Consider the following 288358-nt stretch of genomic DNA (forward strand, 5'->3'; position numbering starts at 1 on the left):
TGGAATATGACCTTATCTGAGCTGTGACAGGAATATATCTATATCTGATCTGTGACAGAAATATGACCATAACTGATCTGTGACACGAATATGACCTTATCTGCTCTGTGACAGTACAATCACCTTCTCTGATCTGTAACAGGAAAATGACTATATCTGAGCTGTTACGGGACTATGATCTTATCTGATCTGTGACAGGAATATGACCTAATCTGATCTGTGACAGGATATTTACTTAATCTGAGCTGTGACAGCTCTATGACCTTATCTGATCTGTGACATCACCATGATCTTATCCGATCTGTGACAGGAATATGATCTTATCTGATCTGTGACACGAATATGACTATATCTGATCGGTGATAGGGGTATGACTATGACTCATCCATGATAAGAAGATGACGATATCTGAGCTGTGACACGACGATGATCTTAACTGATCTGTGACAGGAATATGACCTCTTCTGATCTGTGCCAGGAATAAAACTATATCTGATCTGTGATAGGGATATGATCTTAACTGATCTCTGACAGGACAATGACCTTATCTGATCTGTGACAAGACTATGTCCGTATCTGATCTGTGACAGCAATATGATCTTATCTGATCTGTGACAGGAATATGACTTAATCTGATCTGTGAGAAGACTATTATCTTTTCTGAACTGTGACAGGAATATGACCTTATTGGATCTGTGACAGGAGTATGACCTGATCTGAACTGTTGACAGAAATATGACTATATCTGATCTGTGACACGACTATGACCTTATCTGATCTGTAACAGGAATATGACCTTATCTGATCTGTGACAGGAATATGACAATATCTGATCTGTGACAGGATTTTGACTATATCTGATCTGTGACAGGAATATGACAATATCTGATCTGTGACAGGAATATGACCTTATCTGATCTGTGACAGGAATATGACCTTATCTGATCTGTTTCAGGAATATGACCTTATCTGATCTGTGACAGGACATTGACCTTATCTGATCTGTGACAGGAATATGACCTTATCTGATCTGTTTCAGGAATATGACCTTATCTGATCTGTGACAGGACATTGACCTTATCTGATCTGTGACAGGAATATGACCTTATCTGATTTGTGACATGACTATGACCTTATCTGATCTGTGACAAGCATATGACTATATCTGTTCTGTGACAGGAATATGATCTTATCTGACCTGCGACAGTAATATGATCTTATCTGATCTGTGGCAGGAATATGACTATATCTAATGTGACAGGAATATGACCTTATCTAATCTATGAGAGGAATATGACCTTATCTGATCTGTGACAGGAATATGATCTTATCTAATCTGTGACAAGACTATGAGCTGATCTGATCCGTGACCGGAATATGATCTTGTCTGATCTTTGACAGGAATATGATATTATCTGATCTGTGACAGGATTATGACCTTGTTTGATCTGCGACAGGAATATGACCTTATCTAATCTGTGAGAAGACTATTATCTTTTCTGAACTGTGACAGGAATATGACCTTATCGGATCTGTGACAGGAATATGACCTGATCTGAACTGTTGACAGAAATATGACTATATCTGATCTGTGACAAGACTATGACCTTATCTGATCTGTGACAGGAATATGACCTTATCTGATCTGTGACAGGAATATGACAATATCTGTTCCGTGACAGGATTTTTACTATATCTGATCTGTGACAGGAATATGACCTTATCTGATCTGTGACAAGCATATGACTATACCTGATCTGTGACAGGAATATGATCTTATCTGATCTGCGACAGTAATATGATCTTATCTGATCTGTGCCAGGAATATGACTATATCTAATGTGACAGGAATATGACCTTATCTAATCTATGAGAGGAATATGACCTTATCTGATCTGTGACAGGAATATGATCTTATCTAATCTGTGACAAGACTATGATCTTATCTGATCGGTGACCGGAATATGATATTGTCTGATCTTTGACAGGAATATGATCTTATCTAATCTGTGAGAAGACTATGACATTATCTGATCTGTGACAGGATTATGACCTTATCTGATCTGTGACAAGACTATGACCTTATCTGATCTGTGACAGGATTTTGACTATATCTGAACTGTGACAGGAATATGATGATATCTGATCTGTGACAGGAATATGACCTTATCTGATCTGTGACAGGAATATGACAAGATCTGATCTGTGACAGGATTTTGATTATATCTGATCTGTGACAGGAATATTACCTTATCGGATCTGTGACAGCTCTATGAGCTTATCTGATCTGTGACATCTCTATGATCGTATCTGATCTGCGGCAGGAATATGACTATCTGACCTGTGACAGGAATATGATCTTATCTGATCCCTGACAGGAATTTAACAATATCTGATCTTTGACAGGAATATGACAATATCTTATCTGTGACAGGATTGTGATTATATCTGATCTGTGACTGGAATATGACCTTACCTGAGCTGCGACAGTAATATGATCTTATCTGATCTGTGCCAGGAATATGACTATATCTAATGTGACAGGAATATGACCTTATCTAATCTATGAGAGAAATATGACCTTATCTGATCTGTGACAGGAATATGATCTTATCTAATCTGTGACAAGACTATGATCTTATCTGATCGGTGACCGGAATATGATCTTGTCTGATCTTTGACAGGAATATGATCTTATCGAATCTGAGACAAGACTATGATTTTATCTGACCTGTGACAGGACTATGACCTTGTCTGATCTGCGACAGGAATATGACCTTATCTAATCTGTGAGATGACTATTATCTTTTCTGAACTGTGACAGGAATATGACCTTATCGGATCTGTGACAGGAATATGACTTGATCTGAACTGTTGACAGAAATATGACTATATCTGATTTGTGACAAGACCTTACCTGATCTGTGACAGGAATATGATCTTATCTGATCTGTGACAATACCATGATCTTATCTGTGACAGGAATATGACCTTATCTGATCTGTGACAGGAATAGGACCTTATTTGATCTGTGACAGGAATATGACCTTATCTGATCTGTGACAGGACATTGACCTTATCTGACCTGTGACAGGAATATGACCTTATCTGATTTGTGACAGGACTATGACCTTATCTGATCTGTGACAAGCATATGACTATATCTGATCTGTGACAGGAATATGATCTTATCTGATCTGCGACAGTAATATGATCTTATCTGATCTGTGGCAGGAATATGACTATATCTAATGTGACAGGAATATGACCTTATCTAATCTATGAGAGGAATATGACCTTATCTGAACTGTGACTGGAAGATGATCTTATCTAATCTGTGACAAGACTATGATCTGATCTGATCGGTGACCGGAATATGATCTTGTCTGATCTTTGACAGGAATATGATATTATCTGATCTGTGACAGGATTTTGACTATATCTGATCTGTGACAGGTATATGACGATATCTGATCTGTGACAGGAATATGACCTTATCTGATCTGTGATAGGAATATGACAATGTCTGATCTGTGACAGGATTTTGACTATATCTGATCTGTGACAGGAATATTACCTTATCGGATCTGTGACATCTCTATGATCGTATCTGATCTGTGGCAGGAATATGACTATCTGACCTGTGACAGGAATATGATCTTATCTGATCTCTGACAGGAATATAACAATATCTGATCTGTGACAGGAATATGACAATATCTTATCTGTGACAGGATTGTGATTATATCTGATCTGTGACTGGAATATGACCTTATCTGAGCTGTTACGGGACTATGACCTTGTCTGATCTGTGACAGGAATATGACCTTATCTGATCTGTGACAGGATATTGACTTAATCTGAGCTGTGACAGCTCTATGACCTTATCTGATCTGTGACATCACCATGATCTTATCTGATCTGTGGCAGGAATATGACTATATCTGATCGGTGATAGGGATATGACTATATCTGATCTGTGACAAGACTATGTTCGTATCTGATCTGTGACAGCAATACGATCTTATCTGATCTGTGACAGTAATATGACTATATCCGATCGGTGATAGGGGTATGACTATGACTCATCCATGATAAGAAGATGACGATATCTGATCTGTGACAAGATGATGATCTTATCTGATCTGTGACAGGAATATGACCTCTTCTGATCTGTGCCAGGAATAAAACTATATCTGATTTGTGATAGGGATATGATCTTAACTGACCTCTGACAGGACAATGACCTTATCTGATCTGTGACAAGACTATGTCCGTATCTGATCTGTGACAGCAATATGATCTTATCTGATCTGTGACAGGAATATGACCTTATCTGATCTGTGACATGTCTATGACCTTATCTGATCTGTGACAAGAGTATGACCTTATCTGATCTGTGACAGGACATTGACCTTATCTGATCTGTGACAGGAATATGACCTTATCTGATTTGTGACAGGCCTATGACCTTATCTGATCTGTGACAAGCATATGACTATATCTGATCTGTGACAGGAATATGATGTTATCTGATCTGTGACAGTAATATGATCTTATCTGATCTGTGGCAGGAATATGACTATATCTAATGTGACAGGAATATGACCTTATCTAATCTATGAGAGGAATATGACCTTATCTGATCGGTGACCGGAATATGATCTTGTCTGATCTTTGACAGGAATATGATATTATCTGATCTGTCACAAGACTATGTCCATATCTGATCTGTGACAGGAATATAACCATATCTGAACTGTGACAGGAATATGATCTTATCTGATCTGAGGCCATAATATGATCTTATCTGATCTGTGACAGGAATATGACCTTATCGGATCTGTGACAGCTCTATGAGTTTATCTGAGCTGTGACATCACTACGATCTTACCTGCTCTGTGGCAGGAATATGACCTTATCTGATCTGTGACAGGAATATAACTATATCTGATCTGTGACAGAAATATGACCAGATCTGATCTGTGACAGGAATATGACCTTATCTGATCTGTGACAAGAATATGAGTATATCTGATCTGTCACATGACTATGTCCATATCTGATCTGTGACAGGAATATGACCTTATCTGATCTGTGACAGGAATATGATCTTATCTGACCTGAGACTATTATAGGATTGTGGTGATTATTCCTTGTTTAGTAAAAGTATTGTGATTGGTTGTTTGTTAACTGCCTTGGGATATATGTTGTAATCTCATTGGTAGTTGATGATCACATGATGTGTTGTGGCCACCTTAAATTCAGTTCTTTTCCAGCTTTGGTTGGGACTGGATGTGGGAAGATGTGCTGCAGATTTTAAAGCTAATAAAGCCTAGCTTTGGAAGGCAAATCTATTCTTTATTTCAATTTATTAACTTTATGTTAGAATGGAGCGATATCTTCAACCAGAACGATTCAAGGCTGACCCCAATTCTGCTGGAGTGGATGATAAATGGAAACATTGGTATTGTACATTTAAAAACTTTTTGGGCGTGTTGGATCAAGATTCTCTAAATAAGCTGAATATGCTGATCAACTACATTGCTCTGGAAGTATATAAATATATTTTGGACTAAAACTTATGAAGTGGCTATTTCTACATTGGAAAATATTTTTGTTAAACCAAAGAATGAGGTATTTGCACGTCACCTTCTATCTGCCCATAGGCAGCAGGTGGGAGAATCTTTGGATACTTATTTACAAGCACTTCAGTGCCTTAGTGTTAACTGTAATTATAAGGCCGTGACGGCTGAAGAATATAAGGAAGAATCGGTACGGGCTGCTTTTATTAATGGATTACTGTCCAGATCAATTTGTCAGCGGTTGTTAGAAAATAAGACTTTGGATCTTAAAAGTGCTTTTGAGCAAGCTTCTACATTGGATGTGGCTCAGAGAAGTTCGGATTCTTATGCTGTTTTTAATCGGCCTGCGACTATGGTTTCGGCAGTTTCGGATGAAAAGGAATTATGTGGACTTAATGGGAGTGGTTTACTAGATTCTGAAACAGTTTCTACTTCGGCGGCTGTTGCCTCTAGGATTCAGAAGTGTTATTTTTGTGGGAATATCCGGCACCCTCGTCTGAAGTGTCCTGCTCGGGAGGCTGTGTGTAGTAAATGCGGCAAGAGAGGTCATTATGCACGTGTGTGCAAATCATCAGGTTCAATTACCTCCTCCTCTCCTGGTGTGGGAGGGCCCTCCTCCACTACCTCCTCTGTGACTATTCAGCCTTTAGATAGGGCGTTTATTGCATCAATTTCTGCTGCATTTGCTCATGGCCTAAACAAAGCTATAGTTACGGCTCAAGTTAATGGGTTGGAAGTGAAGGCCCTTATAGATACGGGCAGTACTGAGAGTTTTATAAGTCTTCAGTTTGCGAAGGAGAAGCATTTGAAAATTTCGCCTGTTACGTATCAGGTGTGTATGGCTCAGGTGACCCTTACTTCACAAATAGCTGGTTGTTGCTTTGTGAAAATGATTCTTCTAGGTAATACGTATACTGATATACACCTATCTGTTTTGCCTAATCTCTGTGCGGATATTTTGATTGGACATGATGTGCTTCAGTTACACGAGTCTCTTAGTCTTTCATTTGGTGGGACTAAGCCACCTTTATCTATTTGTGGATTAACCTCTTTATCTATTTCTCCATTATCACTTTTTTCCAATTTGATGTCGGATTGTAAGCCAATTGCTACCAAGTCAAGAAGATATAGTAGTCAGGATAGAGAATTTATTAATTCTGAAGTTCAACGTCTCTTATTGGAAGGAATCATTGAACCTAGTTGTTCGCCTTGGCGAGCACAGGTAGTTGTCACAACTAACGAGAGACACAAGAAACGAATGGTGATAGACTATTCCCAAACTATTAATAGGTATACTCAATTAGATGCGTACCCTTTGCCTAAGATTGATGAGCTTATCAACAAAATATCTCAGGATAAGGTTTTTAGCACTATTGATTTAAAGAGTGCTTATCATCAGATTCCTATTGTTAAGAAGGATCAACCATATACGGCCTTTGAGGCTGGTGGAAAGCTGTATCAGTTTTGCCGAATACCATTTGGTGTTACTAATGGTGTTGCTTGTTTTCAACGGGCAATGGATGCTTTTATAAGTGATAACTCCCTCTCTGACACCTTTTCATACTTAGATGACATCACAGTGTGTGGCAAATCAAGGGTAGAGCATGATTCTAATTTAAAAAGATTCCTTCAAGCTGTGGAAAACGTTGGTTTAACTTTTAACAAAGAGAAATGTATCTTTTCGACTACTGAGGTAAATCTATTGGGGTATATTATCTCGGGAAACAAGATTAAACCAGATCCAGAATGTCTGCGACCATTGATTGATTTACCTTGTCCTACTAATTCTAAGGCTTTGCAACGAGTTGTTGGACTGTTTTCTTATTATTCTAATTGGATTGCAAATTTTTCACGGAAGATCCGGCCTCTTATTCGGGTTACGACATATCCTCTATCATGGGAGGCCAGGACATGTTTTGAGAATTTTAAAAAGGATATTTTAGGAGCAGTTGTGCATTCTATTGATGAGCAGGTTCCCTTTGTGATCGAGACGGATGCTTCGGATTTTGCAATTGGGGCTACTCTGAACCAAAATGGAAGACCTGTGGCCTTTTTCTCACGTACTTTGAACAATAGTGAAAAAAGACATTCTTCAATAGAGAAAGAGGCATACGCAATAGTAGAAGTGTAGTGTCCGTGTGTAGATAAAGACACTGAAGACAGGAGTTGGTTCATAGGTATTTACTAAGCAAGTCTGGGGGGGGGTTTCTAAAGGATATACACAATACACAGGCTTATATAGCCCAAGTGGCAATTACCGGCATTACGCACACCTGGGGCTCTTAAAGGTACATACACCATAATTGCTCTTAAAGGCACATACACCACAAGAAGCATTGCGTAAATGGAGACATTATTTATCGGGGCGACATTTCACGTTGGTAACTGATCAAAAATCTGTGTCCTTTATGTTTGATGTTAAACATTTTGGAAAGATCAAAAATGATAAAATAATGAGATGGAGGATTGAGTTGGCATGTTACCATTTTGACATTGTTTATCGTCCGGGGAAGGATAATGTTGCTGCTGATGCACTGTCGAGGGCTTATTGTTCTGTGATTCACGGAGATACGCTTATTAATCTTCACAATGCCTTATGTCATCCTGGGGTTACGAGGATGATACACTTTGTACGCAGTAAGAACTTGCCTTTTTCAGTTGAAGACGTCAAGCGGATGACTTCATCATGTTCTATCTGTGCTCGGTGTAAACCGAATTTTTTTAAGCCTCAACGAGCTCATCTTATAAAGGCTACTTCTCCTTTTGAACGTTTGAGCGTCGATTTTAAGGGGCCTCTTCCTTCAACTACTCAAAACCGATATATATTTACTGTTGTGGACGAGTTTTCAAGGTTCCCTTTTGCTTTTCCTTGTGCAGATGTATCAGCTGCTACAGTTATTAAATGTCTGACTCAACTTTTTGTTGTCTTTGGGATGCCTGCGTATATCCATTCAGATCAGGGAAGTTCTTTTATGTCTTCCCAGTTGAAGGAATACCTTCAGAGTTGGGGAATTTCTACTAGTAGAACTACCCCGTATAATCCCCAGGGTAATGGACAGTGCGAATGATACAATGGGGTGATCTGGAAGGCAGTTATGTTGGCTTTGACATCCCGGAACCTTAAGAATACACAGTGGGAAATGGTACTGCCTGATGCCCTGCATTCCATTAGATCATTGCTTTCAACGGCTACTAATGTGACCCCCCATGAAAGGCTCTTTAACTATCCACGGAGATCTACTACGGGATATTCGGTACCTTCATGGCTTACTATGCAGGGACCTGTGCTGCTTCGACGCCATGTTAAATTGTCAAAATATGATCCTTTGGTGGAGGAGGTGGAGCTGTTGGAGGCAAATTCCCAATATGCTCATATTCGATTCCAAGATGGGAAAGAAAGTACTGTTTCAATTAAAGACTTGGCTCCTTGTGGGGGCCAGCCCTCTTCTGAGGATATTAACAATAGTCATGATTCAGATAATGTGGATGCTGTTACAGATACTACGAATATTTCCAATTCGATTGCAGATAATTATACTTCTATTAGTCAGCCCTTGATAGATGTTTATGACCGTCCCAGTTTACCTTTTGATGGGATTTCTAATCCGGAAACCGTTGAAAATCGGGATATGGATAGCCTTCCTGCTGAAGATACTTCTGTGCCTTCTGGTGTGGGAGGGCAAGGAATTTCACCAAGGTTAAGAAGGTCGACACGAACAAGATATCCGGTCGACCGATTGAAAATGGATTTTTAAATTGATAGTAATGTTTTAAAATTGTTGAAATATTATAGTATATTGTTTTAGTTGAGAGATACTTAATACTTATGTGCAATGTTATTATTTGTTGCTGTTCACTTAGTATTGTGTCATGTGAACAGTTTTATTCTTGTTGTGCATAGTTTTAGTTGTAAATAATTAATTATAAATTGTAAAGGTTATTTAGGTTGGAATATATTTTAAAAGGAGGGGTGAATGTGGTGATTATTCCTTGTTTAGTAAAAGTATTGTGATTGGTTGTTTGTTAACTGCCTTGGGATATATGTTGTAATCTCATTGGTAGTTGATGATCACATGATGTGTTGTGGCCACCTTAAATTCAGTTCTTTTCCAGCTTTGGTTGGGACTGGATGTGGGAAGATGTGCTGCAGATTTTAAAGTTAATAAAGCCTAGCTTTGGAAGGCAAATCTATTCTTTATTTCAATGATCTTATCTGATTTGTGACAGGAATATGACCTTATCGGATCTGTGACAGCTCTATGAGTTTATCTGATCTGTGACATCACTACGTTCTTATCTGCTCTGTGGCAGGAATATGACTATCAGACCTGTGACAGGAATATGACCTTATCTGATCTGTGACAGGAATATAACTATATCTGATCTGTGACAGAAATATGACCAGATCTGATCTGTGACAGGAATATGACCTTATCTGAGCTGTGACAGGATTTTGACTATATCTGATCTGTGACAGGTCAATGACCTTATCTGATCTGTGACAGGAATATGAAAATAACTGATCTGTGACAGGATTTTGACTATATCTGATCTGTGACAGGTCAATGACCTTATCTGATCTGTGACAGGAATATGACAATATCTGAGCTGTGACAGGATATTGACTATATTTGACCTATGACAGGACAATGACCTTGTCTGATCTGTGACAGGAATATGATCTTAACTGATCTCTGACAGGATATTGACCTTATCTGATCTGTGACAGGATTATGACTATCTGATCTGTGACAGGAATATAATCTATCAGATCTGTGACAGGAATATAACTATACCTGATTTGTTACAGAAATATGACCATATCTGTTCTGTGACAGGAATATGACCTTATCTGATCTGTGACAGGACATTGACCTTATCTGATCTATGACAGGAATATGATCTTATCTGATCTGCGACAGTAATATGATCTTATCTGATCTGTGCCAGGAATATGACTATATCTAATGTGACAGGAATATGACCTTATCTAAACTATGAGAGGAATATGACCTGATCTGAACTGTTGACAGAAATATGAATATATCTGATCTGTGACAAGACTATGACCTTATCTGATCTGTGACAAGGTTTTGACTATATCTTATCTGTGACAGGACATTGACCTGATCTGAACTGTTGACAGAAATATGAATATATCTGATCTGTGACAAGACTATGACCTTATCTGATCTGTGACAAGGTTTTGACTATATCTTATCTGTGACAGGACATTGACCTGATCTGAACTGTTGACAGAAATATGACTATATCTGATCTGTGACAAGACTATGACCTTATCTGATCTGTGACAAGATTTTGACTATATCTGAACTGTGACAGGAATATGACGATATCTGATCTGTGACAGGAATATTACCTTATCGGATCTGTGACAGCTCTATGAGCTTATCTGATCTGTGACATCACTACGATCTTATCTGCTTTGTGGCAGGAATATGATCTTAACTGATCTCTGACAGGACAATGACCTTATCTGATCTGTGGCAAGACTATGTCCGTATCTGATCTGTGACAGCAATATGATCTTATCTGATCTGTGACATGTCTATGACCTTATCTGATCTGTGACAAGAATATGACCTTATCTGATCTGTCACAAGACTGTCCATATCTGATCTGTGACAGGAATATGATCTTATCTGATCTGAGACCATAATATGACCTTATCTGATCTGTGACAGCTCTATGAGTTTATCTGATCTGTGACATCACTACGATCTTATCTGCTTTGTGGCAGGAATATGACCAGATCTGATCTGTGACAGGAATATGACCTTATCTGATCTGTGACAGGACAATGACAATATCTGATCTGTGACAGGACAATGACCTTGTCTGATCTGTGACAGGTATATGATCTTAACTGATCTCTGACAGGACAATGACCTTATCTGATCTGTGACAGGAATATAATCTATCAGATCTGTGACCGGAATATAACTATACCTGACCTGTGACAGAAATATGACCATATCTGTTCTGAGAAAGGAATATGACCTTATCTGATCTGTGACAGGACATTGACCTTATCTGATCTGTGACAGGAATATGACCTTATCTGATCTGTGACAGGAATATGATCTTATCTAAATTGTGACAAGACTATGATCTTATCTGATCGGTGACCGGAATATGATCTTGTCTGATCTTTGCCAGGAATATGATCTTATCTAATCTGTGACAAGACTATGATATTATCTGATCTGTGACAGGATTATGACCTTGTCTGATCTGCGACAGGAATATGACCTTTTCTAATCTGTGAGAAGACTATTATCTTTTCTGAACTGTGACAGGAATATGACCTTATCGAATCTGTGACAGGAATATGACCTGATCTGAACTGTTGACTGTAGTGTATGTAACCGTTCTACCTTTAAGAGAACTATTTTAGGTGTTGCACTACTTTATCTTGGCTGCTGTATACTGTAATACCGGGAGTGACCACACCGGTATATAAGTGCTGTGTAAGGATTTATTGGGCAGTTTCGCCCTGACCTTTTAATAGTAAAGTCCTGTTAAAGTTACTCTTGTAGTCTGTGTATTAATTCACCATATAACCCACAGACTTTACAGTGGCGACGGGTTCGATCTTACCCTGCGGCAGTGACACACCCGAAGCAGTTAACGAGCGTCAAGAAGAGGCACCCGCCCTCGTCGTTCTGCTGAGAGAAGACTCGAGTCTGCAGAGCAAGGAAGAAGGAAGGATTCAGACACGAAGCCTTCCATCAGCAACAGGCTGTTATTGTCCCTTCTGCCACGGTGGTGAGTGAGCCGATCAGCCAAGAGAAGCAAGTCGGCCACGTTGACTGTGAGTAGGGGGAAAATAAAAAGAAACGGAGGAAAGGAGCCGGACAGAAGTCGGGCCCAGAGGCGCTGAGACTGGGGCAGCGTAGGGCACGGAAGCCGCGGTACAAGTGGGAACGCAGCCGGTGTGAGAGACCGGGATACAAGCGGGAACGCAGCCGGTGTGAGAGACCGGGCTACAAGCGGGCTGGGAGACGCAACAGCGTCGTGAGACAGCTCGACCGCGACCGGCGAAAGGCCGGGCAGCTACCGAGGCCGCGAGGCACTGCGACCGGGATCGTAAGGCGCGGGAAGAAATAAAAATAAGAAACCGCGGAGAACTCAGCCGCAGCTGGGGGAGGAAAGGACCGGACTGCGAGAGGGCTGGGAGGCGCGATTGGAAGCCGCTGAGGGAGAGACAGAGCCCGAGCGAGCGGGAGAGACAGAGCCGAGCGAGGGAGACCGAGGAGATTCAGCCAGCGGCTGGAACTGTTCGCCGTCAACGGGTTGTCCCCAGCGCCGGTTGCCCTGCCGAGTAAAGGGAACAAGGAACGCACTGAAGCCGGCGCGCAGGCTGCGAACTCCGAAAGCCAGCGGTCGTCGCCCGAAGGAAAGCTTACCCCTCCTGCCAGGGGAAGAAATGCGGGAAGCCGCCAGTAGGCGGGGAAGAAGACAGAAGCGGGAAACCGCCATTTTGAAAGTGGGCGGGGAAGAAGACAAGCGCGGGAAACCGCCATTTTTGGAAAAAAAAAGTAACGAACAAATTCGTTGTGGTTTCTCAAAAAGATAGTGAAGGTGCCTAAGCATGGTAACATCAACAACTTCAATTCCGAGGTGGAAGATTGGGCCACGTACGTAGAACGCATCAAGATATATTGTGAGGCCAATAAAATAGCAGATGATGATAAAGCTCTCACCTTATTAAACGCAATGGGGGCAAAGACATACGGGCTATTGAAGCATCTTCTATCACCAGCTAAACCGGTGGATCAGGCTTTCGCTGATATTGTTGCTGTCCTGAAGGATCATTTGAACCCCACACCGCTGATGTTGGCGGAACGATTCAAATTTTATGCGAGAACGCAACGGAAAGAGGAAAGCAACGCGGAATACTTGGTCGAACTGCGTAGACTAGTGAAATACTGCCAGTTTGGGGAAAATCTGACAGAGGCATTGAGAGACAAGTTCGTGTGCGGGTTGTCGAAGGAAGGAACACAAAAGCGACTGCTCGAAGAGAACGATCTTACACTTGACAAGGCTGTCCTTATTGCAGCATCACACGAAGCAGCCGCGAGAGGCACTGCAGAAATGCAGCTGAAGGCAGCGGTACTCAGCGTGGATCAAATGACTTCGGGTACAACAAAATGTTATCGTTGTGGGAAGACAACACACGACCAGAACCAATGCTGGTTTAAAAACCAGGAATGTAGAAAATGTGGCAAGCTTGGTCACATAGCTAAAGTATGCCGGTCAGGAAAGAAGACCAACAACAGAAAAAAGTCACCGCAGGAAAAGTACAGCAAGGTACACAAGGTGGCTGAGAAGAGTTCAGATGAACAGAATTCGGATTCAGACCCGAACGGCCAGGAACTGGGTAGTCTGAGAATTTACAATGTGAGTAAGGAAGCTGACCCACAAACTATCTGGGTCACACTAAAAGTAGCCGGAGTCCAAGTGAAAATGGAATTGGACACAGGATCAGCCCTATCAGTCATAAATCGAAGGGATTACAACCGGCTATTCTCACATATACCCTTGAGAGATACCAAGATCGTATTGCAGACATACACGGGGCATAAAGTATACCCCATGGGAAAGATACAAGTCAAGGTGAGAGACAGGGGCAAAGAACACCAAGGAATGGACTTATATGTACTACCTGAGGGAGGTCCACCACTTCTGGGACGGGAGTGGATCAGGGAAATAAACATGGAATGGCACTACCTAAAAGCAATAACGAGTGAGAACTCGGTGAAGACAATCAGCTCAGACTCTGAAACGGATGACGACAAGACCAGCCCAGGTGCGAAAGACAAGTCTAAAATGGACTTGCTGACTAAGGTTGGAAAAACGAAGGAGTGCATAAATACTGATGCTTCAAAGGAGAACAAAGTTTCAGAACAGAATTCCACTGAACAACAACAACATAGTTTGGCAGAGAATTCTGAGTCTGTCCAGTTTACAGACATGCACAAGTCTGAGGAACACCGGGCTCGAACTCAACTCCATTTCAAATTACAACAGCAATTAGAACAATTGAGTTGCTGTCTCGAGCAAAAGATAAAAGCAATGAAAACGTTCTTTGACACAGAGTGGGAGAATCTGGAAAGACAACAGAAACAGCTGAGGGAGAAAAGGGAGCAGGAGCACACAAACCGTCTGCGCAAGGAGGCCAAACGAATCAAAGCTGATTCAGTTTCTGAAGGTGCGTGCTCTAATCTGGTGGAGCAAGATGTTCAGCAACTGAAGGCGCTTGTTAGCAGATTGCAGGCAGAAAAGGCTGAGTTGGTCGCCATGAATTCCGAGCTCCTACTGAAGTTGGGTGCAGCATCACCGGACGATTCATTTGTGGAAATTCGAATGGTGGAGGCTGCGGATGATGGCGAAGTAGAAACAGCAAAGGAGCCCCAGGGCAAGGTTATAAACAGCCCTGCAGCTACTGGGAAATGGATGAGGTCAGAAGAGTCAACGGTCAGCCAACTCCTTCATATGCTGAGGGACAAGACTCTGAAATGGGAACAATTTGGACATGAGTCTAGATCTTCAAAGGAGAGGGATTTGGAGCTCCCAAAAGTTATTGGAATAGCTGAGGTTGCAACACAGACTGAGAAGATGGCAGCAGAGCAAACCTTGGATGCCAAAAGTACGCTGATTCACGTCAATGTTGAACAACAGAATGCTGAAACAGCTGCTCCAGTAGAGGGATTGAATAATACAATCAATCAATCTCCCAATGAAGTTGAAGTATTGAAATCACGAATGAGGTCATTAGTAAAAGACTTGCAGGAAGCCCAGAAAAAGCTGGATGAAACTGAACGCATGAAGAAGTCTCTTCAGGAAAGATGTCTGGATTTGGAACAAAAGCTGGCTAACGTCCAGCTGGGTATGGAGGAAATAGAAGACCCTCTCGCTGGCCTAGCTCAGGACGACACCGAATATTACCATGACCTGTTGGACGACACCGAATATTACGATGACCTGCTCTGCCCAGCTTGTGATGAAAACTCCCAAAGTGCAGAAACCATGAAGAATCACCTAAAGTCTAAGGAACATCGGGAGATGGTGGCGCTACTATGGAAAAAGGAGGACGAGAAGGAGGAATGGTGCATGCAGCTGGCAGCTGACAGTGGAGCCCAGAGAGTCTCCAAGAAGCAGAAAAGGAAAAGACGAAGCAGAAGATGATGACCATCTGAACCATTATCACCTCTACCAGGTCACGCACGTGGTCTCTCCGTACGGAGCCAAATCAGTTTGGAAGTAGAAAAACTTCCCAAGGTACTCAAGCTTTTAAAAGTCAACAATGCTGGTTCAGAAGTGACGGAAGTTCAAGCTGTTAAGTCCAGTGAAGGACTATTGGATGAGTCACTCCAGCAACGTGAACCGACTACACCGAGACTGAATCTGTGAACTGTTTTCCGCAGAGACTGAATCTGTGAACTGTTTCCCGCAGAGACTACATCTGTGAACTGTTTTTACATGAAGTTGGATATATGTTATGTTTAATGGGGAATAAGTATGTTGTAAGCTCAAAAGGGAGGATTGTAGTGTATGTAACCGTTCTACCTTTAAGAGAACTATTGTATGTAACCGTCCACCTTTAAGAGAATTATTTTAGGTGTTGCACTACTTTATCTTGGCTGCTGTATACTGTAATACCGGGAGTGACCACACCGGTATATAAGTGCTGTGTAAGGATTTATTGGGCAGATTCGCCCTGACCTTCGAATAGTAAAGTCCTGTTAAAGTTACTCTTATAGTCTGTGTATTAATTCACCATATAACCCACAGACTTTACATTGACAGAAATATGACTATATCTGATTTGTGACAAGACTATGACCTTATCTGATCTGTGATAGGAATATGATCTTATCTGATCTGTGACAATACCATGATCTTATCTGATCTGTGACAGGAATATGACCTTATCTGATCTGTGACAGGAATATGACGATATCTGATCTGTGACAGGAATATGACCTTATCTGATCTGTGACAGAAATATGACCTTATCTGATCTGTGACAGGAATATGACAATATCTGACCTGTGACAGGATTTTGACTATATCTGAACTGTGACTGGAATATGACCTTGTCTGAGCTGTGACAGGAATATGATCTTATCTGATCTCTGACAGGAATATAACAATATCTGATCTGTGACAGGAATATGACAATATCTGATCTCTGACAGGAAAGTGATTATATCTGATCTGTGACTGGAATATGACCTTGTCTGAGCTGTGACAGGAATATGATCTTATCTGATCTGTGACAGGAATATATCTATATCTGATCTGTGACAGAAATATGACCATAACTGATCTGTGACACGAATATGATCTTATCTGATCTGTGACAGTACAATCACCTTCTCTGATCTGTAACAGGATAATGACTACATCTGAGCTGTTATGGGACTATGATCTTATCCGATTGTGACAAGAATTATGACTTTATCTGATCTATGACAGGACTATGACCTTGCCTGATCTGTGACAGGAATATGACCTTATCTGATCTGTCACAGGAATATGACTTAATCTGAGCTGTGACAGCTCTATGACCTTATCTGATCTGCGACATCACCATGATCTTATCTGATCTGTGGCAGGAATATGAGTATATCTGGTCGGTGATAGGGATATGACTATATCTGATCTGTGACAAGACGATGTCCGTATCTGATCTGTGACAGCAATATGATCTTATCTGATCTGTGACAGGAATAAGACTATATCTGATCGGTGATAGGGGTATGACTATGACTCATCCGTGACAAGAAGATGACTATATCTGATCTGTGACAAGACGATGATCTTATCTGATCTGTGACAGGAATATGACCTCTTCTGATCTCTGCCAGGAATAAAACTATATCTGATCTGTGATAGGGATATGATCTTAACTGATCTCTGACAGGACACTGGCCTTATCTGATCTGTGACAAGACTATGTCCGTATCTGATCTGTGACAGCAATATGATCTTATCTGATCTGTGACAGGAATATGATCTTATCTGAGCTGTGACATGTCTATGACCTTATCTGATCTGTCACAAGAATATGTCCATATCTGATCTGTGACAGGAATATGACCTTATCGGATCTGTGACAGGAATATGACCTTATCTGATCTGTGACAGGACAAGGACCTTAACTGATCTGTGACAGGAATATGACAATATCTGATCTTTGACAGGGTTTTGACTATATCTGATCTGTGACAGGTCAATGACCTTATCTGATCTGTGACAGGAATATGACAATATCTGATCTGTGACAGGACAAGGACCGTGTCTGATCTGTGACAGGATTATGATCTTAACTGATCTCTGACAGGACAATGACCTTATCTGATCTGTGACAGGATTATGACTATCTGATCTGTGACAGGAATATAATCTATCTGATCTGTGACAGGAATATAACTATATCTGATCTGTGACAGAAATATGACCATATCTGTTCTGTGAAAGGAATATGACCTTATCTGATCTGTGACAGGGCATTGACCTTATCTGATCTGTGACAGGAATATGACTTTATCTGAACTGTGACAAGACTATGACCTTATCTGATCTGTGACAAGAATATGACTATATCTGATCTGTCACAAGACTATGTCCATATCTGATCTGTGACAAGAATATGATCTTATCTGATCTGTAATAGGATTATGACTATATCTGATCTGTGACCGGAATATGACTTTATCTGATCTGTGACAGGAATATGATCTTATCTGGTCTGTGACAGGAATATGACAATATCTGATCTGTGACAGGATTTTGACTATATCTGATCTGTAACAGGATTTTGACTATATCTGATCTGTGACAGGCATATTATCTTATCGGATCTGTGACAGCTCTATGAGCTTATCTGATCTGTGACATCTCTATGATCGTATCTGATCTGTGGCAGGAATATGACTATCTGACCTGTGACAGGAATATGATCTTATCTGATCTGTGACAGGATTTTGATTATATCTGATCTGTGACTGGAATATGACCTTATCTGATCTGTGACAGGAATATATCTATATCTGATCTGTGACAGGAATATGACCATAACTGATCTGTGACACGAATATGATCTTATCTGATCTGTGACAGTACAATCACCTTCTCTGATCTGTAACAGGAAAATGACTATATCTGAGCTGTTACGGGACTATGATCTTATCTGATTGTGACAAGTATTATGACTATATCTGATCTCTGACAGGACTATCTTCTTGTCTGATCTGTGACAGGAATATGACCTTATCTGATCTGTGACAGGAATATGACTTAATCTGAGCTGTGACAGCTCTATGACCTTATCTGATCTGTGACATCACCATGATCTTATCAGTTCTGTGGCAGGAATATGACTATATCTGATCGGTGATAGGGATATGACTATATCTGATCTGTGACAAGACGATGTCCGTATCTGATCTCTGACAGCAATATGATCTTATCTGATCTGTGACAGGAATATCACTTAATCTGATCTGTGACAGCTCTATGAACTTATCTGATCTGTGGCACGAATATGACTATATCTGATCGGTGATAGGGGTATGACTATGACTCATCCGTGACAACAAGATGACTATATCTGATCTGTGACAAGACGATGATCTTATCTGATCTGTGACAGGAATATGAACTTATCTGATCTGTGATAGGGATATGATCTTAACTGATCTCTGACAGGACAATGAACTTATCTGATCTGTGACAAGACTATGTCCGTATCTGATCTGTGACAGGACTATGAACTTATCTGATCTGAGACTATAATATGATCTTATCTGATCTGTGACAGGAATATGACCTTATCGGATCTGTGACAGCTCTATTAGTTTATCAGATCTGTGATATCACTACGATCTTATCTGCTCTGTGGCAGGAATATGACTATCAGGACTGTGACAGGGATATGACCTTATCTGATCTGTGACAGGAATGTAACTATATCTGATCTGTGACAGAAATATGACCAGATCTGATCTGTGACAGGAATATGACCTTATCTGATTTGTGACAGGACAATGACCTTATCTGATCTGTGGCAGGAATATGACTATATCTAATCGGTGATAGGGGTATGAATATGACTCATCTGTGACAAGAAGATGACTATATCTGATCTGTGACAAGATGATGATCTTATCTGATCTGTGACAGGAATAAAACTATATCAGATCTGTGATAGGGATACGATCTTAACTGATCTCTGACAGGACAATGACCTTATCTGATCTGTGACAAGACTATGTCCATATCTGATCTGTGACAGCAATATGATCTTATCTGATCTGTGACAGGAATATGACTTAATCTGATCTGTGACAGCTCTATGAACCTACCTGAACTGTGACATCACTATGACCTTATCTGATCAGTGGCAGGAATATGACTATATCTGATTGGTGAGAGGGGTATGACTATGACACATATGTGACAAGAAGATGACTATATCTGATCTGTGACAAGACGATGATCTTATCTGATCTGTGACAGGAATATGACATTATCTGTTCTGTGATGGGAAATTGACCTTATTTGATCTGTGATAGGAATATGACATTATCTGATCTGTGACAAGAAAATAACTATATCTGAGCTGTCACAAGGCAATATCCATATCTGATCTGTGACAGGAATATGATCTTATCTGATCTGTTACAGGAACATTACCTTATCAGATCTGTGACAGCTCTATGAGCTTATCTGATCTGTGACAAGAATATGATCTTATCTGATCTGTGACAGGAATATGACCTTATCTGATCAGTGACAGGAATATGACAATATCTGATCTGTGACAGGATTTTGACTATATCTGAACTTTGACAGGAATATGACCATATCTGATCTGTGACTGGAATATGACATTATCTGACCTGTGGCAGGAAAATGACTATATCTGATCGGTAACAGGAATATGACCTTCTCTGAGCTGTGACAGGACAATGACCTTGTTTGATCTGTGATAGGCATATGACAATATCTGATCTGTTACAGGGCTATGACCTTATCTGACCTGTGACAAGTATATGACTATATCTGATCTGTGACAAGACTATGTTCATATCTGGTCTGTGACAGGAATATGACCTTATCTGATCTGTGACAGGAATATGATCTTATCTGATCTGTGACTATAATATGATCTTATCTGATCTGTGACAGGAATATGACAATATCTGATCTGTGACAGGATTTTGACTATATCTGATCTGTGACAGGAATATTACCTTATCGGATCTGTGACAGCTCTATGAGCTTATCTCATCTGTGACATCACTATGATCTTATCTGATCTGTGGCAGGAATATGACTATATCTGATCGGTGACAGGAATATGATCTTAGCTGATCTATGACAGGAATATGATCTTATCTGATCGGAGACAGGAATATGATCTTATCTGATCTGTGACAAGACTATGATCTTATCTGATCTGTGGCAGGAATATGATATTATCTGATCTGTGACAAGACTATGATGTTATCTGATCTGTGACAGGAATATGACCTTATCTGATCGGTGACAGGAATATGAGCTCATCTGAGCTGTGACAGGATTTTGACTATATCTGAACTGTGACAGGCATATGACAATATCTGATCTGTGACAGGAATATGACCTTACCTGATCTGTGACAGGAGAATGACTTAATCTGATCTGTGACAGCTCTATGACCTTATCTGATCTGTGCCATCACTATGATATTATCTGATATGTGACAGGAATATGACAATATCTGACCTGTGACAGAATTTTGACTATATCTGATCTGTGACAGGAATGTTACCTTATCGGATCTGTGACAACAATGACAATATCTGATCTGTGACAGGGTGTTGACTATATCTGATCTCTGACAGGACAATTACCTTATCTGATCTGTGACAGGAAAATGAGTGTATCTGAGCTGTTACGGGACTATGACCTTATCTGATTCTGACAAGAATTATGACTATATTTGATCTATGTCAGGACTATGACCTTTGCCTGATCTGTGACAGGATTATGACCTTATCGAAACATAGAAACATAGAAGATAGGAGCAGGAGTAGGCTATTCAGCCCCTCGAGCCTGCTCCGCCATTCAATGCGATCATGGCTGATCATCCGAGTTCAGTACCCGGTCCCTGCTTTCTCCCCATACCCCTTGATCCCTTTAGACTTAAGAAATATATCCAACTCTTTCTTGAATATATTTAATGAACTGGCCTCTACTGCCTTCTGTGGTAGAGAATTCCACAGGTTCACCACTCTCTGGGTGAAGAAGTTCCTCCTCATTTCCTCCTCATTCCTTAGACTGTGACCCCTGGTTCTGGATTCCCCAACCATCAGGAAAATCCTCCCTGCATCTAGTCTGTCCAGTCCTGCCAGAATGTTATAAGTTTCAATGAGATCCCCTCTCATTCTTCTAAACTCTAGCGAGTACAAGCCCAATCGACCCAATCTCTCCTCATACGTCATTCCTGCCATCCCAGGTATCAGCCTGGTGAATCTTCTCTGAACTCCTTCCATGGCAAGAATATCCTTCCTCAGATAAGGCGACCAAAACTGCACACAATACTCAAGATGTGGCCTCACCAAGGCCCTGTACAACTGCAGCAAGGCATCCTTGTTCCGGTACTCAAACCCTCTCGCTATGAAGGCCAACATTCCATTTGCCTTCTTGACCCGCCTGCTCATGCTTACCTTCAGTGACTGGTGCACAAGGACACCCAGGTCTCGTTGCACTTCCCCTTCTCCCAATCTATTGCCATTAAGATAATAATCTGCCTTCCTGTTTTTGACACCAAAGTGGATAACCTCACATTTATCCACATTATATTGCATCTGCCATGCTTCTGCCCAATCACCCAACTTGTCCAAATCATCCTGTAGTTTCTCGGCATCCTCCTCACAGCACACACGCCCACCCAGCTTTGTGTCATCTGCAAATTTGGAGATATTACATCTAGTTCCCTTGTCTAGATCATTAATATATATTGTGAATAGCTGGGGTCCAAGGACTGATCCATGCAGCACCCCACTAGTCACTGCCCACCACTCTGAAAAAGACCCGTTTATTCCAACTCTTTGCTTTCTATCTGCCAACCAGTTCTCTATCCAAGTCAATACATTGCCCCCAATCCCATGTGCCTTAACTTTACACGCTAATCTCATATGTGGGACCTTATCGAAAGCCTTCTGAAAGTCCAAATACATCACATCCACTGGTTCTCCCTTATCTATTTTACTAGTTACATCCTCAAAAAATTCCAGTAGATTAGTCAAGCACGATTTACCTTTTGTAAATCCATGTTGACTTTGTCCAATCCTGTCACTGTTTTCCAAGTGCTCTGCTATTACATATTTTATAATGGACACTAGCATTTTCCGCACTACCGATGTCAGGCTTACCGGTCTGTAATTCCCCATTTTCTCTCTACCACCTTTTTTGAATAGTGGGGTAACATTAGCTACCCTCCAATCCATGGGTACTGTTCCAGATTCCATCGAATGTTGGAAGATGATCAGCAATGCATCTACTATTTCTAGGGCCACTTCCTTAAGTACCCTAGGATGTAGATTATCAGGCCCTGGGGATTTATCGGCCTTCAATCCCATCAATTTCTCTAACACCATTTCCCTACAAATACTGATTTCTTTCAGTTCCTCCCTTTCATCAGACCCTATGTTACCCGACATTTCTGGGAGGTTATTTGTGTCTTCCTTTGTGAAGACAGAACGAAAATACGTATTTAATTGGTCTGCCATTTCTTTGTTCCCCATTATAAATTCCCCTGATTCTGACTGCAAGGGAACTATGCTTGACTTCACCAATCTTTTTCTCTTCACATATCTATAAAAGCTATTATCTGATCTGTGACAGGAATATGACTTAATCTGATCTGTGACAGCTCTATGACCTTACCTGATCTGTGACATCATTATGATCTTATCGGAACTGTGGCAGGAATTTGACTATATCTGATCTGTGACAAGACTATGTCCATATCTGATCTGTTACAGGAATATGACCTTATCTGATCTGTGACAGGAATATGATCTTATCTGATCTGTGACAGGAATATTACCATATCAGATCTGTGACAAACTATGAGCTTATCTGATCTGTGACATCATTATGAACTTATCTGATCTGTGGCAGGAATATGACTATATCTGATCGGTGACAGGAATATGATTGTGATATCTGAGTGGTAAGGTCAGAAACTGAGAGAAGCAAGTTCTAAGGAACAAAACCCAACTGTTTATTTACTCGGTGTAGCAGAGAAACATATCTCTTACAGCTGCAGGCAAAGCATCATTTCTTACTGCACGAACACCAAGATGGAGGATTCACCTCTGAGTCATACCCATAATGCAATGCCACATTAGCGTATAAACTGGTGTCCCAGGACATTGACTACATGACCCATTACCTTAAAAACTGGTGAATATGAACACACAGGGCTAGATTTTCAGTATAGACAGTTTTGGGGCGCTAACCTTAGCGCCCGCCCGAAGTTAGCGCCCGCCCCAAAGTAGCGCCCCGTTGCCGGAAATTCAGTGGCTTCGCCCTAAGAGAGTGGTGGAGCGCTAAAAGAGGCGTTCCACTCCTACCTTTAGGCGCTAAGCCGGCGGTCCAGAGGGATAGCGCCCAGGCGGGGCGCAGCGCGGGTGCGGTCATTTTTGCACTGACAGCAGACCCCGTGGTGCCGACCAGCTGTTAAAGGGGGAAGGGACGAATTGGTCTGCTGCCATGCCCTGCACACTGCAGCCTTGCAAAGAGGCCTCAACACTGCTGCTCAGCCCCAGGGAGTCATGGCAACGCCAGAGAAGGCCTGTCAGCGTGCCCTGTGCTTCTCAGAGGGTGATCTGGACATAATGGTCACAGCTCTGGAGGTGAGGCACAAGATCTTGTTTCCAGAGAGTGGGAGGAATCCAACCCACCATGACTACACCAAAGCCTGGAAGCAGATCGCCCAGAGGGTGACGTTCACCGGCGATGCCCCCAGGACCCACAAACAATGTCGTAAAAAATACAACGATCTGACCAGGATTGTGAAGGTGAGTAGCCTTTCCAGTCTCCTCCTCATTCTTGCATGTACACCTGACATGATGGGCAAAGGGAGCTGAAAGTCCTATTGACCAGCCCTCAGCCAGCAGCATTGGGACAGTCATGAGCATCAAATGGCCATTCGGCACTCTACACTTTGGCCAAGCTATTCCACCATAGGAGGCAGTGCACACTACATCAGGGCTTCACTCTGTCCAAGCTATTCCACCATGGGAGGCAATGCACTCTACATCAGGGCTTCACTCTGTCCAAGCTATTCCACCATGGGAGGCAGTGCACTCTACATCAGGGCTTCACTCTGTCCAAGCTATTCCACCATGGGAGGCAGTGCACTCTACATCAGGGCTTCACTCTGTCCAAGCTATTCCACCATGGGAGGCAGTGCACTCTACATCAGGGCTTCACTCTGTCCAAGCTATTCCACCATGGGAGGCAGTGCACACTACATCAGGGCTTCACTGCGCACTTACAGCCCGTCCTTTCTCTTGCAGGCTAAAGTAGCGTTTAATCGCCAGGCCCGTGCCAGGGGTGGCCGCGCCAAGCTGCAGAAGCTCACTCAGCTGGAGGAGCGCGTGTGTGTGCTCATGGGAGCCCGTGTGATTGTCCCCACAGCGTGCGGTGTATCCGACCCTCCACTGCCCGGCAATGGTAAGGACCTCGCCTTTTGGCCCTCTCACGTCACACTGGCCCATCCGAGCTACCTCCTTTGCCACTGTCCCACCAATGCGCTGAATGCCACCAGTCCTAACTCCCTCGCTGATGCCGTCTCCTCACTCTGAAGCTACTCTTGTGCATTCCTGCTTTCAGCTGGTGACGACCAGGACCCTGAAGCTGCCAGTGACAGCACCTCTGACCAGGAGGAGGAGGAGGAGCAAGCCGGACCTTCGGGGGAACAGTCACGTCCCGCAGGAGAGGAGGAAATGCTTGACACCTCCTCACTGGACGAGTGCCTGGAGGAACTGTCGCAGGGCAATACAGCTTCTGGGACCAGTGGCGTCCAGCCACCCAGCAGCCGTGCGCGTGGCTCGCGGCCTTCCCCCCAAAGGGGGGAGTGCTGCTGCTCGGCACACTCGCCGCCACCAACGCGGCAAGGGTCCCCTAGTTCGGCCCCCTCCTCCCCAGCGGGAGAGTCGCGACTCCAGTCCGGACACCTTCACTTCGGAGGAGGTGCGGAAGCTGGATAAGATGGCCGAGGACTCGGACCGGCGCCACACGGAGCTCATGAGCGTGGTGGGGCGCATGCCTGAGGCCATCGAGTCGCTGGCGACCAGTGTGCGCGAGTTCGGGGCAGCAACTGCCGCGAGTGGCCGCATGCTGACTGATGCCGTCAAGACCCTGGCGGCTGTGATGCGCGCGCACACCAGGACCACAGGGGCACTCACTGCTGCCACACGCACTGTCTCAGGCAGGCATCACCAGGGCAGCCGCCGCGCTGGACCATCCCAGCAAGCCGCCCCTCGGCTGATTGCTGCGGATCCTGCAGTGCGGGCCCGGCCGAGTGCCACCGCGCCACAGCACCAGCCAGCGCATCCCAGACGCCAGCTGGCCCACATTGCGCCATCCGTCGCCGCCATTCCCCCACTGGGGCGTCAAGGGCAAGCGGCTGCAGCTGATGGTGGCCAGGCTCAGGTGCGCCACTCAGCAGACGGCCCCTCGAGGCCCAAACGCCGTGTAGGCCGCCCCCCAGCGGCATCTGGCGGAAGGGCGTCTGAGCCTCAGGCGCCTTCCCCCAGCCTCGCAGCAGCCACTGGGCAGAGCTTGCGAAGGAGCAGCAGGCCGGGCAGGGGAGGCAAAAGGCTGGCCAAGGTCTCGCCCTCGCGGGCCACCCAGTAGAGGGTGTGGGCAGCTTTCCTTTAATATGGCGGTGGCCATCTTTATTTTGCCCATGGTTGTGTTGTTGGAGGGCTTATTTTTTGCGTTAGGCCGACGTTGAGGCCCGGTTTGAAGAAAGGTGGAGTGACTCCTCCCCAGTTTGTGGGAGTGAGTCGTTTGTTGGGCTTTTTGTGGGGCCCGTTTATTGTTTTTGGGGATTCATGTGGGAAGGGCTTTTCATTTTTGTGCAATAAAAAATTATCTTTATTCATGCAGTCTCCATGGTTGTTCTTCTTAGTGTTTGTTGGCTTCGCCGGCTGAGGGCTTGCGGAGCGGCTGCATTCATCTTCCCTCATGGCCCCTGGCCATTCCCTGACAGGGGGCTTAGAAGTACCATGTAATAAGGTGGCATCGTGCGGCCCTTGGCCCTGGTCGCTCCCTCCTGGGAACGTACTCCTCCTCCTCCTCCTCATGCTCCTCCTGCTCCTCCTCCTGAGGTGCTGGTCCAACGTCAGGTGGCAGTGCCTGAGTCCTGCGGATAGCCAGGTTGTGTAGCATGCAGCAAACCACCACAAATTGGGAGACCCGGTCCGGCGAATACTGGAGAGCTCCTCCGGAGCGATCAAGGCAGCGGAACCGCTGCTTGAGGACCCCAATAGTTAGCTCGATGATGTTGCGGGTGGTTTGATGGCTCTCATTGTAGGCCTCTTCAGCAGCGGTCCTGGGCGCGCGGAGCGGGGTCATGAGCCAGGTGCACAAAGGATAGCCTTTGTCCCCGATGAGCCATCCTCTTGGGGGAGGCTGTGCCTGGAACATGTCATGCACAGTACTCTGCCGCAAGATAAAGGCATCGTGGCTGCTGCCTGGGAAGCTGGCATTGACTGCCATGATGCGCTGCTTGTGGTCACATACCAGCTGCACATTCAGAGAATGGTAGCCCTTCCTGTTGCGATACTGCTCGCCATGCTCCAGAGGGGCCCGCAAAGCCACATGCGTACAGTCAATGGCGCCCTGCACCAAGGGGAATTCCCCGAGTCTGGCAAATCCCAATGCGCGCTGATGCTGGCTCTCGAGGGCCATGGGGAAGGAGATGAATTGGCTTCTCCTTCTGAACAGTGCTTCGGTCACGTGGCGGATGCAGCGATGCGCGCCATACTGGGAGATGTTTGCTATGTCCCCAGCAGCGTATTGGAAGGAGCCGGTGGCATAGAAGTTCAATGCCACCGTCACCTTCACTTCCACCGACAGAGATGTCCTGCACCTGAGCTTTGGCCGCAGATCTCGGCGAAGCAGGTGGCAGATCTCTGCAATCACCTCCTTTCGGAATCGGAGCCTTTTAACACATCGCGCGGCACTCATGTTTAGGTAGGAGCGCTGCTGGCGGTATAGCCTGACTGGGTAAGGCCTACGTGGCCGACGCCTGTAGCCCCCTCTGCCTCTAGCCAGGGCTGCCCCTCTCACAATGCGTCTGCGAGCCCTACAGACATGGCGCTGCAGCTCCGCGTTGGCACCCCATGCAGCCCCCATCAAATCCTGGCAAACAGTCTAATTTCCAAATGGCCACTTGCAGCGCTATGGCCTGAGTCCAAAAATACCTGGCTCTTGCTGCTTGAAACCAGTTAGCTATCCTCCTTGTTGTGTCTCCAGAAATGCGTTGCACAAGACTGTTTTCTGAAAAAAGGCTGGCCTTTATACTGGAGAGGACGTTCCCTTTAATTAGCGCTGGTTGTGTTGCGTTCCTTTTTCCAAACGCTCCGGCCGCCCGCCGCACAATGGGGCGGTCCGACTGAAGTTTGGAATCGGGGCGGCCAAAGGGCGTTGCACGAGGATGTGACGTTATTTTCTGCGCGCGCATCCGGGCGGGCGCTAAACTTTGCGCCGGCGCTAACGGGAAACTTAATTTGGGGCGGGGCGCAAACTGCACTGCGCCCGGGCGCTACACGCATAGCGCCCGGAAATCACTTCTCTTAAGGCGTTAACTGCTGGCGCAAGCGACTGAAAATCTAGCCCACAATCTTTGGCTCCATCTGGTGGATAATTTAAACATTACATTCCAGATAACTATAATGATCTTATCTGATCTTAGACAGGAATATGATCATATCTGATCTGTGACAGGAATATGACCATATCTGATCTGTGACAGGAATATGACCTTATCTGGTCTGTGACAGGAGTATGGCAATATCTGATCTGTGACAGGGTTTTGACTATATCTGATCTGTTACGGGACTATGACCTTATCTGATCTGTGACTGGAATATGACATTATGTGATCTGTGAAACAAATATGACCTTAGCTGATCAGTGACAGGACTATAACTATATCTGATCTGTGATAAGTCTATGTCCTTATCTGATCTGTGACATCTCTATGATCTTATCTGATCTGTGACAGGATGATGAACTAATCTGATCTGCGACAGGAATATGATCTTATCTTATCTGTGACAGGAATATGACCTTATCTGATCTGTACAGGAATATGATCTTATCGTATCTGTGACAGGAATATGACCTTTTCTGATCTGTGCCAGAAATAAAACTATATCTGATCTGTGATAGGGATATGACTATATCTGATCTGTGATAGGTCTATGAATATATATGATCTGTGACAGGAATATGATCTTAAAAGATCTCTGACAGGACAATGACCCTATCTGATCTGTGACAGGAATATGATCTTATCGGATCTGTGACAGGAATATGACCATATCTGATCTGTGACAGGAATATGACAATATCTGATCTATGACTGGATTTTGACCATATCTGATCTGTGACAGGAATATGACAATATCTGATCTGTTACGGGACTATGACCTTATCTGATCTGTGACAAGTATATGACTATATTTGATCTGTGGCAAGACTATGTCCATATCTGATCTGTGACAGGAATATGACCTTACCTGATCTGTGACAGGAATATGATCTTATCTTATCTGTGACTATAATATGATCTTATCTGATCTGTGACAGGATTTTGACTATATCTGATCTGTGACAAAAATATTACCTTATCGGATCTGTGACAGCTCCATGAGCTTATCTCATCTGTGATATCTCAATGACCTTATCTGATCTGTGGCAGGAATATGATCTTATCTGATCTGTGACAGGAATATGACCTTATCTGATCTGTGACAGGAAAATGACCTTATCTGAGCTGTTACAGGACTTTGACCTTATCTGATTGTGACAAGAATTATGACTATATCTGATCTATGACAGGAATATGACCTTAACTGATCTGTGACAGGAATATGACTTAATCTGATCTGTGACATGTCTATGACCTTATCTGATCTGTGACATCACTGATCTTATTTGACCTGCAGCAGGAATATGACTATATCTGATCAGTGATAGGGATATGACTATATCTGATCTGTGACAAGACTATGTCCGTGTCTGAACTGTGACAGGAATATGACCTTATCTGATCTGTGACAGGAATATGACTTAATCTGAGCTGTGACAGCTCTATGACCTTATCTGATCTGTGACATTACTATGATCTTATCTGATCTGTGGTAGGGATATGATTATATCTGATCGGTGATAGGGATATGACTATATCTCATCTGTGACAGGAATATGACCATAACTGAACTGTGACAAGACGATGATCTTATCTGATCTGTGACAGGTATATGACCTTATCTGATCTGTGACAGGAATAGGACTATATCTGATCTGTTACGGGAATATGACCTTATCTGATCTGTGACAGGAATATGACCTTATCTGATCTGTGACAGGAATAGGACTATATCTGATCTGTTACGGGAATATGACCTTATCTGATCTGTGACAGGAATATGACCTTATCTGATCTGTGACATCACTATGATCTTATTTGATCTGTGGCAGGAATATGACTATATCTGATCGGTGATAGGGATATGACTATATCTCATCTGTGACAGGAATATGATATTTTCTGATCTGTGACAGGAATATGATCTTATCTGATCTTTGAGAGGAATATGACTGTGCTGTCTCTCTGTAGCAATTTATGTTAGTTTTCCAGTTAATTCAGGGGTCTGAGTAAGTTGGGTCGATTCCCATTGTGTGCTGCCACCTAGTGGCTATTTGGTACCTAGCAACTGCAGTAAAAGTGCAGTAAAGTGCAGTAAAGTGCTGTAAAGCACAGTAAGTGCAGTAAAGTAAACTACAGACCTACAGCAGCACATGCTCTGGGAAGTTGTATTGTTCCCATGCCTGAGTCTTGGATATTATTTGCCTGTAAGTACTTGAAAATGTTATAGATGATTAGTGTACACTGTATGTTGCAGAAAATGTTTAGTTTGTAACTTTTCTCTGTAAGCAAACTTACACAGCTAGCCGTGAAGTGCTCGCTCTCTGTCTAGCTGGTTAACTAGTAGCTGTATTTTGATGCACTATGTACAGGGCTAATTTAAAGAGAATGCCTTCCAGTTTGCTAAATGTATATTCACAGTAAGCTGTGTTTCCACGTGTTTAGTAATTTACATGCCAAATGTACTGTGTTGCTCAGGCGTACCCAAATTTGTGTATGCATATCAGTTATGCGCTTGTATACTAATGTGTGCTTCCATTTCTGTGTTGTATTTCAGTTTTACAATAAGAATCTTTCAGTAAATCTTTACAAGAAAAGTCAAGCCTTGTGATTTTTATGGGAAGATATCAAGTTGTTAGCTATCTGTCTAGCTCTGCATAGGAACGCGCTGCAAGGGCAGAAAAGTAAAAAGACAACAGCACAGCGGGCTCAAGCACAAGAAGATACCACTCAGCTACCATGAGTCTACGCTCAGGAAGACAATATACCATAGAGGACGTCGACCAGCCAATCGAGAAGCATGACCCTCTCCGAGCAAATGATGCCAAGTCACAGTCCTCTCAAGCATCCTTTAGATCATCTCGGCGGTCCAGCAGACCGTCGTCATCGACAGCTTCTGCAGCCGCCAAAGCACATGCCAAGGCAAAAGCTGCCCAGGCTCAATTGTCCTTCGCTGAAAACAAAGCTAGTGTGATGAAGCAGAGAGCTGACCTCCACATTCTCCAAAGCCAGAGAGCTGCCGCTGCCGCTAAAGCTGAAGCCGCAGCTTATGAAGGTGAGGAGAACGAAGGCGGCAAGCCCAGCCATGAAGCATATGTTCTAGAACAGCCCCTCAGTCCAGTGCAACGTACAAGTGAGTATGTCCAACAACACTCCAAATTGTTCTCCAAGGAAACATCCAGCTATCTCGACGCAGAACCAGCTACTCACCACAGTAGCAAACAGCCTGTTTTTGGAGACACTGAGCTTAAAGGAGAAGAAACAAGTAAGACTTACCTGCAGAGACCTCCACAGCACTCGGCCAATCCAGCCAAGCAGTCCTCACCCGAGCCACAAGGTGCACAAGACCTCGCTAGGTACCTTATCCGCTGAGAATTGTTAAGTTCAGGCCTTCTAGAATTTGATGACCATCCTGAAAATTATTGGTCATGGAAAGCGTCCTTCCTGAGTACCACCAAGGACCTGAATCTGTCAGCCAGAGAAGAACTAGACTTGATGACAAAGTGGCTCGGAGCTGAGTCGTCAGAACAGGCGAAGAGAATTCGCTCAGCGCACGTCCGCAGTCCCACAGCAGGCCTCAACCTGGTTTGGCAACGTCTCGAAGACTGTTATGGGACACCAGAAGTCATTGAACACGCACTGCTCAAGAAGATTGAGGACTTTCCGAAGCTAACCAACAAAGATAATGTCGAGCTCCGAGAACTGGGCCACATTCTCCTCGAACTGGAGTGTGCCAAGGGAGAAGGTTACCTGACCGGCCTCTCGTATTTGGATACAGCTCGTGGGGTAAACCCAATAGTGGAAAAGCTCCCCTACAACCTTCAAGAGAAATGGATAGCTAAGGGATCCAAGTACAAGGAGGACAATGGAGTGGCATTTCCCCCCTTCTCTCTCTTCTCCAGGTTCGTCCAACAACAGGCAAAGGTGAGGAATGATCCAAGTTTCACTTTCTCCACCTCCAGCAGTTACGCTCCTTCGAGAACAGAGAAACCCACAAAGTACAGCAATAAAGCCTCTGTGAGCATGCACAAAACAGATGTTCCAGCTGAACCCTCAGTCAACCAATCCAGTTCTGCTGGGAATAAAGTGGATGACCCAGATCGTCAGTGTCCAATACACAAGAAGCCCCACCCACTCAAAAAGTGTCGAAGCTTTAGAGACAAGCCTATTGATGAGCGCAAATCATACCTGAAAGAGAATCGCATCTGCTTCAGGTGTTCTGGGTCGACTATGCACATGGCAAAAGACTGCAAGGCGACAATCAAGTGCTTCGAGTGCAACAGTGAAAAACACATCGCAGCCCTGCATCCAGGTCCTCCTCCTTCAACCACCGAGAGTGCTGCGGTTGACAAAGAGGATAGCGGGGAGCAAAGCGAAAGCACATCTTCTTCAGTCACCTCCAAGTGTACAGAGGTTTGTGGAAATGCAAGCAGCCCACGCTCATGCTCCAAAATCTGCTTGGTTAAAGCATATCCTGCAGGGAGAAAGGAGAAGGCAATCAAAATGTACGCAGTGCTTAATGAGCAAAGTAACAAGTCTCTAGCGAAGACAGAATTCTTCAATCTCTTTGAAGTCAAGGCCAGCGCAACTCTGTACACGCTAAAAACCTGTGCAGGGACAACAGAGACTACGGGTAGGAGAGTTGGGAACTTCATGATCGAGTCCATGGATGGGAAACTACAGCTTCCCCTCCCCACCTTAATTGAGTGTGACATGATGCCAGACGATAGGACGGAAATTCCCTCCCCAGAGGTCGCACGCCATCAGCCCCACCTACAGCCAGTTGCCAACAAGATTCCAGCTGTGGACCCGGACGCTCCAATCCTCCTGCTCTTGGGAAGAGACATCTTAAGGGTGCACAAGGTGCGTGAGCAAATCAACGGGCCCCACAATGCTCCTTATGCGCAGCGGCTTGACCTGGGATGGGTCCTCGTGGGTGGAGTTTGCCTGGGAACAGTCCACAAACCAGCGGGTGTCAACGTCTATAAAGCAAACGTGTTGCACAACGGTCGCACATCCTTTCTCAGCCCATGCCCAAACAGGATCCAGGTAAAGGAAGACTACGATGGCATGATGCAGCATCATAGGTCAACCTCCTCTGCCTGTGAGGAAGAGGCAGGCCTCACTGTGAGCACAGACAGCCTAGGATGCTCAGTGTTTGAAAGGTCCAAGGATGATGACAAGCCAGCACTATCCAGGGACGACAAAGCTTTCCTAACCATCATGGATGAGGAGGTTTACCAGGACGATGGACACAGCTGGGTGGCACCCTTACCATTTCACTCTCCCAGACGCCGTCTTCCAAGTAACAGGGAACAAGCTATGAAGCGCCTCTGCTCACTCAGGAGAACACTGGAGAAAAGGCTAGAAATGAAGGGCCATTACATAGAGTTCATGCAGAAGATGCTGGACAATGACCAAGCCGAGCCTGCTCCACCTCTGGAAGAAGGTAAAGAACACTGGTACCTGCCAACATTCGGTGTGTATCACCCACAAAAGCCAGACCAGTTATGAGTTGTGTTTGATTCAAGTGCTGAATGTAAAGGAGTGTCTCTGAACAATGTACTCCTCAGCGGCCCAGACTTGAACAACACCTTGTTGGGAGTTCTTCTGCGGTTCAGGAAAGAACCTGTAGCCCTGACAGCAGATGTGCAGCAAATGTTTTATTGCTTCGTCGTCCGAGAAGACCACAGGGACTATCTCCGCTATCTGTGGCATGAGGACAACGACATCAACAAGAATGTGGTGGAGTACAGGATGAAGGTCCACGTGTTTGGAAACAGCCCTTCACCTGCTGTGGCTATCTACTGCTTGAGGCGAGCCGCTCAGAAAGGTGAGCAAGAATATGGCTCCGATGCGAAGCATTTTGTTGAGACAGTTCTATGTTGACGATGGTCTTACCACGGTTACCACACCTGAAGAAGCAATAGATCTCCTGACAAGAACAAGAGCGATGTTGGCAGAGTCCAACCTGAGACTACACAAGGTAGCATCGAACAGTGGACAGGTGATGGAAGCCTTCCCTGCAGAGGGCCGTGCCAAGGATCTGAAGGATTTGCACCTTGGAGTGGATCCTCTCCCCCTTCAACGGAGCCTGGGGCTCTCCTGGAACCTGGAAACAGACAGCTTCACATTCCTGGTGTCCCGTGAAGAAAGGCCATTCACACACAGAGGCATCCTGTCCACAGTCAACAGTTTGTACGACCCTTTGGGGTTCGTAGCTCCCATAACAATGCAAGGAAAAGCATTAGTATGGGAACTCTCATCGGATCAGAGTGAGTGGGATGCTCCACTCCTCCCAGAAAAAGAAGCAAAATGGAACCTATGGAAGGAGTCCTTGAAGGCTCTCGAAGACCTGCACATAGAGAGGTGCTACATTCCAGGCTCGCTGTCTTCAACACAGAGAAGAGAGCTGTGCATCTTCTCAGGCGCTTCCACAGTAGCAATAGGAGCTGTGGCCTACTTGAGAGCAGCTGACACCGATGGGAAATACCATGTGGGATTTGTTATGGGGAAGTCCAAGTTGGCCCCTCGGCCTGCCCACACCATTCCACGTCTCGAGCTTTGTGCAGCTGTGTTGGCTGTTCAACTGTACGAGTTGATCAGAGACGAGATTGACATCGATGTGGGCGCTGTCAAGTTCTTCACGGACAGCAAGATTGTACTTGGTTACATCCACAACTCCACAAGAAGGTTTTATGTGTATGTTTCCAACCGGGTGACTCGTATCAGATGATCCACTCACCCTGACCAGTGGTGCTATGTCTCCACAGACCTGAACCCTGCAGACCATGCTACCAGGTCTATACCAGCAGCACACCTACAGCAAAGCAGTTGGTTCTCGGGCCCCTCTTTCCTGTCTAATGTCAACACAGAGGAGACTCCTGAGTCCAATCCCTTCACCCTTGTGGAGCCTGAAGCTGATACTGAGATTCGGTCTGAAGTTACGACCCTGGTCACCAAAGCCTCAGAATCTCAGTTGGGCTCACAACGCTTCGAGCGATTCTCAAGCTGGAGAACACTCTGCCGAACCACAGCCCGACTCATTCATGTAGCAGCATCCTTCAAGGGGAATTCGGACAACATAGAACGCAAAGGATGGAAATGTTCTAAAGAAGTATCCAGCACAAGTGAGCTTTCACAAGCCAAAGGTGTGATCATTCACTCTGTCCAGCATGATGTCTTCAAGGAGGAATTCAAATGTCTTGAAGAGGGACAGACATTCCCCAAGCAAAGCCCACTTAAAAAGCTCAACCCAGTTACAGATGAAGATGGTTTGCTCCGGGTCGGAGGGCGCATATCATCCGCAGACTTGTCAAGAGAAGAAAAGCACCCTCTGATCATCCCGCGCACCCATCACATTACCACACTACTCGTGAGATACTATCATGAGCAAGTGGCTCACCAAGGATGACACATAACAGAAGGAGCTATCCGAGCAGCCGGATACTGGATAATCGGGAGCAAGCGTCTGGTTTCTTCCGTTATCCACAAGTGTGTTACCTGCCGCAAGCTACGAGGGAGGTTAGAGGACCAAAAGATGGCAGACTTGCCCGCTGACAGACTCACTCCAGAGCCTCCATTCACCAGCGTGGGCCTTGACGTCTTTGGGCCATGGAACATCATGATGCATCGCACAAGAGGAGGTAGTGCAGGCAGCAAGTGCTGGGCGGTGCTCTTTACGTGCATGTCTACCAGAGCTGTGCACATTGAGCTGATCGAATCCATGTCAACAGACAGCTTTATCAATGCACTGAGGAGGTTTTTCTCAATCCGTGGTCCAGCCAAACTTCTCCGCTCTGACAGAGGGACTAACTTCGTGGGTGCCTGTAAGGAGTTGGACATCCACACGGACGATGCAGCGGTAGGAAGCTACCTCCAAAAGAAAGGATGCACGTGGGTTTTTAACCCCCCGCATTCATCCCACATGGGTGGTTCATGGGAGAGGCTCATCGGCGTTGCCAGGCGTATTCTGAATGCTATGCTGCTTCGGACGGGACCTACTCATCTCACACACGATGTCTTAAGCACTCTCATGGCTGAAGTCATGGCGATCATGAATGCAAGACCCCTGGTGCCGGTGTCCACCGACCCAGACATGCCTGCAGTCCTCACCCCAACGATGCTCCTGACTCAAAAGATGAGTGCTATTTCAGCCCCCTCTGGAAACTTTGACATGGCTGAGCTGCACAGGAAGCAGTGGAAGCAAGTCCAGTGTCTTGCAGACACTTTTTGGAAGAGATGGAGAGGAAAGTATTTGTCCACCCTACAGAGCCGTAGGAAATGGACAGAAGACAAGCCAAATGTCAAAGTGAGAGATGTTGTCTTGCTGAAAGACAGCCAAGCACACAGAAATGAATGGCCAGTGGGACTGGTTGTCAAAACTCTGCCGAGCAGGGACAAGAGGGTCCGCAAGGTGGAGGTGAAGATTGTCAAGGAGGGGACTGTCAAAGTGTTTCTGAGGCCAGTCTCCGAGATCGTAGTCCTCCTTTCTGAAGAAACCTAGAGAACGGATTCTGAGTATGTTTGCAGCCAAAGGACGTTTTCTTTAGGTTTATTTTGTATCTGTAGTGGTACAATGGAATTGTACCAAGCGGGGAGTGTGCTGTCTCTCTGTAGCAATTTATGTTAGTTTTCCAGTTAATTCAGGGGTCTGAGTAAGTTGGGTCGATTCCCATTGTGTGCTGCCACCTAGTGGCTAATTGGTACCTAGCAACTGCAGTAAAAGTGCAGTAAAGTGCTGTAAAGCACAGTAAGTGCAGTAAAGTAAACTACAGACCTACAGCAGCACATGCTCTGGGAAGTTGTATTGTTCCCATGCCTGAGTCTTGGATATTATTTGTCTGTAAGTACTTGAGAATGTTATAGATGATTAGTGTATACTGTATGTTGCAGAAAATGTTTAGTTTGTAACTTTTCTCTGTAAGCAAACTTACACAGCTAGCCGTGAAGTGCTCGCTCTCTGTCTAGCTGGTTAACTAGTAGCTGTATTTTGATGCACTATGTACAGGGCTAATTTAAAGAGAATGCCTTCCAGTTTGCTAAATGTATATTCACAGTAAGCTGTGTTTCCACGTGTTTGGTAATTTACATGCCAAATGTACTGTGTTGCTCAGGCGTACCTAAATTTGTGTATGCATATCAGTTATGCGCTTGTATAGTAATGTGCGCTTCCATTTCTGTGCTGTATTTCAGTTTTACATTAAGAATCTTTCAGTAAAGCTTTACAAGAAAAGTCAAGCCTTGTGATTTTTATGCGAAGATATCAAGTTGTTAGCTATCTGTCTAGCTCTGCATAGGAACGCGCTGCGAGGGCAGAAAAATGACTATATCTGCTCTGTGACAGGAAGATGACTATAGCCGATCTGTGACAGCAATATGAGCTTATCTGATTTGTGACTAGATTATGACCTTACCTGATCTGTGACAGGACTATGACTTTATCAGATCTGTGACAGGAATATGACCTTATCGGATATGTGCCAAGACTATGATCTTATCTGATTTGTGATAGGAATATGACCTTATCTGATCTCTGATAGAAATATGACTTTATCTGATCTGTGACATGAATAAGACCTTATCTGATCTGTGCCAGGAATATAACTATATCTGTCCTGTGTCAGGAATAAGAACTTAGCTGATCTGTGAAAGGAATATGACCTTATCTGATCTGTGACAGGAATATGAACTTATCTGATCTGTGACAGGAATATGACCTTATCGGATCTGTGACAGGAATATAACTATATCTGACCTGTGACTGGATTTTGACTATATCTTGATCTGTGACAGGAATATGACCTTATCTGAGCTGTGACAGGACAATGACCTTATCTGATCTGTGACAGAAATATGATAATATCTGATCTGTTACGGGACTATGACGTTATCTGATCTGTGATGAGTATATGACTATATCTGATCTGTGACAAGACTATGTCCATATCTGATCTGTGACAGGAATATGACAATATCTGATCTGTGACAGGATTTTGACTATATCTGATCTGTGACAGGAATATGACCTTATCTGAGCTGTGACAGGAATATGATATTATCTGATCTGTGACAGGAATATGACTTAATCTGAGCTGTGACAGCTCTATGACCTTATCTGATCTGTGACATCACTATGATCTTATCTGATCTGTGGCAGGAATATGACTATATCTGATCGGTGATAGGGATATGACTATATCTCATCTGTGACAGGAATATGACCATATCTGATCTGTGACAAGATGATGATCATATCTGATCTGTGACAGGTATATGACCATATCTGATCTGTGACAGGAATAGGACTGTATCTGATCTGTTACGCGAATATGACCTTATCTGGTCTGTGACAGGACAATGACCTTATCTGATCTGTGACATGAATTACACGTAATCTGATCTGTGCCAGGAATATAACTATATCTATTCTGTGACAGGAATATGAACTTTTCTGATCTGTGAAAGGAATATGACCTTATCTGATCTGTGACATGAATATGACCTTAACTGATCTCTGCCAGCAATATAACAATATCTGTTCTGTGTCAGGAATATGAACTTAGCTCATCTGTGAAAGGGATATGACCTTATCTGATCTTTGACAGGAATATGACTATATCTGCTCTGTGACTGGAAGATGACTATAGCTGATCTGTGACAGCAATATGAGCTTATCTGATTTGTGACTAGACTATGACTTTACCTGATCTGTGACAGGACTATGACTATATCAGATCTGTGACAGGAATATGACCTTTTCCGATGTGTGACAAGAATATGACTATATCTGAGCTGTGGCAATACCTTGACCGTATCTGATCTGTGACAGGAATTTGTCCTCATCCAATCTATAGCAGGATTATGACTATATCTGATCTATGACAGGACTATGACCTAGTCTGATCTGTGACAGGAATACAACCTATCTCATCTGTGACATGACTATGAATATATGTGATCTGTGACAGGACAATGACCTTATCTGATCTGTGATACGACTATGACCTTATCTGAACTGTGACAGGAATATTAACTTATCTGATCTGTGAAACGAATATGACTATAGCTGATCTGTGACATGAATATGACTATATCTGATCTGTGGCAGGAATATTATCTTATCTGATCTGTGACAGGAATGTGACATTATCTGATCTGTGGCAGGAATATGACTATATCTGATCTGTGACAGGAATATGACTATATCAGATCTGTGAGAGGAATATGATTTTATCTGATCTGTGACAGGAATATGACCTTATCTGATCTGTAAAAGGAATATGATCTTCTCTGATCTGTGACTATAATATGATCCTATTTGATCTGTGACAGGTATATGACAATATCTGATCTATGACAGGAATATGACCTTATCTGATCTGTGACAGGAATATGACTTAATCTGATCTGTGACAGCTGTATGTCCTTATCTGATCTGTGACATCACTATAATCTTATTTGATCTGTGGCAGGAATATGACTATATCTGATCGGTGATAGGTATGACTACATCTCATCTGTGACAGGAATATGAACTTGTCTGATCTGTGACATGAACAAGACATTAACTGATCCATTTACATGTATATGACAATATCTGAACTGTGACAGGAATAGGACTATATCTGATCTGTTATGGGAATATGACCATATCTGATCTGTGACAGGAATATGACTTAATCTGATCTGTGACATCACTATGATCTTATTTGATCTGTGGCAGGAATATGACTATATCTGATCTGTGATAGGGATATGACTATAGCTGATCTGTGACAAGACTATGTCCGTATCTGAACTGTGACAGGAATATGACCTTATCTGATCTGTGACAGGAATATGACTTAATCTGAGCTGTGACAGCTCTATGACCTTATCTGATCTGTGACATCACTATGATCTTATCTGATATGTTGCAGGAATATGACTATATCTGATCAGTGCTAGGGATATGACTATATCTCATCTGTGAAAGAAACATGTCTATATCTGATCTGTGACAAGATAATGATCTTATCTGATCTGTGACATGAACATGACATTAACTTATCCATTTACATGAATCTGACAATATCTGATCTGTGACAGGAATAGGACTATATCTGATCTGTTACAGGAATATGACCTTATCTGATCTGTGACAGGAAAATGACCATATCTGATCTGTGATAGGAATATGAACTTATCTGATCTGTGAAAGGAATATGACATTACCTGAACTGTGACATGAATATGACTATAACTGATCTGCGACAGGTATTTGACCTTACCTGATCTGTGACAGGAATATGATAATATCTGATCTGTTACAGGACTTTGACCTTATCTGATCTGTGACAAGTATATGACTATATCTGATTTGTGACAAGACTATGCCCGTATCTGATCTGTAACAGGAATATGACCTTATCTGATCTATGAAAGGAATATGACCTTATCTGCTCTGTGACAGGAAGATGACTATAGCTGATCTGTGCCAGCAATATGAGATTATCTGATTTGTGACTAGATTATGACATTACCTGATCTGTGGCAGGTCTATGACTATATCAGTTCTGTGACAGGAATATGACCTTATCTGATCTGTGCCAAGACTATGATCTTATCTGATTTGTGATAGGACTGTGACCTTATTTGATCTCTGATAGGAATATGACCTTATCTGATCTGTGCCAGGAATAAAACTATATCTTTTCTGTGACAGGAATATGAACTTTCCTGAACTGTGAAAGGAATATAATCTTATCTGATCTGTGACATGAATATGACCTTAACTGATCTGTGCCAGGAATAAAAGTATATCTGTTCTGTGACAGGAATATGAACTTATCTGATCTGTGAAAGGAATATGACCTTATCTGATCTGTGACAGGAATATGACTATATCTGATCTGTGACAGGAATATGACTATATCGGATCTGTGAGAGGAATATGACTATATCAGATCTGTGACAGGAATATGACTATATCTGAGCTGTGAGAGGAATATGACTATCAGATCTGTGACAGGAATATGACCTTATCTGATCAGTGACAGGAATATGACCTTATCTGATCTGTGAAAGGACTATGGATATATCTGACCTGTGATGAGACTATGCTCTTATCTGATCTCTGTCAGGAATATGACCTTTTCTGATCTGTGACATGAATATGACTATATCTGATCTGTGGTCGGAAAATGATCTTATCTATTCTGTGACAGGAATATGACCTTATCTGATCTGTGACATCAAATTGACCTTAACTGATCATTGCCAGGAATATAGCTATATCTGTTCTGTGACAGGAATATGAACTTATCTGATCTGCGAAATGAATATGACGTTATCTGATCTATAAAAGGAATTTGACTGTATCTGCTCTGTGACAGGTAGATGACTATAGCTGATCTGTGACAGCAATATGAGCTTATCTGATTTGTGACTAGATTATGACCTTACCTGGTCTGTGGCAGGACTATGACTATATCAGATCTGTGACAGGAATATCACCTTATCTGATCTGTGCCAAGACTATGATCTTATCTCATTTGTGATATGAATATGACCTTAGCTGATCTCTGATAGGAATATGCCCTTTTCTGATCTGTGACATGAATAAGATCTTATCTGATCTGTGCCAGGAATATAACTATATCTTTTCTGTGACAGGAACATGAACTTATCTCCTCTTTGAAAGGAATATGACCTTATCTGATCTGTGACAGGAATGTGAACTTATCTGATCTGTGGCAGAAATATGACTATATCTGATCTGTGACAGGAATATGACTATATCAGATCTGTGAGAGGAATATGACTATATCTGATCTGTGACAGGAATATGACTATATCAAATCTGTGAGAGGAATATGACTATATCTGATCTGTGACAGGTATTTGACCTTATCTGATCTGTGACAGGAATATGACCTTATCTGATCTGTGAAAGGACTATGGATATATCTGACCTGTGATGAGACTATGCTCTTATCTGATCTGTGTCAGGAATATGACCTATTCTGATCTGTGGCATGAATATGACTATATCTGATCTGTGGCAGGAATATGATCTTATAGTCTATGACAGGAATATGACCTTATCTGACCTGTGACATGAAATTGACCTTAACTGTTCAGTGCCAGGAATAAAACTATATCTGTTCTGTGACTAGAATATGAAATTATCTGATCTGTGAAAGGAATATGACCTTATTTGATCTATGAAAGGAATATGACTATATCTGCTCTGTGACAGGAAGATGACTATAGCTGATCTGTGACATCAATATGAGCTTATCTGATTTGTGACTAGATTATGACCTTACCTGATATGTGGCAGGTCTATGACTATATCAGGTCTGTGACAGGAATATGACCTTATCTGATCTGTGCCAAGACTATGATCTTATCTGATTTGTGATAGAAATATGACCTTATTTGATCTCTGATAGGAATATGAACTTATCTGATCTGTGACACAAATAAGACCTTATCTGATCTGTGCCAGGAATATAACTATATCTTTTCTGTGACAGGAATATGAACTTTTCTGATCTGTGAAAGGAATATGACCTTATCTGATCTGTGACATGAATATGACCTTAACTGATCTGTGCCAGGAATATAACAATATCTGTTCTGTGACAGGAAAATGAACTTATCTGATCAGTGAAAGGAATATGACCTTATCTGATCTTTGACAGGAATATGACTATATCTGCTCTGTGACAGCAAGATGACTATAGCTGATCTGTGACAGCAATATGAGCTTATCTGATTAGTGATTAGACTATGACCTTACCTGATCTGTGACACGACTATGACTATATCAGATCTGAGCCAAGACAATGATCTTATCTGATTTGTGATAGGAATATGACCTTATTTGATCTCTGATAGGAATATCTCCTTATCTGATCTATGAAAGGAATATGACCTTATCTGATCTGAGACATGAATATGACCTTAACTGATCTGTGCCAGGAATATAACTACATCTGTTCTGTGACAGGAATATGAACATATCTACTCTGTGAAACGTATATAACCTTATCTGATCTGTGACATGAATATGACCTTATCTGATCTGTACCAAGACTATGATCTTATCTGATTTGTGATAGGAATATGACCTTAGCTGATCTCTGATAGGAATATGACCTTATCTGACCTGTGACATCAATAAGACCTTATCTGATCAGTGCCAGGAATATAACTATATCTGTTCTGTGACAGGAACATGAACATATCTCTTCTGTGAAAGGAATATGACTTTATCTGATCCATGACAGGAATATGACCTTATCTGATCTGTGAGAGGAATATGACCTTATCTGATCTGTAAAAGGAATATGACCTTTTCTGATCTGTGACAGGAATATGACCTTATCTGATCTGTAACAGGACTATGACTATATCTGATCTGTGACAGGGATATGACTATATCTGATCTGTGACAGGTCTATGATCTTATCTGATCTGTGACAGGAATGTGACCTTATCTGGTCTGTGACAAGATTATGACCTTATCTGATCCATGACAGGAATATGACCTTATCTGATCTGTGACAGGAATATGACCTTATCTGATCTGTGACAGGAATATGACCTTATCTGATCTGTAAAAGGAATATGACCTTATCTGATCTGTGACAAGAATGTGACTATACCTGATCTGTGAAATGAATATGACATTATCTGATCAGTGACAGGACTATGATCATATCTGATCTGTGACAGGAATATGACCTTATCTGATGTGTGACAGGACTATGACATAATCTGCACTGTGACAGGAAAATGATCTTATCTGAACTGTGGCTAGACTATGATCTTATCTGATCTGTAACAAGACTATGACCTTATCTGATCTGTGACAGTAATATGACCTTATCTGAGCTGTGACAGGAATATGACATTATCTGACCTGTGCCAGGAATATGACCTTATCTGAGCTGTGACAGGACTGTGACATAATCTGCTCTGTGACAGACATATGATCTTATGTGAGCTGTGACTGGACTATGACATAATCTGCTCTGTGACAGAAATATGATCTTATCTGAGCTGTGACAGGATATGACCCTATCTGATCTGGAACAGGACTATGACTATATCTGATCTGTGACAGGAATATGACTTTATCTTCTCTGTGACAGCAATATGACCTTATCTGATCTGTGGCTGGACTATGATCTTATCTGATCTGTGACAAGACTATGACATTATCTGATCTGTGACAGCAATATGACCTTATCTGATCTGTGCCTGGACTGTGATCTTATCTGATCTGTGACAGGACTATGATCATATCTGGTCTGTGACAGGAATATGACGTTATTTCATCTGTGCCAAGACAATGACCTTTTCTGAGCTGTGCCAGGAATATGACGTCATCTGATCTGTGACAGGTCTATGACCTTATCTGATGTGTGACAGGAATATGACCTTATCTGAACTGTGACTGGACTATGATCTTATCAGATCTGTGACAAGACTATGACATTATCTGATCTGTGACAGGAATATGACCTTATCTGAGGTGTGACAGGAATGTGACCTTATCTGATCTGTGACAGGAATATGACCTTATCTGATCAGGAACAGGACTATGACTATATCTGATCTGTGACAGGAATATGACATTATCTGCTCTGTGACAGCAATATGACCTTATCTGATCTGTGACTGGATTATGATCTTATCTGACCAGTGACACGACAATGGCCTTACCTCTTCTGTGACAGCAATAGGACCTTATCTGATCTGTGCCTGGACTATGATCATATCTAGTCTGTGACAGGAATGTGACATTATCTGATCTGTGACAAGACTATGACCTTATCTGATCTGTGCCAGGAATATGACATCATCTGATATGTGACAGGAATATGACCTTATTTGATCTGGATCAGGACGATGACTATATCTGATCTGTGGCAGGAATATGACTATATCTGCTCTGTGATAGCAATATGACCTTATCTGGTCTGTGAATGGACTAGACCTTATCTGATCCATGACAGGAATATGACCACCTCTGATCTGTGACAGGAATATGACCTTATCTGATCTGTGACAGGAATATGAGTTTATCTGCTCCTGTGACAGCAATATGACCTTATCTGATCTGTGACTGGATTATGATCTTATCTGATCCATGACAGGAATACGACCTTACCTGAATTGTGACAGGAAAATGACTATATCTGATCTGTGACAGGACTGAGATTATATCTGCTCTGTGACAGGAATATGATCTTATCTGACCAGTGACTGGACTATGATCTTCAGTGATCTGTGACACGATTATGGCCTTATCTCTTCTGTGACAGGAATATGACATTATCTGATCTGTAACAGGACTATGACTATATCTGATCTGTGACAGGACTATGACTATATCTGATCTGTGACAAGAATATGACCTTATCTGATCTGTGACAGGAATATGACCTTATCTGATCTGTGACAGGAATATGACTATATCTGATCTGTATCATCAATGTGACCTTATCTGATCAGTGACAGGACTATGATCATATCTGATCTGTGACAGAAATATGACCTTATCTGGTGTGTGACAGGACTATGACATAATCTGCTCTGTGACAGGAATATGATCTTATCTGAACTGTGACTGGACTGTGATCTTATCTGATCTGTGACAAGACTATGACCTTATCTGAGCTGTGACAGGAATATGACCATATCTGATCTGTGACAGGAATATGACCTTACCTGATCTGTGACAGGACTATGACATAATCTGCTCTGTGACAGGAATATGATCTTACCTGAACTGTGACTGGTCTATGATCTTATCTGATCTGTGATAGGAATATGACCCTATCTGATCTGTAACAGGAATATGATCATAGCTGAGCTGTGACAGGAATATGACTATATCTGATCTGTGACAGGAATATGACTTTATCGTCTCTGTGACAGCAATATGACCTTATCTGATCTGTGCCTGGACTATGATCTTATCTGATCTGTGCCTGGACTATGATCATATCTGATCTGTGACAGGCCTATGAGCTTATCTGATGTGTGACAGGAATAAGACCATATCCGCTCTGTGACAGGAATATGATCTTATCTGAACTGTGACTGGACTATGATCTTATCTGATCTGTGACAAGACTATGACATTATCTGATCTGGGACAGCAATATGACCTTATCTGATCTGTGCCTGGACTATGATCTTATGTGAACTGTGACAGGAATATGACCTTATCTGAGCTGTGATAGGAATGTGACCTTATCTGATCTGGAACAGGACTATGACTATATCTGATTTGTGACAGGAATAAGTGTTTATCTGCTCCTGTGACAGAAATATGACCTTATCTGGTCTGTGACAGGAATATGACGTTATCTGATCTGTGACAAGACTATGACCTAATCTGATCTGTGACAGGAATATGACATTCTCTGACCTGTGACAGGTCTATGACCTTATCTGATCTGTGACAGGATTATGACCTTATCTGATCTGTGACAAGACTATGACCTTATCTGATCTGTGACAGGATTATGACATTATCTGATCTGTGACAGGACTATGGCCTTATCTGAGCTGTGACAGGAATATGACCTTATCTGATCTGTAACAGGAATATGATCTTATCTGAGCTGTGACATGTATATGACCTTATCTGATCTCTGACAGGAATATGGCCTTATCTGATCTGGAACAAGACTATGACTATACCTGATCTGTGAAAGGGATATGACATTATCTGCTCTGTGACAGCAATACGACCTTATCTGGTCTGTAACAGGAATATGACCTTATCTGAGCTGTGATAGGAATATGTCCTCATCTGATCTGTGACAAGAATATGACCTTATCTGATCTGTGACAGGAATATGACCTTATCTGATCTGTGACAGGAATATGAACCTATCTGATCTGTGACAGGAATATAACCTTATCTAGTCCGTAACAGGACTATGACTATATTTGATCTTTGACAGGATTATGACCTTATCTGATCTGTGACAAGACTATGACCTTATCTGATCTGTGACAGGCTTATGACATTATCTGATCTGTGACAGGACTATTGACATATCTGATCTCCAACAGGAATATTGCCTTATCTGATCTGTGACAGGAATATGACTATATCTGATCCATGACAGGAATATTACCTTATCTGATCTGTGACAGGAATATGACCTTATCTGATCTGTGATAGGAATATGGCTATATCTGATCTGTGACATGAATATGATCTTAATTGAGCTGTGACAGGAATATGATCATATCTGATCTGTGACAGGAATATGACCTTATCTGATGTGTGACAGGACTAAGACCATATCTGATCTTTAACAGGACTATGGCTATATCTGATCTGTGACAGGAATATGACCTTTTCTGCTCTGTGACAGCAATATGTCCTTATCTGATCTGTGACAGGACTATGATCTTATCTGATCTGTGACAAGACTATGACCTTCTCTGACCTGTGACAGGAATATGACGTTATCTGAGCGGTGACAGGAATATGACCATATCTGATCTGTGGCACGACTATGATCTAATCTGATCTGTGACAAGACTGTGACCTTCTCTGACCTGTGACAGGAATATGACGTTATCTGAGCGGTGACAGGAATATGACCATATCTGATCTGTGACAGGACTAGGATCTTATCTGACCAGTGACTGGACTATGATCCTATCTGATTTGTGACATGAATATGACCTTATCTGCTCTGTGACAGGAATATGACCTTATCTGAGCTGTGACAGGACTATGATCCTATCTGATTTGTGACATGAATATGACCTTATCTGATCTGTGACAGGAATATGACCTTATCTGAGCTGTGACAGGACTATGATCCTTAACTGCTCTGTGACAGGAATATGATCTTATCCGAACTGTGACTGGACTATGATCTTATCTGATCTGTGACAAGACTATGACCTTATCTCATCTATGACAGGAATATGACCTTATCTGAGCTGTGACAGGAATATGACCAGATCTGATCTGAGACAGGACTATGATCTTATCTGATCTGTGAGAGGAACATGGCCTTATCTGATCTGTGACTGGAATATGACCTTATCTGATCTGTAACAGGACTATGACTATATCTGATCTGTGACAGGAATATGACTATATCTGATCTGTGACAAGAATATGACCTTATCTGATCTGTGACAGGAATATGACCCTATCAGATCTGTGACAGGAATATAACCTTATCTGATCTGTAACAGGACTATGACTATATCTGATCTGTGACGGGAATATGACTATATCGGCTGTTACTGGACTATGATCTTATCTAATCTGTGACAAGAATATGACCTTATCTGATCTGTGACAAGAATATGACCTTATCTGATCTGTGACAGGTCTATCACCTTATCTGATCTGTGACAGGATTATGACTTTATCTGCCCTGTGACAAGACTATGATCATTTCTGATCTGTGACAGGATTATGACATTATCTGATCTGTGACAGGACTATTGACATATTTGATCTCTAACAGGAATATTGCCTTATCTGATCTGTGACAGGAATATGACTATATCTGATCTGTGACAGGAATATGACTATATCTGATCCATGACAGGAAAGTGACCTTATCTGATCTTTAACAGGACTATGGCTTTATCTGATCTGTGACAGGAATATGATCTTATCTGCTATGTGACAGCAATATGTCTTTATCTGATCTGTGACAGGGCTATGATCCTTTCTGATCTGTGACAAGACTATGAACTTTTCTGACCTGTGACAGGAATATGACCCTATCTGAGCAGTGACAGGAATATGATCTTATCTGATCTGTGACAAGACAATGACCATATCTCTTCTGTGACAGAAATATGACCTTATCTGATCTGTGACAGGAATATGCTCTTATCTGACCTGAGACTATAATATGATCTTAGCTGATCTGTGACAGGAATATGACCTTATCGGATCTGTGACAGCTCTATGAGTTTGTCTGATCTGTGACATCATTACGATCTTATCTGCTCTGTGGCAGGAATATGGCTATCAGACCTGTGACAGGAATATGACCTTATCTGATCTGTGACAGGAATATAACTATATCTGATCTGTGACAGAAATATTACCAGATCTGATCTGTGACAGGACAATGACCTTATCTGATCTGTGACAGGGATATTACAATATCTGATCTGTGACAGGAATATGACTATCTGATCTGTGACAGGAATATAATCTATCTGATCTGTGACAGGAATATAACTATATCTGATCTGTGACAGAAATATGACCATATCTGTTCTGTGACAGGAATATGAACTTATCTGATCTGTGACAGGACATTGACCTTATCTGATCTGTGACAAGAATATGGCTATATCTGATCTGTCACAAGACTATGTCCATATCTGATCTGTGACAGGAATATGACCTTATCTGATCTGTGACAGGAATATGATCGTATCTGATCTGTGACAAGACTATGACATTATCTGATCTGTGACAGGAATATGGCCTTATCTGAGCTGTGACAGGAATATGACCTTATCTGATCTGTAACAGGAATATGATCTTATCTGATCTGTGACAGGAATATGACCTTATCTGATCTGGAACAGGGCTATTATTATATCTGATCTGTGAAAGGAATATGACATTATCTGCTCTGTGACAGCAATACGACCTTATCTGGTCTGTAACAGGAATATGACCTTATCTGATCTGTGACAGGAATATGACCTTATTTGATCTGGAGCAGGACTATGACTATATCTGATCTGTGACAGGAATATGATTTTATCTGATCTGTGACAAGAATATGACCTTATCTGATCTGTGACAGGCATATGACTATATCTGATCTGTGACAGTAATATGACCTTATCTGAGCTGTGACAGGAATATGACATAATCTGCTCTGTGACAGGAATATGAGCTTACCTGAAGTGTGACTGGTCTATGATCTTATCTGATCTGTGAAAAGACTATGGCCTAGAAATTCAGCGGCCTGCGCCACCAGTTTGCGCCCAAAGAGGGCACTCAGTGGCTTTTGCGCCACTGGCCACACCTACCGCGATATTTACCGGGGCGCTAATGGCGGCGTTAGCCTGTAGCGCTGCGCCGCCACCGATGATGTCATCGGTGTGCGCAGCGCCCCGCTATCGCCCCGATGGCCATATTTGGTCGCGCCCGCCTCTTCAGTGCCGGCCGCAAATAGCGACCGGTACACAGGGGCCTACCTGTGGTGGTAGTGGCGCTAGTTATGGTGGAGGTGCGGCCGGCCGCTTTTTCGGCGCCCGCCTGCCCGCACCTCCGTCCCCAGCCTCCTACACCCCCCCTCGCGGCATTGACGGCTGTTTCCCGAGAGCCCGGCACTTCTCCTTGGTGCCGGGCTCATTTGCCGGCACTCGCGAGCGGGGATCGCGCTGTTGCAGGCACCTCCCCCTTAACAGTGGGAGGAAGGCCTGCAGTACCCCAGGCTGCCGTGCCACAGCGTGTGGCGCTGTGGCCCTTAGCGCGCCGAAATTCAGTTTCAGCGCCCCAAGCGGGGCGCGGGAAGCCTCGTTTAATGGCCCGCTTCCATTTGGGGCGCAGAAACTGAATATCCGGATGGCGCAAGTGGCTCCGCACGCAGCGGTAATTCCGGCACCCAGGCGAGCTTGGCGCCGCAAACTGAATTTTTAGCCCTTTGACCTTATCTGATCTGTGACAGGAATATGACCTTATCTGAGCTGTGACAGGAATATGACCCTATCTGATCTGTAACAGGAATATGATCATATCTGAGCTGTGACAGGAATATGACCTTATCTGATCTGTGACAGATATATGACATTATCTGATCTGGAACAGGACTATGACTATATCTGATCTGTGACAGGAATATGACTTTATCTGAGCTGTGACAGGAATATGACCCTATCTGATCTGTGACAGGAATATGACCTTATCTGAGCTGTGACAGGAATATGACCCTATCTGATCTGTGACAGGACTATGTTCATATCTGGTCTGTGACAGGAATATGATGTTATCTGATCTGTGACAAGACTATGACCTTATCTGATCTGTGCCAGGAATATGACATCATCTGATCTGTGACAGGTCTATGAGCTTATCTGATGTGTGACAGGAATAAGACCATATCTGCTCTGTGACAGGACTATGATCTTATCTGAACTGTGACTGGACTATGATCTTATCTGATCTGTGACAAGACTATGACATTATCTGATCTGTGACAGCAATATGACCATATCTGATCTGTGCCTGGACTATGATCTTATCTGAACTGTAACAGGACTATGGTCACATCTGGTCTGTGACAGGAATATGATCTTATCTGATCTGTGACAGGAATATAACTATATCTGATCTGTGACAGAAATATGACCTTATCTGATCTGTGACAGACATATGGCATTATCTGATCTGGAACAGGACTATGACTATATCTGATCTGTGACAGGAATATGACTTTATCTTCTCTGTGACAGCAATATGACCTTATCTGATCTGTGCCTGGACTATGATCTTATCTGAACTGTGACAGGACTATGATCTTATCTGAACTGTGACAGGACTATGGTCACATCTGGTCTGTGACAGGAAATGACGTTATCTGATCTGTGACAAGACTATGACATTATCTGATCTGTAACAGGACTATGACTATATCTGATCTGTGACAGGTGTATGACCTTATCTGATCTGTGACAGGAATATGACATTTTGTGATCTGTGACAGGACTATTGACATATCTAATCTGTAACAGGCATATCGCATTCTCCGATCTGTGATGGGAATATGACTATATCTTATCTGTGACAGGAATATGAGTATATCTAATCCATTACAGGAATATGACTATATCTGATCTGTGACAATATATATGACCTTATCTGGTCTGTGACAGGAATATGACCTTATCTGATCTGTGACAAGACTATGACATTCTCTGATCTGTGACAGGAATATGACTTTATCTGCTCCTGTGACAGCAATATGACCTTACCTGATCTGTCACTGGATTATGATCTTATCTGATCCATGACAGGAATATGACCTTACCTGATTTGTGACAGGAAAATGACTATATCTGACCTGTGACAGGACTGAGATTATATCTGCTCTGTGACAGGAATATGATCTTATCTGACCAGTGACTGGACTATGATCTTAGCTGATCTGTGACATGACTATGGCCATATCTCTTCTGACAGGAATATGATATTATCTGATCTCTGACAGGAATATGACCTTAACTGATCTGTGACAGGAATATGACCTTATCTGATCTGTGACAGGAATATGACCTTATATGATCTGTGACAGGAATATGACCTTATCTGATCTATAACAGGACTATGACTATATCTGATCTGTGACAGCGATATCACTATATCTGATCTGTGACAGGAATATGACCTTATCTGATCAGTGACAGGAATATGACCTTATCTGATGTGTGAGACGACTATGACATAATCTGCACTGTGACAGGAATATGATCTTATCTGAACTGTGAATGGACTATGATCTAATCTGATCTGTGACAGTAATATGACCTTATTTGAGCTGTGACAGGAATATGACCTTATCTGATCTTTGACAGGAATATGACCTTATCTGAGCTGTGACAGGACTATGACATAATCTGCTCTGTGACAGGAATATGATCTTACCTGAACTGTGACTGGTCTATGATCTTATCTGATCTGTGAAAAGGCTATGGCCTCATCTGATCTGTGACAGGAATATGACCTTATCTGAGCTGTGACAGGAATATGACTTTATCTTCGCTGTGACAGCAATATGACCTTATCTGCTCTGTGACAGGAATATGATGTTAACGGAACTGTGACTGGACTATGATCTCATCTGACCTGTGACTAGACTATGACCTTATCTCATCTGTGACAGGAATATGACCTTATCTGAGCTGTGACAGGAATTTGATCTTATCTGATCTGTGACAGGAACATGGCATTATCTGATCTGTGATAGGAATATGACCTTATCTGATCTGTAACAGGACTATGGCCTAGAAATTCAGTTGCGTTCGCCAGCCGTTAGCGCCTTAGGAGGGGTAGATCTCGAGCGCTAGGCACTTAGCGCCCGGGCGCAGGACGATCTGCGCCTACGCCCAACTTCAGTAGACATTTAGCGCCGGCGCAATGTGTTTGCGCACGCTCAGCTGCGCGCGCAACTTATGACGTCATTTCGTCGTGCAACGCCCTTTGTGCGCCCCAAACCGGAACTTCAGTCGCGCCCACCCATTGTGGGCGTGGCGGTGTTAAGAACTGTGAAGTGGAACGCAGCAGAGGCCCTGCGGGCCTCGGGGAGCGCTAATTAAAGGGCACTTACACTGAACTATAAAGGCCAGCCATTTTGCTGCAATGACTTTTCTGCAACGGATTTCTGGACAGAGACCAAGGAAGACACCTTATTGATTTGGCCCAACATAGGAGAGGTATTTTTGGCTTCTGGCCAGAGCTTGGAAATTTGCCTCATTGTGATTTCATTGTTTGCAAGTATATTATGGGGGCTGCATGGGGTTCCAACCCTCAGTTCCAGCATTATGTGCGAAGGGCTCGCAGACGCTGTGTGAGAGGGGCAGCCATGCCTAGACGCAGAGGGGGCATCAGGCGTCGGCAACGTAGGCCTCACCCACTCAGGGAATACCGCCAGCAGGTGTCCTATCTCACCATGACTGCCGCGCAGTGTGTTAAGAGGCTGCGCTTCAGAAGGGAGGTGGTTGCAGAGATCTGCCAGCTGCTTCACAGAGATCTGTGTCCACAGCTGATGTGCAGGATGTCCCTGTCGGTGGAAGTGAAGGTCACGGTGGCTCTGAACTTTTATGCAAGCGGCTCCTTCCAAGCCGCTGCTGGGGACATAGCTAACATCTCCCAGTTCGCCGTGCATCGCTGCATCCGGCAGGTCACCGATGCCCTTTTCACAAGGAGACACCAATTCATCTCCTTCCCCATGACCCTAGAGAGGCAGGAGCAGCGTGCAGTCGGATTTGCGAGGATCGCCGACTTCCCCATGGTGCAGGGCGCCATTGACTGCACGCATGTGGCTTTGCGGGCACCTATCGACAATGCCGAGGATTACCGCAACCGGAAGGGCTACCATTCCCTCAATGTACAGCTGGTGTGTGACCACAGGCAGCGTATCCTAGCTGTCAATGCCCGCTTTCCAGGCAGCAGCCACGATGCATTTATCCTGCGCCAGACTACTGTGGCTGACATGTTCCAGGCACAGCCTCCCCCAAGAGGATGGCTTATCGGGGACAAAGGCTATCCTTTGTGTACATGGCTCATGACCCCGCTCCACGCGCCCAGGACCCCTGCTGAGGAGGCATACAACGAAAGCCATCAAGCCACAAGGAACATCATAGAGCAAACGATTGGCGTCCTCAAGCAACAGTTCCGCTGCCTGGATCGCTCCGGCGGATCTCTGCAGTATTCGCCGGATAGAGTCTCCCAGTTCGTCGTCGTTTGCTGCATGCTGCACAACCTGGCTATCCGCAGGACTCAGGCACTGCCACCTCACGTTGGACCACCACCTCAGGAGGACGAGCAGGAGGACCATGAGGAGGAGGAGGAGGAGGAGGAGGAGGAGTACCAGCCCAGGAGGGAGCCACAAGGTCCAAGGGCCGTCCGTCGGCGGCTTATTGAATGACACTTCTAGGCCCCCTGTCAGGGAATAGCTTGTGGCAATGAAGGCACATGAATGCAGCTGCTCCGCAAGCCCTCAGCCGGTTAACGCAACAACCACTTGAAACATCACACATGGACAAGCTGAATAAAGAAAAAGCTTTATTGAACAAACTCAGGGCCCTTCCCACATGAAACCCAAAAACAGACAACACCCCCAAAAAACAGTCAAAAACATATCTCACTCCCACAACCTGGGGAGGAATAACAAAACTTGTCCATCCAAATGGCCTTCATCCTCGGCCTTACCAAAAGAACCCCCCCCATAGACAACACAACCACCCCCATATAAAAAAACATTTGCCAACACACTCTACTTTGTGTGCCGAGAGGGCGAGTCCTTGTCCAGGCTTTTCCGGCCCCTGGCCGACCTGCTGCTCCGCCTCAACCTGGGCCCTGTGGGTGCTGCAAGGCTGGGGGAAGGCTCCTGAGGGGCACATTGCGTGACGGCAGATGCCCTTGGGGGTCGGCCTAGATGAGCTCTGGCCCTCGAGGGGCCGGCTGCTGACTGCTGCAGCTGTGGCTGGGCAGCATCAGTCTCTCCAGCAGCTCGTCGCAGCTTCGCTGGGGGAGTGGCAGTGGCGGCTGCAGCAATGGGGGCGAGCTGGCTGATGCCAGGCGCTCGCTGCTCGCCTGAGACACTGGCACTCGGCCGGGCTGGCACTGCAGCAAGCGCAGCAATCTGGTGAAGGCCAGACCGCTGTGCTGCTGCAGCGCGGCGGGTGCCCTGGCGATGCCTGCCTGACACAGCGAGTGTGGCAGCAGTGAGTGCCCGTACTGCCCTGGTCTGTGCCCGCATCAGACCAGCCAGTGACTGCACGGCACCACTGATCAACTGTCCACTCGCTGCCTGTGCTGCCCTGAATTCGTCCCTACTCGCGTCCTGTGCTGCCCTGAATTCGGCCCGACTCGCGTCCTGTGCTGCCCTCAATTCGGCCCGACTCGCGTCCTGTGATGCCCCGAATTCGGCCCGACTCACGTCCTGTGATGCCCCGAATTGTTCGAGACCCCTGGCCTGTGCTGCCGCGAGTTGTTCGAAACCCCTGGCCTGTGAGGCCCCGAAATCGGACACACTATGAGCCAGGGACTCAATGGCCTCAGGCAACCGTGCCACAACCCCCATGAACTCGGTGTGCCGACGATCCGAGTCCGCGGACATTTGATCAAGGAGGCGCACCTCCCGGGCGAGGACCGTCTCCGGACTGGAGGCCGGGCTTTCCCTCTGGGGAGAAGGCAGCCGAGCTGCTCGACCCTTCCCGCGTGGCTGCACGCCACTGGGCCCAGCAACTACACTCCCCTGCAACACTTCCCCCCTCTGGGGAGAAGGCAGCCGAGCTGCCCGACCCTTCCCGCATGGCTGGACGCCACTGGGCACAGGAGCTACACTCCCCTGCAACACTTCCCCCCTCTGGGGAGAAGGCAGCTGTGCTGCCCGACCCTTCCCGCGTGGCTGGACGCCACTGGGCACAGGAGCTACACCCCCCTGCAACACTTCCCCCTGGCTCTCCTCCAGGGAAGACGTGTCCCCTCCATTGCCATCCCCTGGCGCGGATGAGGGTTCCCCCGATGGGCCGCCTTCCTCTTGCTCCTCCTCGTCCTCCTCTTCCGAGGGACTGACACTCGCAGCTTCAGGGACCTCCTCCTCACCAGCTGAAAGCAGGAAGGCACAAGAGTAGCTTTAGAGTGAGGACAGGGCATCAGTGAGGGAGGCATGAGTGGTGGCATTCTGCGCATTGGTCGGACAGTGGCAAAGGATGTAGATCTGAAGCGCAAGGGGAACGAGAGAGGTCCAAAAAGTCATGTCCTTACCATTGGGGCCCAGCACAGGGTCAGCATCTCCAATTGCAACGGGGCCAATCACCCGGGCACCCATGAGTCGACCCACGCGCTCCTCCAGGTCACTGAGCTGCTGGAACTGGGGACGGCCTCCCCCGGTGACAGTCCGGCTCTTCAGATTCTGGGCCAGCTTGGCCTGCAAGAGAAAGGGCGGCTTCTAAGTACAGTGTGGTGCCCTGTTGTTGTGTGCACTGCCTCCCATGGTGGAATAGCTTGGCCAGTGTGGTGCCCTGTTGTTGTGTGCACTGCCTCCCATGATCGAATAGCTTGGCCAGTGTGTAAAGTGCAGAAAGTGCAATTGATGTTCATGCCAGTGCCATAGCTGCTGGATGAGGGCTGGCCATTAGGCCTTTGAGGTCCCTTTGCCCATAATGTGAGGTGCACATGCAAGGATGAGGAGGACACTGGAAAGGGTACTCACCCTGACAATCCGAGTGAGGTCGTTAAACTTTTTCCGGCATTGGACAACAGTCCGGGGGACATCGCAGGTGGCTGTGACCCTCTGGGCGATATCCCTCCAGGCTCTCCTGTACACCCTGTTGGGAGGCTTCTTGCCACTGTCCGGGAACAAGATATGGCTTCTCTTCTCCAAAGCCCTAACCAGCACCTTTAAATCATGGCCAGAGAAGCACTGCGCTCGCTCACGGGCCCTCTGCATCCTTCCTGGCGCTATTTCTCTCCAGCAGCAGTGTTTAGGCCTAGCTGGAGGGCTGCAGTATCCAGGGCGTGGCAGCAGACCAAGTCGACCCTTCCCCCTTTAAGAGCTGGCCGGCGCCAGGGTGTCTGCTGTCAATCAAAACATGACCGCACCTGTGCTGCGCCCGGCCTCGGCGGTATCAGTCTGCACCACCGGCTTAGCGCCTAAGGATAGCCGTGCAACGCCAGTTTTAGCGCTCGAGCAAACTCCTTGGCCAAAGCTACTGAATTTCGGCGAACTGCCCTCCACTTTCCGGCGGGTGCAAACTTTAGCGGCCGCCCGACTTTACCGCCCCAAAAGTGGCTATGCTGAATTTCTAGGCCCATGACTATATCTGATCTGTGACAGGAATATGACTATATCTGATCTGTGACAAGAATATGACCTTATCTGATCTGTGACAGGAATATGTCCTCATCTGATCTGTGACAGGAATATGACCATATTTGATCTGGAACAGGACTATGACTATATCTGATCTGTGACAGGAATATGATTTTATCTGATCTGTGACAAGAATATGACCTTATCTGATCTGTGACAGGAATATGACCTTATCTGATCTGTGACAGGAATATGACTATATCTGATCTGTGACAGTAATATGACCTTATCTGAGCTGTGACAGGAATATGACCTTATCTGAGCTGTGACAGGACTATGACACAATCTGCTCTCTGACAGGAATATGAGCTTACCTGAAGTGTGACTGGTCTATGATCTTATCTGATCTGTGAAAAGACTATGACCTTATCTGAGCTGTGACAGGAATATGATCATATCTGAGCTGTGACAGGAATATGACCTTATCTGACCTGTGACAGATATATGACATTATCTGATCTGGAACAGGACTATGACTATATCTGATCTGTGACATAAATATGACTTTATCTTCTCTGTGACAGCAATATGACCTTATCTGATCTGTGCCTGGACTATGATCTTATCTGATCTGTGATAGGACTATGATCATATCTGGTCTGTGACAGGAATATGACGTTATCTGATCTGTGACAAGACTATGACATTATCTGATCTGTGACATGAATATGGCCTTATCTGAGCTGTGACAGGAATATGACCTTATCTGATCTGTAACAGGAATATGATCTTATCTGAGCTGTGACATGTATATGACCTTATCTGATCTGTGACAAGACTATGACCTTATCTGATCTGTGACAGGAATATGGCCTTATCTGAGCAGTGACAGGAATATGACCTTATCTGATCTGTGGCAGGACTATGACTATATCTGATCTGTGACAGGAATATGACTTTATCTTCTCTGTGACAGCAATATGACCTTATCTGATCTGTGCCTGGACTATGATCGTATCTGATCTGTGACAGAAATATGACGTCATCTGATCTGTGACAGGTCTATGAGCTTATCTGATGTGTGACAGGAATAAGACCATATCCGCTGTGTGACAGGACTATGATCTTATCTGAACTGTGACTGGACTATGATCTTATCTGATCTGTGACAAGACTATGACATTATCTGATCTGTGACAGCAATATGACCTTATCTGATCTGTGCCTGGACTACGATCTTATCTGAACTGTGACAGGACTATGGTCACATCTGGTCTGTGACAGGAGTATGACGTTATCTGATCTGTGACAAGACTATGACATTATCTGATCTGTGACATGAATATGGCCTTATCTGAGCTGTGACAGGAATATGACCTTATCTGATCTGTAACAGGAATATGACCTTATCTGATCTGTGACAGGAACATGACCTTATCTGATCTGTGACAGGAATATGACATTATCTGGTCTGTTACAAGATTGTGACCTTATCTGGTCTGTGACAGGAATATGACATTTTGTGATCTGTGACAGGACTATTGACATATCTAATCTGTAACAGGAATATCACCTTCTCCGATCTGTGACGGGAATATGACTATGTCTTATCTGTGACAGGAATATTAGTATATCTAATCCATTACAGGAATATGACTATATCTGATCTGTGACAATATATATGACCTTATCTGATCTGTGAAAGGAAGATGAATATATCTGATCTGTGACAAGAATATGACCTTATCTGATCTGTAACAGGAATATGACATTATCTGATCTGGAACAGAACTTTGACTATATCTGATCTGTGACAGGAATATGACTTTATCTGCTCCTGTGACAGCAATATGACCTTGTCTGATCTGTCACTGGATTATGATCTTATCTGATCCGTGACAGGAATATGACCTTACCTGATTTGTGACAGGAAAATGACTATATCTGATCTGTGACAGGACTGAGATTATATCTGCTCTGTGACAGGAATATGATCTTATCTGACCAGTGACTGGACTATGATCTTCGCTGATCTGTGACATGACTATGGCCATATCTCTTCTGACAGGAATATGATATTATCTGATCTCTGACAGGAATATGACCTTAACTGATCTGTGACAGGAATATGACCTTATCTGATCTCTGACAGGAATATGACCTTATCTGATCTGTGACAGGAATATTACCTTATCTGATCTGTAACAGGACTATGACTATATCTGATCTGTGACAGGGATATCACTATATCTGATCTGTGACAAGTGCATGACCTTATCTGATCTGTGACAGGAATATGACCTTATCTGGTCTGTTACAAGATTATGACCTTATCTGGTCTGTGACAGGAGTATGACATTTTGTGATCTGTGACAGGACTATTGACATATCTAATCTGTAACAGGAATATCGCCTTCTCTGATCTGTGACAGGAATATGACCTTATCTGATCTGTGACAGGAATATGACCTTTTCTGATCTGTGACAGGAATATGACTATATCTGATCTGTGACATGAATATGACATAATCTGATCAGTGACAGGACTATGGTCATATCTGATCTGTGACAGGAATATGACCTTATCTGATGTGTGAGAGGACTATGACATAATCTGCACTGTGACAGGAATATGATCTTATCTGAACTGTGAATGGACTATGATCTAATCTGGTCTGTGCCAAGACTATGACCTTATCTGATCTGTGACAAGATTATGATCTTATCTGATCTGTGACAGTAATATGACCTTATCTGATCTTTGACAGGAATATGACCTTATCTGAGCTGTGACAGGACTATGACATAATCTGCTCTGTGACAGGAATATGATCTTACCTGAACTGTGACTGGTCTATGATCTTATCTGATCTGTGAAAAGACTATGGCCTAGAAATTCAGTATAGCCACGTTTGGCCGCTAAAGCTTGCGCCCGGCGCAAAGTCGCGCCACCTTCGCCGATATTCAGTCGCATCGCCCCAAGAGGTTGCTGCTGCGCTAAAACAGGCGATGCATGACTATCTTTAGGCGCTAAGCCGGCGGTGCTGAGCGATACCCCCGAGGCCGGGCGCAGCGCAGGTGCGGCGAGTTGTTGATTGACGGCAGACACTCTGGCGCCGGTCAGCTCTTAAAGGGGGAGGGTGGATTTGTTTGCCTGCCACACCCTGCACACTGCAGCCCTCAACCTAGGCCTGACCACTTCTGCTTCATCTGCACAACGCCCAGGGCTATGGAGACGGCCAGGGAGAGAGCGCAGCGCTTCAGCGACGGTGACCTGAGGGTGCTGGTTGGCGGAGTGGAGCGCAGGCGCCATGTTCTGTTCCCAGAATGTGGTAGGAGGCCGCTGCCCAGCGCCTACCGGAAAGCCTGGAGGGAGGTCTCAAGCAGGGTGTCTTCCAACAGCGTGGTTGCCAGGACTCCTGTGCAATGCCGGAAAAAGTTCAACGACCTCACTCGGGTTGTCAGGGTGAGTACCCTTTCCAGTGTCCTCCTCATCCCTACATGTGCACCTCAGGTTATGGGCAAAGGGACCTGAAAGCCCTAATGGCCAGCCCTCATCCAGCAGCTATGGGACTGTCATGAAAATCACTTGCACATTCAGCACTTTACACACTGTACAAGCTATTCGACCATGGGAGGCATTGCAGACAAGATCAGGGCTTCACACTGTACTTAGAGGCCGTCCTTTCTCTTGCAGGCCAAGGTGGCGCACAACCGGCGGAAACTAAGTGAGACCGGGGGAGGCCGTCCTGACGTCAAAGAGCTCTCCGACCTCGACCAGCGTGTGGAGCGCACTATGGCAGGCCGGCTGATTGGCCCCGTCGCCAGTGGAGATGCCGACCCTGTTCTGGGCACCAATGGTAAGGGCATCACCTTTTTGACCTCTCTCTTTCCACTTGCGCCTCAGATCAGCATCCTTTGCCACTGTCCGACCAATGCAGTGCATGGCAGCACTCATGCCTCCCTCGCTGCCGCCCTGTCCTCGCTCTAAAGCTACTCTTGTGCCTTCCTGCTTTCAGATGGTGAATCGCCAGGTGAGGAGGCGGGCCCTCAAGCTGCCACTGTCAGCGATTCCGAATTCGAGGAGGAGGAAGAGGAAGCCGGCCCATCAGTGCCACCCTCAGCCGCGCCAGCCCATGGCGATGAAGGGGACACGTCTTCCCTGGAGGGGAGCCGGGGGGAAGGGTCGGAGGAGAGTGAAGCTCCGGGGCCCAGCGGGCTGCAGCAACGCGGGAGGGGTGGGGAAGGTCGGCGGACTTCTCCCCAGAGGGTGAGTGCGGCCTCCAGTCCTGCGACGGTGAGCGCAGAGGAGGTGCGGCTCCTGGAGGAAATGGCCGTCCAGGCTGAGCGCAGGCACAATGAGCTCATGGCTGCAGTGGCAAGGATGCCTGATTCCATTGAGTGTTTGTCAAGGAGTGTGCAGCAATTTGGAGCAGCACAGGCCAGGAGTCTACAGGACTTGGCGGCAGCACAGGCGGCTTCGAGCCAAGTGCTCAGTCGTGCCGTCCATTCACTGGCTGTTGTCATGCGGACACAGACCAGGGCCACACGAGCACTAACTGCTGCCACCCTCGCTGGATCAGCCAGGCATCGCCAGGGCACTCGCCGCGCAGCAGCAGCCCAGCAGTCTGTTCTTCAGCTGTTTGCTGCGCATGCTGCAGTGCTGGCCTGTGCGAGTGCCAATGTATCAGGCGACCAGGGAGCACCTGCGATCTGTCAGGTTGGCACCATTCCTGCAGCCGACACTGCCACTCCGCCATTGCAGCTGCCATGAGCCGCTGGACAGACTGCTGCCGCCCAAGCAGAGTTGGAGCAGTCAGCAGCCGGCCCCTCCAGGGCCAGAGCTGGTGCAGGCCGACCCCCAAGGGCATCTGCCGTCTCGCCATCTGACCCTCAGCAGCCTTCCCCCAGCCTTGCTGCAGCCACTGGGCTCCCATTGAGGAGGAGCTGCAGGGCGGGGGCCAGGCAAGGATGCGAAAGGCATCACCCTCGCAGGGCAAAAAGTAGAAGGTCTGCACAAATGCTTTGTGGTTTTTGTAAGGCCGAGACTGGTGTCTTTCTTTGTTTTTGTAAGGCCGAGACTGGTGTCTTTCTTTGTTTTTGTAAGGCCGAGACTGTTAGTTTTGTGTTTTTGGAGGGGGCTTCTCAACATGAGGTTGTAATGTGGGAAGGGCAGAGGTTTGCAATAAATTAATGTTCTTAAATCGCACTGTGCATGGTTTTTTTGGCAAGTCCTGGTTGCCCTGCTCGGCTGAGGGCTTGTGGAGTGGCTTCATTCATCTGCTGACATTGGCACAAGCCATTCCCTGAGAGGGGGCCTAGAACCGACGTTCAATAAGCCGGCGACGGGCGGCCCTTGCACTTTCTGCCTCCCTCCTGTGCTGGTCCTCCTCCTCCTCCTCCTCCTCAGGTGGTCCTCCAATCTCTGGTGGCAGTGGCTGAGTCCTGCGGATAGCCAGGTTGTGCAGCATGCAGCACACGACCACGAAATGGGAGACTCGCTCCGGCGAATATTGTAGGGCTCCACCAGAACGATCCAGACAGCGGAACCGTTGCTTCAGGACGCCGACTGTTTGCTCAATGATGTTCCTGGTCGCTTGATGGCTGTCGTTGTATCCCTCTTCAGCAGCGGTGCTGGGCGCACGGAGCGGGGTCATCAGCCAGGTACACAAAGGATAGCCTTTGTCCCCGAGAAGCCATCCTCGTGGGTGAGGCTGGGCCTGGAACATGTCTGCCACAGAAGTCTGGCGCAGGATGAAGGCATCGTGGCTGCTGCCTGGAAAGGGTGCATTGACAGCTAGGATGAGCTGCCTGTGGTCACACACCGGCTGGACGTTGAGCGAATGGTAGCCCTTCCGGTTGCGGTAATCCTCGGAATTCTCCAGAGGTGCCCGCAAAGCCACATGCATGCAGTCAATGGCGCCCTGCACCATGGGGAAGCCCGCGAATGCTGCAAAGCCCATTGCACGCTGTTGCTGCTTGGCAAGGGCCATGGAGAAGGAGATGAACTGACGTCGCCTTTTGAAAAGGGCATTGGTCACCTGGCGGATGCAGCAATGCACGGCGAACTGGGAGCTGTTGGAAATGTCCCCAGTAGCGGATTGGAAGGAGCCGGTGGCATAGAAGTTGAGAGCCACCGTCACCTTCACTGCCACCGACAGAGACGTCCTGCTCCTCAGATGTAGCTGCAGATCACCACTAAGCAGGTGGCAGATCTCAGTGACCACCGCCCTTCGGAATCGCAGCCTCCGAACACACTGCTCGTCAGACATGTTCAGATAGGAGAACTGCTGGCGGTATACCCTGGGTGGGTAAGGCCTCTGTTCCCGACGCCTGTTGCCCCCTCTCCGTCTAGCCAGGACTGCCACTCTCTCACGGCGTCTGTGAGCCCTTTGGATGCAATGGAGAAGGCCAGCGTTTGCACCCATTGCAGCCCCCATAATATGTTAGCAAACAATGATATGTCAATGAAGGCAAAGACAAGTGGAAAGCTGTGGCCTGAAGCCACAAGTACCTGTCCGAGTGTTGAGTCAAAGCAGAAAGCTCTCTACCTTGGTCTCTCTGCAAAGATCCGTCTCTCAAGAAGGAGTGCTGCGAAATGGCAGCCTTTTCTAGTGCAGGAGGAGGGCCCTTTAATTTGCGCCCCCCGCGCCCCGCATCGACTGAGCATCGTTCCACTCTACCAGTCGCTAGGGGCGCCAGGCGCACAAGAGGGCGTCGTGACTGAATTTCCGGTTTGGGGTGCACAAAGGGCGTTGCACGAAGAAATGACGTCAGGATCTGCGCGCGCAGCTGAGCGCGCGCAAAGACTTTGCGCCACCGCTAAACCGTGAGTGAAGTTGGGGAGAGGCGCAGATCGCGCTGCGCCCGGCCACTAGCCGCCTAGCGCCCGACATCTACTCCTCCTAAGGCGCTACCGGCTGGCGCAACCAACTGAATTTCTAGGCCTATGACCTCATCTGATCTGTGACAGGAATATGACCTTATCTGATCTGTGACAGGAATATGACTTTATTTTCTCTGTGACAGCAATATGACCTTATCTGCTCTGTGACAGGAATATGATCTTAATGGAACTGTGACTGGACTACGATTATATCTGATCTGTGACTAGACCATGACCTTATCTCATCTGTGACAGGAATATGACCTTATCTGAGCTGTGACAGGAATATGATCTTATCTGATCTGTGACAGGAACATGGCCTTATCTGATCTGTGATAGGAATATGACCTTATCTGATCTGTAACAGGACTATGGCTATATCTGATCTGTGACAGGAATATGACTATATCTGATCTGTGACAAGAATATGACCTTATCTGATCTGTGACAGGAATATGACCTTATCTGATCTGTGACAGGAATATGAAGCTATCTGATCTGTGACAGGAATATAACATTATCAGGTCTGTAACAGGACTATGACTATATTTGAACTGTGACAGGAATATGACTATATTTGCTCTGTGACAAGAATATGACCTTATCTGATCTGTGACAGTTCTATGACCTTATCTGATCTGTGACAGTTCTATGACCTTATCTGATCTGTGACAGGATTATGACCTTATCTGATCTGTGACAGGAATATGACTATATCTGATCTGTGACAGGAATATGACTATATCTGATCCATGACAGGAATATTGCCTTATCTGTTCTGTGACAGGAATATGACCTTATCTGATCTGTGATAGGAATATGGCTATATCTAATCTGTGACATGAATATGATCTTAATTGAGCTGTGGCAGGAATATGACTATATCTGATCTGTGACATGAATATGACCTTATCTGATCTGTTACAGGACTATGATCATTTCTGATCTGTGACAGGAATATGACCTTATGTGATGTGTGACAGGACTAAGACCTTATCTGATCTTTAACAGGACTATGGCTATATCTGATCTGTGACAGGAATATGACATTTTCTGTTCTGTGACAGCAATATGTCCTTATCTGATCTGTGACAGGACTATGATCTTATCTGATCTGTGACAAGACTATGACATTTTCTGACCTGTGACAGGAATATGACCTTATCTGAGCGGTGACAGGAATATGACCATATCTGTTCTGTGGCACGACTATGATCTTATCTGATCTGTGACAAGGCTATGACCTTCTCTGACTGTGACAGGAATATGACCTTATCTGAGCGGTGACAGGAATATGACCATATCTGATCTGTGACAGGTCTAGGATCTTATCTGACCAGTGACTGGACTATGATCCTATCTGATTTGTGACATGAATATGATCTTATCTGATCTATGACAGGGCTATGACCTTATCTGGTGTGTGACAGGAATATGACCATATCAGATCTGTGACAGGAATATGACCTTATCTGAGCTGTGACAGGACTATGACCTTATCTGCTCTGTGACAGGAATATGATCTTAGCCAAACTGTGACTGGACTATGATCTTATCTGATCTGTGACAAGACTATGACCTTATCTCATCTGTGACAGGAATATGACCTTATCTGAGCTGTGACAGGAATATGACCAGATCTGATCTGTGACAGGACGATGATCTTATCTGATCTGTGACAGGAACATGGCCTTATCTGATCTGTGACAGGAATATGACCTTATCAGATCTGTGACAGGAATATGACCCTATCAGATCTGTGACAGGAATATAACCTTATCTGATCTGTAACAGGACTATGACTATATCTGATCTGTGACAGGAATATGACTATATCGGCTCTGTTACTGGACTATGATCTTATCTAATCTGTGACAGGAATATGACATTATCTGATCTGTGACAGGAATATGACCTTATCTGATCTGTGACAGGTCTATGACCTTATCTGATCTGTGACAGGATTATGACCTTATCTGATCTGTGACAGGATTATGACCTTATCTGCCCTGTGACAAGACTATGATCATTTCTGATCTGTGACAGGATTATGACATTATCTGATCTGTGACAGGAGTATAGACATATCTGATCTCTAACAGGAATATTGCCTTATCTGATCTGTGACCGGAATATGACTATATCTGATCTGTGACAGGAATATGACTATATCTGATCCATGGCACGAATATGACCTTATCTGATCTTTAACAGGACGATGGCTTTATCTGATCTGTGACAGGAATATGACCTTATCTGCTCTGTGACAGCAATATGTCTTTATCTGATCTGTGACAGGACTATGATCTTATCTGATCTGTGACAACACTATGACCTTTTCTGACCTGTGACAGGAATATGACCTTATCTGAGTGGTGACAGGAATATGACCATATCTGATCTGTGACAGGACTATGATCTTATCTGATCTGTGACAGGAATATGACCTTATCTGAGTGGTGACAGGAATATGACCATATCTGACCTGTGACAGGAATATGACCATATCTGATCTGTGACAGGACTATGATCTTATCTGATCTGTGACAGGAATATGACCTTATCTGATCTGTGATAGGAATATGACCTTATCTGGTCTGTGACAGGAATATGACTAAATTTGATGTGTGACAGGACTAATGACATATCTGATGTGTAACAGGAATATCGCCTTATCTGATCTGTGACAGGAATATGACTATATCTGATCTGTGACAGGAATATGACTCTATCTGTTCTGTAACAGGATTATGATCTTATCTGAGCTGTGACAGGAACATGACCTTAACTGATCTGTGACAGGAATATTACCTTATCTGATCTGGAACAGGACAATAGCTATATCTGACCTGTGACAGGAATATGACCTTATCTTCTCTGTGACAGTAATATGTCCTTATCTGATCTGTGGCTGGCCTATGATCTTATCTGATCTGTGACATGAATATGACCTTATCTTATCTGTGACAGTAATATGTCCTTATCTGATCTGTGGCTGGCCTATGATCTTATCTGATCTGTGATAGGACTATGATCATATCTGATCTGTGACAGGAATATGAGCTTATCTGATGTGTGACAGGACTATGACCTTATCTGCTCTGTGACAGAAATATTCTCTTATCTGATCTGTGACTGAACTATGTTCTTATCTGATCTGTGACAAGACTATGACCTTATCTGATCTGTGACAGGAATATGAACTTATATGATCTGTGACAGGAATATGACTATCTGATCTGTGACAGGAATATGATCTTTTCTGATCTGTGACAGGAATATAACGATATCTGATCTGTGACAGAAATATGACCATATCTGATCTGTGACAGGAATATGACAATATCTGATCTGTGACAAGTATATGACTATATCTCATCTGTGACAAGACTATGTCCATATCTGATCTGTGACAGGAATATGAACTTATCTGATCTGTGACAGGAATATGATCTTATCTGATCTGTGACTATAATATGATCTTATCTGATCTGTGGCAGGAATAAGACTATCTGATCTGTGACAGGAATATAACTATATCTGATCTGTGACAGAAATATGACCTTATCTGATCTGTGACTATAATATGATCTTATCTGATCTGTGGCAGGAATAAGACTATCTGATCTGTGACAGGAATATAACTATATCTGATCTGTGACAGAAATATGACCTTATCTGATCAGTGACAGGACATTGACCTTATCTGACCTGTGACAGGAATATGACCTTATCTGATCTGTTACGGGACTATGACCTTATCTGATCTGTAACAAGTATATGAACATATCTGATCTGTCACAAGACTATGTCCATATCTGATCTGTAACAGGAATATGATCTTATCTGATCTGTGACAGTAATGTGATCTTATCTGATCTGTGACAGGAGTACTACCTTATCTGATCTATGACATCACTATGATATTGTCTGATCTGTGAGCGGTTTATGACCTTGTCTGATCTGCGACAGGAATATGACCATATCTGATCTGTGAGAAGACTATTATCTTTTCTGAACTGTGGCAGGAATAGGACCTTATCGGATCTGTGACAGGAATATGACCTTATCTGAACTGTTGACAGAAATATGACTACATCTGATCTGTGAAATGACTATGATCTTATCTGATCTGTGACAGGAATATGATCTCATCTGATCTGTGACAGGAGTATGACCTTATCTGATCTGTGACAGGAATATGACAATATCTGATCTGTGACAGGATTTTGACTATATCTGAACTGTGACAAGACTATGTCCATATCTGATCTGTGACACATTGACCTTATCTGATCTGTCACAAGATTATGTCCATATCTGATCTGTGACAGGAATATGACCTTATCTGTTCTGTGACAGGAATATGATCTTATCTGACCTGAGACTATTATGTGATCTTATCTGATCTGTGACAGGGATATGACCTTATCGGATCTGTGACAGCTCTATGAGTTTATCTGATCTGTGACATCACTACGATCTTATCTGCTCTGTGGCAGGAATATGACTATCAGACCTGTGACAGGAATATGACCTTATCTGTTCTGTGACAGGAATATGACCTTATCTGATCTGTGATAGGAATATGGCTATATCTGATCTGTGACATGAATATGATCTTAATTGAGCTGTGACAGGAATATGACTATATCTGATCTGTGACATGAATATGACCTTATCTGTTCTGTGACAGGAATATGACCTTATCTGATCTGTGATAGGAATATGGCTATATCTGATCTGTGACATGAATATGATCTTAATTGAGCTGTGACAGGAATATGACTATATCTGATCTGTGACAGGAATATGACCTTATCTAATGTGTGACAGGACTAAGACCTTATCTGATCTTTAACAGGACTATGGCTATATCTGATCTGTGACAGGAATATGACTTTTTCTGCTCTGTGACAACAATATGTCCTTATCTGAGCGGTGACAGGACTATGACCTTATCTGATCTGTGACAAGACTATGACATTTTCTGACCTGTGACAAGGCTATGACCTTCTCTGACCTGTGACAGGAATATGACCTTATCTGAGTGGTGACAGGAATATGACCATATCTGATCTATGACAGGTCTCGGATCTTATCTGACCAGTGACTGGACTATGATCCTATCTGATTTGTGACATGAATATGACCTTATCTGATCTGTGACAGGGCTATGACCTTATCTGGTGTGTGACAGGTATATGACCATATCTGATCTGTGACAGCAATATGACGTTATCTGAGCTGTGACAGGACTATGACCTTATCTGCTCTGTGACAGGAATATGATCTTATCCGAACTGTGACTGGACTATGATCTTATCTGATCTGTGACAAGACTATGACCTTATCTCATCTGTGATCGGAATATGACCTTATCTGAGCTGTGACGGGAATATGACCAGATCTGATCTGTGACAGGACGATGATCTTATCTGATCTGTGACAGGAACATGGCCTTATCTGATCTGTGACAGGAATATGACCTTATCTGATCTGTAACAGGACTATGAATATATCTGAACTGTGACAGGAATATGACTATATCTGATCTGTGACAGGAATATGACCCTATCAGATCTGTGACAGGAATATAACCTTATCTGATCTGTAACAGGACTATGACTATATCTGATCTGTTACAAGAATATGACTATATCGGCTCTGTTACTGGACTATGATCTTAACTGATCTGTGACAGGACGATGGCTTTATCTGATCTGTGACAGGAATATGACCTTATCTGCTCTGTGACAGCAATATGTCTTTTTCTGATCAGTGACAGGACTATGATCTTATCTGATCTGTGACAAGACTATGACCTTTTCTGACCTGTGACAGGAATATGACCTTATCTGAGCAGTGACAGGAATATGACCTTATCTGAGCAGTGACAGGAATATGACCTTATCTAGTCTGTGACAGGAATATGACTAAATTTGATGTGTGACAGGACTAATGACATATCTGATGTGTAACAGGAATATCGCCTTATCTGATCTGTGACAGGAATGTGACTATATCTGATCTATGACAGGAATATGACTCTATCTGATCTGTAACAGTAATATGATCTTATCTGAGCTGTGACAGGAATATGACCTTAACTGATCTGTGACAGGAATATGACCTTATCTGATCTGGAACAGGACAATAACTATATCTGACCTGTGACAGGAATATGACCTTATCTTCTCTGTGACAACAATATGACCTTATCTGATCTGTGGCTGGCCTATAATCTTATCTGATCTGTGACAGGAATATGACTATATCTGATCTGTGACATGAATATGACCTTATATGATCTGTGACAGGACTATGATCATATCTGATCTGTGACAGGAATATGACCTTATCTGATGTGTGACAGGACTCTGACCTTATCTGCTCTGTGACAGAAATATTCTCTTATCTGATCTGTGACTGAACTATGTTCTTATCTGATCTGTGACAAGACTATGACCTTATCTGATCTGTGACAGGAATATGAACTTATATGATCTGTGACAGGAATATGATCTTATCTGATCTGTGACAGTAATATAACTATATCTGATCTGTGACAGAAATATGACCATATCTGATCTGTGACAGGAATATGACAATATCTGATCTGTGACAGGATTTTGACTATATCTGATCAGGGACAGGAATATGAGCTTATCTGAGCTGTGACAGGACAATGACCTTATCTGATCTGTGACCGGAATATGACAATATCTGACCTGTTACAGGACTATGACCTTATCTGATCTGTGACAAGTATATGACTATATCTCATCTGTGACAAGACTATGTCCATATCTGATCTGTGACAGGAATATGAACTTATCTGATCTGTGACAGGAATATGATCTTATCTGATCTGTGACTATAATATGATCTTATCTGATCTGTGACAGGAATATGACCTTATCGGATCTGTGACAGCTCTATGAGCTTATCTGATCTGTGACATCACCATGATCTTATCTGACCTGTGGCAGGAAAAAGACTATCTGAGCATTGACAGGAATATAACTATATCTGATGTGTGACACAAATATAACTATATCTGATCTGTGACAGAAATATGACCATATCTGTTCTGTGACAGAAATATGACCATATCTGTTCTGTGACAGGAATATGACCTTATCTGATCTGTGACAGGACATTGACCTTATCTGATCTGTGACAGGAATATGACAATATCTGATCTGTTATGGGACTATGACCTTATCTGATCTGTGAAAAGGATATGAATATATCTGATCTGTCACAGGACTATGTCCATATCTGATCTGTGACAGCAATATGACCATATCTGATCTGTGACAGGAATATGATCTTATCTGATCTGTGACAGTAATATGATCTTATCTGATCTGTGACAGGAATACTACCTGATCTGATCTATGACATCACTATGATATTATCTGATCTGTGACAGGTTTATGACCTTGTCTGATCTGCGACAGGAATATGACCATATCTGATCTGTGAGAAGACTATTATCTTTTCTGAACTGTGGCAGGAATAGGACCTTATCGGATCTGTGACAGGAATATGACCTTAGCTGAACTGTTGACAGAAATATGACTACATCTGATCTCTGAAATGACTATGATCTTATCTGATCTGTGACAGGAATATGATCTCATCTGATCTGTGACAGGAATATGACCTTATCTGATCTGTGACAGGAATATGACAGTATCTGATCTGTGACAGGATTTTGACTATATCTGAACTGTGACAGGAATATGACCTTATCTGATCTGTGACAGGAATATGATCTTATCTGATCTGTGACATCACTATGACCTTATCTGATCTGTGACAGGAATATGACAGTATCTGATCTGTGACAGGATTTTGACTATATCTGAACTGTGACAGGAATATGACCTTATCTGATCTGTGACATCACTTTGACCTTATCTGATCTGTGACAGGAATATGACTGTATCTGAACTGTGACAAGACTATGTCCATATCTGATCTGTGACACATTGATCGTATCTGATCTGTCACAAGATTATGTCCATATCTGATCTGTGACAGGAATATGACCTTATCTGATCTGTGACAGGAATATGACCTTATCTGATCTGTGACAGGAATATAAGTATATCTGATCTGTGACAGAAATATGACCAGATCTGATCTGTGACAGGAATATGACAATATCTGATCTGTGACAGGATTTTGACTATATCTGATCTGTGATAGGTCAATGACCTTATCACAGAAACAGAAATCACAGAAACCCCACAGTGCAGATAGAGGCCATTTCGGCCCATCGAGCCTGCACCGACACATATCCCACCCGATCCCCGTAACCCCTACACCAACACATATCCCACCCTATCCCCATAACCGCACGTATTTAATCCCCCTAACACTAAGGGTCAATTTATCATAGCCAATCAACCTAACCCGCACATCTTTGGACTGTGGGAGGAAACCGGAGCACCCGGAGGAAACCCACGCAAACACGGGGAGAATGTGCAAACTCCACACAGACAGTCACCCGAGGCCGGATTCGAACCCGGGTCCCTGGCGCTGTGCGGCAACAGTGCTAACCACTATTGCCTGTGACAGGAATAAGCCAATATCTGATCTGTGACAGGACAATGACCTTGTCTGATCTGTGACAGGAATATGAACTTAACTGATCTCTGACAGGACAATGACCTTATCTGATCTGTGACAGGATTATGACTATCTGATCTGTGACAGGAATATAATCTACCTGATCTGTGACATTAATATAACTATATCTGATCTGTGACAGAAATATGACCATATCTGTTCTGTGACAGGAATATGACCTTATCTGATCAGTGACAGGAATATGACCTCATCTGATCTGTGACAGGACTATGACCTCATCTGATCTGTCACAAGAATATGACCTTATCTAATCTGTGACAAGACTATGATCTTATCTGATCGGTGACCAGAATATGATCTTGTCTGATCTTTGACAGGAATATGATATTATCTGATCTCTGACAGGATTATGACCTTATCAGATCTGTGACAGAAAAATGACCTGATCTGAACTGTTGACAGAAATATGACTATATCTGATCTGTGACAAGTCTCTGACCTTATCTGATCTGTGACAGGAATATGATCTTATCTGGTCTGTGACAATACTATGATCTTATCTGTTCTGTGACAGGAATATGACAATATCTGGTCTGTGACAGGATTTTGACTATATCTGAACTGTGACAGGAATATGACGATATCTGATCTGTGACAGGAATATGACCTTATCTGATCTGTGACAGGAATATGACAAGATCTGATCTGTGACAGGATTTTGACTATATCTGATCTGTGACAGGAATATTACCTTATCGGATCTGTGACAGCTCTATGAGCTTATCTGATCTGTGACATCTCTATGATTGTATCTGATCTGTGGCAGGAATATGACTATCTAACCTGTGACAGGAATATGATCTTATCTGATCTCTGACAGGAATATAACAATCTCTAATCTGTGACTGGAATATGACCTTATCTGAGCTGTGACAGGAATATGATCTTATCTGATCTATGACAGGAATATATCTATATCGGATCTGTGACAGAAATATGAACATAACTGATCTGTGACACGAATATGACCTTATCTGCTCTGTGACAGTACAATCACCTTCTCTGATCTGTAACAGGAAAATGACTATATCTGAGCTGTTACGGGACTATGATCTTATCTGATTGTGACAAGAATTATGACTATATCTGATCTATGACAGGACTATGACCTTGTCTGATCTGTGACAGGAATATGACCTTATCTGATCTGTGACAGGAATATGACTTAATCTGAACTGTGACAGCTCTATGACCTTATCTGATCTGCGACATCACCATGATAGTGGTATGACTATGACTCATCTGTGACAAGAAGATGGCTATATCTGATCTGTGACACCAATATGATCTTATCTGATCTGTGACAGGAATATGACTATATCTGATCGGTGATAGTGGTATGACTATGACTCATCTGTAACAAGACGATGACTATATCTAATCTGTGACACGACGATGATCTTATCTGATTTTTACAGGAATTTGACCTCTTCTGATCTGTGCCAGGAATAAAACTATATCTGATCTGTGATAGGGATATGATCTTAACTGATCTCTGACAGGAATATGACCTTCGCTGATCTGTGACAAGACTATGTCCGTATCTGATCTGTGACAGCAATATGATCTTATCTGATCTGTGACAGGAATATGACTTAATCTGATCTGTGATAGTGGTATGACTATGACTCATCTGTGACAAGAAGATGACTATATCTGATCTGTGACAGCAATATGATCTTATCTGATCTGTGACAGGAATATGACTATATCTGATCGGTGATAGTGGTATGACTATGACTCATCTGTGACAAGAAGATGACTATATCTGAGCTGTGACACGACGATGATCTTATCTGATCTGTGACAGGAATATGACCTCTTCTGATCTGTGCCAGGAATAAAACTATATCTGATCTGTGATAGGGATATGATCTTAACTGATCTCTGACAGGACAATGACCTTATCTGATCTGTGACAAGACTATGTCCATATCTGATCTGTGACAGCAATATGATCTTATCTGATCTGTGACAGGACTATGATCTTATCTGATCTGTGATAAGAATATGACTATATCTGATCTGTCACAAGACTATGTCCATATCTGATCTGTGACAGGAATATGACCTTATCTGATCTGTGACAGGAATATGATCTTATCTGATTAGTGACTAGACTATGACCTTACCTGATCTGTGACAGGACTATGACTATATCAGATCTGAGCCAAGACAATGATCTTATCTGATTTGTGATAGGAATATGACCTTATTTGATCTCTGATAGGAATATCTCCTTATCTGATCTATGAAAGGAATATGACCTTACCTGATCTGAGACATGAATATGACCTTAACTGATCTGTGCCAGGAATATATCTACATCTGTTCTGTGACAGGAATATGAACATAGCTACTCTGTGAAACGTATATGACCTTATCTGATCTGTGACATGAATATGACCTTATCTGATCTGTACCAAGACTATGATCTTACCTGATTTGTGATAGGAATATGACCTTAGCTGATCTCTGATGGGAATATGACCTTATCTGATCTGTGACAAGACTATGACCTTATCTGATCTGTGATAGGAATATGACCTTATCTGAGCTGTGACAGGATATGACCCTATCTGATCTGTAACAGGAATATGATCATATCTGAGCTGTGACAGGAATATGACCTTATCTGATCTGGAACAGGACTATGACTATATCTGATCTGTGACAGGAATATGACTATATTTGATCTGTGACAAGAATATGATCTTATCTGATCTGTGACAGGAATATGACGTTATTTGATCTGTGCCAAGACAATGACCTTTTCTGAGCTGTGCCAGGAATATGGCGTCATCTGATCTGTGACAGGTCTATGACCTTATCTGATGTGTGACAGGAATATGACCTTATCTGCCCTGTGACAGGAATATGATCTTATCTGAACTGTGACTGGACTATGATCTTATCTGATCTGTGACAAGACTATGACATTATCTGATCTGTGACAGGAATATGACCTTATCTGAGGTGTGACAGGAATGTGACCTTATCTAATCTGTAACAGGAATATGATCTTATCTGAGCTGTGACAGGAATATGACCTTATCTGATCTGTGACAGGAATATGACCTTATCTGATCAGGAACAGGACTATGACTATATCTGATGTGTGACAGGAATATGACATTATCTGCTCTGTGACAGCAATATGACCTTATCTGGTCTGTAACAGGAATATGACCTTATCTGACCAGTGACACGGCTATGGCCTTATCTCTTCTGTGACAGCAATATGACCTTCTCTGATCTGTGCCTGGACTATGATCATATCTAGTCTGTGACAGGAATGTGACGTTAGCTGATCTGTGACAAGACTATGACCTTATCTGATCTGTGCCAGGAATATGACATCATCTGATATGTGACAGGAATATCACCTTATTAGATCTGGAACAGGACTATGACTATATCTGATCTGTGGCAGGAATATGACTATATCTGCTCTGTGATAGCAATATGACCTTATCTCGTCTGTGAATGGACTTGACCTTATCTGATCCATGACAGGAATATGACCTTCTCTGATCTGTGACAGGAATATGACCTTATCTGAGCTGTGACCTGAATATGACCTTATCTGATCTGTGACAGGAATATGACATTATCTGCTCTGTGACAGCAATATGACCTTATCTGGTCTGTGAATGGACTACACCTTATCTGATCCATGACAGGAATATGACCTTCTCTGATCTGTGACAGGAATATGGCTTTATCTGATCTGTGACAGGAATATGACTTTATCTGAGCTGTGACAGGAATATGACCTTATCTGATCTGTGACAGGAATGTGACATTATCTGATCTGGAACAGGACTATGACTATATCTGAACTGTGACAGGAATATGAGTTTATCTGCTCCTGTGACAGCAATATGACCTTATCTGATCCATGACAGGAATACAACCTTACCTGAATTGTGACAGGAAAATGACTATATCTGATCTGTGACATGACTGAGATTATATCTGCTCTGTGACAGGAATTTGATCTTGTCTGACCAGTGACTGGACTATGATCTTCAGTGATCTGTGACACGACTATGGCTTTATCTCTTCTGTGACAGGAATATGACATTATCTGATCTGTAACAGGACTATGACTATATCTGATCTGTGACAGGAATATGACTATATCTGATCTGTGACAAGAATATGATCTTATCTGATCTGTGAAAGGACTATGATCATATCTGATCTGTGACAGAAATATGACCTTATCTGATGTGTGCCAGGACTATGACATAATCTGCTCTGTGACAGGAATATGATCTTATCTGAACTGTGACTGGACTATGACATAATCTGCTCTGTGACAGGAATATGATCTTACCTGAACTGTGGCTGGTCTATGATCTTATCTGATCTGTGAAAAGACTATGAACTTATCTGATCTGTGACAGGAATATGACCTTATCTGAGCTGTGACAGGAATATGACCCTATCTGATCTGGAACAGGACTATGACTATATCTGATCTGTGACAGGAATATGAGTTTATCTTCTCTGTGACAGCAATATGACCTTATCTGATCTGTGCCTGGACTATGATCTTATCTTATCTGTGACAGGACTATGATCATATCTGGTCTGTGACAAGAATATGACGTTATCTGATTTCTGACAAGACTATGACCTTATCTGATCTGTGCCATGAATATGACGTCATCTTATCTGTGACAGGTCTATGAGCTTATCTGATGTGTGACAGGAATAAGACCATATCCGCTCTGTGACAGGAATATAATCTAATCTGAACTGTGACTGGACTATGATCTTATCTGATCTGTGACAAGACTATGACATTATCTGATCTGTGACAGGAATATGACCTTATCTGAGGTGTGACAGGAATGTGACCTTATCTGAGCTGTGACAGGAATATGACCTTATCTGATCTGTGACAGGAATATGACCTTATCTGATCAGGAACAGGACTATGACTATATCTGAGGTGTGACAGGAATGTGACCTTATCTAATCTGTAACAGGAATATGATCTTATCTGAGCTGTGACAGGAATATGACCTTATCTGATCTGTGACAGGAATATGACCTTATCTGATCAGGAACAGGACTATGACTATATCTGATGTGTGACAGGAATATGACATTATCTGCTCTGTGACAGCAATATGACCTCATCTGGTCTGTAACAGGAATATGACCTTATCTGACCAGTGACACGGCTATGGCCTTATCTCTTCTGTGACAGCAATATGACCTTCTCTGATCTGTGCCTGGACTATGATCTTATCTGAACTGTGACAGGACTATGATCACATCTGGTCTGTGACAGGAATATGACGTTATCTGATCTATGACAAGACTATGACATTATCTGATCTGTGACAGGAATATGGCCTTATCTGAGCTGTGACAGGAATATGACCTTATCTGATCTGTAACAGGAATATGATCTTATCTGATCTGGAACAGGACTATGACTATACCTGATCTGTGAAAGGGATATGACATTATCTGCTCTGTGACAGCAATACAACCTTATCTGACCTTACCTGATCTGTGACAGGAATATGACCTTATCTGATCTGGAACAGGACTATGACTATACCTGATCTGTGAAAGGGAGATGACATTATCTGCTCTGTGACAGCAATACGACCTTATCTGGACTGTAACAGGAATATGACCTTATCTGAGCTGTGATAGGAATATGTCCTCATCTGATCTGTGACAAGAATATGACCTTATCTGATCTGTGACAGGAATATGACCTTATCTGATCTGTGACAGGAATATGAACCTATCTGATCTGTGACAGGAATATAACCTTATCTGGTCCGTAACAGGACCATGACTATATTTGATCTGTGACAGGAATATGACTATATTTGCTCTGTGACAAGAATATGACCTTATCTGATCTGTGACAGGTCTATGACCTTACCTGATCTGTGACAGGATTATGACATTATTTGATCTGTGACAGGACTATTGACATATCTGATCTCCAACAGGAATATTGCCTTATCTGATCTGTGACAGGAATATGACTATATCTGATCTGTGACAGGAATATGACTATATCTGATCCATGACAGGAATATTACCTTATCTGATCTGTGACAGGAATATGACCTTATCTGATCTGTGATAGGAATATTGCTATATCAGATCTGTGACATGAATATGACCTTATCTGATCTGTGACAGGACTATGATCATATCTGATCTGTGACAGGGATATGACCTTATCTGATGTGTGACAGGACTAAGACCATGGCCTAGAAATTCAGTCTGGACACTTTTGGGGCGCTAAAGTCGGGCGCTCGCTAAAGTTAGCGCCCGCCGGAAAGTGCAGGCCACCTCGCCGAAATTCAGTAGAGTTGGCCAAGAGTTTGGCCGAGCGCTGAAACTGGCGTTGCAATGCTCTGTTCAGGCGCTAATCCGGCGATGCGGCCTGATAACGCCAAGGCCGGGCGCAGCTCAGGTGCGGTCATGTTTAGATTGACAGCAGACACCCTGACGCCGGCCTGCTCTTAAAGGGGGAAGGGTCGACTTTGACTGCTGCCACGCCCTGCATACTGGAGCCCTGCAGCTAGGCCTCAACACTGCTGGTGGGCCAAAATAGCGCCAGGAGACATGGAGAGGGCCCGTGAACGAGCGCAGCGCTTCTCCGAGCATGCTCTGAGGGTGCTCATTAATGGTGTGGAGGACAAAAGACAGATCTTGTGCCCGGACAGTGGCAACAAGGCTGCCAGGAGCGAGTACAGGAAAGCCTGGAGGAGAATCGCCCACAGGGTGTCATCCACCTGCGATGTCCCCAGGAGTGCGGACCAATGCCGCAAGAAGTTCAACGACCTCACTCGGTTGGTGAAGGTGAGTACCCTTTCCAGTGTCCTCCTCATCCTTGCATGTGAACCTCACATTATGGGCAAAGGGACCTCAAAGGCCTAATGGGCAGCCCTCCTCCCGCAGCAATGGCACTGACATGATCATCAGTAGCACTTTCTGCACTTACCACACTGGCCAAGCTATTCCACCATGGGAGGCAGTGCACACAGCAACAGGGCACCACACTGTACTTAGAGTCCGTCCTTTCTCTTGCAGGCCAAGCTGGCAAGGAATTTGAGGAGCCAGACTGTCACCGGTGGAGGCCGTCCCCAGTACCAGGCGCTCACTGATCTGGAGGAGAACGTGGCTGGACTCATGCGTTCCCGGGTGACTGGCCCTGTTGCGATCGGAGATGCGGACCCTGTACTGGAACCCACTGGTAAGGACATGACCGGTTGGACCTCTCTCGTTGCCCTAGCGCTTCAGATCTAGATCCTTTCCCACTGACCGACAAATGCGCATAATGCCACCACTCAGGCCTCCCTCGCTGACGCCGTGTCCTCACTCTAAAGCTACTCTTATGCCTTCCTGCTTTCAGCTGCTGAGGAGGAGGTGGTCCCTGAAGCTCCGAGTGCCAGGCCCTTGGAGGAGGAGGACGACGAGGACCAGGAGGAAGGCGGCACATCGGGGGAACCCTCAGCCGCGCCAGGGGATGGCAATGGAGGGGGGGCGTCTGGCCTGCAGGAGAGCCAGGGGGAAGTGTTGCAGTGGAGGGCAGATCCTGTGGCCAGTGGGGTTGAGGCACGCGGGAAGGGTCCGGCAGCACGCCGGCCTGCTCCCCAGAGAGGGGAGGTGTTGCAGGGGAGGGCAGATCCTGGGCCCAGTGGGGTTGAGGCAGGCAGGAGGGTTCGGCCAGCTCGGCCGCCTTCTCCCCAGAGGGAGAGTCCTCCCTCCAGTCCGGAGAGGGTCCTCGCCCAGGAGGTGCGCCTCCTCGAAGAGATCTCGGCGGCCTCTGAGCGGCGCCACCAGGAGTTCATGGGGGTTGTGGACCAGATGCCTCAGGCCATTCAGTCCCTGGCTCAGAGTGTGGTCGCATTCGGGGAATCACAGGCCAGGGGGGTGGAACAACTCACGGCAGCCTATGACAGGGGTGTCCAGCATCTCGCGGCAGTGCAGGACGCGACTCGCGAGATGAGTGGTGCCGTCCAGACACTGGCACAGCTGATGCGGCCACATACCAGGGCAGTTCGGGCACTCACTTCTGCCACACTCGCTGTGGCGCAGAGGCTTCGCCACGGCACCCGCCGCCCTGCTGCAGCACAGCGGTCTGGCCTCCACCAGATAGCTGCGCCTGCTGCACTGCCAGGCCGGCCGAGTGCCAGTGTCTCTGGCGAACATCGCGCGCCTGCCATCAGCCAGCTTGCCCCCCTTGGTGCAGCCGACACTGCCACTCCCCCAGCCAAGGTGCGACGAGCTGCTGCTGGCACTGATGCTGGCCAGCGACAGCTGCAGCAGTCAGCAGCCGGCCCCTCCCGGGACATGCGTCGTCTAGGCCGACCCCCAAGGGCATCTGCCGACACGCCTCGGGGCCCTCATGAGCCTTCCCCAGCCTTGTCCCAGCCACAGGGCCCAGGTTGAGGCGGAGCAGCAGGTCGGGCAGGGGCCGGGGAAGGCTGTCTAAGGACTCGCCCTCTCGGCACACCCACTAGAGTGTGGTGAGAGCGGTTTTTTATATATGGGGGGGCTTGTGTTTTGGGGGGGATTATTTTGGGAAGGCCGAAGATCAAGGCCTTGTTTGTTTTTATGGGGGTGTTTGTGTTGTGGAGGGGGGCCCTTATTTTTGTAAGGCCGATGTTGAAGGCCATTTGGATGGCCAAGTTTTGTAAGTCCTCCCCAGGTTTTGGGAGCAACAGATGTTTTTGACTGTTTTTTGGGGCTCTTGTCTGTTTTTCTGTTTCATGTGGGAAGGGCCCTGAGTTTGTGAAATAAAGCGTTTTATTTATTCAGCATGTCTAGGTGTCATGTTTCAAGTGGTTGTTGCGTTAACCGGCTGAGGGCTTGCGGAGTGGCTGCCTTCAGGTGCGTACATTTCCACAGCCCATTCCCTGACAGGGGGCCTAGAAGTGTCGAGCAATAAGCCCCCGGCGGACGGCCCTTGGACCTTGTGGCTCCCTCCTGGGCTGGTACTCCTCCTCCTCCTCCTCATGGTCCTCCTGCTCGTCCTCCTGAGGTGGTGGTGCAACGTCAGGTGGCAGTGCCTGAGTCCTGCGGATAGCCAGGCTGTGCAGCATGCAGCACACGATGACGAACTGGGAGACCCTATCCGGCGAGTACTGTAGAGAGCCGCCAGAACGATCCAGGCAGCGGAACCATTGCTTGAGGACGCCTATCGTTTGCTCTATGATGTTCCTTGTGGCTTGATGGCTTTCGTTGTATGCCTCCTCCGCTGGGGTCCTGGGCGCGCGGAGCGGGGTCATGAGCCATGTACACAAAGGGTAGCCCTTGTCCCCAATAAGCCATCCCCTTGGTGGAGGCTGTGCCTCGAACATGTCAGCCACAGTAGTCTGGCGCAGGATGAATGCATCGTGGCTGCTTCCTGGGAAGCGGGCATTGACAGCTAGGATGCGCTGCCTGTGGTCACACACCAGCTGTACATTGAGGGAATGGTAGCCCTTCCGGTTGCGGTAATCCTCGGCATTGTGGATAGGTGCCCGCATAGCCACATGCGTGCAGTCAATGGCGCCCTGCACCATGGGGAAGCCCGCGAACCTGCCAAATCCGACTGCACGCTGCTCCTGCCTCTGTCGGGTCATGGGGAAGGAGATGAATTGGTGTCTCCTCGCGAAAAGTGCATCGGTGACCTGCCAGATGCAGCGATGCGCGGCAAACTGGGAGATGTTCGCTATGTCCCCAGCAGCGGCTTGGAAGGAGCCGCTTGCATAAAAGCTCAGAGCCACCGTGACCTTCACTTCCACTGAGAGAGACGTCCTGCACATCAGCTGTGGACGCAGATCTCTGTGAAGCAGCTGGCAGATCTCTGCAACCACCTCCCTTCTGAAGCGCAGCCTCTTAACACAATGTGCCGCAGTCATGGTGAGATAGGACACCTGCTGCCGGTATTGCCTGAGTGTGTAAGGCCTACGTTGCCGACGCCTGATGGCCCCTCTGCGTCTAGGCATGGCTGGCCCTCTCTCACAGCGTCTGCGAGCCCTTCGCACATAATGCTGCAACTCAGGGTTGCACCCCCATACAGCCCCCATAATGAAGTTGAAAACAGTGAAATCACAATGAGTCAAATGTCAAAGCACTGGCCAGAAGCCAAAAATACCTCTCCTATGTTGTCCCAAATCAGTTAGCTCTGTCCCTTGGTGTCTGTCCAGAAATCCAAAGCAGTAAAGTCATTGCAGCAAAATGGCTGGGCTTTATAGGTCAGTGTAAGTGCCCTTTAATTAGCGCTCCCCGAGGCCCACAGGGCCTCTGTTGCGTTCCACTTCACAGTTCTTAGCAGCGCCACGCCCACATTGGGCGGGCGCCACTGAATTTCCGGTTTGGGGCGCACAAACAGCGTTGCGCGATGATATGACGTCATAAGCTGCGCGCGCACCTGAGCGGGCGCAAACACTTTGCGCCGGCGCTAAATGTCAACTGAATTTGGGCGTCGGCGCGGATCGCGCTGCGCCCGGGCGCAAAGTGCCTAGCGCTGGAAGTAGACCCCTCTTATGGCGTTAACGGCTGGCGCTATCCACTGAATTTCTAGGCCCATATCTGATCTTTAACAAGACTTTGGCTATATCTGATCTGTGACATGAATATGACCTTTTCTGCTCTGTGACAGCAACATGTCCTTATCTGATCTGTGACAGGACTATGATCTTATCTGAACTGTGACAAGACTATGACCTTCTCTGACCTGTGACAGGAATATGATGTTATCTGAGCGGTGACAGGAATATGACCATATCTGATCTGTGACAGGACTAGGATCTTATCTGACCAGTGACTGGACTATGATCTTATCTGATCTGTGACAAGACTATGACCTTATCTCATCTGTGACAGGAATATGACCTTATCTGAGCTGTGACAGGAATATGACCAGATCTGATCTGTGACAGGACTATGATCATATCTGATCTGTGAGAGGAACATGGCCTTATCTGATCTGTGACAGGAATATGACCTTATCTGTTCTGTAACAGGACTATGACTATATCAGATCTGTGACAGGAATATGACTATATCTGATCTGTGACAAGAATATGACCTTATCTGATCTGTGACAGGAATATGACCTTATAAGATCTGTGACAGGAATATGACCCTATCAGATCTGTGACAGGAATATAACCTTATCTGGTCTGTAACAGGACTATGACTATATCTGATCTGTGACAGGAATATGACTATATCGGCTCTGTTACTGGACTATGATCTTATCTAATCTGTGACAGGAATATGACCTTATCTGATCTGTAACAGGACTATGACTATATCTGATCTATGACAGGAATATGACATTATCTGCTCTGTGACAGCAATATGACCTTATCTGGTCTGTAACAGGAATATGACCTTATCTGACCAGTGACACGACTATGGCCTTATCTCTTCTGTGACAGCAATATGACCTTATCTGATCTGTGCCTGGACTATGATCATATCTAGTCTGTGACAGGAATGTGACGTTATCGGATCTGTGACAAGACTATGACCTTATCTGATCTGTGCCAGGAATATGACATCATCTGATATGTGACAGGAATATGACCTTATTTGACCTGGATCAGGACTATGACTATATCTGATCTGTGGCAGGAATATGACTATATCTGCTCTGTGATAGCAATATGACCTTATCTGGTCTGTGAATGGACTACACCTTATCTGATCCATGACAGGAATATGACCTTCTCTGATCTGTGACAGGAATATGACCTTATCTGATCTGTGACAGGAATGTGACCTTATCTGATCTGGAACAGGACTATGACTATATCTGATCTGTGACAGGAATATGAGTTTATCTGCTCCTGTGACAGCAATATGACCTTAACTGATCTGTGACTGGATTATGATCTTATCTGATCCATGACAGGAATACGACCTTACCTGAATTGTGACAGGAAAATGACTATATCTGATCTGTGACAGGACTGAGATTATATCTGCTCTGTGACAGGAATATGATCTTATCTGATCAGTGACTAGACTAAGATCTTCAGTGATCTGTGACACGACTAAGGCTTTATCTCTTCTGTGACAGGAATATGACATTATCTGATCTGTAACAGGACTATGACTATATCTGATCTGTGACAGGAATATGACTATATCTGATCTGTGACAAGAATATGACCTTATCTGATCTGTGACAGGAATATGACCTTATCTGATCTGTGACAGGACTATGACATAATCTGCTCTGTGACAGGAACATGATCTTATCTGAACTGTGACTGGACTGTGATCTTATCTGATCTGTGACAAGACTATGACCTTATCTGATCTGTGACAGTAATATGACCTTATCTGAGCTGTGACAGGAATATGACCATATCTGATCTGTGACAGGAATATGACCTTATCTGAACTGTGACAGGACTATGACATAATCTGCTCTGTGACAGGAATATGATCTTACCTGAACTGTGACTGGTCTATGATCTTATCGGAACTGTGAAAAGACTATGACCTTATCTGATCTGTGACAGGAATATGACCTTATCTGAGCTGTGACAGGAATATGACCCTATCTGATCTGTAACAGGAATATGATCATAGCTCAGCTGTGACAGGAATATGACCTTATCTGATCTGTGACAGATATCTGATCTGGAACAGGACTATGACTATATTTGATCTGTGACAGGAATATGACTTTATCTTCTCTGTGACAGCAATATGACCTTATCTGATCTGTGCCTGGACTATGATCTTATCTTATCTGTGACAGGACTATGATCATATCTGGTCTGTGACAAGAATATGACGTTATCTGATTTCTGACAAGACTATGACCTTATCTGATCTGTGCAACGAAAATGACGTCATCTGATCTGTGACAGGTCTATGAGCTTATCTGATGTGTGACAGGAATAAGGCCATATCCGCTCTGTGACAGGAATATGATCTTATCTGAACTGTGACTGGACTATGATCTTATCTGATCTGTGACAAGACTATGACATTATCTGATCTGGGACAGCAATATGACCTTATCTGATCTGTGCCTGGACTATGATCTTATCTGAACTGTGACAGGACTATGATCACATCTGGTCTGTGACAGGAATATGACGTTATCTGATCTGTGACAAGACTATGACATTATCTGATCTGTGACAGGAATATGGCCTTATCTGATCTGTAACAGGAATATGACCTTATCTGATCTGTAACAGGAATATGATCTTATCTGAGCTGTGACATGTATATGACCTTATCTGATCTGTGACAGGAATATGACCTTATCTGATCTGGAACAGGACTATGACTATACCTGATCTGTGAAACGGATATGACATTATATGCTCTGTGACAGCAATACGACCTTATCTGACCTTACCTGATCTGTGACAGGAATATGACCTTATCTGATCTGGAACAGGACTATGACTATACCTGATCTGTCAAAGGGATATGACATTATCTGCTCTGTGACAGCAATACGACCTTATCTAGTCTGTAACAGGAATATGACCTTATCTGAGCTGTGATCGGAATATGTCCACATCTGATCTGTGACAAGAATATGACCTTATCTGATCTGTGACAGGAATATGAACCTATCTGATCTGTGACAGGAATATAACCTTATCTGGTCCGTAACAGGACTATGACTATATTTGATCTGTGACAGGAAAATGACTATATTTGCTCTGTGACAAAAATATGACCTTATCTGATCTGTGACAGGAATATGACCTTATCTGATCTGTGACAGGATTATGACCTTATCTGATCTGTGACAAGACTATGACCTTATCTGATCTGTGACAGGATTATGACATTATCTGATCTGTGACAGGACTATTGACATATCTGAACTCCAACAGGAATATTGCCTTATCTGATCTGTGACAGGAATATGACTATATCTGATCTGTGACAGGAATATGACTATATCTGATCCATGACAGGAATATTACCTTATCTGATCTGTGACAGGAATATGACCTTATCTGATCTGTGATAGGAATATGGCTATATCTGATCTGTGACATGAATATGATCTTAATTGAGCTGTGACAGGAATATGACTATATCTGATCTGTGACAGGAATATGACCTTATCTGATGTGTGACAGGACTAAGACCATATCTGATCTTTAACAGGACTATGGCTATATCTGATCTGTGACAAGACTATGACATTTTCTGACCTGTGACAAGAATATGACCTTATCTGAGCGGTGACAGGAATATGACCATATCTGATCTGTGGCACGGCTATGATCTTATCTGATCTGTGACAAGACTATGACCTTCTCTGACCTGTGACAGGAATATGACGTTATCTGAGTGGCGACAGGAATATGACCATATCTGATCTGTGACAGGACTAGGATCTTATCTGACCAGTGACTGGACTATATTCCTATCTGATTTGTGACATGAATATGACCTTATCTGATCTGTGACAGGGCTATGACCTTATCTGATCTGTGACAGGAATATGACCTTATCTGAGCTGTGACGGGACTATGATCTTATCCGAACTGTGACTGGACTATGATCTTATCTGATCTGTGACAAGACTATGACCTTACCTCTTCTGTGACAGGACTATGACTATATCTGATCTGTGACAGCAATATGACCAGATCTGACCTGTGACAGGACTATGATCTTATCTGATCTGTGAGAGGAACATGGTTTTATCTGATCTGTGACAGGAATATGACCTTATCTGATCTGTAACAGGACTATGACTATATCTGATCTGTGACAGGAATATGACTATATCTGATCTGTGACAAGAATATGACCTTATCTGATCTGTGACAGGAATATGTCTATATCGGCTCTGTTACTTGACTATGATCTTATCTAATTTGTGACAGGAATATGACCTTATCTGATCTGTAACAGGACTATGACTATATCTGATCTATGACGGGAATATGACTGTATCTGCTCTGTGACAAGAATATGACCTTACCTGATCTGTGACAGCAATATGACCTTATCTGATCTGTGACAGGATTATGACCTTATCTGCCCTGTGACAAGACTATGATCATTTCTGATCTGTGACAGGATTATGACCTTATCTGCCCTGTGACAAGACTATGATCATTTCTGATCTGTGACAGGATTATGACATTATCTGATCTGTGACAGGACTATTGACATATCTGATCTCTAACAGGAATATTGCCTTATCTGATCTGTGACAGGAATATGACTATATCTGATCCATGACAGGAATATGACCTTATCTGATCTTTAACAGGACTGTGGCTTTATCTGATCTGTGACAGGAATATGACCTTATCTGCTCTGTGACAGCAATATGTCTTTATCTGATCTGTGACAGGACTATGATCTTATCTGATCTGTGACAAGACTATGACCTTTTCTGACCTGTGACAGGAATATGACCTTATCTGAGTGGTGACAGGAATATGACCATATCTGATCTGTGACAGGACTATGATCTTATCTGATCTGTGACAAGACAATGGCCATATCTCTTCTGTGACAGAAATATGACCTTATCTGATCTGTGACAGGAATATGCTCTTATCTGACCCGAGACTATAATATGATCTTAGCTGATCTGTAACAGGAATATGACCTTATCGGATCTGTGACAGCTCTATGAGTTTATCTGATATGTCACAGAGTCATAGAGTCATAGAGTTTTACAGCACAGAATGAGGCCCTTCGGCCCATCGTGTCTGCGCCGTCCATCAATCCCTGTCCAGTCTAATCCCATTTTCCAGCATTTGGTCCATAGCCTTGTATGCAATGGCATTTCAAGTGCTCATCCAAATGCTTCTTGAATGTTGTGAGGGTTCCTGCCTCTACCATCCTTTCAGGCAGAGAGTTCCAGATTCCAACCACCCTCTGGGTGAAAAAGTTCCTCCTCAAATCCCCTCTAAATATTCTGCCCCTTACCTTGAATCTATGCCCCCTTGTTATTGACCCCCCTACTAAGGGGAAAAGTTCCTCTTTATCTACCCTATCTATGCCCCTCATCATTTTGTACACCTCAATCAGGTCCCCCCTCAGCCTTCTTTGCTCCAATGAAAACAACCCCAGCCTGTTTAGTCTTTCTTCACAGCTGAGGCGCTCCATCCCAGGTAACATCCTGGTGAATCTTCTCTGCACCCTCTCTAAAGCAATCACATCCTTCCTATAGTGAGGCGACCAGAACTGCACACAGTACTCCAGCTGTGGCCTCACCAGCGTTTTGTACAGCTCCATCATAACCTCCCTGCTCTTATATTCTATGCTAATGAAGGCAAGTATCCCATATGCCTTTTTAACCACCTTATCTACCTGTTCCGCTGCCTTCACGGATCTATGTACATGCACACCAAGGTCCCTCTGACCCTCTGTACTTCCTAGGGTCCTACCACTCATTGTGTACTCCCTTGCCTTATTTGTCCGTCCAAAATGCATCACCTCGCACTTTTCAGGGTTAAATTCCATTTGCCACTTTTCCGCCCATCTGACCAACTCGTTTATATCTTCCTGTAGCCTGAGGCTTTCCTCCTCACAATTTACCACCCCACCACTTTTCGTGTCATCTGCGAACTTACTGATCATCCCTTTTACATTCTCATCCAAATCATTTATGTAGATCACAAACAGCAAGGGACCCAGCACTGATCCCTGAGGTACCCCACTAGACACAGGCTTCCAGTCACAAAAGCAACCTTCGACCATCACCCTCTGCCTCCTGCCACTCAGCCAGTTTAGGATCCAACGCGCCAAGGCACCCTGGATCCCATGGGCTCTTACCTTCTTGACCAGTCTCCTATGCGGGACTTTGTCAAAAGCTTTACTGAAGTCCATGTAAACCACATCCACAGCATTTCCCTCATCCACACACCTAGTCACCCCCTCGAAAAATTCAATCAGATTTGTCAGACATGATTTACCCTTGACAAAGCCATGCTGACTATCCCCGATTAATCCTTGCCTCTCCAAGTGGAGACTAACTTTGTCCCTGAGAATTTTTTCCAATAATTTCCCTACCACAGATGTTAGGCTCACTGGCCTGTAATTCCCTGGTTTATCCCTGCTACCCTTCTTGAATAATGGTACTACGTTAGCTGTTCTCCAGTCCTCTGGTACATCCCCTGTGGCCAGAGAGGTTCTGAAAATTTGTGTCAGAGCCCCTGCAATCTCCTCCCTTGCCTCACACAACAGCCTGGGATACATCTCGTCCGGGCCTGGGGATTTATCCACTTTTTGGCCTGCTAAAACCGCTAGTAACTCCTCCCTCCCGATGCTAATATGTTCAAGTATGTCACAGCCCCCTTGCCCGATTTCTATGTCTACATCATCTTTCTCCATAGTGAACACAGATGCAAAAAATTCATTTAAAACCCCGCCTACATCATCTAGCTCTACACACAGATTGCCACTTTGGTCCCTAATGGGCCCTACCCTTTCCCTGGTTATCCTCTTGCCCTTAATATACTTATAAAACATCTTAGGATTTTCCTTTATTTTGCTCGCCAATGTTATTTCATGGCCCCTCCTCGCCCTCCTAATTTCTTTTTTAAGTATGCCCCTGCACTTTCTATACTCCTCTAGGGCTTCCTCCGTCTTTAGTCTTTTGTAACTGCCAAAAGCCCCCCTTTTTTTCCTGATACATTTTTGTATATCCCTTGTCATCCAAGGTTCCCTTTGCTTGTTGGTCCCACCCTTGACCTTTACAGGAACATGTTGGCGTTGTACTCTCTCTATTTCCCTTCTGAAAGCCTCCCACTGCTTTGATGTGGATTTTCCGAAAAGTAGCTGCTCCCAGTCCACTTTGGCCAGATCCTGCCTTATCATATTAAAATCGGCCATCCCCCAATTTAGAACCCTTATTTCCGGGCCGTCATTGTCTTTTTCCATGACCACCTTAAATCTCACCGAATTATGGTCACTGTCGCCAAAATGCTCTCCTACTGACATTTCCACCACTTGCCGTGCTACATTCCCTAGAATTAGGTCCAGTACCGCCCCCTCTCTTGTAGGACTTTCTACATGTTGGCTCAAAAAGCTCTCCTGGATGCACTTTAAGAATTCTGCACCCTCTAAGCCTTTCACACTCTGACTATCCCAATTAATATTGGGGAAGTTGAAACCCCCCACTATTATTACCCTATTATTTTTGCACTTCTCTGAGATTTGCCTACATATCTGTTCCTCTATCTCCCCCTGACTGGGGGCCTTTAGTACACTCCCAGCAAGGTGCTTGCCCCCTTTTTGTTTTTAATTTCTACCCATCATTACGATCTTATCTGCTCTGTGGCAGGAATATGACTATCAGACCTGTGACAGGAATATGACCTTATCTGATCTGTGACAGGAATATAACTATATCTGATCTGTGACAGAAATATGACCAGATCAGATCTGTGACAGGAATATGACCTTATCTGATCTGTGACAGGACAATGACCTTATCTGATCTGTGACAGGAATATGACAATATCTGATCTGTGACAGGATTTTGACTATATCTGATCTATGACATGTCAATGACCTTATCTGATCTGTGACAGGAATAAGCCAATATCTGATCTGTGACAGGATATTGACTATATCTGATCTGTGACAGGACAATGACCTTGTCTGATCTGTGACAGGAATATGATCTTAACTGATCTCTGACAGGACAATGACCTTGTCTGATCTGTGACAGGAATATGATCTTAACTGATCTCTGACAGGACAATGACCTTATCTGATCTGTGACAGGATTATGACTATCTGATCTGTGACAGGAATATAATCTATCTGATCTGTGACAGCATTATAACTATATCTGATCTGTGACAGAAATATGACCATATCTGATCTGTGACAAAAATATGACTATATCTAATCTGTCACAAGACTATGTCCATATCTGATCTGTGACAGGAATATAACCTTATCTGATCTGTGACAGGAATATGATCTTATCTGATCTGTGACAAGACTATGACATTATCTGATCTGTGACAGGAATATGGCCTTATCTGAGCTGTGACAGGAATATGACCTTATCTGATCTGTAACAGGAATATGATCTTATCTGAGCTGTGACATGTATATGACATTATCTGATCTGTGACAGGAATATGACCTTATTTGATCTGGAACAGGACTATGACTATACCTGATCTGTGAAAGGAATATGACATTATCTGCTCTGTGACAGCAATACGACCTTATCTGGTCTGTAACAGGAATATGTCCTCATCTGATCTGTGACAGGAATATGACCTTATTTGATCTGGAACAGGATTATGACTATATCTGATCTGTGACAGGAATATGATTTTATCTGATCTGTGACAGGTATATGACTATATCTGACCTGTGACAGTAATATGACCTTACCTGAGCTGTGACAGGAATATGACCTTATCTGATCTGTGACAGGTATATGACTATATCTGACCTGTGACAGTAATATGACCTTACCTGAGCTGTGACAGGAATATGACCTTATCTGATCTGTGACAGGAATATGACCTTATCTGAGCTGTGACAGGAATATGACCCTATCTGATCTGTAACAGGAATATGATCATATCTGAGCTGTGACAGGAATATGACCTTATCTGATCTGTGACAGATATATGATATTATCTGATCTGGAACAGGACTATGACTATATCTGATCTGTGACAGGAATATGACTTTATCTTCTCTGTGACAGCAATATGACCTTATCTGTCCTGTGCCTGGACTATGATCTTATCTGATCTGTGACAGGACTATGATCAAATCTGGTATGTTACAGGAATATGATGTTATCTGATCTGTGACAAGACTAAGACCTTATCTGATATGTGCCAGGAATATGATGTCATCTGATCTGTGACAGGTCTATGAGCTTATCTGATGTGTGACAGGAATAAGACCATATCCGCTCTGTGACAGGATTATGATCTTATCTGAACTGTGACTGGACTATGATCTTATCTGATCTGTGACAAGACTATGACATTATCTGATCTGTGACAGCAATATGACCTTATCTGATCTGTGCCTGGACTATGATCTTATCTGAACTATGACAGGACTATGGTCACATCTGGTCTGTGACAGGAATATGAAGTTATCTGGTCTGTGACAAGACTATGACATTATCTGATCTGTGACAGGAATATGGCCTTATCTGAGCTGTGACAGGAATATGATCTTATCGGAACTGTGACAGGAATATGACCTTATCTGATCTGTGGCAGGAATATGGCTATATCTGATCTGTGACATGAATATGATCTTAATTGAGCTGTGACAGGACTATGACTATATCTGAACTGTGACATGAATATGACCTTATCTGATCTGTGACAGGACTATGATCATATCTGATCTGTGACAGGAATATGACCTTATCTGATGTGTGACAGGACTAAGACCATATCTGATCTTTAACAGGACTATGGCTATATCTGATCTGTGACAGGAATATGAACTTTTCTGCTCTGTGACAGCAATATGTCCTTATCTGATCTGTGACAGGACTATGATCTTATCTGATCTGTGACAAGACTATGACATTTTCTGACCTGTGACAGGAATATGACCTTATCTGAGCGGTGACAGGAATATGACCATATCTGATCTGTGGCACGACTATGATCTTATCTGATCTGTGACAAGACTATGACCTTCTCTGACCTGTGACAGGAATATGACGATATCTGAGTGGTGACAGGAATATGACCATATCTGATCTGTGACAGGACTAGGATCTTATCTGGCCAGTGACTGGACTATGATTCTATCTGATTTGTGACATGAATATGACCTTATCTGATCTGTGACAGGGCTATGACCTTATCTGATCTGTGATAGGAATATGACCTTATCTGAGCTGTGACTGGACTATGATCTTATCTGATCTGTGACAAGACTATGACCTTATCTCTTCTGTGACAAGAATATGACCTTATCTGATCTGTGACAGGAATATGACCTTATCTGATCTGTGACAGGTCTATGACCTTATCTGATCTGTGACAGGATTATGACCTTATCTGATCTGTGACAAGACTACGACCTTATCTGATCTGTGACAGGATTATGACATTATCTGATCTGTGACAGGACTATTGACATATCTGATCTCCAACAGGAATATTGCCTTATCTGATCTGTGACAGGAATATGACTATATCTGCTCTGTGACAGGAATATGACTATATCTGATCCATGACAGGAATATTACCTTATCTGATGTGTGACAGGAATATGACCTTATCTGATCTGTGATAGGAATATGGCTATATCTGATCTGTGACATGAATATGATCTTAATTGAGCTGTGACAGGACTATGACTATATCTGATCTGTGACATGAATATGACCTTATCTGATCTGTGACAGGACTATGATCATATCTGATCTGTGACAGGAATATGACCTTATCTGATGTGTGACAGGACTAAACCATATCTGATCTTTAACAGGACTATGGCTATATCTGATCTGTGACAGGAATATGATCTTTTCTGCTCTGTGACAGCAATATGTCCTTATCTGATCTGTGACAGGACTATGATCTTATCTGATCTGTGACAAAACTATGACATTTTCTGACCTATGACAGGAATATGACCTTATCTGAGCGGTGACAGGAATATGACCATATCTGATCTGTGGCACGACTATGATCTTATCTGATCTGTGACAAGGCTATGACCTTCTCTGACCTGTGACAGGAATACGACATTATCTGACCAGTGACTGGACTATGATCCTATCTGATTTGTGACATGAATATGACCTTATCTGATCTGTGACAGGGCTATGACCTTATCTGGTGTGTGACAGGAATATGACCATATCTGTTCTGTGACAGGAATATGACCTTATCTGAGCTGTGACAGGACTATGACCTTATCTGCTCTGTGACAGGAATATGATCTTATCCGAACTGTGACAGGACTATGATCTTATCTGATCTGTGACAAGACTATGACCTTATCTCATCTGTGACAGGAATATGACCTTATCTGAGCTGTGACAGGAATATGACCAGATCTGATCTGTAACAGGACTATTACTATATCTGATCTGTGACAGGACTATGACTATATCTGATCTGTGAAAGGAATATGACATTATCTGCTCTGTGACAGCAATACGAACTTATCTGGTCTGTAACAGGAATATGACCTTATTTGAGCTGTGATAGGAATATGTCCTCATCTGATCAGTGACAGGAATATGACCTTATTTGATCTGGAACAAGACTATGACTATATCTGATCTGTGACAGTAATATGACCTTATCTGAGCTGTGACAGGAATATGACCTTATCTGATCTGTGACAGGAATATGACCTTATCTGAGCTGTGACAGGATTATGACATAATCTGCTCTGTGACAGGACTATGAGCTTACCTGAAGTGTGACTGGTCTATGATCTTATCTGATCTGTGAAAAGACTATGACCTTATCTGAGCTGTGACAGGAATATGACCCTATCTGATCTGTAACAGGAATATGATCATACCTGAGCTGTGACAGGAATATGACCTTATCTGATCTGTGACAGATATATGACATTATCTGATCTGGAACAGGACTATGACTATATCTGGTCTGTGACAGGAATATGACTTTATCTTCTCTGTGACAGCAATATGACCTTATCTGATCTGTGCCTGGACTATGATCATATCTGGTCTGTGACAGGAATAAGACCATATCCGCTCTGTGAGAGGACTATGATCTTATCTGAACTGTGGCTGGACTATGATCTTATCTGATCTGTGACAAGACTATGACATTATCTGATCTGTGACAGCAATATGACCTTATCTGATCTGTGCCTGGACTATGATCTTATCTGAACTGTGACAGGACTATGGTCACATCTGGTCTGTGACATGAATATGACTATATCTGATCTGTCACAAGACTATGTCCATATCTGATCTGTGACAGGAATATGACCTTATCTGATCTGTGACAGGACATTGACCTTATCTGATCTGTGACAGGAATATGACCGTATCTGATCTGTGACAGGACTATGACCTTATCTGATCTGTGACAAGAATATGACTATATCTGATCTGTCACAAGACTATGTCCATATCTGATCTGTGACAGGAATATGACCTTATCTGATCTGTGACAGGAGGAATATGATCTTATCTGATCTGTGACAAGACTATGGCATTATCTGATCTGTGACAGGAATATGGCCTTATCTGAGCTGTGACAGAAATATGACCTTATCTGATCTGTAACAGGAATATGATCTTATCTGAGCTGTGACATGTATATGACCTTATCTGATCTGTGACAGGAATATGACCTTATCTGATCTGGAACAGGACTATGACTATATCTGATCTGTGAAAGGAATACGACATTATCTGCTCTGTGACAGCAATACGACCTTATCTGGTCTGTAACAGGAATATGACCTTACCTGAGCTGTGATAGGAATATGTCCTCATCTGATCTGTGACAGGAATATGACCTTATTTGATCTGGAACAGGACTATGACTATATCTGATCTGTGACAGGAATATGATTTTATCTGAACTGTGACAAGAATATGACCTTCTCTGATCTGTGACAGGAATATGACCTTATCTGATCTGTGACAGGAATATGACTATATCTGATCTGTGACAGTAATATGACCTTATCTGAGCTGTGACAGGAATATGACCTTATCTGATCTGTGACAGGAATATGACCTTATCTGAGCTGTGACAGGATTATGACATAATCTGCTCTGTGACAGGAATATGAGCTTACCTGAAGTGTGACTGGTCTATGATCTTATCTGATCTGTGAAAAGACTATGACCTTATCTGAGCTGTGACAGGAATATGACCCTATCCGATCTGTAACAGGAATATGATCATATCTGAGCTGTGACAGGAATATGACCTTATCTGATCTGTGACAGATATATGACATTATCTGATCTGGAACAGGTCTATGACTATATCTGCTCTGTGACAGCAATATGACCTTATCTGATCTGTGCCTGGACTATGATCTTATCTGATCTGTGATAGGACTATGATCATATCTGGTCTGTGACAGGAATATGATGTTATCTGATCTGTGACAAGACTATGACCTTATCTGATCTGTGACAGGAATATGGCCTTATCTGAGCTGTGACAGGAATATGACCTTATCTGATCTGTGACAGGACTTTGACTATATCTGATCTGTGACAGGAATATGACGTTATCTGATCTGTGACAAGACTATGACCTTATCTGATCTGTGCCAGGAATATGATGTCATCTGATCTATGACTGGTCTATGAGCTTATCTGATGTGTGACAGGAATAAGACCATATCTGCTCTGTGACAGGACTATGATCTTATCTGAACTGTGACTGGACTATGATCTTATCTGATCTGTGACAAGACTATGACATTATCTGATCTGTGACAGCAATATGACCTTATCTGATCTGTGCCTGGACTACGATCTTATCTGAACTGTGACAGGACTATGGTCACATCTGGTCTGTGACAGGAATATGACGTTATCTGATCTGTAACAGGAATATGATCTTATCTGAGCTGTGACATGTATATGACCTTATCTGATCTGTGACAGGAATATGACCTTATCCAATCTGTAACAGGACTATGACTATATCTGATCTGTGACAGGGATATGACTATTGTATTGATTTCTTTGTGGGTTCAATGACGAGACATTTATGAAAGAGAATGTCTTTTAATCTAAAGTCTGTTCAACTCTTTATACAGCATTACAGGAGACATCATGCTAGTGATGCATCTAGAATGAAACTGAAACCAAACTCCTGCTTGTCTCTGTCACATGACCTCTGCTGGTCAGGCATAAGTAATCAATACATGCAAACATGCTGGTAAGGCATCATAATCAAACAGGCAAAGAACATCACTATTTGCTGATATCATTACATCTCCTTTTCTTAAAACAAAAGTATTTTACTTTTAACTCACAACATGTTTTCTTTGTATTAATCTGCATTTTAACTGTAACACTTAATGAACTTACATTATCATCATCATGATCAAGGTTTTTTAAACTTGCTTTGTGTGTTCACATGAAATATGTAAATACACTAGAACTTGAAGAAAGAATAAGATAACATTACTTCCTTCTATAACAATAGTCCTTAAATTTGCTCAATGAGTCTCTCAGGAGGCTTCACATGTCTTGAGGATTTTCTGATTGATTGTCCTTGAATCTGAGTTGTTGCCTCAGATGATTGGTTCTCAGCTGTGTGATCAGGTTGTTCAACAGTATCAGTCTCTTGACCTGCTGTGGCTGGTCCCATGAGAAGATCTCGACGATTTCTTCTCAGAACAGCACCCTCATCTGTCTGAATGGTGTATGATCTTGGTTGAACTTCACTCAGGACAGTTCCCTTCAGAGTCCATGTGTTTGTTTTGTCTTTCAACCTTACTTGGTCACCAGTGTGGAGTTCAGGTAGGTTTTGTGTTCCTCTGTCATAGTAGTACTTTTGCTTTTCTTTCTGTTGTTCTTTGAACTTCCTCACTTTCTCCCCCTCTTTTGTTTTCAGGAGGTTCTCCGGGATGGGTAGGTTTGACCTTAGCCGACGTCCCATAAGGAGTTGGGCTGGTGACTTACCACACTCGAGCGGCGTTGTGCGGTATACAAGCATGCTCTGGTAGAAGTCAGTTCCACTGCCTTTTGCCTTGTACATCAGTCTCTTCACTGTGTTTGCGGGCTCTCCTGGGTCAACAGCTCTGGACAACGTGTCTGCTGTATACATCAGCTTACCCGGTGTGTATGCAACATTCAGTTCATCATAGACTGTCTCTCCTTCGCTTTCCACAACGAGGACTCTCTTTACCAGGTTCAGTCTCTCACAGGCTTTTAAACCTAGTATGGCTTGCACATCCTTTGGCACCACAATTAATGCTAGCGTGTGCTCTCTGTCCTTGTGTGTTACTTTGACAATGCATCTTCCTTTCACTGGTATATCAGTACCTGAGTATCCTGTCACTTTCACTTTTATTCCATGTATCTTTGGTCTGGGTCTAATTTTCTTAAAATCAGTCTCTGATATCACATTAACTTGTGCTCCAGGATCCAATTTAAATGGAATATGTATGTCATTCACTTTTAGTGTCAACATCCAGTCTCTTTTTTCTTTTTTGTTTTCAGACACAACATCTACATAGAACTTCTCTATCTCGCTTTCATCTACTGCATGGACCTTGCTTTGTTACGCTTGGTTCTTGCAGCAACGGGCATAATGGTTGTTTTTGTTGCAACTATTGCATGTTTTACCATATGCTGGACACTTTCTTGGTGGATGCTGTGTACCGCATCGACTACATAACTTTCGATTGTCCCTTTCATTTTTGTTCACTGGCCACGCCTCTTTTTTCACATTGGTGCTCTTTTTGTTAACCGGTTTGTGTCCGTTCATTCTCACTGCATCCACGTTGCAGCTATTGTCACTGAACAGCTCCTTTGCCTGCAACTTCACAGTCTCTGTAGCCCTACACAGTGCTATGGCTTTTCCCAGGTCTAGATCTGCTCTCTTAGCAGTCTTTCCCTTAGACCATTATCCGGAATACCACACACCAGTCTGTCTTTTATCAGCGAGTCTGTCAGTCCCCCAAATTCACACGATTTGCTTCTGTTTCTCAGTTCAGTCACATACTGATCAATAGTCTCTCCCGTTTTCTGTACACATGTGAAAAATCTGTGCCTCTCAAACATCACGTTATGTTTAGGTATACAGTAGGCCTCAAACTGTTCCATTATTTTATCTAGCTTCATTTTGTCTCCATCAGCAGCAAATGTGAAGTTATTATACACCTCCAGCGCTTCATCACCTACGACATGTAAGAACAGTGACGCTTTCATTTTATCACTTTTCTCGTCAGCTCCGATTGCTGATAAATACAACTCCAAACGTTGTTTGAACCTCCTCCAATTTTCAGCCACATTACCTGTCAACTGAAGCTTCGCCGGTGGGTGTAATCCTACCATTTTTCACTTCGTTAGCTATTCTCCAATGGTAAGTAACGATGTTCTCTTTTGGCTTGCTAATATGTGGAGAGCTGATTTAACTTCAGATTTTTCCTCTTCATCTCTTTCAATCACTTCTGACACCATGTATTGATTTCTTTGTGGGTTCAATGACGAGACATTTATGAAAGAGAATGTCTTTTAATCTAAAGTCTGTTCAACTCTTTATACAGCATTACAGGATACATCATGCTAGTGATGCATCTAGAACAAAACTGAAACCAAACTCCTGCTTGTCTCTGTCACATGACCTCTGCTGGTCAGGCATAAATAATCAATACATGCAAACATGCTGGTAAGGCATCATAAACAAACAGGCAAATAAGATCACTATTTGCTGATATCATTACAACTATATCTGATCTGTGACAGGTGTATGACCTCATCTGATCTGTGACAGGAATATGACATTATCTGGTCTGTTACAAGATTATGACCTTATCTGATCTGTGACATGAATATGACCTTATCTGATCTGTGACAGGACTATGATCATATCTGATCTGTGACAGGAATATGACCTTATCTGATGTGTGACAGGACTAAACCATATCTGATCTTTAACAGGACTATGGCTATATCTGATCTGTGACAGGAATATGATCTTTTCTGCTCTGTGACAGCAATATGTCCTTATCTGATCTGTGACAGGACTATGATCTTATCTGATCTGTGACAAGACTATGACATTTTCTGACCTATGACAGGAATATGACCTTATCTGAGCGGTGACAGGAATATGACCATATCTGATCTGTGGCACGACTATGATCTTATCTGATCTGTGACAAGGCTATGACCTTCTCTGACCTGTGACAGGAATACGACATTATCTGACCAGTGACTGGACTATGATCCTATCTGATTTGTGACATGAATATGACCTTATCTGATCTGTGACAGGGCTATGACCTTATCTGGTGTGTGACAGGAATATGACCATATCTGTTCTGTGACAGGAATATGACCTTATCTGAGCTGTGACAGGACTATGACCTTATCTGCTCTGTGACAGGAATATGATCTTATCCGAACTGTGACAGGACTATGATCTTATCTGATCTGTGACAAGACTATGACCTTATCTCATCTGTGACAGGAATATGACCTTATCTGAGCTGTGACAGGAATATGACCAGATCTGATCTGTAACAGGACTATTACTATATCTGATCTGTGACAGGACTATGACTATATCTGATCTGTGAAAGGAATATGACATTATCTGCTCTGTGACAGCAATACGAACTTATCTGGTCTGTAACAGGAATATGACCTTATTTGAGCTGTGATAGGAATATGTCCTCATCTGATCAGTGACAGGAATATGACCTTATTTGATCTGGAACAAGACTATGACTATATCTGATCTGTGACAGTAATATGACCTTATCTGAGCTGTGACAGGAATATGACCTTATCTGATCTGTGACAGGAATATGACCTTATCTGAGCTGTGACAGGATTATGACATAATCTGCTCTGTGACAGGACTATGAGCTTACCTGAAGTGTGACTGGTCTATGATCTTATCTGATCTGTGAAAAGACTATGACCTTATCTGAGCTGTGACAGGAATATGACCCTATCTGATCTGTAACAGGAATATGATCATACCTGAGCTGTGACAGGAATATGACCTTATCTGATCTGTGACAGATATATGACATTATCTGATCTGGAACAGGACTATGACTATATCTGGTCTGTGACAGGAATATGACTTTATCTTCTCTGTGACAGCAATATGACCTTATCTGATCTGTGCCTGGACTATGATCATATCTGGTCTGTGACAGGAATAAGACCATATCCGCTCTGTGAGAGGACTATGATCTTATCTGAACTGTGGCTGGACTATGATCTTATCTGATCTGTGACAAGACTATGACATTATCTGATCTGTGACAGCAATATGACCTTATCTGATCTGTGCCTGGACTATGATCTTATCTGAACTGTGACAGGACTATGGTCACATCTGGTCTGTGACATGAATATGACTATATCTGATCTGTCACAAGACTATGTCCATATCTGATCTGTGACAGGAATATGACCTTATCTGATCTGTGACAGGACATTGACCTTATCTGATCTGTGACAGGAATATGACCGTATCTGATCTGTGACAGGACTATGACCTTATCTGATCTGTGACAAGAATATGACTATATCTGATCTGTCACAAGACTATGTCCATATCTGATCTGTGACAGGAATATGACCTTATCTGATCTGTGACAGGAGGAATATGATCTTATCTGATCTGTGACAAGACTATGGCATTATCTGATCTGTGACAGGAATATGGCCTTATCTGAGCTGTGACAGAAATATGACCTTATCTGATCTGTAACAGGAATATGATCTTATCTGAGCTGTGACATGTATATGACCTTATCTGATCTGTGACAGGAATATGACCTTATCTGATCTGGAACAGGACTATGACTATATCTGATCTGTGAAAGGAATACGACATTATCTGCTCTGTGACAGCAATACGACCTTATCTGGTCTGTAACAGGAATATGACCTTATCTGAGCTGTGATAGGAATATGTCCTCATCTGATCTGTGACAGGAATATGACCTTATTTGATCTGGAACAGGACTATGACTATATCTGATCTGTGACAGGAATATGATTTTATCTGAACTGTGACAAGAATATGACCTTCTCTGATCTGTGACAGGAATATGACCTTATCTGATCTGTGACAGGAATATGACTATATCTGATCTGTGACAGTAATATGACCTTATCTGAGCTGTGACAGGAATATGACCTTATCTGATCTGTGACAGGAATATGACCTTATCTGAGCTGTGACAGGATTATGACATAATCTGCTCTGTGACAGGAATATGAGCTTACCTGAAGTGTGACTGGTCTATGATCTTATCTGATCTGTGAAAAGACTATGACCTTATCTGAGCTGTGACAGGAATATGACCCTATCCGATCTGTAACAGGAATATGATCATATCTGAGCTGTGACAGGAATATGACCTTATCTGATCTGTGACAGATATATGACATTATCTGATCTGGAACAGGTCTATGACTATATCTGGTCTGTGACAGGAATATGACTTTATCTTCTCTGTGACAGCAATATGACCTTATCTGATCTGTGCCTGGACTATGATCTTATCTGATCTGTGATAGGACTATGATCATATCTGGTCTGTGACAGGAATATGATGTTATCTGATCTGTGACAAGACTATGACCTTATCTGATCTGTGACAGGAATATGGCCTTATCTGAGCTGTGACAGGAATATGACCTTATCTGATCTGTGACAGGACTATGACTATATCTGATCTGTGACAGGAATATGACTTTATCTTCTCTGTGACAGCAATATGACCTTATCTGATCTGTGCCTGGACTATGATCTTATCTGATCTGTGACAGGACTATGATCATATCTGGTCTGTGACAGGAATATGACGTTATCTGATCTGTGACAAGACTATGACCTTATCTGATCTGTGCCAGGAATATGATGTCATCTGATCTATGACTGGTCTATGAGCTTATCTGATGTGTGACAGGAATAAGACCATATCTGCTCTGTGACAGGACTATGATCTTATCTGAACTGTGACTGGACTATGATCTTATCTGATCTGTGACAAGACTATGACATTATCTGATCTGTGACAGCAATATGACCTTATCTGATCTGTGCCTGGACTACGATCTTATCTGAACTGTGACAGGACTATGGTCACATCTGGTCTGTGACAGGAATATGACGTTATCTGATCTGTAACAGGAATATGATCTTATCTGAGCTGTGACATGTATATGACCTTATCTGATCTGTGACAGGAATATGACCTTATCCAATCTGTAACAGGACTATGACTATATCTGATCTGTGACAGGGATATGACTATTGTATTGATTTCTTTGTGGGTTCAATGACGAGACATTTATGAAAGAGAATGTCTTTTAATCTAAAGTCTGTTCAACTCTTTATACAGCATTACAGGAGACATCATGCTAGTGATGCATCTAGAATGAAACTGAAACCAAACTCCTGCTTGTCTCTGTCACATGACCTCTGCTGGTCAGGCATAAGTAATCAATACATGCAAACATGCTGGTAAGGCATCATAATCAAACAGGCAAAGAACATCACTATTTGCTGATATCATTACATCTCCTTTTCTTAAAACAAAAGTATTTTACTTTTAACTCACAACATGTTTTCTTTGTATTAATCTGCATTTTAACTGTAACACTTAATGAACTTACATTATCATCATCATGATCAAGGTTTTTTAAACTTGCTTTGTGTGTTCACATGAAATATGTAAATACACTAGAACTTGAAGAAAGAATAAGATAACATTACTTCCTTCTATAACAATAGTCCTTAAATTTGCTCAATGAGTCTCTCAGGAGGCTTCACGTGTCTTGAGGATTTTCTGATTGATTGTCCTTGAATCTGAGTTGTTGCCTCAGATGATTGGTTCTCAGCTGTGTGATCAGGTTGTTCAACAGTATCAGTCTCTTGACCTGCTGTGGCTGGTCCCATGAGAAGATCTCGACGATTTCTTCTCAGAACAGCACCCTCATCTGTCTGAATGGTGTATGATCTTGGTTGAACTTCACTCAGGACAGTTCCCTTCAGAGTCCATGTGTTTGTTTTGTCTTTCAACCTTACTTGGTCACCAGTGTGGAGTTCAGGTAGGTTTTGTGTTCCTCTGTCATAGTAGTACTTTTGCTTTTCTTTCTGTTGTTCTTTGAACTTCCTCACTTTCTCCCCCTCTTTTGTTTTCAGGAGGTTCTCCGGGATGGGTAGGTTTGACCTTAGCCGACGTCCCATAAGGAGTTGGGCTGGTGACTTACCACACTCGAGCGGCGTTGTGCGGTATACAAGCATGCTCTGGTAGAAGTCAGTTCCACTGCCTTTTGCCTTGTACATCAGTCTCTTCACTGTGTTTGCGGGCTCTCCTGGGTCAACAGCTCTGGACAACGTGTCTGCTGTATACATCAGCTTACCCGGTGTGTATGCAACATTCAGTTCATCATAGACTGTCTCTCCTTCGCTTTCCACAACGAGGACTCTCTTTACCAGGTTCAGTCTCTCACAGGCTTTTAAACCTAGTATGGCTTGCACATCCTTTGGCACCACAATTAATGCTAGCGTGTGCTCTCTGTCCTTGTGTGTTACTTTGACAATGCATCTTCCTTTCACTGGTATATCAGTACCTGAGTATCCTGTCACTTTCACTTTTATTCCATGTATCTTTGGTCTGGGTCTAATTTTCTTAAAATCAGTCTCTGATATCACATTAACTTGTGCTCCAGGATCCAATTTAAATGGAATATGTATGTCATTCACTTTTAGTGTCAACATCCAGTCTCTTTTTTCTTTTTTGTTTTCAGACACAACATCTACATAGAACTTCTCTATCTCGCTTTCATCTACTGCATGGACCTTGCTTTGTTACGCTTGGTTCTTGCAGCAACGGGCATAATGGTTGTTTTTGTTGCAACTATTGCATGTTTTACCATATGCTGGACACTTTCTTGGTGGATGCTGTGTACCGCATCGACTACATAACTTTCGATTGTCCCTTTCATTTTTGTTCACTGGCCACGCCTCTTTTTTCACATTGGTGCTCTTTTTGTTAACCGGTTTGTGTCCGTTCATTCTCACTGCATCCACGTTGCAGCTATTGTCACTGAACAGCTCCTTTGCCTGCAACTTCACAGTCTCTGTAGCCCTACACAGTGCTATGGCTTTTCCCAGGTCTAGATCTGCTCTCTTAGCAGTCTTTCCCTTAGACCATTATCCGGAATACCACACACCAGTCTGTCTTTTATCAGCGAGTCTGTCAGTCCCCCAAATTCACACGATTTGCTTCTGTTTCTCAGTTCAGTCACATACTGATCAATAGTCTCTCCCGTTTTCTGTACACATGTGAAAAATCTGTGCCTCTCAAACATCACGTTATGTTTAGGTATACAGTAGGCCTCAAACTGTTCCATTATTTTATCTAGCTTCATTTTGTCTCCATCAGCAGCAAATGTGAAGTTATTATACACCTCCAGCGCTTCATCACCTACGACATGTAAGAACAGTGACGCTTTCATTTTATCACTTTTCTCGTCAGCTCCGATTGCTGATAAATACAACTCCAAACGTTGTTTGAACCTCCTCCAATTTTCAGCCACATTACCTGTCAACTGAAGCTTCGCCGGTGGGTGTAATCCTACCATTTTTCACTTCGTTAGCTATTCTCCAATGGTAAGTAACGATGTTCTCTTTTGGCTTGCTAATATGTGGAGAGCTGATTTAACTTCAGATTTTTCCTCTTCATCTCTTTCAATCACTTCTGACACCATGTATTGATTTCTTTGTGGGTTCAATGACGAGACATTTATGAAAGAGAATGTCTTTTAATCTAAAGTCTGTTCAACTCTTTATACAGCATTACAGGATACATCATGCTAGTGATGCATCTAGAACAAAACTGAAACCAAACTCCTGCTTGTCTCTGTCACATGACCTCTGCTGGTCAGGCATAAGTAATCAATACATGCAAACATGCTGGTAAGGCATCATAAACAAACAGGCAAATAAGATCACTATTTGCTGATATCATTACAACTATATCTGATCTGTGACAGGTGTATGACCTCATCTGATCTGTGACAGGAATATGACATTATCTGGTCTGTTACAAGATTATGACCTTATCTGGTCTGTGACAGGAATATGACATTTTGTGATCTGTGACAGGACTATTGACATATCTAATCTGTAACAGGAATATCACCTTCTCCGATCTGTGACAGGAATATGACTATATCTTATCTGTGACAGGAATATGAGTATATATAATCCATTACAGGAATATGACTATATCTGATCTGTGACAATATATATGACCTTATCTGATCTGTGAAAGGAAGATGAATATATCTGATCTGTGAAAAGAATATGACCTTATCTGATCTGTAACAGGAATATGACATTATCTGAGCTGTGACAGGAATATGACCTTATCTGATCTGGAACAGAACTATGACTATATCTGATCTGTGACAGGAATATGACTTTATCTGCTCCTGTGACAGCAGTATGACCTTATCTGATCTGTCACTGGATTATGATCTTATCTGATCCGTGACAGGAATAGGACCTTACCTGGTTTGTGACAGGAAAATGACTATATCTGACCTGTGACAGGACTGAGATTATATCTGCTCTGTGACAGGAATATGATCTTATCTGACCAGTGACTGGACTATGATCTTAGCTGATCTGTGACATGACTATGGCCATATCTCTTCTGACAGGAATATGACATTATCTGATCTCTGACAGGAATATGACCTTAATTGAACTGTGACAGGAATATGACCTTATCGGATCTGTGACAGGAATATGACCTTATCTGATCTGTGACATGAATATGACCTTATCTGATCTGTGACAGGAATATGACCTTATCTGATCTGTGACAGGAATATGACCTTATCTGATCTGTGACAGGAATATGACCTTATCTGATCTGTGACAGGAATATGACATTTTGTGATCTGTGACAGGACTATTGACATAGCTAATCTGTAACAGGAATATTGCCTTCTCTGATCTGTGACAGGAATATGACCTTATCTGATCTGTGACAGGAATATGACCTTATCTCGTCTGTGACAGGAATATGACATTTTGTGATCTGTGACAGGACTATTGACATAGCTAATCTGTAACAGGAATATTGCCTTCTCTGATCTGTGACAGGAATATGACTATATCTTATCTGTGACAGGAATATGAGTATATCTGATCCATGACAGGAATATGACCTTATCTGATCTGTGACAGGAATATGACCTTATCTGAGCTGTGACAGGAATATGGCCTTACCTGATCTGTGAGAGGAATATGACCTTATCTGATCTGTAACAGGACTATGACTATATCTGATCTGTGACAGGAACATGACTATGTCTGATCTGTGACAAGACTATGACCTTATCTGATCTGTGACAGGAATATGACCTTATCTGATCTGTAACAGGACTATGACTATATTTGATCTGTGACAGCAATATGACTATATTTGCTCTGTGACAAGAATAAGACCTTATCTGATCTGTGACAGGAATATGACCTTATCTGATCTATGACAGGAATATGACCTTATCTGATCTGTGACAGTTCTATGACATTATCTGATCTGTGACAGGAATATGACCTTATCTGATCTGTGACAGTTCTATGACCTTATCTGATCTGTGACAGGACTATTGACATATCTGATCTCCAACAGGAATATAGCCTTATCTGATCTGTGACAGGAATATGACCTTATCTGATCTGTGACAGGAATATGACTATATCTGTTCTGTGACAGGAATATGAACTTATCTGATCTGTGATAGGAATATGGCTATATCTGATCTGTGACATGAATATGATCTTAATTGAGCTGTGACAGGAATATGACTATATCTGATCTGTGACATGAATATGACCTTATCTGATCTGTGACAGGACAATGACATTTTCTGATCTGTGACAGCAATATGTCCTTATCTGATCTGTGACAGGACTATGATCTTATCTGATCTGTGACAAGACTATGACATTTTCTGACCTGTGACAGGAATATGACCTTATCTGATCTGTGACAGGACTATGATCTTATCTGATCTGTGACAAGACTATGACATTTTCTGATCTGTGACAGGAATACGACCATATCTGATCTGTGGCACGACTATGATCTTATCTGATCTGTGACAAGGCTATGACCTTCTATGACCTGTGACAGGAATATGACCTTATCTGAGCGGTGACAGGAATATGACCATATCTGATCTGTGACAGGTCTAGGGTCTTATCTGACCAGTGACTTCACTATGATCCTATCTGATTTGTGACATGAATATGAACTTATCTGATCTGTGACAGGGCTATGACCTTATCTGGTGTGTGACAGGAATATGACCATATCTGATCTGTGACAGGAATATGATCATATCTGAGCTGTGACAGGACTATGACCTTATCTGCTCTGTGACAGGAATATGATCTTATCCAAACTGTGACTGGACTATGATCTTATCTGATCTGTGACAAGACTATGACCTTATCTCATCTGCGACAGGAATATGACCTTATCTGAGCTGTGACAGGAATATGACCAGATCTGATCTTGGACAGGACGATGATCTTATCTGATCTGTGACAGGAACACGGCCTTATCTGATCTGTGACAGGAATATGACATTATCTGATCTGTAACAGGACTATGAATATATCTGAACTGTGACAGGAATATGACTATATCTGATCTGTGACAGGAATATGACACTATCAGATCTGTGACAGGAATATAACCTTATCTGATCTGTAACAGGACTATGACTATATCTGATCTGTGACAGGAATATGACTATAACGGCTCTGTTACTGGACTATGATCTTATCTAATCTGTGACAGGAATATGACCTTATCTGATCTGTGACAGGAATATGACCTTATCTGATCTGTGACAGGTCTATGACCTTATCTGATCTGTGACAGGAATATGACTATATCTGATCCATGACAGGAATATGACATTATCTGATCTTTAATAGGACGATGGCTTTATCTGCTCTGTGACAGCAATATGTCTTTATCTGATCTGTGACAAGACTATGACCTTTTCTGACCTGTGACAGGAATATGACCTTATCTGAGCAGTGACAGGAATATGACCATATCTGATCTGTGACAAGACTCTGATCTTATCTGATCTGTGACAAGACTATGACCTTTTCTGACCTGTGACAGGAATATGACCTTATCTGCGTGGTGACAGGTATATGACCATATCTGATCTGTGACAGGAATATGACCATATCTGATCTGTGACAGGACTATGTTCTTATCTGATCTGTGACAGGAATATGACCTTATCTGATCTGTGACAGGAATATGACCTTATCTGATCTGTGACATGAATATGACCTTATCTGATCTGTGATAGTAATATGACCTTATCTGGTCTGTGACAGGAATATGACTAAATTTGATGTGTGACAGGACTAATGACATATCTGATGTGTAACAGGAATATCGCCTTATCTGATCTGTGACAGGAATATGACTATATCTGATCTGTGACAGGAATATGACTCTATCTGATCTGTAACAGGAATATGATATTATCTGAGCTGTGACAGGAATATGACCTTATCTGATCTGTGACAGGAATATGACCTTATCTTCTCTGTGACAGCAATATGACATCTGATCTGTGGCTGGCCTATGGTCTTATCTGATCTGTGACAGGAATATGGCTATATCTGATCTGTGACATGAATATGACCTTATCTGATCTGTGACAGGACTATGATCATATCTGATCTGTGACAGGAAAATGACCTTATCTGATGTGCGACAGGACTATGACCTTATCTGCTCTGTGACAGAAATATTCTCTTATCTGATCTGTGACAAGACTATGACCTTATCTGATCTGTGACAGGAATATGAACTTATATGATCTGTGACAGGAATATGACTATCTGATCTGTGACAGGAATATGATCTTATCTGATCTGTGACAGGAATATAAATATATCTGATCTGTGACAGGAATATGACACTATCAGATCTGTGACAGGAATATAACCTTATCTGATCTGTAACAGGACTATGACTATATCTGATCTGTGACAGGAATATGACTATAACGGCTCTGTTACTGGACTATGATCTTATCTAATCTGTGACAGGAATATGACCTTATCTGATCTGTGACAGGAATATGACCTTATCTGATCTGTGACAGGTCTATGACCTTATCTGATCTGTGACAGGATTATGACTTTATCTGCCCTGTGACAAGACTATGATCATTTCTGATCTGTGACAGGAGTATGACATTATCTGATCTGTGACAGGGCTATTGACATATCTGATCTCTAACAGGAGTATTGCCTTATCTGATCTGTGATCGGAATATGACTATATCTGATCTGTGACAGGAATATGACTATATCTGATCCATGACAGGAATATGACATTATCTGATCTTTAACAGGACGATGGCTTTATCTGCTCTGTGACAGCAATATGTCTTTATCTGATCTGTGACAAGACTATGACCTTTTCTGACCTGTGACAGGAATATGACCTTATCTGAGCAGTGACAGGAATATGACCATATCTGATCTGTGACAAGACTCTGATCTTATCTGATCTGTGACAAGACTATGACCTTTTCTGACCTGTGACAGGAATATGACCTTATCTGAGTGGTGACAGGTATATGACCATATCTGATCTGTGACAGGACTATGTTCTTATCTGATCTGTGACAGGAATATGACCTTATCTGATCTGTGACAGGAATATGACCTTATCTGATCTGTGACATGAATATGACCTTATCTGATCTGTGATAGCAATATGACCTTATCTGGTCTGTGACAGGAATATGACTAAATTTGATGTGTGACAGGACTAATGACATATCTGATGTGTAACAGGAATATCGCCTTATCTGATCTGTGACAGGAATATGACTATATCTGATCTGTGACAGGAATATGACTCTATCTGATCTGTAACAGGAATATGATATTATCTGAGCTGTGACAGGAATATGACCTTATGTGAGCTGTGACAGGAATATGACCTTATCTGATCTGTGACAGGAATATGACCTTATCTTCTCTGTGACAGCAATGTGACATCTGATCTGTGGCTGGCCTATGGTCTTATCTGATCTGTGACAGGAATATGGCTATATCTGATCTGTGACATGAATATGACCTTATCTGATCTGTGACAGGACTATGATCATATCTGATCTGTGACAGGAAAATGACCTTATCTGATGTGCGACAGGACTATGACCTTATCTGCTCTGTGACAGAAATATTCTCTTATCTGATCTGTGACAAGACTATGACCTTATCTGATCTGTGACAGGAATATGAACTTATATGATCTGTGACAGGAATATGACTATCTGATCTGTGACAGGAATATGATCTTATCTGATCTGTGACAGGAATATAAATATATCTGATCTGTGACAGGAATATGACTTTATCTTCTCTGTGACAGGAATATGACCTTATCTGATCTGTGATAGCAATATGACCTTATCTGGTCTGTGACAGGAATATGACTAAATTTGATGTGTGACAGGACTAATGACATATCTGATGTGTAACAGGAATATCGCCTTATCTGATCTGTGACAGGAATATGACTATATCTGATCTGTGACAGGAATATGACTCTATCTGATCTGTAACAGGAATATGATATTATCTGAGCTGTGACAGGAATATGACCTTATGTGAGCTGTGACAGGAATATGACCTTATCTGATCTGTGACAGGAATATGACCTTATCTTCTCTGTGACAGCAATATGACATCTGATCTGTGGCTGGCCTATGGTCTTATCTGATCTGTGACAGGAATATGGCTATATCTGATCTGTGACATGAATATGACCTTATCTGATCTGTGACAGGACTATGATCATATCTGATCTGTGACAGGAAAATGACCTTATCTGATGTGCGACAGGACTATGACCTTATCTGCTCTGTGACAGAAATATTCTCTTATCTGATCTGTGACAAGACTATGACCTTATCTGATCTGTGACAGGAATATGAACTTATATGATCTGTGACAGGAATATGACTATCTGATCTGTGACAGGAATATGATCTTATCTGATCTGTGACAGGAATATAAATATATCTGATCTGTGACAGGAATATGACTTTATCTTCTCTGTGACAGGAATATGACCTTATCTGATCTGTGACAGTACAATCACATTCTCTGATCTGTAAAAGGAAAATGAGTATATCTGAACTGTTACGGGACTATGATCTTACCTGATTGTGACAAGAATTATGACTATATCTGATCTATGACAGGACTATGACCTTGTCTGATCTGTGACAGGAATATGACCTTATCTGATCTGTGACAAGAATATGACTTAATCTGATCTGTGACAGCTCTATGACCTTATCTGATCTCTGACATCACCATGATCTTATCTGATGTGTGGCAGGAATATGACTATATCTGATCGGTAATAGGGATATGACTATATCTGATCTGTGACAAGACTATGTCCGTATCTGATCTGTGACAGCATTATGATCTTATCTGATCTGTGACTGGAATATGACTTAATCTGATCTGTGACAGCTCTATGAACTTATCTGATCTGTGACATCACTATGATCTTATCTGATCTGTGGCAGGAATATGTCTATATCTAATCGGTGATAGGGGTATGACTAGGACTCATCTGTGACAAGAAGATGACTATATCTGATCTGTGACCAGACAATGATCTTATCTGATCTGTGACAGGAAAACGACCTCTTCTGATCTGTGCCAGGAATAAAACTATATCTGATCTGTGATAGGGATATGATCTTAACTGATCTCTGACAGGACAATGACCTTATCTGATCTGTGACAAGACTATGTCCGTATCTGGTCTGTGACAGCAATATGATCTTATCTGATCTGTGACAGGAATATGACTTAATCTGATCTGTGACAGCTCTATGAACTTATCTGAACTGTGACATCACTATGATCTTATCTGATCTGTGGCAGGAATATGACCTTTTCTGATCTGTGCCAGGAATAAAACTATATCTGAGCTGTGATAGGGATATGACTATCTGATCTGTGACAGGAATATGACATTATCTGTTCTGTGACAGGAAATTGACCTTATTTGATCTGTGATAGGAAAATGACATTATCTGATCTGTGACAAGAAAATAACTATATCTGAGCTGTCACAAGACAATGTCCATATCTGATCTGTGACAGGAATCTGATCTTATCTGATCTGTTACAGGAACATTACCTTATCAGATCTGTGACAGGTCTATGAGCTTATCTGATCTGTGACAAGACTATGATCTTATCTGATCTGTGACAAGACTATGATCTTATCTGATCTGTGACAGGAATATGACAATATCTGATCTGTGACAGGATTTTGACTATATCTGAACTGTGACAGGGATATGACCATATCTGATCTGTGACTGGAATATGACATTATCTGACCTGTGGCAGGAAAATGACTATATCTGATCGGTAACAGGAATATGATCTTGTCTCATCTGTGACACGAATATGACCTTATCTGATCGGTGACAGGAATATGACAATATCTGATCTGTGACTGGAATATGAGCTTATCTGAGCTGTGGCAGGAAAATGACTATATCTGATCTGTGACAGGAATATAACCATATCTGATCTGTGACAGGAATATGACCTTATCTGATCTGTAAAAGGAATATGACCTTATCTGATCTGTGACAGGAAAATTATTATATTTGAGCGGTTACGGGACTATGACCTTATTCGTGTATGACAAGAATTATGACTATACCTGATCTATGACAGGAATATGACCTTATCTGATCTGTGACAGGAATATGACCTTATCTGATCTGTGACAGGAATATGACTTAATCTGATCTGTGACAGCTCTATGACCTTATCTGATCTGTGCCATCACTATGATATTATCTGATCTGTGACAGGATTTTGACTATATCTGATCTGTGACAGGAATGTTACCTTATCGGATCTGTGACATCAATGACGTTATCTGATCTGTGACAGGAATATGACAATATCTGATCTGTGACAGGATAGTGACTATATCTGATCTATGACAGGACAATTACCTTATCTGATCTGTGACAGGAAAATGAGTGTATCTGAGCTGTTACGGGACTATGAACTAATCTGACTCTGACAAGAATTATGACTATATCTGACCTATGACAGGACTATAACCTTTGCCTGATCTGTGACAGGATTATAACCTTTGCCTGATCTGTGTCAGGATTATGACCTTATAGAAACATAGAAATATAGAAACATAGAAGATAGGAGCAGGAGTAGGCTATTTGGCCCCTCGAGCCTGCTCTGCCATTCAATGCGATCATGGCTGATGATCCGAGTTCAGTACCCGGTCCTTGCTTCCTCCCCATACCCCTTGATCCCTTTAGACTTAAGAAATATATCCAACTCTTTCTTGAATATATTTAATGAACTGGCCTCTACTGCCTTCTGTGGTAGAGAATTCCACAGGTTCACCACTCTCTGGGTGAAGAAGTTCCTCCTCATTTCTGTCCTAAAAGGCCTACCCCTTATCCTTAGACTGTGACCCCTGGTTCTGGATTCCCCAACCATCGGGAAAATCCTCCCTGCATCTAGTCTGTCCAGTCCTGCCAGAATGTTATAAGTTTCAATGAGATCCCCTCTCATTCTTCTAAACTCTAGCGAGTACAAGCCCAATCGACCCAATCTCTCCTCATACGTCATTCCTGCCATCCCATGTATCAGCCTGGTGAATCTTCTCTGAACTCCTTCCATGGCAAGAATATCCTTCCTCAGATAAGGCGACCAAAACTGCACACAATACTCAAGATGTGGCCTCACCAAGGCCCTGTACAACTGCAGCAAGACATCCTTGTTCCTGTACTCAAACCCTCTCGGTATGAAGGCCAACATTCCATTTGCCTTCTTGACCACCTGCTCATGCTTACCTTCAGCGACTGGTGCACAAGGACACCCAGGTCTCGTTGCACTTCCCCTTCTCCCAATCTATTGCCATTCAGATAATAATCTGCCTTCCTGTTTTTGACACCAAAGTGGATAACCTCACATTTATCCACGTTATATTGCATCTGCCATGCTTCTGCCCAATCACCCAACCTGTCCAAATCATCCTGGAGTTTCTCGGCATCCTCCTCACAGCACACACGCCCACCCAGCTTTGTGTCGTCTGCAAATTTGGAGATATTACATCTAGTTCCCTTGTCTAGATCATTAATATATATTGTGAATAGCTAGGGTCCAAGGACTGATCCCTGCGGCACCCCACTAGTCACTGCCCACCACTCTGAAAAAGACCCGTTTATTCCAACTCTTTGCTTTCTATCTGCCAACCAGTTCTCTATCCAAGTCAATACCTTGCCCCCAATCCCATGTGCCTTAACTTTACACGCTAATCTCATATGTGGGACCTTATCGAAAGCCTTCTGAAAGTCCAAATACACCACATCCACTGGTTCTCACTTATCTATTTTACAAATTACATCCTCAAAAAATTCCAGTAGATTAGTCAAGCACGATTTACCTTTTGTAAATCCATGTTGACTTTGTCCAATCCTGTCACTGTTTTCCAAGTGCTCTGCTATTACATATTTTATAATGGACTCTAGCATTTTCCGCACTATCGATGTCAGGCTTACCGGTCTGTAATTCCCCATTTTCTCTCTACCACCTTTTTTGAATAGTGGGGTAACATTAGCTACCCTCCAATCCATGGGTACTGTTCCAGATTCCATCGAATGTTGGAAGATGATCAGCAATGCATCTACTATTTCTAGGGCCACTTCCTTAAGTACCCTAGGATGTAGATTATCAGGCCCTGGGGATTTATCGGCCTTCAATCCCATCAATTTCTCTAACACCATTTCCCTACAAATACTGATTTCTTTCAGTTCCTCCCTTTCATCAGACCCTATGTTACCCGACATTTCTGGGAGGTTATTTGTGTCTTCCTTTGTGAAGACAGAACCAAAATAAGTATTTAATTGGTCTGCCATTTCTTTGTTCCCCATTATAAATTCCCCTGATTCTGACTGCAGGGGAACTATGCTTGACTTCACCAATCTTTTTCTCTTCACATATCTATAAAAGCTATTATCTGATCTGTGACAGGAATATGACTTAATCTGATCTGTGACAGCTCTATGACCTTATCTGATCTGTGACATCACTATGATCTTATCGGAACTGTGGCAGGAATTTGACTATATCTGATCTGTGACAAGACTATGTCCATATCTGATCTGTGACAGGAATATAACCTTATCTGATCTTTGACAGGACATTGACCTTATCTGATCTGTGACAGGAATATGACAATATCTGATCTGTTACGGGACTATGAGCTTATCTGATCTGTGACAAGAATATGACTATATCTGATCTGTCACAAGACTATGTCCATATCTGATCTGTTACAGGAATATGACCTTATCTGATCTGTGACAGGAATATGATCTTATCTGATCTGTGACAGGAATATTACCATATCAGATCTGTGACAGCTCTATGAGCTTATCTGATCTGTGACATCATTATGAACTTATCTGATCTGTGGCAGGAATATGACTATATCTGATCGGTGACAGGAATATGATTGTGATATCTGAGTGGTAATGTCAGAAACTGAGAGAAGCGAGTTCTAAGGAACAAAACCCAACTGTTTATTTACTCGGTGTAGCAGAGAAACATATCTCTTACAGCTGCAGGCAAAGCACCATTTCTTACTGCACGAACACCAAGATGGAGGATTCACCTCTGAGTCATACCCATAATGCAATGCCACATTAGCATATAAACTGGTGTCCCAGGACATTGACTACATGACCCATTACCTTAAAAATTGATGAATATGAACACTTAATCTTTGGCTCCATCTGGTGGATAACTTAAACATTACATCCCAGATAACTATAATGATCTTAACTGAGCTTAGACAGGAATATGATCATATCTGATCTGTGACAAGACTATCACCTTATCTGATCTGTACAGGAATAAGATCTTATCTTATCTGTGACAGGAATATGACCTTTTCTGATCTGTGCCTGAAATAAAACTATATCTGATCTGTGATAGGGATATGACTATATCTGATCTGTGATAGGTCTATGAATATAAAAGATCTCTGATAGGACAATTACCTTATCTAATCTGTGACAGGAATATGATCTTATCGGATCTGTGACAGGAATATAACTATATCTGATCTGTGACAGAAATATGACCATATCTGCTCTGTGACAGGAATATGACAATATCTGATCTATGACTGGATTTTGACCATATCTGATCTGTGACAGGAATATGACAATATCTGAGCTGTGACAGGACAATTATCTTATCTGATCTGTGACAGGAATATGACAATATCTGATCTGTTACGGGACTATGACCTTATCTGATCTGTGACAAGTATATGACTATATTTGATCTGTGACAAGACTATGTCCATATCTGATCTGTGACAGGAATATGATCTTATCTGATCTGTGACAAGAATATGACAATATCTGATCTGTGACAGGATTTTGACTATATCTGATCTGTGACAAAAATATTACCTTATCGGATCTGTGACAGCTCCATGAGCTTATCTCATCTGTGACATCTCTGTGATCTTACCTGATCTGTGGCAGGAATATGATCTTATCTGATCTGTGACAGGAATATAACTATATCTGATCTGTGACAGATATATGACCATATCTGATCTGTGACAAGAATATGACTATATCTGATCTGTCACAAGACTATGTCATAGAGTCATAGAGTAATACAGCACGGATAGAGGCCCTTCGGCCCATCGTGTCCGCGCCGGCCATCAAGCCCTGTCTAATCTAATCCCATATTCCAGCATTTGGCCCGTAGCCTTGTATGCTATGGCATTTCAAGTGCACATCCAAATGCTTCTTAAATGTTGTGAGGGTTTCTGCCTCCACAACCCTTTCAGGCAGTGAGTTCCAGACTCCAACCACCCTCTGGGTGAAAAAGTTCTTTCTCAAATCCCCTCTAAACCTCCCGCCCTTTACCTTGAATCTATGCCCCCTAGTTATTGACCCCTCTACTAAGGGAAAAAGCTCCTCAGCATCCATCCTATCTATGCCCCTCATAATTTTGTACACCTCAATCATGTCCCCCCTCAGCCTCCTCAGCTCCAAGGAAAACAAACCCAACCTGCCCAGTCTCTCTTCATAGCTGAAGCGCTCCAGCCCTGGTAACATCCTGGTGAACCTCCTCTGCACCCTCTCTAACGCGATCACATCCTTCCTGTAGTGTGGCGACCAGAACTGCACACAATATTCCAGCTGTGGCCTAACCAGTGTTTTATACAGCTCCATCATAACCTCCTTGCTCTTATATTCAATGCCTCGGCTAATGAAGGCAAGTAGCCCATATGCCTTTTTTACCACCTTATCCACCTGTTCCGCCGCCTTCAGGGATCTGTGTACTTGCACACCCAGATCCCTCTGACCCTCCATCTTGCCTAGGGTCTTTCCATTCATTGTGTATTCCTTTGCCTTGTTAGTCCCCCCAAAGTGCATCACCTCGCACTTTTCCGGGTTAAATTCCATTTGCCACTGTTCCGCCCATCTGACCAACCCATCTATATCGTCCTGCAGACTGAGGCTACCCTCCTCGCTATTTACCACCCTACCAATTTTTGTATCATCCGCGAACTTACTGATCATACCCTTTACATTCATATCCAAGTCCATATCTGATCTGTGACAGGAATATGACCTTATCTGATCTTTGACAGGACATTGACCTTATCTGATCTGTGACAGGAATATGACAATATCTGATCTGTTACGGGACTATGAACTTATCTGATCTGTGACAGGAATATGATCTTATCTGATCTGTGACAGGAATATTCCCATATCAGATCTGTGACAGCTCTATGAGCTTATCTGATCTGTGACATCATTATGAACTTATCTGATCTGTGGCAGCAATATGACTATATCTTATCGGTGACAGGAATATGATTGTGATATCCGAGTGGTAAGGTCAGAAACTGAGAGAAGCGAGTTCTAAGGAACAAAACCCAACTGTTTATTTACTCGGTGTAGCAGAGAAACATATCTCTTACAGCTGCAGGCAAAGCATCATTTCTTACTGCACGAGCACCAAGGTGGAGGATTCACCTGAGTCATACCCATAATGCAATGCCACATTAGTATATAAACTGGTGTCCCAGGACATTGACTACATGACCCATTACCTTAAAAACTGGTGAATATGAACACTTAATCTTTGGCTCCTTCTGGTGGATAGCTTAAACATTACATTCCAGATAACTATAATGATCTTATCTGATCTTAGACAGGAATATGATCATACCTGATCTGTGACAGGAATATGACCATATCTGATCTGTGACAGGAATATGACCTTATCTGGTCTGTGACAGGATTTTGACTATATCTGATCTGTTATGGGACTATGACCTTATCTGTGAAACAAATATGACCTTAGCTGATCAGTGACAGGACTATAACTATATCTGATCTGCGATAAGTCTATGTCCTTATCTGATCTGTGACATCTCTATGATCTTATCTGATCTGTGGCAGGAATATGACTATATCTGATCTGTGACAGGATGATGAACTAATCTGATCTGCGACAGGAATATGATCTTATCTTATCTGTGACAGGAATATGACCTTATCTGATCTGTACAGGTATATGATCTTATCTTATCGGTGACAGGAATATGACCTTTTCTGATCTGTGCCAGAAATAAAACTATATCTGATCTGTGATAGGGATATGACTATATCTGATCTGTGATAGGTCTATGAATATATATGATCTGTGACAGGAATATGATCTTAAAAGATCTCTGACAGGACAATGACCTTATCTGATCTGTGACAGGAATATGATCTTATCGGATCTGTGACAGGAATATAACTATATCTGATCTGTGACAGAAATATGACCATATCTCCTCTGTGACAGGAATATGACAATATCTGATCTATGACTGGATTTTGACCATATCTGATCTGTGACAGGAATATGACAATATCTGATCTGTTACGTGACTATGACCTTATCTGATCTGTGACAAGTATATGACTATATTTGATCTGTGACAAGACTATGTCCAAATCTGATCTGTGACAGGAATATGATCTTATCTTATCTGTGACTATAATATGATCTTATCTGATCTGTGACAAGAATATGACAATATCTGATCTGTGACAGGATTTTGACTATATCTGATCTGTGACAAAAATATTACCTTATCGGATCTGTGACATCTCTATGATCTTATCTGATCTGTGGCATGAATATGACTATCTGACCTGTGACAGGAATATGATCTTATCTGATCTGTGACAGGAATATAACTATATCTGATCTGTGACAGATATATGAGCATATCTGATCTGTGACAGGAATATGACAATATTTGATCTGTGACAGTATTTTGATTATATCTGATCTGTGACAGGAATATGGCCATATCTGAGCTGTGACAGGAATATGATCTTATCTGATCTGTGACAGGAATATAACTATATCTGATCTGTGACAGAAATATGACCATAACTGATCTGTGACAGGAATATGACCTTATCTGATCTGTGACAGGAATATAACTATATCTGATCTGTGACAGGAATATGACCATATCTGATCTGTGACAGGAATATGACCTTATCTGATCTGTGACAGGACAATGACCATATCTGATCTGTGACAGGAATATGACCTTATCTGATCTGTGACAGGAAAATGACTATATCTGAGCTGTTACAGGACTATGACCTTATCTGATTGTGACAAGAGTTATGACTATATCTGATCTATGACAGGAATATGACCTTATCTGATCTGTGACAGGAATATGACTTAATCTGATCTGTGACATGTCTATGACCTTATCTGATCTGTGACATCACTATGATCTTATTTGATCTGCAGCAGGAATATGACTATATCTGATCAGTGATAGGGATATGACTATATCTGATCTGTGACAAGACTATGTCCGTGTCTGAACTGTGACAGGAATATGTTCTTATCTGATCTGTGACAGGAATATGACTTAATCTGAGCTGTGACAGCTCTATGACCTTATCTGATCTGTGACATTACTATGATTTTATCTGATCTGTGGCAGGGATATGACTATATCTGATCGGTGATAGAGATATGACTATATCTCATCTGTGACAGGAATATGACCATAACTGATCTGTGACAAGACGATGATCTTATCTGATCTGTGACAGGTATATGATCTTATCTGATCTGTGACATGAACATGACATTAACTGATCCATTTACATGAATATGACAATATCTGATCTGTGACAGGAATAGGACTATATCTGATCTTTTCCGGGAATATGACCTTATCTGGTCTGTGACAGGACAATGACCTTATCTGATCTGTGACACCACTATGACCTTATCTGATCTGTGACAGGAATATGACTATATCTGGTCTGTGGCAGGAATATTATCTTATCTGATCTGTGACAGAAATATAACTATATCTGATCTGTGACAGAAATATGACCATATCTGATCTGTGACAGGAATATGACCTTATCTGATTTGTGACAGGAATATGACCTTATCTGATCTGTGACATCACTATGATCTTATTTGATCTGTGGCAGAAATATGACTATATCTGATCGGTGATAGGGATATGACTATATCTCATCTGTGACAGGAATATGACCTTATCTGATCTGTGACAGGAATATGATATTTTCTGATCTGTGACAGGTATATGATCTTATCTGATCTTTGAGAGGAATATGACTATATCTGCTCTGTGACAGGAAGATGACTATAGCCGATCTGTGACAGCAATATGAGCTTATCTGATTTGTGACTAGATTATGACCTTACCTGATCTGTGACAGGACTATGACTTTATCAGATCTGTGACAGGAATATGACCTTATCGGATATGTGCCAAGACTATGATCTTATCTGATTTGTGATAGGAATATGACCTTATCTGATCTGTGACATGAATAAAACCTTATCTGATCTGTGCCAGGAATATAACTACATCTGTTCTGTGTCAGGAATATGAACTTAGCTGAGCTGTGAAAGGAATATGACCTTATCTGATCTGTGACAGGAATATGAACTTATCTGATCTGTGACAGGAATATGACCTTATCGGATCTGTGACAGGAATATAACTATATCTGACCTGTGACTGGATTTTGACTATATCTTGATCTGTGACAGGAATATGACCTTATCTGAGCTGTGACAGGACAATGACCTTATCTGATCTGTGACAGAAATATGATAATATCTGATCTGTTACGGGACTATGACGTTATCTGATCTGTGATGAGTATATGACTATATCTGATGTGTGACAAGACTATGTCCATATCTGATCTGTGACAGGAATATGACAATATCTGATCTGTGACAGGATTTTGACTATATCTGATCTGTGACAGGAATATGGCCTTAGCTGAGCTGTGGCAAGAATATGATCTTATCTGATCTGTGACAGGAATATGACTATATCTGATCTGTGGCAGGAATATTATCTTATCTGATCTGTGACAGGACAATGACCTTATCTGATCTGTGACAGGACTATGACCTTATCTGATTGTGACAATAATTATGACTGTATCTGATCTATGACAGTAATATGACCTTATCTGATCTGTGACAGGAATATGACCTTATCTGATCTGTGACATCACTATGATCTTATTTGATCTGTGGCAGGATTATGACTATATCTGATCGGTGATAGGGATATGACTATATCTCATCTGTGACAGGAATATGACCTTATCTGATCTGTGACAGGACAATGACCTTATCTGATTTGTGACAGGACAATGACCTTATCTGATCTGTGACAGGAATATGACCTTAACTGATCTGTGCCAAGCCTATGATCTTATCTGATTTGCGATAGGAATATGACCTTAGCTGATCTCTGATAGGAATATGACCTTATCTGATCTGTGACATGAATACGACCTTAAATGATCTGTGCCAGGAATATAACTATATCTGTTCTGTGACAGGTATATGAACTTATCTGATCTCTGAAAGGAATATGACCTTATCTGATCTTTGACAGGAATATGACTGTATCTGCTCTGTGACAGGAAGATGACTATAGCTGATCTGTGACAGGAATGTGACATTATCTGATCTGTGGCAGGAATATGACTATATCTGATCTGTGACAGGAATATGACTATATCAGATCTGTGAGAGGAATATGATTTTATCTGATCTGTGACAGGTATATGACCTTATCTGATCTGTAAAAGGAATATGACTGTATCTGATCTGTGACAGGTATTTGACCTTATCTGATCTGTGACAGGAATATGACCTTATCTGATCTGTTACAGGACTATGACCTTATCTGATCTGTGACAAGTATATGACTATATCTGATCTCTGACAAGACTATGTCCATATCTGATCTGTGACAGGAATATGACCATATCTGTCATGTGACAGGAATATGATCTTCTCTGATCTGTGACTATAATATGATCTTATCTGATCTGTGACAGGAATATGACAATATCTGATCTGTGACAGGATTTTGACTATATCTGATCTGTGACAGGAATATTACCTTATCGGATCTGTGATAGCTTTATGAGCTTATCTCATCTGTGACACCACTATGATCTTATCTGATCTGTGGCAGGAATATGACTATCTGACCTGTGACAGGAATATGACCAGTTCGGACCAGCGGGAGCAGTGAGTCGGAGCCCGGTATAAAAACCGGAGAGCAGCGAGGCCCGAGACCAGTCGGGACCAGCGGGAGCAGTGAGTCGGCGCCCGGTATAAAAACCGGAGAGCAGCGAGGCCCGAGACCAGTCGGGACCAGCGGGAGCAGTGAGTCGGAGCCCGGTTTAAAAACCGGAGAGCAGCGAGGCCCGAGACCAGTCGGGACCAGCGGGAGCAGTGAGTCGGAGCCCGGTATAAAAACCGGAGAGCGGCGAGGCCCGAGACCAGTCGGGACCAGCGGGAGCAGTGAGTCGGAGCCCGGTATAAAAACCGGAGAGCAGCGAGGCCCGAGACCAGTCGGGACCAGCGGGAGCAGTGAGTCGGAGCCCGGTATAAAAACCGGAGGGCAGCGAGGCCCGGGACCAGCGGGAGCAGTGAGTCGGAGCCCGGTATAAAAACCGGAGAGCAGCGAGGCCCGAGACCAGTCGGGACCAGCGGTAGCAGTGAGTCGGAGCCCGGTATAAAAACCGGAGAGCAGCGAGGCCCGAGACCAGTCGGGACCAGCGGGAGCAGTGAGTCCGAGCCCGGTATAAAAACCGGAGAGCAGCGAGGCCCGAGACCAGTCGGGACCAGCGGGAGCAGTGAGTCGGAGCCCGGTATAAAAACCGGAGAGCAGCGAGGCCCGAGACCAGTCGGGACCAGCGGGAGCAGTGAGTCGGAGCCCGGTATAAAAACCGGAGAGCAGCGAGGCCCGAGACCAGTCGGGACCAGCGGGAGCAGTGAGTCAGAGCCCGGTATAAAAACCGGAGAGCAGCGAGGCTTACCAACTCAGCAGCGGGGAGAGAGGTAAAAAGTAATCAGAGTGTGACGTCACCAGGGAGCAGGTAAGTGATTGGTTGGTGAGTATTTCTCTCTTTTCAATACAAGCTTGACTTCTGTGGTGTTAAATTTCGAGGGTCTCTGGTGTAGTGGGGACAGTTGGTAAATAAAGCGCCCTAGAGTATACCTGTAACTGGGGTATTGAATAAATTTTTTAATTAATTAAAGGAGTAAGTCATGGCAGGAGAGTTCAGACCCGTGTTCTGCTCCTCTTGCTCCATGTGGGAAGTCAGGGACGCTGCCAGTGTCCCTGACGACCATGTGTGTGGGAAATGCATCCAGCTGCAGCTACTTGTAGACCGCATTACGGCGCTCGAGCTGCGGGTGGATGAATTTTGGAGCATGCGCGATGCTGAGAGGCTCGTGGATAGCACGTTTAGCAAGTTGTTCACGCCTCAGGGTAGGGCTGCACAGGGGGTGACCATCAGGCGGAGCAACAAAGGCAGGCAGGTAGTGCAGGGAACCCCTGCGGACATCCCCCTTTCAAACAAGTATACCAAGTTGGATACTGTTGAGGGGGATGACTTACCAGGGGAAGGCAGCAGCAGCCAGCTTCCTGGCACCAGGGAAGCTTCTGCTGCTCAGGAAGGGAGGAAAAAGAGTGGGAGAGCAATAGTGGTAGGGGATTCTATCGTAAGGGGAACAGATAGGCGTTTCTGTGGCCGCAAACGTGACTCCAGGATGGTTTGTTGCCTCCCTGGGGCCAGGGTCAGGGATGTCACTGAGCGGCTGCAGGGCATTCTTAAGGGGGAGGGTGAGCAGGCAGAGGTCGTGGTCCACATTGGGACCAACGACATAGGAAGGAAGGGAGATGAGGTCCTGCATCAAGAATTTAGGGAGCTAGGTAACAGATTAAAGAGCAGGACCTCAAAGGTTGTAACCTCTGGATTACTCCCAGTGCCACGTGCTAGTGAGTATAGGAATGGGAGGATAGAGCAGATGAATGCATGGCTAAGGAGCTGGTGTAGGGGGGAGGGTTTTACTTTCCTGGATCACTGGGCCTGCTTCTGGGAAAGGTGGGACTTGTACAAGTCGGACGGGTTGCACCTGAACCAGAGCGGGACAAATATCCTTGCGGGGAGGTTTGCTAGCACTGTTGGGGGGGGTTTAAACTAACTTGGCAGGGGGATGGGATACAGAGGGGAGCTGAAATAGGGGGTGATGTGCTGCCAATTATAGAGAAAAAAACAAGTCAGCTTGGTAGACAGGGCAAACATATAAGGGCAAGGCTGGATGGCATCTATTTTAATGCAAGGAGTCTTGCAAATAAGGTGGATGAACTGAAGGTGTTGATAAACACATGGGAGTATGATATTGTTGCTATCACGGAGACATGGTTGAGGGAAGGGCAAGACTGGCAGCTCAATATTCTGGGGTACAGAATCTTCAGGCGAGACAGAGGGGGAGGTATAAGAGGAGGGGGTGTCGCAATATTAATTAAGGAGTCAATTACTGCAGTAAGGAGGGATGATATATTAGCAGGTTCCTCTAATGAGGCCATATGGGTGGAGCTTAAAAACAAAAAGGGGGCAAGCACTTTGCTGGGAGTGTACTATAGGCCTCCAAACAGTCAGGGGGAGATAGAGGAACAGATATGTAGGCAAATCTCAGAGAAATGTGCAAATAATAGGGTAATAATAATGGGGGATTTCAACTTCCCCAATATTAACTGGGATAGTCAGAGTGTGAAAGTACACAGATCCCTGAAGGCGGCGGAACAGGTGGATAAGGTGGTAAAAAAGGCATATGGGATACTTGCCTTCATTAGCCGAGGCATTGAATATAAGAGCAAGGAGGTTATGATGGAGCTGTATAAAACACTGGTTAGGCCACAGCTGGAATACTGTGTGCAGTTCTGGTCGCCACACTACAGGAAGGATGTGATCGCGTTGGAGAGGGTGCAGAGGAGGTTCACCAGGATGTTACCAGGGCTGGAGCGCTTCAGCTATGAAGAGAGACTGGGCAGATTGGCTTTGTTTTCCTTGGAGCAGAGGAGGCTGAGGGGGGACATGATTGAGGTGTACAAAATTATGAGGGGCATAGATAGGATGGATGCTGAGGAGCTTTTTCCCTTAGTAGAGGGGTCAATAACTAGGGGGCATAGATTCAAGGTAAAGGGCGGGAGGTTTAGAGGGGATTTGAGAAAGAACTTTTTCACCCAGAGGGTGGTTGGAGTCTGGAACTCACTGCCTGAAAGGGTTGTGGAGGCAGGAACCGTCACAACATTTAAGATGCATTTGGATGAGCACTTGAAATGCCACAGCATACAAGGCTACGGACCAAATGCTGGAATATGGGATTAGATTAGACAGGGCTTGATGGCCGGCGCGGACACGATGGGCCGAAGGGCCTCTATCCGTGCTGTATAACTCTATGACTCTATGACTCTATGATCTGATCTGTGGCAGGAATATAACTATATCTGATCTGTGGCAGATATATGACCATATATGATCTGTGACAGGAATATGACAATATCTGATCTGTGACAGGACAATGACCTTATCTGATCTGTGACAGGAATATGACCCTATCTGATCTGTGACAGGAAAATTACTATATCTGAGCTGTTACGGGACTATGACCTTATCTGATTGTGACAAGAATTATGACTATATCTGATCTATGACAGGAATATGACCTTATCTGACCTGTGACAGGAATATGACTTAATCTGATCTGTGACAGCTCTATGTCCTTATCTGATCTGTGACATCACTATGATCTTATTTGATCTGTGGCAGGAATATGACTATATCTGATCGGTGATAGGGATATGACTACATCTCATCTGTGACAGGAATATGAACTTATCTGATCTGTGACATGAACATGACATTAACTGATCTGTGACAGGAATATGACCTTATCTGATCTGTGACATGAACAAGACATTAACTGATCCATTTACATGAATATGACAATATCTAAACTGTGACAGGAATAGGACTATATCTCATCTGTTACGGGAATATGACCTTATCTGATCTGTGACTGGAATATGACTTAATCTGATCTGTGACAGCTCTATGACCTTATCTGATCTGTGACATCACTATGATCTTATTTGATCTGTGGCAGGAATATGACTATATCTTATCGGTGATAGGGATATGACTATAGCTGATCTGTGACAAGACTATGTCCGTATCTGAACTGTGACAGGAATATGACCTTATCTGATCTGTGACTTAATCTGAGCTGTGACAGCTCTATGACCTTATCTGATCTGTGACATCACTATGATCTTAACTGATATGTGGCAGGAATATGACTATATCTGATCGGTGATAGGGATATGACCTTATCTCATCTGTGAAAGGAATATGTCTATATCTGATCTGTGACAAGGCAATGATCTTATCTGATCTGTGACATGAAGATGACATTAACTGATCCACTTACATGAATCTGACAATATCTGATCTGTGACAGGAATAGGACTATATCTGATCTGTGACAGGAAAATGACCTTATCTGATCTGTGATAGGAATATTATTTTATCTGATCTGTGGTAGCAATATTATCTTATCTGAACTGTGGCAGGAATGTGACTGTATCTGTTCAGTGACAGGTATTTGACCTTACCTGATCTGTGACAGGAATATGACAATATCTGATCTGTTACAGGACTATGACCTTATCTGATCTGTGACAAGTATATGACTATATCTGATTTGTGACAAGACTATGCCTGTATCTGATCTCTGACAGAAATATGACCTCATCTGATTTTTGAAAGGAATATGACTATATCTGCTCTGTGACAGGAAGATGACTATAGCTGATCTGTGACAGCAATATGAGCTTATCTGATTTGTGACTAGATTATGAACTTAACTGATCTGTGGCAGGTCTATGACTATATCAGATCTGTGACAGAAATATGACCTTATCTGATCTGTGCCAATACTATGATCTTATCTGATTTGTGATAGGAATATGACCTTATTTGATCTCTGATAGGAATATGACCTTATCTGATCTGTGACACGAATAAGACCTTATCTGATCTGTGCCAGGAATATAACTATATCTTTTCTGTGACAGGAATATGAACTTCTCTGCTCTGTGAAAGGAATATGACCTTATCTGATCTGTGACATGAATATGACCTTAACTGATCTGTGCCAGGAATATAAGTATATCTGTTCTGTGACAGGTATATGAACTTATCTGATCTGTGAAAGGAATATGACCTTACATGATCTGTGACAGGAATGTGACCATATCTGATCTGTGACAGGAATATGACTTAATCTGATCTGTGACAGCTCTATGACCTTATCTGATCTGTGACATCACTATGACCTTATTTGATCTGTGGCAGGAATATGACTATATCTGATCGGTGATAGGGATATGACTATTGCTGATCTTTGACAAGACTATGTCCGTATCTGAACTGTGACAGGAATATGACCTTATCCGATCTGTGACAGGAATATGACTTAATCTGAGCTGTGACAGCTCTATGACCTTATCTGATCTGTGACATCACTATGATCTTATCTGATATGTGGCAGAAACATGACTATATCTGATCGGTGATAGGGATATGACCTTATCTGATCTGGAACAGGACTATGACTATATCTGATCTGTGACAGGAATATGACTTTATCCTCTCTGTGACAGCAATATGACCTTATCTGATCTGTGGCTGGACTATGATCTTATCTGATCTGTGACAAGACTATGACATTATCTGATCTGTGACAGCAATATGACCTTATCTGATCTGTGCCTGGACTATGATCTTATCTGATCTGTGACAGGACTATGATCATATCTGGTCTGTGACAGGAATATGACATTATTTGATCTGTGCCAAGACAATGACCTTTTCTGAGCTGTGCCAGGAATATGACGTCATCTGATCTGTGGCAGGTCTATCACCTTATCTGATGTGTGACAGGAATATGACCTTATCTGCTCTGAGACAGGAATATGATCTTATCTGAACTGTGACTGGACTATGATCTTATCTGATCTGTGCCAAGACTATGACATTATCTGATCTGTGACAGGAATATGACCTTATCTGAGGTGTGACAGGAATGTGACCTTATGTAATCTGTAACAGGAATATGATCTTATCTGAGCTGTGACAGGAATATGACCTTATCTGATCTGTGACAGGAATATGACCTTATCTGATCAGGAACAGGACTATGACTATATCTGATCTGTGACAGGATCACAGAATCACAGAATCACAGAAACCCCACAGTGCAGATAGAGGCCATTTCGGCCCATCGAGCCTGCACCGACACAGATCCCACCCGATCCCCGTAACCCCTACACCAACACATATCCCACCCTATCCCCACGTATTTAATCCCCCTAACACTAAGGGTCAATTTATCATAGACAATCAACCTAACTCGCACATCTTTGGACTGTGACAGAAATATGACCATATCTGTTCTGTGACAGGAATATGACCTTATCTGATCTGTGACAAGAATATGACTATATCTGATCTGTCACAAGACGGCGTCCATATCTGATCTGTGACAGGAATATGACCTTATCTGATCTGTGACAGGAATATGATCTTATCTGATCTGCGACAGTAATATGATCTTATCTGATCTGTGGCAGGAATATGACTATATCTAATGTGACAGGAATATGACCTTATCTAATCTATGAGAGGAATATGACCTTATCTGATCTGTGACAGGAATATGATCTTATCTAATCTGTGACAAGACTATGATCTTATTTGATCGGTGACTGGAATATGATCTTGTCTGATCTTTGACAGGAATATGATATTATCTGATCTGTGACAGGATTATGACCTTATCAGATCTGTGACAGAAATATGACCTGATCTGAACTGTTGACAGAAATATGACTATATCTGCTCTGTGACAGGAATATGACTCTATCTGATCTGAAACAGGAATATGATCTTATCTGAGCTGTGACAGGAATATGACCTTAACTGATTTGTGACAGGAGTATGACCTTATCTGATCTGGAACAGGACAATGACTATATCTGATCTGTGACAGGAATATGACCTTATCTTCTCTGTGACAGCAATATGACCTTATCTGATCTGTGGCTGGCCTATGATCTTATCTGATCTGTGACAGGAATATGACTATATCTGATCTGTGACATGAATATGACCTTATCTGATGTGTGACAGGACTATGACCTTATCTGCTCTGTGACAGAAATATTCTCTTATCTGATCTGTGACTGAACAATGTTCTTATCTGATCTGTGACAAGAATATGACCTTATCTGATCTGTGACAGGAATATGAACTTATATGATCTGTGACAGGAATATGACTATCTGATCTGTGACAGGAATATGATCTTATCTGATCTGTGACAGCAATATAACTATATCTGATCTGTGACAGAAATATCACCATATCTGATCTGTGACAGGAATATGACAATATCTGATCTGTGACAGGATTTTGACTATATCTGATCAGTGACAGGAATATGAGCTTATCTGAGGTGTGACAGGACAATGACCTTATCTGATCTGTGACAAGAATATGAAAATATCTGATCTGTTACAGGACTATGACCTTATCTGATCTGTGACATGTATATGACTATATCTCATCTGTGACATGACTATGTCCATATCTGATCTGTGACAGGAATATGAACTTATCTGATCTGTGACAGGAATATGATCTGTGACAGGAATATGATCTTATCTGATCTGTGACTATAATATGATCTTATCTGATCTGTGACAGGAATATGACCTTATCGGATCTGTGACAGCTCTATGAGCTTATCTGATCTGTGACATCACCGTGATCTTATCTGATCTGTGGCAGGAATATGACTATATCTGATGTGTGACAGAAATATGACCATATCTGATCTGTTACGGGACTATGACCTTATCTGATCTGTGACAGGAATATGACAATATCTGATCTGTTACGGGACTATGACCTTATCTGATCTGTGACAAGTATATGACTATATCTCATCTGTGACAAGACTATGTCCATATCTGATCTGTGGCAGGAATATGACTATCTGATCTGTGACAGGAATATAACTATATCTGATGTGTGACAGAAATATAACTATATCTGATCTGTGACAGAAATATGACCATATCTGATCTGTTACGGGACTTTGACCTTATCTGATCTGTGACAAGAATATGAATATATCTGATCTGTCACAAGACTATGTCCATATCTGATCTGTGACAGCAATATGACCTCATCTGATCTGTGACAGGAATATGATCTTATCTGATCTGTGACAGTAATATGATCTTATCTGATCTGTGACAGGAATACTACATTATCTGATCTGTGACATCACTATGATATTATCTGATCTGTGACAGGTTTATGACCTTGTCTGATCTGTGACAGGACATTGACCTTATCTGATCTGTGACAGGAATATGACAATATCTGATCTGTTACGGGACTATGACCTCATCTGATCTGTGACAAGAATATGAATATATCTGATCTGTCACAAGACTATGTCCATATCTGATCTGTGACAGCAATATGACCTCATCTGATCTGTGACAGGAATATGATCTTATCTGATCTGTGACAGTAATATGATCTTATCTGATCTGTGACAGGAATACTACATTATCTGATCTGTGACATCACTATGATATTATCTGATCTGTGACAGGTTTATGACCTTGTCTGATCTGTGACAGGACATTGACCTTATCTGATCTGTGACAGGAATATGACAATATCTGATCTGTTACGGGACTATAACCTCATCTGATCTGTGACAAGAATATGAATATATCTGATCTGTCACAAGACTATGTCCATATCTGATCTGTGACAGCAATATGACCTTATCTAATCTGTGACAGGAATATGACAAGATCTGATCTGTGACAGGATTTTGACTATATCTGATCTGTGACAGGAATATTACCTTATTGGATCTGTGACATCTCTATGAGCTTATCTGATCTGTGACATCTCTATGATCGTATCAGATCTGTGGCAGGAATATGACTTTCTGACCTGTGACACGAATATGATCTTATCTGATCTCTGACCGGAATATAACAATATCTGATCTGTGACAAGAATATGACAATATCTGATCTGTGACAGAAATATGACCATAACTGATCTGTGACACGAATATGACCTTATCTGATCTGTGACAGTACAATCACCTTCTCTGATCTGTAACAGGAAAATGACTGTATCTGAGCTATTACGGGACTATGATCTTATCTGATTGTGACAAGAATTATGACTATATCTGATCTATGACAGGAATATGACCTTGTCTGATCTGTGACAGGAATATGACCTTATCTGATCTGTGACAGGAATATAACTTAATCTGAACTGTGACAGCTCTATGACTTTATCTGATCTGTGACATCACCATGATCTTATCTGATCTGTGGCAGGAATATGACTATATCTGATCGATGATAGTGGTATGACTATGACTCATCTGTGACAAGAAGATGACTATATCTGATCTGTGACACGACGATGATCTTATCTGATCTGTGACAGGAATATTACCTCTGCTGATCTGTGCAAGGAATAAAACTATATCTGATCTGTGATAGGGATATGACCTTAAATGATCTCTGACAGGAATATGACCTTATCTGATCTGTGACAAGACTATGTCCGTATCTGATCTGTGAAAGCAATATGATCTTATCTGATCTGTGACAGGAATATGACTATATCTGATCGGTGATAGTGGTATGACTATGACTCATCTGTGACAAGAAGATGACTATATCTGAGCTGTGACACGACGATGATCTTACCTGATCTGTGACAGGAATATGACCTCTTCTGACCTGTGCCAGGAATAAAACTATATCTGATCTGTGATAGGGATATGATCTTAACTGATTTCTGACAGGACAATGACCTTATCTGATCTGTGACAAGACTATGTCCGTATCTGATCTGTGACAGCAATATGATCTTATCTGATCTGTGACAGGAATATGACCTTATCTGATCTGTGACAGGACTATGACCTTATCTGATCTGTGACAAGAATATGATCTTATCTGAATAGTGACTAGACTATGACCTTACCTGATCTGTGAAAGGGCTATGACTATATCAGATCTGAACCAAGACAATGATCTTATCTGATTTGTGATAGGAATATGACCTTATTTGATCTCTGATAGGAATATCTCCTTATCTGATCTATGAAAGGAATATGACCTTATCTGATCTGAGACATGAATATGACTTTAACTGATCTGTGCCAGGAATATATCTACATCTGTTCTGTGACAGGAATATGAACATATCTACTCTGTGAAACGTATATGACCTTATCTGATCTGTGACATGATTATGACCTTATCTGATCTGTACCAAGACTATGATCTTATCTGATTTGTGATAGGAATATGACCTAAGCTGATCTCTGATAGGAATATGACCTTATCTGATCTGTGACATCAATAAGACCTTATCTGACCAGTGCCAGGAATATAACTTTATCTGTTCTGTGACAGCAACATGAACTTATCTCCTCTGTGAAAGGAATATGACCTTATCTGATCCATGACAGGAATATGACCTTATCTGATCTGGGAGAGGAATATGACCTTATCTGATCTGTAAAAGGAATATGACCTTACCTGATCTGTGACAGGAATATGACCTTATCTGATCTGTAACAGGACTATGACTATATCTGATCTGTGACAGGGATATGACTATATCTGATCTGTGACAGGTCTATGACCTTATCTGATCTGTGACAGGAATGTGACCTTTTCTGGTCTGTGACAAGATTATGACCTTATCTGGTCTGTGACAGGAATATGACATTATCTGATCTGTGACAGGACTATTGACATATCTGACCTGTAACAGGAATATCACCTTATCTGATCTGTGACAGGAATATGACTATATCTTATCTGTGACAGGAATATGAGTATGTCTGATCCATGACAGGAATATGACCTTATCTGATCTGTAAAAGGAATATGACCTTATCTGATCTGTGACAGGAATGTGACTATACATGATCTGTGACATGAATATGACATTATCTGATCAGTGACAGGACTACGATCATATCTGATCTGTGACAGGAATATGACCTTATCTGATGTGTGACAGGACTATGACATAATCTGCTCTGTGACAGGAAAATGATCTTATCTGAACTGTGACAGGAATATGACCTTTTCTGATCTGTGCCAGGAATATGACCTTATCTGAGCTGTGACAGGACTATGACATAATCTGCTCTGTGACAGAAATATGATCTTATATGAGCTGTGACTGGACTATGACATAATCTGCTCTGTGACAGAAATATGATCTTATCTGAGCTGTGACTGGACTATAATCTTATCTGATCTGTGACAAGACTATGACCTTATCTGATCTGTGACAGTAATATGACCTTATCTGAGCTGTGACAGGAATATGACCTTATCTGATCTGTGACAGGAATATGACCTTATCTGATCTGGAACAGGACTATGACTATATCTGATCTGTGACAGGAATATGACTTTATCTTCTCTGTGACAGCAATATGACCTTATCTGATCTGTGGCTGGACTATGATCTTATCCCAGAGTGGAGAAACTACGCCATGTTCTTCGCAGCCTTCAACATGTCATCGATGACGACGAACGCCTCACTAAGGCCATCCCCACGCCTCCACTACTTGCTTTCAAACTGCCGCCTAACCTCAAACAGACCATCGTTCGCAGCAAATTACCCAGCTTTCAGGAGAACAGCGACCACGACACCACAGAACCCTGCCACAGCAACCTCTGCAAGACATGCCAGATCATCAACACAGATACCATCATCACACGTGAGGACACCACCCACCAGGTACATGGTACATACTCATGTGACTCGGCCAACGTTGTCTACCTCATACGTTGCAGGAAAGGATGCCCCGGAGCATGGTACATCGGCGAGACCATGCAGACACTGCGACAATGGATGAACGGACACCGCGCAACAATCACCAGGCAGGAGTGTTCCCTCCCAGTCGGGGAACACTTCAGCAGTCAAGGACATTCAGCCTCCAATCTTCGGGTAAGCATTCTCCAAGGTGGCCTTCGAGACACACGACAACGCAAAATCGTCGAGCAGAAACTGATAGCCAAGTTCCACACGCATGAGGACGGCCTCAACCGAGATCTTGGGTTCATGTCACACTACATGTAACCCCACCTGATGCAGGGTCATCCAGACTCGAGTCGACATTGGCTTGTTCTCTCTACACAGATGCGGCCGGACCTGCTGTGATTTCCAGCCAAAAAAAATGTTTTTTGTCTGTTTTTTTGTTTTTCATACAGACCCCAGCATCTGCAATATTTGACCCCTTGTGACCCCACCTCATTGTTCTTTGATGTAATGTTTCCCTGACTGACCTGTTTGGACACCATTCACACCTTTGACTGCTGTGATTATCTCTCTGCCGAGGTGTGCTAAATGGCAGTTGGAAAGGTTCCCTGTAAACATCTGACATGATTTTCTGACTATATAAGCTGTGTCTTTATGCATTTCTCCACTTCACCTGAAGAAGGAGCAGCGCTCCGAAAGCTTGTGATTTCAAATAAAGCTGTTGGACTATAACCTGGTGTTATGTGACTTCTTACATTTGTCCACCCAAGTCCAACTCCGGCATCTCCACACTTTGATCTTATCTGATCTGTGACAAGACTATGACATTATCTGATCTGTGACAGCAATATGACCTTATCTGATCTGTGCCTGGACTATGATCTTATCTGATCTGTGACAGGACTATGATTATATCTGGTCTGTGACAGGAATATGACGTTATTTGATCTGTGCCAAGACAATGACCTTTTCTGAGCTGTGCCAGGAATATGACGCATTCTGATCTGTGACAGGTCTATGACCTTATCTGATGTGTGACAGGAATATGACCTTATCTGCTCTGTGACAGGAATATGATCTTATCTGAACTGTGACTGGACTATGATCTTATCTGATCTGTGACAAGACTATGACATTATCTGATCTGTGACAGGAATATGACCTTATATGAGGTGTGACAGGAATGTGACCTTATCTAACCTGTAACAGGAATATGATCTTATCTGAGCTGTGACAGGAATATGACCTTATCTGATCTGTGACAGGAATATGACCTTATCTGATCAGGAACAGGACTATGACTATATCTGATTTGTGACAGGAATATGACAGTATCTGCTCTGTGACAGCAATATGACCTTATCTGGTCTGTAACAGGAATATGACCTTATCTGACCAGTGACACGACTATGGCCTTATCTCTTCTGTGACAGCAATATGACCTTATCTGATCTGTGCCTGGACTATGATCATATCTAGTCTGTGACAGGAATGTGACGTTATCTGATCTGTGCCAGGAATATGACATCATCTGATATGTGACAGGAATATGACCTTATTTGATCTGGAACAGGACTATGACTATGTCTGATCTGTGGCAGGAATATGACTATATCTGCTCTGTGATAGCAATATGACCTTATCTGGTCTGTGAATGGACTAGACCTTATCTGATCCATGACAGGAATATGAACTTCTCTGACCTGTGACAGGAATATGACATTATCTGCTCTGTGACAGCAATATGACATTATCTGGTCTGTGAATGGACTACACCTTATCTGATCCATGACAGGAATATGACCTTCTCTGATCTGTGACAGGAATATGACCTTATCTGATCTGTGACAGGAATATGACCTTATCTGAGCTGTGACAGGAATATGACCTTATCTGATCTGTGACAGGAATGTGACATTATCTGATCTGGAACAGGACTATGACTATATCTGATCTGTGACAGGAATATGAGTTTATCTGCTCCTGTGACAGCAATATGACCTTAGCTGATCTGTGACTGGATTATGATCTTATCTGATCCATGACAGGAATACGACCTTACCTAAATTGTGACAGGAAAATGACTATATCTGATCTGTGACAGGGTTGAGATTATATCTGCTCTGTGACAGGAATATGATCTTATCTGACCAGTGACTGGACTATGATCTTCACTGATCTGTGACACGACTATGGCCTTATCTCTTCTGTGACAGGAATATGACATTATCTGATCTGTGACAAGAATATGACCTTATCTGCTCTGTGACAGGAATATGACCTTATCTGAGCTGTGACAGGAATATGACCTTATCTGATCAGTGACAGGACTATGATCTTATCTGAACTGTGACTGGACTGTGATCTTATCTCTTCTGTGACAAGACTATGACCTTATCTGATCTGTGACAGTAATATGACCTTATCTGAGCTGTGACAGGAGTATGACCATATCTGATCTGTGACAGGAATATGACCTTATCTGAACGGTGACAGGACTATGACATAATCTGCTCTGTGACAGGAATATGATCTTACCTGAACTGTGACTGGTCTATGATCTTATCTGATCTGTGAAAAGACTATGACCTTATCTGATCTGTGACAGGAATATGACCTTATCTGAGCTGTGACAGGAATATGACCCTATCTGATCTGTAACAGGAATATGATCATAGCTAAGCTGTGACAGGAATATGACCTTATCTGATCTGTGACAGATATATGACATTATCTGATCTGGAACAGGACTATGACTATATATGACGTTATCTGATTTCTGACAAGACTATGACCTTATCTGATCTGTGCCACGAATATGACGTCATCTGATCTGTGACAGGTCTATGTGCTTATCTGATGTGTGACAGGAATAAGACCATATCCGCTCTGTGACAGGAATATGATCTTATCTGAACTGTGACTGGACTATGATCTTATCTGATCTGTGACAAGACTATGACATTCTCTGATCTGGGACAGCATTATGACCTTATCTGATCTGTGCCTGGAATATGATCTTATCTGAACTGTGACAGGACTATGATCACATCTGGTCTGTGGCAGGAATATGACGTTATCTGATCTGTGACAAGACTATGACATTATCTGATCTGTGACAGGAATATGGCCTTATCTGAGCTGTGACAGGAAAATGACCTTATCTGATCTGTAACAGGAATATGATCTTTTCTGATCTGGAACAGGACTATGACGATACCTGATCTGTGAAAGGGATATGACATTATCTGCTCTGTGACAGCAATACGACCTTATCTGACCTTATCTGATCTGTGACAGGAATATGACTTATCTGATCTGTGACAGGAATATAATCTATCTGATCTGTGACAGGAATATAACTATGTCTGATCTGTGACAGAAATATGACCATATCTGTTCTGTGACAGGAATATGACCTTATCTGATCTGTGACAGGACATTGACCTTATCTGATCTGTGACAGGAATATGACCTTATCTGATCTGTGACAGGTCTATGACCTTATCTGATCTGTGACAAGAATATGACTATATCTGATCTGTCACAAGACTATGTCCATATCTGATCTGTGACAGGAATATGACCTTATCTGATCTGTGACAAGACTATGACATTATCTGATCTGTGATAGGAATATGTCCTCATCTGAACTGTGACAGGAATATGACCTTATTTGATCTGGAACAGGACTATGTCTATATCTGATCTGTGACAGGAATATGATTTTATCTGACCTGTGACAAGAATATGACCTTATCTGATCTGTGACAGGAATATGACCTTATCTGATCTGTGACAGGAATATGACCTTATCTGAGCTGTGACAGGAATATGACCTTATCTGAGCTGTGACAGGACTATGAAATAATCTGCTCTGTGACAGGAATATGAGCTTACCTGAAGTGTGACTGGTCTATGATCTTATCTGATCTGTGAAAAGATTATGAACTTATCTGATCTGTGACAGGAATATCACCTTATCTGAGCTGTGACAGGAATGTGACCCTATCTGATCTGTAACAGGAATATGATCATATCTGAGCTGTGACAGGAATATGACCTTATCTGATCTGTGACAGGTATATGACATTATCTGATCTGGAACAGGACTATGACTATATCTGATCTGTGACAGGAATATGACTTTATCTTCTCTGTGACAGCAATATGACCTTATCTGATCTGTGCCTGGACTATGATCTTATCTGATCTGTGACAGGACTATGATCATATCTGGTCTGTGACAGGAATATGACGTTATCTGATCTGTGACAAGACTATGACCTTATCTGATCTGTGCCAGGAATATGATGTCATCTGATCTGTGACAGGTCTATGAGCTTATCTGATGTGTCACAGGACTATGATCATATCTGATCTGTGACAAGACTATGATATTATCTGATCTGTGACAGCAATATGACCTTAACTGATCTGTGCCTGGACTATGATCTTATCTGAACTGTGACAGGACTAAGGTCACATCTGGTCTGTGACAGGAATATGACGTTATCTGATCTGTGACAAGACTATGACATTATCTGATCTGTGACAGGAATATGGCCTTATCTGAGCTGTGACAGGAATATGATCTTATCTGAGCTGTGACATGTATATGACCTTATCTGATCTGTGACAGGAATATGACCTTATCTGATCTGTAACAGGAATATGATCTTATCTGAGCTGTGACATGTATATGACCTTATCTGATCTGTGACAGGAATATGACCTTATCTGATCTGTAACAGGACTATGACTATATCTGATCTGTGACAGGGATATGACTATATCTGACCTGTGACAGGTGTATGACCTTATCTGATCTGTGACAGGAGTATGACCTTATCTGGTCTGTAACAAGATTATGACCTTATCTGGTCTGTGACAGGATATGACATTTTGTGATCTGTGACAGGACTATTGACATGTCTAATCTGTAACAGGCATATTGCCTTCTCCGACCTGTGACGGGAATATGACTATATCTTATCTGTGACAGGAATATGAGTATATCTAATCCATTACAGGAATATGACTATATCTGATCTGTGACAATATATATGACCTTATCTAGTCTGTGACAGGAATATGATGTTATCTGATCTGTGACAAGACTATGACATTCTCTGATCTGTGACAGGAATATGACCTTATCTGATCTGGAACAGAACTATGACTATATCTGATCTGTGACAGGAATATGACTTTATCTGCTCCTGTGACAGCAATATGACCTTATCTGATCTGTGACAGGAACATGGCCTTATCTGATCTGTGACAGGAATATGACCTTATCTGATCGGTAACAGGACTATGACTATATCTGATCTGTGACAGGAAAATGACTATATCTGATCTGTTACAGGACTGAGATTATATCTGCTCTGTGACAGGAATATGATCTTATCTGACCAGTGACTGGACTATGATCTTAGCTGATCTGTGACATGACTATGGCCATATCTCTTCTGACAGGAATATGATATTATCTGATGTGTGACAGGACTAGGACCTTATCTGATCTTTAACAGGACAATGGCTATATCTAATCTGTGACAGGAATGTGACCTTTTCTGCTCTGTGACAGCAATATGTCCTTATCTGATCTGTGACAGGACTATGATCCTATCTGATTTGTGACATGAATATGACCTTATCTGATCTGTGACAGGGCTATGACCTTATCTGGTGTGTGACAGGAATATGACCATATCTGATATGTGACAGGATTATGACCTTATCTGAGCTGTGACAGGACTATGACCTTATCTGCTCTGTGACAGGAATATGATCTTATCCGAACTGTGACAGGACTATGATCTTATCTGATCTGTGACAAGACTATGACCTTATCTCATCTGTGACAGGAATATGACCTTATCTGAGCTGTGACAGGAATATGACCAGATCTGATCTGTGACAAGACTATGATCTTATCTGATCTGTGACAGGAAAATGACCTTAACTGATCTGTGACAGGAATATGACCTTATCTGATCTGTGACAGGAATATGACCTTATCTGATCTGTAACAGGAAAATGACCTTATCTGATCTGTGACAGGAATATGATCTTATCTGATCTGTGACAGGAAAATGACCTTAACTGATCTGTGACAGGAATATGACCTTATCTGATCTCTGACAGGAATATGACCTTATCTGATCTGTGACAGGAATATGACCTTATCTGATCTGTAACAGGAATATGACCTTATCTGATCTGTGACAGGAATATGACCTTATCTGATCTGTAACAGGACTATGACTATATCTGATCTGTGACAGCGATATCACTATATCTGATCTGTGACAGGTGCATGACCTTATCTGAGTTGTAACAGGAATATGATCTTATCTGACCTGTGACAGGAATATGACCTTATCTGATCTGTGACAGGAATATGACCTTATCTGATGTGTGAGACGACTATGACATAATTTTCACTGTGACAGGAATATGATCTTATCTGAACTGTGAATGGATCATGATCAAATCTGATCTGTGACAAGACTATCACCTTATCTGATCTCTGACAGGATTATGACCTTATCTGATCTGTGACAGTAATATGACCTTATTTGAGCTGTGACAGGAATATGACCTTATCTGAGCTGTGACAGGACTATGACATAATCTGCACTGTGACAGGAATATGATCTTACCTGAACTGTGACTGGTCTATGATCTTATCTGATCTGTGAAAAGTCTATGACCTCATCTGATCTGTGACAGGAATATGACCTTATCTGAGCTGTGACAGGAATATGACTTTATCTTCACTGTGACAGCAATATGACCTTATCTGCACTGTGACAGGAATATGATCTTAACGGAACTGTGACTGGACTATGATCTTATCTGATCTGTGACAAGAATATGACCTTATCTGACCTGTGACAGGAATATGACTATATCTGATCTGTGACATGAATATGACCTTATCTGATCAATGACAGGACTATGGTCATATCTGATCTGTGACAGGAATATGACCTTATCTGATGTGTGAGACGACTATGACATAATTTTCACTGTGACAGGAATATGATCTTATCTGAACTGTGAATGGATCATGATCAAATCTGATCTGTGACAAGACTATCACCTTATCTGATCTCTGACAGGATTATGACCTTATCTGATCTGTGACAGTAATATGACCTTATTTGAGCTGTGACAGGAATATGACCTTATCTGATCTTTGACAGGAATATGACCTTATCTGAGCTGTGACAGGACTATGACATAATCTGCACTGTGACAGGAATATGATCTTACCTGAACTGTGACTGGTCTATGATCTTATCTGATCTGTGAAAAGACTATGACCTCATCTGATCTGTGACAGGAATATGACCTTATCTGAGCTGTGACAGGAATATGACTTTATCTTCACTGTGACAGCAATATGACCTTATCTGCACTGTGACAGGAATATGATCTTAACGGAACTGTGACTGGACTATGATCTTATCTGATCTGTGACTAGACTATGACCTTATCTCATCTGTGACAGGAATATGACCTTATCTGAGCTGTGACAGGAATATGATCTTATCTGATCTGTGACAGGAACATGGCCTTATCTGATCTGTGATAGGAATATGACCTTATCTGTGCTGTGACAGGACTATGACCTTATCTGCTCTGTGACAGGAATATGATCTTATCCGAACTGTGACTGGACTATGATCTTATCTGATCTGTGACAAGACTATGATCTTACCTGATCTGTGACAGGAACATGGCCTTATCTGATCTGTGACAGGAATATGACCTTATCTGATCGGTAACAGGACTATGACTAGATCTGATCTGTGACAGGAATATGACCTTATCTGATCTGTGGCAGGAATATGACCTTATCTGATCTGTAACAGGACTATGACTATATCTGATCTGTGACAGCGATATCACTATATCTGATCTGTGACAGGTGCATGACCTTATCTGATCTGTGACAGGAATATGACCTTATCTGAGCTGTGACAGGAATATGACCTTATCTGATCTGTGACAGGAATATGACTATATCTGATCTGTGACATGAATATGACCTTATCTGATCAGTGACAGGACTATAGTCATATCTGATCTGTGACAGGAATATGACCTTCTCTGATGTGTGAGACGACTATGACATAATTTTCACTGTGACAGGAATATGATCTTATCTGAACTGTGAATGGACTATGATCAAATCTGGTCTGTGACAAGACTATGATCTTATCTGATCTCTGACAAGATTATGACCTTATCTGATCTGTGACAGTAATATGACCTTATTTGAGCTGTGACAGGAATATGACCTTATCTGATCTTTGACAGGAATATGACCTTATCTGAGCTGTGACAGGAATATGACATTATCTTCGCTGTGACAGCAATATGACCTTATCTGCTCTGTGACAGGAATATGGTCTTAACGGAACTGTGACTGGACTATGATCTTATCTGATCTGTAACAGGACTATGACTATATCTGATCTGTGACAGGTATAGGACTATATCTTATCTGTGACAAGAATATGACCTGATCTGATCTGTGACAGGACTATGGCTATATCTGATCTGTGACAGGAATATGACCTTTTCTGCTCTGTGACAGCAATATGTCCTTATCTGATCTGTGACAGGACTATGATCTTATCTGATCTGTGACAAGGCTATGACATTTTCTGACCTGTGACAGGAATATGACCTTATCTGAGCGGTGACAGGAATATGACCATATCTGATCTGTGACAGGACTAGGATCTTATCTGACCAGTGACTGGACTATGATCCTATCTGATTTGTGACATGAATATGACCTTATCTGATCTTTGACAGGATTATGACCTTATCTGCTCTGTGACAGGAATATGATCTTATCCGAACTGTGACTGGACTATGATCTTATCTGATCTGTGACAAGACTATGACCTTATCTCATCTGTGACAGGAATATGATCTTATCTGAGCTGTGACAGGAATATGACCAGATCTGATCTGTGACAGGACTATGATCTTATCTGACCTGTCACAGGAACATGGCCTTATCTGATCTGTAACAGGACTATGACCATATCTGATCTGTGACAGGAATATGACTATATCGGCTCTGTTACTGGACTATGATCTTATCTAATCTGTGACAGGAATATGACTGTCTCTGATCTGTGACAGGCCTATGACCTTATCTGATCTGTGACAGGATTATGACCTTATCTGCCCTGTGACAAGACTATGATCATTTCTGATCTGTGACAGGATTATGACATTATCTGATCTGTGACAGGAATATGACATTATCTGATCTGTGACAGGAATATGACTATATCTGATCCATGACAGGAATATGACCTTATCTGATCTTTAACAGGACTATGGCTTTATCTGATCTGTGACAGGAATATGACCTTATCTGATCTTTAACAGGACTATGGCTTTATCTGATCTGTGACAGGACTCTGATCTTATCTGATCTGTGACAAGACTATGACCTTTTCTGACCTGTGACAGGAATATGACCTTATCTGAGCAGTGACAGGAATATGACCATTTCTGATCTGTGACAGGACTCTGATCTTATCTGATCTGTGACAAGACTATGACCTTTTCTGACCTGTGACAGGAATATGACCTTATCTGAGCGGTGGCAGGAATATGACCATATCTGATCTGTGACAGAACTATGCTCTTATCTGATCTGTGAAATGACAATGATTATATCTCTTCTGTGACAGAAATATGACCTTATCTGATCTGTGACAGGAATATGATCTTATCTGCCCTGAGACTATAATATGATCTTATCTGATCTGTGACAGGAATATGACCTTAATGGATCTGTGACAGCTCTGTGAGTTTATCTGATCTGTGACAGCACTACAATCTTATCTGCTCTGTGGCAGGAATATGACTATCAGACCTGTGACAGGAATATGACCTTATCTGATCTGTGACAGGAATATAACTATATCTGATCTGTGACAGAAATATGACCAGATCTGATCTGTGACAGGAATATTACCTTATCTGATCTGTGACAGGACAATGACCTTATCTGATCTGTGACAGGAATATGACAATATCTGATCTTGACAGGATTTTGACTATATCTGAACTGTGACGGTATATTGACTATATCTGATCTGTGACAGGACAATGACTTTGTCTGATCTGTGACAGGAATATGATCTTAACTGATCTCTGACAGGACAATGACCTTATCTGATCTGTGACAGGATTATCACTATCTGATCTGTGACATGAATATAATCTATCTGATCTGTGACAGGAATAGAACTATATCTGATCTGTGACAGAAATGTGACCATATCTGTTCTGTGACAGGAATATGAACTTATCTGATTTGTGACAGGACATTGACCTTATCTGATCTGTGACAAGAATATGACTATATCTGATCTGTCACAAGACTATGTCCATATCTGATCTGTGACAGGAATATGACCTTATCTGATCTGTGACAGGAGGAATATGATCTTATCTGATAAGTGACAAGACTATGACATTATCTGATCTGTGACAGGAATATCGCCTTGTCTGAGCTGTGAGAGGAATATGACCTTATCTGATCTGGAACAGGACTATGAATATGTCTGATCTGTGAAAGGAATATGACATTATCTGCTCTGTGACAGCAATACGAACTTATCTGGTCTGTAACAGGAATATGACTTTATCTGAGCTGTGATAGGAATATGTCCTCATCTGATCTGTGACAGGAATATGACCTCATTTGATCTGGAACAGGACTATGACTATATCTGATCTGTGACAGGAATATGATTATATCTGATCTGTGACAAGAATATGACCTTATCTGATCTGTGACAGGAATATGATCTTATCTGATCTGTGACAGGAATATGACTATATCTGATCTGTGACAGTAATATGACCTTATCTGAGCTGTGACAAGAATATGGCCTTATCTGATCTGTGACAGGAATATGACCTTATCTGAGCTGTGACAGGACTATGACATAATCTGCTCTGTGACAGGAATATGAGCTTACCTGAAGTGTGACTGGTCTATGATCTTATCTGACCTGTGAAAAGACTATGACCTTATCTGAGCTGTGACAGGAATATGACCCCATATCATCTGTAACAGGAATATGATCATATCTGAGCTGTGACAGGAATATGACCTTATCTGATCTGTGACAGATATATGACACTATCTGATCTGGAACAGGACTATGACTATATCTGATCTGTGACAGGAATATGACTTTATCTGGTCTGTGACAGGAATATGGCCTTATCTGAGCTGTGACAGGAATATGATCTTATCTGTACTGTGACAGGACTATGACTATATCTGATCTGTGACAGGAATATGACTTTATCTTCTCTGTGACAGCAATATGACCTTATCTGAGCTGTGCCTGGACTATGATCTTATCTGACCTGTGACAGGACTATGATCATATCTGGTCTCTGACAGGAATATGACGTTACCTGATCTGTGACAAGAATATGACCTTATCTGATCTGTGACAGGAATATGACCTTATCTGATCTGTGACAGGAATATGACTATATCTGATCTGTGATATGAATATGACCTTATCTGATCAGTGACAGGACTATGGTCATATCTGATCTGTGACAGGAATATGACCTTATCTGATGTGTGGGAGGACAATGACATAATCTACACTGTGACAGGAATATGATCTTATCTGAACTGTGAATGGACTATGATCTAATCTGATCTGTGACAAGACTATGACCTTATCTGATCTGTGACAATATTATGACCTTATCTGATCTGTGACAGTAACATGACCTTATCTGAGCTGTGACAGGAATATGAACTTATCTGAACTGAGACAGGACTATGACATAATCTGCTCTGTGACAGGAATGCGATCTTACCTGAACTGTGACTGGTCTATGATCTTATCTGATCTGTGACAGGAATATGACAAGATCTGATCTGTGACAGGATTTTGACTATGTCTGATCTGTGACAGGAATATTACCTTATCGGATCTGTGACAGCTCTATGAGCTTATCTGATCTGTGACATCTCTATGATCTTATCTGATCTGTGAAAAGACTATGACATCATCTGATCTGTGACAGGAATATAATCTTATCTGGTCTGTAACAGGACTATGACTATATTTGATCTGTGACAGCAATATGACTATATTTGCTCTGTGACAAGAATATGACCTTATCTGATCTGTGACCGGAATATGACCTTATCTGACCTGTGACAGTTCTATGACCTTATCTGATCTGTGACAGGATTATGACCTTATCTGATCTGTGACAGGACTATTGACATATCTGATCTCCAACAGGAATATTGCCTTATCTGATCTGTGACAGGAATATGACTATATCTGCTCCATGACAGGAATATTACCTTATCTGTTCTGTGACAGGAATATGACCTTATCTGATCTGTGATAGGAATATGGCTATATCTGATCTGTGGCATGAATATGATCTTAATTGAGCTGTGACAGGAATATGACTATATCTGATCTGTGACATGAATATGACCTTATCTGATCTGTGACAGGACCATGATCATTTCTGATCTGTGACAGGAATATGACCTTATCTGATGTGTGACAGGACTAAGATCTTAACTGATCTTTAACAGGACTATGGCTACATCTGATCTGTGACCGGAATATGACCTTTTCTGCTCTGTGACAGCAATATGTCCTTATCTGATCTGTGACAGGACTATGATCTTATCTGATCTGTGACAAGACTATGACATTTTCTGAAATGTGACAGGAATATGTCCTTATCTGAGCGGTGACAGGAATATGACCATATCTGATCTGTGGCACGACTATGATCTTATCTGATCTGTGACAAGGCTATGACCTTCTCTGACCTGTGACAGGAATATGACCTTGTCTGAGCGGTGACAGGAATATGACCATATCTGATCTGTGACAGGTCTAGGATCTTATCTGACCAGTGACTGGACTATGATCCTAACTGATTTGTGACATGAATATGACCTTATCTGATCTGTGACAGGGCTATGACCTTATCTGGTGTGTGACAGGAATATGACCTTATCTGCTCTGTGACAGGAATATGATCTTATCCGAACTGTGACTGGACTATGATCTTATCTGATCTGTGACAAGACTATGACATTATCTGATCTGTGACAGGAATATGACCTTATCTGAGCTATTACAGGAATATGACCAGATCTGATCTGTGACAGGACGATGAGCTTATCTGATCTGTGACAGGAACATGGTCTTATCTGATCTGTGACAGGAATATGACCTTATCTGATCTGTAACAGGACTATGAATATATCGGAACTGTGACAGGAATATGACTATATCTGATCTGTGACAAGAATATGACCTTATCTGATCTGTGACAGGAATATAACCTTATAAGATCTGTGACAGGTATATGACCCTATCAGATCTGTGACAGGAATATAACCTTATCTGATCTGTAACAGGACTATGATTATATCTGATCTGTGACAGGAATATGACTATATCGGCTCTGTTACTGGAATATGATCTTATCTAATCTGTGACAGGAATATGACCTTATCTGAACTGTGACAGGAATATGACTTATCTGATCTGTGAGAGGTCTATGACCTTATCTGATCTGTGACAGGATTATGACCTTATCTGCCCTGTGACAAGACTATGATCATTTCTGATCTGTGACAGGATTATGACATTATCTGAACTGTGACAGGACTATTGACATATCTGATCTCTAACAGGAATATTGCCTTATCTGATCTGTGACCGGAATATGACTATATCTGATCTGTGACAGGAATATGACTATATCTGATCCATGACAGGAATATGACCTTCTCTGATCTTTAACAGGACGATGGCTTTATCTGATCTGTGACAGGACTATGATCTTATCTGATCTGTGACAGGAATATGACCTTATCTGATCTGTGACAGGAATATGACCTTATCTGATCTGTGACATGAATATGACCTTATCTGATCTGTGATAGGAATATGACCTTATCTAGTCTGTGACAGGAGTATGACTAAATTTGATGTGTGACAGGACTAATGACATATCTGATGTGTAACAGGAATATCGCCTTATCTGATCTGTGACAGGAAAAGGACTATATCTGATCTGTGACATGAATATGACCTTATCTGATCTGTGACAGGACTATGATCATATCTGATCTGTGACAGGAATATGAGCTTATCTGATGTGTGACAGGACTATGACCTTATCTGCTCTGTGACAGAAATATTCTCTTATCTGATCTGTGACTGAACTATGTTCTTATCTGATCTGTGACAAGACTATGACCTTATCTGATCTGTGACAGGAATATGAACTTATATGATCTGTGACAGGAATATGACAATCTGATCTGTGACAGGAATATGATCTTATCTGATCTATGACAGGAATATAACTGTATCTGATCTGTGACAGAAATATGTCCATATCTGATCTGTGACAGGAATATGACAATATCTGATCTGTGACAGGACTATGATCATATCTGATCTGTGACAGAAATATTCTCTTATCTGATCTGTGACTGAACTATGTCCTTATCTGATCTGTGACAAGACTATGACCTTATCTGATCTGTGACAGGAATATGAACTTATATGATCTGTGACAGGAATATGACTATCTGATCTGTGACAGGAATATGATCTTATCTGATCTATGACAGGAATATAACTGTATCTGATCTGTGACAGAAATATGTCCATATCTGATCTGTGACAGGAATATGACAATCTGATCTGTGACAGGATTTTGACTATATCTGATCAGTGACACGAATATGACCTTATCTGAGCTGTGACAGGAATATGACAATATCTGATCTGTTACAGGACTATGACCTTATCTGATCTGTGACAAGTATATGACTATATCTGATCTGTGACAAGACTATGTCCATATCTGATCTGTGACAGGAATATGATCTTATCTGATCTGTGACAGGAATATGACCTTATCGGATCTGTGACAGCTCTATGAGCTTATCTGATCTGTGACATCACCATGATCTTATCTGATCTGTGGCAGGAATATGACTATCTGATCTGTGACAGGAATATAACTATATCTGATGTGTGACAGAAATATAACGATATCTTTTCTGTGACAGAAATATGACCATATCTGTTCTGTGACAGGAATATGACCTTATCTGATCTGTGACAGGACATTGACCTTATCTGATCTGTGACAGGAATATGACAATATCTGATCTGTTACGGGACTATGACCTTATCTGATCTGTGACAAGAATATGAATATATCTGATCTGTCACAAGACTGTGTCCATATCTGATCTGTGACAGCAATATGACCTTATCTGATCTGTGACAGGAATATGATCTTATCTGATCTGTGACAGTAATATGATCTTATCTGATCTGTGACAGGAACACTACCTTATCTCATCTATGACACCACTATGATATTATCTGATCTGTGACAGGTTTATGACCATATCTGATCTGTGAGAAGACTATAATCTTTTCTGAACTGTGGCAGGAATAGGACCTTATCGGATCTGTGACAGGAATATGACCTTATCTGAACTGTTGACAGAAATATGACTACATCTGTGACAAGACTATGTCCATATCTGATCTGTGACACATTGATCTTATCTGATCTGTCACAGGATTATGTCCATATCTGATCTGTGACAGGAATATGACCTTATCTGATCTGTGACAGGAATATGATCTTATCTGACCTGAGACTATAATATGATCTTATCTGATCTGTGACAAGTATATGACCTTATCGGATCTGTGACAGCTCTATGAGTTTATCTGATCTGTGACATCACTACTATCTTATCTGCTCTGTGGCAGGAATATGACTATCAGACCTGTGACAGGAATATGACCTTATCTGATCTGTGACAGGAATATAACTATGTTTGATCTGTGACAGGACAATGACCTTATCTGATCTGTGACAGGAATATGACAATATCTGATCTGTGACAGGATTTTGACTATATCTGTTCTGTGATAGGTCATTGACCTTATCTGATCTGTGACAGGAATATGACAATATCTGATCTGTGACAAGATATTGACTATATCTGATCTGTGACAGGACAATGACCTTGTCTGATCTGTGACAGGAATATAATCTATCTGATCTGTGACATTAATAGAACTATATCTGATCTGTGACAGAAATATGACCATATCTGTTCTGTGACAGGAATATGACCGTATCTGATCTGTGACAGGACATTGACCTTATCTGATCTGTGACAGGAATATGACCTTATCTAATCTGTGACAGGACTATGACCTTATCTGATCTGTGACAAGAATATGACTATATCTGATCTGTCACAAGACTATGTCCATATCTGATCTGTGACAGGAATATGACCTTATCTGATCTGTGACAGGAATATGATCTTATCTGATCTGCGACAGTAATATGATCTTATCTGATCTGTGGCAGGAATATGACTATATATAATGTGACAGGAATATGACCTTATCTAATCTATGAGAGGAATATGGCCTTATCTGATCTGTGACAGGAATATGATCTTATCTAATCTGTGACAAGACTATGAACTTATCTGATCGGTGACCGGAATATGATCTTGTCTGATCTTTGACAGGAATATGATATTATCTGATCTGTGACAGGATTATGACCTTATCAGATCTGTGACAGAAATATGACCTGATCTGAACTGTTGACAGAAATATGACTATATCTGATCTGTGACAAGACTATGACCTTATCTGATCTGTGACAGGAATATGATCTTATCTGGTTTGTGACAATACTATGATCTTATCTGATCTGTGACAGGAATATGACCTTATCTGATCTGTGACAGGAATATGAAAATATCTGATCTGTGACAGGATTTTGACTATATCTGAACTGTGACAGGAATATGACGATATCTGAGCTGTGACAGGAATATGATCTTATCTGATCTGTAACAGGAATATATCTATATCTGATCTGTGACAGAAATATGACCATAACTGGTCTGTGACACGAATATGACCTTATCTGAACTGTGACAGTACAATCACCTTCTCTGATCTGTAACAGGAAAATGACTACATCTGAGTTGTAGTGGGACTATGATCTTATCTGATTGTGACAAGAATTATGACTATATCTGATCTATGACAGGACTATGAAATTGTCTGATCTGTGACAGGAATATGACCTTATCTGATCTGTGACAGGAATATGACTTAATCTGAACTGTGACAGCTCTATGACCTTATCTGATCTGTGACATCACCATGATCTTATCTGATCTGTGGCAGGAATATGACTATATCTGATCGGTGATAGTGGTATGACTATGACTCATCTGTGACAAGAAGATGACTATATCTAATCTGTGACACGACGATGATCTTATCTGATCTGTGACAGGAATATGACCTCTTCTGATCTGTGACAGGAATAAAACTATATCTGATCCGTGATAGGGATATGATCTTAACTGATCTCTGACAGGAATATGACCTTATCTGATCTGTGACAAGACTATGTCCGTATCTGATCTGTGACAGGAATATGATCTTATCTGGTCTGTGACAATACTATGATCTTATCTGATCTGTGACAGGAATATGACCTTATCTGATCTGTGACAGGAATATGATCTTGTCTGATCTTTGACAGGAATATGATATTATCTGATCTGTGACAGGATTATGACCTTAGCAGATCTGTGACAGAAATATGACCTGATCTGAACTGTTGACAGAAATATGACTATATCTGATCTATGACAAGACTATGACCTTATCTGATCTGTGACAGGAATATGATCTTATCTGGGCTGTGACAATACTATGATCTTATCTGATCTGTGACAAGAACATGACTATATCTGATCTGTCACAAGACTATGTCAATATCTGATCTGTGACAGGAATATGACCTTATCTGATCTGTAACAGGACTATGACTATATCCGATCTGTGACCAGAATATGACTATCTGAACTGTGACAAGACTATGACCTTATCTGATCTGTGACAGGAATATGACAATATCTGATCTGTGACAGGATTTTGACTATATCTGAACTGTGACAGGAATATGACGATATCTGACCTGTGACAGGAATATGACCTTATCTGATCTGTGACAGGAATATGACAAGATCTGATCTGTGACAGGATTTTGACTATATCTGATCTGTGACAGGAATATTACCTTATCGGATCTGTGACATCTCTATGATCGTATCTGATCTGTGGCAGGAATATGATCTTATCTGATCTCTGACAGGAATATAACAATATCTGATCTGTGACAGGAATATGACAATATCTGATCTGAGGCAGGATTTTGACTATATCTGATCTGTGATAGGTCGATGACCTTATCTGATCTGTGAGAGGAATATGACAATATCTGATCTGTGACAGGATAGTGACAGGACAATGACCTTGTCTGATCTGTGACAGGAATATGATCTTAACTGATCTCTGACAGGACAATTACCTTATCTGATCTGTGACAGGAATATAATCTATCTGACCTATGACAGGAATATAACTATATCTGATCTGTGACAGAAATATGACCATATCTGTTCTGTGACAGGAATATGACCTTATCTGATCTGTGACAGGACTATGACCTTATCTGATCTGTGACAAGAATATGACTTTATCTGATCTGTCGCAAGACTATGTCCATATCTGATCTGTGACAGGAATATGACCTTATCTAATCTGTGAGAAGACTATTATCTTTTCTGAACTATGACAGGAATACGACCTTATCAGATCTGTGACAGAAATTTGACCTGATCTGAACTGTTGACAGAAATATGACTATATCTGATCTGTGACAATACTATGATCTTATCTGATCTGTGACAGGAATATGACCTTATCTGATCTGTGACAGGAATATGACAATAACTGATCTGTGACAGGATATTGACTATATCTGAACTGTGACAGGAATATGACGATATCTGATCTGTGACAGGAATATGACCTTATCTGATCTGTGACAGGAATATGACAAGATCTGATCTGTGACAGGATTTTGACTATATCTGATCTGTGACAGGAATATTACCTTATCGGACCTGTGACAGCTCTATGAGCTTATCTGATCTGTGACATCTCTATGATCGTATCTGACCTGTGACAGGAATATGATCTTATCTGATCTCTGACAGGAATATAACAATAAAATCTGATCTGTGACAGGAATATGACAATATCGGATCTGTGACAGGATTTTGATTATATCTGATCTGTGACTGGTATATGACCTTATCTGAGCTGTGACAGGAATATGATCTTACCTGATCTGTGACAGGAATATATCTATATCTGATCTGTGACAGAAATATGACCATAACTGATCTGTGACACGAATATGACCTTATCTGATCTGTGACAGTACAATCACCTTCTCCGATCTGTAACAGGAAAATGACTATATCTGAGCTGTTACGGGACTATGATCTTATCTGATTGTGACAAGAATTATGACTATCTGATCTATGACAGGACTATGACCTTGTCTGATCTGTGACAGGAATATGACCTTATCTGATCTGTGACAGGAATATGACTTAATCTGAGCTGTGACAGCTCTATGACCTTATCTGATCTGTGACATCACCATGTTCTTATCTGATCTGTGACAGGAATATGACCTCTTCTGATCTGTGCCAGGAATAACACTATATCTGATCTGTGATAGGGATATGATCTTAACTGATCTCTGTCAGGACAATGACCAGATCTGATCTGTGACAAGACTATGTCCGTATCTGATCTGTGACATCAATATGATCTTATCTGATCTGTGACAGGAATATGACCTTATCTGATCTGTGACAAGACTATTACCTTATCTGATCTGTGACTAGAATATGACTATATCTGATCTGTCACAAGACTATGTCCATATCTGATCTGTGACAGGAATATGACCTTATCTGATCTGTGACAGGAATAAGATCTTATCTGATCTGTGACAGCTCTATGAGTTTATCTGACCTGTGACATCACTGCGATCTTATCTGCTTTGTGGCAGGAATATGACTATCTGATCTGTGACAGGAATATGAACTTATCTGATCTGTGACAGGAATATAACTATATCTGATCTGTGACAGGAATATGACAATATCTGATCTGTGACAGGATTTTGAGTATATCTGATCTGTGACAGGTCAATGACCTTATCTGATCTGTGACAGGAATATGACAATATCTGATCTGTGACAGGATATTGACTATATATGATCTGTGACAGGAATATGATCTTAACTGATCTCTGACAGGACAAAGACCTTATCTGATCTGTGACAGAATTATGACTATCTGATCTGTGACAGGACTATAATCTATCTGATCTGTGACAGAAATATGACCATATCTGGTCTGTGACAGGAATATGACCATATCTGATCTGTGACAGGAATATGACCTTATCTGATCTGTGACAGGACTATGACCTTATCTGATCTGTGACAAGAATATGACTATATCTGATCTGTCACAAGACTATGTCCATATCTGATCTGTGACAGGAATATGACCTTATCTGATCTGTAACAGGACTATGACTATATCCGATCTGTGACCGGAATATGACTATATCTGATCTGTGACAAGACTATGACCTTATCTGATCGGTGACAGGAATATGATCTTATCTGCTCTGTAACAATACTATGATCTTACCTGATCTGTGACAGGAATATGACTTTATCTGATCTGTGACAGGAATATGACAATATCTGATCTGTGACATGAATATGACAAGATCTGATCTGTGACAGGAATTTGACCATATCTGATCTGTGACAGGAATATTACCTTATCGGATCTGTGACAGCTCTATGAGCTTATCTGATCTGTGACATCTCTATGATCGTATCTGATCTGTGGCAGGAATATGACTATCTGACCTGTGACTGGAATATGACCTTATCTGAGCTGTGACAGGAATATGATCTTATCTGATCTGTGACAGGAATATATCTATATCTGATCTGTGACAGAAATATGACCATAACTGATCTGTGACACGAATATGACCTTATCTGATCTGTGACAGTACAATCACCTTCACTGACCTGTAACAGGAGAATGACTATATCTGAGCTGTTGCGGGACTATGATCTTATCTGATTGTGACAAGAATTATGACTATATCTGATCTATGACAGGACTATGACCTTGTCTGATCTGTGACAGGAATATGACCTTATCTGAGCTGTGACAGCTCTATGGCCTTATCTGATCTGTGACATCACCATGATCTTATCAGATCTGTGGCAGGAATATGACTATATCTGATCGGTGATAGGGATATGACTATATCTGATCTGTGACAAGACTATGTCCATATCTGATCTGTGACAGAAATATGATCTTATCTGATCTGTGACAGGAATATGACTTAATCTGATCTGTGACAGCTCTATGAACTTATCTCAACTGTGACATCACTATGATCTTATCTGATCTGTGGCAGGAATGTGACTATATCTGATCAGTGATAGGGGTATGACTATGACTCTTCTGTGACAAGAAGATGACTATATCTGATCTGTGACAAGACGATGATCTTATCTGATCTGTGACAGGAACTTGACCTCTTCTGATCTGTGCCAGGAATAAAACTATATCTGATCTGTGATAGGGATATGATCTTAACTGACCTCTGACAGGTCAATGACCTTATCTGATCTGTGACAAGACTATGTCCGTATCTGATCTGTGACAGCAATTTGATCATATCTGATCTGTGACAGGAATATGACTTTATCTGATCTGTGACAGGAATATGACTATATCTGATCTGTCACAAGACTATGTCCATATCTGATCTGTGACAGGAATATGACCTTATCTGATCTGTGACAGGAATATGATCTTATCTGATCTGAGACTATAATATCATCTTATCTGATCTGTGACAGGAATATGACCTTACCGGATCTGTGGCAGCTCTATGAGTTTATCAGATCTGTGACATCACTACGATCTTAACTGCTCTGTGGCAGGAATATGACTATCAGACCTCTGACAGGAATATGACCTTATCTGATCTGTGACAGGAATATAACTATATCTGATCTGTGACAGAAATATGACCAGATCTGATCTGTGACAGGAATATGACCTTATCTGATCTGTGACAGGACCATGACCTTATCTAATCTTTGACAGGAATATGACAATATCTGATCTGTGACAGGATTTTGACTATACCTGATCTGTGACATGTCAATGACCTTATCTGATCTGTGACAGGAATATGACAATATCTGATCTGTGACAGGACAATGACCTTGTCTGATCTGTGATAGGAATATGATCTTAACTGATTCTGACAGGACAATGACCTTATCTGATCTGTGACTGGATTATGACTAACTGATCTGGGACAGGAATATAATCTATCTGATCTGTGTCAGGAATATTACTATATCTGATCTGTGACAGAAATATGACCATATCTGTTCTGTGACAGGAATATGACCTTATCTGATCTGTGACAGGACATTGACCTTATCTGATCTGTGACAGGAATATGACCTTATCTGATCTGTGACAGGACTATGACCTTATCTGATCTGTGACAAGAATATGACTATATCTGATCTGTCACAAGACTATGTCCATATCTGATCTGTGTCAGGAATATGACCTTATCTGATCTGTGACAGGAATATGATCTTATCTGATCTGCGACAGTAATATGATCTTATCTGATCTGTGGCAGGAATATGACTATGTCTAATGTGACAGGAATATGACCGTATCTAATCTATGAGAGGAATATGAACTTTTCTGATCTGTGACAGGAATATGACCTTATCTGATCGGTGACCGGAATATGATCTTGCCTGATCTTTGACAGGAATATGATATTATCTGATCTGTGACAGGATTATGACCTTGTCTGATCTGTGACAGGAATATGACCTTATCTAATCTGTGAGAAGACTATTATCTTTTCTGAACTGTGACAGGAATACGACCTTATCAGATCTGTGACAGAAATATGAACTGATCTGAACTGTTGACAGAAATATGACTATATCTGATCTGTGACAAGACTATGACCTTATCTGATCTGTGACAGGAATATGATCTTATCTGGTCTGTGACAATACTATGATCTTACCTGATCTGTGACAGGAATATGACCTTATCTGATCTGTGACAGGAATATGACAAGATCTGATCTGTGACAGGATTTTGACGATGTCTGAACTGTGACAGGAATATGACAATATCTGATCTGTGACAGGAATATGACCTTATCAGATCTGTGACAGGAATATGACAAGATCTGATCTGTGACAGGATTTTGTCTATATCTGATCTGTGACAGGAATATTACCTTATCGGATCTGTGACAGCTCTAATTGCTTATCTGATCTGTGACATCTCTATGATCGTATCTGATCTGTGGCAGGAATATGACTATCTGACATGTGACAGGAATGTGATCTTATCTGATCTCTGACAGGAATATAACAATAAAATCTGATCTGTGACAGGAATATGCCAATATCTGATCTGTGACAGGATTTTGATTATATCTGATCTGTGACTGGAATATGACCTTATCTGATCTGTGACAGGAATATATCTATATCTGATCTGTGACAGAAATATGACCATAACTGATCTGTGACACGAATATGACCTTATCTGATCTGTGACAGTACAATCACCTTCACCTGACTATGATCTTACCTGATTGTGACAAGAATTATGACTATATCTGATCTATGACAGGACTATGACCTTGTCTGGTCTGTGACAGGAATATGACCTTATCTGATCTGTGACAAGTATATGACTTAATCTGAGCTGTGACAGCTCTATGAGCTTATCTGGTCTGTGACATCACCATGCTCTTATCTGATGTGTGGCAGGAATATGACTATATCTGATCGGTGATAGGGATATGACTATATCTGATCTGTGACAAGACTATGTCCGTATCTGATCTGTGACAGCATTATGATCTTATCTGATCTGTGACTGGAATATGACTTAATCTGATCTGTGACAGCTCTATGAACTTATCTGATCTGTGACATCACTATGATCTTATCTGATCTGTGGCAGGAATATGACTATATCTAATTGGTGATAGGGGTATGACTAGGACTCATATGTGACAAGAAGATGACTATATCTGATCTGTGACCAGACGATGATCTTATCTGATCTGTGACTGGAATATGACCTCTTCTGATCTGTGCTAGGAATAAAACTATATCTGATCTGTGATAGGGATATATTCTTAACTGATCTCTGACAGGAATATGACCTTATCTTCTCTGTGACAGCAATATGACCTTATCTGATCTGTGGCTGGACTATGATCTTATTTGATCTGTGACAGGTATATGACTATATCTGATCTGTGACAGGAATATGACCTTATCTGATGTGTGACAGGACTATGACCTTATCTGCTCTGTGACAGAATAATGATCTTACCTGATCTGTGACAGGAATATGACCACATCTGATCTGTGACAGGAATATGATCTTATCTGATCTGTGACAGGATTATGACATAATCTGCTCTGTGACAGGAATATGATCTTATCTGAACTCTGATTGGACTATGATCTTATCTGATCTGTGACAGAAATATGATCTTATCTGAGCTGTGACAGGAATATGACCACATCTGATCTGTGACAGGACTATGGTCTTATCTGATCTGCGAGAGGAACATGGCCTTGTCTGATCTGTGACAAGAATATGACCTTATCTGCTCTGTAACAGGACTATGACACTAACTGATCTGCGACAGGAATATAACCTTATCTGTTCTGTAACAGGACTATGACTATATCTGATCTGTGACAGGAATATGACTATATTTGCTCTGTGACAGCAATATGTCCTTATCTGATCTGTGACAGGACTATGATCTTATCTGATCTGTGACAAGACTATGACATTTTCTGACCTGTGACAGGAATATGACCTTATCTGAGCAGTGACAGGAATATGACCATATCTGATCTGTGGCACGACTATGATCTTTTCTGATCTGTGACAAGACTATGACATTTTCTGACCTGTGACAGGAATATGACCTTATCTGAGCGGTGACAGGAATTTGACCATATCTGATCTGTGGCACGACTATGATCTTATCTGAACTGTGACAAGACTATGACCTTTTCTGACCTGTGACAGGAATATGACCTTATCTGAGCGGTGACAGGAATATGACCTTATCTGGTCTGTGACAGGAATATGACTATATTTGATCTGTGACAGGACTATTGACATATCTGATCTGTAACAGGAATATGATAATATCTGAGCTGTGAAAGGTATATGACCTTATCTGAGCTGTGACAGGAATATGACCATATCTGATCTGTGACAGGGCTATGATCTTATCTGATCTGTGACAGGAACATGGCCTTATCTGATCTGTGACAGGAATATGACTATATCTGATCTGTGACAAGAATATGACCTTATCTGATCTGTGACAGGAAAATGACCTTATCTGATCTGTGACAGGAATATGACCCAATCTGATCTGTGACAAGTCTATGACCTTATCTGATCTGTGACAGGATTATGACATTATCTGATCTGTGACAGGACTATTGACATATCTGATCTGTGACAGGAATATGACTGTATCTGATCCATGACAGGAATATTACCTTATCTGATCTGTGACAGGAATATGACCTTATCTGCTCTGTAACAGGACTATGACCCTATCTGATCTGTGACAGGAATATAACCTCATCTGGTCTGTAACAGGACTATGACTATATCTGATCTGTGACAGGAATATGACTATATTTGCTCTGTGACAAGAATATGACCTTATCTGATCTGTGACAGGAATATGACCTTATCTGATCTGTGACAGCAATATGTCCTTATCTGATCTGTGACAGGACTATGATCTTATCTGATCTGTGACAAGACTATGACATTTTCTGACCTGTGACAGGAATATGACCTTATCTGAGCGGTGACAGGAATTTGACCATATCTGATCTGTGGCACGACTATGATCTTATCTGATCTGTGACAAGACTATGACTTTTTCTGATCTGTGACAGGAATATGACCCTATCTGATCTGTGACAGGAATATAACCTTATCTGGTCTGTAACAGGACTATGACTATATCTGATCTGTGACAGGAATATGACTATATTTGCTCTGTGACAGCAATATGTCCTTATCTGATCTGTGACAGGACTATGATCTTATCTGATCTGTGACAAGACTATGACATTTTCTGACCTGTGACAGGAATATGACCTTATCTGAGCGGTGACAGGAATATGACCATATCTGATCTGTGGCACGACTATGATCTTTTCTGATCTGTGACAAGACTATGACATTTTCTGACCTGTGACAGGAATATGACCTTATCTGAGCGGTGACAGGAATTTGACCATATCTGATCTGTGGCACGACTATGATCTTATCTGAACTGTGACAAGACTATGACCTTTTCTGACCTGTGACAGGAATATGACCTTATCTGAGCGGTGACAGGAATATGACCTTATCTGGTCTGTGACAGGAATATGACTATATTTGATCTGTGACAGGACTATTGACATATCTGATCTGTAACAGGAATATGATAATATCTGAGCTGTGATAGGTATATGACCTTATCTGAGCTGTGACAGGAATATGACCATATCTGATCTGTGACAGGGCTATGATCTTATCTGATCTGTGACAGGAATATGACCCAATCTGATCTGTGACAGGAATATAACCTTATCTGGTCTGTAACAGGACTATGACTATATCTGATCTGTCACAGGAATATGACTATATTTGCTCTGTGACAAGAATATGACCTTATCTGATCTGTGACAGGTCTATGACCTTATCTGATCTGTGACAAGTCTATGACCTTATCTGATCTGTGACAGGATTATGACATTATCTGATCTGTGACAGGACTATTGACATATCTGATCTCTAACAGGAATATTGCCTTATCTGATCTGTGACAGGAATATGACTATATCTGATCCATGACAGGAATATTACCTTATCTGATCTGTGACAGGAATATGACCTTATCTGCTCTGTAACAGGACTATGACCCTATCTGATCTGTGACAGGAATATATCCTCATCTGGTCTGTAACAGGACTATGACTATATCTGATCTGTGACAGGAATATGACTATATTTGCTCTGTGACAAGAATATGACCTTATCTGATCTGTGACAGGAATATGACCTTATCTGATCTGTGACAGCAATATGTCCTTATCTGATCTGTGACAGGACTATGATCTTATCTGATCTGTGACAAGACTATGACATTTTCTGACCTGTGACAGGAATATGACCTTGTCTGAGCGGTGACAGGAATTTGACCATATCTGATCTGTGGCACGACTATGATCTTATCTGATCTGTGACAAGACTATGACTTTTTCTGACCTGTGACAGGAATATGACCTTAACTGAGCGGTGACAGGAATATGACCATATCTGATCTGTGACAGGACTAGGATCTTATCTGACCAGTGACTGGACTATGATCCTATCTGATTTGTGACATGGATATGACCTTATCTGCTCTGTGACAGGAATATGACCTTATCTGGTCTGTGACAGGAATATGACTATAATTGATCTGTGACAGGACTATTGATATATCTGACCTGTAACAGGAATATCGCCTTATCTGATCTGTGACAGGAATATGACTATATCTTATCTGTGACAGGAATATGACTATATCTGATCTGTGACCTGAATATGACCTTATCTGCTCTGTGACAGGACTATGATCTTATCTGATCTGAGACAGGAATATGGCTATATCTGATCTGTGACAAGAATATGACATTTTCTGATCTGTGACAGGAATATGATCTTATCAGATCCATGACAGGAATATGATCTTATCTGATATGTGACAAGACTATGACCTTATCTGAGCATTGACTGGACTATGATCTTATCTGATCCGTGACAGGAACATGACTTTACCTGATCTGTGACAGGAATATGATGATATCTTATCTGTGACAGGAATATGAGTATATCTGATCCATGACAGGAATATGACCTTATCTGACCTGTGAAAGGAATATGACCTTATCTGATCTGTGACAGGAATATGACTATACCTGATCTGTGAAATGAATATGACCTTATCTGCTCAGTGACAGGACTATGATCATATTTGATCTGTGACAGGAATATGACCTTATCTGATGTGTGACAGGATTATGACATAATCTGCTCTGTGACAGGAATATGATCTTATCTGAACTGTGACTGGACTATGATCTTATCTGATCTGTGACAAGACTATGACCTTATCTGATCTGTGACAGGAATATGACCTTATCTTCTCTGTGACAGCAATATGAACTTATCTGATCTGTGGCTGGACTATGATCTCATCTGATCTGTGACAGGAATATGACAATATCTGATCTGTGACAGCAATATGACCTTATCTGATCTGTGCCTGGACTATGATCTTATCTGAGCTGTGACAGGACTATGATCATAACTGGTATGTGACATGAATATGACCTTATCTGCTCAGTGACAGGACTATGATCATATCTGATCTGTGACAGGAATATGACCTTATCTGATGTGTGACAGGATTATGACATAATCTGCTCTGTGACAGGAATATGATCTTATCTGAACTGTGACTGGACTATGATCTTATCTGATCTGTGACAAGACTATGACCTTATCTGATCTGTGACAGGAATATGACCTTATCTTCTCTGTGACAGCAATATGAACTTATCTGATCTGTGGCTGGACTATGATCTCATCTGATCTGTGACAGGAATATGACAATATCTGATCTGTGACAGCAATATGACCTTATCTGATCTGTGCCTGGACTATGATCTTATCTGAGCTGTGACAGGACTATGATCATAACTGGTATGTGACATGAATATGACCTTATCTGATCTGTGACAGGACTATGATCATATCTGATCTGTGACAGGAATACGACCTTATCTGATGTGTGACAGGACTAAGACCTTATCTGATCTTTAACAGGACTATGGCTATATCTGATCTGTGACAGGAATATGACAATTTCTGCTCTGTGACAGCAATATGTCCTTATCTGATCTGTGACAGGACTATGATCTTATCTGATCTGTGACAAGACTATGACATTTTCTGACCTGTGACAGGAATATGACCTTATTTGAGCGGTGACAGGAATATGACCATATCTGATCTGTGGCATGATAATGATCTTATCTGATCTGTGACAAGGCTATGACCTTCACAGAAATCACAGAAACCCCACAGTGCAGATAGAGGCCATTTCGGCCCATCGAGCCTGCACCGACACATATCCCACCCGAACCCCGTAACCCCTACATCAACACATATCCCACCCTATCCCCGTAACCCCACGTATTTAATCCCCCTAACACTAAGGGTCAATTTATCATAGTCAATCAACCTCACCCGCACATCTTTGGACTGTGGGAGGAAACCGGAGCACCCGGAGGAAACCCACGCAAACACGGGGAGAATGTGCAAACTCCACACAGACAGTCACCCGAGGCCAGATTCGAACCCGGGTCTCTGGCGCTGTGAGGCAACAGTGCTAACCACTATGCCACCGTGCTGTGACAGGAATATGACCTTATCTGAGCGGTGACAGGAATATGACCATATCTGATCTGTGACAGGACTAGGATCTTATCTGAGCTGTGACAGGACTATGATCATAACTGGTATGTGACAGGAATATGACGTTATCTAATCTGTGACAAGACTATGACCTTATCTGATCTGTGACAGGAATATGACCTTATCTGAGCTGTGACAGGACTATGACCTTATCTGCTCTGTGACAGGAATATGATCTTATCCGAACTGTGACTGGACTATGATCTTATCTGCTCTGTGACAAGACTATGACCTTATCTCATCTGTGACAGCAATATGACCTTATCTGAGCTGTGACAGGAATATGACCATATCTGATCTGTGACAGGAGTATGATCTTATCTGATCTGTGACAGGAACATGGCCTTATCTGTTCTGTGACAGGAATATGACTATATCGGCTCTGTTACTGGACTATGATCTTATCTAATCTGTGACAGGAATATGACATTATCTGAGCGGTGACAGGAATATGACCATATCTGATCTGTGGCACGACTATGATCTTATCTGATCTGTGACAAGACTATGACCTTTTCTGACCTGTGACAGGAATATGACCTTATCTGAGCGGTGACAGGAATATGACCATATCTGATCTGTGACAGGACTAGGATCTTATCTGTCCAGTGTCTGGACTATGATCCTATCTGATTTGTGACATGAATATTGTAGTGTATGTAACCTGTACTACCTTAAGAGGATACCTTAAGGTGATGGACTACTTTTCAATGGCTCCTGTACATTGAAGTACCGGTGTTGACCACACCGGTATATAAACCCTGCGGAGCAAAGTGTACCTCAGTTCCGCCCTGACCCTCAATCACTGAAGACCTGTTTACTTACTTCTGCAGTCTGTGTCCTGTTATTCAGTATAACTGCATTTGTAAACACAGACTCAACAGTGGCGATGAGTCTGATCGTACCTAGCGGCAGTTTTGCATCCAAGGAAGCTTCGTCCTCAGGAACGGGCGTCAAAAAAGGGCATCCGCCCTCAACATCCTGCTGAGCACTGCATCACACGGGAGGCCATCGGGAACCCGGGTTGGTTTTTTGGCCACGAAGTCCAACATCGGCAACAGGCAGTGATCATCCCTTCTACGACAGCGGCGGGTAAGCCCGATCGAGCGGCACGGGGGGGGGGAAGTTGCCCGAGCTGTCAGTGGGAGAAGGGGGGGGGAAAACGAAGAAAAGGGCGGAGAACACGACCGCAGCCGGTGTCAGGGGCCGGACTGCAATCGGGGCAGAGACGCGCAGCAGTGCAAGGAAAATAAAGGCAGGAAGGACCACTGGGAGGCGTGGATGGCAACAGCGTGGGAATCGCCATCTTGAGTCGGCGGGGGAAGAAGACAAGCGCGGGAAAAGCCGCCATCTTAAATTTAAAATTTTTTAAAAGTCATCATATTAAATAATATCCGAAGGGAAAGGAGAAACTCAGCAAGGATGCCAAAAATGGGTAACATCACTGCTTTTGATAACGATGTGGAAGATTGGGCCACTTATGTGGAACGCATCGAAATTTACTGTACAACGAATGATGTACCGGATGATAAGAAAGCACTAACCCTATTAAACTCGATGGGTGCGAAGACGTACGGGTTATTAAGGAACCTGGTAACCCCAGACAAACCGGTAGGGAAGAGTTTCGCGGATATTGTTACTATCCTGCAAGAGCATTTAAACCCCACACCGCTGCTGATAGCGGAACGATTTAAATTCTACAAAAGAATTCAACTTAAAAAAGAAAGCAATGCTGAATTCCTAACAGAACTGCACAAGTTATCAAAGTACTGCCAGTTCGGAACAGGACTAGCAGACGCACTGAGAGATAAGTTTGTGTATGGGCTCCTAAGGGAAGGAACCCAGAAGCGACTGCTAGAGGAAAAGGATCTTACGCTGGACAAAGCTTTCAGCATTGCAGCATCCCACGAGGCAGCAGCACGGGGCGCTGCAGAGATACAGCAAAGGCCACTGGAATTCAGCACCAATGAAATGGCATTGGGCGCAGTAAAGTGCTATCGTTGCGGAGGACAACGCATGACCAGAACCAGTGCTGGTTCAAAGACAAAGAATGCAGGCAATGTGGCAAACTTGGTCACATAGCGAGAGTATGCTGGTCAGGAAAGAAGACCAGCAGCAAAAAGTCACCGCAGGAGAAGTACAAAAAAGTACACAAGGTGACAGAGAACAGTTCGGATGAACAGAAGACGGATTCAGACTCCAGCAGTAAGGAACTGGGTTGTCTGAAAATACATAATGTGGGTAACACAGCAGACCACCAAACTATCTGGGTCATGCTCCGGATAGCAGGAGTTCAAGTGAAGATGGAATTGGACACAGGGTCGGCATTAACGGTCATGAATAAGCAAGATTACAAAAGGTTATTCTCGCACATTCTCCTGAGGGATACGGAGATTGTATTGAAAACATACACGGGGCAAATAGTATACCCCAAAGGAAAGATAAAAGTAAATGTGGTCTACAATGGTAAAGAAAGTCAGAAAATGGACTTGTATGTATTACCTGATGGAGGTCCGCCACTACTGGGATGGGAATGGATCCGGAGAATAAATTTGGACTAGCATTCCATACAAGCACTGACTGTGGATACCTGTAAGGAGGACGACGTCAAACCTAAACGACTGTCCAAAATCTTAGACGATGCTAAGGAGGTGTTCCAACAGGGACTTGGAACACTGAAAGGAATTACGGCAACCATCAAGGTTGAAGAACATGCAAACCCAAAATTTTTCAAAGCCAGACCGGTGCCCTATGCGATACGACCTGCTGTGGAAGCAGAGCTGGAAGGGCTAGAACGTTCAGGGGTACTGTCCAAGGTGGACTGGAGCGAATGGGCTACACCCATTGTTCCTGTCATGAAGCGTTCGTTGAGCAACAAGCCGGGGGAACCTGGGAAGGTTCGCATCTGTGGCGATTTCAAGATCACTGTTAATCCAGTTCTTCACACGGTGCAATATCCGCTTCCGCGGATTGAAGATATCTTCGCTTCGCTGTCGGGCGGGAAGCACTTCACCAAGATAGACCTGGCGCAGGCGTACCTACAGATGGAAGTTGATGAAGCGTCACGACAGTATCTCACGATCAACATACATAAGGGCTTGTATCGGTATAATAGGCTGGTTTTTGGAGTGGCATCGGCTCCAGCGATTTGGCAAAGGGCCATGGAGCAGGTATTGCAGGGAATCCCAGGCACACAATGCTACCTGGATGACATCCTGATTACAGGAGATAACGATAATGATCACCTCGCGAATTTGGAGCAGGTGCTCATCAGATTGAAAGAATATGGGCTAAGAGCTAATCGCCAGAAATGCGAGTTCTTTCAAAAGCGAATCTTGTACTGCGGCCACGTCATTGACCAGGAGGGGCTCCATAAGTCACCTGACAAGATCGAAGCTGTTGTCAAAGCTCCAGCACCGGAAAATGTATCCCAGTTGAGGTCGTTCCTCGGGTTGGTTAACTATTACCACAAGTTTCTTCCAAATTTATCCACGGTGTTACACCCGCTGAACACTCTTTTGCAAACGGGAATACCATGGAAGTGGAGCGATGATTGTAAGCGGGCTTTTCGAAAGAGCAAGGCACTGATCACCTCTAAGGAAGTGTTGGCTCACTTTAACCCAACGCTGCCTATTCGCTTAGCTTGTGATGCTTCTCCATATGGTATCAGGGCAGTGCTCTCACATAAGTTTCCAGATGGCTCGGAAAGGCCAGTCGCTTTCGCATCCAGATCATTGACCTCTGCTGAGCGCAACTATGCTCAGATAGATAGGGAGGCTCTCAGCCTAGTGTGGGGAGTTAAGAAATTTAGCCATTACCTGCAAGGCCAAAAGTTTACGCTGCTGACAGATCACCAGCCGTTGGTTTCCATTTTCAACCCTAAGAAGGGTGTTCCGGTAATGACGGCGCAGAGGCTTCAGAGATGGTCCCTTTTCCTAGGGGCACATCAATATGATATTGAATTCAAAGGTACAAAGCAACATGGAAATGCTGATGGGCTGTCGCGCCTGCCACTACCTACAGTGGAAGAGGCACCGGCAGTTGACCCTGTCGAGATATTTCACTCGACCATCATCGAATGCTTACCAGTCACCAATATGGGTATTGAGAGAGAGACCCAAAATGACCCGACACTGTCTCGGGTCTATGACTTGACAGTGAAGGGATGGCCAGCACATTGCGACCCACTGTTACCAGCATTCTCAGCCAGACGAGAACAGCTGTCCGTATGTCAAGGAACATTGATGTATGGAACAAGGGTGATTATTCCTCCTAAATTAAGGGAGAGAGTTCTAAAAGAATTGCACAAAGGTCATCTGGGGGGAGTCAAGATGAAAAGCCTTGCTAGGGCTTATGTGTGGTGGCCAGGCATCGACAAACAAATAGAGGATCTGACTAAAAGCTGCTCAGGGTGCCAAAAAGTTCAGAACGCACCTCCAATTGCACCGCTGCATCCGTGGGAATGGTCTTCAGCCCCATGGCAATGTGTGCATATCGACTTTGCAGGTCCATTCATGGATTCCATGTTTTTGATAGCAGTAGACGCACATTCTAAATGGCCAGAAGTGATTAAAATGTCGACCACTACCTCTGAGAAGACGATTGCAGTTCTAAGAACCATATTTGCAAGGAATGGGTTGCCGGAGCAAATATGTTCAGACAACGGACCACAGTTCGTGTCAGAAGAATTCCAGAAATTAATGAAAAAGAATGGGGTGAAACACTATACATCTGCCCCATATCATCCGGCTACAAATGGGTTGGCCGAGAGATTTGTACAAACATTCAAAAAGGCGATAAAGGCCATGAGTGAAGATCATATTCCACTACAACACAAGGTGGACAATTTCCTAATGGCGTATCGAAACGCCACGCATGCAGTGACAAATCAAAGCCCTGCCATAATGTTCTATAACAGAAGGTTGCGGTCCCGGTTGGATTTGTTAAAACCCAATGTGCGACGGGAAGTTGAAAACAAGCAATTCCAGCATGTAAATAAAAAGGCCACTCGTAGTTTTGAAACAGGACAATCAGTGTTGGCCAGGGACTATAGGGATGATAAATGGCAACCTGGGACAATTCGTGCACGACAGGGATCCTTGATGTACACGGTAGACGTTGGAGAGAACGTAATACGACGTCATGCTGACCAACTTGTGGAATCGAGAACAAGGGTCGACCCCATGTCTACGGCAGAGACACCAGTTGAAGAACTTATTGAGCCTGTAGCATCTACCTCAGACTCGAACGTATTGGATGATGTTGAATCCATAGGAGATCAAGTGGATGAGTCACCCCAGCAACGGGAACCAGAGATCCCTGAAAGGCGTTATACGGGCCGGATCAGGAGGCCTCCTCAGAGACTGAGGCCTAGAAATTGAGTGCCCTTAGCGCCGATTTTGCGGCGCTAGAGGGCCTAGCGCTGCAATTGGCGCCGGCGCCGAAATTGCCTGGGGCCCTTCCGCCGCAGTAGACCGGTAGCGCTGCGCCGGCACCGATGACGTCATCGGTGTGCGCAGCGTCCCGGTTGCCGTGGTAACCCGGCCCCAAGCCGAAATTCAGTTGCGGCCGCCTCGCCAGTGGCAGCCGCAACTAAGACTCCGGCAAACGAGTGCTGCCGGAGTCTGCGCCGGCGCTTTAAGGAGGCGCGGCGGCCGGCCGCTTTCCCGCCGGCCGCCTGCCCGCAGCTCCCTCCCCGGACTTCTCCCCCCCCCCCCCCCGGAACAGATGCAAGCCCGGCACTTGTCCGAGGTGCCGGGCTCATTTTTGAGGAGGTTTGCGCGGGCCGCGGCCGGGTGCAGGCAGCTCCTCCTTAACGGAAGGAGGAGGCCTGCACTTCCCCAGCCTGCCGCACCGCATCGGGTGCCGCAGCGCCGGAATTGCGGCGCGAAACGGCAGTTAGCGCCCTTTTCCAGGCGCTAAGACCCTTCAGTAGCGCTGGCAGCCGTTTGGGCGCGGCGCCACTGAATTTTTGGCGCGCGCAGGGGACTTAGCGCCGGCACTAACTTCCGGCGCTAAAGCCCTGGCTAAGCCAAAACTCAATTTCTAGGCCAGAATCTTTGAACAGTTATTGTGTGTAAATTGTATATATGTTATCCATGTAGTGTGTTAATTGGGGGTGTCCACTGTTAAGCTAAAAGGGGAGGAATTGTAGTGTATGTAACCTGTACTACCTTAAGAGGATACCTTAAGGTGATGGACTACTTTTCAATGGCTCCTGTACATTGTAGTACCAGTGGTGACCACACCGGTATATAAACCCTGCGGAGCAAAGTGCACCTCAGTTCCACCCTGACCCTCAATCACTAAAGACCTGTTTACTTACTTCTGTAGTCTGTGTCCTGTTATTCAGTATAACTGCATTTGTAAACACAGACTCAACAAATATGACCTTATCTGATCTGTGACAGTGTAGTGTATGTGCCTTTAAGTCAGAACTACTTTTACAGCTCCTGTATACTGTAGTACCGGCAGTGAACACACCTGTATATAAGCTTTGCGCATGCCTCTGTACCCCCAGTCTTGAGACTACCCTCCTCCAGTAAAGGCCTGTTTATTGTTAATGTACAGCATCCGTGTGATTATTTAATAACAGCATATCCACTGAACCACGGATCCAACAGTGGCGACGAGTGTCGATTCGAATCTACCTGCAACATAAAAAAAAAATAGTCGAGGCCAGGAACACGGGCGTCGACCACGAGCAGCCGCCCAGCAGTCAGGCAGAGATTGAACTTCGCAGGGGAGGCTGGGGAGAGCTGGGCTTGGTTCCCCAGCCACGACGAGCAGCAAGAGACTGAAGACAGGTCCAGCGCAGACCCTTCCCGAGCAGCGGCGGCTGGAGCCGACCGACGGCGGAGAGAAAGCCGAGCAGCGTCGATGGGGTAAGACAGAGGGAGAAGAGCGCAGGGCGCAGCCGGGGGTTGAACACCGAGCGGCGTCGAGAAAAAGAAAACAAACCGGAGAGAGAGAGGGTAGAGAAACAGCCGGGTTCTAGACTGAGCGGCATCGAAAAATATAAAAAGAAGAATGCGCAGAGCACAGCCAGGGCTCACGGGCTGAACAGGGTCCACGGGGCGAAGAAAGGGAGAGTGCGGGAGACGCCATTGAGCCGCAGAGAAGAAGAAAGAGCGCGGGAGACGCCATTTTTAGAAGCCGCAGCGGAGAAGAAGGGCGAGCGCGGGAAGGAAGGAAAGCGCAGGAGATGCCATTTTGTGCCAGCGGAGAAGAAGGGGAAGTGCGGGAGGCGCCATTTTTGACAGTTAACTCACACCCAAGGATGCCGAAGAGTGGCAGTATCTCTACGTTCGACAATGAAGTCGAAGATTGGGCGACATATGTGGAACGTATTGAGGTGTACTGCAGGGTGAATGAAGTGCCAGATGCTAATAAAGCACTGGTTCTGTTAAATTCCATGGGTGCAAAAACTTATGGGTTACTGCGAAATCTAATAACCCCAGAGAAACCGGTAAACAAGAATTTTGAAAGCATAGTAGAAATCCTACAGGACCACTTAAACCCCACACCGCTGCTGATAGCAGAACGATTTAAGTTCCATAAAAGGAACCAACACAAAGACGAAAGCAATGCTGAGTACCTAACGGAACTGCGCAAGCTATCGAAACACTGCCAGTTTGGAGTGGGACTAGCAGATACGTTAAGGGACAAGTTTGTGTGTGGGCTACAAAGTGAAGGAACCCAGAAACGGCTTCTATCAGAAAAGGACCTTACGCTGGACAAAGCTTTCAGTATGGCAGTATCACATGAAGCAGCCGCAAGGGGCGCAGCAGAGATACAACGGAGACTGCAAGAATATGGCACCAATGAAATGTCCTATGGAACAGGGAAGTGCTATCGCTGCGGCACAACAACACATGACCAGAAATATTGTTGGTTCAAGGACCAAGTGTGCAGACAGTGTGGAAAAGCAGGACACATAGCAAGAGTCTGCAGGTCTGGGAAGAAAACCAACAATAAGAAATCTCCACAGGAGAAGTACAAAAAGGTACACCAGGTGATGGACAGTGGTTCAGACGAACAGAAAAGTGACACAGACTCCGGAATCAAGGAGCTGGGTTGTCTGAAACTACATAAGGTAACAGAAATGGAGGATCACCAGACTATCTGGGTTACAATCAAGATAGACGGAGCCCAAGTGAAAATGGAATTGGACACAGGGTCAGCGCTAACAGTCATAAATCAAAGAGACTACAAGCGGCTATTTTCACACATACCCTTGAAAGCTACAGAGATTGTCTTGAAGACGTATACGGGGCAAAAAGTCTACCCCAAAGGAAAAATAAGGGTGAAAGTGACATATAAAGGCCAGGAAATACCTAAAATGGATATATATGTATTGCCAGATGGAGGACCACCACTGCTAGGACGTGAATGGATCCGGAAGATACAATTATATTGGCATTCCATACAGGCACTGAAGGTTGAGGCCAAAAAGGATGATGATGTCACACCTGGGCGACTGGCAAAAATGCTAACTGACACAAAAGAAGTGTTCCAGGAGGGACTAGGAACACTAAAAGGAATAACAGCAATGATTAAAATAGAGGAAAATGCAAGCCCAAAGTTTCTGAAGGCCAGACCAGTGCCTTATGCGATCAGCCCAGCTGTTGAAGCAGAGCTGGAAGGGTTGGAACGTTCAGGAGTACTGTCCAAAGTGGACTGGAGCGAGTGGGCTACGTTCCTGTAATGAAGAGGTCGTTGAGTAATACGCCTGGGGAACCAAAGAAGGTCCGCATCTGTGGGGATTTTAAGGTGACAGTGAACCCAGTCCTTCACACGGTACAATATCCGCTTCCACGAATTGAGGATATTTTTGCCTCGCTATCTGGAGGTAAACGCTTCACCAAAATTGATCTAGCCCAGGCGTACTTGCAAATGGAGGTAGAAGAAGCTTCGAAACAATACCTTACGATCAACACTCATAAAGGTCTCTATCAATACAACCGGCTGGTGTTTGGAGTAGCCTCGGCTCCGGCTTTCTGGCAAAGGGCAATGGATCAGGTCCTGCAAGGGATTCCAGAGACCCAGTGTTATTTGGACGGCATCTTGGTCACGGGCGAAAATGACGGTGATCACCTCGCCAACTTGGAGAAGGTGCTCACCAGATTAAAGGAGTATGGGCTACGAGCTAATCGCCACAAGTGCGAGTTTTTCCAGAAACAGATCTCGTATTGTGGCCACGTCATCGATGAAGAGGGGTTACATAAGTCCCCTGACAAGATTGAGGCAGTAGTCAAGGCTCCAGCACCGGAAAATGTGTCACAACTGAGGTCATTCCTCGGGCTGGTAAACTACTACCACAAGTTCTTACCAAATTTGTCTACGGTATTACACCCACTGAACACCCTACTGCAAACAGGGGTACCATGGAAGTGGGATGACGAACGTAGACGAGCTTTCCAGAAGTGTAAAGAATTGATCACATCAAAAGAGGTGTTGGCCCATTTCAACCCAGCACTATCAATTCGTTTGGCATGTGATGCATCACCCTATGGTATTGGAGCGGTGCTGTCACATAAATTCCCTGACGGGTTGGAGAGGCCAGTAGCCTTTGCGTCTCGGTCACTAACCTCAGCCGAGCGCAACTACGCCCAGATTGACAGGGAGGCCCTCAGCCTAGTATGGGGAGTAAAAAAATTCAACCACTATCTGCATGGGCAGAAGTTCACCTTGCTGACTGACCACCAACCACTTGTCTCCATCTTTAATCCTAAGAAGTGCGTTCCAGTGATGACTGCACAGCGGTTACAAAGATGGTCCCTGTTTCCGGGGGCGAATCAATATGAAATAGAATATAAAGGCATGAAACAGCATGGGAACGCTGATGGGCTATCGCGCCTGCCACTGCCTACTGTGGAGGAAGCACCAGCAGTGGACCCTATCGAGATATTTTATTCGTCAATAATTGAACGATTGCCAGTAACGAACGCGGATATAGAGAAGGAGACCCGCAATGATCCGACGCTGTCTCGGGTATATGAATTGACGGTGAGGGGATGGCCAACTCATGCCAGCATTCTCATCCAGAAGAGAACAGCTGTCAGTATGCCAGGGGACAGTGATGTGTGGATCCAGAGTGGTGATTCCACCCAAGTTAAGGGAGCGAGTGCTAAATGAGCTACATGAAGGTCATCTGGGGGGGAGTGAAAATGAAAAGCCTTGCTAGGGCTTATGTGTGGTGGCCGGGAATCGATCAACAAATTGAAGACCTAACTAAGAGCTGCTTAGGATGCCAGAAGGTCCAAAATGCACCACCACATGTCCCTCTACACCCATGGGAGTGGCCCTCCTCTCCATGGCAACAGGTGCATATTGATTTCGCTGGTCCATTCATGGACTCAATGTTCTTAATAGCAGTGGATGCTCATTCAAAGTGGCCTGAGGTGATAAAAATGTCTTCAACCACTACAGAGAAAACGATTGCAGTCCTACGGACCATATTTGCCAGAAATGGTTTGCCAGAGCAGATTTCCTCTGATAATGGACCACAGTTTGTGTCCGACGAGTTCCAAAAATTTATGAGAAGGAATGGGGTAAGGCATTACACATCCGCCCCGTATCATCCAGCCACAAATGGATTGGCTGAGAGGTTCGTACAAACCTTTAAGAAGGCGATAAAGGCCATGTGCGACGATGAAATTCCACTACAGCATAAGATGGACAATTTCTTATTAGCCTACCGAAACGCGACACATGCAGTTACCAACCAGACCCCAGCCATGATGTTCTTTAACCGAAGGTTGAGATCTCGTCTGGACTTGCTCAGACCAAATGTGCGAAGAAATGTTGAGGACAAACAATTCCAGCACATCAATGAGAAGCCGACAAGGAGCTTCAATGTAGGGCAACCAGTCTTGGCCCATGACTATCGAACAGAGAAATGGCAACCCGGAACGATATATACAAGGCAGGGGCCATTAATGTACACAGTGGATGTCGGGGAGAACATTGTGAGACGCCACGTCGATCAGATCTTAGCATCACAGGAACGCGTCAACCCCATGTCTCGAGTACCTGGGGATAAACTACCTCAGACCCAGTAGCAGTGGAACCCGATGAACTACCCGATGAAAAAGGGTCAGAATCGCCTCTGCACCAAGAACAAGAACCTCCAGAAAGGCGCTATCCCGAAAGGGTCAGGAAGCCGCCCCAAAGACTGAATCTATAAATGGACTTTTGTTGTTTAATGTACATGTTGAAATGTTAATTGTTATTTGAATATATGGGGTACTACTAATCTAAAAGGGGAGGAATTGTAGTGTATGTGCCTTTAAGTCAGAACTACTTTTACAGCTCCTGTATACTGTAGTACCGGCAGTGACCACACCTGTATATAAGCTTTGCGCATGCCTCTGTACCCCGAGTCTTGAGACTACCCTCCTCCAGTAAAGACCTGTTTATTGTTAATGTACAGCATCCGTGTGATTATTTAATAACAGCATATCCACTGAACCATGGATCCAACAGACAGGAATATGACCTTATCTGGTCTGTGACAGGAATATGACTGTATTTGATCTGTGACAGGACTATTGACATATCTGATCTGCAACAGGAATATCGCCTTATCTGCTCTGTGACATGAATATGACCTTATCTGCACTGTAACAGGAATATGATCTTATCTGATCTGTGACTGGACTATGATCTTATCTGATCTGTGACAAGACTATGACCTTATCTGATCTGTGACAGGAACATAAATTTATCTGATCTGAGTCAGGAATATGAATATATCTGATCTGTGACAAGATTATGACATTTTCTGATCTGTGACAGGAATATGATCTTATCTGATCCATGACAGGAATATGATCTTATCTGATCTGTGACAAGACTATGACCTTATCTGAGCATTGACTGGACTATCACCTTATCTGATCTGTGACAGGAATATGACCTTATCTGATCTGTGACAGGAATATGACCCTATCAGATCTGTAACAGGAATATAACCTTATCTGATCTGTAACAGGACTATGACTATATCTGATCTGTGACAGAAATGTGACTATATCAGCTCTGTTACTGGACGATGATCTTATCTAATCTGTGACAGGAATATGACCTTATCTGATCTGTAACAGGACTATGACTATATCTGATCTATGACAGGAATATGACTGTATCTGATCTGTGACAAGAATATGGCCTTATCTGATCTGTGACAGGAATATGACCTTATCTGATCTGTGACAGGTCTATGACCTTATCTGATCTGTGACAGGATTATGACCTTATCTGCCCTGTGACAAGACTATGACCTTATCTGATCTGTGACAGGATTATGACATTATCTGACCTGTGACAGGACTATTGACATATCTGATCTCTAGCAGGAATATTGCCTTATCTGATCTGTGACAGGAATATGACTATATTTGATCTGTGACAGGAATATGACTATATCTGATCCATGACAGGAATATGACCTTATCTGGTCTTTAACAGGACTATGGCTATATCTGATCTGTGACAGGAATATGGCCTTATCTGCTCTGTGACAGCAATATGTCTTTATCTGATCTGTGCAGGACTATGATCTTATCTGATCTGTGACAAGACTATGACCTTTTCTGACCTGTGACAGGAATATGACCTTATCTGAGCAGTGACAGGAATATGACCATATCTGATCTGTGACAGGACTATGATCTTATCGGATCTGTGACAAGACTATGAGCTTTTCTGACCGGTGATAGCAATATGGCCTTATCTGAGCGGTGACAGGAATATGACCATATCTGATCTGTGACAGGACTATGATCTTATCTGATCTGTGACAGGAATATGACCTTATCTGGTCTGTGACAGGAATATGACTATATCTGATCTGTGACAGGACTAATGACAGATCTGATCTGTAACAGGAATATCGCCTTATCTGATCTGTGATAGGAATATGACTATATCTGATCTGTGACAGGAATATGACTCTATCTGATCTGTAACAGGAATATCATCTTATCTGAGCTGTGACAGGTATATGACCTTAACTGATCTGTGACAGGAATATGACCTTATCTGATGTGTGTCAGGACTATGACCTTATCTGCTCTGTGACAGAAGTATGATCTTATCTGATCTGTGACTGAACTATGTTCTTATCTGATCTGTGACAAGACTATGACCTTATCTGATCTGTGACAGGAATATGACCTGATCTGAGCTGTGACAGGAATATGACCATATCTGATCTGTGACAGGACTATGATCTTATCTGATCTGTGACAAGACTATGACCTTTTCTGACCTGTGACAGGAATTTGGCCTTATCTGAGCGGTGACAGGAATATGACCATATCTGACCTGTGACAGGACTATGATCTTATCTGGTCTGTGACAGGAATATGACCTTATCTGATCTGTGACAGGAATATGACTATATCTGATCTGTGACAGGACTAATGACAGATCTGATCTGTAACAGGAATATCACCTTATCTGATCTGTGACAGGAATATGACTATATCTTATCTGTGACAGGAATATGATTCTATCTGATCTGTAACAGGAATATGATCTTATCTGAGGTGTGACAGGAATATGACCTTAACTGATCTGTGACAGGAATATGACCTAATCTGATCTGTGACAGGAATATGAATATATATATGACCTTATCTGATTTGGAACAGGACTATGACTATATCTGATCTGTGACAGGAATATGACTATATCTGATCCATGACAGGAATATGACCTTATCTGATCTTTAACAGGACTATGGCTATATCTGCTCTGTGACAGCAATATGTCTTTATCTGATCTGTGACAGGACTATGATCTTATCTGATCTGTGACAAGACTATGAACTTTTCTGACCTGTGACAGGAATATCGCCTTATCTGATCTGTGACAGGAATATGACTATATCTGATCTGTAACAGGAATATGATCTTATCTGAGCTATGACAGGAATATGACCTTAACTGCTCTGTGACAGGAATATGACCTTATCTGATCTGGAACAGGTCTATGACTATATCTGATCTGTGACAGGAATTTGACCTTATCTTGTCTGTGACAGCAATATGACCTTATCTGATCTGTGGCTGGACTATGATCTTATCTGATCTGTGAAAGGAATATGACTATGTCTGATCTGTGACATGAATATGACCTTATCTGATGTGTGACAGGACTATGACCTTATCTGCTCTGTGACAGAAATATGATCTTATCTGATCTGTGACTGAACTATGTTCTTATCTGATCTGTGACAAGACTATGACCTTATTTGATCTGTGACAGGAATATGACCTTATCTGAGCTGTGACAGGACTATGACCTTATCTGCTCTGTGACAGGAATATGATCTTATCTGAGCGGTGACAGGAATATGACCATATCTGAACTGTGACAGGACTATGATCTTATCTGATCTGTGACAGGAATTTGACCCTATCTGAACTGTAACATAAGAACATAAGAACATAAGAAATAGGAGCAGGAGTAGGCCAATCGGCCCCTCGAGCCTGCTCCGCCATTCAGTAAGATCATGGCTGATCTGATCCTAACCGCCAATCTACTATCACAGAACCATCTCCTGAATCTAACAGAATTAGACACACGAAATAGGAGCAGGATCAGGCTACACGGCCCTTGGGCCCGCTCCGCTACCCACAGGGCCATGTCCGATCCGAACCTAGACTCATGTCCAAATTCCTGCCCACTCCCCGTAACCCTTAATTCCCTTTACTTCTAGGAAACTGTCTATTTCTGTTTTAAATTTATGTAATGATGTAGCTTCTACAGCTTTTTGGGGCAGCATATTCCATGGACCTACCACCCTCTGAGTGAAGTAGTTCCTCCTCATCTCAGTTTTGAAAGAGCAGCCCCTTATTCTAAGACTATGCCCCCTAGTTCTAGTTTCACCCATCATCGGGAACATCCTCCCCGCATCTACCCGATCCAACCCCTTCACAATCTTATATGTTTCAATAAGATCGCCTCTCATTCTTCTGAACTCCAATGAGTAGAGTCCCAATCTACTCAACCTCTCCTCATATGTCCATCCCCTCATCCCCGGGATTAACCGAGTGAACCTTCTTTGTACTGACTCGAGAGCAAGTATGTCTTTTCTTAAGTATGGACACCAAAACTGTATGCAGTATTCCAGGTGCGGTCTCACCAATACCTTGTACAACTGAAGCAATACCTCCCTATTTTTATATTCTATCCCCCTAGCAATGAAAGCCAACATTCCATTGGCCTTCTTAATCACTTGCTGCACCTGCATACTAACCTTTTGAGTTTCGTGCACCAGGACCCCCAGATCCCTTTGTACTTCAGTACTTTCCAGTTTCTTGCCCTTAAGATAATAACTTGCTCTACGATTTTTCCTGCCAAAGTGCATAACCTCACACTTTCCAGTATTGTATTCCATCTGCCAAATCTCTGCCCACTTACTTAGCCTGTCTATGTCCCCTTGCAGGTTTTTTATGTCCTCCTCACTCACTACTTTCCCTCTCATCTTAGTATCATCTGCAAACTTTGATATGTTACACTCGGTCCCCTCCTCCAAATCGTTAATATAGATTGTAAAGAGTTGGGGACCCAGCACTGACCCCTGCGGAACACCACTAGTTACTGATTGCCAGTCTGAGAATGAACCATTTATCCCAACTCTCTGCCTTCTGTTAGATAGCCAATCCTCTATCCATGCCAGAATATTACCCCCAATCCCGTGATTTTTTATCTTAAGCAATAATCTTTTGTGTGGCACCTTGTCAAATGCCTTTTGGAAGTCTAAATACACTACGTCCACTGGTTCCCCTTTATCCACCCTGTATGTTACTTCCTCAAAGAACTCCAGCAAATTTGTCAAACATGACTTCCCCTTCATAAAACCATGCTGACTTTGTCCTATTAAATTATGATTATCCAAATGTCCTGTTACTGTCTCCTTAATAATGGACTCCAAAATTTTACCGACCACAGATGTTAGGCTAACCGGTCTATAGTTTCCAGCCTTCTGTCTACTGCCCTTTTTAAATAAGGGTGTTACATTAGCAGTTTTCCAGTCTGCCGGGACCTTTGCTGAGTCCAGGGAGTTTTGGAAAATTATTACTAATGCATCCACAATCCCTACCGCCACTTCCCTCAAGACCCTAGGATGTAAGCCATCAGGCCCAGGTGATTTATCCGCCTGGAGTCCCATTATTTTGCCGAGTACCACTTCCTTAGTGATTTTGATCGTGTTTAGCTCCTCCCCCCCTATAGCCCCCTGTTTGTCCAGTGTTGGGATATTCTTAGTGTCCTCTACTGTAAAGGCTGATACAAAATATTCATTCAATGTTTTTGCCATCTCCATATTTCCCACCATTAATTTCCCGGTCTCATCCTCTAAGGGACCAACATTTACTTTAGCCTCCCTTTTTCTTTTTATATAACTATAAAAACTCTTACTATCTGTTTTTATATTTTTTGCTAATTTACTTTCATAATCTATCTTCCCTTTCTTAATCAATCTTTTTGTTATTTTTTGCTGTCTTTTAAAGTTTCCCCAATCCTCTATCCTCCCACTAGATTTGGCTACCTCATATGCCCTTGTTTTTAGTCGAATACTATCCTTAATTTCTTTACCTAGCCACGGATGGCTGTCTTTTTATTTACACCCTTTTCTTCTCAGTGGAATATATATTTTTTGGAAGTTGTAAAATAACTCCTTAAATGTACACCACTGATCATGGATCATCTTACCCTTTAATCTATTTTCAAAATCCACTCTACCCAATTCCACTCTCATACCTTCATAGTCTCCTTTATTCAAGCTTAGCACGCTTGTTTGAGATCCAACCTTCTCACCCTCTAATTGAATATGGAATTCAACCATGTTATGGTCACTCATTCCAAGGGGATCCTTTACTAGGACATTTTTAATTAATCCTGTCTCGTTACACAGGACCAGATCTAATGTTGCTTGCCCCCTGGTCGGTTCAGTTACATACTGCTCAAGAAACCCATCCCTAATACAGTCAATGAACTCATCCTCAAGGCAGCCCTGCCCAATTTGATTTGTCCATTTAATATGATAGTTAAAATCCCCTATAATTATAGATGTTCCCTTATTACAAGCCTCAACTATTTCCTGATTGATAATCCGTCCAACAGAGTTGCAACTGTTCGGAGGCCTATAGACTACGCCCCCTAGTGTTTTTTTCCCCTTATTATTCCTTATCTCCACCCAAACTGTTTCATTATCCTGATCTTTTGACCCAATATCATTTCTCTGTATTACAGTGATTCCTTCCTTTATTAACATAGCCACCCCACCTCCCCTTCCTTCCTGCCTGTCCTTCCTGATCGTTAAATAACCTGGTATGTTTAATTCCCAGACATTGTCACCCTGCAGCCATGTTTCTGTAATGGCCACAAGATCATACCCATATGTCGTTATTTGTGCCATTAACTCGTCTATTTTGTTACGAATGCTACGTGCATTCAGATAGAGAACTTTCAAAGATGTTTTGTGACACTTAGTTCCTGCTTTTGCCCTTTTTATTACTTTACCTTTTACTCCATACCTTCTGCCCCTTCCTGACACGCTCTGGTTTTTAATTTCCCCACTTCTACCTAAGTCTATGACCTTCTCTGTTGTCATTTTTATTATTTGATCTCTAGGAACCTCCCCCCCACTAGTTAGTTTAAAGCCCTCTCTACAGCCCTAGTTATATGATCCGCCAGGACTCTAGTCCCAGCACTGGCCAAGTGAAGCCCGTCCCAACGGAACAGCTCCCTCCTGCCCCAGTACTGGTGCCAGTGTCCCAGGAAGCAAAACCCATTTCTCCCACACCAGTCTTTGAGCCACGCATTTAACTCTCTAATTTTATTTGTCCTAGCCAAATTCGCTCATGCCTCAGGTATATTACCCTTGAGGTTCTGTTTTTTAATTTGACCCCTAGCTGCTCATACTCCTTTAACAGAACCGGCTTCCTAGTCCTATCTACGTCGTTTGTACCAACATGGACCATGACAACTGGATCCACCCCCTCCCACTGCAAGTTTCTTTCCAGCCCAGAGGAGATGTCCTTAACCCTGGCACCGGGTAGGCAACACAGCCTTCGGGACTCTCGCTCTCGGCTGCAGAGAACGCTATCTATCCCCCTAATAATACTATCCCCTACCACTACAACATTTCTATTTACTCCCCCCTCTTGAATGGCCCCCCGTTCCACGGTGCTGTGGCCAGATTGCTCATCCTTCCTGCAGTCCCTGCTCCTGTCCCCACAGGGAGTAAGAACCTCGAACCTGTTGGACAAGAGCAAGGGCTGCGGCTCCGCCAGCTCTACCTCCTGGACCCCCGTACCTGCCTCACTCGTAGTCACACCGTCCTGTCCCTGACCATGGGCTACATCTGAATTAATTAACCTCATAGGTGTGACCACCTCCTGATACACAGAGTCCAGGTACTTCTCCCCCTCCCTGATGTGTCAGAGTGTCTGAAGCTCAGACTCCAGCTCATCAACACGGAGCTGGAGTTCCTGTAGCAGCAGACACTTGTCACAGACATAATCACCATGAGCCACAATGGGGTCCACCGGCTCCCACATCTCACAACAGTAACACATCACCTGCTCCATTCTATGTAATCAATTAAATTTTTTATTGTTAGTTATGGACATCCTCTGCCCGATTTTAGATGCTAGTATCCCCTTTAATTAATTGGATTTAAATTAAATCAATCCCTCTAATTACACCAGTTAAATGGTTTACCAACAGTCACTCTGCACCAGAAAGGCCTTATTAAGTACAACCCACAGAGTTAAAGTTTGAAAAGAGCACCTAACACCCCACTTACCCTAACTCACACTTACCCAAACTCACAGCACTCTCTGCTGACTCACACTAGCACTGGTCTTTTTATACTGTTTGTTTGTTTACAGCCAAATGAGTCACCCCTGCTGATTGGTTAGAAAACTGGTTTCCACTGCCTGCTGTGCCAATTTACTCCTACTGCAGTGTAACCTTGTTTTACTCTTCTTAAACCAACAGAATCCCAAATATTTAACTTTTCCCCTTTACTTAAACTGCTTAAGTAATCTTATCAAGAATGATAAAGAGAAATAACAATTAAAGAACTCTCACACTTACCCAAACTCACAGCACTCTCTGATGACTCGCACTCAGTGCTTGCTCGCACTAGGACTGGTCTTTCTATACTGTTTGTTTGTTTACAGCCAAATGAGTCACCCCTGCTGATTGGTTAGAAAACTGGTTTCCTCTGCCTGCTGTGCCAATTTACTCCGACTGCAGTGTAACCTTGTTTTACTCTTCTAAAACCAACAGAATCCAGAATATTTAACTTTCCCCTTTACTTAAACTGCTTAAGTAATCTTATCAAGAATGATTTAAAGAGAAATAACAATTAAAAAACTCTCACACTTACCCAAACTCACAGCACTCTCTGATGACTCGCACTCCGTGATCTGATCCGTGACAGGAATATGACCTTATCTGATCTGTGACAGGAATATGACTATATCTGATCTGTGACATGAATATGACCTTATCTGATCTGTGACAGGACTATGATCATATCTGATCTGTGACAGGAATATGACCATATCTGATCTGTAACAGGACTATGACTATATCTGATCTGTGACCGGAATATGACTATATCTGATCTGTGACATGACTATGATCTTATCTGATCTGTGACAGGAATATGACTATATCTTATCTGTGACAGGAATATGACTATATCTGATCCAATGCAGGAATATGACATTATCCGATCTGTGACAGGACATGACTATATCTGATCTGTGACAGGAATATGACCATATCTGATCTGTGACATGAATATGACCTTATCTGCTCTGGGACAGGAAAATGATCTTATCTGATCTGTGACTGGACTATGATCTTATCTGTTCTGTGACAAGACTATGACATTATCTGATCTGTGACAGGAATATGACCATATCTGCTCTGTGACAGGAATATAATCTTATCTGATCTTTGACAGGAACATAACTTTATCTGATCTGAGACAGGAATATGACTATATCTGATCTGTGACAAGAATATGACATTTTCTGATCTGTGACAGGAATATGAACTTATCTGATCTATGACAGGAATATGATCTTATCTGATCTGTGACAAGACTTTGACCTTATCTGAGCATTGACTGGACTATGATCTTATCTGATCCGTGACAGGAATATGACCTTATCTGATCTGTGACAGGAATATGACCTTACCTGATCTGTAACAGGACTATGACCATATCTGATCTGTGACAGGAATATGACCTTACCTGATCTGTAACAGGACTATGACCATATCTGATCTGTGACATGAATATGACCTTACCTGATCTGTAACAGGACTATGACCATATCTGATCTGTGACAGGAATATGACCTTATCTGATCTGTAACAGGACTGTGACCACATCTGATCTGTGACAGGAATATGACCTTATCTGATCTGTAACAGGACTATGTCTATATCTGATCTGTGACCGGAATATGACTATATCTGATCTGTGACATGAATATGATCTTATCTGATCTGTGGTGGGAATATGACACTATCTGCTCTGTGACAGGAATATGACCTTATCTGATCTGTAACAGGACTATGACTATATCTGATCTGTCACAGGAATATGATTTTTTCTGATCTGTGACGGGAATATGACCTTATCCGATCTGCGACAAGACTATGGCCTAGAAATTCACTTTGGGCCCGCCAGCTGGCGTGCGCCCAAAAGTTAGCGCTGAGCGCGGAGCCAGTTGCGCCCGTCAGATATTCAGTTTTTGCGCCCCAAGTCAGAACCGGGCGCTATTCCAGGGTGTGCCCGCCCCCGCTTGGGGCGCTGAAAGTGAATTTCAGCGCTCTAGGCGCCGCTGCGCCACCCGCTGCGGAGCGGCAGGCTGTGGTACTGCAGGCCTCCTCCTTCTCTTAAGGGGGAGGTGCCTGCAACGGGGAGATCGCCACTGGATAGTGCCGGCAAATGAGCCCGGCACCACGGAGAAGTGCCGGGTTCGCGGAAAGCAGCCAGCAATGCCGCGGGGGGGGTGGTGGAGGAGGCCGGGGAAGGAGGTGCAGGCAGGCGGCCGCCGAAAAATCGGCCGGCCGCACCTCCACCTTAAAGCGCCCCACTAAGGCTACAGGACGGCCCCATTTTCTGATCGCTGTTTGCGGCCGCTGCGGAAGAGGCGGCCGCAACTAAATATGGCGGTCGGGCCGGTAGCGGGGCGGTAGCGGCGCACTGCGCACACCGATGACGTCACCGGTGGTGGCGCAGTGCTACTGGCTAACACCGCCATTACCGCAGCGCTGAATATCGGCGAAAGCTCAGCAAGTGGCACAAAAGCCCTCTTTGGGCGAAAACTGGGCGCAAAGCCTACTGAATTTCTAGCCCTATGTCTTTATCTGATCTTTAACATGACTATGATCTTATCTGATCTGTAACAGGACTTTGACTATATCTGAACTGTGACAGAAATATGATCTTATCTGATCTGTGACAGGAATGTGACTATATCTGATCTGTGACATGAATATGATCTTAGCTGATCTGTGACAGGAACATAACCTTATCTGATCTGAGGCAGGAATATGACATTATCTGATTTGGAACAGGACTATGACTATATCTGAGATGTGACAGGAAGATAACTATATCTGATCTGTGACAAGAATATGACATTATCTGATCTGTGAAAGGAACATAACCTTATCTGATCTGAGACAGGAATATGAAATTATCTGATCTGGAACAGGACTATGACTATATCTGATCTGTGACAAAAATATGACATTATCTGATCTGTGACAGGAAAAGGACCTTATCTGATCTGTGACACGAATATGACCTTATCTGATCTGTGACTGGACTATGATCATATCTGATCTGTGGCAGGGATATGACCTTATCTGATCTGTGACAGGAATATGACCTTATCTGATATGTGACAGGACTATGATCATATCTGATCTGTGGCAGGGATATGACCTTATCTGATCTGTGACAGGAATATGACCTTATCTGATATGTGACAGGACTATGATCATATCTGATCTGTGGCAGGGATATGACCTTATCTGATCTGTGACAGCAATATGACCTTATCTGATCTGTGGCTTGACTATGATCTTATCTGATCTGTGACAGGTATATGGCTATATCTGATCTGTGACATGAATATGACCTTATCTGATCTGTGACAGGACTATGACCTTATCTGATGTGTGACAGGACTATGATCTTATCTGATCTGTGACAGGAATATGATCTTATCTGATCTGTAACAGGACTATGATCATATCTGATCTGTGACAGGCATATGACCTTATCTGATCTGTAACAGGAATATGACTATATCTGATCTGTGACATGAATATGACTATATCTGATCTGTGACATGAATATGATCTTATCTGATCTGTGACAGGAATATAACTCTATCTGATCTGTGACAGGAATATGACCTTATCTGATCTGTGACAGAAATATGACTATATCTGATCTATGACAGGAATATGACCTTCTCTGATCTGTTACAGGAATATGATTGTCTTGATGAATTGAATAGCCTTTTCTAATTCAATGCTTTCTGATCTTAGTAGCCTCTATCTCGAGGGATAGCAGTGACCAGAAGCACTACTGCACAGATACACACTTTCTCTGCCCCAAAAAGCTGTAGAAGCTACATCATTACATAAATTTAAAACAGAAATAGACAGTTTCCTAGAAGTAAAGGGAATTAAGGGTTACGGGGAGCGGGCAGGAATTTGGACATGAGTCTAGGTTCGGATCGGACATGGCCCTGTGGGTAGTGGAGCGGGCCCAGGGGCCGTGTAGCCTGATCCTGCTCCTATTTCGTGTGTCTAATTCTGTTAGATTCAGGAGATGGTTCTGTGATAGCAGATTGGCGGTTAGGATCAGATCAGCCATGATCTTATTAAATGGCGGAGCAGGCTCGAGGGGCCGATTGGCCTACTCCTGCTCCTATTTCTTATGTTCTTATGTTCTCTCAGCCATGATAAATATTACTGAATGCACCTCTATAGCTGCTAAATATATTTGTTTTATTTATTGCTGCGGTAATCCTGTAAGTCCCACAGACTGACTTTATTTGCCTGTTTGAATGGCAGTTTCCTGTACTGTAAGTGACTCCACAGGATGTGCGATCAATAGAAATATCCCACTGGAACAGCATGTTTAGGGCAAACCCTACCCCTGCTATGCCTGACCTGAGAATGCTTGGTGCTGACACTGAGAGGCAAAAGTGGGAAAAGTATTTCATTCCCCAACGCTGATAGCCTTCACCTTGTTCAGCCAAACAAAAATCACAAAAAATAATAATTTAAAAATTCTGAAAGTAGTAAACAGCACACAATTCATTTGTAAATTCCTCTGTCTCAATACTATTTACTATTTTCCCCTCTCAGGTTCTGCTGTTCAATCATACAATTCCCTCTAAAGTCTCTAGTTGATTTAGTTCAATTCTCATGTGATTATCCCAGACACACATTGAATCAATCTCTCCGTTTCTCTTCTCTTCAGATCAGATATTGTAATAGTCCTGGCACAGATCATATATGGTCTCCCCTATCATTGACTCTATTGAACCCATATAATCTCTTGAGGGAAAGTTTTGCATAAATGGCCAGTGGTCCCCATTGGACATTAGATAAATATACCCAATTATTATGGCTGAAATTCAAGCTCCCACACAACTCCCCCCGCTTAACGGTTATGTTTGTTCTCACTCCCTGTCTGATTAACTTGGTTCCCCTCTCCCTCTGTCTCTTTCTTTTTTCTATCCCTATCTCCCTCTGTTTCATTCTGTCCCCACCCATCTGTCTTTCTCTCCTTCTGTCCCTTTGTTTCTCTTTGTTCCTCTCTCCATGAGTCATTATTTCTCCCAATGACCCTCTCTCACGCTGTCCCTTTCTCCCCACTTTCTCTCTCTCTCATTTTCACACCTTTATTCCCTCTTTCTGATTCACTCCATCATTCTCTCCTGTTTCTCTCTCTCTCTCTCCCTCAATCCCTCTCTTTCACTCTGTCTCTCTCCTCCTGCCCCTCTCTTTCTCTAACTCTTTTTTCCCACTCTGACTCCCTCTCTCTCTCTCAATCTTTGCCTCTTCCTCCCTCTTGGTCTTGCTCTCTGAGTCACTCTGTCGCTCTCTTTCCTGCTGTCCCTCTCTTCCTTCTCCCTTTCTCTGGCCCAGAAATAACACTGTGGGATGCCAGCATACAAATACAACAATAACAACAACAACTTGTATTTATAGCGCCTTTAATGTAGTAAAACGTCCCAAGGCACTTCACAGGAGCGATTATCAAACAAAATTTGACACCAAGCTACATAAGGAGATATTAGGGCAGCGAGATTCATTTTAAGGAAAGAGAGGTCGAGAGGCGGAGAGATTTAGGGAGGGAATTCCAGAGCTCAGGGCCTTGGCAGCTGAAGGCACGACCGCCAATGGTGGAGCGATTAAAATCGGGGTGCTCATGTGGTCTGAATTGGAGGAGCACAGATATCTCAGACGGTTGTAGGGCTGGAGGAGATTACCAAGATAGGGAGGGGTGACGGCATGGAGGGATTTGAAAACTAGGATGAGAATTTTAAAATCGAGACATTGCTTAACTGGAAACCAATGTACATCAGTGAGCACAGGGGTAATGGGTGAACGGGACTTGGGCAGCAGAATTTTGGATGACCTCAAGTTTACGGAGGGTAGCATGTGGGAGGCTGGCCAGCAGTACATTGGAATAGTCAAGTCTCGAGGTAATAAAGGCTTGGATGAGGGTTTCAGCAGCAGCTGAACTGAGGTTGGGTTGGAGTTGGGCAATGTTACATAAGGTGGAAATATGCAGGGCAGGATTTTCATTGGGCCGTGGAGGTGGGATTGGAGGCGTGTGGGGGGTTAAAATTGCAAAAATTGGCGTGCGGGCCCAACCCCGCCTCCATCCCGCCTCCAAGCAATTTTCATTAATTCGTGTCTAATGGTCCCGTCTCCGTCCCGCCTCCAAGAGGCGGGATAGGTCGTTAAGGTCCTTAACAAGCACTAAATGGCCTCTATAATGCCATTTTGAAAGGCCTTTGCGATTTTAACCCTTTTCCCTCATGAAACAGGCCTGTTCTGAAACACGACAGTGAAACCTGGCGGGAGCACGATTGGATTGCTGACTATCAGCTGCAGCTCAACCATTAAAGAGGAGACTTGATCAGCCATCATTTGCAGGTGGCAGGACTTTGTAGTCTCAGGTCTGGGGGAACCTTTAGAAGGCATAACCACAGCTGTGGAAGTTTGGAGCCTGACACCCATCTCCAGTGTGACCTGCTGGGAAACATCTCTCGCCACCTTCACTGAGCGCTTCCTCAACTGAGGCATATACCAGAAGCATGGGAGCCATTTATTTACTTCCCTTCTGGACATTAGATGAGGACAAAGACCAGCCATGGCACCAGCAGAACCAGGAACAACAGCAGCACCAACAGCGGCAGCACCAACAGCAGCAGCAACAGGAGCGCCAAGCTGCTGCTCACCCACCTGAAGCTGCACAGGCCAGAAGGGGCTAGCGCATGGAAGTCCGTCGGCGCAGGAGATACCCCCCAAACAAGGTCTACAGACACAGGGTCAGCTACCTCAACATGTCTGAGCAGCAGTGCCAAAGGTGGCTCCAACTTTCGCGAGAGGTAGTGGGTGACATCTGTGCAATGCTGCAACAAGACCTGCAGGCTAGAGGACTAGATGGACAACCCTTACCAGTGGCCGTCAAAGTCACCAACACACTCAACTTTTTTGCCTCAGGCTCATTTCAAGGATCAGCAGCAGACATCAGCGGCATCTCCCAGGCGGCCGCACACACTTGCATCACGCAGGTAACCGATGCCCTCTTTGCCATCGCGCACAATCACATCGATTTCACCAAGGATCAAGCAAGTGTCACGGCGCATGCGGTTGGATTAGCTAATCTGGCAGGCTTTCCAAGGGTGCAGGGTGCTGTTGACTGCACACATGTGGCCCTTAAGGCACCCCATCGCAATCCAGGTATTTTTGTCAACCGCAAGGACTTCCACTCCCTTAATGTTCAGCTGGTGTGTGACCACAAGAAGGAAATTTTGCATGTTTGTGCCAAGTACCCTGAGAGTTGGCATGACTCCTTCATACTGCACCAGTCTAGTGTGCCTCCGCTATTCAGTCCGCCAGACCAACTTAACGGATGGCTACTTGGAGACAAGGGCAATCCCCTGAGGACGTGGCTGATGACATTGTTGAGGAGACCATCCAACGAAGCTGAGGAGAGCTACAACTCCAGCCACATGTCCACCAGAGCCATAATCGAGCAAACCATCGGTTTGCTGAAGATGCGCTTCAGATGCCTGGATAGATCAGGTGGAGCCCTGCAGTACTCAGCAGCCAGGGTCTCCAGAATCGTCGTGGTTTGCTGTGCACTTCACAACATGGCACAGCATCGTGGCTTGCAGATTCCTGAGGACCAAGTGGCTCCTCACATATCCTCCTCAGATGAGGAGGAGGAGGAGAGCAAAAACGAACATCTTGCAAAGGCCCATCAACCAGCGGCATTAGTACGCGAGAACATTGCAGCCCGGGATGCAAGGAACGCATTCATCTTGGCCAGATTTGCTTAGCCTAGCCAATCAAGCACTTTTGCCTCGCAGCTTCTTACCTGAGCATCAACAATGGCCAAGGACTAGCGGATTCCTAGCAATTTGACCACCATACTGACAATTGCAAGTAATACTAAGCCCTCAATGTGAAAGTCCCATTCACGAAATGACACACGCCACAACTACAGCAGTAGCCATCAGATATTTTATTTACATTATTCATCTGATGGCTTTTTCACAGAAAACATCAAACTTCACCCAAGTGACTACACTTGTGACTATTTGTGCAGTATCTTTCTCTTACGCGTGCTCCCAAGTGGTGCTTCCCCTGTGGCTTCAGCAGATGTGGAGGCCCCTTGCTCACTTTCCTGCTGCTCCTGTCTCGCCACATTTGGCGGGCGTCCTCTGGGGTTGCGAACCTGTGAGGGCTCAGCAACAGTCTGCTGCTCCTGTGGCTGTGCAGGGGTTGAGACGCCGATCTCAGATGGGTGTGGACTCTGGTGGGGCTCTGACCGAGGGCTCTGCAGTGGCATGGAAGTGTGAGCGCTTGGAGAGGAGCCCCCACTTCCTTGATGTCTGCCACCAACTTCCCTCTCATGGGTCAGGTCCCCCCTCAGCGCTTGCAAGTGGCTTGAGAGCACCTTGCTGCACATCAGCGGGGCCATGGGGACCCGTATCTGCACTGGCAGTCCTACTCAGAAGGACTTCCATGAAGGTCTGGTTTCTCTGTTCAATAGATGACCATCGCTCCTCCAGAGATGTCATTCTATTCTGAACACTCACCATGTTTTCTGCACTCTGGCGACTTATCACCTCCATGGAGGTTGCCATCCTTTCCATGGTGATGCGTTCATGCGCCAATGACTCCACAAAGGCTCTGCTTATGTTCTCTATGGACTCCTCCATTCGCTCCACACTCGCAGCGAACCTGGAGACAAAACCTGCCAGAGACTCCTGCATCTGTTCCTGGAGCTCCAGCACCGCTGATCTTATGGATGGACCCAGAGGCAAAGGGTCGACATGCTGCTGAGCCGAGCTGGCAGAGTCCTGCGCCCTCCGACTAGGACTCTCCACTGCTGTCCCTGTCTCCACAATCTGCTGATGCTCACTTGTGAGCTGTGATGCACCGGGTGACAACACTACTCTATGTCCTGAAGCTCCCACCGAGATGTGAGTGTCTGCGCTGGTGCTGGGTTGGCTGAAATCTGCTAACCCTGCGCCCTCAGAGGTTGCAGCTTCCTCTGAGGAGTCTTGAGGCTCAGCCTGTTCCGCCTGGCTAGTGGGGACGGGTGCTTGTGATGGTCCTGTGGGGGAGTAAAGGAAAGAGTCAGAGATGTGATGCCAAGGTTACATGCACATTGCATATTGCAGATGATCATAAGTCCATCTGTTAGAGCTTCAGGATCAGTATCAAAGACTCATGCAATGTCAATGAGAGAGATGGAAAACTATTCTGTCACCAGCTTGCTGTGATGCACCCCTCTGTCCGTCCCCCACTTGCGCATCTTCCTCCACTCCTACGATCTCCAGGACCGCCTCCTCTCAAGGGGTGAGGTGGGCTACTGAGGGTGGCCCTCCTCCTGTCCTCGCTCTTTCTCGCTTATTATGAGCCCTCTTTTCCTGCAATGAGGGAGACAAGTGGAGGTTGAGTGAGAATGAAGGAGTGAGTGTAGAGATTCCATAGCATAGATACTTAGAAGGAGACAAAGATGGAGTGAGGTGGCAAGACCAAAGTCTCTCCCTGTGTGTTGTCAGTTGTTTTCATAGCATCACAATGATAGGGAGTGTGAGGGCTGCGTAGTCGAATAGTTAGGTGAATGTGACCATAGAGAGAGAGGGAATGGGTAAGGGTGCTTGGATGTCAGTGTCAAGTGGGATGTGGAGGAAGAGATTGCTAAAGCTGAGTGCTGGTGAGGAGAGGCAATGGGGATCAGATTGAGGGTGATGGGAAATTCATACTCACTTTTCCAGTGTGCAGAAGGTCATGAAATCTCTTCCTGCACTGAATCCAGGTTCTGCGGGTTACTGATAATGAGTTGACCTCCTCTGCCACCTGGATCTACACAGCCTTGGTCTGCTGGGGAGGCTTCTTCCTCCCTGAAGAAGGGAAGAGCACCTCTTTATGGGCTCTTGCTCCCTCAACTAAAGCCTGCAAGGCAACGTCATCAAACCTGGGAGCAGCCCTAGGTCTCTGGCTGGTCGTTCTGCCTCCAGGTCCTTGTAGCATGAAAGGCCAAAAGGTTGGCAGTCTGCAGAAGAAGCAAGGCTTGTTGCAGACCTTAAATGCTGCAGCAATGATGACATCATCGGAGGCGACTTTCAGACTGGAAAAACTCATTTGCCATGGGTTCCCACACGTTGGAACTCAATTGGCCAATTAAGTTAAAATCGCATCAATCTCCCACATCGATTTAGATTTGGGTGGATAACGCGAAATGCGGATCACACGACCCCAGCCCGCCCCGAATTAAAATCCAGCCTGCGGTCTTAGTGATGGCACGGATATGAGGTCGGTAGCTCATCTCGGGTCAAATATGACACCAAGATTGCAAACCATCTGGTTCAGGCTCAGGCAGTTGCCAGGGAGAGGGGTGGATTCAGTGACTAGGGAACAGAGTTTGTGGCAGGGACTGAAGACGATGGCTTTGGTCGTCACAATATTTAGCTGTAGATGTAATTTATCTGGATTTTCAAAAGGCCTTCGATAAGGTACCCCATAATAAACTACTGAACAAGGTCAGAGAATGCGGAATCAGGGGACAAGTAGCAGAATGGATTGCTGGCTGGCTTCAGGACAGAAAGCAGAGAGTAGAAGTAAAGGGCAGCTATTCACAGTGGCAGAAGGTGGGTAGTGGTGTTCCACAAGGATCAGTGCTGGGACCACTGCTGTTCACAATTTACATTAACGATTTAGACTTGGGAATCAAAAACACAATTTCTAAATTTGCGGATGACACCAAATTGGGGGGGATAGTCAATACTGAGGAGGACTGCAATAAGTTACAGAAGGACATAGAAACATAGAAGATAGGAGCAGGAGTAGGCCATTCGGCCCTTCGAGCCTGCTCTGCCATTCAACGAGATCATGGCTGATCATCCAAACCCTAGCACCCGGTCCCTACACCGACAGCCATCCCACCCAAGCCCTATCCCCGTAACCCCACATATTTAATCCCCCCTAACACTAAGGGCCAATTTTTATCATGGCCAATCAACCTAACCCGCACATCTTTGGACATTAATAAACTTGCAGAATGGGCATATAATTGGCAAATGAAGTTCAACACAGATAAATGTGAGTTATTACATTTTGGCAGGAAGAATAGGGAGGTCACTTATCACTTGGAGGGTGCGTGTCTAGGTGGGGTAGAGGAACAAAGGGATCTAGGAGTACAAATACGCAAATCACTAAAAGTTGCGACACAGGTTAGCAAGGCCATTAAAAAGTAAACCAAGCACTAGGGTTTATTTCTAGAGGGATAGATATGCTAAACCTTGGTTAGACCACACTTAGAGTATTGCATATAGTTCTGGTCACCATATTATGAAAAGGATATAGAATCACTGGAGAGGGTGCAGAGAAGATTTACAAGGATGATACCAGAAATGCGAGGGAATACATATGAAACGATGAACAGGCTGGGTCTCTCAAACATTCAAAGACCGCATGGATGAACTACAGAATTTGTTCATCCCAGTTTGGCATAAAAATAAAACAAAAAAGGTGACCCAACCGTGGCTAACAAGGGAAATTAGGGATAGCATAAGGTCCAAGGAGAGGGCATATAAATTGGCCAGAAAAAGCAATAATCCTGAGGATTGGGAGCAGTTTAGGATTCAACAAAGGAGGACAAAGGGATTAATTAAGAAAGGGAAAATAGAATATGAGAGTAAGCTTGCAGGGAACATAAAAACTGACTGTAAAAGCTTTTATAGATATGTGAAGAGAAAAAGATTGGTGAAGTCAAGCGTAGGTCCCTTGCAGTCAGAATCGGGGGAATTTATAATGAGGAACAAAGAAATGGCAGACCAACTAAATACATATTTTGGTTCTGTCTTCACAAAGGAGGACACAAATAACCTCCCAGAGATGCCGGGGAACATAGGGTCTGATGAAAGGGTGGAACTGAAAGAAATCAGTATTTGTAGGGAAATGGTGTTAGGAAAATTGATGGGACGGAAGGCCGATAAATCCCCAGGGCCTGATAATTTACATCCCAGGGTACTTAAGGAAGTGGCCCTAGAAATAGTAGATGCATTGCTGGTCATCTTCCAGAACTTGATAGACTCTGGAACGGTACCCATGGATTGGCGGGTAGCTAATGTTACCCCACTATTCAAAAAAGGTGGTAGAGAAAAGGCGGGGAATTATAGACCGGTAAGCTTGACATCGGTAGTGGGGAAAATGCTAGAGTCCATTATAAAAGATGTAATAGCAGAGCACTTGGAAAGCAGTGACTGGATCGGACAAAGTCAACATGGATTTACAAAAGGTAAATCATGCTTGACTAATCTACTGGAATTTTTTGAGGATGTAATTGGTAAAATAGATAAGGGAGAACCAGTGGATGTGGTGTATTTGGACTTTCAGAAGGCTTTCGATAAGGTCCCGCATAAGAGGTTAGCGTGCAAAATTAAGGCACATGGGATTGAGGGCAAGGTATTGACTTGGATAGAGAACTGGTTGGCGGACAGAAAGCAAAGAGTTGGAATAAACGGGTCGTTTTCCGAGTGACAGGCAGTGACTAGTGGAGTACCGCAAGGATCGGTCCTAGGACCTCAGCTGTTCACAATATATATTAATGATCTGGACGAGGGAATTGGATATAATATCTCCAAATTTGCAGACAACACAAAGCTAGGTGGGAGGGTATGCTGTGAGGAGGATGTCGTGAAACTCCAGTACGATTTGGACAGGTTGGGTGATTGGGCAGAAACATGGCAAATGCACTATAATGTGGATAAATGTGAGGTTATCCACTTTGGTGGCAAAAACAGGAAGGCAGATTATTATTTGAATGGCAATAGATTGGGAGAAGGGGAAGTGCAAAGAGACCTGGGTGTTCTTGTGCACCAGTCGCTGAAGGTAAGCATGCAGGTGCAGCAGGCGGTTAAGAAGGCAAATGGTATGTTGGCCTTCGTAGCAAGAGGGTTCGAATACAGGAACAAGGATGTCTTGCTGCAGTTATACAGGGCCTTGGTGAGACCACACCTTGAGTATTGTGTGCAGTTTTGGTCGCCTTACCTGAGGAAGGACGTTCTTGCTATGGAAGGAGTGCAGCGAAGATTCACCAGGCTGATACCTGGGATGGCAGGAATGACGTATGAGGAGAGATTGTGTCGATTGGGCTTATACTCACTGGAGTTTAGAAGATTGAGAGGGGATCTCATCGAAACCTATAAAATTCTGTCAGGCCTGGACAGACTAGATGCAGGAAGGATGTTTCTGATGGCCAGGGAGTCCAGAACGAGGGGTCATAGTCTAAGGATAAGGGGTAAGCCATTTAGGACAGAAATGAGGAGGAATTTCTTCACCCAGAGAGTGGCGAACCTGTGGAATTCTCTGCCACAGAGGGCGGTGGAGGCCAGTTCATTAAGTATATTAAGGAAAGAGTTGGATATATTTCTTAAGGCTAAAGGGATCAAGGGATATGGGGAGAAGGCAGGAACAGGGTACTGAATTTGGATGATCAGCCATGATCTCATCGAATGGCGGAGCATGCTCGAAGGGCCGAATGGCCTACTCCTGCTCCTATCTTCTATGTTTCTATGTTTCTCTTCTTTTGAAAAAAGAAGGCTGAGGGGTGACCTAATAGAGGTCTTTAAAATTATGATAGATTTTAATAGAGTGGATACGGAGAGAATGTTTCTACTTGTGGGGAAGAGCATAGCTAGAGGCCATCAGTATAAGATAGTCACCAAGAAATCCATTAGGGAATTCAGAAGAAACTTCTTTATCCAGAGAGTGGTGAGAATGTGGAACTTGCTACTGTAGTGTCCGTGTGTAGATAAAGACACTGAAGACAGGAGTTGGTTCATAGGTATTTACTAAGCAAGTCTGTGGGGGGAGGTTTCTAAAGGATATACACAATACACAGGCTTATATAGCCCAAGTGGCAATTACCGGCATCACGCACACCTGGGGCTCTTAAAGGCACATACACCATAATTGCTCTTAAAGGCACATACACCACAATTCCTCCCCTTCTAGCTAGCTAGTACATCATATTTTAAGTAATTATTAATTACATGTTATATGCAAAATAATATACATGGCTGTATTAATTAATTATAAGTTAGTCTCTCAGGAGGCTTCCTGACTCGGTCCGGATAACGCCTCGGGGGTGTAGTAGTTTCTGGTGGTGTAGTCGGTTCTTCTGGCAAGGCTGATTCGGCTTGAAGGCCAGTGTCGGGTTCATCGAGCTCCAGTATCACCGGATCGGAGGCAGATATGGGTATCTCTACTTCATCGTTAGATGTATAGAGTGGTGGTGTAGGTTGCCCCTTTTCGGATGACTTGATGATTTGGTCAGCATGGCGCCTTATTATGCTGTCTCCGATGTCCACGGTATACATCAGTGGTCCTAATTGTGTGCAGATAGTTCCAGGCTGCCATTTCTCGGTACGGTAGTCCCGGGCCAAAACCGGTTGGCCTATCTGGAAGGCCCTAGTTGGCCTTTCATTCATGCCCTGAAACTGCCGGTTCTCCACGTCCCTTCGGATGTTGGGCTTGACCAAATCCAGCCGGCATCTTAGGTTTCTATTGTAGAACATCATGGCGGGAGTTTGGTTAGTAACCATATCCGTTGCATTCCTATATGCAAATAAGAAGTTATCCACCTTGTGCTGAAGTTTTATGTCTTCATTACCCATGGCCTTGATGGCCTTCTTGAAGGTCTGGACAAACCTTTCAGCCAATCCATTGGTGGCGGGATGGTATGGGGCGGACATGTAGTGCTTTACCCCATTGTTCTTTAAGAACTTTCTGAATTCTTCGGACACAAATTGCGGTCCATTATCAGAACATATCTGCTCCGGCAGCCCATTCCTGGCAAATATGGTCCTTAATACTGTGATGGTTTTTTCCGTGGTGGTGGAGGACATCTTTATTACCTCCGGCCACTTGGAGTGTGCATCAACTGCGATTAAGAACATTGAGTCCATAAATGGACCAGCAAAGTCGATGTGCACCCTTTGCCAGGGAGATGAGGGCCACTCCCATGGATGTAGAGGGGCCTGTGGCGGAGCATTTTGGACCTTCTGGCATCCTAGGCAGCTCTTGGTCATGTCTTCGATGTCTCCATCGATACCTGGCCACCATACAAACGCCCTAGCTAGGTTCTTCATTTTCACTCCACCCAGATGCCCCTCGTGAAGCTCCTTTAGCACTTTATCCTGGAGTTTGGGTGGAATCACCACTCTGGATCCACACATCAAGGTTCCTCGGCACACTGACAGCTGTTCTCTTCTTTGCGAGAATGCTGGCAACAGTGGTTCGCCATGTGCTGGCCATCCCTTCACTGTTAAATCGTAGACCCGTGAGAGAGTAGGGTTATTTCTTGTCTCCCTTTCAATGGCAGAATTTGTCACCGGTAGACATTCCACTATGGTAGAGTGGAATATCTCTACTGGGTCTACTGTAGGTGCCTCTTCTATCGTTGGCAACGGTAGGCGTGATAAACTGTCAGCATTCCCATGCTGTTTTGACCCTTTGTATTCAATGTTGTATTGGTGTGCCCCTAGAAAAAAGGGACCACCTCTGTAGTCTTTGTGCCGTCATAATGGGGACACCTTTTTTAGGGTTGAATATGGAGATGAGGGGTTGATGGTCAGTCAGCAAGGTAAATTTTTGTCCGTGTAGGTAATGGTTGAATTTCTTCACTCCCCATACCAGGCTGAGTGCTTCCCTGTCTATCTGGGCATAGTTACGCTCAGCTGAGTTCAATGAGCGTGACGCAAAAGCTATCGGCCGTTCCGAGCCATCAGGGAATCTATGGGACAATACCGCTCCTATGCCGTAAGGGGAAGCATCGCACGCCAGTCTGATTGGTAGTGATGGGTTGTAATGAGCCAAAATTTTCTCGGATGTGATTAAGTCTTTACATTTATGGAAGGCACGTTTACAGTCTTCGTTCCATTTCCAAATCACTCCTGTCTGTAGAAGATCATTAAGAGGGTGTAGAATAGTTGATAAGTTCGGTAAAAATTTATGATAGTAATTTATTAATCCCAGGAATGACCTCAATTGTGAAACATTTTCAGGTGCTGGGGCTTTTATAACTGCTTCAATTTTTTCAGGTGACTTATGCAACCCTTCCTTATTAATTATGTGGCCACAATATGATATCTGATTTTGGAAAAATTCGTACTTGGGGCGATTTGCTCGTAGGCCCCGTTCTTTCAGCCTGCCTAGTGAGCACCTGCTCCAAATTGGCAAGGTGCTCGTTGTCGTTTTCTCCTGTTATAAGGATGTCGTCTAGGTAGCATTGAGTCCCCGGAATCCCTTGCAGGACTTGCTCCATAGCTCTTTGCCAGATAGCTGGAGCTGATGCTATTCCAAAAACCAGTCGATTGTACTGGTACAGGCCTTTGTGTGTGTTTATTGTGAGATACTTTTTAGAGGTCTCCTCAACCTCCATCTGTAGATATGCCTGTGCCAAGTCAATTTTTGTGAAACGTTTCCCTCCGGATAGTGAGGCGAAAATATCTTCTATCCTCGGAAGAGGATACTGTACCGTGTGAAGGACCGGGTTTACAGTCACCTTAAAGTCCCCACAGATGCGAATTTTTTTCTGTTCCTCAGAGTTATTTTTCAATGTTTTCTTCATGACTGGAACGATGGGTGTTGCCCATTCGCTCCAATCTATTTTGGATAATACGCCTGCCTTTTCCAAATTCTTCAGCTCTGCCTCGACTGCCGGACGTATTGCGTATGGCACCGGTCTTGCCTTAAAAAATTTTGGAATTGCTGTATCTTCCACTTTTATTGAGGCGGTGATGCCTTTCAAGGTTCCTAGTTTCTCTTGAAATACTTCTTTGGCGTTGGCCAAGATGTCTTTTAATCGTTCAGGTATGATGTCATCACTGTTTTTTTCCTTACTGGTCACCGTCAGTGCCTGAATGGAGTGCCAGTCTAAACGTATCTTCCTTATCCATTCACGTCCCAACAACGGTGGACCACCATCTTGTAGAATGTATAAATACAACTTTTGTATTTCTTTGCCGTTGTATACCACAGGCACCCTTATTTTTCCTTTGGGGTAGACTTTCTGCCCCGTATATGTTTTTAAGATAATGGATGTGTCTTTTAGAGGTATATGCGAAAATTGCCTCTCGTAATCTCATCGATTTATTACGGTTAGAGCTGATCCTGTATCTAGCTCCATTTTAACTGGGGTCCCTGCTATTGTGAGGGTAACCCAAATGGTTTGGTAATCCTCTTTGGCAAGTACATTATGTAATTTGAGACAGCTTAGTCTCTTGTTTCCGGAGTCGCTATCGCTATTCTGGTCTTCGGAGCTATTGTCCGTCATCATTTGTGCCTTCCTGTACTTTTCTTTATTGATTTTTTGTTTTCTGTCAGTGGATTTATTTTGTCCAGATTGGCATACCCGTGCAATGTGTCCAATCTTACCACATTGCCTGCATGCTTTGCCCTTGAACCAGCAGTCCCTCTGGTTATGGGTGGATCTGCCGCAGCGATAACATCTTCCGAACTCCTGTGTCATTTTATGGGTGCCGAAGTCCTGTGTCTCTTGTTGTATCTCTGCAGCTCCTTTTGCTGCTGCTTCGTATGATACAGCCATACTGAAAGCTTTGCCCAATGTTAAATCTTTTTCAGAAAGCAGTCTTTTTTGTGTTCCTTCACTTAAGAGACCGCAAACAAATTTGTCTCGAAGATAATCCGATAGTCCTGCTCCGAATTGGCAGTACTTTGATAGCATTCTTAATTCGGTTAGGTAATCAGCGTTACTTTCATTCTTGTGTTGATTTCTCTTGAAGAACTTGAATCATTCCGCTATCAGCAGCGGTGTTGGGTTTAAATGCTCCTGCAGGGTATCAACAATTTCTTTAAAAGTCTTGTCCTTTGGTTTGGCTGGAGTGATTAAATTTCGTAACAGCCCGTATGTCTTCGCGCCCATTAAGTTCAGAAGTATTGAAGCTTTTTTTTCATCTGTTATTCCATTTGCAGTGCAATAAACCTCTACTCTTTCCACGTATGTGGTCCAATCTTCTATTTCACCATCAAAAGCCTCAATATTACCAGATTTAGGCATTTCAGAAAAGATATGGCGCTTCCCGCGCTTTTTTTTTCTCTCTGTAGCAGCGATATGGCGCTTCCCGCGCTTTCCCGCCGCTGCTACCGATAACAACGCTGTTTTACTGTGGTTTCCGTTTATTCACTGTTGGAGACTCGTTCCCGACGGAGGTCTAAACGCTGACCTGCTTGCCGCGCCGGCCGTCTCTCGAGTGCACCCTCCCAGTCCGTTATTGCTTGCCTCCGATTTCGCTGCCTGTCTCAGCTGTAGAGCCCGCCGCTGGAGCTCCAGCCTGACGCCCAGGAAGGATTAGCGCAGTACCTGTCACCAGCTTGGCCAGCTGGTGAAACCACAGTTTCTCTTACTTCCTTGAGTCTTCTGGACGCTGGAGGAATCGATGTCCTTGAGGTGCTGCCGAGTTGCAGGTAAGTCTGTTTCCACTTCGTCGCCACTGTAGTGTCCGTGTGTAGATAAAGACACTGAAGACAGGAGTTGGTTCATAGGTATTTACTAAGCAAGTCTGGGGGGGGAGGTTTCTAAAGGATATACACAATACACAGGCTTATATAGCCCAAGTGGCAATTACCGGCATTACGCACACCTGGGGCTCTTAAAGGCACATACACCATAATTGCTCTTAAAGGCACATACACCACAGCTACCACAGGGAGTGGTTGAAGCGACTAGTATAGATACATTTAAGGGGCGGTTAGACAAGGATATGAGGGAGAAGGGAATAGAGGATTATGCTGATAGATTTAGATGAGGAAAGACGGGAGGAGGCTCGAGTGGAGCATAAACGCCGGCATGGACTGGTTGGGCCGAATGGCCTGTTCCTGTGCCGTATATCCTATGTAATCCTATGTAGTTGGAGGAAATTTCTGCCCATCCAGTACTGGATGTTGAGCAAGTAGTCTGACAATTTAGAGACAGTGGAGGGGGCGAGAGAGGTGGTGGTGAGATAGAGCTAGGTGTCGTCAGCGCACATGTGGAAACTGACCACATTTATCTGAATATTTTCTTTCCACTATTTTAGCAGAGATAACAAGTCATTTATTTTAACCTGGTTAACATCTCCACTAAATTATGGAAAAGAGGAATTTTAGACAAATGAATTAGGTGCTGGTACACTAGTGTCCCTCAGCATCATTTCTAGGCTTCTGTTTTTAACTAAATTAACTTGACTGGCAATAACTCTGTTAAACTGGGATGAAAGCACTTGGGAATTAACATTTAGCAGAATTTATGTGTTCTATTGAATATATGTCTTTTTAATATAGTTTGTACACTTGGGTTAACTTACGTTGTATACTATTGTCTGTTGTAATGTAATCATTGTTAGACTTGTTTCTAAAAAGAAGTGACTGGAAATAAAATTCAGGCAAGGTGTAAAACAAGCTGCCGATTTGCTATCATCCGTTTTACACTATCGCACAAAGTCAAAATTTCCCCTGTCACTTCTTGCTACTTTCAATTCTTCAAAGACAAAGGTCGGAATGTTTACTTTTGGACCTGCCAGGAGCAGGGGGGCCCTGTAGAGCGCGGGAAACCCAGAAGTCCGACATCACAGGCTGATTGACAGGCTGACTTCCAGTCGGGTGTGGAACACTGGACAAGAGGCCGCAATCCCAGGTAGATGCGCACCCTAACCGCGGGGGGGGGTCCGATCCCATCGGGGGGTCCGATCCTCGACCCGGAGGGGGAGGGGTTCCGATCTAGGGGAGGGGGTTTGAATGGGGGGAACTGATGGTGAGGGAGCTTGGGATCCGGGATGCAGTACCTCCTGCTCCTCCTGACTCACAAGGATTGCTCGCCGAGGCGGTCCTCGCTTCGATGCAGCTGCTGGGAATCCCGAGGCTCAGGAACCCCGGCCAGCCACAGTTAAATTCGAGGCTTCCAGACTCATTATCTTATTTAAAAGAAAAGAAAAAAGAAAGACTTGCATTTCTGTAGCGCTTTTCACAACCTCAGGACGTCTCAAAATGTTTTACAGCCAATGAAGTACTTTTTGAAGTGGAGTCACTGTTGTAATGTGGGAAATATGGCAGCCAATTTGCACACAGCAAGGTCCCACAAACAGCAATGTGATAATGACCAGATAATCTGTTTTTGTGATGTTGATTGAGAGATAAATATTGGCCAGGACACCGGGGATAACTCCCCTGCTCTTCTTCGAAATTGTGCCATGGGATCTTTTACATCCACCTGAGAGGGCAGGCGGGGCCTCGGTTTAACATCTCATCCAAAAGATGGCACCTCCGACAGTGCAGCACTCCTTCAGTACTGCCCTGGAGTGTCAGCCTAGATTTGTTTCTGCTCAAGTCTCTGGAGTGGGACTTGAACCCGCAACCCTCTAACTCAGAGGCGAGGGTGCTACCAACTCAGCCACGGCTGACAGTAAAGTGCCAACCCGCTTCCTATGAGCAGGTTGGCTGCCCGCCTCCACCCCCACCCCCGTCCCACCTCCGTTAAAACCAGAATTGGGCAATTTGGAGGCGGGTTGGGGTCGGGATTCAGATTTTTAACACTTTAACCTCCCACCCGACCACAATAAATTCCCCTCAAAGTTTCTTCCTGTATCTCAGAAATCCAGCCAGCAGCTATTATCTTTGATATCTCTGTGCGACTTAAGTTTTCTCCAACTAGTTTAAATTTGTGTTTGTAGCACAAAGGCCATTATAGTAGGTCGACCAAGTCCCTTATGAATTGAGACTTGCATGCTTACAGGTCACAAGAATGGGGCATGCCATATGATAATAATTGCCTTTTAATATGTTTTTTTTTTATTCGCTTATGGGATGTGAGCGTCGCTGGCAAGGCCAGCATTTATTGCCCATCCCTAGTTGCCCTTGAGAAGGTGGTGGTGAACCGCCTTCTTGAACCGCTGCAATCCGTGTGATGCAGGTACTCCCACAGTGCTGTTATGTAGGGATTTCCAGGATTTTGACCCAGCGACGATTAAGGATCGGCGATATACTTCTAAGTCAGGATGGTATGTGAGTTGGAGGGGAACTTGAAGGTGGTGGTGTTCCCATGTGCCTGCTGCCCTTGTCCTTCTAGGTGGAAGAGGAGGTGCTGCCGAAGAAGCCTTGGCGAGTTGCTGCAGTGCACCTTGTAGATGGTAAACACTGCAGCCACGGTGCGCCGGTGGTGGAGGGAGTGAATGGTTAAGGTGGTGGATGGGGTGCCAATCAAACGGGCTGCTTTGTCCTGGATGGTATCGAGCTTCTTGAGTGTTGTTGCAGCTGCACTCATCCAGGCAAGTGGAGAGTATTCCATCACACTCCTTACTTGTGCCTTGTAGATGGTGGAAAGGCTTTGGGGAGTCAGGAGGTGAGACACTTGCCACAGAATACCTAGCCTCTGGCCTGCTCTTGTTGCCACAGTATTTATGTGGCTTGTCCAGTTAAGTTTCTGGTCAATGGTGACCCCCCAGGATGTTGATGGTGGGGGATTCAGCGATGGTATTGCCGTTGAATGTCAAGGGGAGTTGGTTAGACTGTCGCTTGTTGGAGATAGTCATTGCCTGGCACTTCTGTGGCGCGAATGTTATCTGCCACTTATCAGCCCAAGCCTGAACGTCATCCAGGTCTTGTTGCATGCAGGCATGGACTGCTTCATTGTCTGAGGAGTTGTGAATGGCGCTGAACGCTGTGCAGTCATCAGCGAACATCCCCATTTCTGACCTTATGTTGGAGGGAATACCCCTTGATGAAGCAGCTGAAGATGGTTGGGCCTAGGACACTGCCCTGAGGAACTCCTGTAGCGATGTCCTGGGGCTGTGATGATTGACCTTCAATCACCACAACCGTCTTTCTTTGTGCTAGGTATGACTCCAGCCAGTGGAGCGTTTGCCCCCTGATTCCCATTGACTTCTGTTTTACTAGGGCTACTTGATGCCACATTCAGTCAAATGCTGCCTTGATGTCAAGGGCAGTCACTCTCACCTCACCTCTGGAATTCAGCTCCTTTGTCCATGTTTGGACCAAGGCTGTAATGAGGTCGGAGCCGAGTGGTCTTGGCAGAACCCAAACTGTGCATTAGTGAGCAGGTTATTGGTGAGTAAGTGCCGCGTGATAGCACTGTCGATGACACCTTCCATCACTTTGCACTGGAGACTATTTGGACTGCCCATCAAGCTCTTTAGTCCACTCTGAAAGTCAATAAATATCATACAATCAAACCATTATATTCAGGCTAAAACTCATAGTCAGGTTAATTTACAAATGAGATTAAATAGCAATTTTACAGAACCTGTCCATTTGGCCCAACCAGTCCACGTTGGTGTTTATCCTCCACATCAATCACCTATCTAATCTACTTATAAATCCCTTCATCATCGCTGGGACATAAATCCTGGAACTCGCTACCTAACAGTAATGTGGGAGCACCTTCACTGCATGGACTGCAATGGTTCAAGAAAAAGGCCCACCATTGCCTTCTCAAAGACAACTAGGGATAGGTAATAAATGCCGGCCTTGCAAACGCTACACACATTCCAAGAATGAATATAAAAGATAATGTTTACATGAGGGACAGTTTTAATTCTGCCCAACCAGAAGAAACCAGGCAGGCAGGCAGTCAACGTGGCCCGTGAGATTTACCCGGACTGATCCCATTGCCTTCTGTGATCTTACCTTGCTCTTCTGAGCAGGCGAGAGGGACATACATCGGTTCTTCTTTAAGTAGGCAGATCAGGCTCCGATGATGTCATTGAGACATGACTGCAATTTTAATCAGAGGCCTGTGCAGGGTCTTCTCCATCAGGCCAACCTAACGGAAAGGGGTGCCGGGCCAAGAAAAGGCCCAGAAAGGTAAGTGAATTTTATTTTTTTAGTTTCCTCGTGGGCCAAGAGGAACCTATCCTGGGTCTCCCTCACGACTGCGAAGCCCTGCCAACCAGCCTCTTGCCAACCGACGCTCCCATCCACCGGCCAGCTATTACTTCCTGCGGGGTTCAGGTGGGAGACTGGCCAGGTCTATGCAGAGTTAAATCTCCTGGGCTTCACGCTGAAGGAGGTGTGAACAGTTTGCCATCTATCTTGGCCCCTGCCCAAATAACTTGGTCCCAAGTTAAAATCAGGGGTATGGCCTCTGCTTCTATCACTAACTCCAGTAGTGCATTCCACAGCCTCACAACTGTCTGTGTAAAATTGCTTTTCCTTCTCTCTGTCCTAAATCTCTTCCATTCAATCTTTTATCACTGCACCGCCGCCACCCCCCCACCCCCCCCCCCCCAACTCATTCTATACCCCTCATTCACTGGAAACAGTCTGTTTCTATCTACTTTGTCCCACCCCTTCATTATTTTAAACATCTCTATCAAATCACCACATAATCTCCTCTGTTTTAATGAAAACACCCCAATTTTTAAAGTCTTTCTTCGTATTTGTATTTCCTCACACCAGACAGCATCCTAGTGAACTGTGCTGTACCCTCTTTATTGCCTCAGCAAACCTTCCAATCATGTGGAGCCCAAAACTGCACATAGTGCGCCAACTTGGCCTTACTAAGGTTTTACACAAATTCACCATTACATCTTGATTTTTACATTCTATACTTCTTGCCATAAAACCTCTTATTCCATTAGATTTTTATGGCTTTATCCACTTCTGCTGCTGCTTTTCATGTTTTGTCAACTTGAACCTCCAAATCTCTTTGCTTTTTCACATTATCCAGCTTTCCTACATTAGTTTTTTTTTGCCAGAATGTACCACCTCACGTTTACTAACACTGAATTCCATTTGCCACTTTTTTTTGCCCATTTCACTATCTTATCAATATCCCCTTGCAACTTCCTTTTGTCCTCATGATTATTTACTTCGCCTCCTATTTTTGCAAATTTAGACACCACTCCCTCTAACCTCACATTGATGTGCAGACTGAATAGAAGCGACCTCAGCACATAACCCTGTGGGGCACTGCTACCTACTTCCAATCACTCTGAGAAACTGCCCTCAACTTCTATGGTGGGAAGTTTCCATGACATTTCCAGCACGTTAGCTGTGTGTAAGTGGTGCAGGAACTTTTTGTTAGGCTGCAAAAATTGGGTTGAAGTCGTGTCTGCTCATTTTGTGCCTTCCCTCAACCAACATCACTAAAACAGACTATCCGGTCATTATCACCTTGGTGATTGTGGGACCTTGCTGTGCGCAAATTGACTGCTGCGTTTCCTACATTACAACAGTGACTACACTTTAATAGTCCTTCATTGGCTGTAAAGCACTTTGATTCAAGATTCAAGATTCAAGATCATTTTATTGCCATATGTAACTAGTACAATGGAATGCTTACTCCCCACTCACTCCCACAATACAAGCATATAATATAAAAGCAAAAAAATAAAAACAAGTATAAATAAAAACAATAAGCAAATAAGCAAAAAGTATAGCAATAACAGTCCAAGTTGCAGGATATGATGAATAGTACAACCGGGGGCACGGTGGCATAGTGGTTAGCACTGTTGCCTCACAGCGCCAGGGACCCGGGTTCAAATCTGGCCTCGGGCGACTGTCTGTGTGGAGTTTGCACATTCTCCCTGTGTCTGCGTGGGTTTCCTCCAGGTGCTCTGGTTTCCTCCCACAGTCCAAAGATGTGCAGGTTAGGTTGATTTGGCTATGATAAATTGACCCTTAGTGTTAGGGGATTAAATATGTGGGGTTACGGGGATAGGGTGGGTTTTGTGTTGGTGCAGACTCGATGGGCCGAAATGGCCTCTATCTGCACTGTAGATTCTGTGATTACCACTGGAAATAATAGTAATGTAATATGATAAATATATGGTAATATAAGTATAATATATATATTTACATAAACATATAACCATAATATATGGGGCAGTGCGATTAGCAGTTCAGTAGGCGCACTGCCTGTGGATAGAATCTGTTCTTAAACCTGCTGGTCCTGGTTCGGATGCTGCGGTACCGACGTCCAGACCGCAGGAGGGAGAACAGTTTGTGCCCAGGGTGATTGGGGTCCTGGATGATGGAGCGGGCCTTGTTCCGGCACCTGGTCTGGAAGATCTCCTCGATGGACGGAAGTGCGCACTTTTCTTTTAAAATGCTTCCCCTGAGTTCTCTTGCATTTTTTGAGCCTTCTCACAATCCACCGCTGAATGCCCATTGACCTTATTTGCATTTGTCCTCAGTGTCTGTTACAAGGAGCATCAGAGCACAGATCATCTCTGAAGTCTTCTGTTCTGTGTAACACCGTCCATCGTTGATACCACCTCTCTACTAGAAGACTGTGGCATTTCAGTTTTGCACACCAGCCATCCAAGCGATCTCTCTGATTGATAAATCCAATTAGTGCTGTTTTGCAACACTTTTTTTGCTGAGCTACCCAAAATCATTGCATCCAGCAAGAACATTTTAATTCCATAAATCTGAGCAGAATGCAAACCTTGAACTGAAATAGTATTCGAAGTAACTGTGCCAGTAAACTGGTTTAAACTAAGAACAAGTCATTTTAAAAGGGAGTTGAACAGGTTCTTGAGGATGAGGAACTTACAGGGTTACGGACAAAAAGCGGGGCTATGGGACTAAGCACGACTGCTCTTTCAAAGAGCCAGCACAGGCACGATGGGCCGAATGGCCTCCTTCTGTACTGTAAGCTTCTGTGATTCAATGATTCTAATTCAGTACTAGTGTTAAGCTGGCAATGGCAGTGCCACCTTGAGGATTCACAAGCTGCTGTTTGTGAGTGATTTCTAGAGAACAATAATCTATTGCTCACTGCCATGTGAGTTTCATGGAAGAAATGGCAAATGGATTGGAGAGGGTGGACACATCTTTCAAGGCTTTAAAATAGTGAGAGGTATCGATGAGGTAGAAGTAAGCAGGCTTCTGAGCCCAGAATTAGAGGGACTGTTTTAAAATTAAGAAGCCTCAATTGAGACAACAGATCAGAAAGGTTTTTCCCCACAGCATGGAGCAGACTCCCAGATGAAGCATTTGGCCAACTCCCGCAAAAATAGATTGGATAAATATCTTTTTGGAAACATAATTGAAGGCTATGGGGTAAGTATAGTCTGAGATAATGAAAAATAATGGAAATTATCATATAACCGGGTTCCCAAGTAGCAGTGATTGAGGAGGGCCATATTATCTGTTGAGCAGGGTTTAGACCTCCTTCTCACCCAAAGCGCGTAAAGTGTCATTTTGAGACCAGGCCATGATTAATGAACTGAGAGCAATGGCACTTTTTATGCGATCCCTTCAATAAGCCTTTGATTTGAAGGTGATGCAAATTCATTGGAAATACCTGTTGGTGCAATTTGGGGGCTCAACATCAGAGATACATGAAAGTTGTTCAGCGCCCTTTTAAGGCAGGTGCTGAAAGGAAAGCTCCTTCAGTCATTTTGTATTACATTCTTAAAAAGGCGTGCCATTCTTAATTGTACAGCTTTATTTTTCTGCAGTACTAGTGTTTTATTCTTTGTTACTGGTTTTGTTCATGACCTTGTTTTTGCATCAATGTATTTATTAGTGATCCTATATTTCCTTATCTGAGGATGTTCTTGCCATGGAGGGAGTGCAGCGAAGATTCACCAGACTGATATCTGGGATGGCAGGAATGACGTATGAGGAGAGATTGGGTCGATTGGGCTTATATTCGCTGGAGTTTAGAAGAATGAGAGGGGATCTCATTGAAACTTATAAAATTCTAACAGGACTAGACAGACTAGATGTAGGAAGGATGTTCCCGATGGTCAGGGAGTCCAGAACCAGGGGTCACAGTCTAAGGATAAGGGGTAAGCCATTTAGGACAGAGATGAGGAGGAATTTCTTCACCCAGAGAGTGGTGAACCTGTGGAATTCTCTACCACAGAAGGCAGTAGAGGCCAATACATTAAATATATTCAAGAAGGAGTTGGATATATTTCCTAAGGCTAAAGAGATCAAGGGATATGGGGAGAAAGCAGGGACAGGGCACTGAATTTGGATGATCAGCCATGATTTCATTAAATGGCGGAGCAGGCTCGAGGGTCCGAATGGCCTTCTCCTGCTCCTATCTTCTATGTTTCTATGGTTCCAGCTTTAGTTTATTGGCGACCGGGATTTAGGTTGCAATAACCGCAATTTTAAAGATGGGCATCCTACTGGATATTCCTCTCCTGCTGGATATTACTCACTTAAAACACACAAAGTAAGCACCCCAGATGGCTCAATAATTTTATTTAGTGAACAGCTGAGCCGTACAGACTGAAGCCTAACTAACTAGTCAGCCCACCAGCCAAAGCAGAGCCAGCCACCGGCAGCAGCCAGTCACCAGAAATCAGCAGCTGGCCGATCAGCAAACAACAGCAGCCAGCCACTAGAAGCCACCCTTCCATAACCAGCAGCCAGCCACTAGAAGCCATCAGTCCACCTCGAGCACCAGCCAAAACCACAGACAGCCATCCAGTAGAAGGCAATCAGCCAACCACAACCATCAGCCACCTGGAAACAGCATTCCCACTAGAACCCGCACATCCACGACCAGACACTGAAACCCACCATCAGTCAGCCAAACCATAGCCAGCCAGCCAAACCATAGCCAGCCAGCCAAACCATAGCCAGCCAGCCAAACCATAGCCAGCCAGCCAAACCGTAGCCAGCCAGCTAAACCGTAGCCAGCCAGCCAAACCGTAGCCAGCCAGCCAAACCATAGCCAGCCAGCCAAACCATAGCCAGTCAGCCAAACCATAGCCAGCCAGCTAAACCATAGCCAGCCAGCCAAACCATAGCCAGCCAGCCAAACCATAGCCAGCCAGCCAAACCATAGCCAGCCAGCCAAACCATAGCCAGCCAGCCAAACCATAGCCAGCCAGCCAAACCATAGCCAGCCAGCCAAACCATAGCCAGCCAGCTAAACCATAGCCAGCCAGCTAAACCATAGCCAGCCAGCCAAACCATAGCCAGCCAGCTAAACCATAGCCAGTCAGCTAAACCATAGCCAGCCAGCCAAACCATAGCCAGCCAGCCAAACCATAGCCAGCCAGCCAAACCATAGCCAGCCAGCCAAACCATAGCCAGCCAGCCAAACCATAACCAGTCAGCCAAACCATAACCAGTCAGCCAAACCATAGCCAGCCAGCCAAACCATAACCAGTCAGCCAAACCACAGCCAGCCAGCCAAACCACAACCAGTCAGCCAAACCATAACCAGCCAGCCAAACCATAGCCAGCCAGCCAAACCATAGCCAGCCAGCCAAACCATAGCCAGCCAGCCAAATCATAGCCAGCCAGCCAAACCATAGCCAGCCAGCCAAACCATAGCCAGCCAGCCAAACCATAGCCAGCCAGCTAAACCATAGCCAGCCAGCCAGCCAAACCATAACCAGTCAGCCAACTACCAGAATCAGCCAACCACCAGCAGCCAGTGCACAGCCAGCTGCCAGGATAAAGCTGGATCATTGGGGGTGGTGCAACAGAGAAAGATTGGAGCTGGAGTCCTGGGGGACAGGGAAGAGGGGAGACGATAGGACGCTGGAGGCTTTGGGAGAGTTCAGGACCCTATGAAGGAAATTGAAGAGCAGACAACAAAAAATAATTACTGCTATTATCATTTTTTACTAGCGGTTTAGGAACAGGTCTGATGTACTAGAGTACTATCATTGGATTACAAATGGTGCACAGACACACCACCACCCATTGACTGTAGTCCGTTAAGCCACAATGAAGTTCTTCAATATAATAGCAAAATACTGCGGATGCTGGAAATCTGAAATAACAACAGAAAATGCTGGAAATACTCAGCAGGCCAGGCAGCATCCGTGGAGAGTGAAACAGAGTTAACGTTTCAGGTCTGGGGCCCTTCATCAGAACTGGAAAAAGCTGGAGATGTAACAGATATTAAGCAGGTGCAGAGACGGGCGGGGGGTTTAGGAGGTGAGGAAGGAATAGAAAGAACACCCTGCAAGAGGCAGGAAAGATAAAATGTTGCAAATGGGAATGGCAAAAATCATACTGCATGAAAAATGGGGGCAGGGATAATTATCTGAAATTGTTGACCTCAATGTTGAGTCCGGCAGGCTGCAAAGTGCCCAATCGAAAGATGAGGTGCTGTTCCCCGAGCTTATGTTGAGCTTCATTGGAACAATGCAATAGCCCGAGGACAGAGAGATCAGAGTGGGAGTGACGCGGTGAATTAAAGTGACAGGCGACCGGAAGCTCAGGGTCACCCTTACGGACTGAACGGAGGTGTTCCGCAAAGCGGTCGCCCAATCTGCGTTTGGTCTCCCCAATGTAGAGGAGACTGCATCGTGAGCAGCGAATACAGTATATTAAATTGCAAGAAGTACAAGTAAATCACTGTTTCACCTGGAAGGGGTGTTTGGGGCCCTGGACAGTGGGAAGGGAGGAGGTAAAAGGGCATGTGTTGCATCTCCTGCGCTTGCACGGGAAGGTGCCAGGTGAAGGAGAAGGGCTGTTGGGGGTGATTGAGGAGTGGACCAGGGTGTCGCGGAGGGAGCGGTCCCTTCGGAATGCTGAAAGGGGAGGTGAGGGGAAGATGTGTTTGGTGGTGGGATCACGTTGGAGGTGGCGGAAATGGCAGAGGATGATCCGTTGAATGTGAAGACTGGTGTGGTGAAAGGTGAGGACAAGGGGAACCCTATCATGGTTCTGGGAGGGTGGGGAAAGGGTGAGAGTAGAAGTGCGGGAAATAGAACGGACACGGTCAAGGGCCGTGTCAACCACGGTAAAGGGGAATCCTCGGTTGAGGAAAAAGGAAGACATGTCGGAAGCACTAGTATGGAAGGTGGCATCGTCAGAACAGATGCGGCGGAGATGGAGATACTGGGAGAATGGAATAGAGTCCTTACAGGAAGCGGGGTGGGAGGAAGTGTAGTCCAGGTAGCTGTGGGAGTCGGTGGGCTTGTAGTGGATGTTTGTTGAAAGCCGATTGCCAGAAATGGAGAGGGAGAAGTCAAGGAAGGGAAGGGAAGAGTCGGAGATGGACCATGTGAAGGTGAGGGAAGGGTGGAAATTGGAAGTAAAGTGAATGAACTTATCTAGTTCAGGGCGAGAGCAGGAAACGGCACCAATACAGTCATCGATGTACTGGAAAAAGAGGTAAGGGAGGGGACCTGAGTAGGACTGGAACAAAGAATGCTCCACATATCCCATGAACAAGCAGGCATAGCTAGGGCCCATGCGGGTTCCCATAGCAACACCTTTAATTTGGAGGAAGTGAGTGGAGTCAAAGGAGAAGTTGTTCAGTGTGAGAACAAGTTCAGCCAGGCGGAGGAGGGTGGTGGTGGATGGGGACTGGTTGGGCCTCTGTTCAAGGAAGAAACAGAGCGCCCAAAGGCCGTCCTGGTGGGGGATGGAGGTGTAGAGGGATTGGACGTCCATAGTGAAAAGGAGACGGTTGGGGCCAGGAAACTGGAAACTGTTAGTGATGGAGGGCGTCGGAACAGTCATGAATGTAGGTGGGAAGAGACTGGACAAAGGGAGAAAAAATAGAGTCGAGATAGGAAGAGATAAGTTCCGTGGGGCAAGTACAGGCTGAAACGATGGGTCTACCAGGGCAGTCCTGTTTGTGGATCTTGGGAAGGGGGTAGAAGCGGGCTGTGCGGGGTTGGGGGACTATGAGGTTGGCGGCCATGGAGGGAAGATCTCCAGAGGAAATGAGGTCAGTGACACACTTGGAAACAATGGCCCAGAAATTCGGGTCGGGGGCTTCCCGCGGGTGCAAGCCCCCGACCTGCACTTACCTTGTGCGCCAGCAGTTGAGCTGTAGGGCCCCGTGGAATTCCGCTCCGGGGCCTGGCCCAGCTGCCGGCACGCTGTGCTTGCGTGTCCCAGGGGCGTAGTTAGTGCGATGCGTCCCCTGGGATCACGTGAGCCATGGGCAGCCAATCGGAGGAGGGAAAAGCCCATTCATAAGATTGACAGGAAGACCTGTGAAAACTTTTGAATATACGGGCCCCAAAATAACAGTAAAGCTTCAAATAATTTTTTTTTTAAATCACACTTTTTAAATAAACTATAAATTACATTAAATAACTATTTTAAACAATAATTTAAATTTTTGAAAAAAATAATTTTTAAAAAAACGGGGCTAAAAATAAACTTACCTTGCTTTAAAGTATTTAAAAATAATAAACCTGTGGAAAAAATGTTTTAAATTGAATTAATTGACCACTTACCTTGTAAAAAGCAGGCCTTACGCCTGCTTTTTAAATGTGTAAATCCTACAGGCTTAACCTCGCGTGAAAGCCTGCAAAAAAAAACTAAGTTCAAAGCGCATGCGCAGCCTCCCCTGCGCGCGCGTTCGACCTCTGAACCCCTTCGTTCAGAGGATCGGAAGTGCCGGTTTCCCGTGCATGCGCAGTGCATGCAGGAAACCCGCACTTCCATTCGGCCTACGGGTGAGTACCCCGTGCGTACTCACCCGTACTCACCCGTGGAGAGCCGAATTTCTGGGCCAACGGCTTGATGTTTGCTATTGGGGTCATGGTCCAGGTGGAGGTAGGAGGAAATGTTGGAGAGTTGGCGTTCAGCTTCCGCACAGTAGAGGTCGGTTCGCCAAACAACAACAGCACCACCCTTATCAGCAGGTTTAATGATAATGTTAAAGTTGGATCGGAGAGAACGGAGTGCTGCAAGTTCAGAGGGAGGTAGGTTGGAGTGAGTGAGAGGAGCAGAGAAATGGAGACGGCCGATATCACGGCGGCAGTTAGCAATGAAAAGATTCAACCACAATCTGTAACCTCATGGCCCGGCATATCCCTCACTCTACCATTACCATCAAGCCGGGAGATCAACCTTGGTTTAACAAAGAGTGCAGGAGAGTATGCCGGGAACAGCACCAGGCATACTGAAAAATGAGGTGTCAACCTGGTGAGGCTACAACACAGGACTACTTGCATGCCAAACAACGGAAGCAACATGCGATAGACAGAGCTAAGCGATCTCACAACCATCGGATCAAATCAAAGCTCTGCAGTCCTGCCACATCCAGTCGTGAGTGGTGGTGGACAATTAAACAGTTAACAGGAGGAGGAGGCTCCAAAAATATCCCCATCCTCAATGATGGTGGAGCCCAGCACGTGAGTGCAAAAGACAAGGCTGAAGCATTTGCAACTATCTTCAGCCAGAAGTGCCGAGTGGATGATCCATTTCGGCCTCCTCCTGAGGTCCCCAGCATCACAGATGCCAGTTTTCAGCCCATTCAAATCACTCCACGTGATGTCAATAAACGGCTGAAGACACTGGATACTGCAAAGGCTATGGGCCCTGACAACATTCCGGCAATAGTACTGAAGACTTGTGCTCCAGAACTAGCTGCACCCCTAGCCAAGCTGTTCCAGTACAGCTACAACACGGGCATCTACCCGGCAATGTGGAAAATTGCCCAAGTATGTCCTGTCTACAAAAAGCAGGACAAATCCAACCCAGCCAATTACTGTCCCATCAGTCTACTCTCAATCATCAGCAAAGTGATGGAAGGTGTTGTCGACAGTGCTATCAAGCGGCACTTACTCAGCAATAACCTGCTAACTGACGCCTAGTTTGGGTTCCGCCAGGGCCACTCAGCTCCTGACCTCATTACAGCCTTGGTCCAAACATGGACAAAAGAGCTGAACTCAAGAGGTGAGGTGAGAGTGACTGCCCTTGACATCAAGGCAGCATTTGATAGAGTGTGGCATCAAGGAGCCCTAGCAAAACTGAAGTCAATGGGAATCAAGGGGAAAACTCTCCATTGGTTGGAATCATACCTAGCACAAAGGAAGTTGGCTGTGGTTGTTGGAGGTCATTCATCTCAATCACATAACATCACTGCAGGAGTTCCTCAGGGCAGTGTCCTAGGCCCAACCATCTTCAGCTGTTTCATCAATGACCTTCCCTCCATCATAAGGTCAGAAGTGGGGATGTTCGCTGATGATTGCACACTGTTCAGCACCATGCGAGACTCGTCAGATACTGACGCAGTCCGTGTCCATATGCAGCAAGACCTGGACAACATTCAGACTTGGGCTGACAAGTGGCAAGTAACATTCGCACCACACAAGTGCCAGGCAATGACCATCTCCAACAAGCGAGACTCTAACCATCTCCCCTTGACATTCAATGGCATTACCATCGCTGAATCCCTCACTATCAACATCCTGGGGGTTACCATTGATCAGAAACTGAACTGGACCAGCCATATAAATACTGTGGCTACAAGAGCAGGCCAGAGGCTGGGAATTCTCCGGCGAGTGTCTCACCTCCTGACTCCCAAAGCCTTTCCACCATCTACAAGGCACAAGTCAGGAGTGTGATGGAATACTCTCCACTTGCCTGGATGAGTGCAGCTCCAACAACACTCAAGAAGCTCGACACCATTCAGGATAAAGCAGCCCGCTTGATTGGCACTCCATCCACCACCTTCAACATTCACTCCCTCCACCACCGGCGCACTGTGGCTGCCGTGTGTAGCATCTAAAAGATGCACTGCAGCAACTCGCCAAAGCTCCTTCAACATCCTCGGGTCTTGAGAGAAGTGGCGGTAGGGATTGTGGATGCATTGGTGATTATTTTCCAAAACTCCCTGGACTCAGGAAAGGTCCCGGCAGATTGGAAAACTGCTAATGTAACACCCTTATTTAAGAAGGGAAGTAGACAAAAAGCCGGAAACTATAGACCAGTTAGCCTAACATCTGTGGTTGGCAAAATGTTGGAGTCCATTATTAAGGAAACAGTAACAGAGCATTTGGATAAACATAATTTAATAGGACAGAGTCAGCATGGTTTTATGAAGGGGAAGTCATGTTTGACAAATTTGCTCGAATTCTTTGAGGACGTAACATACAGGGTGGATAAAGGGGAACCAGTGGATGTAGTGTATTTGGACTTCCAAAAGGCATTTGACAAGGTTCCACACAAAAGATTACTGATCAAGATAAAAAAATCACGGGATTGGGGGTAATATACTGGCATGGGTGGAAGATTGGCTATCTAACAGAAAACAAAGAGTTGGGATAAATGGTTCATTCTCGGGCTGGCAATCAGTAACCTGTGGTGTTCCGCAGGGGTCAGTGCTGGGACCCCAACTCTTTACAATCTATATTAACGATTTGGAGGAAGGGACCGAGTGCAACATATCCAAGTTTGCCGACGATACAAAGATGGGAGGGAAAGCAGTGAGTGAGGACCACATAAAAAACCTGCAAAAGGACATAGACAGGCTAAGTGAGTGGGCAGAGATTTGGCAGATGCAATATAATGTTGGAAAGTGTGAGGTTATGCACTTTGACAGAAAAAATCAAAGAGCAAGTTATTATCTAAATGGAGAGAAACTGCAAAGTGCCACAGTACAAAGGGATCTGGGGGTCCTGGTGCATGAAACACAAAAAGTTAGTATGCAGGTGCAGCAGGTGATCAGGAAGGCCAATGGTATCTTGGCTTTTATTGCAAGGGGGATGGAGTATAAAAACAGGGAAGTCTTGCTGCAGTTATACAGGGTATTGGTGAGGCCACACCTGGAATACTGCGTGCAGTTTTGGTTTCCATATTTAAGAAAAGATATACTTGCTCTCGAGGCGGTTCAGAGAAGGTTCACTCGGTTGATTCCGGAGATGAGGGTGTTGACGTATGAGGAAAGGTTGAGTAGGTTGTGTAGTGTATGTAACCGTTCCACCTTTAAGAGAACTACTTTAAGGGTTGCACTACTTTATCTTGGCTGCTGTATACTGTAATACCGGTGGTGACCACACCGGCATATAAGTGCTGTGTAATGATTTATTGGGCAGTTCCGCCCTGACCTTCAACCAGTAAAGACCTGTTAAATTTTACTCTTGTGGTCTGTGTAGTAATTCTCAATATAACACACAGACTTAACAATGGCGACGAGTTCGATCTTACCCTGCGGCAGAGATACATCCAAGGCAGTTTAACGGGCGTCGAGAGGAGGCATCCGCCCTCATCATTCTGCTGAGAAAAGACTCGGGTCTGCAGAGCAAAGGAAGAAGGAAGAATTCTGACACGAAGCCTTCCATCAGCAACAGGCAGTGATCATCCCTCTATCACGGTGGTGGTAAGCCGATCAGCGACGAGCAGCAAGTCGGCCACGTTGACTGTGAGTAGGGGAGAAAATAAAACAAAAAAAAAAACGGAGGATATAAGGGCGGAGAACTCGACCACGGCCGGGGAAAGGAGCCGGACAGAAGTCGGGGCCAGAGGCGCTGAGACTGGGGCAGCGTAAGGCACGGAAGCCGCGGTGCATGCAAACGCAGCCGGTGCGAAAGACCGGGCTGCAAGCGGGCTGGGAGACGCAACAGCGTCGAGAGAGAGCTCGACCGCGACCGGTGAAAAAGGCCGGGCAGCTACCGAGGCCGCGAGGCGCAGCGACCGGGTCAGCGTAAGGCGCGGGAGAAAATAAATTTAAAAAACCGCGGAGAACTCAGCCGCAACCGGGGGGAAAGGACCGGACTGCAAGAGGGGCTGGGAGGCACGATTTGAAACCGCTGGGGGAGGGCGAACGCAGCAAATCGGCAATCGCCATTACAGCCAGCGGGGGGAGGAAGGCAAACGCGGGAAGCCGCCATTTTCGGAGGCGGGGGAAGAAGACGAGCGCGGGAAACCGCCACTTTGTAAAAGGAAAAAAAAAAATAATAATTCTTTTGTTTCTCAAGAAGATCGCGAGGATGCCTAAGCGTGGTAACATCAACGATTTCGATCCCGATGTTGAAGATTGGGCCACGTATGTAGAACGCATAGAGATATATTGTAAGGCAAATAAAATATCAGATGAAGATAAAGCACTAACCTTACTAAACTCCATGGGTGCGAAGACATACGGGCTATTGAAGCATCTTCTATCACCAGCTAAACCGGCGGATCAGACTTTCGCTAATATTGTTGCTGTCCTGAAGAATCATTTGAACCCCACACCGCTGATGTTGGCGGAACGATTTAAATTTTATGCGAGAACGCAACTGAAAGAGGAAAGCAACGCGGAGTATTTAATTGAACTGCGCAAGCTAGCGAAATACTGTCAGTTTGGGGAAAGCCTGACAGAGGCACTGAGAGACAAATTCGTGTGTGGATTGTCGAAAGAAGGAACACAAAAGCGGTTGCTTGAAGAGAATGATCTTACACTTGATAAGGCTGTTACTATTGCAGCATCGCATGAAGCCGCAGCGAGAGGCACCGCGGAAATGCAGCTGAAGGCAGCGGTATTGAGTGTAGATCAAATGGCTTCGGGTACAACGAAATGTTATCGTTGTGGGAAGACAACACACGATCAGAACCAATGCCGGTTTAAAAACCAGGAATGTAGAAAATGTGGCAAGCTTGGTCACATAGCTAAAGTATGCCGGTCAGGAAAGAAGACCAGCAACAAAAAGTCACCACAGGAAAAGTGCAGAAAGGTACATAAGGTGGCTGAGAAGAGTTCGGATGAACAAAATTCGGATTCAGACTCCAACAGCAAGGAACTGGGTAGTCTGAGAATTCATAACGTGAGTAAGGAAGCTGACCGACAAACTATCTGGGTCACACTGCAGATAGCAGGAGTCCAAGTGAAGTTGGAATTGGACACCAGATCGGCGTTGACGGTCATGAATAAGCAAGACTACAAAAAGTTATTCAAACATATTCCCCTACGGGATACGGAGATAGTATTGCAGACATACACGGGGCAAAAAGTATACCCCATCGGAAAGATAAAAGTCAAGGTGATACACAAGGGCAAAGAACACCAAGGAATGGACTTATATGTACTACCTGAGGGAGGTCCACCACTTCTGGGACGGGAGTGGATCAGGAAAATAAATATGGACTGGCACTCCCTAAACGCAATAACGGTAGATTCCGGAAAAAAAAGATGTCAAACCTGAACGATTGTCCAGGATATTGGATGAGGCTAAAGAGGTGTTCCAACAGGGACTGGGAAAACTGAGAGGAATTAAGGCAAAAATCAAGATTGCAGAACATGCAAACCCAAAATTTTTCAAAGCCAGACCAGTACCGTATGCAATACGACCTGCTGTGGAAGCTGAGCTGGAAGGGCTGGAACGGTCAGGAGTACTGTCTAAGGTGGACTGGAGTGAGTGGGCCACGCCCATTGTTCCCGTCATGAAGCGTTCATCGAGTAACAAGCCAGGGGAACCGGGGAAGGTCCGCATCTGTGGAGACTTCAAGATCACAGTTAATCCGGTGCTTCACACGGTGCAATATCCGCTTCCGCGGATTGAGGATATCTTTGCTTCATTGTCTGGCGGGAAACGCTTCACCAAGATAGACCTGGCGCAAGCGTACTTACAGATGGAAGTTGAGGAAGAGTCGCGCCAGTATCTCACAATCAGCAAGCACAGAGGCTTGTATCGATATAATAGACTGGTTTTTGGAGTGGCTTCGGCTCCAGCAATTTGGCAGAGGGCCATGGAGCAGGTATTACAGGGAATTCCAAGCACTCAATGTTACTTGGACGATATCCTGATTACAGGAGATGACGATGAGGAACACCTTGCAAATTTGAAACTGGTGCTCACCAGGTTGAAGGAATATGGCCTTCGAGTTAATCGCCAGAAATGTGAGTTCTTTCAGGAACGGATCTCGTACTGTGGTCATGTCATTGACCAGGAGGGGCTGCACAAGTCACCTGACAAGATCAAAGCTGTCGTGAAGACTCCCGCTCCGGAAAATGTATCCCAGTTGAGATCGTTCCTAGGGTTGATCAACTATTACCATAAGTTTCTGCCAAATCTATCCACGGTACTGCACCCGCTGAATGCTCTTTTGCAGAAAGAAGTACCATGGAAGTGGAGCGAGGACTGTAAGAAGGCCTTTCGCAAAAGCAAGACATTGATCACCTCAGAGGAAGTGTTGGCTCACTTCAACCCAACGCTACCTATTCGTTTAGCTTGTGATGCTTCTCCTTATGGTATTGGAGCAGTACTCTCACACAAGTTGTCAAATGGCTCGGAAAGGCCAGTCGCATTTGCATCCAGATCATTGACTTCCGCTGAGCGCAACTATGCTCAGATAGATAGGGAGGCTCTCAGCCTGGTGTGGGGAGTAAAGAAGTTTCATCATTACCTGCAGGGCCAGAAGTTTACACTGCTGACAGACCACCAGCTGTTGGTATCCATATTCAACCCTAAAAAGGGCGTTTCCATTATGACAGCGCAAAGGCTACAGAGGTGGTCCCTTTTCCTAGGGGCACACCAATATGACATAGAATACAAAGGATCAAAACAGCATGGGAATGCTGACGGTTTATCACGCCTACCGTTGCCAACGGTAGAAGAGGCGCCTACAGTGGACCCAGTGGAGATGTTCCACTCAACCATAGTGGAATGTCTACCAGTAACAAATTCTACGATCGAAAAGGAAACAAGAAATGACCCGACTCTCTCACGAGTCTACGATTTAACGGTGAAGGGATGGCCAGCGCATGGCGAACCACTGTTGCCAGCATTTTCGCAAAGAAGAGAACAGCTGTCAGTGTGCCGAGGAACTTTGATGTGTGGATCCAGAGTGGTGATTCCACCCAAACTCCAGCAAAAAGTGCTAAAGGAGCTTCACGAGGGGCATCTGGGTGGAGTGAAAATGAAGAACCTAGCCAGAGCGTTCGTGTGGTGGCCAGGTATCGATGGAGACATCGAGGAAATGACCAAGAGCTGTGTAGGATGCCAGAAGGTCCAAAACGCCCCACCACAAGCTCATCTGCATCCATGGGAGTGGCCCTCATCTCCATGGCAAAGGGTACATATCGACTTTGCTGGTCCATTTATGGACTCAATGTTCTTAATCGTGGTGGATGCACACTCCAAGTGGCCGGAGGTAATAAAGATGTCCTCCACCACCATGGAAAAAACCATCACAGTATTAAGGACCATATTTGCCAGGAATGGGCTGCCGGAACAGATCTGTCCTGATAATGGACCGCAATTTGTGTCCGAAGAATTCAGGAAGTTCTTAAAAAACAATGGGGTTAAGCACTACACGTCCGCCCCATACCATCCCGCCACCAATGGATTAGCTGAAAGGTTTGTCCAGACCTTCAAGAAGGCCATAAAGGCCACGGGTAATGAATGCATCTAGCTGGGTGTAGCGATTGATCGTCTGGCTGTAGTCAATAACTAGGCGCTGTTTTTCGCCAGTCTTCACTACCACCACTTGTGCTCGCCATGGGCTGGTGCTACTTTCAATAATCCCTTCCTTCAGGAGTCTTGCTACCTCGGATTTAATGAAGCTCCTATCCCCGGCACTGTAACGCCTGCTTTTGGTAGCGATGGGCTTACAGTCGCGGGTGAGGTTAGCGAACAAGGAGGGGGGGGGGACTTTAAGGGTGGAGAGGCTGCAAATGGTGCGCGGCGGGCGATTTAAAAGCTGCTGGCTGCAGACTGTGAGTGGGGGGAGGGGTCCGTCGTACGCTAATGTGACACTCTTAAGGTGGCACTGAAAATCCAACCCCAGTAGAACGGCAGCGCAAAGATGGGGCAGGACCAGGAGTTTAAAATTTTTGTATTCTGTGCCCCTTACTGAAAGGGTCACTACACAGTAGCCACCGACGTCCGCTGACTGGGCTTTGGAAGCCAAAGAGATCCGATGTCGCGTCGGCAGGACCGGGAGAGAGTAACTGCGCACCGTGTCGGGGTGGATAAAGCTTTCCGTGCTCCTGCTGTCAAAAAGGCAGGTAGTGGCGCGGCAGTTTACCGTAATGTCCATCATGGACCTGGACAGTTGATGAGGGAGAGATTGGTCCAGCGTCATGGAGGCCAGCGTATGGTCGAGCGAGTCGATGTGGTCGTCAGATGAGGCGGTGGTTGAGTCCGGGTCCCCCGTGGTTGAAGTTGGAGACGTCCGAGATGGCGGACAAAATGGCGGCGCCCATGGTCCTGATCCCCACGCGGCTGGGGGAGCCCAAGATGGCGGACAAGATGGCTGCCCCCACGGTTCGCACGCGGCGCTGCTGGCGTTAGCGGTTTTACCTTTGCAGGCGCTGACATAGTGTCCTTTCTTCCCGCAGCCGGAGCAGGTAGCGTTTCTCGCCGGGCAGCGTGCTCTGGGGTGTTTTGCCTGGCCACAAAAATAACATTTCTGTGCCTTGGACATCGCAGCAGCAGTTGAAGGTGGCGGTCCCATGACCCAAGGTTGTGGCGGTCCCATGACCCAAGGTTGTGGCGTCCACGTTGCGGAGCGGTTAGGGGAGAAGGCGTCCATATTCCTGTGGGCCGCGTCGAGCGAGAGCGCGAGGGACACTGCCTTTCTCAGGTCCATTTCTCCCTTTTCCAACAGTCTCTGCCGGGAGTAGTCGGACCTTAGACCCGCAACGAAAGTATCTCGGATCAGTCCCTCCGCGTGTGCTGCGGCTGATACTTCTTTGTAATCGCAGCCTCGGCCGAGTATCCGTTGTGCCCATAGGAAGGCCTCCACCGATTCCCTGGGCTGCTGTCTGCGGGATCTTAAGAGATGCCTGGCATAGACCGTATTTACCGGGCGTGCGTATTGCCCTTTTAGCAGATCGATAGCCGCCGCGTAGGTCGTCGCGTCCTGGATTATTGTATAAACTTGGTGGCTCACCTTTGAGGCCAGGATTTCCAACTTGTTTTCGTAAAGGGTCACAGTTGAGGCTTGCAGGTAGGCCTCGAAGCAATGCCGCCAATGCGCGAATTTGGTAGCCGAATCCGCTTCTTGGGGGTCTAGGTCCAGGCATGTTGGTCTGAGGGCTCGCAGCAGCTCCTGCTGCTCAGCGTTTGGTGCAGCAGCCTGCTGTTCAGCGTTTGGTGCAGCAGCCTGCTGTTCAGCGTTTGACCATTGCCATCCACCACTACCCACAACCCAACCCCGCTGGACGGCATGCCGCAGCCCCAGGACCCGTCATTGACCACCCAACCACTCAATGAGACGCCAGATTCAACGTTGGAGGCTGCACCATCACCGCCGCCGCCACGACGATCAGGACGGCATACAAGGCCACCTGATAGACTTACTTACACGAACCTTTAGTACACTTCACCCCGCCGGACTCAATTTTAAACAAGGGGTGAATGTGGTAAACCACTGTTATTGTTATTCACTGTTGTTGTTGTTGTTGCACACTGTTGTACCTATGCATGCCTCAACATGTCTCGGCTGGCTCCACCCACAGGCCCAGGTATAAAGGTGATTGACCTGCAGCCCCCTGCCTTCTTGGAACCCAGTCAACCACGAGAGGCATGCTCTGTTCTTTGCTAATAAAAGCCTTTAGTTACTCTCCTAACTCTCCGTCTTTTATGAGTAATTGATAGCGCATCAGACATAAATCTACAACATAAGGTAGATAACTTCTTGTTGGCATACAGGAATGCAACACATGCGGTCACAAACCAAACTCCCGCCATGATGTTTTTCAATAGAAGACTAAGATGCCGGCTGGATTTGATCAAGCCAAACATCAGAAGGGACGTAGAGAACCGGCAATTTCAAGGCATGAATGAAAGGCCAACTAGAACCTTCCAGATAGGTCAACAAGTTTTGGCCCGGGACTACCGTACCGAGAAATGGCAGCCTGGAACTATTTGCAGACGACTAGGACCGCTGATGTATACCGTGGACATGGGTGAAAGCATAATAAGGCGCCATGCTGACCAGATCATAGCGTCACCCGAAAAGGGACAACCTACACCACAACTCTATACGCCTAATGATGACGCAGAGATACCCATAGTACCTACCTCCGATCCGGTGATACTGGAACCAGATGAACCCGACACTGACATTCAAGCCGAATCGACCTTGCCAAAAGAACCTACTACACCACCGAAAACTACTACACCACCAAGGCGTTATCCGGACCGAGTCAGGAAGCCTCCAGAGAGACTGAATCTGTGAACTGTTTTTACATTAAGTTGTGTATATATGTTATGATGTTATGTTTAATGGGAAGATATACTGTTAACCTAAAAAGGGAGGATTGTGGTGTATGTAACCGTTCCACCTTTAAGAGAACTACTTTAAGGGTTGCACTACTTTATCTTGGCTGCTGTATACTGTAATACCGGTGGTGACCACACCGGTATATAAGTGCTGTGTAATGATTTATTGGGCAGTTCCGCCCTGACCTTCAACCAGTAAAGACCTGTTAAATTTTACTCTTGTGGTCTGTGTAGTAATTCTCAATATAACACACAGACTTAACAGGTTGGAGCTCTACTCATTGGAGTTCAGAAGAATGAGAGGCGATCTTATCGAAACATATAAGATTGTGAGGGGGCTTCATCGGGTGGATGCGGTGAGGATGTTTCCACTGATGGGTGAGACTAGAACTAGGGGGCATAACCTTAGAATAAGGGGCTGCCCTTTCAAAACTGAGATGAGGAGAAACTTCTTCACTCAGAGGGTAGTAAATCTATGGAATTTGCTACCCCAGAGAGCTGTGGAAGCTGCAACATTAAATAAATTTAAAATGGAGATAGACAGTTTCCTAGCAGATAAGGGAATTAGGGGTTACGGGGAGAGGGCAGGGAAGTGGACGTGAGTCTAGATTCGGATCAGCCATGATTCTATTGAATGGCGGAGCAGGCCCGAGGGGCCATATGGCCTACTCCTGCTCCTACTTCTTATGTTCTTATGTATTATGTTCAAACCCGCGACCTCTACCAGTTAGAAGGACAAGGGTAGCAGACGCATGGGAACATCACCACCTACAAGTTCCCCTCCAAGCCACACACCATCCTGACTTGGAACTGTATCGCCGTTTCTTCACTGTCGCCGGGCCAAAATCCTGGAACTCCCTTCCTAACAGCATTGTGGGTGTACATACACCATATGGACTGCAGCGGTTCAAGAAGGCGGCTCACCACCATCTTCTCAAGGGCAATTAGGGATGGGCACTAAATGCAGGCCTAGCCAGCGACGCCCACATCCCATCAATGAATTAAAAAAAGAGGGTAAGAGGCCAGAGGGAGGGGTCCAAGTAGAACGAGAATTTAGAAAGCGGGAGAAAGGATCAGCCATGCGGGGGGAAGACTCCTGGCCAGAGAAGTGGGCACGGAGATGAAGGCGATGGAAGAAGACCTCAGCATTGTGCCGAGCTCGAAATTAATTGAGATGGGGGCGTAAGGGGATGAAGCTCAGGCATTTGCTGAGGACTGATCGTTCGGGGTCAGAGAGGGGAAGGTCAGAGGGGATAGTGAAAACACGGCAGAGGGTGAGATTGAAAGAAGGCATGGGATCAGAGGAAAGTAATGGGGAAGAAGGTTCTGGGGGGGCGTTGATGTCCACGAGTTGATGTAGCTTGCGATCCTTGACATTAGAAAGGAAGAAAAAAAGTTTTTTGTTGAAGCGTCGGATGAGTCGTAGGATGAAATGGAACTGTGGACCCGGACAGCATTGAAATAGAGTGCGTCGGTGCTGCTGAAGAGAGAGGTCGAGGTTGTTCATGTGGCGGCGCATGGCGTTGAGCTTGGATCTCAAGATGCAGCGAGAGCAGTACTTCGAGGAACGATGAATATCGAGGCCTTCGGGCGCTCCGTTTCTTCCTTGAACAGAGGCCCAACCAGTCCCCATCCACCACCACCCTCCTCCGCCTGGCTGAACTTGTTCTCACACTGAACAACTTCTCCTTTGAGTCCACACACTTCCTCCAAATTAAAGGTGTTGCTATGGGAACCCGCATGGGCCCTAGCTATGCCTGCCTGTTCATGGGCTATGTGGAGCATTCTTTGTTCCAGTCCTACTCAGGTCCCCTCCCTCACCTCTTTTTCCGGTACATCGATGACTGTATCGGTGCCGTTTCCTGCTCTCGCCCTGAACTAGATAAGTTCATTCACTTTACTTCCAATTTCCACCCTTCCCTCACCTTCACATGGTCCATCTCCGACTCTTCCCTTCCCTTCCTTGACTTCTCCCTCTCCATTTCTGGCGATCGGCTTTCAACAAACATCCACTACAAGCCCACCGTCTCCCACAGCTACCTGGACTACACTTCCTCCCACCCCGCTTCCTGTAAGGACTCTATTCCACTCTCCCAGTTTCTCCATCTCCGCCGCATCTGTTCTGACGATGCCACCTTCCATACTAGTGCTTCCGACATGTCTTCCTTTTTCCTCAACCGAGGATTCCCCTCTACCGTGGTTGACACGGCCCTTGACCGTGTCTGTTCTATTTCCCGCACTTCTGCTCTCACCCCTTCCCCTCCCTCCCAGAACCACGATAGGGTTCCCCTTGTCCTCACCTTTCACCCCACCAGCCTCCACATTCAACGGATCATCCTCCGCCATTTCCGCCACCTCCAACGTGATCCCACCACCAAACACATCTTCCCCTCACCTCCCCTTTCAGCATTCCGAAGGGACCGCTCCCTCCGCGACACCCTGGTCCACTCCTCAATCACCCCCAACAGCCCTTCTCCTTCACCTGGCACCTTCCCGTGCAAGCGCAGGAGATGCAACACATGCCCTTTTACCTCCTCCCTTCCCACTGTCCAGGGCCCCAAACACCCCTTCCAGGTGAAACAGTGATTTACTTGTACTTCTTGCAATTTAATATACTGTATTCACTGCTCATGATGCAGTCTCCTCTACATTGGGGAGACCAAACGCAGATTGGGCGACCGCTTTGCGGAACACCTCCGTTCAGTCCGTAAGGGTGACCCTGAGCTTCCGGTCGCCTGTCATTTTAATTCACCGCTTCATTCCCACTCTGATCTCTCTGTCCTCGGCCTATTACATTGTTCCAATGAAGCTCAACGTAAGCTCGAGGAACAGCACCTCATCTTTCGATTGGGCACTTTGCAGCCTGCCAGACTCAACATTGAGGTCAACAATTTCAGATAATTATCCCTGCCCCCATTTTTCATGCAGTATGATTTTTGCCATTCCCATTTGCAACATTTTATCTTTCCTGCCTCTTACAAAAGTACAGGGTATTCTTGCTATTCCTTCCTGCCCTCCTAAACCCGCCCCCGCCCCCCTGTCTCTGCACCTGCTTAATATCTGTTCCAGTTCTGATGAAGGGTCCCAGACCTGAAACGTTAACTCTGTTTCTCTCTCCACGGATGCTGCCTGGCCTGCTGAGTATTTCCAGCATTTTCTGTTGTTATTTCATGAAGTTCTTCAAAGCAGGGCTGCAGGTACCAGGCTGGAACAAGCGCTGTTTTGCTTCTACCCCATCCATGCTGTCATTCTGTTCTCCACCTCCAGTCTATGTTCACACTCTGTCCCTCCTCACCCCCAATCCATGACAGCACTCTCACCCTCTCCACCCGTAGTCTATGTTCACACTCTGTCCCTCCTCACCCCCAATCCATGACAGCAGTCTAACCCTCTCCACCCGTAGTCTATGTTCATACGCTGTCCCTCCTCACCCCCAATCCATGACACCACTCTCACCCTCTCCACCCGTAGTCTATGTTCACACTCTGTCCCTCCTCACCCCCAATCCATGACACCACTCTCACCCTCTCCACCCGTAGTCTATGTTCATACGCTGTCCCTCCTCACCCCCAATCCATGACAGCACTCTCACCCTCTCCACCCGTAGTCTATGTTCACACTCTGTCCCTCCTCACCCCCAATCCATGACACCACTCTCACCCTCTCCACCCGTAGTCTATGTTCATACGCTGTCCCTCCTCACCCCCAATCCATGACAGCACTCTCACCCTCTCCACCCGTAGTCTATGTTCATACGCTGTCCCTCCTCACCCCCAATCCATGACACCACTCTCACCCTCTCCACCTGTAGTCTATGTTCACACTCTGTCCCTCCTCACCCCCAATCCATGACAGCAGTCTAACCCTCTCCACCCGTAGTCTATGTTCACACTCTGTCCCTCCTCACCCCCAATCCATGACAGCACTCTCACCCTCTCCACCCGTAGTCTATGTTCATACGCTGTCCCTCCTCACCCCCAACCCATGACACCACTCTCACCCTCTCCACCCGTAGTCTATGTTCACACTCTGTCCCTCCTCACCCCGAGTCCATGCAGACACCAGGGTGAAATGAAATTATGAATTCGTCAGTAGCCTATCTATATGTTTGTATTCTTTGCCAAGGAGTATCATGTGCACAACCAAAGGCAATAAAGTGCCACTGGTGGGAGAACAGCAACCATAAGGAAGAAGCTCTGCCAGTCCTCAGCAGACTAACTGCAGTGGGCTATGGAGAAGTAGGAGTTGATCTGTCAGGTTCAGGTTGCTAATGAGGTTGATCACTTAAAATACTGTGAGCATTGACTCTCTTCAGACATTGTGATTACTCAAAAGGCTTCTTATCATTGCTGAGTCACACCTTCTGATTCACAATTTAGAGTGCACCCTCCGAAGGTCTTTGTATTCCTCACAGCTGCTAAACATTGACAGAAAGAATGATCTGACGAGTGTTCTGGCAGCTAACAATGGCAATTCCTGAACCTGATTCACTGACTCCATCATGGCACTTCAAGAGCCAGCTCAGATACGATCACTCAGGAGAAGGTACGTAGTAAGGTAGAAGGTATATCACAGGGTGGTGTGAGGGCAATTGTGGCAGCCATTTTTTGAGGGAAGCCTTCAATGGAAGCTCCCTCTTCCCTATTTTACTTGCCACACTGCCTCTGTCCAGCCGAGAACACTTGCAGTTTCAGCAAAGAAACTGTACCAATATCCAGTGCCTTGGGGAGCACAAAAAAGGATGACAAAAATAAATTAGGAAAAACACAATTTCTAGAAAACTTTATCATCGCCTCTGGAGAATGAGGGAAGATATGGATGGAGATATAAACAATAGCAGAAACTATTCTATCTCCTTGTCCCAGTAACAGTTATGTTACCACATTTGGATCTTTTTCCAGTAAGTAGGTGTTTCAGACCCTCCAAACTGCAATTAGCAGGTAAAAGAGTTAATCACCTTACCTACCCAACTAGCTGGAGATGTGGTTGAACATTGTCTATTGTTTCCGCAGTCATTGTGAATGGAAAAACAATCTGGGTCAGAGTGATATTTAAACTCTTAAGTGGAGCCACTAATCTCCATTAATCCCCCTTTAAAGATGAGACATAATGCTTAATACATCAGTCAGAGAGTAGTTAATGCACGGTCCTCCAATAACATGCTATAATACCTAACCCTATCAGAAAGAATATGCACTTCAGTTTTAAATGCAACCTCCACAGATAGAAATTACATTACTGCTCTGCACTTAAAGCCTTCTCTTGCTTATTGCTCTTTAAAGCCTTTTGCTCTTGCTGTCCATGTCTGAAACTATAATGGTGGAAATATTAGTAACAAATAATATTACAAGCATGGCTCTCATTGTCGGCCTACTCTGCAACTGTACGCAGGTTCCTAACAGGAGTCATGAGCCATGTCCAGAGGGGCAAGCCCTTGTCACCCAATATCCAGCCTGTAACTTGGCAGCCTGGTTGGAATAAAGGCAGCACAGAGGACTAGCGCAGAATTAAAGAGCCATGACGGCTGCTAGGATACCGGGCACAGACCTGCATGCTGCGCTGCCTGTGGTCGCAAGCCAGTTGTACGTTGAGGGAGTGAAATCTCTTTCGATTGATTAAGATGCCAGGCTGGTGACAGGGAGCACGCAAGGCAATGTGTGTGTAGTCGATGGCGCCCTACACCCTGGGGAAGCCTGCCCTGCGGGTGAAACCTACTGCTCCCTCGCCCTCCTTCGCTCTGTCTCTAGGAAAGAAATGTAGGTGTTCCTTGTGGTGCAGAGAGCCTTGGCGACTTCCTTGATACATCGGTGCACTGCAAACTGGGAGATGTGGCTAATGTCGCCTGTTGCAGCCTGATCGGAGCCCGTGGCAGAAACGTCGAGGGCTACAGTAACCTTGACAGCCGCAGGCAGTGCTGTCCATGCACTAGTCTGAGGCTCGGATTGTGGCTTCAGCAGGTGTCATAGCTTATTGACAGCCTCCTTGGTGAAGTCAAGGCACCTCATACATTGCTCCTAAGTAAAGTTGATGTGGGACAGGTGCCCCCTGAATACCCTCTGTGGATATGCAGTGCCCTCCTCCTCCTCCTCTTCTGGCAACTGCTCCTGCTCTGTGGTGTCTTTCTTGCTGCTTGTCCTCCAGCCCCAAAGGCAGCCCTATGAGACCACCCAGGTCTATCGACAGACTATTTCTGAAGTAAACAACAGTGCAACACCAGCAAAACCTTTCTTTGTGTAGACAAAGTGAACTTTCCAGAGTGATACAACACATCAAAAAATTACCAAAAGTCAAGCAGCAACCTCAAATGATAAACCTGGAAGTACTTCATGATCCCTTTAAATAGTGCTGGTGAGGGGAGCCTTCCTGTCAGTTAGCGCCACATTGTGCGAGTTCAGCAAAATCGAAAACAGGTTCTGCAAGAAGCCCAGGACCCTAATTTAAATAAATTATTCTTGCTTTTAATTGTTGCCAGCATGCGATCGTGCCACCAGTGCAACCTCCTTTCCCAATATGGGCGGCGCATTTCCGGCCAGAAATGTGCGTGCGCTGGCTGCCTGCCATGTTAGGGGTTTAGTAGGCCTGTTAGCACCTGAAAAGTGTATGCTGCGCAGACAAATTTCCAGGTCATAGTCTGTCATGTGAGACTTTGTCAAATGCCATTCAGAAGTCGGGGGATATTCCATAGTACACTTGGGATGTTAATTCTTCAAAGAAGTCATGGTGGTTGATGAAAGAAAGACTTGCATTTATATAGCGCCTTTCACAACCACCGGACGTCTCAAAACGCTTTACAGTCAATGAAGTAGAGTCACTGTTGTAATGTGGGAAACGCAGCAGCCAATTTGCACACAGCAAGCTCCCACAAACAGCAATGTGATAATGACCAGATAATCTGTTTTTATTAAGCTGGTTGAGCGATAAATATTGGCCAGGACACCGGGGATAACTCCCCTACTCTACTTCAAAATAGTGCCATGGGATCTTTTACATCCACCGGAGAGAGCAGACTGGGCCTCGGTTTAACATCGCATCTGAAAGACGGTACCTCCAACAGTGCAGCACTCCCTCAGTACTGCACTGGAGTGTCTGGCTAGCTTTATGTGCTCAAGTCCCTGGAGTGGGACTTGAACCCACAACCTTTGTGGTGTATGTAACCTGTTCCACCTTAAGAGAACTACTTTAAGAGATGTACTACTTTCTCTTGGCTGCTGTATACTGTAATACCGGTGGTGACCACGCCGGTATATAAGTGTTGTGTAAGGATTTGCTGGGCAGTTCAGCCCTGACCTTCGAATAGTAAAGACCTGTTAAAAGTTATTCTTGTTGTCTGTGTACAGTGATTGATCCTAAACACAACTGGAACACACAGACTCAACAGTGGCGACAAGTCCGATCTTACCCTGCGGCAATTTTACATCCAAGGCAGCTTCGTCCTCAAAACGGGCGTCGAGAAGAGGCATCCGCCCTCATCATCCTGCTGAGCACCATCGCACGGGAGGCATCGAGAACCCGGGTTAAAAAGAAAAAGAATTCTGACCACGAAGCCCTCCATCAGCGACAGGCAGTGATCATCCCTTCTACCATGGTGGTGGGTAAGCCGATCAGCGACACGAGCAGAAAGTCGGCCGCGTTGACTGTGGAGTAGGGGAGGGAAAACGGAGGAATAAGGGCGGAGAGCTCCACCACGGCCGGTAGAAAGGGCCGGGCTGCAATCGAGGCCGAGAGGCACAGCGACTGGGGCAGCTTAAGGCTCGAGAGCCACGGAGAACTCAAACGCAGCCGGTGTACAGGACCGGGCTGCAAGCGGGGCTGCGAGGCAAAGCAGCGTCGGGGAGTTGAGAAGCTTAAGGCACGAGAGCCGCGGAGAATTCAAACGCAGCCAGTGTAAAGGACCGGGCTGCAAGCGGGGCTGCGAGGCAAAGCAGCGTCGGGGAGTGAGAACCGCTGGGGAGGCGAGAACGGCAGCAGCAAGGCAATCGCCATTGCAGCCAGCGGGGGAAGAAGGCAAACGCGGGAATCCGCCATTGTAGTCGGCGGGGGAAGAAGACGAGCGCGGGAAAGACCGCCAAGCGCGGGAAGCCACCATTTTAGTAGGCGGGGGAAGAAGACAAGCGCCGGAAGCCGCCATTTTGAGAAAAAGAAAAAAAAATTAAAAACTTGCAAGGATGCCTAAACATGGGAGCATTAATACCTTTAATAGTGATATCAAAGATTGGACCACGTATGTAGAACGCATGGAAGTTTATTGTAAAGCAAATAAGGTACCAGATGATGAGAAAGCACTCACCTTATTAAGTTCAATGGGTGCGAAGACATACGGGCTATTGAAGCACCTTCTATCACCAGATAAACCGGCGGATCAGACTTTCGCGAATATTGTTACTGTCCTGAAAAATCATTTAAACCCCACGCCGCTAATGATAGCGGAACGATTTAAATTTTACAGGAGAACGCAGTTGAAAGACGAAAGCAACGCTGAATTTTTAATTGAACTACGTAAGCTATCGAAGTACTGTCAGTTTGGAACAGGACTAGCAGATGCGCTGAGAGATAAATTTGTGTGTGGATTGTTAAAAGAAGGAACACAAAAGCGACTGCTTGAGGAGAATGATCTTACGCTTGATAAAGCTGTCACTATTGCAGCATCGCAAGAAGCCGCAGCGAGAAGCACTGCGGAAATGCAGCTACGGTCACCGGAACTCTGCACCAATCAAATGGTCTTGAGTACAGTAAAATGTTATCGTTGTGGAAAGACAACGCACGATCAGAACCAGTGCTGGTTCAAAAATCAGGAATGCAGAAAATGTGGCAGGCTTGGTCACATAGCTAAAGTATGCCGGTCAGGAAAGAAGGCCAGCAACAAAAAGTCACCGCAGGAAAAGTACAGAAAGGTACACAAGGTGACAGAGAAGAGTTCAAACGAACAGAAGTCAGATTCAGACTCCAGCAGTAATGAACTGGGTAGTCTAAGAGTACACAATGTTGGTAAGGAAGCAGACATTCAAACAATTTGGGTCACACTTCAGATAGCAGGAGTCCAAGTGAAGATGGAATTGGACACTGGATCAGCATTGACGGTCATGAATAAGAAAGATTACAAAAGGTTATTCCCACATATTCCCATACGGGATACGGAGATTGTATTGAAAACATACACGGGGCAAAGAGTATACCCCATCGGGAAGATAGAGGTAAAAGTGGTCCACAAGGGCAAAGAAAGCCGAGGAATGGACTTATATGTGCTACCTGAGGGAGGTCCACCACTACTGGGACGGGAGTGGATTAGGAAATTAAATATGGACTGGCATTCCTTAAAAGCACTAACGGTAGATTCCGGTACAAAAGATGTCAAACCTAAACGATTGTCCAGAATATTGGACGATGCTAAAGAGGTGTTCCAACAGGGACTGGGAACACTGAGAGGAATTACGGCAAACATCAAGGTTGAAGAACATGCAAACCCGAAATTTTTCAAAGCCAGACCTTATGCAATACGACCTGCTGTGGAAGCTGAGCTGGAAGGGCTAGAACGTTCAGGAGTACTGTCTAAGGTAGACTGGAGTGAGTGGGCCATGCCCATTGTCCCCGTCATGAAGCGTTCATCGAGCAACAAGCCGGGGGAACCGGGGAAGGTTCGCATCTGTGGAGATTTCAAGATCACTGTTAATCCGGTGCTTCACACGGTGCAGTATCCGCTTCCGCGGATTGAGAATATCTTCGCTTCGTTGTCTGGCGGAAAACACTTCACCAATATAGACCTGGCGCAGGCGTACTTACAGATGGAAGTTGAAGAAGAGTCACGCCAGTATCTCACGATCAACACGCATAGAGGCTTGTACCGGTATAATAGGCTGGTTCTTGGAGTGGCATCGGCTCCAGCAATTTGGCAGAGGGCCACGGAGCAGGTATTACAGGGAATTCCAGGTACACAATGTTACCTGGACGATATTCTGATTACAGGAGATGATGACGAGGAACACTTTGCAAACTTGGAACTGGTGCTCACCAGATTGAAAGAATATGGTCTTCGAGTTAATCGCCAGAAATGTGAATTCTTTCAGAAGTGGATCTCGTACTGTGGTCATGTCATTGACCAGGAGGGGCCTCATAAGTCTCCTGACAAGATCGAAGCTGTTGTGAAGGCTCCCGCTCCGGATAATGTATCCCAATTGAGGTCGTTTCTAGGGTTGATTAACTATTACCATAAGTTTCTGCCAAATTTATCCACGGTGCTGCACCCGCTGAACGCTCTTTTGCAGAAGGGAGTACCATGGAAGTGGAGCGAGGACTGTAAGAGGGCCTTTCGCGAAAGCAAGGCATTGATCACCTCAGAGGAAGTGTTGGCTCACTTCAACCCAACGCTGCCTATTCGTTTGGCTTGTGATGCTTCTCCATATGGTATTGGGGCAGTACTCTCACACAAGTTGCCAAATGGCCAGGAGAGGCCAGTTGCGTTCGCATCCAGATCATTGACCTCCGCTGAGCGCAACTATGCTCAGATAGATAGGGAGGCTCTCAGTCTTGTGTGGGGAGTAAAGAAGTTTAATCATTACCTGCAGGGCCAAAGGTTTACACTTCTGACAGACCACCAGCCGTTGGTATCCATTTTTAACCCTAAGAAGGGTGTTTCGGTGATGACAGCACAGAGACTCCAGAGATGGTCCCTTTTCCTAGGGGCACATCAATATCAGATAGAATTCAAAGGTACAAAGCAGCATGGTAATGCTGATGGGCTGTCGTGCCTGCCACTACCTACAGAGGAGGAGGCACCGACGGTTGACCCTGTTGAGTTATTTCACTCGACCATCATCGATTGTTTACCAGTCACCAATGCAAGTATTGAAAGAGAAACCAGGAACGACGCGACACTGTCCCGGGTCTACGAAGTGACAGTGAAGGGATGGCCAGCACTTGGTGATCCACTGTTACCGGCATTCTCAGCAAGACGAGAACAGCTGTCCGTTTGTCAAGGAACATTGATGTATGGAACAAGGGTGATTATTCCTCCTAAGTTAAGAGAGAGAGTTCTAAAGGAACTGCATGAAGGTTATCTGGGGGGAGTCAAGATGAAAAGTCTTGCTAGGGCTTATGTGTGGTGGCCGGGTATCGACCAACAGATAGAGGAGCTGACGAAAAGCTGCTCAGGGTGCCAAAAAGTGCAAAATGCACCTCCGATTGCACCACTGCATCCATGGGAATGGCCTTCAACCCCATGGCAACGTGTACATATTGACTTTGTGATATACCTATCAATTCAGTTCATGAAAAGCGATGAGTTAAGTTAGTAACTATAGGTTTTTATTGGCTAAATAACAGAGCCCACCCTCGTGGGTGATCGGTCCAACAAGGAGGAATACCAGCCAGTCGACCACCTTTATACCTGGGCAAGCAGGCGGAGCCATGGGCGGAGTCAGCTGTGGTCAGCCCAGGTATAACAGCGTGACAAGAGGTGACCTTGTGTAGTGATACAACAGTGTAAACAGTGATAACAATAGTGTAACGATATAAACAGTGATAACCATAGTGTAACGATAGTGAACGATAAAAGTGGTTTACCACATTCACCCCTTGTTTAAATTTGAGTCCGGCGGGGTGAAGTGTACTACCAGTTCGGGTATGTCAGTCTGTCCGGAGGCCTCGTAAGCCTTTCTGATCGGCGCAGCAGCGGCGGCGGTGGTGCAGTATCCGATGTTAATGCTGGTGTCTGCATGGTCGGCGAAGGCTCGTGGGGTTCCGGCATGCCGTCTACCTGGGCTGGATTTGGGGGGGTGGTGGGGGGTAACGGTGGTGTCTCAGGGGTGCCCGAGGGTGCGAGGTCTCGTAAGGAGACTGTGTCCTCCCGCCCATCTGGGTATGCCACATAGGCGTACTGGGGATTGGCGTGCAGGAGGTCCACCCTCTCGACCAGGGGGTCCATTTTATGGGCCCTCACGTGCTTTCGCAGCAAGACGGGCCCCGGAGAAGTCAGCCATGTTGGAAGCGAGGTTCCCGTAGTCGACTTCCTGGGGAAAACAAACATTCGTTCATGGGGGGTGGCGTTAATGGCAGTGCAAAGCAGTGACCGGATGGAATGCAGCGCTGCCGGGAGGACTTCCTGCCAGCGAGAGGTTGGGAGGCCCTTAGACTTTAAGGCTAAGAGAACGGCCTTCCAGACAGTCGCGTTCTCTCTTTCCACCTGGCCGTTCCCTCGGGGGTTGTAGCTGGTGGTCCTGCTTGCAGCAATACCTCTCGCTAGTAGGAACTGGCGAAGTTCCTCGCTCATGAAGGATGAGCCCCGGTCGCTATGTATATAGTTCGGGAACCCGAACAAGGCGAAGAGGTCGTTCAGGCATTTGATGACCATGGTACTGGTCATGTCTGGGCAGGGGAAGGCAAAGGGGAAACGGGAGTACTCATCAATAATGTTGAGGAAGTACACATTACGGTCAGAGGACGGGAGGGGCCCCTTAAAATCGATGCTCAAGCGCTCGAAGGGGCGGGTGGCCTTGATCAGGCTTGCTCTGTCCGGCCTAAAGAAATGCGGTTTGCATTCGGCACAGGTTTGGCAGTTCCTGGTCATGGTCCTGACCTCCTCGATGGAGTAGGGCAGGTTGCGAGCCTTAATGAAGTGGTAAAGTCTGGTGACCCCGGGGTGGCAGAGGTTGTTGTGGAGGGTCTGCAGTCTATCAATTTGCGCGTTGGCGCATGTACTTCGTGATAGAGCATCTGGGGGTTCGTTCAGTTTACCAGGCCGGTACAAGATATCATAATCATAGGTGGAGAGCTCGATTCTCCACCTCAAGATCTTGTCGTTCTTGATTTTGCCCCTCAGCTTGTTATTAAACATAAAAGCGACCGAACGCTGGTCGGTGAGGAGGGTAAATCGTTTACCTGCCAGGTAATGCCTCCAGTGTCGTACTGCCTCCACGATCGCCTGGGCCTCCTTCTCGACCGAAGAGTGTCGGATCTCAGGGCCCTGGAGGGTCCTTGAGAAGAAGGCCACAGGTCTCCCTGCCTGGTTAAGGGTTGCAGCTAGGGCGAAGTCGGATGCATCGCTCTCCACTTGGAAAGGGATAGACTCATCCACCGCGTGCATTGTGGCCTTAGCAATGTCTCCCTTTATGAGGAAGAAGGCTGCGCATGCTTCTGCCATCAGGGGGAAGGAGGTGGACTTCATGAGGGGTCTGGCTTTGTCCGCATAATTGGGCACCCATTGGGCATAGTAGGCGAAGAGCCCCAGGGTTCTCTTCAGCGCCTTTGGACAGTGGGGGAGGGGAAGCTCCATGAGGGGGCGCATTCTTTCGGGGTCGGGGCCGATGATTCCGTTCTCTACTACGCAGCCGAGGATGGCAAGACGCGAGGTGTTAAACACACATTTCTCCTTATTGTCGGTGAGGTTCAGCCGTTGGGCCGTACGGAGGAATCTCTCCAGATTAACATCATGGTCCTGCCGGTCGCGGCCGCAGATGGTGACGTTATCTAGATAAGGGAACGTGGCACGCAGCCCGTTCTGGTCAACCATCCGGTCCATCTCCCTTTGGAAGACCGAAACCCCGTTGGTGACGCCGAAGGGAACCCTAAGGAAGTGGTAGAGGCGGCCATTCGCCTCGAAGGCGGTATACTGGCGGTCCTCAGGGCGGATAGGGAGTTGGTGATAGGCCGACTTAAGGTCGATGGTAGAGAATACCCGGTACTGTGCAATCTGATTGACCATATCAGGTATGCGGGGAAGGGGGTATGCGTCCAGCTGGGTGTACCGGTTTATGGTTTGGCTGTAGTCGATGACCAGGCGGTTTTTATTGCCGGTCTTAACGACTACGACCTGGGCACGCCAGGGGCTGTTGCTCCTCTCGATGATGCCCTCCTTCAGGAGACGCTGCACCTCAGAGCTAATAAAAGCTCTGTCCCCGGCGCTGTACCGCCTGCTCTTGGTAGCGACGGGTTTACAGTCGCGGGTGAGGTTAGCGAACAGGGAGGGGGGCGGGACCTTGAGGGTGGATCGGCCACAGGTGGTACGCGGTGGGCGGTTTAAAGGCTGCTGGTTGTCGACTGTGAGTGGGGGGAGGGGTCAACCGTATGCCAAAGTGACACTTTGAAGGTGGGATTGGAAATCCAGCCCTAGTAGGACGGCAGCGCAGAGCTGGGGCAGGACGAGAAGTTTAAAATTTTTATACTCCGTGCCCCTAACCGACAGGTTCACAACACAGTAGCCGCTGATGTCTGTAGAATGGGACCTCGACGCCATCGAGATCCGGTTGCGCGTTGGCCGGACAGTGAGGGAGTAGTGGCTCACCGTGTCTGGATGGATGAAACTCTCCGTGCTTCCGCTGTCGAACAGGCAGGTCGTGGCGTGGCCGTTTACTTTGATGTCCATCATGGACTTGGACAGGTGATGCGGGCGAGCTTGGTCAAGTGTGACGGAGGCTAGTGTATGGCTAAGCGAGCTGCTGTAGTCTGCGGGTGAGGCGGTGGTCGGGTCTGGAGACAAGGTGGCGGTCGAGTGTGGTGAACCAAATGGTGGCGCCCACGACGTTGAATAAAATGGCGGAGAAGATGGCCGCCCCCACAACTCACATGAGGCACTGCCGGCGTCGGTGGCCTTGATCAAAGATGGCCGCCCCACGACTCACACGAGGGGATACTGGCATCTGTGGCCTTGATGAAAGATGGCTGCCCCCACAACTCGCATGAGGCACTGCTGGCTTCTGTGGCTTTCCCCCTGCAGGCCTTCGCGAAGTGGCCTTTCTTGTGGCAGTCGGAGCAGGTCGCGTTTCTTGCAGGGCAGCGCGCCCTCGGGTGTTTCGCCTGGCCACAGAAGAAGCAGCCGGCGGCCCGATCGCGGGGCTCCGATGTCGCAGCCGGTACCGGGGGTGGCGGTCCCGATCGGTTCCGGGACACCGACGCTGTGGTAGGTCCCAGAGGCGGCGGTGCGAGGGGTTTTGCGGCCGGGGTCGGGCCCAAGTCCCAGGGTCGCGCAGCACAGTACCTGGAGTACGCCTCGAGGTCCCGATGGGCCACTTCCAAGGAGCGAGCGAGGGTAGCAGCTGTTTTCAGGTCGAGGTCCTTTGATTCCAGCAGTCTTTGCCGTGAGTAGTCTGACCGAAGGCCTTTCACGAAGGCATCTCGGATGTTTCCATCTGTATGTTCTGCAGCTGTTACGGCTTTAAAGTCACAGTCCCTGCCGAGTATTTGCAGCGCCCGTAAGAACTCATCAACCGACTCTCCTGGCTGTTGCGAGTGGGATCTTAGGAGATGCCTGGCGTACATTGAGTTTACAGGGCTCCGATACTGTTCTTTTAGCAGGTTGAGGGCGTCCTCGTATGTGGCAATGTCCCGGATGAGTGCAAATACTTTAGGGCTCACCTGAGCGGTCAGAACTCTTAGTTTGGATGCCGGAGGCACGCCGGATTCTCCCAGGTAGGCTTCGAAGCAGCTCAGCCAGTGTTCGAAGTTGAGGGCTGAATTCGCAGCCTGTGGGTTTAGATCCAGGTACGGCGGCCGGAGGGCTCGTAGCCAGGCCGGCTGCTGGGGCTGTTGTAGATGGCCGTTTGGCTGAGGCTGTACGTCTGACTGGTCGTTTGGCTGCTCCGTTGTAGACGTTTCAAAATTTAGCCAATAAAATTGATATACCTATCAATTCAGTTCATGAAAAGCGACGAGTTAAGTTAGTAACTATAGGTTTTTATTGGCTAAATAACAGAGCCCACCCTCGTGGGTGATCGGTCCAACAAGGAGGAATACCAGCCAGTCGACCACCTTTATACCTGGGCAAGCAGGCGGAGCCATGGGCGGAGTCAGCTGTGGTCAGCCCAGGTATAACAGCGTGACAAGAGGTGACCTTGTGTAGTGATACAACAGTGTAAACAGTGATAACAATAGTGTAACGATATAAACAGTGATAACCATAGTGTAACGATAGTAAACGATAAAAGTGGTTTACCACACTTTGCTGGTCCTTTCATGGACTCCATGTTTTTAATTGCGGTGGACGCACATTCTAAATGGCCAGAAGTGATTAAGATGACTACCACTACCTCGGAAAAGACGATCGCGGTGTTAAGAACGATATTTGCAAGAAATGGATTGCCAGAACAAATATGTTCAGACAACGGACCGCAGTTCGTGTCAGAAGAATTCCAGAGATTCATGAAGAAGAATGGGGTGAAACATTATACCTCTGCCCCATATCATCCGGCTACAAACGGGTTGGCCGAGAGATTTGTACAAACGTTCAAAAAAGCGATAAAGGCCATGAGCGAAGATCAGATTCCACTACAACACAAGGTGGACAAATTCCTACTGGCATATCGAAACGCCACCCATGCAGTGACAAACCAAAGTCCTGCCATGATGTTCTATAACAGGAGGTTGCGGTCCAGCTTGGACTTGTTTAAACCAAATGTGCGGAGGGAAGTTGAAAACAAACAGTTCCAGCATATAAATAACAAGACCACTCGGAGTTTCGAAATAGGACAACCAGTGTTAGCCCGGGATTATAAAAACGAGAAATGGCAATCTGGAACAATTCGGGCCAGACAAGGACCCCTGATGTACACGGTAGATGTTGGTGAAAATGTAATACGGCGTCATGCTGACCAACTGGTAGAATCGAGAACAAGGGTCGAACCCATGGTTACGGCAGAGACAACCGTGGAAGAAGTTAGTGAACCTGAAGCATCTACCTCAGAAGTGAATGTACCTGATGATGATGTCCAATCAATAAGAGACCAACTAGATGAGTCACCCCAACAACGAGAATCAGAGACCCCTGAAAGGCGTTATCCAACTCGAATCAGGAGGCCTCCTCAGAGACTGAGGCCTAGAAATTCAGCTGTTTGCGCCAGCCGTTAGCGCCAGATTTCCGGCGCTATCCACTTAGCGCCCGGGCACCGCCGGATCTGCGCCTACGCCGAAATTCAGCTGGGCTTTAGCGCCGGCGCAAAGTGTTAGCGCCCGCTCAGCTGCGCGCGCATCTTATGACGTCATTCCGTCGTGCAACGCCGTTTGTGCGCCCCAAACCGGAAATTCAGTGGCGCCCGGCCGATGTGGCCGTGGCGCTGCTAAGAACTGTGAAATGGAACTCAACAGAGGCCCTGTGGGATTCGGGGAGCGCTAATTAAAGGGCACATCCACTCACCCATAAAAGCCAGCCATTTCGCTGCAATGACTTGACTGGTTTGGATTTCTGCACAGAGAGCAAGGCACAGAGATTACTGATTTCGGACACCATAGGAGAGGTATTTTTGGCTTCTAGCCAGTGCTTTGACATTTGCATCCTTGTGATTTTGCTGTTTGGAACTTTGTAATGGGGGCTGCATGGGGGGCCAACCCTCAGTTCCTACATTTTGTGCGAAGGGCTCGCAGACGCTTTGAGAGAGGGCCAGGCATGCCTAGACGCAGAGGGGCCATTAGGCGTCGCCAACGTAGGCCTTACCCAGTCAGGCAATACCGGGAGCAGGTCTCATATCTCACCATGACTGCGGCGCATTGTGTTAAGAGGCTGCGCTTCAGAAGGGAGGTGGTTGAAGAGATCTGCCAGCTGCTTCATGCAGATTTGCAGCCACAGCTCATGTCCAGGGCGTCTCTCTCGGTGGAAGTGAAGGTCACGGTGGCTCTCAGCTTTTATGCAAGCGGCTCCTTCCAAGCCGCTGCTGGGGACATCGCGAACATCTCCCAGTTCGCCGCGCATCGCTGCATCCGACAGGTCACCGAAGCACTTTTCGCGAGGAGGCACCAATTCATCTCCTTCCCCATGACCCAACACAAGCAGGAGCAGCGTGCATTCGGATTTGCCAGGATCGCGGCCTTCCCCATGGTGCAGGGCGCCATTGACTGCACGCATGTGGCTATGCGGGCACCTATCCACAATGCCGAGCAATACCGCAACCGGAAGGGCTACCATTCCCTAAATGTGCAGCTGGTGTGTGACCACAGGCAGCGCATCCTAGCTGTCAATGCCCGCTTCCCAGGAAGCAGCCACGATGCCTTTATCCTGCGCCAGACTACTGTGGCTGACATGTTCCAGGCACAGCCTCCACCAAGGGGATGGCTTATCGGGGACAAGGGCTACCCTTTGTGCAGATGGCTCATGACCCCGCTCCGCGCGCCCAGGACCCCAGCGGAGCTGGCATACAACGAAAGCCATCAAGCCACAAGGAACCTAATAGAGCAAACGATAGGCGTCCTCAAGCAACGGTTCCGTTGCCTGGATCGTTCGGGCGGGTCTCTTCAGTATTCGCCGGATAGAGTCTCCCAGTTCGTCGTGGTGTGCTGCATGCTCCACAACCTGGCTATCCGCAGGACTCAGGCACTGCCACCTGACATTGCCCCACCACCTCAGGAGGACGAGCAGGAGGACCCTGAGGAGGAGGAGCACCAGGCCAGGAGGGAGCGACAAGGTCCAAGGGCCGTCCGCCGGGGGCTTATTGCTCGACACTTCTAGGCCCCCTGTCAGGGAATGGCCTGGCCCACTGAACGCAGCCGCTTCGCAAGCCCTCAGCCGGTTAACCCAACAACCACTTGAAACATGACACCTGCACATGGTGAATAAATAAACATCTTTATTTCAAAAACTCAGGGCCCTTCCCACATGGAAGAGCAAAACAGAGAAGACCCCCAAAAAACAGTAACAAACTTCTGTCACTCCCAAAACCTGGGGAGGACTAACATAACATCACCATCCAAATGGCCTTCGTCACTGGCCTAACAAAAACAAGCCCCCCCCACAACACAAAGACCCCCATAAAACCAAACCACATAATGCCCCCCCAGAACAGAAGCCCCCGCATCACCCAAACCCTTGCTCAACACACTCTATTCGGTGTGGCGAGAGGGCGAGTCCGTCGACAGCCGTCTTTTGCCCCGGCCCGTCCTGCTGCTGCGCCTCAAGCTGGGCCGTGAGGCTGTGGCGAGGCTGGGGGAAGGATCCTCAGGGCGACAAGGCGTCTCGCCAGATGCCCTTGGGGGTCGGCCTACACGAGGGCGGGCCCGGGAGGGGCCGGCTGGTGGCTGCTGCAGCTGTGGGTGGCCCTCTTCACTGGCTGCAGTAGCTCCTTGCACCCTGGCTGGGGGAGTCGCAGGCTCGCCTGCACCAATGGGGACAAGGTGGGTGATGCCAGGCGCGCGCTGGGCGCCAGACACACGTGCACTCGGCCGGCCTGGCCGGGGAGCAAGCGCGCCAAACTGTTGGTCGCCAGACCGGTGTGCGGCAGCAGGGCGGCGGCTGGCCTGGCGACGCCTCCGCGCCAGTGCGAGGGTGGCAGAAGTCAGTGCCCCAACTGCGCCGGCATGTCCCCGCATCTGCAGTGCCATTGTCTGCACAGCACCTCTCAGCTGGCGACTGGCGTGCTGCGCTGCCTCGAGTTGTTCGACCCCCCTCTCATGCGCTGCCACAAGGAGCTCCACCCCCCTGGCGTGCACTGCTGCGAATAGCTCTAGGCCCCTGGCCTGGGATTGGCCGAAAGCCACCACACTTTGAGCGAGGCTTTCGATGGCGTGAGGCATCTGTGCCACCACCTCCATGATTTCGACGTGCCGGCGCTCCGACGCCGCCGACATCTCGTCCAGGAGGCGCACCTCCTGGGCGACGTCCGAGTCCGGACTGGAGGGCGCCTCCACCGTCTGGCCAGAAGGCTGGCGTGCCGCCGGAGCGTTGCCGCGTGCGGCCACGCCACTGGGACCAGGTTCTGCCCTCCCCTCCACCGCCTCCCCCCTCTGGGCAGAAGGCTGGTGTGCCGCCGGAGCCTTGCCGCGTGCGTCCATGCCACTGGGACCAGGTTCGGGGCTCCCCTCCCCCGCCTCCCCCTGGCTCTCCGGCACGCCAGACGTCTCCCCTTCATTGCCATCTCCTGGAGCGGAGGAGGGTTCCCCCGAGGTGGCGCCTTCCTGCTGCTCCTCGACGTCCTCCTCCTCTGAGGGCCTGGCTGTGTGGGCTTCAGGGAGCACCTCCTCCTCACCAGCTGAAAGCAGGAAGGCACAAGTGTAGCTTTAGAGTGAGGACAGGCCGACAGCGAGGGAGGCCGCACTGGTGCATTATGCGCATTTTTCGGCCAGTGGGGAAGGATGTAGATCTGATGCGCGAGGGCAAGGAGAGAGGTGCACCCGGTCCTGTCCTTACCAGTGGGTTCCAGTATAGGGTCGGCGTCGCCGAGCGCCACAGGCCCAATCACCGGGTGACGCAGCAGTCGGGCCACCCTCTCTTCCAGAGCTGTTAGCTCCTGGTAATCGCGAGGGCCTCCACCAGTGACACGCAGGCTCCTGGCGTTCCTCGCCAGCTTGGCCTGCAAGAGAAAGGAGGGCGTCTAAGTACAGTGTGGTGCCCCGTTGCTGTGTGTGAGGCCTCCCATGGTGGAATAGCTTGCACAGTGTGGTGCCCTGTAGCTGTGTGTGAGGCCTCCCATGGTGGAATAGCTTGCACAGTGTGGTGCCCTGTTGCTGTGTGTGAGGCCTCCCATGGTGGAATAGCTTGCACAGTGTGGTGCCCCGTTGCTGTGTGTGAGGCCTCCCATGGTGGAATAGCTTGCACAGTGTGGTGCCCTGTTGCTGTGTGTGAGGCCTCCCATGGTGGAATAGCGTGCACAGTGTGGTGCCCTGTTGCTGTGTGTGAGGCCTCCCATGGTGGAATAGCTTGCACAGTGTGGTGCCCTGTAGCTGTGTGTGAGGCCTCCCATGGTGGAATAGCTTGCACAGTGTGGTAAGTGCAGAAAGAGCTATTGATTAACATGCAAGTGCCATTGCAGCGGCAGCAGGGCTGGGCATTAGACCTTGGATGTCCCTTTGGCCCTAATGGGAGGTGCACATGCAAGGATGAGGGGGACATTGGAAAGGGTACTCACCTTGACCAGCCGACATAGGTCATTGTATTTCTTGCGGCACTGGTCCGCACTCCTGGGAACATCGGAGTTGGAGGAGACCCTCCGGGCAATTTTGGTCCACGCCTCCCTGAACTGGCTCCTGGGAGCCTTCCTGCCACTAGCCGGGCACACGACCCGTCTTCTTTTGCGCACCCCATGAAGGAGCACACCCAGCGCATGCTCAGAGAACCGCTGGGCTCTTTCACGGGCCCTCTCCATGACCTCCAGGCGTTGATATGGCACACAACCAGTCCTGAGGCCTAGTTGCAGGGCTACAGCATGCAGGGCGTGGCTGCAGTCAAAGTTGACCCTTCCCCCTTTAAGAGCTGGCCGGCGTCAGGGTGTCTGCTGACACTCACCACATGATCGCACCTGCGCTGCGCCCGGAATCGGCGTTATCAGGCTGCATCGCCGGATTAGCGCCTGAACACAGGGTTCCAACGCCTTTTGCAGCGCTCGGCCAAAAAGTTGGCCAAATCTACTGAATTTCGGCGAGCTCGCCTGCACTTTCCGGCGGCTGCTAAATTTGACGAGCGCCCGACTTTAGCGCCGCAATAGCGTCCGAACTGAATTTCTAGGCCTGAATCTTTGAACTGTTTTGCATGAAGTTGTATATATGTTATTATGTTATGTTAAATGGGGATATAACTGTTAAGCTAAAAAGGGAGGATTGTGGTGTATGTAATCTGTTCCACCTTAAGAGAACTACTTTAAGAGATGTACTACTTTCTCTTGGCTGCTGTATACTGTAATACCAGTGGTGACCACACCGGTATATAAGTGTTGTGTAAGGATCTGCTGGGCAGTTCAGCCCTGACCTTCGAATAGTAAAGACCTGTTAAAAGTTATTCTTGTTGTCTGTGTACAGTGATTGATCCTAAACATAACTGGAACACACAGACTCAACAACCTTCATGACTCAGAGGCGAGTGTGCTACCAACTGAGCCATAGCTGACGCTGACAGTGATACTGACACTGACACTGATGAGGGTGGATCTTCCCTTTCTGAATCCATGTTGGCTACTGCTTACTAAGTTATTATTGTTCAGATATTCCTCCAGTTTAGTCATGGTAATCGACTTCTTTATTTAACATAGAATGCATCTAAAGTGAATGGGTAGGTACCTGAGTCTGTTTATTCTCCCTTTCTGAAAATGCACAGCACATTGGCCTGTTTCCAATCTACTGGTACTTCACCAGTGTCCAGTGACTCCCTCATAACGATTTCCAGTGCCTTACAATCCCCTAGCGAGTCTTTCGCAGCACTCTGGGATTTTAACCTAACCTGGCCACCAGGAAACTGATGGATCCGGGAGTAACAATGGATTTACACCCCGCCCGATTTTACCCTCCATTGAAGTCAGTGGAGCGCAATATTGGGTGGGTGTAAAACCGGCGTTCTACCCGATCCCGTGCGATTCCTGCCTGGCGGGTTAGGTTAAAATTCCGCCCCACCCCCACCCCCCCATGTATCCCTGGGATTCTAGCCATCCTAGGATTCCATCTCATTTATGTCAAAGATGTTGATTTTACTTTAGTTATCTTTGCTTGGCAAGGGCATGTTACTCATGTCTTGCCTTGTGAATACTTGGAGGAAGTAATCATTCAGGATATTATGGGTTGAACCTTAACTCCCAAAAACGGGTGGGTTGGAGTCGGATTGGAGGTAAAAATTCAAACAGTATGGTTGCAACCTTGTGCTGTAGAAGTTCCCACCCGACTCTAGCCTGTCAATCAGGCTGGGTGTGGGTGGGAAACCTACAGAAAAACATTTAAAGACGCCCTGCATTAAACCCGTACTTCTGGGTTTCCCGACCTCAAAACAGCACCCCCGCTCCCTCCCTGGCTCCCGACTAAAATCCAGGCTTATGTATCTTTTGCTTTTCCTCCATTTTGGTTCTGTTTGCATCTTTTATGCTTTTCATCTCTTCTCTGACTGTCCTCTTGTGTTTGCTGTTATATTTAGCTGCTGTGGCGGTACCACCGGTTGTACCTTACATAAAGACACATAATTCCCTTTAACTTACCTTTTGGGGCCGTTGCCCTTTTAACTTACCTGTTGGGGCCATTGCCCCTTTAAGACACGCCCTAGCGCCCTGACGTCACGTCACGTACGACGTGATGTGCGTGCGCCGGCACAGCCCGGCCCAGCGTCTTTGGCCTCAACAGCCAGCCGACGGGAGCGACGCGATCTTCCGCTCCCGCAGCAAGCACCGGCACAGCCCGGCCTCGCGACCTCGGCCTCAACGGCCAGCGACGCAACGACACGCATCACGTGACACCCTAAGCGCGGGAAACGCAAACAACGTGATGATATCACAACACAAACGCGATGACGTCATCACGCTCCCCACAGGACTGCGAACTCGGTCCTTGTGGAGTCCACGCTGGGACAAGACCTACACCACGGTGCTCCTACAGTCAGCCATCTTACCTGCCATCTTACCTGATGTAATTAGTCTGTTCCTGTAAATAAACAACTTGTCAATAGTTCGTCGAAGTCAAACTCTCTTATTTAGTGGCGATCTACACGAACCGCTACATTGGTGACCCAACGACATGAGTACGGGAGTTCATCAATTCCTATGCTACAATTGGTGAACCCGTATCCATGAACGATTTTCATGGTAGCAACGCGCAGCCTGACCCTCGTCTTCCCACAAGACGACCAACGCACAACCGACGAACAACCATGGAACAGCAACCGCCTAACACCGATTCCACCAAAAGCGACCCCGTCTTTGCGAACGTCTTCGCAAAGGAAGCGCAGCTTGGAGGTGAGCCCGTTTTTCATGAACGATTTCACAGAGGTAGAGCACGACCAATGGCAACCGTCGACCACCAGCGCTACAATTGGTGGGTTTGTGAACGTCTTTCACAAACGAAGCACGCTATGGAAGTATCAGCCGTTCCGCTGTCGCTACCGCAATCCAGGGAGCCACAGTCTCCCTCGTGCTTTATGACGGTAGAAGCCCTGTTCGCCGAGAACATCGATGCGGCACAGACCACGCACGTGCTCACAGTGTCCGTATTCGACTCTTCTACCGCCACACGAATCGTCCGCCTCTACGTCCAAAGCAACAGCAAGTATACATCTCTCCAAGTGCGGGGTACAGCATGTTCGGGCCCACAAGATCGGAACGTGCCCCGTGGGGATACCACGAGGACTCACCCCCACGAAACATGAGGACGCACTCCTCGCGCACGAGGACCCATCCCTCGCGAACCACGAGAACCCATCCCTCGTGAACACCGACGACTCCTTCCCCGCCGACGACGCACCAGCCCTTCAGCCTGCTGGTTGTGTTACCTACTACACGATTCGGCGTGAACAAAAAGCGTGCCGCCCTCCCGGCTGTTTTCTCCTAAATCTACAACTGTTACAAATGTTGCCGCCCTCCAGGCAGAGTTAGCACCTCCTGAAAGCAACAACAACCTGGACCGTTGCCGCCCTTTCTCCATTTTTCCCTTTAACAAATGCAAACGTCTACTGACGCTGCACACATCGAGGACGGGTCCAACGGGCATCCTGCGGCCGCGATCAGCCACGTGAAAGTTGCTGGCCTCACCGATCACTGATCAATGCAGCAACTCTTCACCCTCCGTTGTGTTATCGTCGTAGCACTATGGCACGCACCGTTCCGTGCGTTCCAGCCTCCCGAAGGTTTCACTCACCTGTCGGCGAGTTCACCGACCTCGCCTGTCAAGTCCTTCTGGATCGCTCGTTTGGCGTTCCTGCAGAGTTCGTCGGAACAAGGACTTGTTTCAACATCAACGGAGACATCGCCCGCGTCCGCCCAACCTGCCCGTCACTCTGACAAGGCCTGCTGTTTCGCACGTCTCCACGGTCCTTCGCCTGACGGATACGTTTTATTCGCCACGACGCGCGTAAGGATCCGCTCACGAGCAGCATCTTCATACCTCGCCTACCAAGTCGAGACAGCACGACCGCCGTGACCACCAGCTCATCAGACCATCTCATCCTTGGACTTTCGTTAAAGCGAATTCTGGGGGGGCCCATGTGGCGGTACCACCGGTTGTACCTTACACAAAGACACATAATTCCCTTTAACTTACCTATTGGGGCCGTTGCCCTTTTAACTTACCTGTTGGGGCCATTGCCCCTTTAAGATGCGCCCTAGCGCGCTGACGTCACGTCACGTACGACATGATGTGCGTGCGCCGGCACAGCCCGGCCCAGCGTCTTCGGCCTCAACGGCCAGCCGACGGGAGCGACGCGATCCTCCGCTCCCGCGGCAAGCACCGGCACAGCCCGGCCTCGCGACCTCGGCCTCAATGGCCAGCGACGCAACGACGCGCATCACGTGACGCCCTAAGCGCGGGAAATGCGAACAACGTGATGACGTCACAACACAAACGCGATGACGTCATCACGCTCCCCACAGGACTGCGAACTCAGTCCTCGTGGAGTCCCCGTTGGGACAAGACCTACACCACGGTGCTCCTACAGTCAGCCATCTTACCTGCCATCTTACCTGATGTAATTAGTCTGTTCCTGTAAATAAACAACTTGTCAATAGTTTGTTGAAGTCAAACTCTCTTATTTAGTGGCAATCTACACGAACCGCTACACTGCTGCTATTATGCTTTTTATCCAGGTTTTTCTTTGCCCCTTTGGTCACTCGTTTAACTTGTTTCTGCATTTTCCTATTTTCATCCCAGTGAACCCTTTCCCCTTTCTCTCTGCAGGATTAATAGATTGAGGATTGTTCCTCTTTATATCACTTTTAATTTAAACACATTCTTATGAAAGTTCCTCTGTTCTTTTAATGAATGTATTAATCTGGCACTAAATATGAAAGAGACAACCCACTCAGACATCGAATTTGCCTCATAATCTTAGAGCCAAATAGACCACTTTATCTTCTTTCCTTTCAATGCTAAGCACATTCCATCCAGTCATTCCTAGATGAGGAATCTATCCATTGAATGTAAAGCCCAAAAGGCAACAGTGAGCTTGTATAGGGCAATAGTTCAGTCGCCACCTGGAGTACTGTGTACAATTTTGGTCATCATACTATAACAGGGGCATCCTAGCTTTGGTGAAGATACACAACGGCCAAGTAAATTCATCACAGGGATTAAGCAGCAGAGCTATGAAAGGAAACTAAAACACTGGATAAAGGCTGGCTCCAGATAAACTGATTCCTAATATGGCTCATGTGTGGAGATCTCTTAAAAGGAAGATGACTTACCTCCAGTGTCAGCTGTGGCTCAGTGGGTAGCACTGTCTAGGTGGGAGGGGCTAGGAGTGAGCCAGGTGTTACTGGTTGCCTGATTGCAGCTGGGTGTTGGAGCGAGTTTTGTAAAAAGTTGGTGGCTGGTTTGGTTTTCAGGTTTTAGGGCCTTTTTGGCCGACAAAAACAGCCAGACGGCTGCTGAGGTGTCCGGAGTGCCGGGCCCCTCAGAGGACAATGTTCCCGAGAGGAATTTAATTAGGGAAGAAACTGTGGTGGGAAAGGGAAAAAAAAGGCCCAAAGATTTGGGCCGGGACCTCAGGAGGTTTGGTAAAGAAAACACAGTGGTGGTGCAGTGTGAAGATAAGAAGATTCGAGCTTGGGATATTATTCAGGCGGTTCATGAGGACTGTGGCGAGGGAATCTGCTTTGCCTGCTGACCTAAGCCAAATGTGGGATTCGAGGGGACGGTCAGTGGTCATGAGGAGGTGGAAAGACTGTCACTCAGTCTGAAAGTTGGTGAGAAATTCTTGGAGGTGACTCTGCTATATTCAGAGGAGGTGGTGGTTTCATTTTTAAACTTGCCAGTTTACATCGAGGACGAAGTGCTAAGCAAGAAGTTGGAGTCGTGGAACATTAAAATCTGTTCTGCAATAAAAAGGAGGTACTATCCGGGAACACGGGTAGCAGACGGAACCCGGTATGTAAAGGTGCGGTTCCCAGAGGGGGTGAGGTCATTGCCGTACAGTATGAAGTTCGAGACACTGGAAGGAGTGCAGTACTTTCATGTGCTGCATGATAACCAAGTAAAGGTGTGCTATTATTGTCTTGGACATGACCATCTCGTAAGAAACTGTCCAGACCTGTATTGTTACAATTGCAGTGAGTCGGGACACATTGCTCGGAGCTGCAAGGCAGAGAGCTGTGGGGTGTGTCGCAAAGGCCCCACCCGCTGTGAGTGTGTGGCAGAAGGGAGCGATATGAGTGATGAGGAGATGGGAGAAGGAGCAGGAGATGAGAGTGGAACGGCCGGAGGAGCGGTGCAGTCGGAGGACACAGCCGGTAAAACGAAGGAGAAAGGAGCACAGGAAGAGGCAGAGAATGGCGGAGCGGAGAACGGGATGGAGATGGCGGAAAACACGCCGAGTGCTGTGGAGGGGAACAAAGACAGCAGCGGGCAGCGAGGGTCGAGTGCAGACTCGAGCCTTAGTGTGATTCGGCTCCCCCTGGGGAGTCTGGTGTCTGCGGGGGGAGAGGTGGCAGGAGCGGGGTGTGTGGTGGATGTGAGTGCTCCGGGGAGAGGCGGGGAGTCGGATATCTTGGTGAGCGGGAGGGGGCAGGATGGCGAGAGGGTGCAAGAGGCAGGAGCCTTAAAGGGACAGCAGGATGGAACCGGCGAGATAGAGACGTCAGAAGGGAACAATTTAGGTGCGCCATTGTCCCATGGAGAGAGGGAACAGGGTGCAAGGGTCAGAGGTGGAGGTGTGGTCGAAGGGAGCGGCACAGTGGGAGAAACTGCGATAGCAGGAAGACTCTCTATGGGAGATGAAGTATCTGACGGGGAGCAGGATTATGTAATGGACGGGGAGCAGGCACAGGGGGTTGCAGAAGAGCTTGAGGGTGAGGAATTAGAGGGGGACAGAAACATGGAAGTCGGGGTGGGGTGGCATCATGTGGAAAGGGAAAGGTTAGTGAGGGGCAGAAGGAGGGAGAAAGGGCAGCTCCTGGGCCCAAACTTAATGCAAGGAAGAGGCTGAAACAGCAGGGAGGGGTCAAACAGGAGGTGAAAAAGAGCCGGAGGCTGCAGGAAAAAGCAACAGCTGCCCGAAAAGTTGAGAAGGAGCATGAGAGGAGGGAAGAGCCAGAGATTAAATGATGGGGAGATTATCAGGCATACTTCCCTTCTTTGGAGCCATGATTACATTGGTCTTGATTAATGTGAACAGACTGAGGGGTGAGAAGAAATTGCAGCAGTTGTTGCAGGGTTTTAAAGGCACGGACTTGTTCTGTCTGCAAGAAACCTTTTGGGATGAGGATATCCTAGAAAGAGTTCAGAAGGTTTGGAAGGGAAAGGTGTTTGCAAGTTGTGCAAACAATAACCGTAGAGGGGTGGCTGTTTTGGTGAGTCCGTCCAGAAAAGAGAACGTTGCCTTGGTGGACAAGGACACTGAGGGGAGATTTTTACGGCTAAGGGTAAAAATGGAGGGATTTAATTGTGATCTCTTCAATATCTATGCACCGAATGACCATTGCAAGCGTCGTGATTTTTTCGGGGGTTATTCACTGAAGCGGCAGAGGTGGAAAATCCTTGTATAGTGGGGGATTTTAATGTATTTTTATCTCGGATGGACATTTCAGCCCAGATGACCTTTAAGGATGATAACTCCAGAGGGATGATTGTAAAAATGATGGCAAATTTAAATTTGAGAGACTTATGGAGGGACCAGAACCCCATAAAAAGGGAGTTCTCCAGAGCAGGTTGGGTGGGTGATGTTTTAAAACAGAGCCGAATAGATTTTGTGTTAATGCGGGAAGGGTTAAGTTCGGAGGTGATGGAGATTTATTATAAAAAAGTATTTTTTAGTGATCACTCGGCTTTGGTTCTTAGAATTAGGAACAGCAGAGTTAAGATCGGTTCAGGGGTGTGGATTTTAAACAATCAATACCTGAAAGAAATTGCTTATAAAGAAGGGATTATAAATATAATAAAGAATGCTCAGAAGGAACCTTTGTTCTTGAAAGAAAGAAGAGTTTGGTGGGACAATTTCAAATATGAGGTAAAAGTTTTTTCGGTACGTTATGGGAAAAAGAGGGCGGCAGCTAACTGGCATCGAGAAGAGAATATAAACAAAAGGTTTACGGATGTCTGTAAAGCAGTTGACGGAGGGGATAAGGGAGCAGAGACTAAGTTCCGGGTGCTAAAGGAAGAGTGGGAATTATTGCAAGCTGAAAAATGCAAGGGGGCCATTCTCCGTGCAAAGGCTAGAGATGCATTGGAGGGCGAAAGATGCACCAGATATTTTCTAGAGCAAGAGAAGCTGCGACAGAGATTATCGTTAATTGAAGAGTTGAAGGTTGGGGAGAAGATCATTCATGAAAGTGGGGAGATTTTAGAGGTGGCTAGCAGCTTTTATCAAGAGTTATGTACAAAAGAAGACATTTCCAATTTGGTGATGGAGAAGGTTACTGCTTTTATTGAAGAGGGTTTAAAGGAGGATGAGAGAAGCATGTGTGACTAAGAAGTAGGATTAGCAGAAATAAAAGTAGCAATAAGTGGAATGAAGGGGGGGAAAAGCCCAGGGTCTGATGGACTAAGCGCAGAATTTTAGAAAGAATTTTTCGAGATTTTAAGTCCATTGCTCTTAGAAGTTTTTAAGGAAATTAAAATTGAGGGAAGCCTGGCCCCATCTATGAGGAGAGGTATCATAAGCTTAGCTTATAAAAATAAAGGGGATAGACGGGATCTGAAGAATTGGAGGCCCATCACATTATTAAATGTGGATTATAAGATCTTGGCAAGGGTTATGGAGGTGTTACCGGAGATAGTTTGGCCCTCTCAGTCCTATGGAGTCATAGGCCGGGACATCGCAGACTCTGTGGTCTCAATCTGAGATGCGATAGAGTTCATGGAAGAGAGTGGGAGGGAGGCTTATGTATTAAAGATAGATCAAGAGAAAGCGTTTGACAGGGTCTCTCATGAGTTTTTACTGAAGGTTTTGGAAGCATTTGATTTCAAGGAAAATTTCATTCAGTGGATAAGGACTTTTTATTCAAACATATTTAGCTGCGTTAAATGTAATGGTTTTTTATCCAAGTATTTTCCGATACAGAGATCAGTGAGACAGGGTTGTCCCCTGTCCCCATTGTTGTACACATTGGTAGCAGAACCATTAGGTTACATGATGCGGAAGAAACAAGGTGTAGTTGGGATTGTGGTACCCAGTTCTGGGCTGGTGTCGGTGATACACCAATATGCAGATGACACAACCTTAACATTGAGAAATGGGGAGTCAGTGAGGAAAGCTATGGATGTAGTGGAGGAATATTGTAGAGTTTCAGGTGCCAGAGTGAATTATAGTAAGTCCCAATGCCTGGTTGCAGGGAGGGGTAGGGGGGAATGGTTGGGGGAATATCCCTTTAAGGTGGTGGAGGTTTTGGAAGTTCTGGGGGTGCATATGGGGTGCAAGAAAGACAGGGATGAAGTGGATCGATTAAATTGGGAACCGAAGGTTATGAAAATTTAAAAAGATTTTGGGAAGATGGGAAAGAAGGTGGTTGAAAGTGCAACGAAGAGCGACAGTGGTGTCTGCTCTCCTGCTATCTAAGCTATGGTACTTATTGGCAGTGGAGGATATTCCTGAGTGGGCGGAAAAGTCCATCCGAGAGGCTTGTGTGAGGTTTTTATGGGAAGGGAAACCAGCCTTGGTGGCTTACAATACCATCATTGGACGGAGAAATCAGGGAGGACTCAATTTTCCAGATATTGATTTGAAGAAGAAATCCTTTAGAATCAAATGGGTGAAGAGATTTCTTCAGAAGTCAAATACAAGTTTTTGGAAGAGTTGTTCTGAGCATTTTTTTAAACGAAGTGGGATAGGAGGGCAGGGGATATTGTATATGGAATACAATAATATGTTTTTGAAATCGATTAAACTTCTCCCTAGGTTTTATAAGGGGGTTGTAGAGACTTGGGCCCAATTTTTAAAGAGTGTGCAGTTTATGCCCAAGGGGGCTGAGGAATTTTTAGAACAGCCCTTATTTTTGAACAGGTGGGTCAACATCGAAGGAGAGGTTTTATTTAATCAAGCTTTTATAAAAGCTGGGATTATATCTGTGAAAGATGTATTATACGAGGTAATTCCAGGTTGGTTGCCGGAAGCGATAGTGAGGGACATGGTGTGGGAGGAGGATCAGGAGGTAGAAGGAAAAGCAATAGGAATCATGTATGAGAAGATTGTGAGGGCAATGCCACAGGATTGGATGGAAGAAATAAATGCGGAAATCTCCAAAGGAAGTAAAATGCGTCCTGCTTTTCCAAGCTTTCTGCTGGAGAAAGGGGGAGAGTTGGTCCAATTTGACAACTGTAATACTCGAGATTTCTATGAGGTATTCAGAAAATGGAGATTCAAGACACCTGCTGGTCAGGAGTTTTGGCAGAGTATATACCCACAGCTGGACTTCAACAGGATTTGGAAGGGAGTGTGAGCGAATTTTAAATGCCCAGAATGGATTGAACTAGATTTCAAATTGGCTCATAACCGGATTTTTACCATGACGGTCTTGTGCAAGATTGGACGAGTGGAGTCTGTTAAATCTGTGAGTTGTTCAAGTAATTAATACTCAGACTTAATCAGTAACAATAAAACAGGTCTTTACTGGTTGGAGGTAGGGACTATACGTAGGTCTTTACTTCATGCCCACAGGCGGGAACTGAGGGGGATCAGTACCCACAGTACTATTTATACCCCTATGGCCAGGAGTGGTACTGCGTATCACTACGCCCAACAAGTAGTGCAGTCCTGTCCATAGGTTCAAAGTAGCACACATATTACATACACAACATTCCTCCCTTCCTAGCTTTACAGTCATCTCCCCATTTAACATAACGTAATAACATATATACATATATAACTTCAGGTTTACATAACAGAATAACATAGATACATAGATAACTTCATGTCAAAACAGATCACAGATTCAGTCTCTGCGGAAAACAGTTCACAGATTCAATCTCTGTGGTGGAGTCGGTTCACGTTGCTGGAGTGACTCATTCAATAGTCCTTCCATGGATTTAACAGTTTGAACTTCCGAACTGAATTGGCTCCGTTCGGAGGGACCACGTGTGTGATCTGGTAGAGGTAATAATGGTTCAGATGGGTCATCTTCTGTTTCGACTTTTCCTTTTCTGCTTCTTGGAGACTCTCTGGGCTCCACTGTCAGCTGCCAGCTGCATGTGCAGTTCCTCCTTCTCTCCCTCCTTTTTCCGTAGTAGAGCCACCTTCTCCCGATGTTCCGTAGACTTTCGGTGCTCCTCCATGATTTCTGTATGGTGGGAGTCGAAGTTACAAGTTGGGCAGGACAGGACATAGTAATATTCGGTGTCGTCCTGATCTAGGCCAGCGAGAGGGTCTTCTATTTCCTCCATACCCAGCTGGGCGTTAGCCAGCTTTTGTTCCAAGTCCAGACATCTTTCCTGAAGAGACTTCTTCATGCGTACCTCTTCATCCAGCTTTTTCTGGGCTTTCAGCAAGTCGTTTACTAATGACCTCATTTGAGATTTTACTACTTCAACTTCTTTTGGAGATTGATTGATCGGACTATTCAATCCCTCTACCGGAGCAGCTGTTTCAGCGGTCTGTTGTTCTACGTTGACGTGAGTCAGCGTACTTTTGGCATCCAAGGGCTGCTCTGTTGCAGTCATCTCAGTCTGTGTTGCCACCTCAGCTCTTCCAATAACCTTTGAGAGCTCTGAACCCCTTTCGTTTGAATATTGAAGTTCGTGTTCAAGTTTTTCCCATTTCAGAGTCCTGTCCTTCAGCATATGCAGGAGTTGGCTGACCGTTAACTCCTCTGACATCAGACGTTTTGTGTGCTCCTGCTCCATTTTCTCCATCAGCTGCTTCTGTTGTCTTTCCAGATTCTCCAACTCTATATCAAAGAACTCTTTCGTTGCATTCAACTCTTGCTCAAAACGGCGAAGCATTTGTTGTAATTGCTGTTGTAGTTTGAAATGGAGTTGAGTTCGAGCCCGATGTCCCTCAGAAATGGACACATCAGTAGACTTGCCAGACTCAGAATCCACAGTTAAACTATGTTGTTGTTGCTCAGTGGAATTCTGTGCTGAAACTTTGTCTTTTGCACCTGAGTTGGGCTTACCATCATCCGTTCCAGAGTCTGGGCCGACTATCTTCACCGAGTTCTCACTCGTTATTGTTTGTAGGAAATGCCAGTCCATATTCATTTTCCTAATCCACTCCCGTCCTAGTAGTGGAGAACCTCCTTCAGATATCACATATAAGTCCATTATTTGACTGTCTTCGCCCTTGTGGACCACTGCAACCTCTATTTTCCCGATGGGGTACACTCTTTGCCCCGTGTATGTTTTCAATATAATCCCCGTATCCTGTAGGGGAATATGTTGGAATAACTTTCCGTAATCTTTCTTATTTATGACCGTCAATGCCGATCCAGTGTCCAATTCCAGTTTTACTTGGACTCCTTCTATCTGAAGAGTGACCCAAATTGTCTGGAGGTCTGCACCCTTACCAGCGTTGAGTACTCCTAAGCTAGCCAGTTCATTACAGCTTAAGCTAGCCAGTTCATTACTGCTAGCGTCTGAATCGGACTCCTGTTCGGTCACCTTGTGTACCTTTGCGTATTTTCCTTGCGGTGACTTCTTGTTGCTGGTCTTCTTCCCTGACCTGCATACTCTAGCTATATGTCCAAGCCTACCACAAGTTCTACATTCTTGGTTTTTAAACCAACACTGGTTCTGATCATGCGTTGTCTTTCCACAACGATAACATTTGCCAGAACTCACACCCAATTTGTGTGCACTGAGCTCCGGTGACCGTAGCTGCATTACTGCTGTGCCTCTCGCTGCGGCTTCGTGTGCTGCTGCCATAGTGACCGCCTTCTCAAGCGTCAGCTCATTCTCCTCGAGCAGTCGCTTTTGTGTATCCTGTTTAAATAAACCACACACAAATTTGTCTCGAAGTGCCTCTGTCAGTCCCGTTCCAAACTGGCAATATTTCGCTAATTTACGCAATTCCAGCAAATAATCAGCATTGCTTTCATGCTGTAGCTGCCTTCTGTCGTAAAATTTAAATCGTTCCGCTAGCATCAGCGGCGTGGGGTTTAGATGATCTTTCAGGACAGTAACAATCTCATCGAACGTCTTATCCGCCGGTTCATCTGGTGATAACAGGTGTTTCAATTGCCCGTATGTCTTCGCACCCATTAAATTTAATAATGTTAGAGCTTTATCTTGGTCACGAATTTTATTGGCCTTACAATAATTTTTTACTCTTTCAACATATATGGCCCAATCTTCGAGGTCACTATCAAAGGTGCTAATATTCCCGTGTTTAGGCATTGTAGATTTGCAATTTGTCAGACTTTTTTTTTTTTTACTGCTATCCAAGATGGCGGCTTACGGCTCTTGCCGTCGTCCTCCGCCCACAAAATGGTGGTTTTCCCGCGCTTGGCGGTCTTCACCCGTCCCCCAACGCCGTCTCCCTTCAGCCCCCGAGTGCGGCCCTTATCTTCGCTGCGATCGCCCGAGTGCGGCCCTTATCAGCGGATGCGATCGCTGGATCGCGAAGCGGCTCTCTGCTCTTATCAGGAGATGCGATCGCTCTGTTGAAACGCCTCCCGCTCGAAGCGGCTCTCGCGCCCTATTCCTCCAGCTCCCCCAGCCCCGTTCGTGCGGCCAACGCGGTCGACTGCCTGTCGCGTCGCTGCCCGGCTCAGACAACGGCTTACCCACCACCAAGCTGGAGAAGAAGCTGACGGTCGCCGATGGAGGCTCCGAGGTCAGGATGTCTTCCAGTGGGGTGGAGAGGGTGGAAACCTCTCTGCAATGTCCTGGCTGTGGACGAAGCTGCCGTGGAGTGACTGCCGCAGGGTCCGAATCAGACTCGTCGCCAGTGTTAAATCTGTGAGTTGTTCAAGTAATTAATACTCAGACTTAATCAGTAACAATAAAACAGGTCTTTACTGGTTGGAGGTAGGGACTATACGTAGGTCTTTACTTCATGCCCACAGGCGGGAACTGAGGGGGATCAGTACCCACAGTACTATTTATACCCCTATGGCCAGGAGTGGTACTGCGTATCACTACGCCCAACAAGTAGTGCAGTCCTGTCCATAGGTTCAAAGTAGCACACATATTACATACACAACAGAGGCGGCAACTTGCCCAATGTGTGGGACACGGGATGAGACTCTGTCCCATTTACTGGTGTTATGTCCGCAGTTAAATGAGCTTAAGTACTATGTTCAACAGTTGTGTGAAGCTTTTTTGCTGGGTGGGGACTGAATAGCGAGAATGGGAATCCCGTGGGACTCAATTTTGACATGGGGATTGCAGGAGAGTCTGCCTGAGTCTAGCGGAGCAGCAATTAATTTAATGTTCAGTTTGGCTAGATTCGTGATTGTGCAAAGAAGGAATGCTCTGTTTTTTAAGGGAAGGAGAATCAATCTAAAAGAGTATTTTAAATATAAGCTAAAAGATCATTATAAGGCTCTGTGGATGTTTTATTCAGAAAGGAATTTAAGGACAGTATTTTACAACCAATTTTTAAAGTACAATAGATTAATATATGTTACAGGTGACAAATTAAACTTCAGGTTTTGATGTTAAAATGTGGTGGCGGAATGGCTGTGCAGAGCGGTGGAATTGATTTGTATCATACAATGTAATGATCACGATGTTGTAAATGTTCTTAATGTTCAATAAAGTACAATATAAAAAAAAAAGTTGGTAGCACTCCTTCCTCTGCATCAGAAGGTTGTGGGTTTAGGTCCCATTCCAAAGACTTGAGCACAAAAATCTAGGCTGACACTGTAACAAGGGATTGCTGCACTGTTGGAGGTGCCGTCTGTGGTAAACCACTGTTGTTAGTATTGTTGTTCACCACTGTTGTTAGTACTGTTGTTCACTGTTAGTACTGTTGTTCACTCTTGCATATTGTTGTACTTGTCTGTGCATGCCTCAGCTGACTCCGCCCCTGGCTCCACCCTCATGGCTGGATATAAAGGTGGCTGCTCGGCAGCCCCCGGCCCTTTTGGATACCATGCAACCACAAGAGGCATGCTCTGTTCTTTGGTAATAAAAGCCTGTCTGTTACTTTCTCAACTTCCAGTCTTTTGTAGCAATTGATAGTGCATCAATTTTATTACCAAAGTTAAATGTTGGCTGCGAATGCTGATCAACCGATGGCACAAAACGCTGAGCAGCAGGCGCTGCTGCAAGCCCTCAGACCAACATGCCTGGACCTAGACCCCCAAGAAGCGGGTTCGTCGACTAAATTCGCACAATGGCTGCGTTGTTTTGAAGCGTACCTGGAAGCCTCGACCGTGACTCTTGATGAAAATAAACTGAAAATCCTGGTCTCGAAGGTGAGCCACCAAGTCTATACTTTAATCCAAGATGCGACGACCTACGCGGCGGCTATCGACCTACTGAAAGGGCAGTATGCACGCCCAGTTAACACGGTCTATGCCAGGCACCTTTTAAGATCTCGCAGACAGCAGCCCGGGGAATCGGTGGAGGCCTTCCTATGGGCACTGCGGGTACTCGGACGTGGCTGCGACTGCAAGGAAGTATCGGCCGCGGCACATGCGGAGGGACTGATACGAGACGCTTTCGTTGCGGGTCTAAGGTCCGACTACTCCCGGCAGAGGCTGCTGGAGAAGGGTGAAATAGACCTGACAAAGGCAGTGTTCCTCGCGCTCTCGCTCGACGCGGCCCACAGAAATATGGACGCTTTCTCCCCTAATCGCCCCGCGCCGTGGACGCCGCAATCTTGGGCCATGGGACCGCCACCTCCGACTGCTGCAGCGATGTCCAAGGCACAAAAATGCTATTTTTGTGGCCAAGCTAAACACCCTAGAGCACGCTGCCCCGCGAAGAATGCTACCTGCTCCGGCTGCGGGAAGAAAGGTCACTACGTTAGCACCTGCAAAGGGAAGACCGCTAACGCCAGCAGCGCCGCGTGCGAACCGTGGGCGCAGCCATCTTGCCCGCCATCTTGGGCTCCCCCAGCCGCGTGGGGATCGGGACCGTGGGCGCCGCCATTTTGTCCGCCATTTTGGACGCCTCCGACTTCGGTTACGGGGGACCCGGACTCCACCACCGCCTCATCGGACGACCGCATCGACGCGCTTGAACATACGCTGGCTTCCGTGATGCTGGATCAATCTCTCCCGCATCAACTGTCCAGGCCCATGGCGAGCACAAGTGGTGGTGGTGAAGACTGGCGGAAAACAGCACCTAGTTATTGACTACAGCCAGACGATCAATCGCTACACCCAGTTGGATGCATACCCACTCCCCCGCATATCTGACATGGTCAATCAGATAGCACAATACCAGGTGTTCTCGACGATTGATCTGAAGTCGGCATACCACCAGCTCCCCATCAGGGCTGAGGACCGCCAATACACAGCTTTTGAAGCTGACGGTCGGCTCTATCACTTTCTCAGAGTTCCCTTCGGCGTCACCAACGGAGTTTCTGTCTTCCAACAGGAGATGGAGCGGATGGTTGACCAGAACGCGCTCCAGGCCACTTTCCCATATCCAGACAACGCCACCATCTGCGGCCACGACCAGCAGGACCACGACGTTAATCTAGGGAAATTCCTCCGGACGGCCCAGCGGCTGAATCTCACATACAACAAAGACAAATGTATGTTTCGTACTAAGCGCCTTGCTATTCTTGGCTGCGTAGTGGAGAACGGAGTCATCGGCCCAGACCCCGATAGAATGCGCCCTCTTATGGAGCTCCCCCTCCCCCACTGCCAGAAAGCACTGAAGAGATGCCTGGGGTTTTTCTCTTACTATGCTCAGTGGGTGCCCAACTATGCGGATAAAGCCCGACCCCTCATCAAGTCCGCCTCCTTCCCCCTGACAGCAGAGGCCTGTGCAGCCTTCACTCTCATAAAAAGCAATATTGCGAAGGCCACAATGCACGCTGTGGATGAGTCCCTCCCTTTTCAAGTGGAGAGCGACGCATCCGACTTTGCCCTAGCTGCAACCCTTAACCAGGCGGGGAGACCCGTGGCCTTTTTCTCAAGGACCCTCCAGGGCCCCGAGATTCGACACTCCTCTGTCGAAAAGGAGGCCCAGGCCATTGTGGAAGCCGTGCGACATTGGCGGCGTTACCTGGCCGGAAGACGATTTACCCTGCTCACTGACCAGCGTTCAGTAGCTTTTATGTTTCATAATAAGCAGCGGGGCAAAATCAAGAATGACAAGATATTAAGGTGGAGAATCAAACTCTCCACCTACAATTACGATATCTTGTACCAGCCCGGGAAACTCAATGAGCCCCCAGATGCCCTATCACGTGGTACGTGCGCCAACGCGCAGGTTGATAGATTACAGACCCTCCACAATGACCTCTGCCACCCGGGGGTCACCAGGTTCTTCCATTTTATCAAATCCCGTAACCTGCCCTACTCCATCGAGGAGGTCAGGACCATGACCAGGAACTGCCAGATGTGTGCCGAGTGCAAGCCGCATTTTTAAAGGCCAGACAGAGCGAGCCTGATCAAAGCCACGCGCCCCTTTGAGCAGCTGAGCATCGATTTTAAAGGGCCCCTCCCCTCCTCTGACCGCAATGTGTACTTCCTCAATATAATTGATGAGTACTCCCGTTTCCCGTTTGCCATCCCTTGCTCGGACATGACCAGTACCACGGTCATTAAATGTCTGAATGACCTCTTCGCATTGTTCGGTTTCCCTAGCTATATCCATAGCGACAGGGGCTCATCTTTTATGAGCGACGAACTTTGGCAGTACCTGCTCGCGAGAGGCATTGCTGCAAGCAGAACCACCAGCTACAACCCCCGGGGTAACGGCCAGGTGGAAAGGGAGAATGCGACAGTCTGGAAGGCAGTCCTTTTAAACTTAAAATCTAAGGGCCTTCCGACCTCCCGCTGGCAGGAGGTCGTCCCTGCGGCGCTCCATTCCATTCGGTCGCTGCTCTGTACACCCACCAATGCCACTCCTCACGAGAGAATGTTCTCCTTCCCCAGGAAGTCCACGTCGGGGATTTCGCTACCAACATGGCTGACTTCTCCAGGACCCGTCCGACTGCGGAAGCACGTGAGGACCCATAAGGCGGACCCCCTGGTCGAGAGGGTGAGCCTCCTCCACGCCAACCCGCAGTATGCTTACGTGGTGTACCCGGACGGGCGGGAGGACACAGTCTCCATTCGAGACCTCGCACCTGCGGGTGCTCCTGAAACACCCTCTTCGCCACCCACCGCTACTCCTGCCTACCCCCAGGACACAGTCCCCGCACGAGACCTCGCACCTTCGGGTGCCTCTGAGAGACCACCATCGCTACCTCCCATTACCCGCGCTCTGACCCCTGTAGACGGCATGCAGCAGCCCCAGGGTCCGCCACCTGCTACACCTCCTCTGAACGAGACACCGGGTTCAACGTTGGATGCTGCACCATCACCGCCGCTGCTGCGACGCTCAGGACGGCTTACAAGGCCTCCTGATAGACTTCAGTACACGAATTTTTAGTGCACTTCACCCCGCCGGACTCAATTCTAAACAAGGGGTGAATGTGGTAAACCACTGTTGTTAGTATTGTTGTTCACCACTGTTGTTAGTACTGTTGTTCACTGTTAATACTGTTGTTCACTCTTGCATATTGTTGTACTTGTCTGTGCATGCCTCAGCTGACTCCGCCCCTGGCTCCACCCTCATGGCTGGATATAAAGGTGGCTGCTCGGCAGCCCCCGGCCCTTTTGGATACCAGGCAACCACAAGAGGCATGCTCTGTTCTTTGGTAATAAAAGCCTGCCTGTTACTTTCTCAACTTCCAGTCTTTTGTAGCAATTGATAGTGCATCAATTTTATTACCAAAGTTAACTGTTGGCTGCGAATGCTGATCAACCGATGGCGCAAAACGCTGAGCAGCAGGCGCTGCTGCAAGCCCTCAGACATGCCTGGACCTAGACCCCCAAGAAGCGGGTTCGTCGACTAAATTCGCACAATGGCTGCGTTGCTTTGAGGCGTATCTGGAAGCCTCGACCGTGACTCTTGATGAAAATAAACTGAAAATCCTGGCCTCGAAGGTGAGCCACCAAGTCTATACTTTAATCCAAGATGCGACGACCTACGCGGCGGCTATCGACCTACTGAAAGGGCAGTATGCACGCCCAGTTAACACGGTCTATGCAGACAGCAGCCCGGGGAATCGGTGCAGGCCTTCCTATGGGCACTGCGGGTACTCGGACGCGGCTGCGACTGCAAGGAAGTATCGGCCGCGGCACATGCGGAGGGACTGATACGAGACGCTTTCGTTGCGGGTCTAAGGTCCGACTACTCCCGGCAGAGGCTGCTGGAGAAGGGTGAAATAGACCTGACAAAGGCAGTGTTCCTCGCGCTCTTGCTCGACGCGGCCCACAGAAATATGGACGCTTTCTCCCCTAATCGCCCCGCGCCGTGGACGCCGCAATCTTGGGCCATGGGACCGCCACCTCCGACTGCTGCAGCGATGTCCAAGGCACAAAAATGCTATTTTTGTGGCCAAGCTAAACACCCTAGAGCACGCTGCCCCGCGAAGAATGCTACCTGCTCCGGGTGCGGGAAGAAAGGTCACTACGTTAGCACCTGCAAAGGGAAGACCGCTAACGCCAGCAGCACCGCGTGCGAACCGTGGGCGCAGCCATCTTGCCCGCCATCTTGGGCTCCCCCAGCCGTGTGGGGATCGGGACCGTGGGCGCCGCCATTTTGTCCGCCATTTTGGATGCCTCCGACTTCGGTTACGGGGGACCCGGACTCCACCACCGCCTCATCGGACGACCGCATCGACGCGCTTGAACATACGCTGGCTTCCGTGATGCTGGATCAATCTCTCCCGCATCAACTGTCCAGGTCCATGATGGACATTACGGTAAACGGCCGCGCCACTACCTGCCTTTTTGACAGCGGGAGCACGGAGAGTTTTATACACCCCGACACGGTGCGCAGTTACTCTCTCCCGGTCCTGCCGACGTGTCATCGCACCTCTATGGCTTCCAAAGCCCAGTCAGCGGAAGTCGGTGGCTACTGTATGGTGACTCTTTCAGTGCGGGGTACTGAATACAAAAATTTTAAACTTCTGGTCCTGCCCGATCTCTGCGCTGCCGTCCTACTGGGGTTGGATTTTCAGTGCCACCTTAAGAGTGTCACTTTAGCGTACGGTGGACCCCTCCCCCCTCTCACAGTTTGCAGCCAGCAGTTTTTAAATCGCCCGCCGAGCGCCATTTGCAGCCTCTCCACCCTTAAAGTCCCCCCCCTCCTTGTTCGCTAACCTCACCCGCGACTGTAAGCCCATCGCTACCAAAAGTAGGCGTTACAGTGCCGGGGATAGGGGTTTCATTAAATCCAAGGTAGCGAGACTCCTGAAGGAAGGGATTATCGAGAGCAGCAATAGTCCATGGCGAGCACAAGTGGTGGTGGTGAAGACTGGCGGAAAACAGCGCCTAGTTATTGACTACAGCCAGACGATCAATCGCTACACCCAGTTGGATGCATACCCACTCCCCCGCATATCTGACATGGTCAATCAGATAGCACAATACCAGGTGTTCTCGACGATTGATCTGAAGTCGGCATACCACCAGCTCCCCATCAGGGCTGAGGACCGCCAGTACACAGCTTGTGAAGCTGACGGTCGGCTCTATCACTTTCTCAGAGTTCCCTTCGGCGTCACCAACGGAGTTTCTGTCTTCCAACGGGAGATGGACCGGATGGTTGACCAGAACGCGCTCCAGGCCACTTTCCCATATCTAGACAACGTCACCATCTGCGGCCACGACCAGCAGGACCACGGCGTTAATCTAGGGAAATTCCTCCGGACGGCCCAGCGGCTGAATCTCACATACAACAAAGACAAATGTATGTTTCGTACTAAGCGCCTTGCTATTCTTGGCTGCGTAGTGGAGAATGGAGTCATCGGCCCAGACCCCGATAGAATGCGCCCTCTTATGGAGCTCCCCCTCCCCCACTGCCAGAAAGCACTGAAGAGATGCCTGGGGTTTTTCTCTTACTATGCTCAGTGGGTGCCCAACTATGCGGATAAAGCCCGACCCCTCATCAAGTCCGCCTCCTTCCCCCTGACAGCAGAGGCCTGTGCAGCCTTCACTCTCATAAAAAGCAATATTGCGAAGGCCACAATGCACGCTGTGGATGAGTCCCTCCCTTTTCAAGTGGAGAGCGACGCATCCGACTTTGCCCTAGCTGCAACCCTTAACCAGGCGGGGAGACCCATGGCCTTTTTCTCAAGGACCCTCCAGGGCCCCGAGATTCGACACTCCTCTGTCGAAAAGGAGGCCCAGGCCATTGTGGAAGCCGTGCGACATTGGCGGCATTACCTGGCCGGAAAACGATTTACCCTGCTCACTGACCAGCGTTCAGTAGCTTTTATGTTTCATAATAAGCAGCGGGGCAAAATCAAGAATGACAAGATATTAAGGTGGAGAATCGAACTCTCCACCTACAATTACGATATCTTGTACCGGCCCGGGAAACTCAATGAGCCCCCAGATGCCCTATCACGTGGTACGTGCGCCAACGCGCAGGTTGATAGATTGCAGACCCTCCACAATGACCTCTGCCACCCGGGGGTCACCAGGTTCTTCCATTTTATCAAATCCCGTAACCTGCCCTACTCCATCGAGGAGGTCAGGACCATGACCAGGAACTGCCAGATCTGTGCCGAGTGCAAGCCGCATTTTTATAGGCCAGACAGAGCGAGCCTGATCAAAGCCACGCGCCCCTTTGAGCGGCTGAGCATCGATTTTAAAGGGCCCCTCCCCTCCTCTGACCGCAATGTGTACTTCCTCAATATAATTGATGAGTACTCCCGTTTCCCGTTTGCCATCCCTTGCTCGGACATGACCAGTACCACGGTCATTAAATGTCTGAATGACCTCTTCGCATTGTTCGGTTTCCCTAGCTATATCCATAGCGACAGGGGCTCATCTTTTATGAGTGACGAACTTTGGCAGTACCTGCTCGCGAGAGGCATTGCTACAAGCAGGACCACCAGCTACAACCCCCGGGGTAACGGCCAGGTGGAAAGGGAGAATGCGACAGTCTGGAAGGCAGTCCTTTTAAACTTAAAATCTAAGGGCCTTCCGACCTCCCGCTGGCAGGAGGTCGTCCCTGCGGCGCTCCATTCCATTCGGTCGCTGCTCTGTACACCCACCAATGCCACTCCTCACGAGAGAATGTTCTCCTTCCCCAGGAAGTCCACGTCGGGGATTTCGCTACCAACATGGCTGACTTCTCCAGGACCCGTCCTACTGCGGAAGCACGTGAGGACCCATAAGGCGGACCCCCTGGTCGAGAGGGTGAGCCTCCTCCACGCCAACCCGCAGTATGCTTACGTGGTGTACCCGGACGGGCGGGAGGACACAGTCTCCATTCGAGACCTCGCACCTGCGGGTGCTCCTGAAACACCCTCTTCGCCACCCACCGCTACTCCTGCCTACCCCCAGGACACAGTCCCCGCACGAGACCTCGCACCTTCGGGTGCCTCTGAGAGACCACCATCGCTACCTCCCATTACCCGCGGTCTGACCCCTGTAGACGGCATGCAGCAGCCCCAGGGTCCGCCACCTGCTACACCTCCTCTGAACGAGACATCGGGTTCAACGTTGGATGCTGCACCATCACCGCCGCTGCTGCGACGCTCAGGACGGCTTACAAGGCCTCCTGATAGACTTCAGTACACAAATTTTTAGTGCACTTCACCCCGCCGGACTCAATTCTAAACAAGGGGTGAATGTGGTAAACCACTGTTGTTAGTATTGTTGTTCACCACTGTTGTTAGTACTGTTGTTCACTGTTAGTACTGTTGTTCACTCTTGCATATTGTTGTACTTGTCTGTGCATGCCTCAGCTGACTCCGCCCCTGGCTCCACCCTCATGGCTGGATATAAAGGTGGCTGCTCGGCAGCCCCCGGCCCTTTTGGATACCAGGCAACCACAAGAGGCATGCTCTGTTCTTTGGTAATAAAAGCCTGTCTGTTACTTTCTCAACTTCCAGTCTTTTGTAGCAATTGATAGTGCATCACCGTCTTTCGGATGAAACATTAAACCGAGGCCCCGTCTGCCATCTCAGGTGGACATAAAAGATCCCATGGCACTATTTCAAAGAAGAGCAGGGGAGTTATCCCCGATGTCCTGGCCAATACTTATCCCTCAATCAACATTACTAAAAAACAGATTATCTGGTCATTATCCCATTGATTTTTGTGGGATCTTGCTGTGTTTCCTACATTACAACAGTAACTACACTTCAAAGTGGCTGTAAAGCACTTTGGAAATCCCGAGGTCATGAAAGGCACTATGTAAATACAAGTCTTCATACAAGCCTTTTTTTTCCATTTGGACAGATTGAGTTATTGGCTATATCCTGAAAGAATGGTGAAAATGCTTGTCTGCTTTCAGGGGGACCTCCCTGATACCTTTAAACCAATTTTGATTGAGAGTTTTATGTAATTGTATAGGATAGTTTTTAGTCTTCCTTCGTATCAGCCTGGGTTCAAAGGGAAAGAGAAAGATGTAACTCAGAATGGTAAAACTCGTATTTAGTTCTCTTTTCACTGGGCTGCTTTATAAGCAAAGGTTAATGAAGCATTCTGTAAATTGTTTTTTGCACATAAAAGTATTTCATCAAGGACACAAATTATTTAAAGTGCTATAGGGAATTGCAAAAGGAATTTTTTACTTTTGTTGTTTTGAAAGAGAGACTGGGAAAAATGTTATGACACCAGTGCTCCCCGCACATGACAGGGGCATATATCAGCAATTTGAGCATAGAAGTTAGCATTCCTGACAATTTTACATCCACGTAAACGGAAAATTGTGTGGTCCGTCAGTCAGGTACACTGACTTCCATACCCAAATTCCTGATATATGCTTCTGCCATGTGAAGTGCTGCACCAGGAACACTAAATCATAACTGTTATCCCCTTGTGAGTTATCTGAAGTATTATAATCTAACTAAATCTGCAGTTTGTTTTAACCTTATTTCTTAATAAACTCAATTTGTAGTGTTTTAGCCTGAAATTATGTCAGCGTGCCATTTGTCTGTTGGTGGGAGAATCCATGGGCAGAAGTATAGCTTCAGGCCCACGAATTAGGCCAGGACCCAGATACCAGGGCTTCAATATTTACGTGGAGGTGGGGAGGGAGCGGGGGTGCGTGGTTGTGGGGGGGGGGGGTGGCCACGAAGTGTCCGTATGGCCGGGAAACCTGGAAGTACAAGGTTCCTAGAGGTCCTGACAAATTTAACGGCAGGACCTTTTTAAAATTTTATGACTCCGTTTCCCAGCCAGCAGCCAGTCAGATTGAGAGGCTGGCTGACTGGCGAGCAGGAAGGCCTGTGGCGCCAGGCCACAGCTGAGGAGCGGAGAGGAGTGGGGGGTGGGGGAGAGAATGGGGCGGGGGTGGGGGGGGGAATATCATTGAGGGTCGGAGACGACATCGGGGTGGGGGGGCTGGAGAGGAGATCGGGGGGGGGTTGGTGGGTTCAATCGCAGGAAGGGAAACAGGTGAGCTTGGTGGGCTGTGGAAAGCACTCCTGCTCCTCCTGGCCAACAAGCAGTGCTATAAAGGCACCTGATGGATCCGGCCCTTCCTGCCTCCCTTCAGCTGCCGGGTTTCCCGAGCCCTGGGAAACCCAGCCCACAGGCGTTAAAAGTAAAGCTCTTGTTAAATTTGAGGCTAGCAGCCTCATTGAGGGACACACCTCTGGAGAGCAGTTGGTCACCCACCCCCCAACCCATCACCATTAAAACCGGTAGTGGGCGCGTTGGAGGCGGGTAGGGGTCGGGTTTCTGATTTTTAAATTTTTAACTCCCCGCCCCCCACCCCGCTCTCTGCCTGTCCTAGGGGGGTTAAAATTACCCCCCAGTTGTCAAGCTGCTAAGTGTCTGACATGGTGGGACTGCTGTCTTGTTGAGATCTGCCCCACAATTTAGAAAACGCTGGCAATACACTGCAGGCTCTATTGCATTTGTGAAAAGAAAACACAAGCCAATATTTGAGGACCGAAAACTGAAAAATAAGCATGCATTAGGGAAAAAAATGGGGGGATAAAGACAACTCACATTGCAATCACAAGGGAGGTAATGGGTTGGATGGCCTGTAAACTGCTTAATAAATGATAAAAATAAATCATCTCACTGAGGCAACAAAAAGGCATTAAAAGAACTAAGCAAACAACTGAGGTGATGAAAAACCCACAAAAGGAAAAAGATAAGAAAATGGAGGTAATCAAAAAATAGGAAAAGAAAAATAATGTGGACGCAGGAGGTTTTGTATGAAAACAGAAAATGCTGGACATCCACTGTTAGTGAAATTAGAAAATGGAAGGTAAGACCCTGGGTGGAGACCATGCCCCCACCCCTACCCCCAGCCAGAACCATGATCTGATGAAGTGTCTACACACATTTCAACTCTTCTCTTCTCACCCCAGACGCCAACTGATTCACCCCAGACGCCGACTGATTCACCCCAGACGCCGACTGATTCCCCCCAGACGCCGACTGATTCCCCCCAGACGCCGACTGATTCACCCCAGACGCCGACTGATTCACCCCAGACGCCGACTGAGTCACCTCAGACGCAGACTGATTCACCCCAGACGCCGACTGATTCACCCCAGACGCCAACTGATTCACCCCAGACGCCGACTGAGACACCCCAGACGCCGACTGATTCACCCCAGACGCCGATTGATTCACCTCAGACGCCGACTGATTCACCCCAGACGCTGACTGATTCACCTCAGACGCCGACTGATTCACCCCAAACGCCGACTGATTCACCCCAGACGCCGACTGATTCACCCCAGACGCCGACTGATTCACCCCAGACGCCGACTGATTCACCCCAGACGCCGACTGATTCACCCCAGACGCCGACTGATTCACCCCAGACGCCGACTGATTCACCCCAGACGCCGACTGATTCACCCCAGACGCCGACTGATTCACCCCAGACGCCGACTGATTCACCCTAGACGCCGACTGATTCACCCCAGATGCCGACTGATTCACCTCAGATGCCGACTGATTCACCTCAGACACCAAATGATTGACCTCAGGTGCCGACTGATTCACCTCAGACACCAAATGATTGACCTCAGGTGCCGACTGATTCACCTCAGACGCCAAATGATTCACCTCAGATGCCGACTGATTCACCTCAGACACCAAATGATTGACCTCAGGTGCCGACTGATTCACCTCAGACACCAAATGATTCACCTCAGATGCCAACTGATACACCCCAGACGCCGACTGATTCACCCCAGACGCCGACTGATTCACCCCAGACGCCGACTGATTCACCCCAGACGCCGACTGATTCACCTCAGCTGCCGACTGATTCACCTCAGACACCAAATGATTGACCTCAGGTGCCGACTGATTCACCTCAGACACCAAATGATTGACCTCAGGTGCCGACTGATTCACCTCAGACGCCAAATGATTCACCTCAGATGCCGACTGATTCACCTCAGACACCAAATGATTGACCTCAGGTGCCGACTGATTCACCTCAGACACCAAATGATTCACCTCAGATGCCAACTGATACACCCCAGACGCCGACTGATTCACCCCAGACGCCGACTGATTCACCCCAGACGCCGACTGATTCACCCCAGACGCCGACTGATTCACCCCAGACGCCGACTGATTCACCTCAGCTGCCGACTGATTCACTCCACATACCCAGCACTCCCTGCTATAAGGAAATGTCAGATATAAAATGTGAAGTGACTAAAGTCACTGTTCAGATCAGAGGGCTACGGAAAAAAGTGAGCGGCAGTTTAGATTGATTTATTTCACACAGAGGCCAGTAAAAGTGTGGAACTGACTACCCAAGAGTACAATGGAGGCAGATAGTGTCGGCAAATTCAAGAGACAACAGTGCGTTTTGTTGAATAAAGCAATTGACGGATACAAGACGTAGAGCAGGGTATCGAATTTTTAAATCTTTGCGCCAGCCAAATGCAACAGTGCTCTTTTCTGGTCCTGTATATTTCTGCATTGCTAAGTATTCAGATATTAAATGTGACAGTCATTAATCTTCATGTGCTGGAGTAGGTGACAAAAGTTAATATTTGGCATATTTCAAAGAGTTATTTTTCACTGAATCATTGCAGAGTAAAAAATGAACTCAGATACTCCAGAGTGACAGGCTTGCATTTATAAAAGTAACAAGTTAAGTGACAGGAAGAATATAAATTGTAAATTGGCCTAATGTACGACACCTGAATAATAGCAGAGTGCTAGGATTTTGCACATGCCCTTGAGCTTCCAGCTACAGTAGAATGACACCAAAATTAATAAGCATTCAGATGGCTAAACGGATTTCAATGACACCCCACAGTTGAGGTGATCCTGAACTGGGAAAAGTTAGCAGATATTTGCACTGTCAGAACCTTTAAAAAACAGGAGCACATCCCAGCTGTTGACCCTTACAATTGGGGCAATGATGCAGAGCCTGACGTCACTGGTGTGCGGTGGGACGGGTTGGCAGGATGTGAATTCCACCCCTCTAATCTCTCGTGAGGCCAAGTTCTTGACCGCACGAATTTCACCTGCAACACTTTGGAAAGGCTCTGAGCAAGGGGCAGGCGGTCCTTTACAAGGACGGAAGAGAAAACTACAGGGAACATTGCCCTTCCTGCCCTTTCCCCGCTCTCCCCCCCGCATACTCTCCCAACGCTCCCTGCAATGCAGTTCCTGGAAGCAGGTTCAGAGCAGCATTAATGAGAGGCCTGTGAACAGAATGATCAGGCCCAGTCTCCTGACCGTGGATGGTACGAGGTACAGGTAGATCAATTGGGGAAAGACAAGAAAATCATTTCAAAATGGGACAGTGTTTAAAAAAATGTTACTGCCTAAGCACCTAATAGCAATAGTGTACCTTCTTCGGGTAACAATGAGTGCAAAGGTGTGAATGCAGTGGGTATATTAATATATATGTAGCATTAAATAGAAAGAAATATTTGCATATATGCAGCTCCGTAATATGTGTCAAAATGTCTCAAAGTACTTCACACAATTAATTACTATTTTTTGAAGTGCGGTGACTTGCGCTGGTAAACCTGAAGCCATTTCCGTGACCTCTACCACCTAGAAGGACAAGAACAGCAGGTGCATGGGAACATCATCACCTCCAAGTTCCCCTCCAAGTCACACACCATCCTGACTTTGGAAATACAGTATATTGCCATTCCTCCATCGTCGCTGGATCAAAATCCTGGAACTCACTCCCTAACAGCACTCTGGGTGTACCTTCACCACATGGACTGCAGCGGTTCAAGAAGGCTGCTCACCACCACCTTCTCAAGGGCAATTAGGGATGGGCAATAAATGCTCATCTTGCCAGCAATGTCCACGTCCCATGAATGAATTAAAAAAAAATTCTGCGTACACTAAGATCCCACAAACAACTTTGAGATACATGGTCAGATTAATCTTTTTCAAGCATTACCCACTAATGATGAATGATTATACTGAGCATTCCCGGATGTATTCTGAAAAGAGTATATTGAGCGGATTAAGTAGTTGTCTGTGCCCATGCTTTAACCCACCTTGAGTCCTCTATTCTGAGGTGAAATCCATTGGATACTGAGCCATCCAGAGCAGGGAGCGCTCAGGTTCAATTCCCGGCCTGTGCTGAGTTAGCTAATCTCAACTGGGGCAGCAGTTGGGGACTTAAAATTAGCTTCAATGTTTCCAGGCTAGGGCACCAATACCTGATTGCCATCCAGTGATCCATGTCAGATCTCCACATTCATTGGCTGGCCCTGTTGCGATGCCCCACCTCCTAAAATTGAGTAGACTATTGACATTCATTGTCTAAGCTCATACATGAATAATGTCCACTTAGGTGAGGCAACAGAGGTAGGTGTAGTGCCTACTCTACCCCAGCACAAGGTAACACCTTCAGAAGAGGAGAGAGGAGAAAAACTGGGCGATGAAAAATCCTCACTGGAATGTTTATCATTGGCACAGTAAAAGAAGTAGAAAATATGTCATAAGGTGGTGACAAAGCAGCACAGGATGGTTGTGATTCCTCACATAGTCAGCGCCCAGATTTCAGTTGCACTGTCTGGATAGAGACTGCCATGAACTTTCAAGCAGGAAGGGAGGATAAAATCAGAGGGCATGTCATTTCTCTCCCCCCGCCAGGGTCAGTGTCAATCTCCTATCACAGCTGGTTAAAGTGCAGCAATGGCAGAGAAATGGGACTAGGTCAAGTGCCTGTGCTCTTTGCTGGGAAATAGTGAGCGGCCCAGTGAGAGCAAAAGGTGTTGTGATTAGGCGGAAGAAAATTAATATAAAAAAGACCAGGCAGGGCCTAGGTTTAATCCTAGGTTTGAACCTGCGCTCAGTTAGCCGATCTCGCTACAATTAGCCTCATTTCACCTGGGTTAGGGAGGGGAAAACGATCCAAGGACCAACGGTGGAAGTGCACGTGTATGGGCATTGGATGAGGGTAGGATCAAGCTTGACCCATGTGGTCGAATAACCTACTGACACTTGCTGCCTAGGATCAGACAGGAGGAACAGCAGGGTATCAGGAAAGTATCAAATAATCATGAAACTGCATCCCAGTAAAGAGATAATGGATTCAAGACAAGAGCGGAGAAGAAAAATGGGATTAAATCCAGAACAGCGTTAGCAGTTCAAAACTGTCCAAAAAAAAGCATATTAACTAGGGAAGGTTAGGGCAGGGATGCGGGGTGGTGGCAGGGGTAGGAGTGTCAGAGTTTGGAGACAGAACTTTGGAAGAACTGCATGCCACTTCATATTATTGGCAAACAATGCAATAATCCTTTCAACAGCATCACTACCCTTTTAGTATAAATAATTATGCAGTCAAATTTCAAGGATAGCAACACTTAATTAATGTTATCGAGGAACGTGCATGATGGTATCATGTACATTTAATCCACTTTAACATACTCTTTGATCTGTTTGCTTTTTAAAGTAAAATTCTAATTACTTGCAGTCACGAGTCTCCATGAGTCCTGAATGCAGACTCCCTCTGCTGACTGCTTGCACACATTGGCAGAACTTCTAGGGTTATTTCTGGCATTGTTAGGGAAATACACAGCAGCCTGTCAATGTTGCAAGAGGATCAAGTGTTCACTTGAAGAGTCAACTGGGTTCAGTCCAGAGTGAGGTCTGTCATGGTGGGTGGCATTAATTCTCTCTTTCTCTCTGTAATCACAAAAACATATAAAATGCTCTTTTGAAGAAATTAATAAGTTGGCTGTGCGTTGTCCAGAGAATTCCTTACTGATCATGGAGAGTACAGTAGCAGCACGGCGAATGACGGCAGCTGAGGAAGTGCAGAGGACAATGTTGCAGATGGCACTTTGAGCCACTTTCTCGATTGCATGGGGAAATCAGAGCTCCTTAAAGAAACATGGAAACATAGAAAAATAGGAGCAGGAGTCGGCCATTCGGCCCTTCGAGCCTGCTCCGCCATTCAATATGATCATGGCTGATCCTCTATCTCAATACCATATCCCCGCTCTCTCCCCATACCCCTTGACGCCTTTTGCATCTGGATATCTATCAATCTCCTTCTTAAATATATTCAGTGACTTGGCTTCCACAACCTTCTGTGGTAGAGAATTCCACAGGTTCACCACCCTCTGAGTGAAGAAATTTCTCCTTATCTCAGTCCTAAATGTCCTATCCCGTATCCTGAGACTGTGACCCCTCGTTCTAGACCCCCCAGCCAGGGGAAACATCCTCCCTGCATCCAGTCTGTCTAGCCCTGTCAGAATTTTATATATTTCAGTGAGATCGGGCACTTAGCTGAAGATATTTTGGAGAAGCTCCTGGTATTCCAATCTTTCTTTCTGCTGCCAAATCTTCTTAGTCAATCTCTATGTTCTTCTCCAGTCTTTATTCTTGATTCCCTTCCCTTACCACCTTGCCTTGGCCCTCTTTGTATAACAAAACTGTGGCAGCACCTCCCAAACCCGCAGCCTCTACCACCTAGAAGGACAAAGGCAGCAGGTGTATTGAAACACCATAACCTGCAAGTGACCCTCCAAATCACATACCATCCTGACTTGGAAATATATCACCATTCCTTCACCGTCGCTGGGTCAAAATCCTGGAACTCCCTCCCTAACAGCACTGTGGGAGTACCTTCACCACATGGACTGTAGCAGTTCAAGAAGGCCGCTCACCACCACCTTCTCAAGGGCAATTAGCGATGGGCAATAAATGCCGGCCTTGCCAGCGATGCCCACATCCCATGAACGAATAAAAAAATGCAGCAGACATCCACCTGCCTTATTTGCATAGTAGATCTTTCCTTGCACCTGCTGCAGATAAAAACATTCCAAACTCCACCTCCCCCCAACACCCATCAGGGAAACCCCATTCCAAATACCCTCCCCCATCGGGGAAACCCCATTCCAAGTCCCCTCCCCCATCAAAGAAATCCCATTCCAAATCCCCTCCCCTATCAGGGAAATCCCATTCCAAATCCCCTCCCCTAGCAGGGAAATCCCATTTCAAATCCCCTCCCCCATCAGGGAAATCCCATTCCAAATCCCCTCCCCCATCAGGGAAATCCCATTCCAAATCCCCTCCCCCATCAGGGAAATCCCATTCCAAATCCCCTCCCCCATCAGGGAAATCCCATTGCTCCCGCATGCCAAAGCTTTGTCCTATAACATTCCTGTGAAGCGCCTTGGGATGTTTTACTATGTTAAAGGCGCTTTGTAAATACAAGTTGTTGTTGTTGATACCCCAGAAACCCCTTTTACCTCACTGTGCGCCTGGAATCTCAGCATTCCCTGGGCGCAAAGGAGGGTAAAATCAGCCCATGTAAGTGTGAGGCAACCACCAATATGCTGCTTAGCAGCACTAGCAGCACTGTTACTCACTAACATTTTGTCAAGGGTCGCTGTGCTAACTAATATAAGGGCCACCTTCAGGAATGCAACAACACATGAGACCATGGAGACAGGGGTCTGCACCTGCGATTCTACGCAGATCGTGTCCCGATTTCAATCATCTGACTGTGGGCAGTTGTCAAGTGGAGGCCAAACATTTCACCACAGGAAAGAGAAGAACTTTAGAATCATTACACCTTCTGGGGCTGAAAATCCTCGGCTCCGATGAAGGGTCCCTGGTGGATGCTGGACACAAGAGGCCCAACAGGGGGGTCGCAAAGTCTGGCGGGATCCTGAAACACTGGCACCGATATAACAGGGGTGGATTTTCCGAGCGGGGAGCGCAGCGTTTTGAACGTCCGGATTTCCCTATACATATTGTTTTTGGCAGGTTCCCCGTGCAGATGTCAGCCTGATTGACAGGCATAGCTTCCAGTCAGGCTGGGGGGGCACTCTAGAGCGGGCTGCAGGCATAGGTAAGGAGCCTACAGCTGCTAGTAGGAGCGTGGGGGAGGCCTGATCACAGATCCTGGGGGAAGGTGGGGGGCCCGATCCCGGTGGGTGCCTTTGGATGGGGGGGTGGCTATCCGATCCCAGGGAAGCAGGTAAGCTTGGGGGCAAGGGGAAACTCTCCTGCTCCCCCTGACCTACAAGCAGTGCTGTAAGGGCACTTGCCTTTTCCCCAAAGCTGCTCTCGCCTCCCTCAAGCTGCCGGGTTTCCCGAGGCCTGGGAAATCCGGCTGGCCAGGGTTAAACCTGTGAGGGAAGTTAAATGTGAGACTCCCAGCCTCATTATAATATTTAAATGGCTAACCTGCTTGCCGGGAGCGGGTTGGCTGCAAACACCCCAATCCTGCCTCCATTAAACCCAGAAGTGGGCGGGTTGCAGTCGGGTTTGAAATTTTTTTAAGTTTTACATTTCAGCCGACCCCAACCATTTTTCTGTCTCCACCACAATTGCCAGTAGGACCTGGGGCAGGTGGAATCTCCATTCACCCCAAACATGGCCTGTGATGTCACAGGGAATGAGGTTGCGGAGAGGAATTCCTAAGGCAGGAATTTCCTGTCAGATCAGCTCCTGTCCTCTGGCGAGCACTCAAGATGTGCCCATAGGGATGCCAGCACCCACCAAATACGTGCAAGTGACATGGCCCAGCACTGATCGCGGCTACTCCAGCAGTGTCAGGACCGGAGGACACTGGCATCCATTCTGCCGCACTTATGCCGGCATGGGGCGGCCGAGGGTTTTCAGCCGCCCCTCCTTGCCCCGTTTTAATCGGACCCTTTAAATTCATGCATGGAAACCTGATAGCATTTGCTTTGCCTGATTTTGCCAGGAGGGTGAGAAAACGAGAAAGTATTGAGCTCCTTCAATGTCCTATTCAATGTCCTACAGCTGACAGCCTGTAAACATAGGTCTGCTGAGGGCCATAAGTGAAGGTGAGCCAGGCTGCAAATGGTTCTCAGGCCCCATTATGAGTACTATTGATCTACACCGAAGCCCATTTTTAAAGTAATTTTTCTTTCAGGCGATTGTGCAATTTTGGATTTGGCTTAGTTCCTGGAACAGCCTGGTCCAAAAGCCATTTGAGTTGCCAAAGATCAGAGCAGAGCTTGGTGGCATGAGCCCATGGATCATGTGTTATAGAAATTGCTCTGAGAGCTTCAGTGGTGTGATGAGAAGGATCTGACGTACAATCCTAGGTGAGACACAAGGGGAAAGCCCCATCTTTGGCAGAAGTGCAGAACAGACGGTAGCGGACCGGTTGCCCATTATACGGCCTGCCCGATTTTCCTTCCAGGGTGTAAAATGGGCAGCGGATCCACTACCGCCCATTTGCGTCCCCGCCGAAGTTAAAATCGCCCTGGCTCCTACCTGTCTGAAAGCAGTCATGATCGCAACATCAGCAATTTTAACATCTCCTGAGCAGGCAGCAAGAACACACGCCCGGAGCCAACAGGGTCCTTCTTTACATGTACATGTTGCGGCCCGGTGACATCATTGAGACCCGACTGTAATTTTAACTCAGGCCTGAGCGGGGAATCCACCTGGAGTTAAAATTGGGGCAATGTTAACTTTTGGCGCTAGTGTAAAACGGGTTGTACCAGATACACACCTCTTCATTGGAAAGGAAAATCAGGAGATGTGCATAACGGGCGGTCGATCCGATCCGATATCGCCTGTTTTACACTATCAACAGCAGTTAAAATTACTGATGGCACATTCATAAAAACTGTCAGGTATGCTTATATAGAAGGAACAAGACCAAGAGGAAGAGCATGGATTTGTATGTCATTAGGACCAAGGAACATAATGTTTTTGAAGCAGCACTCCCTCTATCTAATGGACACTGATGGCACAGCTTTAATCATTCATGTCCCAGTTACTGATCTGATATCAAAAGGCTTCAACAACCGCCATTTTTTGAAAGCTGACATAAAAGTTTATAAAACTGTTACAGGAGTTGACATCCATGAGTGTGCATCACTTGGTACATGGCTATCCTTGCATTATGATTAGGTATGTTTGTCAACACAGGGGTCCGGCTTGAGTCACTATCTTCAGTGGACAAGAGGCAAGACAGAATAGGGGGAATTTTAACTCCCGGGCCAGAAGCCTGTGAGACACTTGCCCAGCAGTCTCCGTGGGAAGGCCGGCCGATATTAGCTACCGGGCCTCATTTATGTAGTGTATGTGCCTTTAAGTCAGAACTACTTTTACAGCTCCTGTATACTGTAGTACTGGCAGTGACCACACCTGTATATAAGCTTTGCGCATGCCTCTGTACCCCCAGTCTTGAGACTACCCTCCTCCAGTAAAGACCTGTTTATTGTTAATGTACAGCATCCGTGTGATTATTTAACAACAGCATATCCACTGAACCACGGATCCAACAGTGGCGACAAGTGTCGATTCGAATCTACCTGCAACATAAAAAAAATATATATAGTCGAGGCCAGGAACATGGGCGTCGACCACGAGCAACCGCCCAGCAGCCAGGCAGAGATTGAACTTCGCAGGGGAGGCTGTGGAGAGCTGGGCTTGGTTCCCCAACCACGACGAGCAGCAAGAGACCGATGACAGGTCCAGCGCAGACCCTTCCCGAGCAGCGGAGGCTGGAGCCGACCGACGGCGGAGAAAAAGCCGAGCAGCGTCGACGGGGTAAGACAGAGGGTGAAGAGCGCAGGGCGCAGCCAGGGGTTGAACACCGAGCGGCGTCGAGAAAAAGAAAACAAACCGGAGAGAGAGAGGGTAGAGAAACAGCCGGGTTCTAGACTGAGCGGCGTCGAAAAATATAAAAAGAAGAACGCGCAGAGCACAGCCAGGGCTCACGGGCTGAACAGGGTCCGCGGGGCGAAGAAAGGGGAGCGCGGGAGACGTCATTGAGCCACGGAGAAGAAGAAAGAGCGCGGGAGGCGCCATTTTTAGAAGCTGCAGCGGAGAAGAAGGGCGAGCGCGGGAAGGAAGGAAAGCGCGGGAGACGCCATTTTGTGCCAGCGGAGAAGAAGGGGAAGCGCAGGAGGCACCATTATTGACAGATAACTCACACCCAAGGATGCCGAAGAGTGGCAGTACCTCTACGTTCAACAATGAAGTCGAAGATTGGGCGACATATGTGGAACGTATTGAGGTGTACTGCAGGGCGAATGAAGTGCCAAATGCTAATAAAGCACTGGTTCTGTTAAATTCCATGGGTGCAAAAACTTATGGGTTACTGCGAAATCTAATAACCCCAGAGAAGCCGGTAAACAAGAATTTTGAAAGCATAGTAGAAATCCTACAGGACCACTTAAACCCCACACTGCTGCTAATAGCAGAATGATTTAAGTTCCATAAAAGGAACCAACACAAAGACGAAAGCAATGCTGAGTACCTAACGGAACTGCGCAAGCTATCGAAACACTGCCAGTTTGGAGCGGGACTAGCAGATACGTTAAGGGACAAGTTTGTGTGTGGGCTACAAAGTGAAGGAACCCAGAAACGGCTTCTATCAGAAAAGGACCTTACGCTGGACAAAGCTTTCAGTATGGCAGTATCACACGAAGCAGCCGCAAGGGGCGCTGCAGAGATACAACAGAGACCGCAAGAATATGGCACCAATGAAATGTCCTATGGAACAGGGAAATGCTATCGCTGCGGCAGAACAACACATGACCAGAAAGATTGTTGGTTCAAGGACCAAGTGTGCAGACAATGTGGGAAAGCAGGACACATAGCAAGAGTCTGCAGGTCTGGGAAGAAAACCAACAGTAAGAAATCTCCACAGGAGAAGTACAAAAAGGTACACCAGGTGATGGACAGTGGTTCAGACGAACAGAAAAGTGACACAGACTCCGGAATCAAGGAGCTGGGTTGTCTGAAACTACATAAGGTAACAGAAATGGAGGATCACCAGATTATCTGGGTTACACTCAAGATAGACGGAGTCCAAGTGAAAATGGAATTGGACACGGGGTCAGCGCTAACAGTCATAAATCAAAGAGACTACAAGCGACTATTTTCACACATACCCTTGAAAGCTACAGAGATTGTCTTGAAGACGTATACGGGGCAAAAAAGTCTACCCCAAAGGAAAAATAAGGGTGAAAGTGACATATAAAGGCCAGGAAATACCTAAAATGGATATATATGTATTGCCAGATGGAGGACCACCACTGCTAGGACGTGAATGGATCCGGAAGATACAATTAGATTGGCATGCCATACAGGCACTGAAGGTTGAGGCCAAAAAGGATGACGACGTCACACCTGGACAACTGTCAAAAATGCTAACTGATGCAAAAGAAGTGTTCCAGGAGGGACTAGGAACACTAAAAGGAATAACAGCAACGATTAAAATAGAGGAAAATGCAAGCCCAAAGTTTCTGAAGGCCAGACCAGTGCCTTATGCGATCAGACCAGCTGTTGAAGCAGAGCTGGAAGGGTTGGAACGTTCAGGAGTACTGTCCAAAGTGGACTGGAGCGAGTGGGCTACACCCATCATTCCTGTAATGAAGAGGTCGTTGAGTAATACGCCTGGGGAACCAAAGAAGGTCCGCATCTGTGGGGATTTTAAGGTGATAGTGAACCCAGTCCTTCACACGGTACAATATCCGCTTCCACGAATTGAGGATATTTTCACCTCGCTATCTGGAGGTAAACGCTTCACCAAAATTGATCTAGCCCAGGTGTACTTGCAAATGGAGGTAGATGAAGCTTCGAAACAATACCTTACGATCAACACTCATAAAGGTCTCTATCAATACAACCGGCTGGTGTTTGGAGTAGCCTCGGCTCCGGCTATCTGGCAAAGGGCGATGGATCAGGTCCTGCAAGGGATTCCAGGGACCAGTGTTATTTGGACGACATCTTGGTCATGGGCAAAAATGACGGTGATCACCTCGCCAACTTGGAGAAGGTGCTCACCAGATTAAAGGAGTATGGGCTACGAGCTAATCGCCACAAGTGCAAGTTTTTCCAGAAACAGATCTCGTATTGTGGCCACGTCATCGATGAAGAGGGGTTACATCAGTCCCCTGACAAGATTGAGGCAGTAGTCAAGGCTCCAGCACCGGAAAATGTGTCACAACTGAGGTCGTTCCTCGGGCTGGTAAACTATTGCCACAAGTTCTTACCAAATTTGTCTACGGTATTATACCCACTGAACACCCTACTGCAAACAGGGGTACCATGGAAGTGGGATGATGAACGAAGACGAGCTTTCCAGAAGTGTAAAGAATTGATCACATCAAAAGAGGTGTTGGCCCATTTCAACCCAGCACTATCAATTCGTTTGGCATGTGATGCATCACCCTATGGTATTGGAGCGATGCTGTCGCACAAATTCCCTGACGGGTTGGAGAGGCCAGTAGCCTTTGCGTCTCGGTCACTAACCTCAGCCAAGCGCAACTACGCCCAGATTGACAGGGAGGCCCTCAGCATAGTATGGGGAGTAAAACAATTCAACCACTATCTGCATGGGCAGAAGTTCACCTTGCTGACTGACCACCAACCACTTGTCTCCATCTTTAATCCTAAGAAGGGCGTTCCAGTGATGACTGCACAGCGGTTACAAAGATGGTCCCTGTTTCTAGGGGCGAATCAATATGAAATAGAATATAAAGGCACGAAACAGCATGGGAACGCTGATGGGCTATCGCGCCTGCCACTGCCTACTGTGGAGGAAGCACCAGCAGTGGACCCTATCGAGATATTTTATTCATCAATAATTGAATGGTTGCCAGTAACGAACGCGGATATAGAGAAGGAGACCCACAATGATCCGACGCTGTCTCGGGTATATGAATTGACGGTGAGGGGATGGCCAACTCATGGCGACTCACTGTTGCCAGCATTCTCATCCAGAAGAGAACAGCTGTCAGTATGCCAGGGGACAGTGATGTGTGGATCCAGAGTGGTGATTCCACCCAAGTTAAGGGAGAGAGTGCTAAATGAGCTACATGAAGGTCATCTGGGGGGAGTGAAAATGAAAAGCCTTGCTAGGGCTTATGTGTGGTGGCCGGGAATCGATCAACAAATCGAAGACCTAACTAAGAGCTGCTTAGGATGCCAGAAGGTCCAAAATGCACCACCACATGCCCCTCTACACCCACGGGAGTGGCCCTCCTCTCCATGGCAACGGGTGCATATTGATTTCGCTGGTCCATTCATGGACTCAATGTTCTTAATAGCAGTGGATGCTCATTCAAAGTGGCCTGAGGTGATAAAAATGTCTTCAACCACTACAGAGAAAACGATTGCAGTCCTACGGACCATATTTGCCAGAAACGGTTTGCCAGAGCAGATTTGCTCTGATAATGGACCACAGTTTGTGTCCGACGAGTTCCAAAAATTTATGAGAAGGAATGGGGTAAGGCATTACACATCCACCCCATATCATCCAGCCACTAATGGATTGGCTGAGAGGTTCGTACAAACCTTTAAGAAGGCGATAAAGGCCATGTGCGACAATGAAATTCCACTACAGCATAAGATGGACAATTTCTTATTAGCCTACCGAAACGCGACACATGCAGTTACCAACCAGACCCCGGCCATGATGTTCTTTAGCCGAAGGTTGAGATCTCATCTGGACTTGCTCAGACCAAATGTGCGAAGAAATGTTGAGGACAAACAATTCCAGCACATCAATGAGAAGCCGACAAGGAGCTTCAATGTAGGGCAACCAGTCTTGGCCCGTGACTATCGAACAGAGAAATGGCAACCCGGAACGATATGTACAAGGCAGGGGCCATTAATGTACACAGTGGATGTCGGGGAGAACATTGTGAGATGTCACGTCGATCAGATCTTAGCGTCACAGGAATGCCTCAACCCCATGTCTCAAGTACCTGGGGATGAACCCGACATACCGGTAGCATCTACCTCAGACCCAGTAGCAGTGGAACCCGATGAACTACCCGATGTAAAGGGGTCAGAATCGCCTCTGCACCAAGAACAAGAACCTCCGGAAAGGTGCTATCCCGAAAGGGTCAGGAAGCCGCCCCAAAGACTGAATCTATAAATGGACTTTTGTTGTTTAATGTACATGTTGAAATGTTAATTGTTATTTGAATATTAGGGGTACTACTAATCTAAAAGGGGAGGAATTGTAGTGTATGTGCCTTTAATTCAGAACTACTTTTACAGCTCCTGTATACTGTAGTATCGGCAGTGACCACACCTGTATATAAGCTTTGCACATGCCTCTGTACCCCCAGTCTTGAGACTACCCTCCTCCAGTAAAGACCTGTTTATTGTTAATGTACAGCATCCGTGTGATTATTTAATAACAGCATATACACTGAACCACGGATCCAACAATTTACATCCTGCCTGCCAGCTGCCCGTCCAAATCTGAGGTAAGTAGCAGAGGTTCAGACTTTCCTTGTGGGGCCCAGAGTAGCTTTCCAGGCCCGCAACCTTTTAGAGCCTCCGTTTCTTCCCCGGCAGGTTTTACTGAGCGGAGCACCCGTAGCAGGCACACCTCCCTCAGTAGGCCGTTAAAATCCCATCAGGGTCTTATATACGTCATAGGACCCCAGTTAACACATAGTAATGAGACTCCAGCCTCAGTCGGGTAGGCACCTAAACCACCGGCAAAAACAACCGGGTTAAACCTGCTAGAGGCGGGAATGGAACGACAAATAGAGCCGCTTGATTTTAACTCCCGTTTCACTCGGTTTCTGCCGGATAGAGGGAGTTAAAATTCCCCCTTCAGTGCCCAAGTTAATTAAAACTCCTCATAATTTTTTTTTGAAACTGGTCCTGGTAGCGTCCCCACTGATTCAGTAGGTATAGCTACTGCCCAAAATAGCACTG

Source organism: Somniosus microcephalus, chromosome 2 (genome assembly GCF_052327205.1).
Source record: "Somniosus microcephalus isolate GS21.2 chromosome 2, FLI_Smic_1.0, whole genome shotgun sequence".
In the NCBI taxonomy this organism is placed as follows: Eukaryota; Metazoa; Chordata; class Chondrichthyes; order Squaliformes; family Somniosidae; genus Somniosus; species Somniosus microcephalus.